The 272,058-nt window shown below is 40.7% G+C and overlaps 3 protein-coding genes across 3 annotated transcripts; all 3 read left to right on the top strand.

Moving 5' to 3' along the window:
• The first annotated feature begins 27,583 nt into the window (after window positions 1-27,583).
• Window positions 27,584-28,920, top strand: LOC125238058 (formin-like protein 1). The gene is made up of 2 exons (XM_048145347.1): window positions 27,584-27,909; window positions 28,377-28,920. Exons 1-2 carry the CDS (start codon window positions 27,584-27,586, stop codon window positions 28,918-28,920), a joined length of 870 nt encoding a protein of 289 aa, XP_048001304.1.
• A 14,849-nt stretch (window positions 28,921-43,769) lies between these two features.
• Window positions 43,770-103,215, top strand: LOC125238057. Its single transcript, XM_048145346.1, has 15 exons — window positions 43,770-43,803; window positions 46,701-46,873; window positions 54,861-55,068; window positions 94,568-94,755; window positions 96,266-96,414; window positions 101,523-101,694; window positions 101,768-101,860; window positions 101,934-102,026; window positions 102,100-102,192; window positions 102,266-102,358; window positions 102,432-102,524; window positions 102,577-102,690; window positions 102,764-102,856; window positions 102,930-103,022; window positions 103,096-103,215. The coding sequence occupies exons 1-15, from the start codon at window positions 43,782-43,784 to the stop codon at window positions 103,213-103,215; spliced, it is 1,797 nt and encodes a 598-aa protein (XP_048001303.1). The 5' UTR covers window positions 43,770-43,781.
• Window positions 103,216-108,954: 5,739 nt separating this feature from the next.
• Window positions 108,955-263,796, top strand: LOC125238056. Its single transcript, XM_048145345.1, has 21 exons — window positions 108,955-109,095; window positions 123,432-123,569; window positions 129,809-129,865; window positions 152,185-152,500; window positions 152,890-152,935; window positions 153,059-153,142; window positions 154,751-154,861; window positions 156,391-156,609; window positions 157,066-157,169; window positions 158,560-158,678; window positions 159,460-159,548; window positions 160,427-160,544; window positions 160,893-160,990; window positions 163,178-169,502; window positions 175,591-177,171; window positions 178,166-178,274; window positions 249,417-249,530; window positions 252,066-252,174; window positions 257,420-257,521; window positions 261,769-262,023; window positions 263,215-263,796. The coding sequence occupies exons 1-21, from the start codon at window positions 108,991-108,993 to the stop codon at window positions 263,603-263,605; spliced, it is 10,590 nt and encodes a 3,529-aa protein (XP_048001302.1). The 5' UTR covers window positions 108,955-108,990; the 3' UTR covers window positions 263,606-263,796.
• The last annotated feature ends 8,262 nt before the right edge of the window (window positions 263,797-272,058 follow it).

Below are 272,058 nucleotides of genomic sequence, written 5' to 3'. Positions count from 1 at the left end.
TTATTGTACCCATTTTCGTAGCTAGGTTGCTTGTATGATTTGAATATTAGAATTTCCATCATAAAACATTCATCACACCATACATGTTTCTTTTGGAATGTAGTAAAATAGTGTAATAATTGGTTGGAAGTCAGAATATTAAGTATTTCAATGAAAAAATGTTGTAATAGTATTTATTACATATACATCGATTTTTAGCCCCAATCAAAATAAATTTTATATAAATATATTTTTACACTTTTCTAAACCAAACTGGTTAAATGCCCTGATAAGGTTCTTGTGCAATCCATAAAATGGATTTATTTTACTTGAATATGAATTAATTAACATTTTAACAACTGCACAGCCTTCAAAAATATAGCTGTTACGTAAAAACTGCAATTAACAAAAGGCAGTTGTTACCAATTTCTTTAGAAAATACTTCTTTCACAACTTTTTAGTTATTTACCAAATTAATTTGGCCTTCTAGACATTTCTTATACAATTCTTTTAGATAAGTAATTATTTAAAAGAGTTGTATAGGGTATAATAAAATTGATAAACAGTTATGTTATTATGTTCTTCATTTTATCTATCCAATTAGCTATCTTCACTCATTGGTTCCTAATATGAAGCAACTATTTCCACAATACTGAGTCTGAAATTAATGAATGCAGACTTCCTTGTTTGTAAATACCTTTGTTACCAAAGCTGCATCATTGCAACAGCTTTTTAAGTAAATAAGTCCAAGGGTCACTAAAGAGTACATGGAATTTTCCTTGTAGGGTAGGTCCTGTGGTAATGACTAAGCTTTAGGTAGCTTAAGTATTAATATTCTTATCAATATGCATTTTTTATTATATGTATCCAATTGAAACAATTTACAAATGTAATGTAAAAGACGAACCCATCATCCTCTTTGCGTTATCCCCGCATTTGCCACGGCTCATGATTCAGATTCAGATTCAGATTCAGATTCATTTATTTCTCAATAAGTATTACATGTTTTTATTACAAACGAATATAAAAATGAATACATATTAAGATCGTCAGAAATATAGAGTTATTAAATATTTGATAATTAACAAGATTATTATTATTAATACATACAATAGACATCATTTATTTTCAATTACAATATAATCAATGTGACATAATTTAAGCATTTTTGCAGTGGCATTAGTATTCATTATTTAAGTATTCCTTTATGCTGTACAATGTTTTATCTAGTAGCAATTTCTTTACTTGGCGACTGAAAGTGTTGACATTAGTTTCGGCTTTAGTTCGTTTTGGTAGCTTATTATATAATTTCTGAGCCATTATCTTAGGACATTTTTTTGTAATATTTAATCTACATTTTACTGGTCTCAGATCATCTGGATATCTTGTTGGGCGTGCACTTATATCCTTAGTACATACAAATTCACTTTGGTTTCTTCTCACATATAATAATACCTCATAGATATATATTGATACGGATGTCAGAATTCCTAGATTTTTAAAGTGGTCCCTACAACTATCTCTATACTTTGCATTAGCTAAGATCCTAATGGCACGTTTCTGCATTTTAAGAACTCGCTCGAAATCTGTTGCGTTTCCCCACAATATAATTCCGTAGGAGATGATTGAGTGGACATAGGCGTAATAAGCTTCCTTAAGATTATTATTCGAGATAAGTGGTCTTAACTGCTTAAGAATATATACACCTTTTGCTAATTTACCACAGACCGAATTAATATGCATCTTCCACGAAAAACTAGGATCTATGTCCAACCCTAATAGCTTTACGTTTTGGACACTCTGGATTGCACCCTTAGAGGTAATCACTTCAATCGTATCAGATTCTTTTTGCCTTGTACTAAATTTCATTATGTGTGTCTTGTCAGAATTTAATTTAAGACCATTCGCTTTAAACCAGGTTTCCAATTTTGATAAAATTACAGTTATTTTAAGAACTAAATTTTCGTCAGGTTCTGCATTAACAATTATAGTTGTGTCATCAGCATATTGAATTATTTCAGCGTCAATATCTAAGCTAGCGAGGTCATTCAAAAATATAGAAAATAACACATTTCCTAACGATGAGCCTTGCGGGACTCCTGTTGACATTTGTTGTGGTTCAGATCTGTAACGTTTTCCATTAACTTTAATTTCTACCGTTTGTTCCCTATTTGATAAGTATGATTTTAGTAGTTCAGCACTTTGACCTTGCACACCATAAGCTTGCAGTTTAGCCAGCAGCAGGGAATGGTTTACAGAATCAAAGGCCTTGGATAAATCTAGGAAAATACCAACTACTCTCTTTTTGTTTTCCAAGGATTGAACAACACTCTCCATGAACCTGTGAGTTGCTGAAATGGTAGAACGACCAGGTCTATATGCATATTGTGCATCTGACAGGGCATTATTTATTTCTACGTGTCTAATTATATCATTTGACATTATTGATTCAATCAGCTTTGATAATGTAGGTACAATAGTTATGGGTCTGTAGTTACCAACGTCTGTTTTGGCACCTTTACCTTTATATATGGGACACAAACGAGATTTCTTAAGTGATTCTGGATAGATATTCGAGCATAAGATATTATTAATTAGGTATGTTAAATGGTCAGATAAAGCAGTCATTATGTCAAAAAGCAATTTTCCTGAAATGTCATATATGTCTTTGGTATTTGATTTTGATATTTTATTTTTTGCCAATTTCATTAAGCATTCTGGACTGATTTTGGAAAACTTGAATGGATTCTGTATATTAGTATAGTTGGATGTCAACAGTTTAATTGCTTCATTTTCATTCGGCTTATTATTTATGGCTAAATCATTTCCTATTTTAACGAAGAAGAGATTTATAAAATCTGGTACCTTAGTGTAGTGAATAGCTTGATTAGTGTCTACGTCTATAAGGTTCCAGTTATATTCATGTATGAAATTATTGCATTCCTTTTTATTATCTTCCATACCTCTCTTTTAGGATTATTTGAGTTAGCTAAGCGTTCCTCAGTGTGCTTCTTTTTAGAGTCCAGTAACGTTGCCTGCATTTCGTGTTTTTTGAACTTTAAATTATCCTCAACACTTATATTTGGAAATTGCCTATTGAGCAAATGTAGATCATTTATGTCTTGTTGTATATTGAATATAGTTTCATTTATCCAGGGTATTTTATTAGCATATTTCTTTTTAGTGAGTTTGATAGGCATATATAGATTGAAGTTGTATATTATTTTTCGCATAAAGTATTCAAAAATTGTGGGATCACATGAGGAGAATGTTTCATTCCAGTCATGTGATATCACAGCTTCACACATCCTAGCGATATTTTCAGTAGTTTGGGCACGACTTTCGATATACACATATTCGGGGTTGCAACGTTCTCGGATTTTAAATTGTGCTAATTGAGCATCATGATCAGATATGTCAGTCAACAAGGATTTTACTGTTAAGACATCACTATGGATGTTTGTGATAAGACAGTCAATTGAAGTCTGAGACGTGCCATCTATTCTTGTAGGAAAATCTATGATATTTCGTAAATTGTACATTGCCATCAAGTCCACTAATGCCTTTTTATTATTCGAGTCAGTACCAAAATCAACATTCCAGTCACCAACTATTATCACTGAACATCTTTTATAATTGGTACAAAGTAAGTTAAATAATTTCTCTAGCGTATCACACATTTTATTGAAGTCCCCCATTCCAGTTCTATATATTCCTACTATGACCAGAAATTCAGATTGTAAGTCAACCTTTATTGCACATATTTCACAGTGGTACTCTATTGCTAAAAGATTAATGTCCTTGCATGAAACATACTTGAGTTTTTTACTAGTAAATATGGATACACCACCATGTATATACATGGGAGCCTGGGGTCCGCTTTGACCAACAAAAGACCAACCCAAGGGAGTGTACAAGTTTCTAATGGGGTGGCAACGCGCATGTGACACTGTTTGAGTTGCAGGCGTCCATAGGTTACGGTGACCGCTTTACATCAGGCGGACCGACGTAGTATATAAAAAAAAAAACCCAACCTGCACAAAAAGTTCTTACTATTAAAACTCATTCAAACCAAGATCTCTTTAAAGAAGAGTAAATAGGTATCTCATAGATGAGTGTGCTCCACCGTAGACCGCATCATCACTTACCATCAGGTGTGATCATGGTCAAACATCTCCCTATTCATACAAAAAAAAACCCACCACCATTTTCAATTTAATGGACAAACTTTTCTTGAGCAGCAAAGCATATTATAATTCTGCTTACAGCTATCATTTTTTCTCAGATATTATGTCTGGTCACCTTCAGAACAAGCATGTCCCATATTCCTGTGTCCATAAGGCTCCAGCCACCCGCCTGAACTTGTCTTCCCATGTTGTTTTTGCTCATCTTCCCTATGATGTATTTTGATTATTTCTCTTTTCTATCTCCGAGCATGTGGCTGGTGTGTACTTCCATTTAAGTTTCTTTATAGCATGGTATACATTCACTATTCTTGTTCTCTTTTAGAATTAGTTGACTCATTTTTATCTCTTTTATACTCACCAAAGATTCCTCGATTTGTAGGCATAGGGTATGGCATTCCATTAGACCTTTTTCCATCTTAAAATCATTGCCAAGTTGCCTAAACTGGGGATTTGTGGGTCTAGATGGAAATTTGCCCCTGCTCCCAGCTTATGCCCTTGTTTTGAAGTAAGTACAAACTATTTCACATCCCTCGGTCATGAGGATATATGAAGAAAAAAAAACTGTTTTGTTTCAGATAAAATCTATAAATTCATACATGTTAATGGAAGAATTTACAATATAAACAAGTCTAATGTTTAGCTAGGAACAGTTTGCATATAGCAAACCTTAAAAACAGGTCTTTGTTTAATTGCTTATTCAAATTTTGTATCTTTGGCCTTTTGTGAATCGACAGGTTTAGTTCAAGTCACAGAGAACCTCCTATAGAGTGGCAGTCTTGTATATTTGGTTCGCGATACGAGTCACCAGTGTTTGGGGTGCGAGGAGCGGGCGGGGAATGCGTTAAGCGCGCTGTGATTGGCCGTTTCAAGGACGGCGGGCAGTCGCGCCAGATGAAAAGGGACAGAAGTATGACTGTCCCTCTACTGACGCGTAAGTGGCCAATGTAAGTTGACCTATGCCGGCTCTGAATAAATTATAAATATGACTTATTTGTGGAATGTAATGCCGTCTGTTTTTAAATTTGAGCTTCTTGTTACCTTTCCACGCCATTTCACACTACAGGTGGACATCTTTAAGGCATCAAAATACCCTTTTCCAATTTTTTTGTGCGAAAAACACGCGCTGCTTTCGGGTCTGTTACTTGGTCGATACTGATCGGGCACGGCGAGCGCCCGCGCTTATATCAGTGCAAATACTAGGAAGGCTGGCCACCGCGAGTCGTCTTGTAATAGATGTCTATAGGGGTTGGTCTGTGGTTCAAGTTGAAATCTTTGTCTAGCTGCTAGTTATTTATACAATACATATACATAAGGCTCTATTGTCTTTCTGCTGTATTTGAACAAAGATTTTAAGATTTGAGTAAGATGTTACTGCAATATGATATGTTGATACCGATCTGTCAGTCCAAACAAAAACGTCATTTTGCCACTAGCATATCTGATACATGTCTAGATCTAATTTAAAGTATTTTCAAGTTTTAATTTAGTTAATTTGTCATAAATTCTTACGATACCTACCTATAGGTACCTTTTTGCTTTTTTGTAATATAGAAGTAATTTAGTCATGGCATAATTATTAATACAACAGTGAAATAAAAAAACAAAGTACATACTCATACAAAAAAAGATTAAACAGAATTTTTTTTTCAAATCATTACAAATATTAGGTAGGTACATATTTGCCACGAAATGGTCCATAATGGTCCATGGAATGGTAATATAAAACTAGACAAAAATAAATGCACTTTATTGGGGTTTAATTTACAAAAATGATATTGGGTGATTCTGTATGATGATATTTGTTTGCAGACAATGATGCTAAGCTGTCTTAAATAATATATCGTATATAGTTTTACTTCATTTTCTGCTAATAATTCGTCACTACTTTTAAAAAATCTCGTATCTCACGCTGTTCCTCAAAGTTAAAACGCAGTAAGTCTATATGCATTCCATACATACTACTACAATTTTCTTTTCATTGACAGACGAAGATACAAGCTTTTTTAAAAGTAGTGACGAATTGTCATTTTGGCATTGCCCCTGAGTCCTCTTAGTAAGTCTTCACAGTAGCCACAGTTCAGTATCTGCTTGTCAAGTTATCGTTAAAATGTCTTGACAGTTCTTATGACTGTGGTTTATGTGCGTCCTACTCTCAAAACGAACCAAACAGTCTTAAGGTACCTTACACATGTAATGGAACATCGCATACGACACGATTACGAGGAAACGGAAGCGATCGCCAATTTGTAATTCTAATCATTAACGTCATTATACCCGACCTTTCCCAAGCAATTACCCAAATGGGAATAATTTAGAATAAATCTTTTTAAATGCGGCGGCCGCAGGAAACCAAGAACCAACCCAGGCTTGTTAACGTTGCATCTGTTTCAAAAGCGGTTAAGCGCGTTCTTGGGTTTTTTGTTATCTTAATTGACCGAATGCATAGACGAAAGTCTCCGTTTCGAGTCAAGAAAACTGCTATCGGATGTTCTTCTCTGTAGGTCGAACTTTGAAAACGATTTTCGTGAAATCTTCGTGAAATATTTCAATATTTTTTTTTAATTAACTGCTACTTTCTTTTCATACAATTTCAACAACATACAACATACAATCACGCCTGTATCCCATAAAGGGGTAGGCAGAGCACATGAACTACTCAAGTTTCAGTGCCACTCTTGGCAAAAAGAGGTTGAAAGAAAACTAAAATAGTGATACAATTTCATTGTTTGAAAAAGGCTCTAAATGGAAAAGGTCTGCAGGGTTTACTGGCAATGCAATATCACATTTCCATAAATATATAATATAGGTAAAGCTCAAAATTAAAACACCGCAAGATTCACTAAAAATAAAAAATAAAAGCTAATCAAATGAAACTTGTATGGCAGCATTTTTTATTAACGCACGTGGCCTATCCCTTTTATGCCCTAAATCAATTTAGTGTTATCAATGATGTATAACGAAGGTAAAGCCCCTCTCCCAATAAAGAGCGATTAAAAGCCAGGTGTCCGGCAGGTGAGAACACCCCTTTACATTTACAAACTACTTATTTTAAACCTTATAGCCTCTAGATACGGTCTACAGATGGTCAAAGAGTTGTTAGGAACATATGTTTTATTGACAAGAGTTGTAGTTGTATTAAATATAGGGCGGCATGTCACTTGCGGTTAGTTGATTTAAACTAGTAATTAAGGATATTTTTCATCACACCCGCACTTTAAATGTGCTATTTTGCACGCAGGCGGAGCGTGAGTTATAGAAAAATCGTTCTCCCAAGGGAATAATGAAATTTTTTATGCCGTACTTAACTTTATTACATCTATTTACATATTTTTTACATTACGAGTGTGATGAAAAACATTGCGTGTAACTCGGGGAGTATGAATATTACAAACTCGAGTCTTTAAATCGCTCCGGCAAGCCGTCGCGATTTAACTTACTCTCGTTAGTAATATTCAACTTCCTCCCCTTGTTGCACTGTACTATTACACTTTGCAACTAGCAATAAACTCTAAATGATTTAAGAGTTTTGAATGATTCACGGTTATTTTCATTAGACTTATATTGACCGGGAGTTTTCCGTGATCATGATGCATGCAACTGCGTCGAAATATCGGGAGCTCGACAAAAATCAAAAAGGTATCCCGGTCAATATAAGTCTAAATGATTTCTTGACAAATGAGCATTGTGTTGACACAGTGCAATAATATCGCACAAAAAGGCCTCAATAACCACAAAATTAAAATTTTGAAAAAAAAACCCCGACCGCGACATAGTGGACCGATTTTTATGAAACATGGCTAAGAACACTCCCGACTAACTCAGCTTTCAAACAAAAAAAACTAAATCGAAATCGGTTCATCCGTTTGGGAGCTACGATGCCACAGACATACACACACACACACAGACAGACAGACAAACAAACAGACAGACGCAATTTTATTTCTAGAGCCATAAGAACGTGTCAGATATTTATGCAGCCGATATTATTATCTATCGTAATACAACGTATGAAAGCCTCCCATGAGTCTCATGGCAGATATTACCGATACCGATGGACAAATATGCGATAACCTTTAACGCGTTCGCTGTCCCGCTATAACTAAACACTAAACCTTTTTTTAATAAGACTTGTCGTGATGTTGTGCGGTTATGTTGTGCGGGCACTGGACAGTGGAAGTGCTAAAAGTTCATAACCAGAATGCTGCATATTTATTATGATGTTGATGATTATAATATCTTGTTGTCCCTCATCAGGGGCATAGGGCTCTTAAAGCTCGGCCACACATGCGCGTTTTGAGAGCGTAGGTGGAGCGATAGCGGAGCGTCAGCGGAGCGCATTGATAGCGGTGCGCCGGACGAACGCTGGCGTTGCGCCCAGCGGACGCCGGCGGGAACTAACGAGCGCGGATTGCGAGCGGAATGCGTGCGGATTGCGAAGCGTTCCGCCGGCGCACCGCTATCATTGCGCTCCGCTAACGCTACGCTATCAAAGCACTTTATGTGTGACGGAGGCTTTAGGAACGATTTCCACTGTTCCCGGTCCTTTTCCACCGTGCGCCTCCAGGTAGTTCGCGGGCGACCTCTCCCACTTGATCCGGGAATATTCCAAGACAACCCATGCTTGGACAGGTGGTTGTTTGGCCTTCATAAGACATGTCCTATCCAGCGCCATTTCAAGTATCTGTTTGGCTATAGGGTTACTTATTATAATAATAAGGAATTTCCCGGGAAGTAACTTTTCCCACACAAATCGCGTAAATTACTGAGAACGGCACATCGCATACTTCTGCCATGTCATACAACATTTTTAACCCCCGACGCAAAAACGAAGGGGTGTTATAAGTTTGACGTGTCTGTCTGTCTGTCTGTCCGCCTGTGTGTCTGTCTGTCTGTTTGTCTGTCTGTGTGTGTGTCTGTCTGTGGCATCGTAGCTCCCGAACGGATGAACCGATTTAGATTTAGTTTTGTTTGTCTGAAAGCTGAGTTAGTCGGGAGTGTTCTTAGCCATGTTTCATGAAAATCGGTCTACTATGTCGCAGTCGGGGGTTTTTTTCAAAATTTTAATTTTGTGGTTAGGTTATTCAGTTTGCCTTTCCACCATAGATGATGCGCTACGTGAATTTGATATCCAATTATCCACCTATCACATACATTCAGCGCATCTCTGGTGGAAAGGCACCCTCATAGCATTCTTCTATAGTGAGAGAATGTGCCAAGTGAGTGCAAAAAGTCAGCTAATATAATCTTGGATCGGATGCACCTGCTTACTCTACTTTTTGTTGTCCCTTTCTTTATCTAGGCTGGCTGTGGGAATGCAAAATATCTCTATCGTTCACTTTTTATCGCGACGTTGGTGGCAAATAAGTCTAAAACTTACCGCTGAATGCAAACTCAATTTCGTGTTTATATTACAAATTTTACCCCGTGCGAGTTACTAAACAGCTGCATATTAAAAGTAAGGTGTTTAGTAAACTACTTTATCTCAGTTAAAAGTTAAAACGAACATGTCACTATAAACTTCTTGCTTCGCTCTTCTCAATGCCTCGATTTATTTTCGAAAAAAATACTCAAGTTAGGAATTACATATAAACCATAAATCGAGCAAATGAATTTACTTTGCGTGTCAAACGAACTCAGTCAAAAATTCTAGGTAGTCCGTCCTTATGTCCCTATTGACATCTTGCAGCTTTCGCGCATCCATTTTTGGAGGTGGAAGTCAACGAAAACGTCGAAAACATAAAAAATGCTTCGTTACGTGATATTTAATTGCAACAACAAAAGTCATGAAGACTCAAGGGTCAGAGACATATTTCCCATCACAGGTAAGTAACAATAACAATGTCAGGACAAAATGTGGCACGCTCGGCCCCTAGACTAATAGATTAATTTATTTCTTCTATCTAAATATACCTAGTTCTGTGACGCAAGTATAACGGGTTAGCACTAATTGCCTAGCTGGTTATAAATATTATTTCAGTAGATTAGCAAAGTAATGTCTTGGCTCTAGTTAATACGAAAATCCGATAAGTAACGCCTACTTCTTTTCATTATATTTCATTTGTTTTTATATTGTTTAGTATTAAAAGAAATTATTTTTAGTCAACTCAGCTTGTCAGAATTAAAAATAGTAGTATTATACTAGTATTGCTGTTCCATTTGAAATAGTATTGTATTTAAACATTAATACTAGTAAATAGGTTTATGATATGACGGCTTATCAGCCAAAACAAACTGCTTAAAAGCCGATACACGTATTTGGCAGCCCCGCCTACCATTATGCGTCAACAGTGTTGATCCAGTATTACGAATGTTTCGCATGTCATTTGATTCGCATATCCGCTAATACGCGGCTCATGTATCACGATATTCGCGATACAATTCACCACTAAACCCCACTTTAAAAACGTAGTACCAACCTTTACTTTACACTTCGATAAGTACAACAATACTACCGTATAACTCTATAAAACTGGGCTTAAAATGGTCTGGCTCGTCTGGTCTGACCGCTATCGCTTTAGTCCTTTTTAGATTGGGTATAGATATGATGTATTGGGTCCGTGGCGATTCATCAAATGCCGACACTGACGGATTGCACGACGGCGCCGCGGTACCGTTGTCTGGTGATGATTGCTACGTAATGTTCGCGATTGCGATGAAAGCACATCGGAAATTTTTATATGTCTCTCTTGTTTGAATATGCAAGAGATAGAGAGACTGATGTTGTCTATAGGCTCTGTACCTCAGGCCTGTAGGCAAGAGAACAATCTCTTTCTCTACCGCTCTTCTGACTTAACCAGTGGCGTATCGTTTGCGAACCGTCTACGATGGTACTATAGATGTCCGATTTTCTGGGTTTATTTTAGATTTGTCGCGACATTTCATCATCTTATTGGCCATTTATCGCTCCTCTTGCCACTTATTTCGGCCGTAAGAAAATCTCATTCCAAAAGTGACCCACAATCTTTCATATATCGTCCATCGTCCATTGCACCCAACAACCCAACGGCACTTCGGCTAAGTGACAATCGTTGACGCAACGTGGCGAACGAAACGCAGTCTGGCTCTGTCGCGCCACTACAGAAGAGCGATAGGGAGAACTAGCTACGAAAAGCTTATGAAGCGTTAGCGATTAAGACGTTATCTAGGTACCCTGTGCTGAGGGTTAAAGTGTAAAAAAACCCAATAACCCAGCATTTCTCAGTGTTAACCGAATTTGTTTAGTCTTGGCACCTATTTTGTCTACTAAGCTAAGCGTTGATATATCGTCCCATTAGCATATTCCGATCATTACCTACAAGCCGACGCTAATGATCATCAAACTCCCATAAATCCATTACTCTATCTTATTGTGTTAGTGGAGCTATTTATTACCTATGTTATTATCGACAGCGTTTAGAATTGATTAGGTTTAAGATTATGTTGACAGCTATTACCACAAAGTTATGTTTCAATTGTAATTAGTTTAAATTTAGCGTTCTTAACTTTATATTCAAAAGAAAAAGCCCTCTTAACATTTTCATTTCGTTTTGAATTTCCTGTGTTAGAGTAAAATATGATAACGTGACCTTGTTTTTAGCCGTTAGTGGTAGGCTTTTGTGTGCATCAAACCCTTCTATATCATCCTATTTGTGTTTAAAGAACTGTATTTCCCAAAAGAAAAATTTACATTTTCACTTAATGAGAGTAATTCTACAAATCTACACTGTAGACAGCTATTGAAATAGAAACGCACAAACTTCATTTTATGAGGCCTTTTTAATTTTCAACAGTGAGGCGATGTTATAACTACATAAAAATTAACTACATATAACGATATAACCTCAGTCAGATGGTGTTTTTTTACGCACTAGTGCGAGAAGTGGTTCATTATATGCCAGGTCGAAACTTCGGAGGGCCACCTGAACTGAAAAACGTCGTACGATCAGGGTTCGAAAATATCCGATATTTATAATAAATATCAAAATATCGGATATTTATGATATATATCGGATATATATCATCTTTGATATATATCCATTTTGTATGGAAGGCATATTATTATTTTGTTGCATTATTTATGAATACTACTATAGATAAGGAAAAATCTACTAAAAAACATAACATTTAGTAGAAAAAGGAGTAACAAACACATAAAAAGTATATTTTTAACAATGTGACATTTTTTTACCATTTTTGTATTGCAATAATTAAAAAAAAATGATATTATATCGGATATTTATATCCATTGATATATATCGTCGAACCCAGCTGGATATATATCCGATATATATCGGATATATATCTTGATATATATCCTCGAACCCTGCGTACGATACACGACACGTGCGAGAAGGAAATTTGTATCTCGTGTCGATTTAAAATCACATTTATCGCCACTCGTTTCGAACTTCCTTTTTTACGCACTTGTATCGTAATGTACTATTTGTTGACCGTGGCTATGAATGTCCTCTGTGGCTCTGCTCCATTTCAATTTCTGCCCGTTCGTCTCAGGTGTTGCTACAATTCCTTTCAGACGCTTGCCTTTTCCGCGGGACTATTCTAAGTTATACCAAAATACAGTACTAAAGTTAGGTATTCTAGGACAGCTTATAAATCAGAGTCGCGGCCCCATTCCGCATCGTAATGGACGCCGAATTCATTATTCAGTCCAGCCGATATGGGCCGGGTCAATTCGAGTCGATGGATGCTGGCCTGGCCGTTTGATTTTGAAATACACCCGAACAGCTATACATAAACAATGTATTGGGTTGGTAAGAAAGTAATGAGCGAATCATAACCAATATTGTAATTTTTATTTAATTTATTATTTTAATCATTTATCAAAAATATAACGGCCTTCGTAATCTACTACTTGTCTCCATCGTTCTGGTAAAGAATGAATAGCATTGGCGAAGAAGTTCTTAGGTTTAGATTCAAAAAACTCAGCTATGTACTGTCGTAGATGGGCTTGATCATCGAACTTTTTTTCATTCAAGGCATTGCTTAGCGATCTGAACAATGCGTAATCCGTAGGTGCCAAGTCTGGAGAGTACGGTGGATGAGGTATCACTTTCCAACCTAGCTCCAATAGCTTTAGCCGAGTCACTTTTGCAATGTGTGGGCGAGCATTGTCGTGTAAGAAAAAACTTTAGCATGCTGTGGACGATTCTGACAGATTTTTTGGTTTAAGTTTTCAAGCTGATTACAGTATACTGATGCGGTAACAATCATTCCACTTGGTAGGAGTTCCCAGTGAATAATACCATGAATATCCCACCAAACGGACAGCATAACTTTTTTCGGGTGAGGCTCTGTTTTTGGTGCCTCTATTCCTTTTTCGTTTGGAGCTAGCCACTGACGTTTGCGTGTGTGATTTATATATAAGACCCATTTTTCATCTCCAGTGATAAGATGGTCCAACCAGTTGAATGTGCGGCGAAAAGACAGAAGTTGTATGCAGATATCGGCACGGCGGTTTAGTTGATCTCTATCAAGTTCGTGCGGTATCCAAACACTATTTGTAGTATTTTCCCAACTCGTGTAAATGTGTTTCTATGGTGACATGAGAGCAGCCTAACTCGGTAGTAAGAGTACGACTCGTTAGCCTCGGATCTCCTTCAATTAAGGTTTTTAATTTGGCTACATCAATCTTCACCGGTCGACCAGACTTAGGTTGATCTGATAATGAAAAGTCGCCACTACGAAACCGCTGGAACCATCGTTTCGCCGTGGCCTCAGACACAACTTCAGGAGCAACACGCTGACATATATTACGCACTGCTTCGGCGGCTGAATGGCCAGACTGAAATTCATATAGTAAGCAATGCCTTACATGCACTTTTAATTCGTCCATTTTCTTCCTTATATTAGCTCGGCGACAGCTAGTGAATGACTGACGAGAAACTGTGCGACTCGCCCTTTATATACTTTCGGCCATAGAAGATTCTAGAACTCTCTCAAAAATTTTATGTGGAATTCAATCGATCGCTCATTACTTTCTTACCAACCCAATACAATGCTAAATTCCTGCTGCGATACGGACCCAGAGGCCAAGTCTCACTGTCTCAAAAGTTTTAACATCAGCTAAATTTATGCCTGGAAGTGAGCAAGACAAGTTGTTAGTGTTGCAACGTATTTTTTTTTCCCGAGACTTTGTTTATCCATCTTTCTCTTGAGGATAAACGTAGAGATTTGTACTGCTGAGTGTACTATTTATATAATAACATTTTATTTATTTAGCTTTATTTGATGTTCATATGCGCATTGTAATATGCCTACTTGAAAAATAAATATTTCATTTTCATTTTCATTTTTTTTTTCATGTAAAATTTTACCTCATTAATAGTGTATAGTTGTACATTAGTTGTACCCGCAGCAAACCGTTCCCTTATTCGGTAAAGCATGCCTGAATAGTCGAAAGCTCGTGTTACTGCGATATAATTACACACAACATCGCTCCAACCGCCTAATAGTGGATATTTAATGGTAATTGTCCTTTGACACAGTATTCCCGCCGTGCGGGCACTTAGGCTAGGGACACATTGGCGTATATTATTGATATATTGTCGTATCGGCGTCGGTTTACTTTGTATACACCAGTGGCCCGTTTCTCGAAAGGTACAAGCCTTGTATTACAAGTGTGTTTCCATGACAACCCATACGATTTGACAGTTCGCGCACTTGTAATACATGGCTTGTACCTTTCGAGAAACGGGCCCCTGGGGCCCGTTTCTCGAAGCTACAAGTTACAATTTACAAGTGGTAGTCAATGTCTAATATGACAAGTTGGAAAGAGACTTCCGCTTGTAACTTGTAACTTTCAGTTTTGAGAAATGGGCCCCAGGCAGGCAAGTATGGTCGCGCGATAAATGATAAAACATCTGGCCGTCCCTATCGCACTTACAAATAGTGCGATAGGGACGGCCAGATGTTTTATCATTTATTGCCTGCCAGAAGTCGGACTGGGTGAGCTGTTTTCCTTACAATTTGATACATCTTCATATCTTATACGAGTGAGCTTGATCGCTTTTTATTTGGTGTATGGTATCATTGGTATCTATTTCAGGTTTTGCACTTACCTATATATAAAGTATATAAACACTATTATGTACTTTAGCATGTAGTTGCGCTCTCTCGGAAGGGTTTCCACGGAAGACCAGCGTCGAGATTCTTAAGTGGTATCTTGACATTAAGCTGAGTGGAGACCCTTTCAGTGACGCTTAACAATAAATTAGTACTGTCTATGTAATTCCTAAATTTAAGTGTTTTCTGAATAAATTTCTTCTATTCTATTCTATTCTATATCTTAAAGCAAATAGCTCACCCTTTCCGAGATTTGCTTATCACACTGAGGCCTGATTCCTAAAACTTTCCAAAGCAGAAGGTGTGGCGAAAATGGGCAACAGCATGATGCCATTGATGCCGCTTAAAAACGTTTACAAAATGCCCGAAGGTGACTAGCGACGCATCTTCACTGTGTTGAGCGTAATTCACATCACGTCTACATAAATACCTATTTGTATGAAGAACTTTTGAAGAGGCTTCATGCCTCCGCTACGTCGTCTAATTCACGCTTTAATTTCCTCTTGGTACAGTCAGCCAGTTTACGACTTTTCGACCTTATGTGTTAAAAATAGAGTTGAAAAGTGCTAAACCACTTTCTTGGCTGACCGTACATAGCTTGTACGGTCCGGTACCATTTGAATGAACAATTGGGTGATACCGCATCACCACAATGCGCATACATGATAATAAGCGTAAATGACGTTCACTTATTTACTTCATTGTCGCGAACGAGTTCTAAATGAATTGTCGCAGCGAAACAAAAATAAAAATATGTAATCGCCAGTGTGTCCTCGCCTTTATCATGTAAAGCTTGTCGATCCGAATTCGTAATGAGACTTGTTCATCATTCATTGATTATTTGTGTTGCCGTGTCTACTGTCGCCACCACTTATATCTGATCGGCTGACGTGCTCTATAATATCTAAACACGCCTCGGACAGGCGCACCTCGGACACTGGCGATCAAATATATGAAAGAGTCGCGTTCTTACGCACACAGTCTAAGCTAGTGTAGGTAAACGCTTACTATGCTTGTATGAGTGAGATATATCAGGTCGACTAGTCGCGTTCTTGACAGGCGGTAACTGTGAGGTAACCGAGGGTGGGCGGCACTTTCAGCGGGGAGCGGGAATGGCCATACTGTACGAAAGTATTCTATAATATATTATGATATAGGTGAGTATATCTTTGTGCGCAACTTGGCCGTATCGATGTATCTTAATGGCGATTGTACTTACGTCAAAAGAAATTGTTTGTCTATTCTGATATGGTTTGACATTACGTGCCATCGGGTTTTTTGCTTCTGCATATTTGATGACAGCGGTTGATGACCTGGGTTCCGCTTTACCACGGTGGTTATTTTTTGTCGTTCATTGCTAATTGTGTCGCTTAACTTCAAACTCGGGTAAATCCATTCTGCTATAAGGTTGATTATCTTTCAGATAATAACAGTTTTTTTATACAGGGTGTATTTTGAAAGCAGGTTAGTAAGGGCAGCTATGAGATCCCGTCAAAAATGCTTTTTCTCGTACCCTGTATGTTTTTTCCAAAATCTGTAAATGCCAGTTTTCATTAATTTGAAATCGAGGGATGGTCTCCTTAGACCATTTTTAACCGACTTCAAAAAAGGAGGAGGTTCTCAATTCGACTGAATGTTTTTTTATATTTTTTAGGGTTCCGTAGCCAAAATGGCAAAAACGGAACCCTTATAGTTTCGTCATGTCCGTCTGTCCGTCTGTCCGTCTGTCCGTCTGTCCGTCTGTCACAGCCGATTTACTCGGAAACTATAAGTACTACAGTGATGAAATTTGATGGGAATATGTGTTGTATGAACCGCTACAAAATTATGACACTAAATAGTAAAAAAAAGAATTGGGGGTGGGGCCCCCCATACATGTAACTGAGGGATGAAAATTTTTTTTTCGATGTACATACCCGTGTGGGGTATCACTGGAAAGGTCTTTTAAAATGATATAAAGTTTTCTAAAAACATTTTTCTTAAAGTGAACGGTTTTTGAGATATCAGCTCTCAAAGTCGTAAAAAGTATGTCCCCCCCCCTCTATTTTTATAACTACGGGGTATAAAATTCTAAAAAAAATAGAGGTGATGCATGCTAATTAACTCTTTCAACGATTTTTGGTTTGATCAAAGTATCTCTTATAGTTTTTGAGATAGGTTGATTTAACTGTAATTTTGGTTAAATATTTGCTGCTACGGAACCCTTTGTGCGCGAGCCCGACTCGCACTTGGCCGGTTTTTATTTTTTTTTGTATGTATGTTAGTCGATATCTCCGAGGATCGTGGACCGATTTTCAAAATTTTTTTTTTGATCGAACGGGTATAACCCCGAGATGGTCCCATTGGCACCAAGTCGGGGTCTGATGATGGGATCTTGGAGAAATCGAGGGAACTCTTCAAATGTTATAGGCACATGTAATGTTCTTAGTGTATTTTTCAAAGGTACACCAGTATTTACGCCTGATGGTAATAATTTTATGTGGCTGAGCTGATGATGGAAGGTCAACTCCTCAACGGTTAGGAGTTAAAGGATAATTCTTTCACTACTGTACATATATTCGGACTGATACATATAATATCACTAGGAACCACTAAAAATCAACAAAAAAATTAACTTTTTAACAAAAAATAAAACCGCCTTCAAAAAAAGCGTGTTACAAAACAAGGAGAAACTAAAAAGCCAAAAATAATAAACCTTCGAATTCAGATTTCTTATCGGATTGCAATAATCTAAACATCCAAATTATAAACAAATCAATTATTTTTGGAGTCGGGGCCAGCCTGCGTATGGTTGGGTGGGGCAAACAGGAAATAGTAAGGCGACGAACAGGTCTGGTACCGACTACAAAAATAATTGATTTGTTTATAATTTGGATCTTTAGATTATTGCAATCCGATAAGAAATCTGAATTCGAAGGTTTATTATTTTTGGCTTTTTAGTTTCTCCTTGTTTTGTAACACGCTTTTTTTTTAAGTTAAGCGATACTACTACTTGTCTAAAAAGGCTTGGAAATAAAGATGTTACATCTTTTAGCCCCTAAAAACAAACTTTAGCTTTTGACTGACAAAGCTTTTTTTACTCCAAAGCTTTTGAAAAACGAAATACTTATTCGTAGTAGTAAATCGTAAGGTAGGGCCTACCACATGACAATCGAAATTTCGGTATCTACAGAGGAATTTTGAATTTTGTGCTTCGCGATAGGCCCTCAAAAGTTATCGGCTTGGAAACTAATGTAGTGAACAGAACCCTTTCAGACTATACTGTAAATACAGGTAACATTATATCTCTTTGATTATCTTTATTGTATGTTTAAGAACTTAATGACTCGAGTTTTAACTATAAAACTCCCGTGAGACTCATACATATTTAAAAATATTTTAAGCGGGTTACTCACGTATTAAGTCGATATAGCGTTCACACGCAGCTCAGGAAATGGATGCGTTCGCCAAAAGACAAGGAGCCCTTAAATGTTCCCGGGGTGTACAGGATCCCGTGTTCCTGTGGGAAATCATACATTGGAGAGACCGGCCGGAACATCTCGACAAGGCTTTCTGAACACATACGTAGTATGAAGGGCCGGGACACCCACAGCTCTGCGGTGACAGAACACATATTGGATTCGGACACGACGCACTATGTAAGATTTGATAGGGTAACCGTACTGGCGCGAGAAAAGTTCTTCGTTCAGCGGAAAATACGGGAAGCTATAGAAATTAGTCGTCATCCTAATTTCAATCGTGACAGTGGTTGGTCGGTGCCACCTAGTTGGAAAACAGTTCTAGGCACTACGTCGGTCCCCAGTGTAAACGCACCCTTAACAAGTGACGTAATAAGTGTTGTGTGCAATCCTGCTTTTGACAAAAGTAACATAGTGGGTAGCTCCGATCTCGCCACGGTGACGTCGCCCGCGCCGCCGACCCCCCCTGCGCCTGTCCTCAGCAGCCGCGCGCACCGAGCAAGCGCCCGCAGTATGCGTCGCGCGTCGCGCTCTCGACATGTAAAGGCGGGGTGTCGCTACTCTTGAGAAAGGTTCTCGAAATTGAACCGAAACATGTCGAACGCTATATCGACTTAATACGTGAGTGACTCGAGTTTTATTATAATTTTCCACACAGCTGAATGTCAATGTTGTTCATCAAATTTAAATAACAATTTATATTTTTCCACGCAAGTTACTGTCAATATTGTACATCAAAATATTAAAAAAAATAGCAAACATTTTCCCCTACAATAACCGTTCCTATACTTCCTATATAGGACACGTGTTATCGCATCGTGCAGTAATTGCATGCGTTGTTTGTACGAATGAATCAATATTTTCGGTCGACTGTATGCCGTTCGTATCAGCAGAGTGAGAGTGACCGATGACGCTGACGTTCGCAATTTCGATGTGGTTAACGTAGATTTTCAGTACAGTATATGTAGACTGCAGCACAGACTGCAGACTGCATATGATTTAGGTTAACTCTCGGTTTCACTGTCTTTACTCACAGCGGGGCTAGCACACATTTCGCGAGATTATGTCGCCGCGACTACACTGGCAAAAAAAAAAGAGTAGAAATGGAACCATTTTTTTATAGCAACGATTTCTGTTTTCATACAAAAGTGACTCAATACTCTCAATTGTTGCCACATGAAAAACGCTTTATTATATTTACATAGGGCGGCTAGATACTGTCGCGTCAATCATGTGCTAGCAGCAGGTGTCAATCTTTTATTTCAAGGTGTACCCTACGCTAAGCTTCAGGACACTCCATTCTGTTCTGGATTCTATTATTGTTCTCGTTATACCTCCATACAATCCATATAAGGTCGTTTTTTGGCTTTCTTTAATATTAACGCTTTTATTTTAAGGCAACTCTCAATGATGTCATAAAGTTGTCCGGTATACGAGTTTCGCTTATTGAGGTTTACATATATTTGTTTTCGACCGAACGGAAGCGGCAATATTCGCGAGAAAGTTTTTTTTACAAGCCTCTTCTTAGGTAACTATGAAAGTAGTCTTCAAAGTTTGCAAACCTTTCGAAAACTAACTTATGAAATATCGATGTCTATTCCCAGATGCCATTTTTTTAAATTAGTTTAGACTCTAGAAAATAAAATAATGAATTGGCTTGCTATCCAAACTAATATTATAAATGGGAAAGTGTGAGTGTCTGTTTGTTTGTCCGTCTTTCACAGCAAAACGGAGCGAGGAATTGTCGTGATTTTTTAAGTGGAGATAGTTGAAAGAATGGAGAATGACATATGATACTTATTGTCTCTTTCTAACTCGAGCGAAGCCGCGGGCAAAAGCAAGTACCTAATATTATAAAATTCTAAATAAAAATTGTAAAAACAGCATATAAAATTACCCATATCTATCTAAACCATGCAAATCTCGTTTTATGTAGATGAAAGCGGACACAAGGTTACCATCATATCATAGCAAAGTCACGTTTCAAATATCCCTCGTCAATTAGCATTAGCACCACGCCCTCTACTTACTTTACAATTTATACCACTATCGTAAATGTCATAATCATGTCCAGTGTCATTGCCTGAAGTGTTTTCTTCACGCTATATGTTTGTACAGGACAGTAGCCAAGAGTACAATAATAGTTCATGCTCTGTAGCCTGTAGCGGATCGTACTTATTTCTATCTCGCTCTTCCGTATTGGCGCGACAGATCCAGAATACCAACGTCACAATCGCTTAGACTGAAATCACATCTATCAGCAATGAGGAGGCACACTGACATTTTGTGAGAGAGAAAAAATATCATCTTCTCGCTCTCATGTATGAAATTCTTTATCTGTGCAATGGAATGGAATAAAAAGGTGGCGCCATGTGTCACCTTCACCGTCACCTTTGAGTGTGCCTCCTTATTCAGCATCGAACCGCATTTTGTGTATGAGAAATCGCTTGTTAGTAGGAACATGCGTACGCTTTCAGCTTTCCGATTCGTAAGCATCTTAATACTAGCGAGCTAAGCGATTCGTAAGCGTATCTTAGCTAGCTCTCCCTAACACTCGTTTCTATTGTCTCTTCGGCTAGGCAGTTGCATATCGTTAACCACGGAGCGTAGATCGTATTCTTGGCTACAGGCTCCCCCGACCGATCGACCGTCCCCGTCAGTGTATACTTTATTACAATGGAGTAAGATTGAAAAGAGTAAACATCCGTCACGGCCAACGTACACGTAATGTGCTAAAGTCATGTCATTCGCCATTTTGGAAGGTGTGTCTAATCTGTAACGCTAATTCGCGTTTTTGGTTGTATTTGCTTGCGTAATGAGAGGCACGAGTAAGCTAGTAAAAGGCATGGCTTAGGTGCAAATTTAAGCGGCAAATAGCGGTTTTTGTGACAAAACATTTCATATGTTCGTTGAAAATATTCACACGGACACAATACTATATTTCCGAGGGAAGACTAAAGCTGTGTTTTTATTTAGTGTTCTGAACAGTGCACCGTTAGTGCGTTTTCACATTATCCGATCCGATATCGGATGTAGGACCGATAGCCCATACATTACAGGCGCCATCTTTATTTTTTCTATTGAAGTCCTTCCACATCCGATATCGGTTCGGATAATGTGAAAACGGACCTAAAGTTCAGCCACACATGCGCGTTTTGAGATCGTAGGCGGAGCTTCAGCGGAGCACAATGATAGCGGTGCGCCGGCGGAACGCTGGCGTAGCGCCCAGCGGACACCGGCGGGAACTACGAGCGCGGAATGCGCGCGGATTGCGAGCGGAACGCCAGCGTTCCGCCGGCGCACCGCTATCATTGCGCTTTTTTATACTACGTCGGTGGCAAACAAGCATACGGCCCGCCTGATGTAAAGCGGTCACCGTAACCTATGGACGCCTGCAACTCAAACAGTGTCACAAGCGCGTTGCCACCCTATTAGAAACTTGTACACTCCCTCATTTGTATCATTGCGCTCCGCTAACGCTACGCTATCAAAACGCTTTATGTGCGGCGGAGGCTTTAAGGCATGGTACGGAAGTCAAGTGTTTTCATTTGCGCACGCACGAACGAATGCTCGTTGAGAACAGTAAGTAAAAACGTTTGCGTTTTTTTGCGTCGCGCGTTTTTTATTTCGTTCTTATTTTCTGGGTTTGAGCGTATCGCGGTTTCTTTTCGGGCTATCTAATCGAGCTAACACGCCCTTTGTAATGTATGGAATATTATAGCGACTGCCATATAGCGTGCGTGCCCTACTAATAATGAGTATTGGCCTTTGCTGTGCGTCCCTTATGGTTATCTTGGCTATCAGCGTCGTGACTTAGGGCTCATTATATTGGTAATCTTTGCACACGAGATAACCGGTATCTTACATACTTAATACATGTATTTTTGCATTTTAATGAGCTTAGTCATTAATCGATTTAATAGGTACTGTATAAACTGCATTTATTATTTATTTCATATGACATAGTATGATCATTAACTTCGCACTGACTACTTAATTCTGCAAAGAATCCTGAAGAAGAAGCATCTCATCTAACAAGGTTGAAATTACACTGAAATTAAACTCTTTGACCGTTTCTGATTTCTAGACTTATAGAGAATACCTACTTCTAGCATGATCTGCTTTTTATGCCTTTTAGAGTTAAGACCAAGCTATGTTATGCAACGATTTTGGGACATCAAAGGCTGTAAAAGGGTTAAGTAAACTTTGTATTTTAAAGAAGTTTGACGTTCAAAAATAACATTTGGTTGGACCGACGGGCTTGTCAAAATTGCTGCCTAATTAGCTCGGTATGACTACTCTTGCAATAATATGTAACACAACGAGGGTTGCAAAATCTTCATCTTATTGTAAAGCTACAAGAGTGAGTCATATATTTTGGCAGCCTTCGAAGATTCTTTCCATATTATTGCAGATGATTGTACTCGTGTTGTGATGTTAGTATAAATACCATCTTTGTTTCCACATTCGCTAATGTAGGCCTGATGAACGATAATATTTGCACGTCTGTTTGAGAAAACGTTTTCCAGAATATGAACAAATATTGTGCGTATGTCTGCGATAACATACGCTAATCGCGCTAAACATAGGCGCCGGCAATGTATTATCATACAACAATGCCGTCCTAGATCTAATGAGTGTGGTTATGGTTAGTCGTGAGACTAAACAGGCGCGACTTCGAAACCGGACTCGTGTACTGGTTTTAGAAACGATAGCCAAATTGTAAATAATAAATGAAATAATAGCAATTCTTAAGAATGGCTGGCGTCCACTAGGTTCGCCGATTATACAGTCACCCGCAATAATACTACATTACGAATATTATGTCATATACATGTTAATTATAAAAGCGTGTCAGCTGTTTGCAGAATAACATATTAGGTAGTTCCTTTCGAAGAGTAACATATTAGTGTGCGCCTGTGTGGTGACGGGGTAAGAATTACACCATCTATCTTTCCGTGTGTGTCATAGAAGTCGACTGTGGGATATGGGTTAAATTGTGGAGTAGGCGAGAAGCTGGCAACATGTCACTGCAATGTGTCACAATTTCGTTTTCTTTCAACTCCTTAATTGCCAAGAGTGGAATTGAAACTTGAGTAGTTTAATGTGGTAGGCGTCTTTTTCAACCTAGCGTTTTCCTGGCCTAGCGCCAGGGTCCGCTTTCCTGCTCAATCCCTCTGCCTGGTCTTCGGCATCCTGAGGTGTGACTTGTTCTCTTGCATGTCCACTGTCACGACGCCCATCAGCCATCGCTTCTTAGGCCTGTCCCGGCCACGTGACCTAGGGCGTGATTTTATGTATGTACATATTATTGTAGGGGACTGTACCACCGCATCCCGTTCGCTGTCATCTGAATGAACGGCCTTTTGACTGGAGATGCACGAGATGCCTCGTTAAGTATGCACTATTATCGTTAACATTTGACCCGTGCCGCGATTGCATATCTCTCCGTGACCTTAATGAGACCAATGCACTCACGCGACCCCCTTATCGTGCTATTGTTAACCAGTATATTTATTTTAACTTCTGATTAGCAGAAACGTCTGCAATCGATGCCACTAGGCTTAGAATAAATTTAAAAGTGGAAAATGTCTGCCTTGGGTGAGACTTGAACTCACGGCCTCTGGATCGATACTCCAGCGCTCTGCCAACTGAGCCATCAAGACTTCAACCAAGCCAGCGAAATTTTCCACTACTGTCGCTACGGGTCCCATTGACCTTAGTAGTGGAAAATTTCGCTGGCTTGGTTGAAGTCTTGGTGGCTCAGTTGGCAGAGCGCTGGAGTATCGATCCAGAGGCCGTGAGTTCAAGTCTCACCCAAGGCAGACAGTATATTTATATTTAAAAAAATGTTAATTAAACATAAGCAAGATTCAAAGAGCATCTTGTCAATGTGTAAGGAACTGAATTTCCAATGTGACTTTTAAGAGTCGCTAGGGATAATACAATTGATCTACATGGTGGCTAGATTAGCTGAGTAGGGACGATATAGCGCTGGAGCCATGAGTTCAAGTCTCACAGAACACAAAACTACAATGATCCCACTTTTAAATTTATTCAGAGATTAAAATGTAAATAATTTTCAGTGTACATCTAAGCAGAAATATATGAATTTGAGATGTCAAACAGATGTTACTGTGTCATAAATTAAAATCACTGCAAATAATTATAATTGTCACAATGTTAATTTACACTTCTTGTCAAATAAAAAATCGACAACACTATTAATTGCTCTTGTCTATAAAATTCCAAATTGATTGGCTTTTGTTTGGATCATATACATGATATACATGCCAGCACCGAAATGAATTCTGCTTTAATTACATAATTACCAAAAGCATCAAGTAAATAAAATTATCTCTCTCGCTAGTAAACAATAAAAATATACAATTTTACGATACTGACATTTTTATGGGACGATCAAATTTATAGCGACCGAGTTTGCTCTTTATTTATGTCCTCCGTACAGGGCATAAATGTATGGATGCGTCTTCCACGTGTATTATATGTCACGGTGTGACAGTAATTTGTCGTTTTTTAAGAACTTTATTTTAGCGGTGTGATTTAGTGTGTCGTTGTAAATGCTCTGTTGAGTAATTTGCACAGTTCTTGCTATTCTCGTTCTTCGCTGAGGATCGTGACATCATGTCATTCTGTCATGTTCTTGCTATATTACATATAAATTCAGACTAATACACATGATCCATTTGAAATTTAAATATCTCTATTGCTGATTTAGACGCGGTGGGCGAACTCGCGTCCGATTTTAGATACATTGCGGATTATTCGTTACCGATCAAATGAAACATTGTAATGAAACTCTCCTGCGAGACCTCGTATCGTGTAAATCTGCCTTTAAGTCTTGAGCCGTCAGACAATTAATTTGACGCTTCGCACGATCTTCGGTAACCTCTGCTCTGTCGTAAAACCACGTGTGAGAGAACGCAGAAATAGTTGAGTTGGACTAGCAGTGAATATAGCTTTTGATATCGGTTTCGTAATAATATGTTATGATACTTTTTTGAAGGCACATAAATATGCGGCGAGCTTTGGGTGTACAAGTAAAGCCTCCGCCACACTTAAAGCGTTTTGATAGCGTGGCGTTAGCGGAGCGTCTGCGGACCGCAATGATAGAGGTGCGCCGGCGGAACGCTGGCGTTCCGCTCGCAATCCGCGCTCCTTAGTTCCCGCCGGCGTCCGCTGGGCGCAACGCCAGCGTTCGTCCGGCGGCGGCGCACCGCTATCGTTGCGCTCCGCTACCGCTTCGCCTACGCTATCAAAACGCGCATGTGTGGCCGAGCTTTAAGATCATGTCAGCCGGCCGAAATGACAATCGTCAACGCGTGATATTATCGTAAGCGTTTGTGCATTTGGCTACATACCCAGGTGACTGTATCATGGTATCTGAGGCTGTTCAGCCAGCAAAGCAATTCAAATTTTAAAGCTATCATAATAAGCTATATTCATAATAAAATCATGAAATACAGTCAAATAGTCGCTTGGGTTTGAATAACTGTGGTTTGCACTGAATTTCATTGTAGAAATAACGAAACGTGTTACCTAAATAATTTGTTTCGCACTGATTAATACAAATAAATAACTCTCCAATATTAATAATTCTTCATAATATTATATAGAAAGTAAATACTAATATAAAGGATTTACCCATATTGAATGTCCGGCCATTTTCGGAAACCTTTTAATTATGCAAATATTTTAATTAAGTCCGGCAAACGTGTTATATTAAAATAACGGGATGTTAAAATTTTATACGACGACCCAAAAGCGAAAACTACGCAGGCCTGCGTTGATTGAGTATTGATTTATTTTGGACAATGTTTTAACGTACTGTATATGTTGGTGCAATATTTGCTCTGCCGGATTGATTCTGTGTTTTAGTTCCGTTATGCGAGATTTGATTGGAACGGCATGTTGGATGTATTTCGACTATATTCGGCGCTTAGGGCGGTGGGCGGTGTATAACAAGCTGAAGTTTATATGGGAGATCCTGTCGGAAATTTGAATGCTCCTGGGGGCCGATTTTTGAGTCTCACTGTCACTAAAATACCGGTTGAAAACGGTGAATTGCCTATTATTTTCAGTGACAATTTTCTGAATTCGAACGCTGTGAGACTCAAAAATCGGCCCCCTGATGGTCGATCAGACTGATCGTGTAAAACATTGTGCAACGTGAAAATCATAGTTCCCAGAGTCAGCATATCTATTTTTTGGACAGTGGATGGACTGGCAACACCGCCGGGAGCAAACGTCAAATTAGCTCGACGTATTTAAAAATGTTAAATTAATTATTTTACTGTAATAATAACATAGTTTTAGTGATAATTAGAAAGTTCACGTCGTAATTAAAGTGCTCAAATGTTATTTTAACATTACGTCAAACGCAAGAAGCAAAATATCGACGACAGAGGACAAGGCAACTGTCAACGGCCTAACGTTCCAGATTTAAAATTATACTGTATTTCGCCGAAGATTTTTACAGATGAGTATTGTTTTCATTATCTATAAGCCTAGTATTTAGTTTATTAGCCCATATTGCAAAGAATTACTCATTGCCATACTTCCTTTTGTGGTTACTTTACATGTTTTAGAGGAGAAACTTGATTGAAACATAGTAGGTTTTTAACATTTGAATTACATACTAATACCATTGTGGATCACTTTAAAACAGCATAATCATACCCATTGGTAATCATTTAACTTGTAAAATAGTGAATTTTAAAGGCTATTCAATGATTTTCTTATATAGTAAATAAAACCTGCAAATACTATAGTTTATTTCTTTTTAGTCACCATATTTTGTTAGAAGCATTACATATTATTACATTTCTTTGTTCATATATCTCACATATAAATATGCTTCCAGCAACAACCACTAAAATGACAACACGCAGGGACGTCCTACTAGCCAAAATGCAACAACTACAGAGAGAGCTCAAAACGGCCAATGAGTTGAACACAAAACTTCTTCAAGAACAGGAAGAATGTGAGCAGGAAATTGAGTCTGTTGTTCGAACAAATACAAGTCTCAAAGCCCAGCTTGCAACTCAAGATGTCGAATTCGAAGATATGCAGGGGCAGCGAGATGAATTACAGGCCATCGTTGACAGATTCAAGCAATGTCAGGAGATACACGAGCAGGCACTGCAACGCATCCAGGACCTGGAACAGCAGCTGGAGGAGTCAGAAGCAAAAATGACTTGCAAGTATTGCTCGGGCCAGGCCAGACCGACGGATAACAATTTAAGTATTTTTGCAGAACTTAATAGTTTTGAGTTAGATTTTGTTCATAATGAAACAGTGTGTTCCCCAATAGTAGAAAGTTTAACAAGTCCTGTAAAATGTCCCGCCAATGAGGTTAATAAAATTAGTATGAAGGGATCCAACAAAATCAAAAAATATCTAAAATTAAGTAGATTCATAAGGAAATCAAAACTTTTACTGAAACGCCATAATTTAGTATTCAAGAAATTTCACTCCAAGTTAAGTAATTTGGCCTTAAGTGATGAACTTTTAATTTGTCAGCATCAATTGGACCAGACAGTCGAAGAGTTGAATCATCGCTCTAATGAAATAAGAAAATTAGAACTAAAGTTAAAAGACCTCAATAATAAAGAGGAACTCTCAAGTAAAGCATTGCAGGAATACATAGCTTTTATGAATGATGTTCTAGTGCCGGGCAGCGGGTACCCGCTGCGCATGGAGTCACCGCGGCCTACGACGCGCCCCGTCGAGCCGGAGTCGCCCGCGCTGCGTGCCGCGTTGGCCGCGCCGGGGACACCCTCCCTGCGCGCCCTGTTCGCCAAGCGCCTCTCCCTCGCGTCCGAGCCGCGCCGCGACCCGAGCCCGCCGTCCGCACCGCGGCCTCGCCGCCGTCACGGTCGCGCCTCGCGGAGCCGGCCCCGCCGCCGCCGCCGCGCGCCGTCGAGTCGGCTCCCTCGCCGCCGAGCCTCGCCAAGCTGGCTCTGGCGCTGCTGACCTACGTCGAGCCCTCTCCGTCGCCGCCCGCCACTGCGCCGCCGCCGCCGCCGCCGGGCGCCGCACCCTGCCGTGCGCCCGCCACTGCCCCGGCACCGCCGCCGCGCCCGCGCCCGCGCGCCGCCCGCACCGTGCTGTACAGTGACGAGGCGGGCGTCGGCCTGGGCGCGCTGCTGGCGGAGCGCCTCCACCACCGAGTCATCAACGACTGTCACCCGGGGCCACCGTCGATCGACTGATCGAATGTATCTCTGCAGGCGAGTTTGACTGCGACTCCACGCTCGTAGTTTTCATAGGGAACAGTGTCGACTGTACTAAGCGAGATATTTTAAAACTATCCGCTACTCTGTCGAAGGTCGACCGAGAAGAGGTTGCGAAGATCATTATTTGTGCGCTCCCGTACAGAATGTCTAGCAAAGTCAACAAGAGGGTGTTTCACTACAACTCTTTATTATATAATTTGGCGTTGTACAGTAGTACGATTTCGTATTTTGATACGAATAAATTTATAGATGAGTTTGTTATGCCTTATAAGAAAACCTACCTACCGAGGAGATGTTTAGTAGAATGTGCTGACCTGTTAGCGTATAACATTAAAGGCCCCGACGTGGCTAGCACGGCGTTTAATAATAATATGAAACGGTTTAATTTTTCATGCCCCGGTAGCGAGGGTTTCGAGATGAAGCCGTCTGGTGATTTGAATTTAAACTAACAGCTCCGACAACGAGTGCACCAGCCGGCTCCATTTTTATTGATCACTGCGATGCTAGTATGATAGGTAAAACCAATTTATTGAACCTGGTTCACCAAAATATCCAAGGATTCACTTGTAAGGAACTTGAAATTGATTTGTATTTGCAGTCGTCGAATATTGACATACTCTGTATTACTGAGCACTGGCTTAAAGAACATGAATTTATGTTTAATTTTAAGAATCATAGTATAATTAGTTCTTTTTTAGGAAATCTAGTAACCGTGGCGGGTCATTAATAATGGTTAAGCATAACTTAAAAAGTAAAGAGCGCAGAGACATTGTTGACATGTCTGTAGAACGCCATATTGAACTTTCTTGTGTTGAGATGGACCAATTTATCATTATATGCGTGTACAGGCCCCCTTCGGCGGACTATAATGTATTTGAATCAGTAATAGATGACGTACTTAGTAGTGTTTTTAGAACCCAAAAAAGTATAATTGTGTGTGGCGATTTTAATGTCAACATACTTGAACATTCGCCATTATGTGGAAGGTTATTAAACACCTTCAAATCCTTTAACTTGGTTAACTTATTCTGCGAACCCACTCGAATCACAGCAACCAGTGCTACATGTATAGATAACATTTTTAGTAACAAGGATGCGATTAGTAAATCTGTTATTAACAACCTAAGTTCTGATCACTGTGGTCTAAAAGCTTCTTTCAATGAGAAAACAGAAGAAATTCCGCAAGATACTTTATGTAGGCCAATCTCTCAAAGGCTCCTAGATTTATTTAATCGTAATGTTACCAAACGATTATGTTGTCTTTCATGTACGCAAGAAAACCCCAATTGTTTGAGTTCTGATTTATTTAACTGCATTAAAAATGAATTTGATGTCTGTTTCACTAAAAAGAAAGTAAAAAGCAGGACCAAGACTAAATTTAGCGACTGGGCTACGCCGGATATTCATAAGACAAGACGCCAACTCTACGACTTATACGATTTAAAAGCCACTGATAAAAGGCCGGAATTTCTGGAGCATGTTCGGAATTTTTCAAAATCTTTTAAGATGATGTGTGTCGCCGCGAAAGCTAATCACTTGTCTAAAAAGATCCTAAATTCTAGTGATAAGGTTAAAACTGCCTGGCAGGTGATCGGCAATGAAACTGGGAAACGTAAAATGAAGGATCCGCACTACAAGCTACGAATTGGTGACGCTTTAGTAAGTTCCGACCGTGAAGTGGCAGATCATTTTGAGCAGTTTTTCTCGAATATACCGGTAGAAACAACAAAGTCTCTTAATTCGTCGCCAGATGTCGCTGAAGAAATTTTGAAGAGAAATGTAGCGGAATGTACAGAATTCTTCAAATTTTCGTATATCACTCCGAACATAGTTCTTAAGACTTTTAGATCACTGAATTTAAAGAAAACTGAAGATCTATGGGGCCTGTCAGTCAAAGTTTTGCATTCCATTATTGAATCTATTGCACCATATTTAGCTGAGATTTTCAACAGATGCATTGATGTTGGCACTTTTCCAGATATTATGAAACATAGCAAAATTATCCCGTTGTTTAAATCAGGAACGAAGACAGATCCTACGAACTTTAGGCCGATTTCAATACTACCTGCATTAAGCAAAGTGTTTGAGAAACTTATTTTAAATCAACTGCTGTCGCATTTCAACAGAAATAAACTGCTTGATAGCAATCAATTTGGTTTTACCAAAGGTCGATCAACCACTGACGCTGGTGCGGTACTCCTAAAGCACATCTTTGACGCTTGGGAAAAAGCTCAAGATGCTGTTGGAATTTTCTGTGATCTGTCCAAGGCATTTGATTGCGTAGATCACGAAAATTTAAAACGAAAATTAAGCCACTACGGGATAAAAGCCGGTGCCCTCGACTTAGTCTCATCATATCTGTCGGATAGGACTCAGAGAGTAGTTATTAATGGAACTCATTCGGCGGGGTCCCCGGTAGCCCTCGGAGTGCCTCAAGGTTCAATTCTTGGTCCCTTCCTCTTTTTAGTATATATTAATGACCTACCCACTCTTGTTAAAGGCAGACATGATATAGTGTTATTTGCGGATGACACTTCTCTTATATTCAAAGTGGACAGGAAGGAAAATAGCTTCGACAGTATTAATGATGCCCTATCAACTATAGTTAACTGGTTTACGGCAAACAATCTACTTTTGAACGCCAAGAAAACCAAATGCATCAAGTTTGCGTTACCTAACGTCAAGCAGATAAATAACAGCAAAATCCAAATAAAAGGTGATACGCTGGAGTTTGAAGACCAAACTGTTTTCCTGGGAGTCACTTTAGACTCAAAACTGCAATGGCACGCACATATTGCTACTTTAGCTAACAAACTTAGTTCAGCTGCCTACGCAGTAAGGAGAATCAGACAGCTAACAAACGTAGAGACGGCCAGGCTGGTATACTTTGGTTACTTCCATAGTGTTATGTCGTATGGAATTCTGTTATGGGGTAAAGCCGCAGATATTCAGACGATATTTGTGCTGCAAAAGCGAGCTGTACGTTCCATATATGGACTGGGCGCTCGAGCTTCCCTAAGAGAGAAATTCAAAGAGGTGAACATTCTTACCGTTGCCTCTCAGTACATACTTGAGAATATTATGTATGCTAGGAAAAACATCCATGAATACAAGCTTAACAGTGATATCCATAACTATAACACTAGAAACAAACATAAACTTGCCGTGCCCTTCCACCGTCTCCGTAAGGTTAGTACGTCTTTCGTTGGGAACTGTACACGTTTTTATAACAAAATCCCCATTGATGTAGTGAACTTGCCACTCGGCAAATTTAAGTCACATGTTAAGCGCTGTTTGCTAGGTAAAGCTTACTATACGGTAAATGATTTTATAAATGATAAAAATGCCTTTAAGCCAGTAGCTTGATTATGGTAGCAGAAGTTTGTAATACAACCGTACTAGTATCCAGTAAAAATGACACAGCGTAATTTTTCTCATGTGATTGTATTGTATCATTAGTTATGTTAGTAGGACGCTTAGAGACCTTATACACCTCTAAGATTTTTGTTTTCATTATATAGCGTAGTTATATAAAATTTATTTAAAGTATGATAGTACACTGACCCTTAGAGACCTTTACATCTCTAAGTCACGTTGAGCATGTAATTAGTTATGTATAGCTATACTAGGCATTGTTGCCCTCTTTAATGTCACCTACAAGCTTAATGTCGTGTTTCACTGTGTCGATTTTTCTTTTGTCAATTTGCTGTTAGCTTGAACATGTCATGCTCGCTTAAAAGTCTTTGCTTACGGTGGCGTGTTGATCGGGTCGCCACCTTCCCGAATGGAGGTTGAGGGAGGCGATGGCTGAGATACGCGTCATACTCGTGAACGGGTGCTGTTTGTGGAGACTGGTCTGTTCAAGCTTACCTGGGCCACATGTTTTGTTAGATTATTTAACTTTACTTTTGAGCGGATTGCGAGACACTACATTCGGTTCTTGTAAGAATTAAACTTAAGTAAGTAATGTCTTAAGGATGACACTAGAGACCATCACGTTGTCGTTTAATTTAGTTAATTTTAGCTTTTGGACACTTAGAGACTTTATACATCTCTGAGATTTTGATTATATTTTATTTTAAAATAGACTCCTTACTTTAATGACCTTGTTGTCGTTTGATTAAGTTAATGTTAGTTTTTTGGACACTTAGAGACCTTATACATCTCTGAGATTTTGATTATATTTTTAAACTTAATTTGTAACCTTGATTGGCCCTTATTTGTAAACTTGATTTGTTCTTTAATGATTGACAACTAGAGACTTGTACATCTCTTGAAATGTGTAATTTAGCTGTTCATTTTCTGTATTTTTTATTTTTTTTTGTATTATTTGACAAAGGTTTTTACTTTTAAATATTTTAATTTTATAAAATTTGACTCTTGGAGACGCTATACATCTCCATGGATTATTTGATTAAGTATAATATTTTTACTTGTAATATTCAGTCTTTTACAACTATTGAAGTATTATAGATTTCTTTTATCTTTGTATCTGTTTGCACTTTCTTTATGTATTGATTATAGTTAGTAATAATATGACATTTAGAGACTTTATACATCTCTAATTCTATATCAGTGTATAGCTACTTTGCTTATGATTAATATTTTTAGTTAATATTTCTATTAATTTCATTTGTTTAACTTTAATGAATACTCTGTAATGTTGACATGTAAAAGTGCCCCCGTGGCCTATTTGCTGAATAAATGATTTTGTATTTTGTATTTTGTATTTTGTAACCTTAAAACATCGCATGCGTATGTTAACTGCATAGTTGCGTACACGTTTGCACACCTGCATAGCTGCGATACTCCGCATAGTTTAGCGTGCATGTGGTGCATGCCACCCGCACATGTGGCCTGTTCGCATGACACATGACATTGTTTCTAACGATAGGTATAATCTATAATCCATATATGTACCTATTAAAAAAGGAGTGATTCTTGTGATTTAACTTATGAAAGTGTTATGTACAAATGTATAGTGAGCTGCAAAATCAAAATCAAATCAAAATCAAAATAATTTATTCAGCAAATAGGCCACAGGGGCACTTTTACACGTCACATGTACATAGGTATTTAAAATTGCATGCAGAAAATTGCATGGAGAAATTATGAATGAATTCATTGATAACTTCGCAATGCACTTTTGCAGCATAGCACATATTTAATTAAAACGGTTTAAATAAAGGCTAACCATATCTCTTCTTTGTCGTTTCATAGCATGTTTCGGGGAGCTATGATGTCATATTTTAATTAAAACGGTTTAAATAAAGGCTAACCATATCTCTTCTTTGTCGTTTCACTTTTCATAGAGCCATCCTATCCTGGTCATCATTGGTGACGCACTGCTTGATTTAAGCGTACTGTCCTAGGGCTGGGCATAGGCCTCTCCTCTCGCTTCTTCCATTCAACTCTGTTATTTGATAATTTGCATAAAATGTGTCTAACTAAGTCATCCCATCCCGTCTCTTATTATCTCTTTTTCAGTCTACTTGGTCCCCAGCCTCTCTCGACACAGTATAATAAAGAGTACTATTATTATCCATACTTCCATTCTAATATTATAAATGGGAAAGTGTGTGTGTCTGTTCGTTTGTCCGTCTTTCACGGCAAAACGGAGCGACGAACTGACGTGATTTTTTAAGTGGAGATAGTTGAAGGGGTGGAAAGTGACATAGGCTACTTTTTGTCTCTTTCTAACCCCTCACTTCTCTAAAATGGGGGATGGAAGTTTGTATAGAGCACTAGCGTTTGTCCGCCGCTTCGCTCGCGTTAGAAAGAGTCAAAAAGTAGCCTATGTCACTCTCCATCACGTCGATTCGTCGCTCCGTTGTGCCGTGAAAGACGGACAAACAAACAGACACACACACTTTTCCATTTATAATATTAGTATGGATTCCGCAATTTTCGAATTTAACGCGAGCGAAACGCCGCGGGCAAATGCTAGTAGGTATATTATAAAAATATGTACAACTCAAAGTCATGAAAGTCTCGTCAAACTCCCCAGTGTAAAAGCAATATTGCAGCCGCCTGCAGATCAAGTCTAAACCATTTCTTCGAAGTTTTAAACCGTCGTAAAGCACGACTGCTGCAGCTTACCGAGAAAATCAATTCCAGGAGCACGCGGGAATAGGTCGCTGGGAATACAGTAAAAACCGCACTAACTGTTTTATTATGGGTATTTTAGTAGTTACTCTTGTGTTCAAAGTCTTAATGGTACTTTAGACTAGAACTAGAAGCATGTCAGGCCTAAAACGTGAGTTTATCGATATTCATTGAATATTGAATTAATATTAGTTACGAAATAGTACATTACTATGGGCATTTTCAGAATTTGGGTCCCCCCAATTAGCTCAACTTGTTAACAAAAATTAACTTGCTGTCAGTTTTGTGACGACAATTAAGCATAAAATCTGTCAAAAAATGAACTTTTTTCACATTTTGAATATAGATTATCGCTTAAAGTTTATGTAATTAACACAAAAACAATATTTTTATTCAAATTTCATGCTTAACTATCGTCACAAAACTGACAGCGAGTTAATTTTTGTTAACGATTTACACTAATTGGGGGGTCTCAAATTCTGAAAATGCCCCTATACAGGTGCGGAAAAGAGGAAGTACGAAACGAGTAATTGAAACGTCTGATACGAGGTGATAAATTAAAACACGACCGAGGGAAGTGTTTTAAATCGACACAAGTTACGAATGTCCTCCTCACAGGTGTATCGCACGACGTTTTTCAGTACATCTGGCCCTTTGAAGTTTCAACATACGCTCATAAAGTATTACTTCTCACACTAGTGCGATAACGTAGCACCATGTGTACTGAAAAGTACATTTTAGGGCTCCGAAGCTCAAAAACACTTAGGTATAGGATCATTTTATTGTCCGTCAGTCTGTCTGTCTGTTTTAAATCGCCAGTTTTCACTTCCCTTTCTCATATTAGTTAACAGCATAGATCGGATTTTTGTGCGTCATCTCATACTAAAAGTTATTAAAATGACGTAAGTCACTAAGAATGTCGCAAATCCGTCCGATCTCTGGTTAACAGTTAAACCAGTTTCTTGTCGAATACCTTTCAGACCTTGCAAATGTATTCGATATGAACCGAAGTTAATTGCCAAAAGCCTTCCAAGTGATTTTGCTCTTCATATGGGTTACGATTTCGGCTCTCCCCTCACAAGCAATTATTTTGCAATACCTACATAGTGGGCCATAGAAACGTGTATTTTTGGCTGCATTGAGAGACTAAAATGTCATACAATTCCTGCGAAAATTTGTTACTGAAAAAACGCGTGTTTGTACCGCTACCAGTATGTAACTTGATGATTAACAACTAAGTTTTATAAAAAAAATTGCCATTTTAACTTTTAATTTTCGCTAACATATATAAAGAAATAAGGTATCTTGAGCAGAAAATGCTTAAACAACTGATATACAACATATTTTGCTCCTTACAGCCTCTGAAATGCGTAATAGTTGGTATCTTTCGAGTCACTCCAGCCCACGGTGTATTATGGCTAAACTCCAAAAATTTCAACATAACATGAGGAAACTCGATTCGAGTGGGAAGCCTGGCTTTCCCCCGGCACTGCAACGGTTTCGCTCCGGTTGCCAAATAACTTTGTTCTGTAGGATTTCAAAATTCCGACCAACCGAGGGTAAAAAACGTTTCGGACACGCGGCCAACATTTATTGGGCATTCTTATCGCGTGCCGATTTATTAGAGCGAGCTAACCATTTTATTAGATTAAAAATATTATTAATCTAAAAAATGATGCCATTCAAATAACACTGATCGAGACCATTATAACAATAACGCAAGCATAACAAATATTGAATACGATTGTATTGTTTTATCACATTTCTGTCTTCATCATGATTCATGAGATCAGTTCGAGCCACGAAATCAGTTTGAGATCAGCTTCGTCGGTAATAGGAAAGGGGAGTCGAGACGACTTGAACTTGCTAGATTTAACCATTATACATAAATAAACTTTGTTACAAAAAGACTACCCTACGAAAACACGTTGCGAGAGGCTGGCAACCTGTCACTGCAATGTCACAGTTTCTTTTTCTTTCAACCGCTTATTTGCCAAGAGTGGCACTGAAGCTTTAGTCGTTTCATGTGTTCTGCCTACCCCTTTATGGGATACAGGCGTGATTGTATGTATGTATGTACCCTACGAAAATCGTTGTGAAATTGTTTGGGCTTTTACATAGTACATACCTATAAATTAGCTTCGTATAGGGTTATTGATCCTGAGGTCTCATTAGAGTGGAGTGGTGCTTCGAAACTCCGTGCTGGCAGTCTGAACACGTTGCCAGGTAACGGTGAAATATGGGATTGTTTTCCAAATTTTGCTGGTTGTTTATGGGTTTAGTTTCTCTCACGTACATTCATACAACTAAAACAAGTTCGGTATCAAAACATTATAGCATCAAGCTGACTGAAAAGCTTAGGCTAACATCAAGAGGCACCTTATATTCGTGAAACTGTGTACCTACACGATTTCAAAGAGCTTTCTAGATGAAAAAAGTACAATTTCACAAAGCTTTGGTCCGCAATAACTGTAACTCAAAAGCCCTTTAATTGTTTAATTTTCCAGCACAATTTACCTCAAAGAAATATTTCAATTTGTACCCACCCAACTCTGCATTGACACAAAACGAATTCCAAGATGTAATAAAATGCACCGTTTACTTGCCACACCAAATGATACTGCACCTTATGGCGCCTCAAACGAATCTAAAATCAACTGGAAACGTTACCACCTTACCTAACAGAAAACGGAAAATAAACATTCATTGGACATTAATAACTCAAACCTTTCCGAATCGACGTCCCCCATCAAATAATACAAGTACTCCCCCGACGGGTGGCCCCCCAACCCCCCCTTTACCCAAAACGAGGCTTCGTCCAATATTATTTCTGTCAATACACATTTAAGGTAGCGTTCCCACTTAAGCGTCGCGTGTCTCGGGGCGCGCAACGGACGTCTCCGCCACGCCGCCTGAATGTAATTCAAAAAACGTCTCCTCAATACATTTTGTATAGGAAGGACGTAAGGGGCGCGTCTTACGTCCTTCCTATACAAAATGTACTGAGGAGACGTTTTTTGAATTACATTCAGGCGGCGTGGCGCGGACGTCCGTTCCGCACCTCAGGACATGCGTCTCTTAGATGTGGCCGGTCCCTAATGCTGTAGGTTATCAAAATTGATGTTGTTTTTAGCATAAATGGAATATTAACAACGTATGTAGAATGGTACTTATTAATTTTTTCTACGAATACTTGTAATTTACCGCATTGCGCTGTTTAAAACGTGAAGCGAAATTGCGAATATCAAATAAAGAGAGATTTCATTACATTTTTTCTGTCCCTTTTATTTCATCTTTTAGAGCCGGAAAAATGTCTAAAAAAATGTTTCATGGAAAGCACCAGAAAATACTCATGGTGTTTTTTGCCTCCCTTCGGCCGTGTTTTCATTTATCTCCTCTCGTTTCGCACTTCCTCTTTTCTGCACATGTATTGAGCCTGTTAGTAGAAGGCCCTTTAAAACTGGAACTTGGGTTACTTCTCTGAAATGGCGGCCAAGGTCAAACTAGCGGCCCGTTGAAATGTGGGTTGACTCAAGACTTGTGCAAGTATTTGTTTTAGCACCCACATATGACAGGCTTCCTGGTCCCTTCACGAGGACCTCTTTTATGTTTAGACCTGTGGTGTGCTTTGAAAAACACAATAATGAGTTGTTTCTTTAAATTTCATAATAGCTTAGTTTATGCTGTCTACAGATTTCTTTATTTACCTTTCAATAGCATTACGATAGATGGGAAGGAGAGATTTTTTTACGGTATTAGAGGCAAACGAGCAGTCAAATCAATGGTATGCGATTACCACCGCTCATCTATATGTGCAACACTAGATGATTTGGAAGTGCGCTACCGGCTTATAATATGACCAGCTTTTGCCCGCGGCTTCGCTCGCATTAGAAAGAGACAAAAAGTAGACTTGCCTTGTCACTCTTCATCCCTTCAACTATCTTCACATAAAAAATCACGTCAATTCGTCGCTCCATTTTCCCGTGAAAGACGACAAACAAAACAGATACACAAATTTTCCCATTTATAATATTAGTATGGAAGTATGAATGAATATGAGTACGGTCTTTTATAGAAGGTTTGAGGGTCATATCGGTTTGGAAACATCGCAGGCAGAGATTTAAGAGCACCGAAAGACCTAAAATCTCATATTTCCATAACGGCGAACCTAAATTAGTCACAGAATACAGAAAGATACCGTTGTTGACACGCTATCAGTTTATCACTATGCAAATTGACCGTGTTCCGAATGCTCCAATACAATAGATCACGTGGGCGACTCATTAAATTCTCGTAAACACGCACTAGACTCGACCGGTTTCACTTTCGACGGCCGCCGGTCACACCGCGTCTAGTCTCGAGAGGTAATGAGCACATGGGTGCGAACGGAAAGCAATTTCATTCTAGTTTTAATGAGACGACCGGTTTTTTCACGGGCGCCTGTCACACAGTACTCGAGGTTTATCTTAATTCGTGACTTGATTGGTGGCTTTCACAGATCTAAGGAGTAAGGAGATCGGAAATGCCGGGCGATGTGTATTTTGTTTTGTCATGATTAAGAATGGGTAATATGTATAGCTACGAGCACCGCTTTCGCTCAATCACAGGTGCCAATTGATGATGACGATGAGTTGATGACGATGATGGTTGTGGTGGTGACGATGATGATGTCATGGTCGAATGCCACGTTATTTCCATTCGGTGTTATAAAATCCGTCGAGCTGTAAATATGCGGTGAATGCGATAAAACTTGTATAATTGATTTATTCTGTAATTGGATAAGGCTGGTTACTGCTTGGAAATGTTAAGTATTCTTATATATTTATTTACAATCGATTGGTTTCTTTGATTGGTTCAACGTCTATTGTCCTATTTAAAAATATTTTAAGCGGGTTACTCACGTATTAAAAGCAAGCGCCCGCAGTATGCGTCGCGCTCTCGACATGTAAAGGCGGGGTGTCGCTACTCTTGAGAAAGGCTCTCGAAATTGAGCCGAAACATGTCGAACGCTATATCGACTTAATACGTGAGTAACCCGCTTAAAATATTTTTAAATATGTATGAGTCTCACGGGAGTTTTATAGTCTATTGTCCTATTTATTCTCTTGATTTGTATATCATCTCGCTCGCATTATTTACACAAGTACCTACACAATAAATTTAAGATTCGTTATTTTCTAACGTTAATGAGTTTAATCCATACTTATTACTTACTAATATTATAAATGGGAAAGTGTGTGTGTCTGTTTGTTTGTCCGTCTTTCACGGCAAAACGGAGTGACGAATTGACGTGGTTTTATAAGTGGAGATAGTTGAAGGGATGGAGAGTGACGTAGGCTACTTATTGTCTCTTTCTAACGCGAGCGAAGCCGCGGGCAAAAGCTAGTGACCTATAAATTCAAAGCGTCGCTTTGAAATATAACTAACCTTCATAAAAATTACTAATACATACCTATCAGTTTTTACGTGCCTTGACGAGTCAAGCTAGGAACATACTACGCGGACGTCCGCTGTCGCGACCGCGACCGATCAGTGTGCACAGTCTTCGAGACGTGGCTTCGGCTGACCAAAACATCAAAGCGAGCCAGATTTCGATCGGATGTCCGTGTGCTCAAGGTCACGTCCACGACCGACGACCGATAGTTTGCACGGTTAAGTGTATTTATTCATTGTCTAGATCCGCGTCCGCGGTCGCGCGACGGCGGACGTCCGCGTAATATGTTCCTAGCTTTAACATGACAATCATGACATGCAGAGACCACGCAAAAAGTGAGGTTAATTTAGGCGCTTAAATGCTCAACAATAAGTACAATAACCATACATGTGCAATATGTGCATGTCGCGTGCGTATACAATACGTACATGTATCTGACATAGGACACAAAGGCTAAGCAATTAGTACCCGCACGACACGTTGTGTATAACCTGTCACATATATCTATACAAGTTTCGACATATTGCAAGCGAGTATAGTGTAGAATTGTTTACATGTCTTTGGTTCAGTGGGTAGTAGGTATGAGACTGACTACAGCCGCCCTAGCCTAAGTGACAATTGTTGATTCGTGGCGATCGAAACGCAACTCTGTCGCGCCACTACGGAAGAGCGATAGTTATAGCTCATATGAGCGAAAGCTTTGTTACGTTGGCTAGGTATAGGTACCATACAGTGTTTGTTGTAAATAGAGGGTGCTGTGGGGTACGGGGAATTGATTTAGGCTACGTCTCGTCATCGAAAATCCTGAGCGAAATGTTTTGGAGAGATACTGGTAGTGGTGTTTATAGATTGAGAAGAACGCATTGCAAAAGCAGACTCGTGCGATAGACGCAACGTTGAACAGGATTTGAACGCATATGATCACTAAATGTATGTGATAATGCGCTTACCGGATCGTTATTATGTTATTTTCTCTATACAATAGGTACCTACTACATATTCCAATAACCGAATTTCTTCAGCGCTGTGTTGATGGCATGAAACAACCACGAGCTTTGTTACACGCACACGCACAGATTTTTAACCCCCCAACGCATAAACGACGGGGTGTTATAAGTTTGACGCGTCTGTCTGTCTGTGGCATCGTAGCTCCCGACCGGATGAATGAACCGATGTAGATTTAGTTTTTTTTAAATTTAAAAGTGGAAAATGTCTGCCTTGGGTGAGACTTGAACTCACGGCCTCTGGATCGATACTCCAGCGCTCTGCCAACTGAGCCACCAAGACTTCAACCAAGCCAGCGAAATTTTCCACTACTAAGGTCAATGGGACCCGTAGCGACATCTACCGTAAGAGTGTTAAACTTCTTAAACGGCAATAAGCCTAACGGTTAGCCTAAGGGTTATTCTAAGCCTAACGGCATCGATTGCAGACGTTTCTGCTAATCAGAAGTTAAAATTTAGTTTTTTTTGTTTGGAAGCTGAGTTAGTCGGGAGTGTTCTTAGCCATGTTTCATGAAAATCGGTAGACTATGTCGCGGTCAGGGGTTTTTTCAAAATTTTAATTCTTAAGAATATTCCTTTTAATCAAGAGTAATAAGTTACATTGATAACCCAGCGGCAAAAGTGGATTGTATATTCGGTAAAGTCTTGCAAATTAAGTTACTTTCTAGGGTTTAACCGTTACACCGTTACAGATTTATTACTGAATGTGAATACTTAACTATTATTATATTTAGTTGGTCTACTGTCAGTTGGCTATTCCAACACAGTGACATTGACACTTGACACTGACAATTCTGTGCCTATTTCTGGGTTGATACTGTCACTGTTGTCACTGTCGTGAAGTAGGCCATAGGTGTTAAAAACGTTATGTCACTAATGTCACAGAATCCTAAGCTTGACAATCATTTTTAACCCCCGACGCAAAACGACGGGGTGTTATAAGTTTGACGTGTCTGTCTGTCTGTCTGTCTGTATGTTTGTCTTCTGTCTGTGTGTGTGTCTGTCTGTGGCATCTTAGCTCCCGAACGGATGTACCGATTTAGATTTAGTTTTTTTTGTCTGAAAGTTTGAGTTAGTCGGGAGTGTTCTTAGCTATGTTTCATGAAAATCGGCCTACTATGTCGCAGTCGGGGGTTTTTTCAAAATTTTAATGATACCACAAATTGCACACTCAATTTATCCGGGTATTTCATAGATTTCCCTAAAACGTGCACCGCAACACCCATATTGATTGGTCAGCCTGTCTGTCATATATCACATATATGACATATCTCTCGCACGCACCCCGATTTGCATGTGGGGAGGCTTTGACTTATATGTATGTATGTTTGTATGTGTGTATGAAATGCTATTAGGCCGTACAAAGGAATAATGCGGGATTAAACGCAGACGGGATTGTCTGGCGCATTGCCTGTTGTTTTGATTTTGAAACTTTGCATATACGTTTTATATAATTCATTGATTTCTAGACGGAATTTTAATTTCTTGATAAAACTTTGGGCTCTGAATTATGTTATTGTATGTCTGAGGAGATACATAGGTGTTCAATATTCGTGTAAATTTCCTTACGTAATTTCCCTATTTTGTTATAATTTTAGTTGACGAATTTTCACAATTTGGAAAAGTTAAAAATTCTTCCTTGTGTTGATTTCAAATTGTTATCTTTCTGTACGTATTTAGTTATTAGACTTACTTATCGTGTTACCACTCTTACGTTGAGGCAATTGCAATAAAGTTTGACCTAGCTTCGTTACATACATACATTATGTGAAGTTGACGATTATTAAAAACTATAATAGATACCGAAGGCGACTATGGGATACGGGTTAAATTGTGGCGTAGGCGAGAGGCTGGCAACCTGTCACTGCAATGTCACAGTTTCGTTTTCTATCAACTCCTTATTTGCCAAGAGTGGCACTGAAGCTTTAGTAGTTTCATGTGTTCTGCCTATTCTTTATGGGATACAGGCGTGATTGTATGTATGTATAGATACCGTTGCCCACTGAGCTTGGTTTGACTCTAGATTATCACAATCCAAGTTAGATTTATTCGTCCCATAAATAAGGAATGATGTAGCTGACCCAGTAATATTTAATATATTTGTAATCTAGTCCCAGCTAAGCCAATAATAGCTTGAATCGATAAATTGTCACGCTAAGCCGACATTATTAGTGGTTGCGATCGCGGCAATCTAGGCGTAGGTGGGAAATAGTGCTTTGTTTTACTGATATTATGCTGTTTACTTTATCTTTTGACATTTTGAATATCGCTTGCCTACGCTGAATCATGAAAGGATGAACATTTTCCCAATGATGTGTAAGTACAGTATTAGTGTTATTGTCAAAGTGGACGTCTTTTGGCGTGGTTCAGCATAACTATTCAAAGGGGCTGATTCAGCAGATATTTTTCTGAAATAAAATCTATTTACCCAACATAGGCAACAAATCAAATTATTTTTATCAAATATCTGGCATTCAGAGCTCGCTGAAGCGAGAAGCGCTGGTGGCCTAGCGGTAAGAGCATGCGACTTTCGATCCGGAGGTCGCGGGTTCGAAGTTCGAACCCGGCTCGTACCAATGAGTTTTTCTGAACTTATATACGAAATGTCATTTGATATTTGCCAGTCGCTTTTCGGTGAAGTAAAACATCGTGAGGAAACCGGACTAATTCCAATAAGGCCTAGTTACCCTTCGGGTTGGAAGGTCAGATGGCAGTCGCTTTCGTAAAAACTAGTGCCTACGCCAAATCTTGGGATTAGTTGTCAAAGCGGACCCCAGGCTCCCATGAGCCGTGGCAAACGCCGGAATAACGCAAGGAGGATCTGGCATTCAGAGCTCGTCTGTTTCAGTTTAAAATTGTACCAAACAACCAATTCTTATAACACTTTAAGTTCTCGCGCTTTGTACACATAATTAAAGTCACACACAGGTCGAACGCGATTAATTAACATTATTTTTACCTTTTTTCCCAACGTTTCGGCCAGGTTGCACTAATGTTAATTAATCGCGTTCGACCTGTGGGTGACTTTAAATATGCAACCAATTCTTGTTTATAACGGTTAAAAAATAATGCTTCGACCTCATCCAACTACAGTTTACTTTACATCTGTAATCAATAAATGAACGTAATCTACAATTTATGCCATTCTATATCCATTTACACTTTTAGGCATCACTTGGCTTTTAACCAAATTATTAGCACCGTCAGGGGTGGGCTCCTAACTCGTATATAGCCTTCGCATAACGATGTTTTGTACGTAAATTACAGCCTAAAAGGTTCAGAACCCATTTGCCAACGAACAGCATTCTGGCACCTCTCCATTCCCCCAATAAGGCCCGACATGACAACGGCCAACTAAATAACTGACACAAGCTCGTACGATATTGCATTTAGTAGCGTGCGCAGACAGAGAGCGGTCTGGAGTTCTGCGTTCCGCGTTCAGAGTTCTGCGTTCTTTAGAATGTACCGAGTCTGTAGCAGCACCGCACACAGCGGGCAGTCTGCCCGCGCCGGTCAAAGCGGAACGCCGCGTTCTAGCGTTCTTTTCCCGCCGAGGCAGAGAACGCCGGAACGCGGGGATGTCCGAGGTTGCAAACACAGAAAAAAATAATGAATTGGATAGGAAAAAGAAGGATTTCTGAGGTCGAATCTACGGATAGTACACGACGAAGTGCTGTTATGTTTATTTTATCCTTAATAAATAATTACAATGTCCTAAAAATACAGTCAGCCTTTATTTTTCTCAATTAATGAAACTATTCATCGACATGCGAATAAAAATATCGAATCGCTGTTCATCTGTAAGGAGAATTTAATAGGTGGAATTTTTGATTTGGTGGAATTTCTTCATAGGAAAACGAACTTTCCAGTGCCATGTTGCATGTACAAAGACACAAACGAAACTAGAACGCGAGAATTTGACCGCCGCCTGTGTGCGTTGGAGCTCTTGAGCGGTCAACGGTCACCAGAACGCGGAACTCTGACAGAACGCAGACCGCTCTCTGTCTGCGCACGCTCTTAGAATTACAACTTTATTTTCAAATTTTAAGAGTCAAAGAAAATTTCAAGTCGAGATGAATTAGGATTACAACTAGTGCAGCAAGGCCGTTCATTTCCTTGGTAATTATCTAGTAGAAATAGAGAACTCTCTATGCTCTATGACGTTAAGTATTCACATGTCAGGAGAGTTAGGTCGAAGTTGCGCGTAATAGAGATTCGGCGACGTTAGTAGCCCGATATTATTTTACGTAAGCGAAGCAGCGAATGCGATCACGGAATGTCGCGAATATGACAATATACCGACATAAAGCACGTTAGATTATCTCAAATAAAATCCAATTTTCCTACATTCCTTTGATCGTATAAAATAAGCTCGAGTTTAAGTTGGCTCTCGTTATGCAGGGTCTCAGTCTAGTTTAAATGATAGGATAGGTTATTCGCTTATACTCAGTAAGCGATGAGAACACACCAGGCACGCGATAACTGGTGCATTAGCCTAATCGCGCCGTCGCTTCGGACCTCAATTAAATATTCATTAAACGCATCGCCTCTGGGGTTCTAGGCTACACGGGCTAGTGTTTCAATTCTAGATAGATACGATAGAATATTGGGTAGCTAAATAAAGATTTAACTAACAGCGCACTTTGGGAGTTAGTTGATTGATAGGGTCGGATGCATTTGCACCAAACTGTCGGTCACCATACTCATTAAATAGTTCAAAATGTTATTAAGGTACAGCGGGGCAAATCTCGACTGGGGGGCAAATGCGACCAGTCCATTTTTCCCATGTTTTACAATGTTAGCATTATTAAATAGAGTGTCCACCGAAGCGTGTTCAGTGGATACATGTAGAACTCAACATCATAATGTAATAATGGAAAAAATGGATCAGTTACAGTTGTCTCCCCAGTCGAGATTTGCCCCGCTGTGTTATAAAGTTTGATTGTGGTTACATTTTAATGGTGTCAGTCTCTGGGAGTTCCTTTAAAAAGTTACCTTTCTGACAAAAAATGCATTAAATACCTACATGAACTGACGTCATCCGACTGGGACATTTTTACGTTCCGCACAAATCGCCATAAGTTGCTCTAAGAGTGTAGTTGATGAGTGATGACTCCTATCTGTTCTAATCTCATGCAAACATCCCTGCAATAAGTGCTTATCTGATGAAATCTCTTGACACTTGAGCCTAACCTGTTTATCTCTTGTTCCAGCACCGAGGATGGAGAAGGCGAAGGCGTATATAAAGAGCTCGCTAAGCGCGTCGCGGCCGGCGTCCCCGCGCGACAAGCCCGCGGCGCCCGCCGAGGACGCCCGCGTGTGCTTCGTGTGCGGCGGCGCCGGCTTCAACGACCAGTACACCGTGCGAGTGAAGCCCGACCCTCAGGTGAGCCTGGTGAGACATGTAGCTTGCTCACAGCCGGCGTCCCCGCGCGACAAGCCCGCGGCGCCCGCCGAGGACGCCCGCGTGTGCTTCGTGTGCGGCGGCGCCGGCTTCAACGACCAGTACACCGTGCGAGTGAAGCCCGACCCTCAGGTGAGCCTGGTGAGACATGTAGCTTACTCACAGCCGGCGTCCCCGCGCGCATCATAGCTCAATCAGCCAAATTAAAATATTCTTCAAATAGACGTGGGACATGATATTGCCGTGCATTAATTGCTGTTTAGTCAAGTTCCTTCCATTTCGTATTCAAAAATTTTGGCACCTCTGTTTATTAAAAAAAAAGTATCTTCTTCAAGTACCTCTCTTGAACAGTTAATTCTGCATACCCATCCAATATATCCTTTGGGCACGAGAATTTAAACATCTAATGTAACTCATATATGCCTTAGAACTGTTTGTTTTTAATTAGTAACGATTCAGGAAACTCAACACGTGACGTACCGTAGGTCAAGCGTCAACCCGAACATTGCATTAGAATACATACAACAAAGTACTTAAATTCCGACAACATACGACGTCAACCGCCAATAAAACCCATCAAATCTCCACCCAAACATTTTTAATCACTCAATCAAACCACTTGACCATTCAATGTCGTTCGATGCAAATTACCGCCGCCGCGAAACCGGTTACAAGCGGTTAACTTTCAGCGCGCCAAGTAAAACAATTGACTTTAGACACGGGGCAATTGACACCGTCGACGCCAGGCGGCCTGACCGAAGTGGCAATCCTTGACGCTACGTGCCGATCGAAACGCAGTCTGGCTCTGTCGCGATACAGAAGAGTGATTGAGAGCTAGCTACGAAGCGTAAGCGATTGAGGGCATTGAGGCGTTGGCTAGGGTACCTAGCCCTCTCAGTTGACGACCGAGCCAAATGTGAGGAGAAACTGGGGGCCTACTGATTATAAGTTTTTTGGGCGATGTTAATCCATCAGTTATTAGAAAAGAGTACCGCCAGTGGATAGAAGTGATAGGTTGAGGTTAGCTTTCGGCGCTTGACTTGTCACACGGGGCAATTGACACTGACGCCGCTAGTTGAGAGGTGTTTTTCCAAAAGGACTTATTTCTCTATGTCAACATTTACCTACAAAAACATAGAAAAAATTAACCCTGTTGACGTAAAGAAATAAGCCCTTTTGAAAAGACACTCTTCAGTTGACGACCGAGCAAAGTATTCGGAGGAACTAAAAAACCCCACAGATTATGTCAGTTACAGTGCCGAACAACTGACAGGCTGGTCTGTCAAACTCAAACGATGAACAAAGTTCAATTGGACGTACTTTGTGGCGTCTGGAATGTGCAGGGTCGGGATAAGGGAAATTGACTGGTAAAAATAAACACTAAAACCGACACCGAAATATATCTCCCACCCGAAACAGTCAATTTGGACGTGATATTATCAATATTCTTAAACAAAACTCTACCGAGCATCAACCTCCATAACGATTCGCAAGACAAAAGATCCTAACCAAACAAGAGTTCGTTACCAGCGTGTAAAAACATGGCAGGTACAGGGCTGACCTTACAGAGGTACTGACCTAAACCAACTTGGATAAAACAATAGGTTGAACGGCTTCGAAGAATCGGAAGACAATGTTTACTTTGTTAGGATGAAACTTTATATTTTTGATTGAGAGAACTGAGAAGCAAAACTCTCCGGTTCAAAAATCTCCGGAGAAACACTCTTAGCATTTAAAGGTCTAAAAGAAAACTAAGTATGATATTGCTTGCCAACTCATCGCCCACGCCATAATGGAACCGAAATCCCACATTCGAATTCTACGACACGCAGGGAGGAAAGAAGGTGGTGAAATTCATAACCCGTCACCACACGGGACATGGTAAACTGTACTATCCGGTAAATTGATAACCATAATGACTGAGTGACTTTAATGAGTAGGCTTCGTCATGTTCGCGACGTGATACGAGTCACGTAAATTGAACTCGTATAAATTCCGTGAATTCATTAATCGGGACATGCCGGCATGCATTCGACACGAGTGAAATGACATGGCGGGTACAGTTTACGCCACACTGTACAATGTGCCGGTTGATTAAACTTTCGAAGCTTAATTTGTTGAAATGATTAACTTGTTCATAAGACGAAATGTCCTAAAGACTCGGTTAAGACGCTACATGCAGGAGCGAAAATGCTAAAATAGAAAGGAGCCCCCCTTTCAATTTGGGAATTTTAGTTAAATATACTAGTGAATTAACTAAATTTATCGAAAAAAAAATGTCCATTAAGAACAACTCAGTTGTTGTCACTCAAGATATTGCTAAAAAATCTTTAAAATCGAGGTTCCGCTCTCGACTGTTTCCTCCTTCAAAACTTAATCAATTGGAACGAAATTTGTGAATCTGAATAACAATGAAATAGTCTATGTCGGACCGTTTAGTTTTTTTGGCTAATTGTTACCAATCTTGAGTATCACACCTTTTTTTACGCCATAATCAAAAAAGCCTTTTTTGGAAAATTTTGATTGGCTCTAGCGTCTTTAAAAAAAAATATTAAAAAAATCAAAACGGTCCGACAGACAAAAATAATAATCTGTGTTGAAAAAATCATTGCTCTATCTTCAAAAACCAGGGAGGAAATAGTCGAGAGCGTTTGTATGGAGAATTGACCCCTCCTGTATCATCTTAAAGAGCACCTTTAGTACCGTTAGCACCGTTAATAAAAAACAAGCAGAAGTCATATAAACTTAATAGAAATCGAAGGACTATGGATATGTTACATGGATGACATTACATGCATTGTAGTTACTTAAAAATACTGTACATTACTGTTCTGAAGAACGCTGTTTCTTGGGAAAACGTTTACAGATCCTTGACAAACATCTAGAGGATATAAAAGATCTTTTGGAATATACCAAGTATTACGAAACGAACAAATCTCCCATGAAAGTGCCCAGTTGCAGCAGTTCGATCTATCTGGGTGCGTAGACAAGACGACATCGTTCAAATTTCGTAGTGTATCATTGTCATCTTTACGCGCTTCGGAGCGTTAACTATATTAGGCCTCTTGTCACGCCCAGTTGTCAGTCAATAACTCAATCGTTCACGGAACTGTCCCACATGTAAAGATAATTGCGCACCGTGGGACCGATGCATCAATAACCTCGGTTCCCAGACGAAAAACGCCATAACGTCACCGCTTCGTAGAAAGCCATTAATCGCGGAGAATTTTCCCATAAAATTTTCTCATGGCCCCCTTGGATTATGATAATGTCGGCACAGGATCAAGTTATCAGTGTTCCTGGTACTGTAGGTAACTTGCATGCAAATCTTGATTATCCTATCTCTTTAGCTACTGTGTTGTTGAAATGGCCTAGGCGAGCAGGTGTCATTGTCATTATATGGCGATTGGCGGCAGACACGTTTGCATTTCCAGAAAGTGTATTTTGTATCTATGTCTTGCCGGACCTTTTTTTTTCGTTGGGGAAATGCATTTACGGCCCAGCCACGACATTGGTCTAAGCGCGGCAGCGGCGAGCGGCAGTCATACGTGCGAATGAAAAGTCCCATCGCTGTGTCTCGCTTCAATGTATGGCCGCCGCTCGCCGCTGTCGCGCTAAAGCCTCCGCCACACGGGCGCGTTTCGAGAGCGTCGGCGTCGCGTCAGCGGAGCGACACGCCGGCGTGACGCCCGCAGGCGGCCGGCGTCACGCCGGCAGGCGGCCGGCGTGTCGCCCGCCGGACGCTGGCGGGAAGCGCGCGATGCGCGCGCAATCCGCTCATGATCTGAGCGATAAGGATAGCGATAGGGATAGCGATAGCGATAGAATAGAATAGAATAGAATTCATTTATTTAACGTCACAACATGGTACACACAAAAAGAAGAAGGCATGCAAACAAAACATACAATGGACGCTAAATAGACAGCGACAGCGATAGCGATTGCGATGCTATCGCTATCGCAATCGCAATCGCTATCGCTATCGCTATCGCAATCGCAGTCGAATTATATGTAGAGTCGAATTATATGTAGAGTCGAATTATATGTAGAGTCGAATTATATGTAGAGTCGAATTATATGTAGAGTCGAATTATATGTAGAGTCGAATTATATGTAGAGCCGAATTATATGTAGAGCCGAATTTATGTAGAGCCGAATTTATGTAGAGCCGAATTTATGTAGAGCCGAATTTATGTAGAGCCGAATTTATGTAGAGCCGAATTTTATGTAGAGCCGAATTTTATGTAGAGTCGAATTTTATGTGGAGTTACTCGTGAGTAGAGAGATATGCCCTTGTTCAAGTGCTAGAGACACTATTCTAAGACAGTCTGTCATAAGTTTCAGATGGAAGACGACCCAGAGGTGCCGCTATCGCTATCGCTATCGCTATCGCAATCGCTTTCGCAATCGCTATCGCTATCCCTATCGCTATCCCTATCTCTCTTTTTCAACCCCTTCATCCCTTTTTTTCGAAATAAAAATTAGCCTATGTTCTGTCTCAGGGTCTAAAGATTGTCTGTTCCAAATTTCATCAAAATCGGTTGCGTGGTTTAAGCGGGAAAGTGTAACAGACAGACAGACAGACAGACAGACAGACAGACAGACAGAGTTACTTTCGCATTTATCTTTCTACGTTCGAATTCATGATGCCGCAAATCCGTCCGATCGCAACGCGCGCTGTGTTATGTGTGACTGCACAAGCGTTCCGAGGGCGGACCGCTCGCGATGCGCCGGCGCGACGCCGGCGGAGCGCTCTGCCAACGCGCAGAAACAGCGCGCGTTCAGCTCGCGTGCCGCTAAGCTGACGCAACGCTCTCGAAACGCGCCCGTGTGGCGGAGGCTTAAGACCAATGTCGTGGCTGAGCCGTTACACATGCCATCCGGTCCGGGGGACCAGGGGCGATGACGGACTAACCAGAATAGGACGTCTTGCCGGACCTACCGCTTTGTCTGTCTAGTGTATCGTAGACCGTAGACTCTCGAAATAATGGTACTCTCACATTGGCTGTTATATAAATGTTTTGTAAGTTTTAAAACACTGTGTGACAAGGACAGCGAAATGTCAATGCCATCGTGATGTCTGTCCCTGTCACAGAATGTTATATATGTATAACATTTATAACTGCCAATGTGGTGCACCATAAGGGGCTCTTCAAAAAAAGGAGTGTTCCAATTCCAACAGGTTTTTACATAGTCGGCTACGTCCAGGTACCACCTACCTCTGGAGTTGAATGTGTTCATAGGCATGGTGACTGCCAGGGCTTATTTGTATGCCTGTTAAACTAGCACACAATACTGTACACCGGTCACGGTATACTTATTATTTTACCGGAATTCATAGAAATACACAAAAATTACTAAGTCATCCCGTAATTTTCTTCAGCTTCTAAACGTGCAAATGCTTGCGAAACAAACTTAAGAAATTTTCAATTTTCCCTTTCTCGACTGGAAAGTTTTCGAATGATTCATAATTCGGCACGTTTTGTGGTGGCCCCGCTGTAAGAAGTCGACGTTTTGTCCAAATTGGGCTGTGCCATTTATATGGCTGCGCGTGTAAAGCTGGGTGCAGACAGACGTGCGAGCAGACCGTGTTTCGTGTTATTTTATTTTAGCGCAATGGTTTTTTTCCAATTGTCTCGGACGAGTGGGTAAGTATTGAGCTGCTGTCAGTCCATAATTGCTAGTGGATTTAATTCAATTTGTGATCAATTTCATTATACATACTTTTTTGGAGTCTTTATTTTTTTTAGCGCGTGGCATGTGCATGTGTATACGCACCTTTATGCGCGTAGCCCCATAATTGATTGTGTTTATGTTTATGCTAGTTTTTCACTTACTCGCTCTACCCCATTCAACGAGTTAGATTTTTTGTACATTTCAATAATTCCTGTTCCCCTCATAATATTGTGTTGTGTTCTTGTGGTTAGGTTTTTATATGATGCTTTTTAGTTTTATATTCATGTGCAGTTTTTTTTATACATTTCCAAGTGTACAGTCACTATCGATAGAAAAGCGAAAGCTTGCGTTTGAATGATAATTTGGACATCTCAGTAAACTTTTGTGAATTTACCCAATAAAATAATAAACTGCGACTGCGACTAATAACTTTTAAAGCGAAAGACATTACCGCTCTCTCACAATCATTTAACAAACAACTCTTCACTATATAATTAACTACTTTATTTGTACTGCTTGTTCCATCTCATTATCTGCCAGGTTTAGCATAAAGATAGCGGAAATGCGAATCTTCATATACATTGCAAATTAGTTTGCAAACCGTCTAATTTCCGCGTACGACCAGTTTCTCTGACGCTAATACTAAACCCGTTTGATAAAACCATCCGACGGTTTTATGGGCACTGTTTACATGAATACTCATTTGAACGTTTCGAGGACTTAATGCAGTTTCCTCCCAGAACGGGCAGAATGGAATGAGTAACCATTTTTATTTTATTTGCGCTGTGACATGGGGTTTATTTTTATTATAAATGGGCTTACTTTTGGCCACAGACTAGCCAAAGCCACACACAGTATGGCCACTCCCGCTCCCCGCTGAAAGTGCCGCCCACCCCCTCTCGGTTACCTCACAGATACCGTCTGTCAAAAACGCGAACAGTCGACCTGTCATATCTCACTCATACAAGCATGGTATACGCGTTCACCTACACGACCTTTAGGGTCCCCCCACATCTAGCGTCTCGCGAGCGTCGCGTCGGGCCAACTGTATGGAAAAAGACGCCGCGTCGACGCGACGTCGACGCGGCGTCAGGCTTTGCCCATACAGTTGGCCCGACGCGACGCTCGCGAGACGCTAGATGTGGGGGGACCCTTAGAATGTGTGCTAGGAACGCGCCTCTTTCATATATTTGATCGCCAGTGTCCGAGGTGTGACGTGGCCTACGATGGAGTGAGCTCGCCCAGAAGATGTCTGTTCACCCTAAATTTGAAGGTTAGCGTTATATGAGCTCGGAAATATAACCGCCAGCAAGGAGGAGAGGTTCTTCAATAAACGGATATTCAAGGTTCTTAAGAGTCAGCAACGCTCTAACAGCTCCTACAATGTGGTTGTGAATTTCATGCGAGTTCTTGAAATGTCTGAATTGTCTTGAAAACAGCTTCGTTTGTATTTTCTTATCCTTAGCATGATCCAAGCTTTTTGCCATGGCTTTTTTTGGCATGAGAGCTTGGTGTCCGCTTTGCCAACTAATTTGGCATAAACACTATCTTTTACGAAAGCTACTGCCATATGACCTGACAACCTAGAGGTCAAACTAGGAATTAGCCCTGTTTATTTAAGGTGTTTTCCTTCACAGATACATTTTGAAAACGGCTTCGTTTACTGGCGTACAAACCTGTCTCCTGAGTCACCCGGGCCGTTAGTCAACTTTTACCGCTGCCCTTAAAGTTTGACTGATACCGGCTAATGAACGCGGGGCGGTTACTGGTTAAGTGATGCCCCAAGAAACGGTTTCAGAGAGTTATTCAACGAATTACTAGAACAATCGATACAGTTACTTGTATCGATTATTATTTTAAATACGAAAGGTGGACTTCATGGCCAATGGTCTTAGGCATTCTCTATTTTAGGGCCAAACAGGAATGCGTAAATACCACATTACTTTAGTGTTAGTAACGAGGATTTAGTAGAATTTAATTTTCCGGGGCGTAAAAGAAAATATCTTGAAAAATGTTGGAATTTCCTTTAACGCCTTTGGTACAGCACAGTACAGCGTAAGCTTTCAAAATTATCGTCGCTGTGTGTGAATTCAAAAGAGCCTTTGGTTTTCGGGTGAAATCAGACGTAATCGTAAAATGGACAGTGACTTGTCTAATTGCCACTCTTTGGGATTCAAACGGGCTGTGCAGGTACACTGTAGGTTCATCTTCCCTGCTATCATGAGAGGCGTTCTTATGAGACTTTACACGGAAGACTCCATAGCAAAAATGTCAATATCCACGTTTGTTCCAGAGTACCGAGCCATACTTCCCCTTCCTCGGCGCGCACGCGCCCCCCACCGGCTACCGGGGCGAGAGCACGGACGAGGAGGGCACCGTGCGCTGCTGCTGCGTCTGCTACACCTTCCTCCGGCAGCAGTGGGAGCAGTACGACCGCGAGAACAAACCCCACAGCCAGCGGTTCTACTGGATGAAGCGGCTCGACGGCAAGCCGTTCATCGGTGAGTCATATTGTAACTAGCCAACGTATCTTCCTTTAGCAGCAGGAACGGGTGACCAGAACAAGCAGGAAACCGTTCACCAGTGAGTCATACAACTTATATTGCAGTCGCACTGGCCCAAAAAGGCACTAGATGTTAATACATCTACAGGAGAAAGTACGACCAGAACAAGAAGCACAACCACCAATTCTGCTGAATTAAGAGGCACGATGGCAAGCCGACCATCAGTGAGTCGTACTTTAGGGTCCCCCCACATCTAGCGTCTCGCGAGCGTAGCGTCGGGCCAACTGTATGGGCAAAGCTTTTTTCCATACAGTTGGCCCGCCGCTACGCTCGCGAGAGTAGATGTGGGGGGACACTTGCCTGAGGCAACAGCCTCCGCCATCAGTGCAAGTCTAGTCGCCGAAAAAAAAAACTATAAATCATTACAAACTTCCTTTTTGTACCTGGGTGATTCTAAGTTAAGAGGTAATATGTTGTATGGAGAGACGGCGCGAACTTTTTTGTTGTTTTTTACCTATTTGTTTATTTGTATTAGTTCAAACTGCCAATTTGAAGTGTTTACAAAGACGTGTTTTATCAGGGATCGGATACCGGTATTTTTTACCGGTATTTTTTTCGGAACGGTTCCGTACGTTGACCCGAGAACTTTACTTTAGCGTTTCTGGTTCCATTAACCGGTATTCTTTTTCGTTCAGTGAACGAACGTTTATGAGTGAGAACTGTTCCGAAGAACAGAATTAAATGATACGTTCTTTAAAGAACAGTTCGCGGGAACGGAATTAAATGATACGTTCTTTAAAGAACAGTTCGCAGGAACGAAATTATTTCGGTTTTTCTATTTCCAAGAATTTGAACGAACAGTGCAAGCGGTGTCGGCCACGGCCATCACTTTAGTAACTTTAGTTTGATTTGAGACTAGCGGTGAGTAAACGTGGCGTCGAACGAAACAAATACGTCGAAAACATTCTGCACCACAACCACAATGAAGTAAGTTTTTTTCTTTTAACTTAGTGCTTTCAATTTTACCGATTTTAAAATTTAAGTAATGTCACGACGCTTAAGTATTTATTTACAGGCATCGTACAGTCCAAGGTCAAATAAGGACGGGACGCCGCTATTAGCAAGAGCGAGCGTCCTTATTTGACCTTGGTACGGTCATCTCAGGTGTGTGTGTGTGTGTGTGTGTGTGTGTGTGTGTGTGTGTGTGTGTGTGTGTGTGTGTGTGTGTGTGTGTGTGTGTGTGTGTGTGTGTGTGTGTGTGCGTGTGCGTGTGCGTGTGCGTGTGCGTGTGCGTGTGCGTGTGCGTGTGCGTGTGCGTGTGCGTGTGTACAATATACACTACTTTCCCATTAATTGTGTCGTTGGTACTGTAGATAGTCAATTACCATAGAAATTACATCAGCTACTATCAACAATGGACCTTTAGGGTCAGTTGCACCAAACCGTCTGTCACCGTTAAAGCATTCGTTAAATTTTATTGTATGGACAGTTCCATAGGCGTCTGCTGCGTGACGATGATGTGTGTGTCAAATGTGGTTGATGCAACGGGCCCTTAGTCTAAAAACGTCACAATGAAAGATGTGAAATGTGCAATTAGTCACAAAAATAAATTGTTTTTAGTATTCAACACTCCCGTGTCCCAGAACTCGAAGAATCCCAATTCATCCAATGTTCTTATACTGCTGCGAGTGAAAGGGGCACTAATGATGATATTTATGACTTGATCGATGCACAGAATGAGCCACTGAGTAAGTACTTACCTATACTAAACCTTCATAAACCTAAATACTGAAACTCTGCCCGGTGGTTCGGTGTTAGGGCTTGCAATTATCCGTCCAATTCGAAATCCGGATGATTCGACTCGATATTTGAAAATCCGGATATTCGGATAAAATGGATATTTCGAATATTTTTTATTTTATTTAATAAATCTCATAATTAGTAACATAATTATGTACTACGATACGAAAAACACGTCGTAGGAAATTGTTATTTTATAATCAGGCTTGAGCTGTTGTTCGTAACCTTAATGTTAGGTTAGGTTACTTAGTTATTTCATTCTTGCCTTTTTTAGGGTTCCGTAGTCAACTAGGAACCCTTATAGCTTCGCCATGTCTGTCTGTCCGTCCGTCCGTCCGTCCGTCCGTCCGTCCGTCCGTCCGTCCGTCCGTCCGTCCGTCCGTCCGTCCGTCCGTCCGTCCGTCCGTCCGTCCGTCCGTCCGCGGATAATCTCAGTAACCGTAAGCACTAGAAAGCTGAAATTTGGTAGCAATATGTATATCAATCACGCCAACAAAGTGCAAAAATAAAAAATGGAAAAAAATGTTTTATTAGGGTACCACCCCTACATGTAAAGTGGGGGCAGATTTTTTTTTTCATTCCAACCCCAACGTGTGATACATCGTTGGATAGGTATTTAAAAATGAATAAGGGTTTACTTAGATCGTTTTTTGATAATATTAATATTTTCGGAAATAATCGCTCTTAAAGGAAAAAAAGTGCGTCCCCCCCCCCCCCCCTCTAACTTTTGAACCATATATTTAAAAAATATGAAAAAAATCACAAAAGTAGAACTTTATAAAGACTTTCTAGGAAAATTGTTTTGAACTTGATAGGTTCAGTAGTTTTTGAGAAAAATACGGAAAACTACGGAACCCTACACTGAGCGTGGCCCGACACGCTCTTGGCCGGTTTTTATGAAATGACTTCAGTTGCCCATAAGATATATGATTTTATTTTTATGTAATTTTGACTAATATTTGATATTAATGAATTTTAATGCTAGAGACATAATCTGATTGCCATATGAGGCAAAACGTCATGTTGTGATCGTTTAGATCGAATATTACCTAAAAAAAACCGGCCAAGTGCGAGTCGGGCTCGCGCACAAAGGGTTCCGTAGCAGCAAATATAATAAACTTATTATGTCAATTTATACACCTGCCAAAATTACAGTTAAATCAACCTATCTCAAAAACTATAAGAGATACTTTGATCAAACCAAAAATCGTTGAAAGAGTTAATTAGCATGCATCACCTCTATTTTTTTTAAATTTTATACCCCGTAGTTATAAAAATAGAGGGGGGGGTGCTGAAATGGAAACTTTTTACGACTTTGAGAGCGATATCTCAAAAACCATTCACTTTAAGAAAAATGTTTTTTAGAAAACTTTATATCATTTTAAAAGACCTTTCCATTGATACACACGGGTATGTAATCGAAAAAAAACTTTCATCCCTCAGTTAATGTATTAAGGCCCCACCCCAATTCTTTTTTTACTTTCGATTTAGTGTCATAATTTTGTAGCGGTTCATACAACACATATTCCCATCAAATTTCATCACTGTAGTACTTATAGTTTCCGAGTAAATCGGCTGTGACAGACGGACAGACGGACAGACGGACATGACGAAACTATAAGGGTTCCGTTTTTGCCATTTTGGCTACGGAACCCTAAAAAGGTATTACCTACCTACTCCTTGTTGAAATATCAGATTGCATTTACGAGGTTTTCATTGCCGATTTATTCAAATGCAAAAAGAACTATGACATATTACAAACACCATTTAGCTTTGTTAAATAACAAGGCTGAATGATCTTTCTCTCTAATAATTTTCACCTCTTATCTTTGATGACTTCGTGACTCCATTCCAGTTACACTTGGGACTCTCGGGTAGACGTTCTTAGCCAGAGGGCCTTACGTTACGTATACAGCGAAAAAGTTTTGGTGTTGCAACACTTGCAACCTATTTTGAAAGGATAAAATGTAAAAGCGTATCTGCTTAACTACTTCATCTTGTTCTGCAGTTCAATACTAAACAGGTCTTCCGCCGCGGGATACATAGAAGACTTCTTTTTGTCAGAAAATTTGAACAGTTTTAGTTCTGTTTGCAATTTATTTATTTATTTATAATGTATTCGGATGCTAACAATAATGAAAGTGCAGCGTTTGATACGGTACTCAGTGTCACTTGATTGATTGAGTTAAATTGATATACATTTACATGAGATTATCCACAAATATTCATGAAAAAAACCCTGCCTGCTAAGCCGCGGTCCCGGCGGATTCGAATCCGGTAAGGGCATTTATTTGTGTGATGAGCATAGATATTTGTTCCTGAGTCTTGGATGTTTTCTGTGTATATAAGTATGTATTTATCTATATAAGTATGTATTCGTATCGTCGCCTAGCACCCATAGTACAAGCTTTGCTTAGTTTGGGGCTAGGTTGATCTATGTAAGATGTCCCCCAATATTTTTGTTTATTATTTATTTACTTATAGTCATACTTGTTATGGAGAATTTTTGGCCAAAAGCTGCACTTTTGGATGGAAGCAAGCCGCTTTGCATGGTGATAGTAGACATTATAGTAAACGATTTTTTCCGAGGATATCGAAATTTCATCTCTTAGGAAGCCGAGCGTAGCGAGGTGTTTTATGAAAATGAAAAAAATTCTATCTTTTTATTGTATCGTCTGATTTTGACAAAACGTATCTCAAATGAAAGGTATTAATTTTTGTAATTTAAAAAAAATACAAAGAAAAAAATTTAAAAGAAAAGTAAGAAAAAAATAAAAAAAGTAAATTTCCGTCTCGCACTGAATAACTTCAAAGAATGACAGACAAAATGTACAATGTCGATATACAAGTTTTTTTTAATCGAAGACAGATAAATTTTTAGTTGAAAACTGAAGACCGCATCGAAATCAGATCAGCATTTTTTAAGATACAAGTTGCCAAAGTTGGGAAAGATCGCTTTATATGGCCACTTTGAAATTCCTTTGCCAGAAAGTCAGAAATAACATGTTTTTCTGACACAGAAAAATACATAGTAACAGTACACATCAAACTAAAATTAAAAATTACGAGGATATTATAATTTCATCCCTTAGAACGACGAGCGTAGCGAGGTCGGTTACGAAAACCGAAAAAAAAATCTCATTTTTTTGTACGTCGTCCGATTTTGACAAAACATGTTTCATTTGAAAGGTATTACTTTATGTAACTTAAAAAAAATATTGAAAAAAATTGGAAAAAAATGTAAGATTTAAAAAAAAAAAATCCTTAATTTTCGTATCACACTGAATAACCGCAAAAAACGGTAGACACGGTGTATAATTTCGATATATGATTTTTTTAAATTAAAGACAAATAAATGCATGATTATAAACTAAAAACCGAATCGAAATCGAATCAGTAGTTTTTAAGATGCAAGTTGTCAAAGTTGGCTTAGTTTGTTTATATGGTCGCTTATAATAGTTATAATATAAATTCCTTAGCCAGAAAGTCAGAAACATTATATTTTTCTTACAGTTAAAAGTATGCATAGGTAATAGACATCATTATAAACATTTTTTTACAAGGATATAAAAATTTCATCCCTTAGAAACCCTTACAAAGACGATCCAATAAAAAAAACTGCCTTTTTTTTGTTTTTCGTAACAGACATCGCTACGCTCGGCTTTCCAAGGGATGATTTTTTTATATCCTCGTAAAAAATTGTTTATTATGATGTCTATTACCTATGCATACTTTTAACTGTGAGAAAAATATAATGTTTCTGACTTTCTGGCTAAGGAATTTATAAGCGACCATATAAACAAACTAAGCCAACTTTGACAAATTGCATCTTAAAAACTACTGATTCGATTTCGATTCGGTTTTTAGTTTATAATCATACATTTATTTGTCTTTAATTTAAAAAAATCATATATCGAAATTATACACCGTGTCTACCGTTTTTTGCGGTTATTCAGTGTGATACGAAAATTAAGGTTTTTTTTTTAAATCTTACATTTTTTTTCCAATTTTTTTCAATATTTTTTTTAAGTTACATAAAGTAATACCTTTCAAATGAAACATGTTTTGTCAAAATCGGACGACGTACAAAAAAATGAGATTTTTTTCGGTTTTCGTAACCGACCTCGCTACGCTCGTCGTTCTAAGGGATGAAATTATAATATCCTCGGAATTTTTAATTTTATTTTGATGTGTACTGTTACTATGTATTTTTCTGTGTCCGAAAAACATATTATTTCTGACTTTCTGGCAAAGGAATTTCAAAGTGGCCATATAAAGCGATCTTTCCCAACTTTGGCAACTTGTATCTTAAAAAATGCTGATCTGATTTCGATGCGGTCTTCAGTTTTCAACTAAAAATTTAACTGTCTTCGATTAAAAAAAAACTTGTATATCGACATTGTACATTTTGTCTGTCATTCTTTGAAGTTATTCAGTGCGAGACGGAAATTTACTTTTTTTTTTTTTTCTTACTTTTATTTTAAATTTTTTTCTTTGTATTTTTTTTTAATTACACAAATTAATACCTTTCATTTGAGATACGTTTTGTCAAAATCGGACGATACAATAAAAAGATAGAATTTTTTTCATTTTCATAAAACACCTCGCTACGCTCGGCTTCTTAAGGGATGAAATTTCGATATCCTCGGAAAAAATCGTTTACTATGATGTCTACTATCACCATGCAAAGCGACTTGCTTCCATCCAAAAGTGCAGCTTTCTTTTCATAACTAGTATGACTATTATTAAATAAGGTAGTAGTGCCACTCAAGGAGTAATTTTTGATATAAATCACTTTAATATCGTAAATGTGTTAATTTTACTTTAAAATTTGTTTTCCAAATGAGCTTCTTAAAAATTGCAATGGTATTTCTGTCATTCACAATATTCGAATTATTCGTTTTATCCGGATTTTAACGTGCAAATTATCCGAATTTCAAAATCAGCGGATATATCCGGATTACAATACAAGCCCTATTCGGTGTCACTCCTAAAGTAGGTACTTACAGGCGACCGTACCGACATATGTCAATTAGGGACGCAGTTATTTGTAAAAAAATGAGAAAGCCTTATACGGTCAACCGGGGTGGCTTTAAAACGCAGGGGTGACTTTGAAAATTTAGTTTTAAAGTCATACTGTAAGTAAATTCGCGATTTTCTATGGTAGATTTACAAGAATATTTATTGATCTATTATCTATCTACTAATTACATGAACAGTTTCAGTAAATAATGAATGATGTTAATTTTAAAGCCGTTCAAATACCATCAAAGTAACCCCAAATTTTCCTAAAGCCACCCCGGTTGACGTAGCTCTCCCGCTCTTACAATCCCGTACTTGTTGGACCTTGGTCGGTTTGGTCGTCTGTAGACAGTGTAGACACTAATACACTCGCCAACTACAGTTGTGTATTCCATGTAGATACACCAAGGGCCCAATTCTCAAAAGCTTGTAACTTATTGTAATAATTTTCTAGAAATGTAAGTACATTATGCAAAATAAATAAGATATTTTTATTGCAGATAAAAGCTTTGACATAGATGATGAAGATCTAGCCTTCAAAAAAATATATATAGAGAAAAAACTACCCCATATCCAAGCGATTCTGATGACCTTGAGTTGGATGTAAGTGCTTATAGTGTGAGAAAGCTGTATAAAATATAATCTGCACTAATTTGTATAAATATGTGTGTTACTTAATCTGTGTGAATTTGTAATAGTGATATGTTTTTAAATGTTTTTAAGGACCAAGATGCAGTCCTTGAGAGAGCACAACCCATGCAATCCATTTATAGTGAACCGGAACCGGACGCGATGTGCCCTTGTTCATGCAAGCGTAATATAGTTGCAGTCGTTATAAGAAAAAGTTAGAACAAGTTCCCGAAGAGAATTTACGGGCTTGTTTAGAAGATCTCGAAAATAAAATAGAAAAATATTATTAAATGTGTATCAAGATTATGTGTACTCTATCATAATTATAGCTTCAGTGTAAAAGTCAATCATATTTTGGTACATTCGTTAGTGAAATATCGTTATAAAATAAGGGTTATTCCACTAGTCAGAGTTACCACTAAGTTGTTACCAGTGGTAACTACAATGTTATTTTCCCATAGGCAATTACTGGAAAGATTATATCATAAGATTCATAAGTTTTGTTTTATTTTATACACATGTAAAGCATGACCAGAAATATATGACTACGCGCCATGTAGCGGAATTTCATTAAAACTATTTTCTTCATAGTCATCATACTATACTGAACTGTCACTCCATACATCAGAATAACAGCGCACTCCTGCCTGACAATAGTTATTTATATTTCTGGTCAGGCTTTAGTTTCTTAACCATACTTACCATATCCAACGCGATCAATGTTATTTTCACCAAATCTAATGGCAACAGCTGAGACTGTTTCCTCACCTTTAATTGATTGGCCTCAATGGCCACTGCGTAAGAGTCGTTAGAGGTGCACATTGACTTGCCTAATATCAAGGACGATAGATACCGGGACTGACAAAGCCCATACAAAAGTTTACCTCTGAAATGTCCCATACATTTCCGAGCGATTATTTCCGAAAAAATTAACAATATCAAAAAATGTTAGTAGTAAACCCCTATTCATTTTTTAATACCTATCCAACAATAGGTATATCACACGCCAGGGTTAAAATGAAAAAAAAATCTCTCCCCACTTTACGTGTAGGGGGGCGGGCACCCTAATAATGTTCTCATGCAATGATTAGTTGGTTTCGACTTAGCTTAATATATTTTTTGTTCTTATTTATGGTGTCTGTATTTAGCTCTGCCGTGAAAAATATTTAAAGAAATAAGGAGGCCGTTTCATCATCGCCACCAGTACAAAACAAGGTCCCACGTAAGAAGAAAATAAACATCGACGACTTCGATACAGGCACAAGCTTCATGAATTTTAGGCTGTGTGGAAGTAGCAAGTCTTCAAACCTAGCTTATTAAATTGTCATTCTCTAAAACCATGCTTTAATTTTCTACAAATATTAACGCGAAACGAAACCCAGTACTCGCTGTCCCGATTATACATGACGTCGGCACATTATTGCCATATGAAAACGATTTGTAGCGACACTCTTCCAGGGTCAAATAAAAACTTGTCAGGCTTTAGTTACTAAAAAAATCCGGATTTAATCCGGAGTTCGGATTTTGCCCTAAAAATAATCCGAAAATCCGGATTTTATATTATTGCAATCCCTAGGTATAACCCAATCCTTTCAGAAAATATTTACTTTACCACAAAATTATTTTAAACTTTCTTTTTGACATCGAAAAGGCTTTAGTTTTTTACATACCGAATAACTTTATTTCGGTATCATGATTCCTTTTAAGATAATTACATTATGTATAAGGTAAGGAATAATATTTAGAATACCTAAAATATGACAAATTTGCATTCTATTCAAATCAGTACGAGTATACTTCACGGAGTCCAAAACTATACGCAAATCAGAAGTCCAAAACTAGAAAAATATAGATAGAGACTATAGAGAGCGATTGCGGGCGCCGGTCGGCTCGAGCGCGAGTACTTGCGCCGCCGGCGTACGCGTCTGTGTGCGTGCGCCACGCGCACACACAACTTTACTATACAGGGCCTCTCTGTGGGTTCCGCCCCGTCAACGCGACGGCGATAAAGACCTAAAAATCTGAATTCGTGCTTGCCTCCTGTATCGTCTTAATCCTTTAATGATTCCGTTAACGTGAAACTTTAAGTAGACAGGTTTTATGAAGACAATTGGCCGGTGAGCCCTACAATTTTAAAATTTGCCGCCCTTTATACATGGTGTATATTCTATGCTGTTTCTTCCTATCCTAATAGTTTCAATATCAAGCATACACTATCACTGCACGTTCGCTGTTTATACGCCGAAAGTTGCAACTCAAGTAAATGAAGTAAACAAAACAAACAACCTACCTTCACCTTCATTGCCGGCCGCGGCCGGCCGGCTAACCGAAACAGAAATATACATGAACTTCGTGTGAAAAAGAGACAGCGAAAGGCGGCTCGTGCGTCGGCGAAAACGTTCGGCTCTGGCGCTCGCTACAGTCGCTATACCTACTCCCGCGCGGCTCGGAACGAAATAATATTGGTTTTAGGAACGCTAAAATTCTGTTCGTTCATTTAAACGTTACTGTAAGGAACTGTTCTTTGAGGGAACGAAATAAGAACCGAAACCGAAATTATTTTGTTCCCACTGAACAAAATTTATAATGAACCGTTCGTTTAGGGAACGATATAAGAACCGTAACCGAAATTATTTTGTTCCCATTGAACAAAATTTATAGGTAACGGTTTAAGAACGATATCAAATGGTATTTGGGAACGGGTTCCGATCCCTGGAAGAGACAGTTGTATGAAAAATTTAGTTTTATTTTATAAGAATTAACTCTATTTATTGTTTTTATTATAATTATTGATTATTTATACTCAGACTTTACATTTCATAACATTCTTACAGCAAAAAAAGTGATAATTCCTTAATGAGTTGTCTTATTTTTCACTTCTCCATATTATCCATTAAAACAAAAATAATTTTAATGTACAATCAATAGGCAACAAGTAAACAAAAACCTATCCTTTTAATATCAGTATTAAACCTTTTTATTAAACAGCTTCACGAAAATTAGCTGTAAAAGTGTTTCTCGTACGCAATTCATAAATAAACGTAACAATATATTCAACATTTACAGTGGATATTGTTATATATATTAGTATTTAAACAAATGATTGTGAAATAAAAGTGACCAGAGGAAAGACTGCATTCACTCAACATTTCTGTACCCAGCGAGTGCCGTGGCCGAAATAATCAACAAAACGGATGCATAGTTGCCTTACGCGCCTCTTGACGGTAACTTCACATAACACCCTGTGTATTAGAGGACAGAACCTCCACAGATTAACAAATTAAACCGACTTTTGAACGAAAACTATAAAGCCAGGGGACGAGACACGAAACACGTAGGACAAAGTTTGGAGTTCATAATTGTTGTTAAATACAGTAATATAAGAAATTCCACTCATAAAATACTGTTACTTAGTTATTTATGTTTGTAAAATTAAGGCTATTAAAATAATAAGTGAATTTTAACAAAGTCATAATTACTTGTTGACAAATAAATTCGGTTGGGGGACAAGCCAGTAGGCCTAGCACATGATGGCCGCGGGAGTATGTCGCCGCGAGATAGACTACCCGTCCTTATGTCATTAATACAGTTAGAAGAAGACGTGGCATCTATCTCGCGGCGACATACTCCCGCGGCCATCATGTGCTAGGCCTACAGGGGAGAGAAATTTTTCCTACATTAGAGCTGATTGTGACTAATTTACATGAATTTCTTTAATAATTTTGAGTGCCCAGGTAGAAAACATTTAGTTTTATAAAATAAATATGTTATTATGAAGTATTCTTGAAAAAATATATTTTTTTGTCAGTGCCGTCGAAAGTACCTCTTAACTTAGAATCACCCACCTACGAAACAAGCAACGGTAGACTATTAGGTGGAGTTCTCTAACATGGCCAATGAGTGAAGCTTTGGTCAAAGTCAAAACCTCGGTTTATTTCCTCCGATTTAATAATCCGCTATTTAGTAACGCACAAAAAGAGTTGTGATTATATTCTGCAGTTGTTGTAGAGCTTACTGATCTAAATAATCTATTCAGCTCCTTCGGGAACACTATCTCACTAGTGAAATCCCTCCAGACACAGTGCAGAGTTGCAAACACTAGTGTTACCAGTGCCTAGGAAATACACCAATTTATCGCTGCCCCAGTTCGGTCTGCCACCATAATTTGGCACGTTGTTCATCGATGTATACGCGACTAATGTACCAGCACGAAATTTACTGCCATACATACACAGTCAAGTTATTTCGGGCGTTGCTTAAAGCTCTTAGAGTCTGTATTACTTACGTTGGTTTGACAGAAATGGGTCTAAGATTTTAGCGGCATTACTTAGGCGGATTTACTTCCTGAATCGCATTTGCATGAGTAACTCGTTTGTTAAATTTTATCTTCTTATTATGCCAGTCTGTAAAGCTTTGCCAAATGTGCTGATTATGAAATTATGATATATAATTATGAAATGATATTACACAATGCTGTGTGAATAACTGCGAGGTAAGCATAAGAACCTAGTCTTCAACAGAATGACATGATATGTGAGTGTGTTTAGTAAAACGTCCCGCTTTGTCGGTTACTATTAAGGCGAGATTGACTTGCATCTTCATACGAATAAACTAACAAAGCGGCTTTATAGCAATCGACAGAGTGAGACGTTTTTTCGTGCATACTCACATATCATGATCCTCAGCATTGAGTGAACGACTGAAGAACAAATAGCATAAGAGATTCTTCTTCTTCCTCCTATCCTCATACTACGTAATGTGGGGTCACTACAAACTAGTCTCTCTATCTTTCGCCATCTCAGCACCCTTCTTTCTCATATCCTCATATCACGTGATTACTTTATATAGGTATCGTATAATTTATCACCGTAGTACGTTTTCGCACGCGATTGCCTTTTTTAGCGCATGCCACCACCCACAAAAAGACACCATTTACGCATATACCCCCATTGTCTTACCACGATTCAGTCGGCACACGTCATCAAGCATTATTGTGGTACAATACATGTGTGTCACGGCACGAAAAACTGTGTTTGATTGTGAACCATTGTGCGGATACCATTGTCTGTCTAACCGTTATTTAGGATTTCCTTGGCCTATAATATTTTCTGAATTGTCAGAATTATTATCATTATTTTCCTACAGGTTGTAAGGGATTTATTATCAACTAGCTTTTGCCCGCGGTTTCGCTCGCTTTAGAAAGAGACAAAAAGTAGCCTATGTCACTCTCCATCCCTTCAACTATCTCCATTTAAAAAATCACGACAATTCGTCGCTCCGTTTTGCCGTGAAGGGCGGAAAAACAAACAGACACACACTTTCCCATTTATAATATTAGTAGGTATGGATGATCTATTGGTAATTTTCTACCGGGTGATATCGTAATAAGTAGGTCCGCAGTCCAGGGTTTACTCATGGCGTTAGGAAAATTACGAACAATTGTATAGGCCGAAGCACCGGGATGATGACGATGCGTAGATTTGACATCTACACACTCGCAAAAAAAATATCTGAACATGATTTTATCATCACGCCTAATATCAGTTGTGTTCAGATATTTTTATTCGCCTTAGAGTGTGTAAAGTCACCTGCAACAATATAACATTCTTAGGGTCCCCCCCCACCATTTTATATGGAATTTGACAGTTGACAGCCCACTAACCTTGAGTTAAGCCGGTGGTGCAAGTGGCCCTTTACCGAATAAAAATATCTGCAGTTGCACATTAGGTGCACCGCACCGCACCGCTTTGCACAGTGACATATTACACCAGTTCTCTAATATTGATTAGTCATAATATAAGAGTCTTTTAACATCAATTTTGTTATTATGAGAAGGTATTAGGGGGTAATCAGGGTAAACCTATCCTAACAGAGAATTTAAGCGAAACATGTCTGCCGTGATTAACGTTTACGTGGCTTAGAAAGTTCAAACATCTCCAAGCAGTCCCACGCAACGTTACTTCGTCATGTACCCTTAAACGCTATCCTGTCATCTCAGCCGTTGTCATAATGATATATTCGAGCGGGAATCAATACGGCGACAATAAATTCGAACGGCCGGACGCTGCGTGGGACGGGTTGCTACAATGTTGCTGAAATATGCTGGGTGATATGGTTGGATGTACTGCCATGATGCTGATTACAAATGTTTCTGCTAAATGTCGCAGAGGACGTAAAATTGTAGGAGTAATTGGGAATATTTCATAGTTGTGTAGGTTCTTCTGAATGACGCCGATTTATTCTTGTGTACGGAAACCAAACATTAAAGTGTGAAGTATGATTGAAGCGCCTGGGTCACGGGAGGCGCTTCTGGATGAGACTAGCTCAGGACCTGGATAGAGGTTTAGGGTTTCCCCAAACCTATCGACGCGGAATCGTTTCTAGCCGATCAAAAATCGCTCGTTAGGATGAAAATTCTTACTTACGTCGTCGCTGAACGTAGCCGAACGCATTGTACAGTCAACCAATTAGAATCCTAGGACACTCTAGAACCCTGTCGTATTGACACCGTGCCTTTTTTTCTATAGAAGTCAGTTTGACTTTTACTGTGAAATGGTTCTACAGTGGCCTAGGATTTGTTCACTGTACAGGAGCAGTGGGCAACTGGAAGCTAAAATGATGACATTGATGATGTTACAAATTGTTACAAGTACAGTACTCTAGATAAAGTACTTCACAGACACTACGTGTTGTCTGAGGGTCTTTTAAACGACTTTTTAGCCTTGTTATGAGAAGTACTTATGTTGTTGATGACATTCTTCACATTTATCGCAAAGGGAAATGTATTTATGTCCAAAGAGAGACAACCTTGTTGTCTTATACCTACACCTTCAGTATTTCGAAAGTTCGAGCCCTACTGATACTTCTTTGTAAGCAGTAAAAGAAAAACACTTGCAAATCAAAACCAAGGCAATATTGGCATCCGGTGCGTGTATCTTTATCTCTTCCCCTACGATTGGTATCGAAGCTGGATTTACGAGCGTCACTATAAAACGATTGCAACAATGTTACCATTAATGCAGTGTACAAGTGTGTGTAGAAGTGTTTAAGAACTTACCAACCAGTCTAAATGGAGATGCTGGAAATATTGAATGTTTTAGACTGCGGTAGAAAATAGACTGTCGGGCCAGTTCGGGCACCTGGCCCCGTAGCCGAATGGCATTTCTGCAACGCGAAACGCCGCAGAAATGTAGTCTGGCTCTGTCGCGCCAATACGCAAGAGGGATAGATAGCTACGAAAGATATATTATCGTGAGCGTTTCGTGAGCGCTTGTGCATTCGGCAACGCACAGTCGCACACTGGAAATTTAGCTAACGTTATCGCTTCCGCTTAGTAAGCGTATCATAGCTAGCTCTCACTATGCTCTTCTCTAGTGGTCTAGTAGTGCGACAGGGCCAGACTGCTTAGCATTAATAACTGTCACTTCGGCTAGATCGAGTGACATCAAACCGAGCGTTTTATTTTCCCAGACTTGTGTGATGACAGCTAATAACGAGTGTCGTTCGTTACTAAATCGGTGGGAACGTCCTTTTACTACTGGACCTGAAGTTAAACTAAATATGTGACATTATCTGGGTAAAGGGACCTTATTGTCGATGGCGCTTACGGCGTTATGAGCGATGTTCGTGTACAAATACGACGCCGCGGAACGTAAGCGCCATCGACAATAAGGTACCTTTACCCAGATAACGTCACATATATCTATGAAGCCCCATCAAGTTTTGTTATCGTAAACGTTAATACCACCTCCATCAAAACATACATAATCAGGCTCAGCTGTGGATTTCTCAAAAAATTAATCATACATATTGGTTGAGTCTTGGAACACCTAGAAGGCCCAAGTTTCCCGGAAGATCCGGATGGTTTTACTGTTCGTCTGTATCATCGTCGTGCTAAATCTATTTCTGAACATATCAAACTTACTGTTGGTCTTCTGTTGATTGTGCAGTTACAGACGCAAATGTACAGTCAGCAGCAGAAGTTGCTATACACCCAGGGTGCTCAAAGAGCGGTTAGCGTTTAAATTGTCAAAAAGTTGTTGACTGTCATGGTAGCATTTATTTGTGAACGCTCAGCATGGCACAAATATCTTAACATTCGCTATTCATTAATTGCTATACTTACAACAAGTCATTCTTACCTGAGCTGTCAAAAAACCATTGGTATCTAAGCGGTTAACGTGTCAAATATACCTGAACAATCTGGCAAAATAGACGTTTAGCGCATACAAATATGGTCAAATATTGAATGAATAATAGTTCCGGGCAAGCGTTTTGACAGCCATCGAAAGCAGTGCAGTCTTGTCATCCCATACATCCGTCTCACGTTTTTCTCTTCAATAATTTGACAGGTGCAATTTACTAACGTAAGTATTTAATTTACTTTTCAGCATGAACATCGAAACGCCTGACATATAGCGAAAGCTAAATGATGCCGAATTTCGGGACAGTTGTCAAGGCACGTTATGGTCTCATTTAAAGTTCGTTTGCTTTTCAAACCTGAGGTCACTGGTTCAAGTCTCGGCGGAGACACACGTAAAGATAATAGTTTTTTTGGGTTTTATTTTTATTTTGTTTTTTTATTTGTTTTGAGTTTTTTTTGCATAAGTTTTAACGATAATTCTAAATTATCTTGAACGTACATTCCAGAACCAGAATAGGCAAAATATTCTACATGAAATATTACCATTATGAATGCTGAAATATATCGGTATCGGTCCTACATCGGATATCGGATCGGATAATGTGAAAACGCACTAAGACGGAAGTATTACTTTCAGATTTTTTTTTTTTTTTTTAGTTTAAAAATGTTTTACCACAAACAGCTAAGGTACAGCGGGACAAATCTCGACTGAGGGGTTAATGTAACTGGTCCATGTTTTACAATGTTTGCATTATTAAATAGAGTGTCCATCGGTTATAGGCGTGTTCAGTGTTTTACCGACATAGTAATTAAGACTCCAAAGCGCGTTCTTCGTGCTATTTATTATTATTTCACGAAGCGTCACAGAAACAAAGCTCACTTCTTCACAATAATTTGTGAAGTTATGAGATTCTTAACAAGTGGATACATGTAGAGCTCAACATCGTAGTGTAATAATAAAAAAAATTATTAGTTACAATTGCCCCCCAGTCGAAATTTGCCCCGCTGTACCTTACATATATATCAGCACGACAGATTGAGATGGCACTATGATCAGAATGAGACAAAAGTTGTCAAACGATTTACGGCTAAACTTAACCCCACACTCAGCTTGGATTTTTTAAAATATCGTATATTCTTAATGGGGAATAAAACAATAAATTTATAGGCCAATTTTATTCATCAAATTCTTTGAAAAGTTTCTTGATTATCATGCTAAGCATTGGTACCTCCTGCCAATTGCAAAGTATGCGTTATAGCAAAATAGTTTAATGTTTTGTGAAGATTATATTATAGGAAATATTGTTTGTTGATAACTATGACTTGCTATGACGGGAACTATTCCTTTCACTTCTTGTCACCAATAAAATTATCACTGCATTTAGTTTTCGGTGCCTTGGCGAGCTATCAATACTGAAACAGAAACGAAAAGAGATAATTCAAATTGCATTTTGATTTAGATTACTATGAAATACATTATTTAAATAAGGCTTTGTTCTTACTTTCTTTTGACTGCAACTATCTATTTTTTTATTTCCTGCAATTTTCAACTAACTTCTGGAAAGCAATAAATAAATAAATATTCGAAATATTGCTATTTACAGCACAATAACTATCGTGAACCGTTTTTATTAAAGAATACGGCGATTGATGAAAATGGTAAAATAATATGTATAATGTATGAATATTTATCATATTTGTCAATTTTGACATTTTTGGGATTTTTTTTTTAAATTAAGTTGGAGCATAAGCAACTAGGCTATCGTCCACGAGCTCGAAAATAAATAAATAATTATACGCAATATAAACGCACTCCGCTCAATTAAAATTATTACATCAACTCGCTAGCAAACCGCAGCAGCTAATAAACGGCTGCAGTATTTTTTTGGTTAATCACATCACATGAAATGTTGATGCTTAGTTACCACTGAAATAACAACTGCTTAGCAACTGGTGGCACCCTGGCTGCTGACGTGCGTGATTGACAGGGCGTGTAGGTATTAATGACAGCGGCTTGTATTCGACTGCTTAGTTACCACTGACATTCTAACCGTTATTGTCATTGTGATTAAAGAAGAGTGTATGTGTTAAAGAAAAACTCAGGTGGTAAGATATATGTGACGAACTGAAAGCCTACGTGAAAATGACAACTTAGAAGTCACTATTTTTATGACGATTGAAGAGTATAGGTTTTCTTGGACACCCTGCCCGCTCAGGTATATCTGCTGCTGACTGTACAATGTACGGTCGTGCCAATAACATAAACCTTACTGAGATGCTCTGCGTTTTTCCCCAGCAGTCCTTGCTGATTGCAACAAATAGGTCTGCAGAGGTGCAGACTATACCACAAGTCCACAACGTGTGTTTACGCACAGTACCAGCACAACACAGTGGGTGGGTTTTTAACATAGAGCAGATATCTTTCGATATTACTCCAACTAAGCCAGAGTGACAGGAGAAGGAATAAGATTTGCTCAAGAACTCGTTTGTAAACCTCGGTGTTCGCCGTGGGCCAATTAACGTACCTACAGAGGAAGCTACCAAACAAAACAGACCGCACTGTAGTCCAAAATAACTTATTGGCTGGAAAGGCACACAGGTTTTTGACACATTTAATGCATCGCAGGAAATTAGGAGAGATTTGTTTTTGTTCGTTTTCATCACACCTGCACTTTAAATGTGCTATTGCACGCAAGCGTAGCGTGAGTTATAGAAAAATCGTTCTCCCAAGGGAATAATGAAATTTCTTGTACCGTACTTAACTTTTTTACATCTATTTACATATTTTTTACATTGTGAGTGTGATGAAAAGCATTGTGTGTAACTCGGGGAGTATGAATATTACTAACTCGAGTCTTTAAATCGCTCCGGCAAGCCGTCGCGATTTAACTTACTCTCGTTAGTAATATTCAACTTCCTCCCCTTGTTGCACAATGTACTATTAAAGAGTCGCATGAAAGTAAGCACGAAACATTGCCCTTACATAACACGCATTATAGGCAACTGGACAAGTTTCCGAGCAATTCGGCTAAGTAACCGAATCCGATAAGCGCGGATAATCGTCTCCGAGCCGACATAACTACATAACACCCTGAGCCGACACGTACTTTTCATTTGTAAGGGGAACTACGCATTCTTTGGTACGAGGTTTATTTGGACACTGTCAAGGGTAAAATTATCTGTGTCCTTTTTACTGTATACCTTTATGGTAATTAGTGTGACACGAGCTGCTCGGAACCTGATCGCCCCCCCCTAGATTAGGTACCCCTTCGTAATACACCCCCAAGCCTGAGGCCCGATTGACGAACACAACCTTTTTTATTTCATTTTCGGCGCATGATGGACTTACTGGATGAGAGAGTTAAAATGGAAAAATCAACTCATATCCTCTTTGTTCTGAAATGAAATTCAGTTTTCGTTTTAGTTAAAATTCTGTCCCGCTCAACGGCCGGCCGACTGACGGAAAATGAAAATTGTACTGATGAAATAGGATACGTACGTAGAGTAGGTATGAGAATTTGTTACACAGATCGCGTTATTTAGGCAACTGTACGCTAGCGTTGCATTTTGCGTGTTGTCGCTATGCAGTTCCTATAACCCGGCAACCTTCAAATCAAGAGTGAACAGGCATTTTCTGGGCGAGCTCACTCCATCGTAGGCCACGTCCTTGCCTTAGGATAGTCTGTGGCCAAGAGTAAGCCCATTTATGAAAAATTGCAGCCGGGCTGTAATCCGTCTGTATCGGTCCTTATTAGGCGTGCTATGTATACATGTTTTTAAGTCCAGGATATGGACGAATTTGATGAACAAATCTACCAACCAAAACCTAAGTAGTCGCACGCACTGTTTACACAAAATTACACGACAAAGGTTCTACGCAAAGACCGCTTAAAATAGCTTTCTAAACAATACCCAGGGTGGATCTATATTAATTCGCATAACTGAATACTCCTAATATGAATTGGCATACCGTTTATTACGCATAACGTTTAATACGCATATCATTATTTCGCATAACAGATTTCGTATAATGCTAATGCGCATAATGTAAATTGTTATAACGATGAATTGGTATAAGTATAATAAGCATAACTTTGTTTCGTAGAATGTTTAAATGGCATACAAGAAAATTATATTTTCACCACACTAACGGGTAACGGCTTACTTTTCTGTTCGAAAACAGATAGCAAAATTGCATTTTATCCACAAGAGTGCAAAGTAATTTCATACATATTTTAACTTGATGTCTTAAGCTAGCTGATAGAATTTTACCTATAAATGATGATTTTGAATCATAAATATTGAAGAAATCGATGGATTTGATTTAGTTTGATGTTTTATAGTCAGTATTTTGTTCGTGTTGGGGTGGTGAAAATTTTGGTTTTCAAACTCGGTGGCAATGTTTAACGTGCCGTACGAAGGTTAATGTGCCTTGAAACCCTCGAAACGCTCAAGATTCCACTTTTTGAACCACTCGCTACGCTCGCGGTTCTATTGGAATCTTCCGCTTGCTCGGGTATCAGTATCGGCACATGCGATCAGTGAAAATCTGAACGATGAAATAATATTATTTAAATACTATCCATTTTCAATTTCTTTAGTAAGGTACAGCGGGGCAAATCTAGACTAAAAGGCAATTGTAACTAATCCATTTTTTCCACTATTACACTATTTCCATTATTCCATTATTACATGTACCCACTGAACACGCTTACTACATAACTGGTAGACACTCTATTTTCTGAAAAACATTTATGAAAAACGAAAAAACTTAATATGTAATGTATAAATAAAATAAAGACTCTTAACTCAAATAATCTTTTTAATTTAAGATTAGCAGATAAGTTCATAAATGTATGTATGTTTCTTAAAAATAAACAGTTTTTTTTAATAATGCAAACATTGTAAAACATGGATGTAATTGACCAGTTACATTTGGCCCCCACTCGAGATTTGCCCCGCTGTACCTTACTTACCCCTATTTTTTTCATGATTAATAAGTGAGACAGTATAAAATTAAACACTCAAAATCGAGCGCTCGAAATTGGAAAATCAGCCCCTGATTGATCCAATCGCTTGCTCCATACAGTTAGTAAGTATGGCAATTCATTTTAGGATAATTAAAGTTATACGAAATAATAGTATGCAAATTTCAATTATGCAGATTCATTGTTATGCGAAAAAAAATTATGCATTTTTAATATTATGCTTATTCAATGTTATGAACAATTATGTTATGCCAAATCTGTTATGCGAATTCAAATTATGCGAATTAATGATAGGCCAAATAGAGGGCACCCACCCAGGGTCGCTCTACCTCTAAGAACCCATAGGTCTTGTAGGTATTCCCCGCAGATGTTGGTTCTCTTGCCAAATATTATTGCCAATAAAGACAACATTTCCAAATAACACTCAAAGGCAGCCCCAACAAAGCTTTGTCTTAAAATTCTCGACGAATCCCAGGTGAATTTATCATTTTATTGGACGCTCTAATTTCTAACGCAAGTTCTATTTTTCGCGCAGAAATCGTCGGAAACTGGATTTCTGTCGGCTTATATTGGTCGTAGAGTTCAACTGAACGAACGAATGTATGGATACCAAGTTAAGGGTGGCGGCGATTTTGACAGCCCCTGCCGGAGCATGTTATTTTAAACATCAAACCTCTATGAAGTTTACTTAACCCTAGCACAGACGCGTATTTATACTCATACTCATACTCAATTATTCATAATATTCTTAAAATATTACATGTCAACATCAAGGAATAAATTATTATGTATCATCAATTCATCACATTATTTACAATATTTGGGTAATAAAATTATTATTATGTATATACTACGGAACCCTAAAAATGGTTCTCAACTTTCCTTGGTACACACGACAACACCCGTAACTAACCATCCGTACACTTTATGCTGTTCGTAATAGGGACTACAAATGTACAGCTAACAGTGTTGTCGATAGTACGACTACTTACATTACTTACATTTATATTGTCCATTTTAGTGTTAGCTAAGGCAAACTTTATAACGAAATTCTCAATCTTAAGGGCCATGGATTACCAGTCTGCCGGACGATATCGGAGTGTCAGTTAATCGCGAAATCCATCGCAGTCTGATATCGTCCGATATCTGTTTACCTAAACCATAAAGTTCAGATTCCCCTCGTTCAGATATCGCGATATAACCTGCCATAATCGAAGAGAAATTCAAGATACTGTCATAATTCAAAGAGACAATGGTGACATAGATTCGCCCATTGTATTGCGTTCGATGTCACTAATCTCATCAGAACTGTATCTCCGTGTTACTGAAGATCTACCACGAACGTTTGACTTGTTGCTACTATGTTGTACTTGTAAATTAGTATGTAATTGTGACAGGGAGGCAACAAACAACTCGAACTTAGCTCGAGATAGGCCATCTGAAGCACATTAGTCCAGTAGCGTTTTACGTACAATGTTATACAGACGATTAATTATCAGTACTCGAATCGTTAATAATTGTGATATGAGACGAACGGTATGGATCTATCCAGGATTTGTAAACGTATGAAATAACATGTAGCGTGTAGGAAATAAACAATAGCAAATAGTACAATACAGAAAATAAACTAATCCCTTTCGGTTATTCATGGGTGTCAACAATCAAACAATTATCTATGGTACGCAAAAGAACTTCAAGATGTGTCAAAACCATTGCTCGTAGCAATGCTGAGCCGAACTGAGCTGGCCCCGGGGCCCGTAGCCGAATGGCATTTCTACTACGCGAAACGAAAACGAAACGCCGGGAAAGGTAGTCTGGCTCTGTCGCGCCAATGCGCAAGAGCGATAGAGATAGATATCTACGAGCGTTTCTTTTCGTTTCATGAGCATTCGGCTACGCACCCTGATTTCATCCGAAGCGAACAGTTTCTGACCATTGACAAGGTTTTCAGTAAATAGAATTGTATAGTCTGGTCTCATCGTTGCGCAGCATTGCAGCACGCTTCATTAATCCTCATACGACGGCACTTGCCAAGTTCCAATAAAACATTTCTATATCTCCGTACTTCCAGTGGCAACAGAGACGGAGCGGCGCTTAGCGAGAGACGAATGGGGCCCGTCCGTCATCCCACGCCGCACGGCATTTATCTTTTAAACCCGTGATTGCCGGATTAAGACTAATATATTCGATTTGGTTTAAGTTATACGTTTTTAAGCCCGGAAGGGGCGGCGTTATCAGTTTGTAGCTCTTGTGTAATTTAAACATTTCACTGCCACTGATATTCGAACAAGCAAGCATTCCGAAGTTATGGAAGCACACAACATTTCTGTTTTAATCTAAGCTCTGAGAGTATTCATTTTTGTTCGTTTTAATGAAATTAGTTAAACGTGCCATTGAAGGCAATGTCATGTTTTAAGTTCCAACGATCGAGAAGAGCACGGGATATCCAAAAGCTGATTGTGAGGGATCCTGCTATACTCATACCCATCAGAGTCTAAGTACATAGGTTAGGTGGGTGCAGGTCTGTTGTCTGGTCAATTGTGATGGGTAAAAGTATAAAAGTACTTATATCACTGGGCTGATTGAGTTGAACATCAATAGGTACCTTAGAGTTTTCAGCGAATGTAAGTACTATTCTGGGCGATCTACTTGTTTGTTATTATTAACATAGTCTAGCCAGCTAGGAATCTTTTTCATGCTTCCTTAGTTATGGTATATGCTTGTTATGTATACACAAGTCTATTTTTAACTCGCTTCAGCGTTCTGCGTCTAACTGCTATTATGACGGACGTCCGTCGATTTGACACGGGCATCCTCCGCATTTCAAATGCCCCCTCGAGGTCTGCCATTCGCGAGGTTAGGTCGTTCACACATAGACGATCGTAATCTTAACTATAAAACTCCCGTGAGACTCATACATATTTAAAAATATTTTAAGCGGGTTACTCACGTATTAAGTCGATATAGCGTTCGACATGTTTCGGTTCAATTTCGAGAACCTTTCTCAAGAGTAGCGACACCCCGCCTTTACATGTCGAGAGCGCGACGCATAACATGTCGAACGCTATATCGACTTAATACGTGAGTAACCCGCTTAAAATATTTTTAAATACGATCGTAATCGTACGAATTTTAAGTAGATTTGAGATATAAATGAAGGTTACATTGAAAGTACTTACAGTGAGGTAAATCTTGACTCTCTTTAAATATCTTCCTTAAGCTTAAGTCTCGCTGAGTGGACATCATGATATCATTAGGCTACTAAATAACGTGGTTCTGCGATCCAAAGAGGATTTTCGCCTTCAAAACAATAGCACTTATCCCGATACTGCGCAGCTTCCTGCCAATTATCGGCTTGTAGCTGCCGCAGATCCTCCACCACACGTCTCCCCAGCAGTATCTGGGCCGACCCGCCTGGAGCCCACCAGTCGGTCTTCCCACATACACCCTTTTAGTAGCTCGATCCTCTCACATTTTAGTAGGTGGCCGAGCCAGCGAAGTCTATCATAGGCTGCGATACGATTAAACATGACTGACCAAGTATTTAAGAGATATACAGCTCTTTGGACATAATTTAAAGACATACATCGGTATATCGACGGTGAAGTCCCATGAACTCCCAACTACTTAGGTTTTCGTACTTAGTTAGGAGTTCATGGCACTTCGCCATCGACATGTAGTTGACGGACACACCCAGGTTCAATCAAAGTGTAAACGCACGAATAAATTTCGCGACAAAACCGCATCCATTGTGTGCTCAGCCTAAAGAATTTTCCAGCACCCCAATGTTTAGGTAAACTTACCTGGAACACGGAACAATAGCCCTTGTTTTGAGTTTGCTAACGCTTAAAATGCCGTCTCCCGTTACCGATTGATTTGCGCCACTGTTATGACAACGAGCGCTTGCGTTTTCGATTTTTTTCGTGTAAATATTTATGCTGTTGTATTTTTAAAAATCGGGATTATGAATTGAGTTATGCATGAATACAACTCTCCATATTCGAGTATTTCCATACCCTCTCTTTGTTTGATGCGAAAATTTACGGAGACAATATTCAATCGAACGGTTTGAAGGCCTTTTGAAACCTTTTGTTCATAATGTGTTTGTGTCATTGACTTTCAGAAGGGTTCTTTAGCCGTTAAAGTTATGAGGTGTTTACCCAATTATGTTTAGATTGGTACATTTGTTTTAGGGTTTTTCATCTTAAATGTTGTTCATGTCGGAAAACTCGCTAACAAGACTTGTAAAATTAATTTGAAGTGCTCAATTTCAATGTCGCGAATTTGCACGCGACAATTTTGCATATGTTTGACTTCAGTTGCGAACAATGGGAGGGTCGAGGGTCAAGACATTATTGACATTACTGACTGTTCAATTTGCGTGTTAGGTGCCTAAAGTCAAGGGTGAGTTCCGGAAGTTAGTAGCTAAGTAAACTTAGCGAACATTTGGCTGACAAGTCAAATTCGGACAAAATTGGTCATCTCATTTTTAACCCCCGACGCAAAAACGACAGGATGTTATAAGTTTGACGCGTCTGTCTGTCTGTTTGTCTGTCTGTGTGTCAGTCTGTGTGTGTGTCTGTCTGTGGCATCGTAGCTCCCGAACGGATGAACCGATTTAGATTTAGTTTTTTTGTCTGAAAGCTGAGTTAGTCGGGAGTGTTCTTAGCCATGTTTCATGAAAATCGGTCTACTATTGGGTTGGCACAAAAGTAATGACACACTCTACAAAACTCTATACATTTCCTTTCTTAAGTTAATTGTTTTCGATAATATTCTAGTATGTTGTATAACATTCTAGGTACTTCTAATGTGAGGGTATATAAAGCCGCCCTCGTGATTGGTTTAGTTAGATTGAAATAAAATAGACGAGCGACAAGTTCGAACACTTATACGAATACTTGTTAGGCCACAGTGCGCGGGCTGCGCCTGACAATATCAACACTGCATTGGGCGCTGGAAGTACAAGCCATACTACGGTGTCCAGATGGTTTGACCGTTTTAAATCAGGAGACAGGAGCCTTGAAAGTCAGTCACGCTCAGGGCGACCACCTGCATTCAATGATGACGATTTACGCCGCGAACTACAGTAGAATCCTGATGCTACTACTCGTGAATTAGCGGAAGCCCTTAACTGCAGTCACCACGCTGTGGAATACCATCTGCATGAGCTTAGGTATCGAAAAGTTTTGGCTCGATGGCTACCGCACATCCTTACCGACGCCAGTCGTGCAGTCCGTGTCGCCATCTGTCAATCACTTTTGCTGCGACCCCGACGTAAAGAGTTTTTGACTGATCTGGTTACGGGATGAACCATGGATTTATTATGAGAACGATACACGTCGTGCTTTTTGGCTGCCTCGAGAATAAACGCCACCAACTCAACCAAAGCTGAGTCAAAAGAACCGCTTAAAAGTTTTGCTTTGTTGTTTCTGGTACTCACAAGGCATGCTGTTTCATGAACTATTACACAATGAAACTGTAAACGCTAACAAATATTCAACACAGCTCACCGAACTATCTTCTGCTATCAAGAAAAATCGACGAAGACGAGCCACTAATTTTACTACATGATAACGCTCGACCTCATGTCGCATCTACCGTTCGCCAACAGCTGCAGAACTTGGGCTGGGAGACGATACCCCGCCCACCTTATTCTCCAGACCTCGCACCATCAGACTTTCATTTGTTTAGAGCCCTGAAACGACATTTGCGGGGTAAACAATTCAATGATTTCCATGATGTACAGGTGGAGTTGAACAACTTTTTCGAGGCACAGCCATCAGAGTTCTGGGCGAAAGGCATCCAAACTTTCCGGATCGTTGACAAAAAGTCATAGATGCTAATGGTGATTACATCATCGACTAAGCTTTTTGTATTGTAATAATAATAGAAAATATAAAACGTAAACCAAGTGTCTCATTACTTTTGTGCCAACCCAATATATTGCGGTCGGGAGTTTTTTCTTTATTTTAATTTTGTAGTTGGGTTATCTACCTGTTCATATGCCAATATATAAATTAACGCAATGCAAATATTAAAAATATGTCGCAGCCGTGGCAAGATTTGCTATGCCGGGTGTCCCTAAAACCAACGCCAAAACAAAAAGGGGTGACAGGACATCTCATTAGCTATGACACTAATCGAATTTGACTTTAATAAAAATGTCGTGGTTTTGAGATACACCTAACGAGATGTCCTATCAACCCTTTTCCTTTTGTCGTTGGGGTTTAGGGACATTCCGTATGTAGGTAACACACAATATCAAAAACTAAAGTGGCACGACAAATTTATTCATAAATATCTTTCCTACAATATAATATAATTTTCCGAAGAATCCCTTGAAGTGACTAGACGCTTTTCTTTACCTAATAAAATTGCCTGCAAAGAGATTTCTCTCATATTTCATTAAAACTAGACAGGTTTCCTGTGACCTTATTTTCACATTCAATTCTCCTTTATTTATCTAGATTTACAAGTAAATATTTACATCTCCGCGCGAGGCTAACATGTCATGTGTTTTTTTTTGCTGAAATCGTTGACAAAGCGATCTATTCATGAATGTTAAAATTTAGTAAAACATCCATTATTTGTGTGGAGATTCTCATTAAAAATAGAACAATTGTATTCACAGGATTTTGAAGACTTGAAAAAGTAAAACTACACGCAGTCATGTTATGTTCCTAATAAATCAAATTTTCGTTGGATTGACTAGTGGTAGTGAGTAGACTACAGATTTGTAAAAATCTAGCTTTCTTAGCGTGCATGGTCGAATCGAAATTCCTGTGGGCTATTTGACCACTGTGACATTGACACTTGACACTAACAATTCTGTGCATATTTCTGGGTTGATAAGTAACATTGTTAGTATTGTTACACATCAGTAATATTTCCTTGTTGCCAATGCACTAGACTTGTGTAGTACATGTACTAATAGTACAAAAGACACGATTCCTTGCACTGTACTAGACCGAACTACTCCCAAATGATTCTGCTCTCTAGTACATTTAGTACACTCACACACGCGCAACAGAATGGGAGCGAAAGGAGCGAAGAGCCGAGGAGTGACAATGACAGCAAAGCGATCCGTGTGATCCGACCGCAACCGAACTAGAACCAACTGACTCGGACCGAACAGCTCTCGGCTAGTACGAGCGAGCGTTACTGTAAGCCATATGCACAATTTGTCTCTCGCACTCTCGGTGTACTACTGTATTAAATGTCCTAAAAGAACGAACTAGTACACTTCAGAGATCGTACTAGTTGGGAGCGATCTTTTCAGTGAACGAGCAGGCACAACTCTACAATGCACGGCGAAGTGCCAGTGTTGGCCGACAATAGTCACTGACTCTGTTGTGAAATAGGCTGATCGTTCCATTCACCAAGACTTGTGCTCAGCGTGCTTAGCCGAATAACACAAACGCGCACGAAACGAAACGCTCGTAGATATCTATCTCCATCGCTCTTTCGTATTGGCGCGACAGAGCCAGACTACCTTTCGCGGCGTTTCGTTTTCGTTTCGCGTCGTAAAAATGCCATTCGGCTACGGAGCCTGGTTCGTAATGATAAACTATTAAAGGTTATATTTGACAAATCCGCGCGTCTTGTTGAATGATACGGTATATACTGTGGCAAATTGTCCTTCAAGAAAATACAAGATGCAAGGGATACCTAGTGGACTAGAAGCTTAGATATTATACATTATTGGCAACAAGTGCGTATTCATAAAATTCCCAATGTAAGGTAAGGTTGTTCGTATTTTTGTTTAAGGTACAGCTGGTCAATTACAACTGGGGGACAATGGTCATGTTCAACTACTCAATTTTTTCCATGTCTTACATTATTAAATAGAGTGTCCAGTAGGTAGTCATATATGGCACGCGTTTCCAGTGGATGGACGGACGGATATGGAACTCAAGTTAATAGTGTAAAACATGGAAAAAATCGATCAGTTGAAAATTGACCCCTAGTCGCAATTGCTCCGCTGTACCTTATAGCGTTATAGCTGAATCAATTATAAAGTCTCAAGCGACAACTTTGTAAGAAAGATTGAAAATATCAAGCAGCTTTTTCCAAGATACATCGATCATTTTAATGTCGTGTTTTTGTTATACTCCATTAGCGACCAGCTGCGTCGCTCGCTTATTGCCATGCGCATAATCGCTCAGAGTAGAGAGATGCGTCTCACCTTCGAAGTAAACATTTCTCCTGAAAATGTCGCCATCAGATATATCGGCACGTCCGAGGTCCTCAAAAATATCTCAAAACTTTTTTCATTCGGGTCCAAATATGGAGAAATTTTAGCCAGCGTCTTTGTCTCGGGGCGCGCAACGGACGTCCGCGCCACGCCACCTGAGTGTAATTCAAAAAACGTCTCCTCAGTACATTTTGTATAGGAAGGACGTAAGACGCGCCGCCAAGCGGCGTGGCGCGCGCCGCGTGTGGCCTCTGGTGTGGCCGGTCACTTAGAGGCGGGCCAGATTACACCAAAACTGAATTTTTACTTACGGTACTGCTCATATCACACACTATTTTGAACGGTGGCGGGCCGGATACAGTCCTTTCTGGCCTGCGGGCCGTACTTTGCCGACCACCGCCCACATGAAAGGTGTGTTCAAATATTTGTGAGAACCCTGGCAGCTCCGATATATCTGATAGGGAGTAGGGACTATACTTTTATATCAGGACGACCTCTGAACTTTAAACTTAAAGATTTAGACTGAAATAGATACCATACACTAAAGAAAAAGCGATCAAGCCCACTGGTGGCGAAGATTTAGCTTCGGTGACTCAAATTAAGCGTAATTGTTTTTTTTTTTAGAATGAGTATGCTGCGTAGGTTTAACAAAAACGATTTCCATTCAAGAATAACGACGGAAGATGATAGTTGCAAAAGCTAACCAAGTAACGGTATTATAATACCTACTCGATCAAATCAAAAGATTGTGTTTTTGAATAAAGACATAAACTCACGCCTTTATTTCCAAAAGGGGCAAGCAGAGCCCGCAGAGCAAACTGCTCAAGTTTCAGCGCCACTTTTAGCAACGAAACGGTGTGACGAAATCGAACTTGTGGTATTATAGTGACTGCCGGTTGCCAGCCCATCGCCCACCCCACTATTGAAGCCATATCCCACCATCGGGGTGGTGAAATTCTTAGCCCGTCACCACACGAGATCTTCAATTATATTTTAATATAGTTCTGATTAACTTAGCGATAACATTTCAATCTATGCATAGTGGGACCTCTTATTCCAATGCAGTAGGCAATGAGAACACTCCGCTAGGTCAGTTCTGCGCGTCACTCGCGCGCAGATCGAGGGCACGGGGTCAGATGTTATAACAGCGCGGCCTCGAAAGGCGAAAGTGGTTAGTAGACGAACAGCTGACTGCCTGTCACACCCACCGCCCATCAGTATAGAGTACTATCGTACAGTATGGTCACTCCCTGCTTCCCGCTGAACTCACTGTTACCGCTTGTCAAGCGACCAGTCGACCCGTCTTATCTCACTCATCCAAAGCATGGTACGCGTTCGCCTGCACGAGCTTAGACTGCGCGCGTAGGAACGCGCTTCTTTTATACATTTGATCGCCATTGTCCGAGGTGTGCCCACCGGCTACACTGTTGCTTTAGACTTTGCCCACACTGAAGTGTCGAACGGTTGGTGTATCACAAGTTTTCGGTTGTACATGCTGGAGTCAGGCAGGCAAGCATGGTGGCGCGATAAATGATAAAACATCAGGCCGTCCCTGTCGCACTATTTGTAATAAGTGCGATAGAGACGGCCCGATGTTTTATTGTTTATCGTGCGACCATGCTATCGGTGCAGATCTGCAGATGTTAGCAGCGCGGCCTCGGAAAGGCGAAAGTGGTTAGTAGACGAACAGCTGACTGCCTGTCACACCCACTGGCTACTGTTGCGTTGCTTAAAGATTTCGCCAATGACTAAGAGACACCTTTGAAGCGCGCGGCAGACAATGCACTAAAATGTTACCAATGAAAATCATTGCATCTTACTAAAACGGGACGCGCTTAGCTTGTAACCCCTCTTAGTGGCAGTGGTAAGAGAGTCCGTCATTCGATACGATATGAGACAGCCAGATTACTGGAATCACTGTAAAATAGGATTAACTAATATCCTCTTTTTGGTATCCTGTGGTGTAAACACAACTACCTACACTCTCTGGTGCAAACAGCTTACCCCTTACGGCTAGATTCGAACACTGACTTAAGACATTTATAGTCCAGTAATATATTTCTGTGACAGCATTATTCGGATCATGCTATACTTAAACCAGTGTAAAATCCGACAGGGGTTACAAAGATCTCGCAAGTTTAGTGGAACTTGACCCCAGTAACGTAACAATTGTGTGAATAATTCTCGCAAGACGGCTTTGACCCACTTCTCGTTATCGGTCCGGTGCATGCTCGCATAGTTTCGGTAACGAGTTAACGACATGGAAATTGACAGGCGAATTAATCAGTTTTTGAAAGAGCATATGTGCGAGCAGCGAATTATGTTTTAGGAAAATAAAATTTAAACTCATTGATCAGTGCAATTACAGATGTAGTGCGAAATGATTTGCCTTCGAATTGTTACGGAAACGTACGAACGTGTCATAAACTGCCAAACGTGTCATGGGTCTGCCAATTCTGCCATCTCTCCTCTCAAAAATCTAATCTAGGTATTAGGGATCATCCACATATTACGTCACATCAAATCAGGTTTTTGGACCCCACCCCCCTCCTATGTCACGCTTTTTTGTATCCCTTTAACAGGGATTGTCACATTTAGTATGACACCCCCCCCTTACACTGTGTACAATGCAAGCATCGCACATTTCTCGCGTCAGCATTAAAATTAATATAATTATGACTTTATTTTAATTGCTGTATTTGCGATTACGCCATACATCGATTTATGCATTAGTTTACGTTTATACGTGCTCCTAGCTAGTACTCAATATACCTTGGTTATCAATAAATTTATAAGTGTATCAAAATCAGTGTTTCTATCAAGACTACAATCAACCATCAAGAATCATATCATCTAAGGTGTACGGCTCGTACACACTGTGACGTATTATATGGATGACGCCTTAGACACAAACACTTGCTGCGATTCGTATGAGGTTTAATTCAAGACTGAATAGTTTTAACTACCCTATACATAAGTAAGAACATATTATAAGTTGGTACACATATCACACATTGCACCGTGTATAAATCGTGACCTGATAACATTTCGCCATTTCATCAAATGATCAAATCGTTGATACAGTTATCCTCTGATGTGGAAGATCCAATAAATAGATTCGTTTAGGGAATATCCAATTACAGCGGAAACTCTATCAACTGGATAAGATTAACTCCTATCTTGGAGGTCGACTCTAATTTTATTGCTTGTAAACTTGTTCCAACAATGTCTAGATTATTCAAAGTAATATCTTTTAGTGAAATGTCTACGATGGTCGAGAAATCCCTGCCCCGAGCAATATTATATTGTACCTACGTTGGCTAAATATTTCCAACAAATATTTGTAAAGAAAAATTCGCTACGCCTACAATTTTTCCACTTGAGGCTGTATGTTATTCAAAAGACATTTTTAGGGTTCCGTACCTCAAAAGGAAAAAACGGAACCCTTATAGGATCACTTTGTTGTCCGTCTGTCCGTCCGTCCGTCCGTCTGTCAAGACCCTTTTTCTCAGGAACGCGTGGAGGTATGAAGCTGAAATTTATATCAATTACTCAGGTCTACTGTCCCTTGAAGCTGTGAAAAAATCAAACTTCTAAGCCAACGCAATCAAAAGATACAGCCGTTTATGCCGCAAATTTTCGACACTTGCAAGGGAATCAAAACCTACAGGGTGCTTCCCGTGAACTCAGAATCTTGAAATTTGGTACGAAGCAACGTCTTATAGCATAGATAAAGGAAAAATTACGAAAACCATAAAGTTTTAGTTACATCACATAATATATTTTTTTTTAATAATTTTAACCTTACTACCCATTTCCTCATAAACGCGTAGAGGTATTAAATTGAAATTCATACCTTTAAGCTGTAACAAAATCAAACTTCTATGTCAACGCAATCATAAGAAACAGCAATTTAAGCTGCATATTTTGAAACTCGCAAGTACTCGCAAGGGAATCAAAACCTAAAGCACAGTATAAGGAATATTCAGTAGTTAATCTCCGGCAGGTAGATGCGGGCGGTCTCTACTGCGCAAGGTCACGCAGGGTTGAACAAAATTACTATAAAGTTAATCAATCAACTTCGTAAAAAGTTGTTGTTATCTAATAGGTACTATTAGGTAACTGTAAGTATTAGTATAACAATACCACACCAGTAGTAGTAGTAGTAGTAAAACACTTTATTGTACCAGAAAATAATACAACACACAGGAAAAGAGCTTATTACAAGTACAAAGGCGAACTTATCCCTTATCTCAGTCAATATTGAATACACAAAAAAATATTATTCATATATTAGTCTCATAAGCGCAATACTAGATTGTGTAACGATCCCGAGCAAAATGAGATATTCACGGGGACGGCTTTTCACATCACGTATGTGGTAATTTATATGTTATACTTAGATATTATTTAAAACAAAAACGCACTTTCTACTACGTACCATTCAAGTAGATACGTGTTTTTTCTTAAATACTGACGAAATAGTATGTCTGAATAGATGGTTCCACAATATTTAAGTAGGTACCAAACTTTCGAGATAAGATAGATCGCATCATCTACCTAAATAAAAAACAAGTATTTGGTTGCAAAGTAAATAATGTCGTTACAGGTAAATCATTATTGATTTTAATGCATCACTATATCTCACTTTTACCTAACGCTGCAAAAATATAAGTATAAAAACCACTTACTTTTCTGGAAGTCTAGGAATTGTGAAGAATGTTATATCCGGATTTTAGAACTGTTCTCCATACATCCATAAACACTACAGTAACGAAATGACCTCGGCACTGACGTCATTTTCACACACACATCAAAACAGCGCGCAAACGCGGCCCCGACTGTCCAGCCCAATAATTACCAGTTTCGCATGTTTTCGCTGCATGCGAGGGGAGGGAGGGGGACACACCGCGCGGCGTGAAGTTTCTAAGAAGAGTTATTACTGGTTTATACTGTGCCTAAAGGGTACTTCCAGTCGACCTAGAATCTTGAAATTTGGCATGAAGCAACGTTTTATAGCACACATAAAGGAAAAATTCCGAAAACCTTAAATTTTTAGTTACATTACAAAATATATATTTTTTAATAAATATAAACTTATTACTTTTTTCCTTGCAGGTTTGTACGGAATCCTCGGTGCGCGAGTCCGACTCGCACTTGGCCGGTTTTTAGGGTTCCGTAGTCAACTAGGAACCCTTATAGTTTCGCCATGTCTGTCTGTCCGTCCGTCCGTCCGTCCGTCCGTCCGTCCGTCCGTCCGTCCGTCCGTCCGTCCGTCCGTCCGTCCGTCCGTCCGTCCGTCCGTCCGTCCGCGGATAATCTCAGTAACCGTTAGCACTAGAAAGCTGAAATTTGGTACCAATATGTATATCAATCACGCCAACAAAGTGCAAAAATAAAAAATGGAAAAAAATGTTTTATTAGGGTACCCCCCCTACATGTAAAGTGGGGGCTGATTTTTTTTTCATTCTAACCCCAACGTGTGATATATCGTTGGATAGGTATTTAAAAATGAATAAGGGTTTTCTGAGATCGTTTTTTGATATTATTAATATTTTCGGAAATAATCGCTCCTAAAGGAAAAAAAAGTGCGTCCCCCCCCTCTAACTTTTGAACCATATGTTTAAAAAATATGAAAAAAATCACAAATGTAGAACTTTATAAAGACTTTCTAGGAAAATTATTTTGAACTTGATAGGTTCAGTAGTTTTTGAGAAAAATACGGAAAACTACGGAACCCTACACTGAGCGTGGCCCGACACGCTCTTGGCCGGTTTTTTTTTTGTGATGATGAGACTCATTGTACCTACTAAAAGCTAGGATGAAGCTAGATGAAAGACGAAGGCAGTGTTGCCTTGTTACAATTGGCCTCATGTCCTTACAGTTTTGCAAGAATATAAATATTTGGCTTTTATGACTGACGCCAACTTTTCTGGCTTCACTAACCTAGGTTAATAGTATCTAATTCAAAACTAAGATCAATATTTCTACTTGTCTTCTAATCAGTTTAATTGATTTAGAGCGCCGTGGGATAGAAATACTACCAAACTTATAAATCATATGCCACCGAGGAGGTCTCAGATCCCCGTTACATGTACACCCCTTTACAACTCTTTGATGTTATTAATAGCCACGCAACGCACGCTTACAGCTTTCCTGTCCTTTCTACACATTTCTTCTTGATATTTCAAGCGTTTCGGATCAGGTGGACCAGTTTAAGTGTAACTTAGCTCTGAAACCATTAAACCTTTTTTTTCTACTCCCGAACTGTTATTCGTCATTTACAGGGTCGTGTATAGATCTTTAAAACCCTACATAAAAGTCTATTCCCCAAAGCCAGCGTCCGCCGGCTTTCCGCGCATGCGCGCAGTATCGAAAAAACTGAAAACGCATTGTTTGGCTTTGTAACCATGGCAACGTCTTATAACGATACAGCGCGCGTGCGCGGGAAGGCTTTGGGCAGCTGAGCTGACAGTGCAAACCTTTGCGTCAAAATACAGGAAACAGTGTGAATTTCACGAAAGTTATTCAAGAAAACTATTAAAAACTAAGTGCATGGTCGTAGAAAAAGTATTATATGCAACGGTGTTTAACTGAGTCAAAAAATACTCGTGGCGTCTTAATAACAATTTTCAGCTTCGCCTCAAATTGTTACCCACGCCACTCGTCTTTTTTGATCTCCTTTAAACGCCTGTTGCATAAAATACTATAATGCTACAGTCTCTTTTTACGACTCCACAGGTGTTGTGAAACCCCAACACTCCGTACCCTTATGGAGTTTTGCATTGGCAACTTTACTCACGGACAGGAACGCAACACTAGGTGGAAGTATTTCCCCTGTTGGATTCTGCTCTAAATCTGGAATCAGAGATCATCTGATAACCTTATTTGAGATCACTCTTAAATTAGTCCTGTGAAGGCGAAAGCTCGCTTGCACGATAAGAATCACTCAGTCGGGATCATTCATGCTAATAAGACTTGTGCGTCACAAGAACTTTGGCAACATACGTCGTTTAAGATCTAGCACGTCCAATGTTGATATTTAGCAACAGCCGTTTTATATGGATATCGGAAACGCTTTGATGGATCAGCTAAACAGGACGGGAGACGTGATGTGATTTAAGTGGGGTTAATGGCCCGACAATGAACTGGACTTTGGAGACTGATTCAGATTCAATTATTGGTTCTCGGATATTACACCATAAATCGTCTAAAATATGCTAAGGCCAGTATAAAAAAAAAATATAGGACATTCTTACACAAATTGAGGCTCACGGTAAGCTCGAGAAGGCTTGTGTTGTGGGTACTCAGACAACGATATATATAATATATAAATACTTATATACATAGAAAACATCCATGACTCAGGAACAAATATCTGTGCTCATCACACAAATATAAATGCCCTTGCCGGGATTCGAACCCGGGACCGCGGCGTAGCAGGCAGGGTCACTACCGACTGCACCAGACCGCAACCGGTCGTCAAATCTCGTATATATGTGTGTATGTGACATCAAGTAAGCAACAGTCAGAAGTTCAGGCCCTGAGACAGTGAATACATGTAAGGCATTAATTTACATGCGCATAATCGAGCGGACGCCGGCTGGTTACATAAAGTAACCAGCCGGGTATGTAGTGAAAAACTAGAAATGTTTTCTTATGATTGGTGGGTCACATACGAAAAAGTTCGCAGTTTTTGGTTACGTACTCCTTGCTTCCTACCTGTTGAACAAAAGTGACCCGAAATTGCCGCCCGAAAGTGACACTTGCCGTTCATTGCCTGTACAACTGAGTAACAAAAGCCAGAAATAGGCACATCATTGTCTGTATCACGGTGGCGAAATAGCTCACTGATAAAATACTGTCTTCACAGACACAAAAATATACTGATTGGTGATTGAACCTAGTCACACCGGATGGAAAGTGTAGACGGAGTCTAAGATGGAACTCATCATTGGCCATAGTATCTTTAACAGATGCTTTTTGCAGAGATTTTTTACGAGAGAACGGAGGTACGGCGCATCTTTTCTTATGTCTTGTAAAGTCCAGCACGGCACTACCGGCCACAAACATCGCAGGTGAGGCGCGTATCTGTTGATGGTTCCTGTGGATTCCGAACTCTTTTCTGCCATAGGTCATCAAGCCAGACTTCATCATGTCTCTTCATTCCATCCTGCAAAAGATGACGCAAGTCACTCTATTGAGTGCTTCCGCTTCCCAGGTGCTTGGATCGATATTAAAGGCCAACATGTCGCGCTTGCAGGAGTCCTTAAAGCGAAGCAACGGGCGTCCGATTGGTCTCTTGGCGTATGCGATTTTGCTTAGCATCACTGCACGAGGAAGTCTGTCTGGGTCCATACGTAAAACGTGCTGGCCCAGCCACCGCAGTCTATTTATCAAGAGTAGTTTAATTTTGACGGACGCTTATAAATAACGCTATTAGCATATCAGCTCCCGACAAAACTATGAGGAACTTTTAATCCATGCTTGATTACATATAAATCATATAATAATTGACGATTGTATCAATAACCCGTATCCCAACCGGTTCGTTACTAGGTCGCCTTACATCACGTCGACCCGGTGAACTCTGCCTCCGCAAGACTAAATGAGTCACGCGCTACACTGCAGCGAGCTTCGAAACGGCTTACACCTTTCTCTTTTACTCTAATGAAAGTGGAAGAGTGACAGAGGAAGATGGTTGCTATTTGCAGACAACTCTGATTAAGAGATATTTTGTGCTATAGGTAAAATGTGACGTTCCATGTAATTAGGTTCGAATTTGTGAAAGAAAATTTAATAAACAAAGAGATAACGATGAGTTTAGGGTCTGATAATGACAAGTTTATGTTGGCAGAAAACAAAACTGAACCATAGCATAGGTATTAAACGTCTGATGACATTAAACAAAAATAAAAGTCTTCCATTCGCGATACCTTCTATTGTCTACACGATATCCTACGCGTTTGACCTGTCACCCCGTCTAACATCTTAAACAGCTCAAACAAAAGTTAATTATAAATAATAGGTATAACTTGGCTCCATATTTAAAAAAAAATTCATGCCACATCCGGTTGATAGATGGCTATTTCACAGTGATATTGACACTTGACACTTCTGTGCCTATTTCTGGGTTGATGAGTAACATTGTCTCTCGGCGTCAATATTTCCTTGTCGAACAGGCAATGAACAGCGAAGTGTCACAGTCGGGCGACAGTGTCACTATTGTGAAATATGCCACAAATTTCGCGATCGCGATGGTTGGTAAACAAGCTAGGACCTGTTTTTTTAACCCCGACGCAAAAACAAAGGGGTGTTTATAAGTTTGACGTGTCTGTCTGTCTGTGTGTGGCATCGTAGCCCCCGAACGGATGAACCGATTTAGATTTAGTTTTTTTTTGTCTGAAAACTAAGTTAGTTGGGAGTGCTCTTAGCCATGTTTCATGAAAATCGGTCTACTATGTCGCAATCGGGGGTTTTTTCAAAAATTTTCATTTCTTGCTATATCCCCCACTATCTATTTGGTAAGTTATACAAATTTAAAACATTCTAAATGTTATTCTCGAACAGTTCAGCAATCCTTATATTCTCGATTTATAAACAACTTCATTGCGTTTTGTAATAGCCAGTGGGTTACCAGTGTTAGGACCTTTGACCGCGGCAGTCAATGAATTCACTGGCGACTGAAGAATAGTTGAGACTTGTATCGTGAGAATCTTGAGATAACCTATGGTGACTCACTGAAAATACAAAAGACTGTAATTTACAATTTATCACTTCGTTTATCTTAACCTTGTTTGCATTCTGAATGATAGTGTTCATAATGACACGCGGATTTGACAATTATGCCTTTTTTTTTTGACGGAGTGGGAATGCTGTTACGCACGATGTGTGGGACTCGCCGTTTCTTTCCCCTCCCTAGCGAGAGGGGGGAAACTTGGCCCTACCCATTAAACCCACTCCGGCGTTTCATCCTCTCTGCCGTTCGTGAGGGCGCGCTGGGATCGATGTATGTTCATCATGTCATTCACCACAGCGCCCTCCGGCATTGCCCGGGCTTGCGACCAAGGCACCCGCATGAGGAGGGGGATCAGAAACGCTTGATCCCCCTCTCTGCCATCAATCAGGGGGGTAATATCCATTAGGGCTCGAGGCGAGCGTACGCTCTTCGCCTTCGACCCTGCCGCCTGCGAATTTGACAATTATGCCTTACCTGGAATGCCCGTGTGGTGAATGGTAACAATTTCATCACCCCTTTTCTTCCGTGCGTGTCATAGAAGTCGACTGTGGGGTGCGTTCGTTCGTTCGTGGTGAGGGCAACCCCGGCAACCTTTCACTGCAATATCACAATTTCTGTTTCTTTCGACCTGTTAATTGCACTGAAACGGGAGCTGTTTCATGTATTCTGCCTACCCCTTTTGGTAACCTTTAATGGGATGTCCACACGAATCATAGTACGCGTCTTCATCGCGAATGATGCAATTGGACGTCGAAGCCCAGGCCCCGTAGCCGAATGGCATTTCTGCGACGCGAGACGCCGCAGAAATGTAGTCTGGCTCTGTCGCGTCAATACGCAAGAGCGATAGAGATAGATAACTACGAAAGAGATATTATCGTCAGCGTTTCGTGAGCGTTTGTACATTTGACTACGCACACAGTCATCTCTATAATTTTACAAAATGGTGCAATCTCTTAATCCAACTCTCTCTATTCCAGGTGCGGACATGTCCTTCCAGGGCGAATATGCGGCGTCCGTGCTAGGGCTGGGCGGGGACGCGGCTCGAGAGGAGCCCGCGGCGTCGCCCCGCCCCGCGTCGCGGGCGCTCTACCCGCCCGACGCGCCGGCGCCGCCGCCCGCGCCCGCGCACCGCCCGGACAATGCGGATCCTAAGTTTAATAATAACGTGAGTATCTAAATCATCAGCTCATAGCTGGGTGTTATACACTGAATGTAAGGTGTTACAGTGGCCTACGTCGCGTCGCGGGTGCTTTACCCTTCTTTTACACCCCCACTCTTAGTTTTAATAACACGCATCGCGGATGCTGACCCTCCTGACGCTCCGGCGCCATCACCGCCCCACACCGCCCGGATAATACGGTCCCTATCTTTCATAACATAACCCGTAACAACGTAGAACAGATCATCTGTTCTTGAATGTACAGGAGTGGACAGGGACACTAGGTACTCGTGAAGAAAGGTCATCGCTAGGGTTCGGTTGATGGAAACGCTGCACAAAAAAAACGAGTGCTATGGCGTCTAAACGGCCACCACGAGCGCTTTACCCTCATGCTCCGGTACATAGGTAAGTAAACTGTTATCTGGTGTTTAGAATATATCACTCGTCTCATGGAGTTAGAAATCAACACTTGAGATGAGCGGTAGTTTCGTTTTTTAGACAGGTCTCAGGTCAGAACGAACTACTAGCGACTTTAAAGACCTCGTTGACTTTATAACTTCTGTCGCCGATCGTTAAACGTCTGAAAACATACATGTCAGAAAACGTTATAGTGTTCAAAGAGGGCAATAATCGAGCAGCGTTACGACTATAATAACTCCTAAGCCACTCAGATCCGGCACCAGACTGATTCTGTAACAGATTTACGACTCTGCGCATATAAATTTGTTGTACTGCTCATATATATTATGTACTTAGCTATAGTACAAAACACAGCTCAAGTCGTAATACACGGTTCACGACTACCCTGTCCAAACGGTTCCTACTCTAAAGTACAGCCCACTGTAAATATACAATTAAAATCAAACGACACTTCTTATGTTTTCTAGTTTGGTCTTCATCATAATATCAATATGAGGCATTCGTAAGGCGTAAAATACACAGAAGGGACGCACGTCGTTAGACGCGGAACGGACGCCCGCCTGAGTGTAATTTAAAAAACTTCTCGTCAGTACATTTTGTATAGGAAAGACGGTAGACGCGCCTCAAGCGACGCGGCGCCACTGTACTGAGGGGACGTTTTAGGATGTTTTATTTTAGGGATTTAAATTACACTCCGGGGTCCGTTCCGCGTCTTACAACGTGTGTCCTTTCTGTGTATTTTACGCCTAAGATTCGTCTAAAATTCTTCATATTTTTGGCCTAACCTCAAAAGTACGTACTTAGTCGTAGATGAAATAATGGTACGTTACGTAGTGCTGGCGTAGCCTAGGGGGCTTAGTTCGCGGTATGCAAATGACGTTAGTGTACCTGTCCAAATCCCGCCTTCATTATTGAAGGACCTTGTCACTGTCTAGAATATGACTATTTTAATGCATACTTTTTAGTGCCAACGAGGTTTCTTCGCGCAAAACGATCGAACCGTGGGGTCGGAACGCTTTCCTACAAGCGTTTCGATCCCGCGGACCGAGGTTTGACCCGTTTGACCGCCGACTTACCTCATATCTGTATATTCCAGCAACGGTTCCCGGCGAACAACTCCGCGGCCAACGGCGTGGCGGCGGAGGAGGAGGTGCTGGACCTGCGCGCGCGCGACCCCTCCGTCATCTCCGTGGGCTCGCAGCACTCGGGCGCCTCCGAGACGCAGGGCTACCTGGACGCCGTCAGGTAACCACTCCCAACTTAGATCTTTCCATTCAAACATTTCAAACTAAGTAAGGCCTGAGTCCACGCTCATATTCGGCGTGCGGCGGGGCAGGGCGTACGGCGTGCATCTCAAACCCTATTAGGGATGACGACTACGTACAAAAAATAGCATTCTGTTTAGTCCGTCAGTTAGATCGTCCAAAAATATAGAACACAATATTTTTCGCTTTTTCTAATTAATGAAAAAATATAAAGATATAGAGCATCAAAATTCCGGAGTGGAGGCTTGTGACGTCACTTCGAAGTAAAAATTGTACCTAGGCGTGACGTTACGCGAAACTTCAACGCACTGTACCGTCGTCATTTTTCGTTTACGAGAAAAAAGAAAAAATACGTGTCTAAAATTCTTTGATAATCTAACTGACGAACTAATTCGTTTTTTTTTAGTCGTCTCGCCTATTGAAGCCCATAGTGCTCATACAAGCGTCCTGAGTCGACGCTGCATAGATTATATGCACACTCGTTCGCCCCGCTTGCACGTCTCGGCGAACGCTTCGCACCGAGCGTCTGCTCAGGCCTAACGGCTCAGCCACGACATTGGTCTAAGCGCGACAGCGGTGAGCGGCGGCCATACATTGGAGCGAGACACAGCGATGGGACTTTTCATTCGCACGTATGGCTGCCGCTCACCGCTGTCGCGCTTAGACCAATGTCGTGGCTGGGCCGTAAGGGTGCGCTGTATGGAATCGAAACTTACAAGTAGTATTGCAACGCAAAGCGGATCAGACGTGTAACGCGGTATCTGCGATCGTATCCCTTCCGCAACGCGACAACGTGACGAAGGCTTTAGATCTAAGGAGAGCCTTTGCCCCTTTGTGTATGTTCTACCACTAGGACAATAGTACTTTTGTACGTGGTGGACTGCTTATAGTGACCCTGCGACACTCCACCCAAGGCGGAGACGGAATTCGTTAGTGGTTTTAGACGGTTGTTACGAAACCGTTCAAAAACCACCCTGGTTTTTGATCCTGTCTTCGTTAAGTTAAGATATTCATTTTTGTAATTAAAAATCAATTTTCAATTTTATAAATTTAATAATAATAATTCATTTTAATTCTAATTCATTATCATGTAACTGTTGACATTTCAATTTGTATATTCTTTAATTAAAATATTCAATATTGTATTCAAGTTGACATTACGCATTGCAAATCATCAGTATTAATTTATTCAATTTTTATTTAATGTTCATTGATAATTCTATAATTCATTTATACTACTTGCATATTTTTCAAATAAAATATTCATTGGAATGTATAACTGAAATCATATTTCGAATCACTTATTCACAAATGGCAATATTTAAATTTATTATTTATTTATTTATTTTTGTGTTGTGTAAATAATTTCTGTTTTCACTTGTCACGAATAAATGATTTCTATTCTATTCTATTCTATTCTATTCTAAAATTCAAATCTGACAGCTTTTGAGAGCTTTTCAAAAACTTACGGTTATTCCGCCTCCAACGACATTCACTGCACAGTGTCACTTTTCTTTGTCCGCACAATTTGCATTTATTCACATTTTTTACAATTTGGAATCCATATCCACGCAATTTGGATTTTACATGGTCCATTCGAGCCTTCGAAATTGTGAGGGGGCTAGATTGTGGCACCGAGTCGAGCTCCACATATTCAACGGGCTTTCTTCAGCGAAGCCGTGGGTCATCCAGGTTGGCGTAGGGCACATCCAGCTACGTGCCAGTTCCGGAGCTACCACTCATCGCGTCCCATCAGTCAGGAGCGACGAGTGAATTCATACACAGCACCCGCCGGACACACGGAGCATCCCACTACAGTGGGAATTCACCGTAACCAGGACAGTTACGGAATCCAGCCAATTCAGCGCCAACTAGACCAGTCCAGGAGTATTCAGTGGAGATCAGCGGGAGCCAATATTCAAGATCCAGCAGCATCCAGCACAGGAGGGAAAACGAACAAAGTGAGATCGTTCCATTCCTTTCTTTTTTTATCCACATTCCTTTGTTTTCTTCATTTTCTGTGTAGCTGCAATATTCATTAGGTATTATTCAGTCATACCTATTCAAATACCAAATTCATTGCTTTCCCATTCAGTGCAGAAAGTTAATTCATTGCCATAGTTTGGATTAGAAGCCACTAGGCATTTCGATAGGATTATTCACTAGAGATATTCATTTTAGTAGGTATAACCTCTTGACCCAGTTCACAGTAATACATAAGATTTTAATATTAACTGTCACATTCACATAATTCCTATACAATACGATAACAATAATTCAATAATTTTGTAACTTTATTACGCTAATTTCAATTAAAAACTTCAAAAACAATAGGCAAACACGTTCTTAAAACAATCTTGATAACTAACTGCAGTGCAAATAAGTCGTAAACAAGATTACGTAATACAAGTGCATAACTTGATTCTCATAGCAAATAGTTTTAGCGCCTGGAGATTTTTTAAGAGCAAAGTTTTTATTTAAGGTCATAATTTGTACCAATATTTATAGGCTCATTTTTTAGCATTTTATTATGCCACAATGTCATCGGAACATAATTTTCATAAACTTAATTACAAGCTTGGACTTATTAAAGGTAAACTTACTGTTTTTCACAATTTTGTGTCGCAACTAGCTGTTGAACCGCAAGTAAACGAGTTACAGCTTGCAGAGCTGCAGCTGCGATTTGACAAAATAAGGCCTTTGTACAATGATTTCGAGAATTTGCTGCTAGACATAGGCATATTGTCAGAATGCACAAGCGGAGAGTATATAGAGGATGAGCGGGCACTCTTCGAAGACATTTACTTCGCTAGCATGTCGAATGCACGAGTGCTAATTCATAAGTATTCAAAACTTAATTCAACAGTGAAAGTGTCCACTCAGGCTATCAAAAATATGTTAGATAGCACGATAAACACACAAGTATCCATATCCGCGCATAAAACTCCCTCAAATACAAATATTCAGTTTATGGTTAGGGAATTAGATTCAAATGTTCCGAGAGACAGTTGTACGATACAATGTCAGTGTCCGAAAGCTGCTCATGATCAGCAAGCCACAACATCCATCACGTTGAATGAGCCGCCGACAGATGGCTATATAATTCACAGATGCAATCCCGATCGTGTGGCGGGAGCACCGATCAACTCCATGTACGGTCACGTCATTGATAATTCAGAGTTGCTCAGTTTCAATCATCATCATTATTGTCATGTGCACATCTTGATATTCAAGTATTACCGTCTCACTTTCTTGCATGCAGGGCCTTTGTTGAACATGAAAACGGTACAGCTCTTGTTATGTAACTTAACAAGAGAGCGTGAAGCACTAGAGGATTCACCTATTCATTTACACATTTTTCACACATTTTACGCACATTCACATAGGTACATCTACTGATTCAAATTTCACCCAAACAGATTCCAGTCTCCTCCTCCTTCCTTCCCACTTCCTGATGGGCGATCCACACATTTCGTTCCACGTGCACAGATTGCAGCCTCCAAGACATCACCGCTACGTGGCACACAGCAGCAGGACAACTTGGAAGGCATCCATGGCAGCGACGGTATCTCACGGTCTGCAACAACGTCTACCCTCCCCCTCGGCATACAGTTGAAGTCACAGACTTCAAGGCGGGAGCATGTTACGAAACCGTTCAAAAACCACCCTGGTTTTTGATCCTGTCTTCGTTAAGTTAAGATATTCATTTTTGTAATTAAAAATCAATTTTCAATTTTATAAATTTAATAATAATAATTCATTTTAATTCTAATTCATTATCATGTAACTGTTGACATTTCAATTTGTATATTCTTTAATTAAAATATTCAATATTGTATTCAAGTTGACATTACGCATTGCAAATCATCAGTATTAATTTATTCAATTTTTATTTAATGTTCATTGATAATTCTATAATTCATTTATACTACTTGCATATTTTTCAAATAAAATATTCATTGGAATGTATAACTGAAATCATATTTCGAATCACTTATTCACAAATGGCAATATTTAAAATTCAAATCTGACAGCTTTTGAGAGCTTTTCAAAAACTTACGGTTATTCCGCCTCCAACGACATTCACTGTACCACTTTTCTTTGTCTTTTCACAATTTGGATTAAAACCAGCACCAAACTACAGTCCGCTTATTATTTCACCATCAATACGAAGACCTGAGACCAGCGAAGATTTTACACGGTAGTCCTCCTAGTTAGTCCGTCATCGCTCCTGGTCCCCCGGACAGGATGGCATGCGTAAATGCATTTCCCCAACGTTAAAAAAAAAGACAATAGTATTTATGCGCTTCGAAGAATTGCTTGACATGCCAAAGACCAACTTATAACAGCACCAGTCACCAGTGAGGCAGGACGCTCATCCTCACGCCTTGTACAAAACAATAAATAGTAAAGCAATTTTCTTCCGTGAACTCTCCAGCTGTGGAATGAGCTCCTAGTCAAAATTTTCCCGAGATGACAAAAATGGGGTTCTCCAAAAAAAAAAATGAAGAGTAGACGACGCGGTTGTTCCAATATGCTATTCGGTAGTCATAATTTCTATCACTTAGGGCCGGTTGCATCCAACCGTCTGTCACCGTTAAAGCGTTCGTAAAATTGTATTGTATGGGAAGTTGTATGCTGCGTGACGATGTGTCTGCCAATGGGGTTGACGCAACTGGCCCTTACGGCTCAGCCACAACATTGGTCTAAGCGCGACAGCGGCGAGCGGCGGCCATACATTGAAGCGAGACACAGCGATGGGACTTTTCATTCGCACGTATGGCCGCTCGCCGCTGCCGCGCTTAGACCAATGTCGTGGCTGGGCCGTTAGACTTTTCAATCACTAAAAGTTATATTATCTTGTACCACGTGGAGGGAGTCAGTGGAGAAGGAGGCTGGCGCAAGTGGACTAGGCTGGAAGGATTTGGAAGCAGTCGCAAAGGATCGCGTGAATCGAAAGTGGAAGATTCTTCTAAGAGCCCTATGTCCCTAGTGAGGGATAACAGGAATACAATCATCATCATCAAAAGTTATATTTCTCTATTACCTGTTCCTTCCGTTTACTCATGTCAATTTAACATGTTCCAGATCAACAGTATCCGTGTACTCGGGCAACTCGAACTCGAGCTCCGACCGCGACATACTGGACCTGTCCATGCCGGACAAGAACTCCATGACTGAGGTGTGCTACGTGTGCGGCGACGAGTACAAGCGCGGGACGCTCTGCAACCTGCACACCAAGGAGCCCAAGGACAAGAGCGTGAGTCACTTACCTTATCAACTCGAACTCGAGCTCCGACCGCGACATACTGGACCTGTCCATGCCGGACAAGAACTCCATGACTGAGGTGTGCTACGTGTGCGGCGACGAGTACAAGCGCGGGACGCTCTGCAACCTGCACACCAAGGAGCCCAAGGACAAGAGCGTGAGTCACTTACCTTATCAACTCGAACTCGAGCTCCGACCGCGACATACTGGACCTGTCCATGCCGGACAAGAACTCCATGACTGAGGTGTGCTACGTGTGCGGCGACGAGTACAAGCGCGGGACGCTCTGCAACCTGCACACCAAGGAGCCCAAGGACAAGAGCGTGAGTCACTTACCTTATCAACTCGAACTCGAGCTCCGACCGCGACATACTGGACCTGTCCATGCCGGACAAGAACTCCATGACTGAGGTGTGCTACGTGTGCGGCGACGAGTACAAGCGCGGGACGCTCTGCAACCTGCACACCAAGGAGCCCAAGGACAAGAGCGTGAGTCACTTACCTTATCAACTCGAACTCGAGCTCCGACCGCGACATACTGGACCTGTCCATGCCGGACAAGAACTCCATGACTGAGGTGTGCTACGTGTGCGGCGACGAGTACAAGCGCGGGACGCTCTGCAACCTGCACACCAAGGAGCCCAAGGACAAGAGCGTGAGTCACTTACCTTATCAACTCGAACTCGAGCTCCGACCGCGACATACTGGACCTGTCCATGCCGGACAAGAACTCCATGACTGAGGTGTGCTACGTGTGCGGCGACGAGTACAAGCGCGGGACGCTCTGCAACCTGCACACCAAGGAGCCCAAGGACAAGAGCGTGAGTCACTTACCTTATCAACTCGAACTCGAGCTCCGACCGCGACATACAGGACCTGTCCATGCCGGACAAGAACTCCATGACTGAGGTGTGCTACGTGTGCGGCGACGAGTACAAGCGCGGGACGCTCTGCAACCTGCACACCAAGGAGCCCAAGGACAAGAGCGTGAGTCACTTACCTTATCAACTCGAACTCGAGCTCCGACCGCGACATACTGGACCTGTCCATGCCGGACAAGAACTCCATGACTGAGGTGTGCTACGTGTGCGGCGACGAGTACAAGCGCGGGACGCTCTGCAACCTGCACACCAAGGAGCCCAAGGACAAGAGCGTGAGTGACTTACCTTATCAACTCGAACTCGAGCTCCGACCGCGACATACTGGACCTGTCCATGCCGGACAAGAACTCCATGACTGAGGTGTGCTACGTGTGCGGCGACGAGTACAAGCGCGGGACGCTCTGCAACCTGCACACCAAGGAGCCCAAGGACAAGAGCGTGAGTGACTTACCTTATCAACTCGAACTCGAGCTCCGACCGCGACATACTGGACCTGTCCATGCCGGACAAGAACTCCATGACTGAGGTGTGCTACGTGTGCGGCGACGAGTACAAGCGCGGGACGCTCTGCAACCTGCACACCAAGGAGCCCAAGGACAAGAGTGTACGGAGGACGTTGGGAAGGATGTGAATCAAACAAACATTAGGCTCTAACTGAACTGTATTGGGTACAAGGCATGGTTATATAGAGTACATAAGGTTGAGTATACAATGAATATATGTCTTACCACTACACCTCCCATGGGGAAGGGAAAAAAAAGAAATACAATTCCTTTTTTTTTTTTATACGAGTCTTAGATTTAATTACTTAATTACCTAGTAAAGTTATTTTGACATTAATGTATTCTTTCTTAGTTACAATTGGTCACGGTACATTTTTGTACGATTTTTGTGTATGACATCAAGTCTTCCATCTTTCGTTATTTGAACATTAGGAGAGATATCTTTTACTACTTTAAATGGTCCGGAATACAGCGCATCCAATTTTGTCCCTGTTTCATTTTTTACTAGTACTAAATCACCTGTTTTATATGTTATAGGATTTACATATGAATCATACTTTGTCTTTCTTATATTCTTACTTAAAAGTAAATTTTCTCGTGCTTCGCTTTGTGACAATTGCAAACGGTATTTTAATTCGCAGGGATAATTGTCAAAATTGTAAAGGGGCTCAACGTTTGATGTAATGTTACTAGGAAGTGAGCATATTTTTCCAAAAACTAATTCGTAAGGGGTAAACTTCGTTTCAGAGTGTACTGCCGTATTATAGGCAAAACACCAGAAGGGCAGCCACTGGCTCCAAGTTTCTGGGTGATTTTCGGTTTGTATCCGGAGAAAAGACTTCAAATGTTTATGTGTTACCTCAAGTGCGCCAATTGACTGGTGGTGGTATGCTGTCGAGGACAACTTCTTAATCTCTAGCAACTTACATGTTTCTTGGAATATAGTCGACATGAATTCTTGACCTCTGTCTGTGGCTATTTCCTTTGGTACACCGTATCTAAGAATAAAATTACAAACTAGGGCTTTTGCAACTTCTGTCGCCTGTTTTGTGTATAATGGAATTGCCTCAATATATTTCGTCAGTTCACATTGCAGTGTTAGTATGTATGAGTACCTATTATCGTCTGTTTCTAACGGTCCCACTAAATCGAGGTAAACCTTTTGAAAAGATGTTTCAGCTGTAGTAGTCAGTGACATAGGTTCTTTTACTGGCAAGGAATACTTATTACGTTGGCATTGATCGCATTTTGCTACGAATTTTTTTACGTCGTTATCAATGCCGGGCCAGTAGTAATATTTTTTGATCTTATTAATCATTCTCTTTACACCCGCGTGTCCACTGCTGGGCAAAAGGTGGAAGTCATTGATAATGACACGTTGGTCATCTTTATCAAATACCTTTGTTACATTATTTAGAACACATAGCCTAAGCCCTGAATTATGTTCAGTTTTGGTCATTTCCTCTGCCAGTTTTTTAATAAAAATATCGTTGTCATTATTTTTAACTATACACAATTGACTTATGTTTTCTTTCATACACATTTCATTTAATTCCTTCACAAACTCCGCTCGCGTTATTAGCGGTAATGAGTTGTAGTGCTTTATGTAAATGGTTTGTTTATGGCGAACATAACATAATATTTTACTTTCATTGGTAATTATACCTTTTTTCCTCATATTTTCTATGCCTATAGCGTCACTGAAAACTAACTCTACCGATTGTTTTGGCTTAAAATGAGTACTTACTACTTTTTGATTCGTGCTATCAGACCTAACATTAGCGTGCACTATATCTGACGGTGGACACATATTTGCCAACTTACGTGCCTGTGCCCTTGTCATGACGTGAATGTCATGAAATTCTTTTAATTGTTCGGATGTTACAGTAATACGAGACAACGCGTCCGCAGCCGCATTATTTGTGCCCTTTACATATTCAACTTCGAAGTCATATTCTTCTAAAACCATTCTGAATTTCATTAATCTACTAGATGGGTCTCTTAGATTAAACAGATAGATTAACGGTTTATGGTCTGTTTTTATTTTGAAAGCTCGTCCGTACAAATATGGACGGAAGTGTTTGATTGCCCATACTATAGCCAAAAGCTCTTTTTCTATAACCGGATAATTTTTTCTGCTGGATTTAAAGTCCTACTTGCAAAAGCTACTGGTCGTCCATTTTTGTTCGACAATATAGCACCGATCGCTTTATTAGACGCATCGGTTTGCACTATAAACTGATTTTCTTCTGTTAAATTTGGATAATCAAGAACTGGTGGAGTTACTATATGTTCTTTCAATGAATCAAATGATTTCTGGCAATCGTTATCCCAAATAAATGGTGTATTTTTCTTACACAAAGCATTCAAAGGCTGCGCTATGGCTGCAAAATTGTAAACAAATTTCCTGTAGTAGTTAGTGAAAGCTACAAATCTCTTAACCTCTTCTGTATTTTGTGGGCGCGGATAATTTTTCACCACATTTATTTTTTCTGGATCTGGTAATATTCCTTCGTTTGAAATGACGTGACCTAAGTAAAGTATTTTCTTTTTTAGAAAATCGCATTTTACTGGATTCAATTTTAATTTAACCTCCCGCAATCTTTCGAATACACTCTGCAAATTTTTGTTATGACTTTCTAAATTTCTACCAAATATAATTAAGTCATCGAGGTAAATTAAGCATTTTTCATAATTTAGTCCAGCTAAGGCGATATTCATCATACGCGAGAAGGAACTGGGGCTCGATTTTAATCCTTGTGGCATACGAGTCATTTGATATTCCCCTGAGGCGAATGCTGTTAACTTTCTACTATTTTTCTCAAGATCAACATTGTAGTAACCCTGATATAAATCTAAATGGGTGAAATATATGCTTCCAGATAATGATTCCAAGATTTCAGTAATATTCGGCAGTGGAAATTTGTCATCTTCAATAGTATTATTCAGTTTTCTATAGTCTACTACTAGACGCCACTGTTTTTTGCCGTTTTCGTCCAACTTCTTAGGGACTAATAATATTGGGCTAGACCATTCGCTTTTACTGGGTTCTATTATACCTTCTTCAAGCATTTTATCTAATTGACGCCTAACTTCTGCCCTTTGAGAAAATGGTAACCTATAAGGCTTTGTGAATATTGGCTGGGTATTTGGTTTCAAAGTAATGGAGTGTTGATATATGTCTGTGGTAGTTAGAGAGTCTCCAGGTAAATGGAAAATATCCGCATATTTTGCACATATACTCTCGATTGTCAATTGTTCTTCTTTATTGAGGTGGCTTAGCTTTAGTTTTTCAAATAAATGTTTAACTCTATCAGCATTTTTTGTTACGTTACCAAAAGCGCATAAATCGTAGCCATTAAGGTTATGAATCGTGGGTGTTATGCTTTCCAATGATATATCAGTGTCAGTAACATTTAATATTCTTATCGGTATCACTCCATTGACGGGTGTCGCAATTGAATTTGCTACGTATATGCCTTCTTGTATTGTGTCTGAACAAACTACACAATCCTCGTTAAATTCTGTTTCTACATAGTGTACTGATTCGCACCTTTTGGGAATATTTATTGCTGTATTACAGACTGTCGTTATAGGTATAGAAATAAATGTTTCAGCATTTATTTTTAATCTTAATTTATTATATTCGAAATCTATATTAGCTTTATACTTCCTTAAAAAGTCGCGACCTAATATGCCGTCCGATTCCACCGGCAATGTTCTGAATACGTGGAACTTATGTTGCACATCCCTGTCTCCCAATTTGAGAGTAAGGTAGACATATCCTATCGTTCCTGCCCTTCCACCGACTCCATTTATGACTATGCTCTCAGTGTGGATTGGAATTTTGTGTTTAGCTACATGTCTATATTTGATAGCAGACAACGATGCCCCAGAATCTGCTAGATAGGATACTGACGAAAGGTGTACGTAACAGTCGCTGTCAGTGGCTAAAATTGTATGTTCTGGTTTAGTCACGAAAAAACTGATTTGGGACTTCCGGTACGAGGTTTGCTTCGTCTGAGTTATCCTGTCACGGTCGCCATGTACGGAGGACGTTGGGAAGGATGTGAATCAAACAAACATTAGGCTCTAACTGAACTGTATTGGGTACAAGGCATGGTTATATAGAGTACATAAGGTTGAGTATACAATGAATATATGTCTTACCACTACAAGAGCGTGAGTCACTTACCTTATCAACTCGAACTCGAGCTCCGACCGCGACATACTGGACCTGTCCATGCCGGACAAGAACTCCATGACTGAGGTGTGCTACGTGTGCGGCGACGAGTACAAGCGCGGGACGCTCTGCAACCTGCACACCAAGGAGCCCAAGGACAAGAGCGTGAGTCACTTACCTTATCAACTCGAACTCGAGCTCCGACCGCGACATACTGGACCTGTCCATGCCGGACAAGAACTCCATGACTGAGGTGTGCTACGTGTGCGGCGACGAGTACAAGCGCGGGACGCTCTGCAACCTGCACACCAAGGAGCCCAAGGACAAGAGCGTGAGTCACTTACCTTATCAACTCGAACTCGAGCTCCGACCGCGACATACTGGACCTGTCCATGCCGGACAAGAACTCCATGACTGAGGTGTGCTACGTGTGCGGCGACGAGTACAAGCGCGGGACGCTCTGCAACCTGCACACCAAGGAGCCCAAGGACAAGAGCGTGAGTCACTTACCTTATCAACTCGAACTCGAGCTCCGACCGCGACATACTGGACCTGTCCATGCCGGACAAGAACTCCATGACTGAGGTGTGCTACGTGTGCGGCGACGAGTACAAGCGCGGGACGCTCTGCAACCTGCACACCAAGGAGCCCAAGGACAAGAGCGTGAGTGACTTACCTTATCAACTCGAACTCGAGCTCCGACCGCGACATACTGGACCTGTCCATGCCGGACAAGAACTCCATGACTGAGGTGTGCTACGTGTGCGGCGACGAGTACAAGCGCGGGACGCTCTGCAACCTGCACACCAAGGAGCCCAAGGACAAGAGCGTGAGTGACTTACCTTATCAACTCGAACTCGAGCTCCGACCGCGACATACTGGACCTGTCCATGCCGGACAAGAACTCCATGACTGAGGTGTGCTACGTGTGCGGCGACGAGTACAAGCGCGGGACGCTCTGCAACCTGCACACCAAGGAGCCCAAGGACAAGAGCGTGAGTCACTTACCTTATCAACTCGAACTCGAGCTCCGACCGCGACATACTGGACCTGTCCATGCCGGACAAGAACTCCATGACTGAGGTGTGCTACGTGTGCGGCGACGAGTACAAGCGCGGGACGCTCTGCAACCTGCACACCAAGGAGCCCAAGGACAAGAGCGTGAGTCACTTACCTTATCAACTCGAACTCGAGCTCCGACCGCGACATACTGGACCTGTCCATGCCGGACAAGAACTCCATGACTGAGGTGTGCTACGTGTGCGGCGACGAGTACAAGCGCGGGACGCTCTGCAACCTGCACACCAAGGAGCCCAAGGACAAGAGCGTGAGTGACTTACCTTATCAACTCGAACTCGAGCTCCGACCGCGACATACTGGACCTGTCCATGCCGGACAAGAACTCCATGACTGAGGTGTGCTACGTGTGCGGCGACGAGTACAAGCGCGGGACGCTCTGCAACCTGCACACCAAGGAGCCCAAGGACAAGAGCGTGAGTGACTTACCTTATCAACTCGAACTCGAGCTCCGACCGCGACATACTGGACCTGTCCATGCCGGACAAGAACTCCATGACTGAGGTGTGCTACGTGTGCGGCGACGAGTACAAGCGCGGGACGCTCTGCAACCTGCACACCAAGGAGCCCAAGGACAAGAGCGTGAGTCACTTACCTTATCAACTCGAACTCGAGCTCCGACCGCGACATACTGGACCTGTCCATGCCGGACAAGAACTCCATGACTGAGGTGTGCTACGTGTGCGGCGACGAGTACAAGCGCGGGACGCTCTGCAACCTGCACACCAAGGAGCCCAAGGACAAGAGCGTGAGTGACTTACCTTATATCTGCCTAGGGTGAGTAACTTGGGTACAGATGTAGTGCGAAAAGATTTGCCTTCGAATTGTTACGGAAACGTGCGAACGTGTCATGCTATTTCAGTCAGTCTCAGTACAAGATGTACTGACATTGACTGAACTAGCATGATAAATACGAACGTTTCCGAAGGAAACCCTTTTCGCACTATATCTGTAGGTACTAGGGATGTACCGACTAGTGATTTGGCTAGTCGGCCAGAACATAATTTTCGACTAAATTCACCAGAATTTTTGAATGACATTTTTGGTTCTTTAGCGCTTTTCATATTGTTTCAAGTTCAAAGGCCTATGAGAATATTTATACACATTTTCCATTTTAGCTTAAAACAGATAGTGATTCTGCCTATGAAACCGATAGTCTTAGATAGGACATTTATTTCTGTGATCATCATCATTCGCCTGCCCTTATCCCATTCATTTGGGGTCGGCGCAGCATGTCTTCCGCTTCCATACCTCCCTATCATCCGTCATTTCATCATTCACTTGCTTTCGCTTCATATCATCTCTCACGCAATCCATCCACCTTTTCCTCGGTTTTCCTCTCCCGTTACTTCCTTCCACACTCATTCGCAATGCCTTCCTCGTCACATGACTTTCAAAGGCATAATTAACGAATACGTACATAATACAACCATAAATCATCCGTTAATGTATTGTACTCTATGTCCTATGACTTATCAACTGCCGACTAATCGGCCTTTTTTGCCGACTAATCGCCGACTACAAATATGGCCATAGTCGGCTTTCCCGACTAGTCGGTACATCTCTAGTAGGTACCTTATATCGGCCAGCTCAGACCGAGACATACTACACGCCTGGAGAGGTGTAGTCTACACCTCTCCAGGCATTTAAAATTTTGAATTATTTTGACTGACAGTACTGACACCACGGTAACAACTTCGTGTTATATGTAGAGTTTCTCCCATTAAAAACCAAATAACAAAGAATATGTTCGTCTTAATACAAGTATTATGGTTCTCTGAAGGAAACACTAGTTACAAACTCAGAGAAGTGTCCACGAAGACTAAGAGAGATAAGGTGCTAACACGGGATCACGAAACACAAGCACCCCTTTCTCGATTCCGTCGTAGTTCCTCCGCGCCTCAATAGATGGCGCTGGTTGTTGCTAGTTTCGTATTTGAGTAAATAAATCTTCTCAATAAAAGACAATGCTACTTGCACCCGTGATAACTGCAGATTACGTTTTTAATGAGTTTATTTTCTACTCTATCTAATTAGTCTTAAGAATGTCGTGAAAGTTGTGTATTCTCGTTTATATTAGTAGTTCAGTGCAGGTGTGCTACGCGTAAGTTTAAAATTTGTCTAAATACTTTTTGCTTTATGTGTCTACGAAAAATCAACAATTTGGATAAATAAGCATGTTACAATGAGAACATACAAACCCAAGTAGGTAAAATAGCACTAGAACGCGTCAAGTTTTGTTTTTTTCCTACTATTTGAGAACATTTATAGCGTAAAAATATGGATATTTATTTATTTCAAATACGTTACACAGCAACTCAACACAAGTTGCTAAAAATATGTCCCATAGCTCTTACGTCGTAATAAAAGTGGCTTGTACTTTTCTTAAAAATCGAAATGTGGTTGACAAAAAAACTTTTCAAACAGTGCAACAGTATTTAATGTCGCATACGCTTAGCTACTTTTGAAGTTATGTTACGCCAACATAATCGAAATGTTTAACACAAATATATCACGGAAGTCATTCATGATTCTAATGTCATAACAAAAAAAAACTTCCTCGAAGTGACCCTCTCAATATTCAACCATACTGGCTTATCATAAAACGGAATTCACAATAAGCATTCTAGTGACGCATAGTATTGTATGTAAACAACACACTACAAAGGATAAAATAAACCTAATCTTAGTTACAATAAAGTTCAAGCCAGCAAATAGTACCACGATGTCCTGTAACTGTGTTTTTTTTTTTTAGGATTTCGGACAGCGAACTTGTGGTCTTTGACCTATACAGAGCAATCTATTCTATGAGAAATCGTTCGTTAGTATGAAAACGCATCGGAAATCTGAAAGCTTGCGTACGCATGGTCGTACTAACTATTGATGTGACTTCACCCTGGCACACCTCGGACACTGGCGATAGGCTTGTGCCGTTTCGTTCGTTGATCGGAGCGCTCCGATCTCGTTCAATCGCTCCCACGAACTAGTTCGCTCTTTTAGGTCTTTGCTCATTTAGTTCAGTCAGACCAGCGACCACTACGGTCGGAAAGATCAGAACGAATGGGACCGACTAGTGTCAAAATGATCGAATGTTCCACAGACAATAACAATTCCGGGCCGAAAGGTTGTAAGTAACCGAAGCTTAATATGAAAACTTGACGTTTTTGTGTCGCTTTGCTAAATACCTCGCTCCCGGTCGGCGCCGTCACACACTCTTTCTTGATCCAAACCGCTCGCGCTCGCCGATCCTATATTGAACTAAATGAGCAAAGACCGATTCACAGAGCACGGAAAGATTCAGTTCATTTCGGCCAATGATGGGATTTTATTCCTAACAGTTCATAGTTCGTGAACGACACAAGCCTAACTGGCGATCAAATATATGAAACAGGCGCGTTCCTAGCACACAGTCTCACGAGGTCCTGTAACCGGTTATACCTAGTTACGTTTGTGTACAACTGATTGAGATAAGAGTACAACCGGATACTATTGTGTAGTATGGGAAACGCTTACTCAGGACAAAGAGGATTGAGTATTATAGAGAGTTAACTGTCAAAGTAAAACGTGTAGACTGCCATCTCTTGACACTTGTTAGCTTGATATGTGTTAAAATATCAAATATTTTTATTAGCGCCATCTAGCTGAGCGTTCCCCAAAGTACCTTTTTCACTATGGTTTTGAGGTACATTTTTATTCTTATACTTTATCCGTCTATACGGGATTTTTGCTCAGGAGGAGCTTGTGGTCTTTGACCTATATCACCTATACGAGTGTGTAGTGGTGTAATTTTCAAAGTGAATGTTTTAGTTTATTTCTAACAGGGCACGTAGCCAAATGCACAAACATTATCACTCTTCCGTATTGGCGCGACAGAGCCAGACTGATTGCCTTTTCGCCTAGGCCGAAAGGCTAGGGCTGAATAATTATCATACTCACAGTTGGTAGAATCTCTGTTTACTACGTATCTAGACAACAACATGTTTTTCTCGCGACTCGCGTGACCTCTCGTGAATTTACTTGTGAATTGAACGTTTTATCTGATCAGTGATCACATAATGTGTCTAATTATTTTATTTACTTATTTTTCAATCATCTCACATACTCTAACGACATAGGTAATATTTGCTTTCTCGTAAACACGAATTTCGCAGCCATATTAGAAATACAATATATTTGTGATTATTGAATCATAATTGAAGTTATGCTCGACGACCCTGGGGCCCGTTTCTCGAAAGGTACAAGCCTTGTATTACAAGTGCGCGAACTGTCAAATCGTATGGGTTGTCATGGAAACACACTTGTAATACAAGGCTTGTACCTTTCGAGAAAGGGCCACAGGGGCCCATTTCTCAAAACAGAAAGTATCAAGCAAGCGGAAGTATCTTTCCAACTTGTCATATTAGACATTGACAACCACTTGTAAATTGTAACTTGTAGCTCCGAGAAATGGGCCCCTGATCATGATTCAATATGGACTCTATAGTTATATGATAAAGTATATTTTAGAATATTATCAATGATCCATCTTTTCTTAGACATGCTCTGATCGCATATTGTTGGTAAATTTTCTAAGATACGAATAAAGAAAAAAATCTGGCTTGCACATTTTCACTGTAATTTTAAATATGTAACACATTTTTTTTTAGTAACATATTGTGTATAATACTTTTCACTCAACGGATAACTGTTATTGACCTATGACTATATAAAAATACCTATGTAAGTTGAATATTTACGGCTGTTGTTGTCCTAAATACCAATAAATAAATAAAAAATAAATCTCCACATAATTTCACGATAATTGATTGATTTTTCTCACTTAATGGTCTCACCGGAAGACCAGCGCTGGAAGTCGCCAGCAATATGCTGAGGTGAAGCCATTTCGTGGCACTTTATTACTATTTTATGTCAGTGTAAAATTGTTTATTATCTGTGTGCTTTCGAATAAAAATATTCTATTCTATTCTATAATCGGTTGAAATTGCGACCTGGATGCGTAGCCGAATGGCACAAACGCTCACGAAACGAAACGCTAGTAGATATCTATCTCTATTGCTCTTGCGTATTGGCGCGACAGAGCGAGACTACCTTTCTCGGCGTTTCGTTTTCGTTTCGCGTCGGAGAAATGCCATTCGGCTACGGGGCCTGTAGAGGAAAACATTCGGACATAAGAAAGCAATTTAGTTTACTCGTTCCAAAATAGACTTTCCACTGGTGCTTTGTTTCATTTCATGTGCTAGGTACATCTAAATATATAAAAGAAGAAGCTGACTGACTGACTGACTGACTGACTGACTGACATATCAACGCACAGCCGAAACCGCTGGTCCTAGAGATTTCAAATTTGGCACGTAGGTTCCTTATATAGTGTAGAGGAGCACTAAGAAAGGATTTTCCAAAATTCACCTCCTAAGGGGGTCAAATGGGGGTTCAAAGTTTGTATGGGGAAACAAGATTAGTTTGACTATTTTATTCGAAACTTCACAAGAAGATTCCTTAAGACATATGACTGGATACGTGTTTCAGGTTTTTTGAAAATTTAACCCCTAAAAGGGTGAAAAGGGGGTGATAAAGTCAAAAAATCAATATGGGTATCGTTTTTATGGTTTATCGGGTCGCTGATCACGATAAACACAACGTTTTTAAAATCTAACGAGGCGGAAGTGAAATACCTTCTCCCCTGTTGTGGTGCAATGGGGTTTAAATATATAAAAGAAGATATTGACTGACTGATTGACATATCAACACACAGCCGAAACCACTGGTCCTAGAGATTTCAAATTTGGCACATAGGTTCCTTATATGGCGTAGAGGAGCACTAAGAAAGGATTTTTCAAAATTCTCCTCTTAAAAAGGTGAAATGGGGGTTCAAAGTTTGTATGGGGAAACAAGATTAGTTTGACTATTTTATTCGAAACTTCACAGGAGGATTCCTAAAGACATATGACTAAACACATGTTTCAGGTTTTTTGAAAATTTGACCCCTAAAGGGGTGCAAAGGGGGTAAAGTCAAAAACACAATATGGGTATCGTTTTTATGGTTTATCGGGCCGCTGATCACGATAAATACAACGATTTTAAAATCTAATGAGGTGGAAAGAAATTTTCTCCCCTGTTGTTGTGCAATGGGGTTAAAATATCCAAAATAGCCATAAGTATAGGTTTAGTTTTTATCTTTACTTCTGGTTCAAGAGATTTCAAATTGACACGGAAGTTCCTTAGAGGACCACTAAGAAAGGATTTTTCAAAGTTCACCTCCTAGCATGATAATTTGACAGGTAAAGGGACAGGAACGGGTTAGGGTTAGGGTTAGGGATAGGGATAGGGATAGGGATAGGGATAGGGATAGGGATAGGGATAGGGATAGGGATAGGGATAGGGATAGGGATAGGGGACGGGGACGGGGACGGGGACGGGGACGGGGACGGGGACGGGGACGGGGACGGGGACGGGGACGGGACGGGGACGGGGACGGGGACGGGGACGGGGACGGGGACGGGGACAGGGACAGGGACGGGACAGGGACGGGACGGGGACGGAGACGGGGACAAGGATAGAGATAGGGACAGGGATAAGAATAGGGATTGGGGTCGGAATAATCGGTCGGCAATCGATATCTAGGCAGTGTAAAATGCAGGTGGCTCAGTGGGAAGGGATTAGTAAGTAGGCATCGGCGAGTATCCTGAATCTGTAATAACTATTAAATTCAATGTGCTGTAAGAAGATCGTTGTTTGCTTGCCTTTTATATGTTTACATTTGCAATAAGTATAAGCAAAATGGAAAAAATTGTAAGCGATAATGCAAGAAAGTACTTTTTACCCTACCGACCATAGCGTCGAGATACTGGCTATGTGGGTTGTATGAAGTTTCCCCACTATAAATATTCATATAGGTAAAATACATACATATTCGTACCTACTACTTACGCTGTGGTCGCTGTGTAACAATTCTACAATCATTGCAAGAATTTCTTTTAAAACAATAGTAATATGTGTAAGGTACAGTCGGCCAAAAAAGTGGTTTACCACTTTTCGATCAATAGAGTCGAAAAGTGGTAAACCACTTTCTTGGCTGACCGTACAACAAATAGATCAGTTACAATGGCAGTCGAGAATTGCCCCGCTTTACCTTAATCGAAATAATCGCGGACAGATGTACCTACAAAGAAACCTACGGATCCAAATGAAAATCTTATTTTTTGTAAACGTTTCAATAAGAATACTTTTATTACGCGGGCGAAGCCGCGGGTAAAAGCTAGTATTAAATATGGGTGAATCAACTTTTTCTTGCCTGTTATTGCCATGGTTACGGTCCCCTGAGTCACGCTGGTTTTATGCAAAATTATGCTACTTAAACTGTGCAAACTTGCATTTCTCTGGTGTTGGCCCTTTCCTTAATTTGCCACCTACAAACATGGACTACATGCATGCTTGCATAATTTTGCATAAAAACAGCGTGACTCATGGGACCGTAACCATGGCAATAACAGGCAAGAAAAACTTGATTCACCCATATTGATTTTGTTCAGATTCAGCATACTGTAGTCGATTTTCCTGTTTTATTTGTATAACTGTCCTATCCTCTATATCAGCAATGGTCGTGAGTTCCGACCTTAGGGTCGTGTTTGTACGCCAACAGTAGGGGCGGAGGGCGCACATAATACCGATATGATAGGTCGGGAGGTCGCTCATGTGACTGATACGGTAGACTGTTATCGTGGACTGGACTGTCTGTATGTGTAGGGTATAGCAATAGCTTAAGGTCTATGTTAGGTTAGTGTTAAGGCCTGGTCAGAAGAAGTTAAGAAGACCGTGCTATTCTAAAAAAAATACGAAGATACAGAGTAGGCGGACTTAATGATTTGTAAAAGTTTTGAATGATCCACGGTTATTTTCATTAGACTTATATTGACCGGGATATAGACCGTGATTACCCTTTTTGATTTTTGTCGATCCAAAGCGCTTCGTCAGTTTTCCTTGATGCTTGCAACTGCGTCGAAACATCGGAGCTGGACAAAAATCAAAAAGGTAATCACGGTCTATATCCCGGTCAATATAAGTTTAATGATTTATTTCGTTCCGCGGAAGTAAGACCCAGGCATCGTAAAGAAAGTAAAGCCTGGTGCCGAAGCCGAATGGCATTTCTGCGAAGCAAAAAAAACGTCGCGAAAGGTAGTCTGGCTCTGTCGCGCCAATACGCAAGAGAGGTAGAGATAGATATCTACTAACGTTTCGTTTCGTGAGCGTTTCATGAGCGTTTGTGCCATTCGGCTATGTACCCTGAACAGAAATATGTGACTATTGTCAAGAGGGCGCTGTTGTTCTCATCTATGCGGTGACAGTTTAGTATAGTATGAAGACAATGGTTCTAATGAATTTTCGCTACATGGCGCGTGGTCATATATTTCTAGTTAGGCTTTATATAAAAAAATCCAAAAACATCTGCAACACGTTTCGTCAACTCCTGTCTACACCTATCTACAAAATATTTTATTTCATTTTTAGCACAAGCTTTTATCGCCGACTGTACCTTTCTTTCAAGAGTCATCTACTGCTCTCCCAGACGTTTCTAAATACCCATTACTCGATGGGGATACGACGTTTCATAACAAAGTTCCTATGACCACCTTTCTGCTCCGTCATTAGATCAGCTCCATGATACCATAATATTGCATTGTCACGTGATTTACATATGTGTGCAAAATTTCAGCTCAATCGAAAACCGAGAAGTGGGTCAAATGAGGAGGCACACTGACATTTTATCCCGCCAGGCGGCGCCTGTGCAAGTGTCTAGGCATGTCACTGGTCATTCATATGTGAGAGAGAGAAAAAACATCACCTTCCAGCTCTCACGTACAGGCTAATAGGGTGGCGCCATCTGTCATAACCTTTGAGTGTGCCTCCTCATTTAGCTTCTACGTTTTGACCCAAACCACAGAATATATAATAGTACAAGTACAGAAGGCTCACTGCTTTGGTGTTCACGAAATGCCGCCTTTTTAAATACCTACAAAATTCTTACAAAGAAACGAGCCGCACGTGCGCGGCGTCCCGTGATAGGGTTACACATGGATTCAAACGAATTAATACTCACATAAAATGTTATACTATTATATTCAAGTCTTGGGTGCTTTCTAGGTATATATACTGTATTTATATATTTTTGTTCAAGTTCCATCACAACAAGCCTTAGACTATCTCTGTGTCATACTTTCTAGCGGTGACATGGTATCGTATGAAATTCAAAGCTACATCAAAAAAATGTACGAAAATTGTTCTAAATTGTACGCTTATTAAAAAAAGTACTACACGCATTTACAAGAAAACAATGATCAATATGTCACCGCTAGAGAGCATTCTTTCTGGCGGGCGCTATCTATTTCACTATGTAACAGTCCACTTTTCAGCTTTTTTATGAATCAGAAAAAATGTACGAGAATTGTACTAAGCTGTCCGATACTTTTAAAAAAAATAACTACACGTATTTACAAGAAAACAATGATTTATATGTCACCGCTAGGAAGCAAACTTTCTGGCGGGCGCTATCTATTTCACTATGTAACAGTCCAGTTTTCAGCTTTTTTATGAATCAGAAAAAATGTACGAGAATTGTATTAAACTGACCGATACTTAAAAAAAAATAACTACACGTATTTACAAGAAAACAATGATGTATATGTCACCGCTAGGAAGCATACTTTCTGGCGGGCGCTATCTATTTCACTATGTAACAGTACAGTTTTCAACTTTCTTGTAAATCAGAAAATATGTACGAGAATTGTTCTAAATTACACGACAATCTTAAAAAATGTACTTCACATATTTACAAGAAATTTCACCACGCCAACTGGTACGGTCAGCTACATAAGATAAATATATTTACCTGTATTCAATTTTGACCTGCGTTCTTCCCAAGTAATAAGTTTCGATATGTATAGATATTTATAGACGAGACTGTAAAGGCTCATTTGATTCTTCGAAAACAGATAGCAAAATTGCGTATTATCCACAAGAGTGCAAAGTAATTTCATACAAATTTTAACTTGATATTTGCTTGCTGATAAAATTTACCTGTGTATAAAATAATGATGATTTTGAATCATAAATTATGAATAAATTGATGGATTTCATTTAGGCCGCCTTTACACCTGTAAGTGACTTACGTAAATCTTTGGTAAGCGACTGATGGTTCCATTTACACCTATGAAAAACTTATCGTAAGTTTTGCTTACGGAAGTTTTGTGGTTTTCATTCAACTTACTAAATGTCTACATTGTTCCAAGCAAGCAAAGTTGAAATGAAAAAAAAACGACCGCCCTAGTTCGTAAGGCCAAAACTTATCAGTTTATTTCGATAAGCTGAGTCGCTTCTGTAAGCAAACTCGTATACACTTGAAAGTTTTCAGCTTACGAAAGTAGTTAAAACTTACCGTAAGCTGCTTACAAAAACCATTAACATTTGAAAGTTTTACATAAGTCGCTTACGTAAGCGGTAAAACTCACAGGTGTAAGGGCGGCGTGCTACCCACCAAAAACATACCTGTTAAAAAGGGGGCCAAGTTCCTATCGGCTAATTGGGCAGGTAAAGTTTTCCTGATAGAATACTTTATAACGATCTTGGAAAGGTGGCTCGTTTGTTTTTATTTCTTATTATTTATTAATTATCTTTTTTTAAGTGACCGAAATGACGTTTGTGAAATTTACTGGCGGATGAACTATGAAGTGACAATGCATTTGTGCGTTCTGAATGTATGAAATTCCCAAGAGTCGCCACCACACACAGTTCTCCGTTTCAGAATACTTCTAAATTTGACCTTGGCAGGTTTTCATGCTGCACGTAATTATTTATAAGATTAAATGAATCTATTTATACAAATAATTAAATTAACCTGCAAAGTTCAAATTTAGAAGTATACAGGAATGGAGGACTGCGTGTGGTAGCGCTGGCGAGTCTTGAGAATGGCAAATGTTTACCAGTGGACCCGGCTGTTGATGAAGATGATTATGATCGATTTTAAAGTGCATCTAAACATGGCATTGGATTGGATTTTAACCCTAATTTAGGCGAACAATTAGCCGATAGGAACTGAGCTACAGGGGGTCAAAAGTGGGTCGAAACGGTTCGTGTAAATAGTGCACAGTATGTGCGCCGCCTGTTGCTGGAACTTGGCCTGCGCAGTGTGCTACCGTGCGTGTGTTTTTGTTGCATAGTAACATAGCAGTAATCTATAACAATTTATTAGAACAAACTTGTAATTATTTCTACGCATGTCAGGGGCACCATTGGCCTATTGCATAATGGTTATATATATAATTATCTTCGTCAAGTTAAAATTTATATGAAATTACTTTGCACTCTGTTTTCGAAGAATCAAATGAGCCTTTACAGTCTCGTCTATAAATGTCAATACATATCGAAACTTATTACTTGGGAAGAACGCAGGTCAAAATTGAATACAGGTAAATATTTTACCTTATGTAGCTGACCGTACCAGTTGGCGTGGTGAAATTTCTTGTAAATATGTAAAGTACATTTTTTAAGATTGTCGTGTAATTTAGAACAATTCTCGTACATATTTTCTGATTTACAAGAAAGTTGAAAACTGTACTGTTACATAGTGAAATAGATAGCGCCCGCCAGAAAGTATGCTTCCTAGCGGTGACATATACATCATTGTTTTCTTGTAAATACGTGTAGTTATTTTTTTTTTAAGTATCGGTCAGTTTAGTACAATTCTCGTACATTTTTTCTGATTCATAAAAAAGCTGAAAACTGGACTGTTACATAGTGAAATAGATAGCGCCCGCCAGAAAGTTTGCTTCCTAGCGGTGACATATAAATCATTGTTTTCTTGTAAATACGCTTAGTTATTTTTTTTTAAGTATCGGACAGCTTAGTACAATTCTCGTACATTTTTTCTGATTCATAAAAAAGCTGAAAAGTGGACTGTTACATAGTGAAATAGATAGCGCCCGCCAGAAAGAATGCTCTCTGGCGGTGACATATTGATCATTGTTTTCTTGTAAATGCGTGTAGTACTTTTTTTTTTAATAAGCGTACAATTTAGAACAATTTTCGTACATTTTTTTGATGTAGCTTTGGATTCCATACGATACCATGTCACCGCTAGAAAGTATGACACAGATATTTGTTCCTGTGATGAGTCATGGATGTTTTCTATGTATATAAGTATGTATTTATCTATTTAAGTATGTATATTGTCACTTAGCACCCATAGTACAAGCTTTGCTTAGTTTGGGGCTAAGTTGATCTGTGTAAGGTGTCCCCCAATATTTATTTATTTATATTTATTTATCTACTCGTATTTTACACTGCTCAGACCACCCTGTATATTACAATTATGGTCAAGTTTCTCTCATATTGCCTCCTTATCTAAAAGTCATAGTTTTCTTAATAAAACGGGAAGTTAATCTACTTAATTAATTTATCAAGATATCTAGATCGTCTTAGTATGCCAGTTAAGCCGCGTCGGTACAATTCCGGTAACTTATGACTTCTAACCTAAGCTTTATCGGTTGACCCCGTGATTGTACACATTATACACATGTGTCATAAACTCACGCCTGCATTCCCAAAAGAGTTAGGCAGAGCAGAACACCTTTTGGATTACGGCCATACCAACTCGCCGCTTTAGACTCAGTGGAGCGCAGATGATTGGCACAAGAAGCTAACGGCTAAGTTACGGTCTTTGGCCCATCGGCGGAAAGTCGCCAGTCTGTCGGTGTTTTACAGGTTGCACTTCGGGGAGTGTGCTTAAACACGAGCTTATTCCACCGTCCCCATTCTATCATCGGACGCTTAGACGCACAGCGGGTTTCCATCCCTACTTGGTAGATATTCCGCGAATTCGCACGAAGCGCTTTTCTTCTTCTATCCTTATGCGCACTGCCAAGGACTGGAATTCCTTGCCGGCGGCTATATTTCCGAGCTCATATAGCCCGGCGACCTTCAAATCAAGAGCGAGCTCACTCCATCGTAGGCCACGTCTTTGCCTTTGGCTAGTCTGTGGCCAAGAGTAAGTCCATTTATAATGTAAAACAAAATTGGCTGTACCAGACTTGATTTCTGTTTTAATATGAAATAAAAACAAATGACAGATTTTTTCAGTTTCTTGCGTCATATCCGATACTAGTGAACTTGCTATCAATGCAGTAAACACTGTAACACTACAACGCTAATCTTACTGTAACAACAATTCGGTTCTATCCGGTGATATTGACCGGATCCTGTACCTTCTAAAATTTGCCGGATCTGGCAGAATTACCGGATCCACCGGACCGGTTTTAAATCCCTAAACCTAGCAATAGCCAGTTTATCGCTATTAATTTGATATACAGTGTACATTTTACACATGCCTAACGATAAATTGCCGTTAGGTACGTATAGTATCGCGATATCTGTCAATCATGTTAACACATACGTCAAGCGTATCGCGACACGCCTCCAAAACGGTATACGCAAATTAGCATAAAGTAAGTCACTAAACACGAATAATATTTCGGATACGCCATTTCCAGGTATTAACTCAATTTGCACATATACCTAAAGGTGTCGACATATTGATTTCGAGTAGTGTTAACCTGTTACCTCATACTTTGGCTCTCATTGTGAATAAACACTGAGGCCTGCTGTCCACGGAAGCATAGCTGCATAGACGCGTATATGTCATTGTATGTCTCGTGCACAGTTGGATATCGGATCGGGTAATGTGAAAATGAACTTAGATGACATGTTAAGTAGTATATTGCCGAGGCGTCCTTAGGCACGCTAAATGTGACATGAGGAGCCTTGAAATGTCGTCGACGGTTATAATAGTACATTACGATACAAGTGCGTAAAAAAGGAAGTTCGAAACGAGTGGCGATAAATTAAAACACGACCGAAGGGAGTGTTTTAAATCGACACGAGTTACGAATTACCTTTTCGCACGTGTATCGTACGACGTTTTTCAGTACAGATGGCCCTCCGACGTTTCGACCTGACATATAATGAACCACTTCTCGAACTAGTGCGTAAAAAAAGCACCAACTATACTGAAAACTAGTTTTAAATATGATGCACGAAGCTCATAGTGGCAAGTTGATAAGTAGTACAGATGTAAATTTGTTTTTTATCATGCAGAAACGTCTGCGAGCGATATTACATATTTTTAAATTAAAGGAAAAATGGAAAAATTCACACCTCCGGCAGGACTCGAACCTGCGACCTTTGGCCTTGCCAAAAATATACTACAGATGTAGTATGAAAAGGGTTTCCCTCGTATTTTTCCGGAAACGTTCGTACTTGTCATGCTAGTTCAGTCAATGTCAGTACATCTTGTACTGAGACTGATTCGTACCAATACGAAGGCAAATCTTGTCTCTCGTAGGTACTTATTTTGTATTTTATTTATGTACTCTAGTATTTATTTTTTTAATAGTGTCATTTTGTATTTATGTAGTTTATATAATTGTTAGCAATATTTGGGATTACTTTTGACCTTTATTGTACTCCTGTAAGTTTGTCTATCTTACGTACTGGAACGATCCTCTCATCTTCTCCAAGGTTAGCTGGAAGAGATCCCTTATAGGGATAAGCTCGCCTTTGTATCTCTATTCCTACAAATTGTATATAAACTGTTGTACACAATAAAGTGATTACTACTACTACTACAAATCTTTTCGCACTACATCTGTACTAGCTGTAACCTTTAACTGCCTGTGGATTATAATTAACTTACTTACTTACTGCGATGGCTCAGCGACCCGAAGTGGATCTTGGCCTCCGACACTATATTCCTCCATTCGCTCCTATCCTGTGCGATCTGATGCCACTCAGTCACTTGAAGGTCACACAGGTCTTTCTGGACCTCATCGATCCATAACGATCGATTATAATTAATATTAATAAATTTCCCGTTGACACTGTCTGTCAAACATTCGTTTCGACCAAACATATGACGGTCGAACTGTAGATTTATGGACCTTGCGTTTATGGCCGAATCTTTCGAATTTGGAACTCACGGTTCTCTGCCATCCCTATCCATCATCGCACTCATCTAACTCGCAACAATTGTAATTCCAGAACAAGCAGCCGTACTTCCCGATCTTCGGCGAGCAGCACCCGCGGCCGCCGCGCTCGCGGCCCAAGGACGCGCTCGGCACCGTGCGCGCCTGCGCCGCCTGCCACCACCACCTGCTGCAGCAGTGGAGCGCCTACCAGGTGCGTACAAACATACAACCTGTTTTTATTGAATTCCGTTAACTTTAAGGGAAGGTTCTTTAGATCAAGTACAATTAATTTCTCTAAGAAACTAGCGTCTTAACTCTTACGGTTATCGAGTTATTAAAAAAATAACGATAATTACTGAACACGTGTGTGACAACCTTTACCAATTCCTAAAGTTATTTGTTTTGGCACGTGCTGTCAATCACTTGACACTAACTTGAAAGTTATTCTTAAGGGTCTCTCACACTAATAAATTCATTTATTATGTATGAAAATGAAGAAAATTTTTTTTGCGAATTTAACTAAAAATGATATACGGGGTGGTTCCTGATAATGAACCTAGCTACGTGTCGAATTTAACGGAAAACAAAAACAACACGGTGTATGTGTGGAGAGAGAGAGAGGGGAGGAATACGACTGTCGCAACTTGTTGAACCCACACACACACACACACACACACACACACGCACGCACACGCGCACACACACACACACACACACACACGCCCACGCACACACACACACACACACACACACACACACACACGCACACTTGTAGGTGGACGCGGACGCGCCCATTGCACGATACACGATGCGCATTGTTTTCATGTCTGTGTATACAGGTATTCCATGCGGGCGATATTTTAATAACCATTAGTATCGGACCTAAGGGACCATCCACACTCATGAGACGCATGTCTTGCGGCGCGAAACGGACGTCTCCGCCACGCCGCCCGAATGTAATTCAAAAAACGTCTCCTCAGTACATTTTGTATAGGAAGGACGTAAGACGCGCCCCCAGGAGCCTGGAGTTTTGATACGGATGAATAATATACATGTCTACGAAAGAAATAAATCACATTGCGTCATGTAATATAATATTATTCTTAGCATAAACGTCTGTACTATTATTAACTGTGACACCATCAGCATGTTTATTATTTGATTAACTAATCACATATTAATCTGTAACATTCCTTTGAAAACATTTGTATCACACTGGGTGTCCAGTCATTAATGGATAACCTCCCAAGACAGGTCATCTTAGGGCTGGTACACATGTACTGCAACCCGACTGCAACTGTATAGGAACTAGAAGCAGAAGACTGTTCTCAATACATCGTTAGAAAGCTGCATAAATATGCTATACATGAGAATTAGAAAAATGTAACTAAAAAAAAAAGGAACTGCATGCCAACGTTGCAGTTAGCATACAGTCCGTTTGTAATGGCTCGGCCCTAAAGGTGTTCGGAATATGATAATATAGATATAGAAATGCTGACGGGTATGTGACGCCATCATGGCACCACTTTTCTATTGCGACAATGACTGATGTCCAAATGGTCACCAAAGTTTCATAAAAAATTTTGGGTTGTCGGAGAGAAATATTAGCCTAAATCTGTCTTTTTCTACCGCGTGGAATCGGACGACGATCCTTTCGGGAAATGGGAGATAGTGTAGCATTAGGACAACATTTTTCCCCTAGAAACTATACAATTTACTTTAACTATTTTCAAGTTATAGCCTTTCAAACATTTTTGTAAAAATGTACTAGGTGCAAACCCTAAACAGGTGACAGGGTCAATGACCTTACTTGTAAACAATCGTTAGATGACAGAACATTTACTGGTGTTAATTTGATGCCGTACCATTTTGGATCTGTTTCCGACACCGGTAACAAATGTCGCAGGATTTTCAGGGACCGTTCTCTTTGTGGATTTATCAGATGAAAGCTTAGGTTACATACATATTTTTAATAATATCAACACAAAAATTGTTCAAGTGACATTAGATATGACAACCACTGACTACTAATCATAAACATGAAGGCATAAACAATTAAGGAGGATATCGCGACCTCTTTTATCATAAAAAAAGTTATGTTTATCTTACTTAGACTGATATAATGTAATAATTGGTATAACCGCTTTTCACATCACTGTTTTTAAAGCCGGGCGTACATTTTTTCATGCATGAAAAAATGTACGCCCACATTTTTTCATGCATGACCTAGTTCTTAACAATTATTTGGTTCGCAAAATTAATAGGTTACATTTTCAACGACCAGCAAAACTCTTTACGTTGTCGAAAATTGATAAGATGTTTGACGCTTGAAATGATAGGTATTGTCATTTCATCTAATGTCATAATTATTCAACTAAAATTGCCTATGTTAAAACATCGTGATTATTGAAATTTGCTCTACGTAAAACTGCAATGGAACTGTAATGTGACTGATTATTAACAAAAGTAACAAACCAAATCCACTCTCGCATCAGGTGGGGCATAGAAAAAAATTTAGGTGCTTCTGATATAGTCACTTAGATTACAAACTTATCCCAATGTGGCTATCACGAAAAAGCACAAAATGACCAACGAATCAACCCGCGGGCCCTGCAGCTAGACTCGATGAAAAAATACTGCGGCATTATCGCCGGAGTCCAGGGAAACATTAATTACATACAATATTAAATATCATGTGCTACAACGTCACGGAACATCATGCATTTACCTACGAAGATGGAAGAACATTTGAACACCGTAGGATGTTAACGTGAAAATAGTGTTAAAAATGGTTAAAAGTATGTAATAAAGATTGATAATCATATTTTTGCCATTATTTCATTTAAGTATTTGACATGCGTCATTCATACATCAGTGTATTAATGTCAAAGCTCGGAAAGAATGCAAACAATGTCCGAGATTTCCCGATTGCGATCCCTTAATCTAACAATATGGTATGTGCATGTAGGGTTATCACCAGGGCCAAAAGTTGGCAAATTTGTTAATTTTATTTTTTGTTTAATTTATCATTCCAACCTTCACTAATCTACTCTGCTGCAATTATATAACGCTATATTCCCGAGAAGGAACATGGTGTTAAACCACCCTGTATATGCTTCATGAGAGTTGTACGATCCGTACACCTTAGATATGATTCTTGATGGTTGATTGTAGTCTTGATAGAAACACTGATTTTGATACATTTATTGATAACCAAGGTATATTGAGTACTAGCTAGGAGCACGTATAAACGTAAACTAATGCATGAATCAATGTATGGCGTGATCGCAAATAAATACATAATTATATTAATTTTAATGCTGACGCGAGAAATGTGCGATGTTTGCATTGTACAAGAGTATATATGTAGATGTAAGGTTATTGAGATTCTACTTAAAACCTACCGTCTATATTTTTTCCCATGTCTATGTGACTCGCCACTAACACGGTGACTTTATTTTTACAATTATTTCATCATATAATACCTATAACTGTTATCATAAAGTGTTAATTGGATCGTAATCAGTTCCCATTAATTACTTGCTGATAGCAGTTTTTGTTTCACACCCAAAAATCCACAAATTAATACTTGGTTTAAACTGGACCTTACCGGTTACCGTAAATCAGAATTTACGGTCTCTTCTTCTCTTCTTTGTCGTATCCTCATGACTGAGGGACGTGACGAATGTGGATGCTCTTCACCAGTTGTCTCCACGCCACTCGATCCTGGGCCCGGTGCATGCTAGCCTGCAAAGTGGTCTTTGTCACAGACGTTATTCTGTCTGCCCAACGCGTGCCCATGCTTCCACTTCTTCGCTTCCTTGCCATGCGTCCCGTGATTGTGAGCTTCTCTAGACTATCTGGTGCGGTCCTGCTCAGATGGCCGAAGAAACCCAGCACACGTTGGGTGCAAATAGTGGAGAGTCGCGTTTTGATGCCGAGTTCCTCAAGAATAGAGACGTTTGTACGGCGTTCAGTCCATGAGATCCGGAGCATTCTTCGCCAGCACCACATCTCGAACGCATCTATTCTGCGGCGAATTTACGGTACTATTTACATTACTAATTTGACTACTTAGGTGTGAGGGCCTACCGCGATGACCAAAGTTCGCAAATTTGAGGCCTCATCTTTGAAATTAACGCCTGTATTCCAATAAGGTGTAGACAGATCACATTAACAGCTCAACCTTCAGTACCACTATTTGTGCGGGAATTTAATTAAAGCCGCTTTTTAACCCCCGACGCAAAAACGACGGGGTGTTATAAGTTTGACGTGTCTGTCTGTCTGTGGCATCGTAGCTCCCGAACGGGTGAACCGATTTAGATTTCGTTCTTTTTTTGTTTGAAAGCTGAGTTAGTTGGGCGTGTTCTTAGCCATGTTTCATGAAAATCGGTCCACTATGTCGTGGACGGGGGGTTTTTCAAAATTTTAATTTTGTTGTTCGGTTATTTAAAAAATAATTTCACTGTTACGATAAATTTCAAAAGTATTTTGAAACTTTTGTTTTTAGCAATAAAGATTAGAAATAAAAATATTTTGGCCATTTTGAAGTTACGTGCATATTTCCAATTGAATATAGAACAAACAGCGTGCTAGTCACGTATCTATCTAATGACCTCTCACGTCACTACTCTATCTGTAGATATAACAAAATCGGCGTAGGTACATCGCTCTCCGGGTCACCACCCTATACTACAATAATCAACTTAGAATACACACCGACAAGGTATATTTCTATACGATTAGTTATTAATACTTTATCTTAGTACCGTCTGGGGTCGATTTGTAAGGGCAGGATCAGTGTTAACTGTCCCGATAAAGTTTATTATTGTTTGAACTTTGAAAGGGTTATCGACGCTATATCAGTGGACATAAGAGTTGAAGTTGAATGGGTGGGTTTAATTAGTTTGTTTTTAAATTGTGCCAGACAAAGGTCTTAATCAATTATTTGTATTATTTATAGAATAGTGCGTAGTGGAAAATGTATCATCATCGATTTTCCTTTAAAACGTATAATAGGGATGACGACTCCATAAAAAATGGCATTCTGTTTAGTCCGTCAGTTAGACCGTCCAAAAATACTGAATTCATATTTTTCGCTTTTTCTAATTAATGAAGAAATACAAAGAATAGAGCATCAAAGTTCCGTAGTGGGGGCTTATGACGTCACTTCTAAGTAAAAATTGTTCCTAGGCGTGACGTCACGCGAAACTTCTATACCGTCGTCATTATTCGTTGACGAGAAAAAATAAAATAATATGTGTCTAAAATTCTTGATAATGTAACTGACGGATTAATTAGTTTTTTAGTCGTCTCGCCTATTATGTTAATATCGATGAAACCTGTCAGCGCGTTTGCCTCCTATTTCATAAAAAAAAACTTGCAAAGATTGATTGCTCTTGATAAGTAGGTAACTGTTTTTCTTACAAATCTAGTAGCTCAAGTAACTGAATAAAAGCACCGGGGATGCCCCTGGCTGGAGTTGCTAATGAATCGATAAAAACCCAAAAGTGTCACGCCTACACATTACCACACATTCGATAATTTGGAGTGTACACATCGCAAAAACGAAATATACGCAAACAACATCAACGCGCTGTTTACTTCGCGATTATCAAGGTCTGACCTGTAATACACGCGACTTATTCAGAAAAAATAATAATAATAAATCTGATCGACAGTGGGTTAGAATAACCCAATATATTTTTAAGGATCTGACCTCATTTAGAAACAAAATTATCATACGAAGTTTTCCTAAACTGAACTTTTTAGTTTAAAATTTGTATCTCTAATAACTTAGTGAAAATAGCCGTTTGACTCAATCACAGAGAATTAAAAAAAAAACGTATTTATTCATTGTGATGTTCATATCCGCTACGAAACAACGGGAGATGTGCAAAAAACGTAAAAAAAATACCAACTTTTTATACCAAAACTCATTTCACTTTTTTCTTCTTATAATCTCAGGAATGCGTGGTTAGAATTTCTCGGGTTACTCCATTCCACATGTCCAAACACCACTAACACCCGTTTCAACACTTTAACTACACCAAAACGCCGACACGTTTACGTTACGCAGCCGCGCCGTGTCGGAATAAGCCGCCTGTCATTGCGCAGCGCACAGTCGCTTGCGCAGATGAGCTTAACGCACGCGTCGTTTCATCGCTTGAGTCTAGTAAGTGCCGCCGTTATTTATAAAAAAAATTGACGCGAGTCTAGAAAAATATCCGACTGTTTTTTTTTTATTGATAAAACGCGCGTTTACGATAAGTTATCACTGTTATCAATGATATTGATAAAACTCAGTGTCACCAAATTACCCGTTGAGTGATCATGTGTCCATTATGTGGTACCACGGGAAGTTCATGGTACCGGTGCTCAGTGAGGTATAGCGTGGTGTTTTAGTGTAAATGAGTGTTGTGTGTAGTGTGTAATGTGGTTCTTTTATAGGTATTGAAGAATGGAGAGGTGATGTGCGGGAAACAGGATAAGAGTTGTGACGGCAAGGTTCGTTTTATAGTATAGCCCTTTTAAGCTTTTACGTTTCGACCTCCCGTAAGTGACTTTAAATATTTATTTTATAATGTTTCTCTCCTTGATTGACCCCGTGTGGTGACAGGTTAAGAATTTCACCACCCCCTTTCGAGTCGTAGGTCTTGAGATATGGGTTGTGTAGTAGTAGTAACCAGTGACTGCATATCACGATTTCGTTTTCTTTCAACCCCTTAACCAACCCCTTTAGCACAACTTGTACACATCTTGTAACATACATCAAGCGCGACTTCAAGTATGGACTCGCGCGCGATAAGGAAAGTTGTGCTAGAGCTGATAAAAGTGGCAATGGAACTTGAGCGGTTTCATGAGCTCCGTTTAGCCTTTTTGGGAATACAGACATGAGTGTATGTATGTGTACAATGCAAGCATCGCACATTTGTCGCGTGAGCATTAAAATTATAATTGCCGTGTTTGCGATTAGTCCATACATTGATTTATGCATTAGTTTACTTTTATACGTGCTCCTAGCTAGTACTCGTAAACCTTATGGTTATAAATAAATTTATAAGTGTATTAAAACAGTGTTTCTGTCAAGACTAGAATCAACCATCAAAAATCATATATCATCTAAGATGTATGTCGTACAGTATGATTAAACTGGTCAAGTTTCAGTGCCACTCTTTATAATTAAAGGGTTGAAATAAAACGAAATTGATATTGCAGTGGGCTGCTAGCCCAAAAGCCCACGCCAGAATTGAATTCCTCATTCGTTTAATTTCAATAAGTAAAAAGTAAAATCACGACAATTCGTCGCTCCGTGTTGCCGTGAAAGACGGACAAACAAACAGACACACACACACATTCCCATTTATAATATTAGTATGGATTCCAACATCGACATCAACTCTGGTACAGCGCTCATTACTGTATTTGACGCAAGGCCCTTCTGTTGTGGGTAGCCGCATAGGTTTGCGAGTGAACTTTTTGACTCGTACCAGTGAGTTACTTGGGAAAACGAAATGTTATTTGATTACTTTTTTGGACGTGAAATTCACATACGAAAACGTCGTGAAGGAAAACGTAGTAAACATATAATAAAGCTAGTAAGCGTTCAATTCGTATTGGAGTAGCAAATATAATATGGGCATGCATTGATGGTAGCTAAACCATAGAATGATTGTCCCCTGCTATAGTATCCTCCTAGGGTTCAATGTCCTAATACTAGGACAAAGTACCTGCGATGGAATTTGAATCTACGTTAAATGGAATTGAGTAGCTTTTGTTTTGATTCGTTCGATTTTCAAAAAAAATTAATTAAGCCGTGTTTTATTAGACCATTTATTCAAATTTGATTGGCAATTTTTTGTATGGTGGGTCGCTAGAGGATAAAGGAGCATTTTCAGAATTTGGGACACCCCAATTAGCGTAAGTTGTTAACAAAAATTAACTCACTGTCAGTTTTGTGTACAAATATTGATTTTGTGTTAATTACATAAACTTTAAGTGATAATCTACATTCAAAATGCGAAAAAAGTAGATTTTTAGACATCTTAATTGTCATCACAAAACTGACAGCGAGTTAATTTTTGGTAACAACTTACGTTAATTGGGAAGTCCCAAATTCTGAAAATGCCCATAGACAACTCATTTCTATGAGATATTAGGCAAAGGAGCAGACAGACAGGGGCTTGCAACCCCTTTGGTATTTTAGGCAGCGTCCCCACTTAGGCGTCGCGTGTCTCGCGGCGCGCAACGGACGTCTCCGCCACGCCGCCTGAATGTAATTCAAAAAACGTCTCCTCAGTACATTTTGTATAGGAAGGACGTAATGCGTCTTATGAGTGTGGGTGGTCCCTTAGGATCGTTAGTGCAAGCAATATATCATTAAAAATGCTGATGTAGATGTGAACTCATGAAAGAAACCGAACGAAACTCTTTAAGAATTTCGGTCATAAATAATACTCGTAGGTAGTTTTTTATTCCTCGTCCAAAAATATGACATAATGTATCAATTTGCAATCTTATACTAATTTCTAAACGTACCTATATGTACTTAATTATGTCTGATATATTAATGAGATTAGTCTATAAGACATTTCGATATCGATAATTCAGTTGCCAACTGAGATATTGCAATATTAATAAAGACACACTAACAATCCGTGATAATTACTGTGTACTTTATAACTTACGTCACAGTGACGTAAAACTCACTTTTTTATTATCTAATTTATTTGCTCAATTGGACTGTTCCTCTTGTGTACATTTGTGCTTTTGTCAAGTAAAATGTACCACATTGTCGCCTAAACACACCTCTGCCACTGGCGATCAAATACAGAGTGGGGCCTGTAACAAAGGCGAAGAATTGAACTGTAGGCTATTCTCCTTATACTGATCAACATTTGTTCAGTGACTTTTAAAAATTATTAAGTCTTTAAATTTTTAATTTTTCATACAAAATAAATATTAGCTTTAATGTACGCCATTATTGTTGTCATTGACGTTGTCTGTCACAGTTTAGACTTAACAGAATTCGCAATACATTACCTCTTAGAAAAAACTTTCAAGGGTGATAAAAATCAAAATACAAGTTATTTTTAAAAGTCGCCGAACAAATGTTGATCAGTATAAGGAGAATAGCCTACAGTTCAATTCTTCGCCTTTGTTACAGGCCCCACTCTGTATATGAAAGAGGCGCGTTCCTAGCACAGTCTGAGCTTGTGTAGGTGAACGCGTAGTATGCGTGTATTTTTGACAGGCGGTAATTGTGAGGTAACCGGGAGGGGGTGGGCGGCACTTTTATTTATTTATGAGGAGTGGCCATACTGTACGATAGTACTCTTTATTATACTGTGGCCAAGAGTAAGCCCATTTATAATAATAATAATCCCTTAATGGGATAAGTTCGCCTTTGTACAAATGATGTGTGTTTTTTTTCCTGTTATATGTGTTCCTATTTTTGTACAATAAAGTGTATTACTGCTACTATAACAAAAAAAAACATTATTTAATTTCATAACACGCGCTTGTCCAGTCAAAATTTTTTTTTCAATAACTCAATAACAGTAAGAGTTAAAACAGTTTCTTAGAGAAATTGTGGTAGCAGGTGCCCAAACATTTTTCGTCTTCTAAAATCTATAGTTCCCACTTCCCAGCAAGCTCTCCTACTATGTGTACTCAAACAGACATACCGTTAATAATCACTAAACCTATACGAGCATTATTCAGGCCGACTCTGTGTATTCAGATGGCCTCTCTGACGCAAATCTTAAAATATATGTTTTCCAAATCAACCTAGCATTTTAGAAAGAGGCGAATGAACTGTAACCCCCTTATTCATAAACATACACTAAAGTTATCAAGCCGATAAAGTTCGTTTGTCCTTTTCTGACGTATCGGTATGATAGAAAAGGACAAGCGAACTTTATCGGCTTGATAACTTTAGAGTACGTTTATGAATAAGGGGATAAGTATATATTTGTTATAGCTTTTTTATTGATTATAATTTGTATTTTAGTTATGTTATAATAAAAAAACCGTTTCAAACTATCGATTTAGGGAGCAAATCAAATTATTGTATTAAATATGTTTTACTTGTTTTTTTTTTAAGTAGTAGCACTACTATATATAAATTATAAACTGAAATAGATACCATACACTAAAGAAAAAAGCGATCAAGCCCATGGTGGCGAAGCCGGGAATCGAACCTGTGGGTCTCCAGCTATCGCGGCTACTCAAACAAACACTACTCAAACTACTTTTCCAAACCTGATCCGCTAGCTAACCTTCCACTATAAATAAAAATCAACAGCTGCCATCCATTATACATTTATAATCCGTTTCCAAAGTGTTGTTTCGCATAGTAAAGTAAAAAAAAAACCGAAATTTCAACATCCTGGGAGGAAACTGAGAACTACGCGCAATATATACGGAAAATTGGTCATTTCCTCCTTTTAAAAGTCGGTTAACCCATACTAACCTGTTCAAACCATGCGAGTGTACTCAGGTGGGCCCTGTGACGCAAACGCAGTATTGTTTCAGTCTGTCTAATGTTTAACTTCGTAATACACAAGAAAACTTGTTACTAGCATGTCTAACCCTTTACAAAACTTAACCTCAAAACCTCTGTTGAATTAGTTTTCTAAACGTCATAATTACGTTTAGGGTTACTTGGGATAGTCGTCAGTAAACTCATCCGAACCCATTCGGGCATAGTTAGTGCGTTTTCACATTATGCGATACGATATAGAATGTGCAGATGTAGTGCGAAAAGCTTTTCCTTCGTGTTTTTACGGAAACGTTCGTATTTGTCATCCTAGTTCACAGTGTCAACGTCATGTAACTCATGTACTGAGACTGACTGAAATAGCATGACACGTTCGTATGTTTCCGTAAAATAAACGAAGGAAAATCTTCTCACTACATCTGTAGCACCATAAAGGCGCCATCTTTTGATTTTTGCCGTTGACATCCTTCCTACATCCGATATCGGATCAGATAATGTAAACACGCACTCAGTGTACTCAGGTGGAGCCATTGACGCAAATCTGCAATTGTTTCACAGTCTGCCCAATGTTTACCTACGTAGTACAAGAGTGGAAAACTTGTTATGTCTAACCGCTTACAAAACTTAACCTCAAAACCTCTGTTGAACTTATTTTCTATCTAAACTTCTCCGCTGAATTACTTTCCTAGCTGAATAAAAAGTCATTATGACAAGGGATAGTAATTTGTAAAGGAACCCATTCGAATCTATTCAGTCCGTGTCAGTGTACTCAGGTGGCTCCTGTGACGTAAATTCGAATTGTTTCACAGTCTGTCCAAAGTGTCCAATGTTTGTAATTTTGTAGGTTGTAGTAACTAACAGTTGTTAATAGTTGAAAACGTGATAAAAAAGTTCCCTTAAAAAAATTGACTTCAAAACCTCTGTATCGTGTTTAAATCTTAGGAGGTAGGTGCACATCTCTTGAACAGTGTATATCGTATCTAATGTAATTTTGTTTGTGCTTACTTCTGTTGTTTCTCCAATAAAGAAAATAAAATAAAATAAATGATGACCTATTGGGATAGTAATCAGTACCTAAACCCATTCTAATCCATTCAGTCCGTGTGAGTGTGCAATCACCTGTAATATATACTAAGCTCGCAAATATCTGACACGATATTATTTGTACAGCATTATGAGCGTATCACATTTTGCGGGTTTCGAACAGAAAAATATTATTGCAGGTGAGTGTACTGTACTCAGGTGGCCCTGTGACGCAAACGACAGTTGTTTGCTCGTCTGGCCAAAGTTTACTTCTTGTACCTACTGTACCTAGTACGGAAGAGTTGTTGATCGGGGTAGACACTAGACTTAGCAGCGGCTGGTCCATACAAGCCGATTCCCACCGGCTTGCCTAAAATTGATTACTAGTAAATTACCTATTAATGTTAAGGTAGGTTTCTTTTTGCTCAGTGTTGCCTAGCAGAAATTTTCACTAGCCGCCACTGAGACTTACTTACTTACTTCACTGGCTCAGCGACCCAAAAAGGATCTTGGCCTCCGACACAAGAGATCGCCACTCTGCCCTATCCTGCGCCACTTCACGCCAGTTGGGTACACCGAGTGCGGACAGGTCTTTCAGGGCTTCCTCGCACCAACGATATCTGGGACGCCCACGCGACACACACAGACACTAGACACATGGAGGGTATTCATAAATGTTCACTAAAGTTATCAAGCCGATAAAGTTCGTTTGTCCCTTTTTATTACACCAATACGTCGGAAAGGGACAAACGAACTTTGTCGGCTTAATAACTTTAGTGAATGTTTATGAATAAGGGGGATAGTGTCGAGAAAATATGGGGATTTTCATTTTTTCAGCGGCATCTCTGGGGCTGTTTAAGTACTGAATTTTCAATCGAACACTTACTACTTAAATGCCGGGTATCCCGACCATGTTTTTAGTCGGCCACACTATATAATATGGATGGACAGAGGTCGGGCAGTGTAAGCTGCCTTCTTTTGACATGTAAGACATATACGGTAAACAGCCCTGGGGCCGATTTTTTTCAAAAATAGCATTACGTCGTTTTCCACAGACTTTCGAACGGCGAATTCGTGCGTTCGAAATTAAAAAATCGATCCCCTGATTGAGCTCTGTTGATGAGTATTTGAGTAATCTAAAATAGAAAACATTTTCTATTCATAATCTACAACAGGAATCACCTCTCTGACCCGCTATATTGTGTCCGGATCTTACATGCTATGCATCTAATATACATATACTGACACTGCTGACGACCGGTCTGGCTCAGTCGGTAGTGACCCTGCCTGCTAAGCCGCGGTTCTGGGTTCGAATCCCGGTAAGGGCATTTGTTTGTGTGATGAGCACAGATATTTGTTCCTGAGTCATGGATGTTTTCTATGTATATAAGTATGTATTTATCTATTTAAGTATGTATGTCGTCGCTTAGCACTCATAGTACAAGCTTTGCTTAGTATGGGGCTAAGTTGATCTGTGTAAGGTGTCCCCAATATTTATTTATTTATAAAAAAAAAGCAATATGTGTATACATATTGTATTTGTATATTAAGCTACATCTGTTTAAAATGATATCACTCGATAAGTCGATAATGGTATAAATACGATTACAATCGTTTTAGAGGTTTTACGCTCTGTTAGATAGAAGATTAGTATTTATAAAGTGAAATCCTCCATCAGTATTATAAATGATAAAAATTATGAAATTATGGGACGTATTATGGGTGAACCTAACCTGTTGAGATTTACCAACTTTAAGACTATACGAGATAATACAATTAATCTCATTAAACAATAATTAAGATAAAAGTATTCGAGTGATTAGAATCCGAAAAACGCGGTCCGAAGTACAATATTCGATTTTGTTATCTTATCAACGTACGAATTATTATTATCTGTTTAATTCAAGTGCTGTTCTTAGATATCGTCACTACTTTTAAAAAAACTTGTATCTTCGTCTGTCAATGAAAAGAAAATTGTAGTAAGTATGTATGGAATGCATATAGACTTACTGCGTTTGAACTTTGAGGAGCAGCGTGAGATACGAGATTTTTTCAAAGTAGTGACGATATATCCCACCAAAGACATGACGAGAGCTTTTTAAAAACTTATTTGTTTTTTGACCAGCCGTGATATTTTCATAATTTTAGAACAAAACGGGACTTAATCGCGTAAACACTTACATTTCGGGCCTAATATAAATGTAAGTGTTTACGCGATTAAGTCCCGTTTTGTTCTAAAATCGTGATATTTTCGTTTACTTATGAAGACGTTTTTAGCAGTAGTAGAAAATATACTTATTTACTCACTGCATAAAGGGAAGAAAACCTTTTGTTTAACAGAATAGGAAGGAATCGAAAAAATCATCTCTAGTGATTAGTTTGTGCACAAAAACGCGTTTCCTCCATTATCCATACTAATATTATAAATGGGAAAGTGTGTATGTCTGTTTGTTTGTCCGTCTTTCACGGCAAGATGGAGCGACGAATTGTCGTGATTTTTTAAGTGGAGATCACAGAGAACCTCCTATAGAGTGGCAGTCTTGTATATTTGGTTCGCGATACGAGTCACCAGTGTTTGGGGTGCGAGGAGCGGGCGGGGAATGTGTTAAGCGCGCTGTGATTGGCCGTTTCAAGGACGGCGGGCAGTCGCGCCAGATGAAAAGGGACAGAAGTATGACTGTCCCTCTACTGACGCGTAAGTGGCCAATGTAAGTTGACCTATGCCGGCTCTGAATAAATTATAAATATGACTTATTTGTGGAATTTAATGCCGTCTGTTTTTAAATTTGAGCTTCTTGTTACCTTTCCACACCATTTCACACTACAGGTGGACATCTTTAAGGCATCAAAATACCCTTTTCCAATTTTTTTGTGCGAAAAACACGCGCTGCTTTCGGGTCTGTTACTTGGTCGATACTGATCGGGCACGGCGAGCGCCCGCGCTTATATCAGTGCAAATACTAGGAAGGCTGGCAACCGCGAGTCGTCTTGTAATAGATGTCTATAGGGGTTGGTCTGTGGTGGAGATAGTTGAAGGGATGGAGAGTGACATAGGCTACTTTTGTCCCTGTCTAACGCGAGCAAAGCCACGGGCAAAAGCTAGTTAAGAATAAGTCTTCAGTCTGAGTGTACACTCATTGGGCGTGTAGCGGGGCCCGGGGCGGAATTTCATACAAGTGTCCTGAGTCGACGCTGGATAGGGTAGACGCCACAGATGTCATATATACCATAGATCAAGCCAACGTATCTACTTTGCGTGTCAAATGAACTCAGTGAAATCCACTGAGTTGTCCGTCTTTACTCGCAGCTTGCAGCTTTCGGACGTCAATTTTTGTAAGTTGAAGTCAACCAAAACATAAAAAATGCCTCGTTACGTGATATTCAATTGCAACAACACAAAAATTATGAACAATCAAGAGCCTGAGACATATTTAAAATTACAGGCAAGAATCAACTTCAGTACAAAATTTGACACGCTCGGTCCCTATACAAATATATGAATTTGTTTCTTCTGGGATACCCCCATTTGCCAGAATTTCATTTGCCATAATTTTATTTGCCATCCTATTCAACAATCATAATATTGTTTCTCATAACATCTTATGCCATAATCATTGTTTACTATATTAATCTAGTGCCAGAAACTTTGTTTCCCATAAAGTCAGTTTCCATAATGTCATTTGTCAGAATCATCGAAATCCGTAATTACCACATTCCATACCATCATTTGTTATACAAATTAGCGTCCAGAAAAGTCAATTTCCATAATGTGCTTTGGCAGAATCGAAAACTACTATAATAGGTACTAGAAGGACTAGAGAATGAAACTGCTATCAGAAAGTAGGTTAGGTTAGAACTGTGACCCCCTGGAAAATGAAACTGCTATCAGAAAGTAGGTTAGGTTAGGTTAGAACTGTGAACCTCTGGAAAAGGAAACTGCTTGAAAAGTAGGTTAGGTTAGGTTAGAACTGTGACCCCCCGGAAAATGAAAATACTATCAGACAGTAGGTTAGGTTAGAACTGCGACCCCCTGGAAAATGAAACTGCTATCAGAAAGTAGGTTAGGTTAGGTTAGAACTGTGACCCCCTGGAGAATGAAACTGCTGGAAAAGTAGGTTAGGTTAGGTTAGAACTGTGACCCCTGGAAAATGAAACTGCTATCAGAAAGTAGGTTAGGTTAGGTAATAATATGGGCAACAATTAATATGGCAATAATTGCTTATGGCGTTTGAATATTCTATGAAACCATATTATTGCACTTAATAATATGGCTAACAAATAGTATGGCATTGTATGATTATGGAAGGTAATATTCGGATAAACAACGAGTATGTCATATGATTTTTATGGTAAACAAATCATTCGGGCAAATGAAATTCAGGCAAGTTAGATTCGGGCAAATGAATATTATGTTAAATGACTGTCGGGCAAACAATAGACAACCGTTTCTTCTATCTAAATTAAGTTCTGTGGTAGACGCGGACGAGTCCGCCCCGCTGCACGCCGAACCGATCGAGCGTTCTTTTTTTTTTTTTAAAGGACCTTTGTAAAACCGATCGAGCGTTCACTTGGGCCTTACACTAAGGGCCAGTTGCACCAACCACATTTGACAGACACAACATCGTCACGCAGCAGACGTCTATGGAACTTCCCATACAATAAAATTTAACGAACGCTTTAACGGTGACAGACGGTTTGGTGCAACCGGCCCTAAGGAGCAAAAATATTGTCATAAATTAGATGATTATAACAATATGACCTCAGCCCGAGTGCATTGCCCATCGAAGTATCCATATAAATGTCTTTAAGGACAATAAACATTAAATATTGTACGATTACAGTAAGTCTCCGGCTCAAGCTATCGCGAGTCAAAGGTCCGAGACGTATTTTTATTGTTCGCTTCGTGATCAGATCAGGGGTATATTCCATGTTGCAATGTGACAACTTTTTTTACGAGTAGATACTATTGATACTGTAGGATATGGGTTAAATTGTGGCGTAGGCGAGAGGCTGGCAACCTGTCACTGCAATGTCACAATTTTGATTTCTTTCAACCCCTTTTTGCCAAGAGTGGCACTGAAACTTAGTAGTTCAAGTGCTCTGCCTACCCCTTTATGGGATACAGTCGTGATTATATATATGTATGTTATATGTATGTATGTATACTATTGTCTTTCAGCATTAGCGAGTCCATACTCGCGTCCACACATAAAATGTCTTGTATTTGTACGGGAGTGCTTATCTTTTGTTCGTTTTATAACCGATAGCTCATAGCTTACTGGCTCGCGATGGGACCAGTGCCTTATGTCACAATCGGTTACACTTTGTAAGCGTATCGTAGCTAGTTCTCCCGATCGCTCTTCTGTAGTGACGCGACAGAGCCTGACTGCGTTTCGACCACGTAACCTCAACGATTGTCAATTCTGTTGGCTAATCAGTTGTGAAAAAAATCTTGTGTCTGACGTCATAAAGGTCAAGCGGGTCAAGCTGGAATCTGCAATCAGCTAGTTACCACCCGTGTACGTTTGCGTCTTCGTTCATTTCGCCGATGCCCTCCTGATCTTATACAAATGTTATCGCATTTTTTATATAAACAATGCCTTGTGCGTTTAATTGTAAGCAACCATATCTTTAACTAGATCAAACCGAACGACTGACAAATTATACATTGACTCGAATCATTTGAACCTTTGACATTTGCAAAACTTTGCTATGATCTGAAAAATTAGTCTTATTTAAAATACGCTTAGAATGAATGTTATACAAAATGACTAGTCAACAAACCAATAATCAAAGACTTCTTGGATTAGGGTAAAGTCACATCTATTAGCATTGAGCCACATTTTATGTATGAAACATCGCTCGTTAGTTATGAAGACGCTTACGTATCAGAAAGCTGAAAGCATGCACCCTTAGACACTTGTCGGCATTTACGCTTTGAATAGTAGTACCTATAGATAGTAGCGTCCAATGACTGAAGAATTTGAGTTCGATAATATTAACTTTTATCGAATGGTGACTCGCATGATTCAGTTGACTTCATCATCAATTTTAATAGTTTGTTTTATTTTAAATGGTGTCTTTCCATTTACTTGATAAACCCAAGGTCAGGCCAGTTCGGTCATTTGATATCGGCAGAGCGGCAGAGCAGAGCAGAGCATGGCGCCACTACTCTGGTCTCATATGTACTGAGGAGACGTTTTTTAAATTACATTCAGGCGGCGTGGCGCTGACGTCCGTTCCGCGTCGGCGGACATGCGTTTCTTGAGTGTTGACGGTCCCTAACGTGACTACCATAAAAACATTATTCAATAATATACAATTTTGCAGATATAAAAAGCAGGTAGTCAGTCATTCGATACCTACCGATGTCATTGATGGTTAGAGATAACATAATCTCTTTAATACGCCCAATTATCAAGAGGCGTGTTTGGAAATACCTACGGCCGTTATCGGCGGTTCCTTGTATTAGCTAAACAAATACCGAACTGTGCTACACAAATATTAACAGGCTGCATACGGATATGAGGTGATTATAAAATATAATGTTGTTGTCACAGAACTTTATTTATATAGAAGAAACAAGTTCATCTATTTGTATAGGGGCCGAGCGTGTCAAATTTTGTACTGAAGTTGTTTCTTGCCTGTAATTTTAAATATGTCTCAGGCTCTTGATTGTTCATAATTTTTGTGTTGTTGCAATTGAATATCACGTAACGAGGCATTTTTTATGTTTTGATTGACTTCAACTTACAAAAATTGACGCCCGAAAGCTGCAAGCTGCGAGTAAAGACGGACAACTCAGTGGATTTCACTGAGTTCATTTGACACGCTAAGTAGATACGTTTGCTTGATCTATGGTATATATGACATCTGTGGTTGTTGTAGTGAAATGAGATAATAGGCTAGTTTCCTAATAGTCAAATCAGGTTCTTTTAAAGAACTGTCAAAACGATTTGCTAATATGGAATTACTATGAAATACCGTGTGGTGACGGGTTAAGAATTTCACCACCCCCTTTCTTCCCGTGGGTGTCGTAGAAGTCGACAGTGGGATACGGGTTAAATTGTGGCGTAGGTGAGAGGTTGGCAACCTGTCACTGCAATGTCACAATTTTCGTTTTCTTTCAACCCCTTTTTGCCAAAAGTGGCACTGAAACTTGAGTAGTTCATGTGCTCTGCCTACCCCTTTATGGGATACAGGCGTGATTGTATGTATGTATGTATGAAATACCGAGGAGTGACGTCACGGTCAATTCATTTACTTTATATCTTTCTTTTTGACTTATTAAATAGCAATTATGTTCAACGATAACTACCGTTCATATTTTTCTTCCAATTATGTGGTGCTTTATTTCGTGCACTGCATAACTTATTTTATTTTAAGTATAGGAAACTAGCCTATTGTTACAAGAGTAATATGCAAAGGCCTTATTATTGTCCCGGATTTGTAAGTTCACATTTTTGACACATTTGTTTTGAAGTATGTTGCGATGTGGCTAAGACGTATCGTTTGCCAAATCTAACGATTAATTTCGAATTGGTTGAATCGATTAGGCCCTATGTACAAGGAGGCGCTTAAACAAATATACGATTTCTATCAACTTACTGAAATGTCATTTGAATCGAAATGACGGACTCTGCCACAGCACTAGTTTAAAAATAAAAATGAATGATAAATGACATAATAAGTAAATCCTGCGTGAAAATTTAATATCGTAAAATACTCACGAACGAAGATCCGCAAAAATTTAACATGTGTTAGATTATGTTTAAAGTAAGCGAAATATTGTTTTTAAGTACTTGATTTTTTTAAATATTATTACAGGATTTTATTTAAAATTTCATTAGGTTGCGCGAGTTTACGTTTTGTGGACGCTGTCATGTGTCAAAAAGAGGTTCTTACAGCTCTGAGACAATAGTTCGTCTGTATGAAATGTTTGGATATGTTCCGGAGTGGTCGTTCTTATCCACGGTGGAAACGCGGTAAGTCCGAACAATCACTTCCGAACATCTGCGAACAGACCATAAAGTCATTGTCCGCGGGTTAGAACGATCACAGTCTAAGAAATAACCTAACCACAAAATTAAAATTTTGAAAAAAACCACCGACCGCGATATAGTGGACCGATTTTCATAAAACATGGCTAAGAACATTCCCGACTAACTCAGCTTTCAAACAAAAAAAAACTAAATCGAAATCGGTTTATCCGTTCGGGAGCTACTATGCCACAGACAGACACACACACAGACAGATACGTCAAACTTATAACACCCCGTCGTTTTTGCGTCGGGGGTTAAAAAACAGTGCTTGTTAGAATCTCGAATAAATAGGCTCATTGATGGTTCCGAGGTACCTACGTTTTTGAACTGAAACGTCTGAAACGTCTAACCCGACTTCCAACTGACAGGTGTTGCCAACTCGAATTTTGAAATACTTCTCCTATTTTCATTTCCACATTTATCAGTCTATACGGAGTTATAGACGTCTTTGATCTTAGAAAACGTACAGAGTCACAGTGGGTCTTCATTATTCAGCTGCATTAAATCCAAGCGGGTTCCTTTATACTACTCTTATCACTTGTATCCACGGGTCACATAATCCGCCGAGCAAATACGCATCTAATAATAGGTGCCTCGGGTTATCCAGGCTATCGGGGTCGGCGGGCTATCGCGGGGCCAAGCACATGGCCTGACGCGTAGTGCGGTAGGACAAGCTTGCATGCACAGTTACTGATAGTGACCGCTATGTGCTTGATACAAAGATGAGTTGTCCAGTCACCTGCAATAACATGTTACGTACCTGTGGGTTATATCACTACAGTGACACTTTACACTGACAAATCTGTGTCTATTTCTGTGTTGATAAGTAACATTGTTACTCAGCGTCAATATTTCCTCGTTGAACTGTCTGTTCTTAGAGTGAGGCGAAGACAAGTTTGATGGCCTGCCTCTGCAAGGATTAAGAAAACGTCATGATTTCATCGAAGTTTGACTCTTAAAATAACATTTTTTACCGGCGCGTACAACATACAAATACAAAATACAAACGTTTATTCAGCAAGTAGGCCACAATGGCTCTTTTACATGTCAATAGGGCCGATGCATGGAATATACATAAGTTTACATTATATGAAAAACATTCAGGTTCATTCATACAACAGACAATATCTGGGTAAACTTAATAATAAGTACTTAGTTGTAAATAAGTTGCCAACTTACTTCGAACTGAGTCTACTGCGGGCTTGATGGGATTCAATTCTAAATCGCAAAATCTCGTTTTGAAATGTTGACAAAGCTACAGTAGGTTTCTGTAATCTTTAAAATTATGTCATTATGCAAATATTATGGTAATACGATTTATCATAGAAAATACAACAAAATAGGAACGGGAACGGACATTTTCGCGAGAAGGCACAAGCTTTTTTCGCCGACTGTACCTTTCTTTCAACAGTCATTACTGCTCTCCGAGACGTTTTTAAAAGTCCCTTACTCGGATATCTACGACGTTTCATAACAGAGTTCCTATGACCACCTTTCTGCTCCAAAATACAAAATACAAAATACAAAATCATTTATTCAGCAAATAGGCCACGGGGGCACTTTTACATGTCAACATTACAGAGTATTCATTAAAGTTAAACAAATGAAATTAATAGAAATATTAACTAAAAATATTAATCATAAGCAAAGTAGCTATACACTGATATAGAATTAGAGATGTATAAAGTCTCTAAATGTCATATTATTACTAACTATAATCAATACATAAAGAAAGTGCAAACAGATACAAAGATAAAAGAAATCTATAATACTTCAATAGTTGTAAAAGACTGAATATTACAAGTAAAAATATTATACTTAATCAAATAATCCATGGAGATGTATAGCGTCTCCAAGAGTCAAATTTTATAAAATTAAAATATTTAAAAGTAAAAACCTTTGTCAAATAATACAAAAAAAAAAAAAAAAACACAGAAAATGAACAGCTAAATTACACATTTCAAGAGATGTACAAGTCTCTAGTTGTCAATCATTAAAGAACAAATCAAGTTTACAAATAAGGGCCAATCAAGGTTACAAATTAAGTTTAAAAATATAATCAAAATCTCAGAGATGTATAAGGTCTCTAAGTGTCCAAAAAACTAACATTAACTTAATCAAACGACAACAAGGTCATTAAAGTAAGGAGTCTATTTTAAAATAAAAAGAGATCCATCATCAGATCAGCTCCATGATACCATAATATTGCATTGTCACGTGATTTACATATAGGTGCACAGCTCAATCGGAAACCTGGAAGTGGGTCAAATTTAGCTCCTACGTTTTGACCCAAACTAACATACTAACAAGGCAAGTTGAATAATAAAATAGGCACTTTTTACAGCGGCTACAAAATGAAGAGTTATGTCTGAAACTTTTGGTACATTCTCTGCACAATCGAAATAGCTATTTAATTTAATTTATTCTAAGTATAAAAAAAAACATTACATTTATATTTCGAACACCTAGTTGTTTATTTTGTTTATCGCCTAGTCATTACTCACGGATCGATTAGATAAATCGGCTTACCTGTCACCAAACCGATTTGTGCAAGATTGTCTCGTGATATTTAGTTTTTACTACGCTCTAGAACATTATATGACTCTCACTATCTAAAGTGGAGTATATCAGTTGCATCAATCACTAATAAGATAATGCAATCAACGGTACTGATAAATTTGATACCTACTTGAAATGTTTATGATAGCGACATAAGTTTGGATTTCCTGTGACCTTTGACAAAGTTTTGACTGCGCCTCGGACTAATTATAAGGGATCATCGACACATAGGCGACGCATGTCCTGAGACGCGGAACGGACGTCAGCGACACGCCGCCCGAATGTAATTTAAAAAACGTCTCCTCAGTGGCTTCTGTATAGGAAGGACGTAAGGCGCGCCTAGACGTCCCTTGCGCGTCCTTCCTATTCAAAATGTACTGAGGAGACGTTTTTTAAATTACACTCAAGCGACGCGGCGCTGACGTCCGTTCCGCGTCTTAAGACATGCGTCGCTTGAGTGGGTTGCCGCTAAGGGGAGACCCAAGTCTATCGACGCGGAATCGGCTTTCAACGACCAAAAATCGCTTGTTAGTATAAACATCCGACGATGCGTCTTGATACTAATGAGCGAATTTTGATCGGCTAGAGTCGCGCGTTGATAAGTTTGGGGAAACCCTGTCTATCGTAATGATAATGGGATAAGCGATGACAGGTTTGCCATAATTACATACGTCAAAGTTTATATGAAGGGACCTATCTCAATTCCAAACTAAGCGCGATTCAGTAATATGTACTAGACGGAGCATTTGAGCCAACTCAAAGTCACCACACATTTATGATCGTCCGTAAAAAATTTATATGGTTGAATTGGTTGATCCAGTTATGTCATATTTTGGCGTGCGGTGGGACGGGGCGTGCAGCGTGCACGTCAAATTAAAGCTCATACAAGTGTTCTGAGTCAACGCTGCATAGGGTAGACGCGGGTAAACTGCCGACCGTGTCCACTCGGGCCTTACCCCGGCCACGACATTGGTCAGGCCGATAGTCCACTATCATATGTTTATATTATTAAATACTAGCTTTTGCCCTCGGCTTCGCTCGCGTTAGAAGGAGACAAAAAGTAGCCTATGTCACTCTCCATCCCTTCAACTATCTCCACCTAAAAAATCACGTAAATATCGCTCCGTTTTGCCGTGAAAGACGGACAAACAAACAGACACACATACTTTCCCGTTTATAATATTAAGTATGGATGATCATAGGCTACATGCCGTCCTTTTTCTTCACGTTGGAGAATCATATTTCTATGATAAACATATGGTAGTGAACTATCGGCCTAAGCGCGACAGCGGTGAGTGGCGGCCATACATAGGAGCGAGACACAGCGATGGAACTTTTCATTCGCACGTATGGCTGCCGCTCACCGCTGTCGCGCTTAGACGCCTTAGACCAATATCGTGGCCGGGCCGTCACACTGACTCGGTGTCTGTGGTCTATAGACTTTATCTACCATACCGGTCAACCGTGATCATTTTGTGCGAGACGGCAGTGAGCGGCACGGTGTCTAATCTGTTGTTTGTACATTTCATTAGTGGGTATTAGCGATTATCGAACTTATCGGATAATCCCTATATGTGCCAATTTTTTTTTATTGAAGTACAGAGGTTTGCGCTATCATTTTATATATTTAATTTTAGAGTTTATGGGGATACGGTTCAATTTACTAATATTTACCAATTCAATGGGTAAAAAAGGTATTTTTTGTACAAGTAATTAATTTTAATGACCGTACAATTTTAGAGATTGGATTATTTTTGTTGTACAACGAAAAAAAAATGCCAAATATGCTTCAGTGAGGTACTCCTAATCATAACATTTCACCAGAAACTGTCTTAAACTAGGCATTTTTTTTTGCTAGTTTATAAAAATAAGCGAAACTATATTATAATAATATATAATATTAAAAAAAAAAAAAAAAAAAAAAAAAAAAAAAAAAAAAAGACGCTGTCAACTTCAAACGTGTTTTTCTAATCTCTCTAAAAAATTTTTGTATATTTTGTATTTACATGTTGATTTTTGAGTTACTTTTTGTGGAAACCAGAACCCAAGTCAGTTCTACATGTGACCAAACTTATATTGGGTATATTTCACCATAAAAATGATCGACATGTACGACAAGACAAATATCACGGAATGATTACGAGAAGTAAAGCACGCGGACAATCAGCGGTTCTACAAAGCGCACGCCCACCACCCTCGCCCGCCTCGTCCGTCTCCTCGCAACCGCCGTCGAGCGACGAGTTCGCCACCGCCGCGGCCGACACCAGCGAGTCGAGCGACGAGAGCGGGCCGCCGCCACCGCCGCCACGACCACCTGCGCGACGAGGGCGGCCACCGCTGCCGGCACGCTTGGGGCCTGCGGGACATCCTGCCCCGCCCACGGCTCCCGCTGCCGGTGGTGTAGTGCGCCGCATGAGATGGTCTCAGTTGATGAACGAGAACGTCATGCGAGCGTACTATGGGGCTACAGAGGGGGGAACTAGGCTGTCAGCGTATCGTCCAAGAATGCTGCTTCTGTTTCAGACGCTTGAACCCACCACCACCGTATCGGAGCAGCGACTATCGGATCAGGTGCGCGTCATTCAGCGGTCAAGGCGGTTGGATGACGCCACACTTGATCGGCTTCGCCAGGAGGCTCTCGCTGCTCGCGCGGACCCCGCCTCGGGGCGGAATTTGCCCGCCATGTCGCCGGACCCGGTGCCCGTACCCGACCTGGCACCGGATGCGCCGCGGGTTGATTCCGGTAACGACGGCGGGGACTTCGCGAGTCAGAGCGTGAGTGAGCCTGCTAATGAGCAACTGAGGAGGTCTTTGGAAGAGGCGATTACGCAGTATCGCTCCACAAACAATCCTAGGCCACGATTACCACGTCTGCCTATGAATAGACGCAATCTAGCGTTAATGGGAGCCTTAAACGCTTTACTAGAGCCATTTATACGGACTAGTAAAGATCTAGATGATACACACTCGATCATGTACTGCGGAGCCATCGCGGCGTGCCGTGTTGCTCGAGTCAAGTTTCCGGACGCTGACCGTGCAACTAGGACCGCCGGAGGTGTCCCTGCATGGCAAGTACGGATCGAGCGTCGTATCAACTCGTTTAGGACTCTCATTGCAAAGCTGATCTGCTTCAGAGGGGTAATAATCGCCCTCGAGTAATGCGTTTTGTGAACCAGGCATTCGCGGGGACGGACATCAGGCCCCGCGACTATTTGGCCAATGTCACAGAGCGCATCGACTTCCTGAAGCAGAAAGTCTATGCATGGGCAAGCCGTATTCGCCGCTACAGAAAGCGTGTGGACCGATTCCAGCAGAATCGTCTTTTTCAAAGCGACCAAAGGAAAGTATACCGAAGGTGGGAGGAAACCGACCCTCGTGTGTCTGACGTGCGGCTGCCGGATGCTACTGCCATGTCTGATTTCTGGCGTAGCATCTGGTCGGTGCCCGTCGAACACACGGAGAGTGAGTGGATGACCGTTGTCGAACGCGAGTGCGAGAACATCGAACCTATGGGGGCTATCACCATCAGCCCCGACGACGTAAGTTGTGCTACCCGTACGACCCAGAACTGGAAAAGTCCTGGACCGGACGGATTGCACAACTTCTGGCTAAAATGGTTTCGATGCTCGCACTCGCGTTTGGCAACGCAATTTCAACAAGCCCTCGATCTTGGTTCTCTCCCACCTTCCCTAACAACTGGTGTTACTTTCCTGCTCTATAAGTCCGGTAGTACCACGGAAGCAAAAAACTACAGACCCATTACGTGCTTGCCTACACTTTACAAGCTCCTTACATCCATTTTGAGAGCAAAAATTAACGCGCATATTGTCGCTAACAACATTCTGGCTCCCGCTCAAAATGGATGTAGGGTTGGGTCCCGTGGTACTAAAGAGCTCCTCCTCATAGACATGACCATCTGCCAACAAGTTCGACGGAACAGGGGAGCCATCTCGGCCGCTTGGATTGACTATAAGAAGGCCTATGATTCGGTGCCTCATTCATGGCTGAGAAGGGTATTGGAGCTGTATAAACTTGATGCAGCTTTAATATCCTTCCTGGCTGCATGTATGAGGCAGTGGATCACAGTCCTTCGTCAACCAGGAGGCAGGGATGGCCCCCTGGCCCGCAGGACTTCATAAGGATTGAGCGAGGAATATTCCAGGGTGACAGTTTGAGTCCATTATGGTTCTGCCTAGCTCTGAATCCCCTCAGCACGCTGCTGAAGGATTCTGGGCTAGGTTGCCGGCTTCGGAGAGAGGGTGAAGTCATCTCTCACCTTCTGTACATGGACGATCTCAAACTATTTGCACCGAACACCCAAGACCTGATGGTGCTATTGAAAACCACAGAAGTTTTCAGTACCGCCATCAGAATGGAGTTTGGTGTCGATAAGTGTGCGGTCATGCATGTACAGCGGGGGGAGGTTGTAAATTCAGAAAATTTACAACTTTCTGCGACGATGTCGTTCAGATCTATCTCTGAATCAGAAACCTATAAGTACCTTGGTATGTCACAGTCGTTGGGTATTGAGGATGTTGGCATTAGACGGTCGGTGAAGGAGCGCTTTTTCAGTCGGCTCACAAAAGTCCTTAACAGTCTTTTGTCAGGAGGCAACAAAGTGCGCGCCTTTAACGCCTGGGTAATGCCTCTACTCACATACTCCTTTGGCATACTACGGTGGACCCAGACTGAGCTGGACGCCCTGGATCGGAGGGTCCGTTCACTGTTTACCACACATCGTATGTTACACCCGCGCTCGTCTGTTATGAGATTGTACATCCCACGGAAGTGCGGAGGTCGAGGCTTCCTAAACGCCAAAGATCTCCACAACCGTGAGGTGTACAATCTCAGGAATTACTTCCTTAACAACGAGTGTGGGATGCATCGTGATGTGGTGGCAGTTGACGGAAACCTCACGCCGCTCTCCTTGGCGAAAGAGAACTGGCGCAAACCTGTGGTACTAAGTACTGCGGACCGCAAGGCGGTATGGGAGAGCAAGCAGCTACACGGGCGGTTCTACAAGGCCCTCACGGGACCCGATGTAGACCTGCTCGCATCGGTGAACTGGTTACGATTCGGGGACCTCTTCGGAGAAACCGAGGGTTTTGCCTGTGCAATTGCGGACGAAGTTATGATGACGAACAACTACCGGAAATATATCCTGAAGGACGGTACGGTCGACATTTGTCGGGCATGCCGCCGTCCCGGAGAGTCACTCAGGCATATCATTTCCGGTTGTTCTCATCTTGCTAACGGCGAGTACTTGCACAGACATAATCTCGTAGCCAGGATTATTCACCAGCAACTTGCTCTTCAATACGGCCTTGTGGACCGCGAAGTACCGTACTACAAGTACTTGCCTGCGCCAGTTCTTGAAAATGGTCGTGCCACGCTCTATTGGGATCGATCTATTATCACTGACAGGACTATTGTAGCCAATAAGCCTGACATTGTGATAATAGATCGACCGCAACGCCGGGCCGTGCTCGTTGACATCACCATCCCCCATGATGAGAATCTCGTGAAAGCCGAGAAGGACAAGTCCAGTAAGTACCTAGACTTGGCTCACGAGATAACCGCCATGTGGGATGTTGATTCAACGATCATTGTTCCGATAGTCATTTCAGCGAACGGTCTCATAGCGAAGAGTCTCGACCAACATCTTAAGAGACTCTCGCTAGGTGGTTGGATCAAGGGCCAGATGCAGAAGGCGGTGATCTTGGACACGGCGCGGATAGTCCGACGGTTCCTCTCTCTGCAGCCCTAACCACCGGCAGCTTGGGCCCTGCCCCGCTGCTGGCGGCACCCTAGGTTAGGTTTTTTATAATATGTTTATATGTTTTTATATTGTTTTGTAAATGTTTTTATATTTTATTTTTATATACATATTGTAAAAACCTAGTAGCCTAGAGAATGAAAATAAATACTGAGTATAATATAATAATAAATCATTTATTGCAGACAACCTTAGTCCATAGGTACAGTATACAATTACACACATTCACAAATAAAAATTACATGCAATGATACATGGATAGACAGAGTATTAAAATTTAATTTCACTGAGCATTCATAGCATAATTTAAAAATTCAATAATTTTGCTGAGATTAAAAATGAACAAAGAGTTAAAATAATAAAAAAAAGAATATTAAAAGGAAATAAATAATGATAATTATTTCATTGATTAAATACTAAATTGCCGGCATTGCGTAGTCAAATTCCAAATAAAAATGTCTGAGACTTAAAAACTAAAGAACTAAAGACATTAAATTAGGGAAATGCGGGAACATGGAGACTATCCCAGTGCCTTGCTATAGGACAATCCAGCCTATTAGCCACCAGACTCAGAATGCTGTTGGGGCTCTCACGAACGCGACGCATAAGGGAGGCAGTTCGTTTGCGCATAGTGGGCATGAAGCCATCTATTCAAGTATCCGCAAACATACACGACGCGCTGCAGAACTTTGAAAGACCCAACAGCATCCTGAGTATATTATTGTACTGAACGCGCAAGGCATTGATTGCCCTCTGAGTATAGTTGACCCACAGGCTGCACGCATTATAGGTACCTAAAGACTATTTTGTACTCTATTCGACGATAATTCTAAATAACTGTCCTATTAGTCATGGTTATTAGATCTAAACAACAACATGGTTGAAGCATTTCAATAAAGGTAATCTGTGATATCTGTTGTTGCAGATGCGCGGCGTGGCGGCGAACGAGCGCGTGTACACCCTGCGCACGCGGCCGCCCTCGCTGCTGCCGCCCTCCCCCCTCAGCCTGGCCAGCTCGGGCGACAAGTCGCTGGCGGCCGCCACGCACTCGCCCTCGCTCGAGCGCCCCGCCTCGCAGCCCGCCACCACCGCCTCCTTCGTCTGCTACGTGTGCGGAGTCTCCGCCCCCTCGTCGCAGCTGCGGCTGCTCTACTGCTGTGCGAACCCGGAGCGAGAGCCTTACTACCCCTTTATAACGTCCTTGAAGCCCCATCCTGAAGCCAGTCCTATTAGTCCACAGGGTAAGTCACTAGAATAGGTAGATACTAATCTGTCAGTACTGCATCCTTCCTCTACTGTGAGATGTCTCCGCCCTTTCGTCGCAACTGGGGCTGGTCTACTGCTGTGCAAACCCGGAGCGTGAGTCTTATTACCCGTTTATAACGTTTTTGAAGTCGCACCCTGAAGCCAGTCCTATTAGTCCACAGGGCAAGTGTTAATTTAGACGCGTTTAAAAAAAACTTAAATTTTAGTACCGACCAAAACGACTGTAGCTAACGAAATGAGAAAATTACTGACCCATAAAACACTCTAATGTTAGAAATATCTGAAGACCAAGCTTGCTTGCGAGCATTTCCATGAAATCTGTGTCTTTCCGATGTTTGAAAACGTTTGTGTTGTCATGTTTTAGGTATGGTGCAAATCTGCGCGTCGTGTAACAAAAGCATCCCCCACAAATACCCCTCGTACGGCGAGCCTGAGCCGCTAACCAACGCCAATCACGCGCACAACAACAATAATGCGCACGCCAACAACATTAGGTACGATATAACTACCCATCATCAAACAACCCCCCACAAATACCCCTCGTACGGCGAGCCTGAGCCGCTAACCAACGCCAATCACGCGCACAACAACAACAATGCGCACGCCAACAACATTAGGTACGATATAAATTTACCCAATATATATAATATTTGACTATTTGCTCGCGCAACGCATTTAACGACCCCGTTTTGACCCTTGAATAAGATGTAAGAGGCACACTGAGCGGATGTTGGCTTTGTCATGTTGTCATGACGTGTCACGGCCTAGCCACGACAGTGGTCTAAGCGCGACAGCGGCCATACATTGGAGCGAGACACAGCGATGGGACTTTTCATTCGCTCGTATGGCTGCCGCTCACCGCTGTCGCGCTTAGACCAATGTCGACGCCGGGCCGTCACACGCAAAGGCAAGAAGCCTTTTGAAGTATAGGTAGAATCGCCGCGAGATATATCAGTGCGATGCAGTTTCTTGAGAAAATCCGAACATGATTCTGATACCTTGGCAATTAAGCGTGCCATATTTTTGAGCACCTCGTGCTCTCCAATATATCTAATGGTACGACCATAAGGAAAACATCGAGCCAATGGATGCTGCCATTGCCTCGGGCCACACGCAGAGTCTAAGTTAAGTACTATAGAGAGTTGTTGTAATTTAAAATGAACTAGGCATTTGGTGAAAGCGATACTATCAAGTCGTCTTTATTGTACAAGGAATCTTCTTTGATAGAAAGCCACAATTACCTATTAAATTTATCATTGTAACATTCCAAAAGGTTAATTGTTAAATATATTGACAGAGCGACTGTCTTGCCCCCAGTTATCATAACTTAAAGGTGTCAGGTTATCAAGTGCAGACATTAAATATGACATATCCGGTTCATGACTTGTTTTCTAATGACAATTTTCACTTTAAGTAATTATTGATAACAGTGTTTAGGCCTACTTTCTGGGTTTGATTTGTATAGTTGCTATCGAATTTGTTGCATACATATGTAAACCAAATACGGGTTAGTAATGTTCAAAGTTCCGCTGTTTTTATCAGTACAATAAGTTGCAGACATAATTGATCCCCCTTTGACACACGTTTCTGTATAGATCAGTTATATTCGCAGCTTGCTATATATATTTTTAATAACGAAGTTTTCTATGTTGAAGATAAGTGGACTATATTTGATGCGTAATTATTTATGTTGTGAATGTCCGTGCATTTCGCTTTTAAATTACCCTAATTTAAAAAAAAGTCTGACTACAGGGTTTCACATTGTTTTTAATTCTCAATTGTCACATTTGTAAATGTGTTATTAGTATCAAAACATCCTAAATTTGACACAACTAACTGTCAATATAATGTAATCTTCCCTAAGAGCGTCCTGTCGCGGTCGCCATGCAACAAAAGATAGGATAAAGTGACAGGGGTTGAAAGAACCAAACAAAGTATAAACAATTCAGGAAATAGCTCTATACCTTCATCATCAAAGGCCATTGCGTCGATTGCAGACGATTTACACATCTGCTGTTAAGCAATGGGTTTGGTGACTGGATGCCGAGCCACCTGAGATTCCAGTCTCGGTGTGCTTTCTGCGACACCTTGTGTTTAAACCAGGCTTCGTGGCATAGCCTTCTCCCCTCCACAGGTTTCCCAGGCTTGATGATTGATTTTATATACCTTCTACATCTTCAATAACAATACAGTACTTGTGGTAAAATAAGGAGTTGTGTGTGCAGGTTTAAGCCGTACGACATGAAGTCGTCGAGCGCGACGAAGCGGCCCGCCGCGCTGCCGCCCTCGCCGCACAGTCAGCTGGTTGCCGGCGAGAACGGCATGGGGCTGTATAGGTGTGTAACCGCATTCATTCTGTACTGGGCATTTCTTTTTTGTTGCCAATAAAAAAAATTTGATTGTTTTAGGGAATTTTAGGTCAATTGTACTCAGAATCCTTCAAATCTTCAAGAAAAGAACGTACATCCATCTTAAAGGCCGGCAACGCACCTCCAACACCTCTGGTGTTTCGGGTGTCCCTGGGCCGCGGTGATCGCTTACCATCAGGCGACCTGTCTGCACGTTTGCCTCCTATCCCATAAAAAAAATAGAATCATGAGTACTTTCAATCTTACTGGGAGACAAAAAGTGTCCCAGAATTTCCAAACACTTTTGTTACTTTCCTATTTTGTTACCCCATACAACATGTACGAAAAATGGTAACAAAATAGGGAAAAAATCGTGTGGGATAATTTTTTTAACTACTAAGATTAAAAAAGCTAGCAATTCTGAGTAGAAATAGATTTTTTTTTAAATATCACATTTCATAAAAGTGGCAAAAAAAAAAGAAATGCTCAACTCATTCAGATATAGAGGAGTTGTTGCCTCACGAGGACATTGCCTCGAGAAGCAACAGGTGAAGGAAGGTTGAGTCCACAGACAAGTGAATCGCGTGTTAAGTTTTCGTGGAGTGACTGCCTGTGTTAAGGTTAAGCCTTAATAATACGCATGAGCAAGATTACTTACATTTATTTTAAAATATCCATACTTAATATTATAAATGGGAAAGTGTGTGTGTGTCTGTTTGTTTGTCCATCTTGCACGGCAAAACTGAGCGACGAATTGACATGATTTTTTAAGTGGAAATAGTTGAAGGGATGGAGAGTGACATAGGCTACTTTTTTCTCTTTCTAACGCGAGCAAAGCCGCGGGAAAAAGCTAGTAATGAAATAATGTAGATGGTTAAAAATGTGCGAAATTTTTGGAAATTAAACCTTCGCTCTTAAGTTTGCAATAAATTTAAGCACGCGTTTTAGGAGGACAATTGGAATAACAAGCCTATGAATCCTACATTATTTAAATTTGTCGGTTTTTAAGTTTCGGTTAACCGTTTATAGCTATGGAGTTCAATTTGACCATTTATGCATATTTTTTTTCATCACACCCGCACTTTAAATGTGCTATTGCGCGCAGGCGGATCGTGAGTTATAGAAAAATCGTTCTCCCAAGGGAATAATGAAATTTCTTGTACCGTATTTAACTTTTTTACATCTATTTACATATTTTTTACATTGCGAGTGTGATGAAAAACATCGTGTGTAACTCGGGGAGTATGAATATTACAAACTCGAGTCTTTAAATCGCTCCGGCAAGCCGTCGCGATTTAACTTACTCTCGTTAGTAATATTCAACTTCCTCCCCTTGTCGTACAATGTACTATTATATTCGGGAGTGCAGTTCAATCGTCAAACGTTTGAGAGATTCTCTATTGTGATCGTTTTTATTTTTGATATGTTTTTGAAATAGTTAAAGAGGTGATAGCGTAAAGGAAGATAAAACATAAGGGCGTCCTCTAGTTATATTACGGGCGTGTGAAACGTTGCAGGTGCTACGTGTGCTGCGGGCTGTTCCCGCAGCAGTCCATGGAGTGGCTGTCGACGACGGCGGAGTACATGAACTCGCACGCCATGCACTTCCCGTGCCTCGCCGGCCAGGGCGCCGCCCCCCGCGGCGGCCGCGTGCTGGCCTGCTCGCGCTGCGTGCGCCACCTCGCGCGCCAGTGGGAGATGATGGACGCCGAGAGGGTACCGCTGGAGCATCGGAGGTGAGCCGACTACCTCTATACATAATGGCCGCTGTACACATGGGGCCAACCCTTGGAGCAGCCCTTGGCCAAAATAAGAGTCGCTGTTTACACATTGGTGAACCGATCGCTTGGCATTGGCTCTTCATAAAAGATGGACGTAGAATGGAAAAGGCTACGTAATTCTAGGTCATTTATATTTTCAGCAATATTTAATTAATAAATAATGACCTCGTAATAAAATTAAATTATCTGAAATATTTACAATTTTTTGAATATTCTGATAAGCACATTTATCTTTTTTAAACATTAAACATTTACAAGGGTATTTTATTTCCTAAAATCAACACTATTATTAACATAAATAAACAGTATAGCAGTCAGTGTGTAGGCCAAGGTTTTCTAAGAGAGTTCGTCAGTAGGATTCAAAATACTAAACTGTTATGATATGTTTAAATATGAATATTTTGTCAACAGATACAACATCCCATCGCCCCTACCTAGTAATTCGTCGTTGAACGGCGAGCGAGTCATACCCACCCCACCCTCTACTACCTCCGACAGAACTGTCGCTAGTAATAGTAAGTACCTATCTTTGTGTCACGCACGCCCAGTAATCCTCTTAACGACTACGTTAGACCTGCCAACTCGGAAAGAATTCGTCCGTTCGAACCTAAAAAATTATAAAACCTACGGCGAAATAAACCATCGACCGTCGCGCAGACGTGACCTACTAGTGCCCCCTCGCCGTCGGCTAGCGAAGGCCCGTGCGATGCTGGACGTTGTCGGCCCTAATCTATACAACTGTGTACCTACTGACATAAAAGAATCACCTTCGAATGAATGAATTATGAATGATAATATTTATAATATGTTAGAAGCAAATTTCATAGGTTTGTTGTTAAGTTATATTGTTTCTGTAAATTTGTTATTTATTTTTTAATTTATTTTAATGTAATTTTGACGATTCGAAAGAGGTTGTAAAATCCTACTTGAATAAACGATATTTTATCTATCTTATCTTATCTTATCTTCCGATGCTATATTTACAAGCAAACTCAAAAAAATGTTATTAGAGTCTGCTTTTTATAACATCAACGAGTTCCTCAAAAGGAGTCGTTGTCCCGAAAATCCATAATACCTATGCTTATATATGTTATTCTGGTTGTAACACTGTAATAAAGAGTATATAAATTGTTTATGAACTGTATTACACATTGTAATGTACAAATTTTTGTTGACCTGTAAATTTGGTTATAAATTTACCAATAAAGAAATCTAAATCTAAATCTAAAGACTCGTGAGTCGTGACAAATGTCATAAGTAGATGCTGCTTTTGAATTCCTTGTTACAAGATGATAAGTTCCGTTAAAAAAATCAAGTTTTGTAGCGAGCAGATCACAGCTCTGTGTGCCTAGTAGTATAGTAGAAATAACCACAAAATTAAAATTTTGAAAAAAACCCCGACTTAGTGGACCTATTTTCATGAAACATGGCTAAGAACACTCCCGACTAACTGAGCTTTCAAACAAAGAAAAAACTAAATCTGAATCGGTTCATCCGTTCTGGAGCTACGATGCCACAGACAGATAGACAGAAAGACAGACACGTCAAACTTATTAACACCCCGTCGTTTTTGCGTCGGGGGTTAAAAAGTGGAAAAAGTTTTGCTACCCTACAAGTCAATTAGAACCATACTGTTCTACCACAGGGTGCTATAAATATGAGGGTAAACGTCCTTATAATGTGCTTCCAGTGCCCGAACCAACATCGAACTAGCGGACTTTGCAATCGCGGCAGATGCCTAAAAACCTCAGCCACTCGAGTCGGTCACAGCGGCAAAGATATATTTAATCGATTATAAGTGTGTTCAAACCAGGAGGACTGGAGAAAGGAAGGGGAGGCCTTCGCCCGGCAGTGGGTGACCATATAGGCTAATATAAAATAAATAAAAAAATTGTGTGTTCGCAGCATGTACGTCGATATACTGTTTCCTGTGCGGGCTGCACTCGGACTTCACGCTGGCGCGGATTCTGTACGGGCAGCCGCAGGGCAACGCGCCCTACTTCCCCTGTCTCCTCACGCACCAGGTATAACAAGGTGTCTCTTAACCCAGCTTCAACGATTACAGACTGTTCCGAAAGAGAACACTCGTGGAAGGGCATTTTCGCCAGAAGAATCACCAAAAAACATTTTGTAAGGTAGGTAAATTTAATGTTTTTCCTACTCCTTTCGATCTAGGATAAAAAACGAGAGACAAAAAAACCGCTGTACTAAGTGTTTGAAAAATAGTAACGAAGTAGAAAAGTTAAATTTGGGACGCATTTTTCCGCCTAGTAGGATCGAAAGGGCTCGTGATTCTGAGTAGGAAAAACATTCAATTTACCTATTTTAGAAAGTTTTTGAATCCTTTTTCGCGAAAATGCCCTTAATGTATTGGACCCCATACATTTCACGACTCATCTCTTTCCGAACAGACTCCATAGTATTTGTTCCAACTTCTAAATCTCGAACGACCGGCGAAGAGGATCCGCCCTAGAGTTGCCGCACCACTCCTTGTCAAGAATCTGATTAATTCAAACGGATTAATATTCGACTGTTTATATTTCTGTGGTATTTATTTTGTAAACAATGGTTTTGTATTTCTTCTACTGGTCTCCTTTTACTAGCAGTCGCGTTCAGTTACATCTACCTAGTTAAAGGAATAAACACATTTTAACTAGCTCAGGCGGATTAACCCTCCATTTTCGTTGGTTCAAGTGGCCCTTATGTGGTCATAATTATAGTCTTGTTCAAGTATTTTTGGTTTTGTAACGGAACGCGAATGTACAAACGGAATTACTGCAGCTGATGACAATGTATTTCTTTTAGAGTCTACCAAACGCAGAACAGTTACGGGAAAACGGGTCGGCGCTAGTTTGCACATTCTGTTATCACTCGCTACTTAGTCAATGGAGAAGGTATGTGTATAATATTATTATATCGACCAAGTGTATCTCTCTCTTTCTCTGCTAGTGGAGCCCAACGTCATCGGCGAGAGCAAAGCTTCTGTGTGGCTTGGCCATGTGGAGAGAATGGGAGAGGATCGTGCGGCCGAAAGAGCTTACTTGTGGCGATCTACTGAAAAACGGCCGGTGGGAAGGCCCAGGTACCGACGGATCGATAAGATCCAGAGAGACCTGTGTGACCTTCAAGTGACGGTGTGGCATCAGATCGCACAGGATAGGAGCAAATGGCGGAATCTAGTTTCGGAGGTCAAGATTCACTTCGGGTCGCTGAGCCATCGCAGTAAGTAAGTGTATCTCTTTGAATAATCTTAAATTTTAAAAGAGGCTAGTATTTTTAATTTAAATTGGTTAATTTTGAGGGATATAAACTCGGTCTTTGTAAACGTATCTCGGCAGTAGTGCCTCGGCCTAGGCATGTCTTTACCAACTAATTTGCTGTGCGAGGCAATTTTATTACGAGGCGGCGTTTTCTGTGTAGACTAAGGGTCCGCCCACATCTAGCGTCTCGCGAGTGTAGCGTCGGGCCAACTATATGGCAAATCCTGACGCCGCGTCAGCGCGACGTCGAAGCGGCGTCTTTTTTCATACAGTTGGCCCGACGCTACGCTCGCGAGACGCTAGATGTTGGGGGACACTAATGTTCAATAGAATAACATAAATCCATACTGTGGGTAGTAGACTTCTTTACCTTTTTGTGTACTATAACGAATTTATACTTAAACACACATTTAACACAATTTTTCTATTGTTTTGCGACTTCAGTTCTGATATTTGCCTCTTTTTCTATTGACAAGTTGGTTGTGCCGGAGTATAACAGTCTTATGTTGCAGGTACGAAGCTTTAGGCGGCGTTGGCGCTGACCGGCGCGTGTATAACACGCACGACTACCACTGCCATCTGTGCGGCATCAAGACTTACAGGAAACGAGTGCGCGCGCTACCTATTAAGGTAAGCTGTTTGTTAAGGAAGCCTGTTGAAGCCCCCTCCCCCCCCCCCCTACATGACGACCCTGCCAACATCTCATTCACCATACATTATGCTTTCAGTGACTGGCTAATACTATGTTCGTGGCCATCTTAGCGTATAAGTGGAAGTAACTATAGTTAGCCCCTTAAGGCATAGATATGATAACTGGCAGGGTCGCCATGTGAATGTAACGATACAACGGGTTTCGTTTGTAATTAGATTTTGTTTTATGAAATACATTTACCATTATACATTCATGTTAAAGTTACAATGACTATACCTTTGGTGAAAGTATGGAACTATGGACCCTAATAAAGGTTTTTGTTGCAGGAATTCCCATTTTTAATGCAAAGGCGGACTGAAAATTCATTATTATTAGAAAACGGCGATTATGCCGTTGTATGTTTAGACTGTTATGAAAGTTTAAGGTGAGTCTTACATTTAAAATACTTTTTATTGATATTTAGTAACTTATATATCATAGATAAGTTAAGAATCCAAGAAATAATAAAAATATCCAAGTAACCTACCACGACATAGAAGTACGGTCAACCAAGTTTGATCTTAGGCCACTCTAGAACTTTGTATTATGACACCGTGCTGTGTTTGTCATAGAAGTCACTTCGACGTTTATTGTGAAGAGGTTATACAGTGGCCTAGCATTCTAATTTACATGGAATATAAATCACCATTCGCTAAGATCACGTATGAGGGCATTTTAAGAATTAGGGACCCGCAATTAGCGTAAAGTTGTTAATAAATCTTAATTCGCTGTAAGTTTTGTGATGAAAATGCAAGCAATGTCTAAAAATTTACTTTTTTTACATTCTGAATGTAGATTGTCGCTTAAAGTTTATTTAAGTTATACAAAAACAATAGTTTTATTGTAATTTTACGCTTAATTATCGTCACAAAACTGACAGTGAGTTAATTTTTGTTAACAACTTTCGCTAATCGTGGGTCTCAAATTTTGATTTTTTTTAATATCACGTCGGTGGCAAACAGGTATACGGCCCGCCTGATGGAAAACGGTCACCGTAACCTATGGACGCCTGCAACTCAAGGGGTGTCACATGCGCGTTGCCGACCTATTAGAAACATGTACACTCCTTTTTTGAAGAACCCCATACTGTAGTTTATCGGGGATACCTCGACAGGGAGCTCATTCCACAGCCGGAGCGTCCGCGGGAGGAAATTCCTCTGAAACCGCACGGTGCGCGACCATTTAGGTTGCAAGGTGTGTGGATGAGCGCCCTGTCGATGGCGAGCTTTGCGATGATGAAAAATGGCCGTTGGCATCATGTCAAACAGTTCCCCAGAACACAACCCATTGTATAGAATAGAATAGAATAGAAAACGTTTATTTGGTGAAAATATACAAGTAAAACAACAATAGCCTTAATCTATATACATCTTAAACTAAAGTCACCAAAAAGGATGCCACTCAGCATATGCCAATGGCTAATTGGTATTAGCCACGGCGCTGGTTTTCAGGGCAACCAAGAAAACAGGGTGGGATTTCAATATTTTTAAAATTAACATATGGTGGACGAGGTCGCACGTTGTACAGGCGATAGAACACACATAAGGAGGCGAAGTCTCTCCTTAGACTTAGGGGTTCAATACCGCCTGTGAGTTTCGGTTCTTTTTTTTATTATTATTATAAATGGGCTTACTCTTGGCCACAGACTAGCCAAAGGCAAAGACGTGGCCTACGATGGAGTGAGCTCGCCCAGAAGATGCCTGTTCATTCTTGATTTGAAGGTTGCCGGGTTATATGAGCTCGGAAATATAGCCGCCAGCAAGGAATTCCACTCCTTGGCAGTGCGCATAAGAAAATAAGAAGCAAAGCGCTTCGTGCGGATTCGAGGAATATCTACCAAGTAAGGATGGAGACCGGCCGTGCGTCTAAGAGTCCGATGGTAGAATGGGGACGGTGGAATAAGCTCGTGTAGCTCTTGAGCGCACTCCCCGAAGTGCAACCTGTAATGGCCGCTGTACACATGTGGCCAACGGTTCCACCAACACTTGGTGGCCAAGATAAGAGCCGCTGTTTACACATTGGCGAACCAATCACTTGGCATTGGCTCTTTATGAAAGATGGACGTGGGATGTAAAAGGCTAGGAAATTCTAGGTCATTAACGTTGTCAGCAAAATTTGAATAAAAAATAATAACCCCGTAGTAAAATAAAATTATTTGAAATATTAACAATTTTTTGAATATTTTGATAAGCACATTTATCTTTTTTAGGCAATACATTAAACATTTGCAAGGTTATTTTACTTCCTAAAATCAACACTATTATTGGCATAGATTAACTTATTATTTTCGTAAATATTTCACTACTGTCCTCTCTGACGGCTGACGACAAACAGAATAAAGCGCCAACGCACGTGTAAACGCAGATCCTTTGATGTGTGGACAAAACAACCGACACCAATCGGTTGGCCGGCCAGCGCTAGCGCCAACTGCCAACTTACGGCCAAATAGCCTTGGCCAAGCGGCCAAGGGGGTCGGTGGAACCGTTGGCCATATGTGTACAGCGGCCATAAAACATCGACACCGACAGACAGGTTCGTTAGTAGATGTATTGAGTAATGACGTCTGTTACAGAACACAAGCGCAAGACTACGAGCGGCGAGGAGTGCCGGTGGACAAGCGCGAGTACAACTGGCTGCAGCAGCCGCCGCCGCCCGAGGACAGCGCCGACGTCACCATCGCGCGCCTGCCCTCCGGCGACCGCTCCGACAAGCTGGTAACGCCACCATATATACACCGTGTTATACAACACAAGCGCGAGTACAACTGGCTGCAGCAGCCGCCGCCGCCCGAGGACAGCGCCGACGTCACCATCGCGCGCCTGCCCTCCGGCGACCGCTCCGACAAGCTGGTAACGCCACCATATATACACCGTGTTATACAACACAAGCGCGAGTACAACTGGCTGCAGCAGCCGCCGCCGCCCGAGGACAGCGCCGACGTCACCATCGCGCGCCTGCCCTCCGGCGACCGCTCCGACAAGCTGGTAACGCCACCATATATACACCGTGTTATACAACACAAGCGCGAGTACAACTGGCTGCAGCAGCCGCCGCCGCCCGAGGACAGCGCCGACGTCACCATCGCGCGCCTGCCCTCCGGCGACCGCTCCGACAAGCTGGTAACGCCACCATATATACACCGTGTTATACAACACAAGCGCGAGTACAACTGGCTGCAGCAGCCGCCGCCGCCCGAGGACAGCGCCGACGTCACCATCGCGCGCCTGCCCTCCGGCGACCGCTCCGACAAGCTGGTAACGCCACCATATATACACCGTGTTATACAACACAAGCGCGAGTACAACTGGCTGCAGCAGCCGCCGCCGCCCGAGGACAGCGCCGACGTCACCATCGCGCGCCTGCCCTCCGGCGACCGCTCCGACAAGCTGGTAACGCCACCATATATACACCGTGTTATACAACACAAGCGCGAGTACAACTGGCTGCAGCAGCCGCCGCCGCCCGAGGACAGCGCCGACGTCACCATCGCGCGCCTGCCCTCCGGCGACCGCTCCGACAAGCTGGTAACGCCACCATATATACACCGTGTTATACAACACAAGCGCGAGTACAACTGGCTGCAGCAGCCGCCGCCGCCCGAGGACAGCGCCGACGTCACCATCGCGCGCCTGCCCTCCGGCGACCGCTCCGACAAGCTGGTAACGCCACCATATATACACCGTGTTATACAACACAAGCGCGAGTACAACTGGCTGCAGCAGCCGCCGCCGCCCGAGGACAGCGCCGACGTCACCATCGCGCGCCTGCCCTCCGGCGACCGCTCCGACAAGCTGGTAACGCCACCATATATACACCGTGTTATACAACACAAGCGCGAGTACAACTGGCTGCAGCAGCCGCCGCCGCCCGAGGACAGCGCCGACGTCACCATCGCGCGCCTGCCCTCCGGCGACCGCTCCGACAAGCTGGTAACGCCACCATATATACACCGTGTTATACAACACAAGCGCGAGTACAACTGGCTGCAGCAGCCGCCGCCGCCCGAGGACAGCGCCGACGTCACCATCGCGCGCCTGCCCTCCGGCGACCGCTCCGACAAGCTGGTAACGCCACCATATATACACCGTGTTATACAACACAAGCGCGAGTACAACTGGCTGCAGCAGCCGCCGCCGCCCGAGGACAGCGCCGACGTCACCATCGCGCGCCTGCCCTCCGGCGACCGCTCCGACAAGCTGGTAACGCCACCATATATACACCGTGTTATACAACACAAGCGCGAGTACAACTGGCTGCAGCAGCCGCCGCCGCCCGAGGACAGCGCCGACGTCACCATCGCGCGCCTGCCCTCCGGCGACCGCTCCGACAAGCTGGTAACGCCACCATATATACACCGTGTTATACAACACAAGCGCGAGTACAACTGGCTGCAGCAGCCGCCGCCGCCCGAGGACAGCGCCGACGTCACCATCGCGCGCCTGCCCTCCGGCGACCGCTCCGACAAGCTGGTAACGCCACCATATATACACCGTGTTATACAACACAAGCGCGAGTACAACTGGCTGCAGCAGCCGCCGCCGCCCGAGGACAGCGCCGACGTCACCATCGCGCGCCTGCCCTCCGGCGACCGCTCCGACAAGCTGGTAACGCCACCATATATACACCGTGTTATACAACACAAGCGCGAGTACAACTGGCTGCAGCAGCCGCCGCCGCCCGAGGACAGCGCCGACGTCACCATCGCGCGCCTGCCCTCCGGCGACCGCTCCGACAAGCTGGTAACGCCACCATATATACACCGTGTTATACAACACAAGCGCGAGTACAACTGGCTGCAGCAGCCGCCGCCGCCCGAGGACAGCGCCGACGTCACCATCGCGCGCCTGCCCTCCGGCGACCGCTCCGACAAGCTGGTAACGCCACCATATATACACCGTGTTATACAACACAAGCGCGAGTACAACTGGCTGCAGCAGCCGCCGCCGCCCGAGGACAGCGCCGACGTCACCATCGCGCGCCTGCCCTCCGGCGACCGCTCCGACAAGCTGGTAACGCCACCATATATACACCGTGTTATACAACACAAGCGCGAGTACAACTGGCTGCAGCAGCCGCCGCCGCCCGAGGACAGCGCCGACGTCACCATCGCGCGCCTGCCCTCCGGCGACCGCTCCGACAAGCTGGTAACGCCACCATATATACACCGTGTTATACAACACAAGCGCGAGTACAACTGGCTGCAGCAGCCGCCGCCGCCCGAGGACAGCGCCGACGTCACCATCGCGCGCCTGCCCTCCGGCGACCGCTCCGACAAGCTGGTAACGCCACCATATATACACCGTGTTATACAACACAAGCGCGAGTACAACTGGCTGCAGCAGCCGCCGCCGCCCGAGGACAGCGCCGACGTCACCATCGCGCGCCTGCCCTCCGGCGACCGCTCCGACAAGCTGGTAACGCCACCATATATACACCGTGTTATACAACACAAGCGCGAGTACAACTGGCTGCAGCAGCCGCCGCCGCCCGAGGACAGCGCCGACGTCACCATCGCGCGCCTGCCCTCCGGCGACCGCTCCGACAAGCTGGTAACGCCACCATATATACACCGTGTTATACAACACAAGCGCGAGTACAACTGGCTGCAGCAGCCGCCGCCGCCCGAGGACAGCGCCGACGTCACCATCGCGCGCCTGCCCTCCGGCGACCGCTCCGACAAGCTGGTAACGCCACCATATATACACCGTGTTATACAACACAAGCGCGAGTACAACTGGCTGCAGCAGCCGCCGCCGCCCGAGGACAGCGCCGACGTCACCATCGCGCGCCTGCCCTCCGGCGACCGCTCCGACAAGCTGGTAACGCCACCATATATACACCGTGTTATACAACACAAGCGCGAGTACAACTGGCTGCAGCAGCCGCCGCCGCCCGAGGACAGCGCCGACGTCACCATCGCGCGCCTGCCCTCCGGCGACCGCTCCGACAAGCTGGTAACGCCACCATATATACACCGTGTTATACAACACAAGCGCGAGTACAACTGGCTGCAGCAGCCGCCGCCGCCCGAGGACAGCGCCGACGTCACCATCGCGCGCCTGCCCTCCGGCGACCGCTCCGACAAGCTGGTAACGCCACCATATATACACCGTGTTATACAACACAAGCGCGAGTACAACTGGCTGCAGCAGCCGCCGCCGCCCGAGGACAGCGCCGACGTCACCATCGCGCGCCTGCCCTCCGGCGACCGCTCCGACAAGCTGGTAACGCCACCATATATACACCGTGTTATACAACACAAGCGCGAGTACAACTGGCTGCAGCAGCCGCCGCCGCCCGAGGACAGCGCCGACGTCACCATCGCGCGCCTGCCCTCCGGCGACCGCTCCGACAAGCTGGTAACGCCACCATATATACACCGTGTTATACAACACAAGCGCGAGTACAACTGGCTGCAGCAGCCGCCGCCGCCCGAGGACAGCGCCGACGTCACCATCGCGCGCCTGCCCTCCGGCGACCGCTCCGACAAGCTGGTAACGCCACCATATATACACCGTGTTATACAACACAAGCGCGAGTACAACTGGCTGCAGCAGCCGCCGCCGCCCGAGGACAGCGCCGACGTCACCATCGCGCGCCTGCCCTCCGGCGACCGCTCCGACAAGCTGGTAACGCCACCATATATACACCGTGTTATACAACACAAGCGCGAGTACAACTGGCTGCAGCAGCCGCCGCCGCCCGAGGACAGCGCCGACGTCACCATCGCGCGCCTGCCCTCCGGCGACCGCTCCGACAAGCTGGTAACGCCACCATATATACACCGTGTTATACAACACAAGCGCGAGTACAACTGGCTGCAGCAGCCGCCGCCGCCCGAGGACAGCGCCGACGTCACCATCGCGCGCCTGCCCTCCGGCGACCGCTCCGACAAGCTGGTAACGCCACCATATATACACCGTGTTATACAACACAAGCGCGAGTACAACTGGCTGCAGCAGCCGCCGCCGCCCGAGGACAGCGCCGACGTCACCATCGCGCGCCTGCCCTCCGGCGACCGCTCCGACAAGCTGGTAACGCCACCATATATACACCGTGTTATACAACACAAGCGCGAGTACAACTGGCTGCAGCAGCCGCCGCCGCCCGAGGACAGCGCCGACGTCACCATCGCGCGCCTGCCCTCCGGCGACCGCTCCGACAAGCTGGTAACGCCACCATATATACACCGTGTTATACAACACAAGCGCGAGTACAACTGGCTGCAGCAGCCGCCGCCGCCCGAGGACAGCGCCGACGTCACCATCGCGCGCCTGCCCTCCGGCGACCGCTCCGACAAGCTGGTAACGCCACCATATATACACCGTGTTATACAACACAAGCGCGAGTACAACTGGCTGCAGCAGCCGCCGCCGCCCGAGGACAGCGCCGACGTCACCATCGCGCGCCTGCCCTCCGGCGACCGCTCCGACAAGCTGGTAACGCCACCATATATACACCGTGTTATACAACACAAGCGCGAGTACAACTGGCTGCAGCAGCCGCCGCCGCCCGAGGACAGCGCCGACGTCACCATCGCGCGCCTGCCCTCCGGCGACCGCTCCGACAAGCTGGTAACGCCACCATATATACACCGTGTTATACAACACAAGCGCGAGTACAACTGGCTGCAGCAGCCGCCGCCGCCCGAGGACAGCGCCGACGTCACCATCGCGCGCCTGCCCTCCGGCGACCGCTCCGACAAGCTGGTAACGCCACCATATATACACCGTGTTATACAACACAAGCGCGAGTACAACTGGCTGCAGCAGCCGCCGCCGCCCGAGGACAGCGCCGACGTCACCATCGCGCGCCTGCCCTCCGGCGACCGCTCCGACAAGCTGGTAACGCCACCATATATACACCGTGTTATACAACACAAGCGCGAGTACAACTGGCTGCAGCAGCCGCCGCCGCCCGAGGACAGCGCCGACGTCACCATCGCGCGCCTGCCCTCCGGCGACCGCTCCGACAAGCTGGTAACGCCACCATATATACACCGTGTTATACAACACAAGCGCGAGTACAACTGGCTGCAGCAGCCGCCGCCGCCCGAGGACAGCGCCGACGTCACCATCGCGCGCCTGCCCTCCGGCGACCGCTCCGACAAGCTGGTAACGCCACCATATATACACCGTGTTATACAACACAAGCGCGAGTACAACTGGCTGCAGCAGCCGCCGCCGCCCGAGGACAGCGCCGACGTCACCATCGCGCGCCTGCCCTCCGGCGACCGCTCCGACAAGCTGGTAACGCCACCATATATACACCGTGTTATACAACACAAGCGCGAGTACAACTGGCTGCAGCAGCCGCCGCCGCCCGAGGACAGCGCCGACGTCACCATCGCGCGCCTGCCCTCCGGCGACCGCTCCGACAAGCTGGTAACGCCACCATATATACACCGTGTTATACAACACAAGCGCGAGTACAACTGGCTGCAGCAGCCGCCGCCGCCCGAGGACAGCGCCGACGTCACCATCGCGCGCCTGCCCTCCGGCGACCGCTCCGACAAGCTGGTAACGCCACCATATATACACCGTGTTATACAACACAAGCGCGAGTACAACTGGCTGCAGCAGCCGCCGCCGCCCGAGGACAGCGCCGACGTCACCATCGCGCGCCTGCCCTCCGGCGACCGCTCCGACAAGCTGGTAACGCCACCATATATACACCGTGTTATACAACACAAGCGCGAGTACAACTGGCTGCAGCAGCCGCCGCCGCCCGAGGACAGCGCCGACGTCACCATCGCGCGCCTGCCCTCCGGCGACCGCTCCGACAAGCTGGTAACGCCACCATATATACACCGTGTTATACAACACAAGCGCGAGTACAACTGGCTGCAGCAGCCGCCGCCGCCCGAGGACAGCGCCGACGTCACAACGCCACCATATGTGACAATCCATAACAAAAGGGCCCTTATGGCGGTTTCTAGTTACGGAGATATCGACGTTTTTGTAAAATCGTTCGAAATTATCGATTTTTGAATTTATGCAAAATAGTAAAATATACGAATAGACGTGCAATTGTAGCTTGGTTTCAGTAGTGTACGTTAAGTATTTCTATATTAAAATTCAGCTCAAAGTTTAGTAGAAAAGGGCCCTTATGCCAGAGCGCGTTCGAAAATATGAAAACTGTTGTTAAAAAATGTTGTAATTACTTACAACTTTTGTTTATAAGTTAGTTTATGTTATATAGGTACGATTCAATGAAGTACTTTGATACCTAATTTAAAAATTACCCGATTTAGGTACCTAGTCGTCACTTTAAAATAAAAATCTTACTCGTGAGTAGCTACTAAGTGCAATCTGACTTCAAACCTCACTCGGCGGCGTGTCAAAGCGAAGATGTTCTTCCTTTGACTAATGCCGCCGTTACCACTGTCTCTCTCTTACTCGCGACACTTCGCACGCCGCGCTCTTCACGCGGCGAACGGACCGAGCGGCACTCGGTCGACTTGTGCGGCTAGTTGCATAAAGCCGGTGAAAGTGTAAGGTTGTATGTTGATGCTTGCCTTGTTTATGTGCTGAAGAGATGCAACGATTCAATTTTGATACGGGAAAAGAAGGTATGTACATAGTTATCGTTTATTTAAGACTTATAAGTAGTTTTTTTCTTTTGGTGCTAATAGCTTACAGGTATTTCGTCATTACTTTGAAAAAGTCTCGTATCTTATACTGTCGTTTTAAGTCGAAACATAGTAAGTCTACATGTCACTTATACATAGATACGACATTTTTCTCTTGGGTCATTGAACAAGATACGAGCTTTTTTCAAAGTAGTCACGATTTTGTATATTTTGTAGGTACCTATCACAGTTTTTACTCACTTCATTGAGTTTTTTTTGTCTGATTTATCTTGATCATTATAAGAATGTATAATGTAACGACTTATTAAACTATAAAACTAGGAAAATACCTAACTATAATTATTGATAAATAAGACTAGTTGATTAAATATCTACTTACCTATTTTGTTGGTAGGCTGCTACGTTCCAGAAACTCAGCCTGAGTCAGAAGATATGTTCAACCATGAACATACTAATCATACTCTGCAGGATTCATTGAGTAAGTACATACAACAAAATGCAATACTCTTAGGGGCCGTCCAATAATTACGTAAAGACATTTTACCAATTACTTGTTTCTCTTTTGGTTATTATCTCAAGAACTACAATAGCAACAATAAGCTATAGTCTTGAAATTTGGAATAGTTATAAAAATGGTTAACCCCAACGCATTAAAATAGTTATTTTTCGTTTTTTTTTCGGAGAAACATTATTATTAACAAAACGGGACCTAATCGCGTACACAAAGGTGTTTGTGTGTTTAAATCCATGGTCCACCCAAATTACATCACGTCCGAAATGTCAAAATAAAGAAAATAAACCCCGTTGTGTACGCGATTAGGTTCCGTTGTGTCATAATAACATTTTTCCTGAGAAAAAAAAATAGAATAAATAACTAAGTATTTTATTGTGTTTGAGTTAGCCATTTTTACCGCGTGTGGACATAGGGGCGAACTATTTAATCATAGTAAGTACTCCTCAAACCTACCAACTTTTGTTCTACAACTTTTAAAAATTATGTACTTAGTAGGTTTTGACTTTTTCATACAAAATAAATAGTATTTTCAATGTACGTTAACATCAGCCTACTTGACGTCTCTTGTCATAGTAAATAATTGGCAAACTTTGCAGTACATTGCGTCTTCTAACAAACTTTAAAGTGTAATAAAAATTAAACTACACATTATTTTAAATAAATATGATTATGATAAAAGTCGCTGAACAAACCTTGCTCAGTTTTGGGAGCACTATTTACGATTAAATTTTTCGCCCCTACTTTACCACACACTGTATAACTATTCCAAATTTCAAGTCTATATGTAGCTTAAGTAGTTCCTGGGATAATAAAGTTGTGACAGACGGATAGACGGACAGAAGGACAGACTCAGAGACATATCGTGTAAGATTAAATTAATATTTTTATTCATGTAATTAAGTTTCGTATTTTTATGATTTAATGTCTTATAGGTATGCAAGCTGAGGCTAATGCCCAGGGACATGCAGACAATGTATATGATCAAGATGATGAAAATACCACAGACATTTATGAACAGTATGGTCAAGAATTTGAAGTCCTACCTGATTTATCGATGCAAAATGATGCAAAAGGTTTGTTTTATTTGACGGCACACTGTTTCACATGTATAATATATTATGAGTTATTTATAATATAATAAAATACCTATATTTTTAAATTTTATACTGACTACTTTCAGACATGATAGTCAAAGAGAAAATTGACGGTGAACATCGACGTACTGATAGAGACGAAAATACTGCTATTGTTTGTAAAAACTTTGTTCAAAAATTCGACGATGTTCAACATAAACCATGCCATAAACGTGCTCACCCGTCTGACGATGCATCGGTTCAATCACCGACGATAGTAGCAACAGGTGAGTTTAATTGTCGAACTGCCCCTAGTTGGTTTTTACATTATAAGTAAATAGAAAACTCCTTAATTTTATGTTTTCAGGTGCTACAAATGAATCTGTTCAATGTAACTTTCATTCGCTAAGAGAAGATGATACCGAAGATCATTTTGCAAAACTAATTGTATCCGAATTAAGAAAATTCTCTAAGAAAGAACGGTTTGAAATAATGTCCGAGATACTGATTGTATTTAAAAAACATAATTAATAGACCTAAATAAATAATTGTTTCAGGCATATGCCCTTCCGAGAATTTCGTGCCAGAACTTCAGATCTTTTTTGATGAATACAATTATGATGACGATGATGATTCTTCTAAAAATTTAGAAATAGAAGCCGGTTTGGAACAATCTGTCATAGAAAAAAGCATATTTGAACAGAATGAGTATATTGATGAACATCACGACTATTTGACAACTGAGGAAGAAAATGCATTTTTCGATGATGGATGTAAATGCCTAAAAAATTGTGTTAAACGGTTTACTCGTGACGAAATAATGAAAAATAGATTAGAATCTAAGTCACATGATCATTACTGCGACGACCATATTAATCATCAGACCCTATTATTAGCGGGAGCATTAAATTGTGTGGTAAACTGTTCCTCCAATACTGTAAATCATACACAGTCAAGAACAAGAAGTAGCGTAGATTACAAATTCAAAGGTGTATCGGTTTGCAAACGGTTTTTTCTCTTTGCGAATGGAGTGGGAGAAAAAAAGTTTAAAAATACCCTCGCTCATATTAAAACTGATGGTCTAGAAATACAGCAGCATAAATCAACAAAACACAAATTCAAAAGTTACACAATGAAGGAAAGAATGCGTGTCATAAGTTTTATCAAAAGATTCTCAGATCAAAATTCGCTTGTTCTACCCGGAAGAATGCCTTATCACCGCGACACTGACTTGCACATATTACCTAGTAGCATGACAAAAATCCGTATTTACGACAAATATGTAGCTGCTTCCAAAATCGATAATGAATCATTTGTGTGTCGTACCTCATGGTATGACATTTGGGACGCGTTCTGTTCTAATATTGTCGTACAAAGGCCTCGTACAGACTTATGCCATGTTTGCCAAAGAAATGTTACCACTCTAGCAAAGATGAGCACAATGAATGAAGAAAATAAAGCTAAGATACTACAGGAATCCATAGCCCATCTCAACACGGTACAAACCGAAAGAAACTATTATTCACAACTGATAGTAGAAATCGGTAGTCATCTCAAAAATCTAAATTTAACCGTTGGGCCCCATCTACCTTGCTCTTTTGATGGACAGATGCATTATTCTTTTGACTTTGCCCAACAAGTACATATACCACACGATTCTCAACAGGTCGGTCCCTTGTACTTTTTAACGGGATACAAAATTGGCTTATTTGGTATCGCTGCAGAACCATTAGAAAAATTTGTATTGTACATAATCCCTGAATCCGCAGCCACCGGTAAAGGCTCTAATGTTGTGATATCGTACCTGCATCATTTTTTTGAAAATTTTTCTCTTGGAGAAACGGATGTTATATGTCATGCGGACAATTGTGCTGGACAAAATAAAAATAATTACTTGCTGCAATATGCCCTCTGGAGAGTTATGACAGGAAGACATGAAAGTTTCCAACTATCATTTCTTCCTGTAGGTCACACCAAATTTGCACCAGACCAGTACTTCGGCCTTTTTAAGAAAAACTTCCGCCATTCGTCAGTCAGTACTGTGCAAGACGTGTGTGAAGTAGCTGTGACAGCATGTCGCAAAACAAATTCTATATTAGCAGTAATGGTGGGAAACGAATCAGGGACTGTTCTCAATGTCCCAACTTATGATTGGGCCAATTTTTTTAAGGACAAGAAACCCGCTACGATTCCCGGCTTACTAAAATATGCACATTTTAAAGCTGAGAAATCTCAACATGGTATAATCTCGTGCAAAAAATCAACGGCCATCGATATTGATCTGCGGTGCAATGTTTTCAAAGAAAGTTTCGGAGCCGAAATGCCAGAAATCATACAGCCACAAGGTCTCTCTTTTGACAGGCAAAAATACCTACACGACAAAATTCGGCAATTCGTACCTGCTGAGTCGCAAGATATACTTTGCCCTGCACCTTCTATAGTGGCATCTCAAGATCCACTTAGAAGTTTAGAAGACGATGTGGAACAGCCATTTCAAACGGAACCCGAACCGATTCCTAGTACTTCTACTGCAGAAGTACTAGTATCAAATAGAAGTAATAAAAAATCTACCGAACCCGGATCGACTCCTAGTACTTCTGCTGAAGAAGTACTAGTGCCTACAAAACGTAAAAAGCCGACATGTGGCTACTGTGGCGAACACGGCCACAGGAACCAAATACGCAATGGTGTGTATTTCTGTAAGAAACGAAAGGAGGAAAAAAATTAACAAACAGTGGGTAAGATAAAATTGTTTGTTTCTAGATTATTAGATAATTATTCTTCCGAAACTATACTAAGGTCTTAAATAATTAAAAATGCAAATATTATTGGTGACATTATCGGTGGTAAGATGTGTTTTCTTCCGATACTACAAATAATTAAAAAACGATTACAAATCGATCTGGTAGGTACTGTGTGAATTAATAATTATAATAAACGTTTTATGAGAATTACTGATTAATGATCAAGATTTTAAGTTTACTTCATATAACATTTTTTCTTTGGTATTCTGTTATAATACAAGATAAGTAACTAAAATAATAAAATACATTAGCAATGAGTAATTTTTATCTGTGATGGTCATAAGGGCCCTTTTCCCAAATGTATGGGTCAATAATTTGTGATTTTTATGTAACTTTAAAAATTTATAAATAAAAAAATAAGACATGCAGAATAATTCTGACACTTTAGTTATAAATGTGTAGACTGATTAAATATAATTTAGAAGTCTCTATACGAAAATTATTATTATTATAGGAGCAGATGTTAAATATTCTAATTGTGATATTCTGATTAAAATATACATATTTAATGAACCATGGGATTTTATTTCTATCCTTAAATGTAAGTTGAAACATATATAACTATGTACTATAGTTCAGATAGCAACATATTAGAAGAAAAGCCAAAAAAATATGTTTTCCTAATTTTTTTCTTATAAGCGACTTGCCCTAATCAAAGCTCGATTTTTCATGATCTGGAAGTCGATGAAACACAATCACAACAGATTCTCAAAGAAATGTACCTTGAGATACACAATCAATCGTCATCTATGTAACTTCCAATGGGAACACCCTTAAAGTGAGTTTCAAACTTCTTTTCACGTTTTCTCAAAAGTGCAATACTTAGCATGTGTATGCTTGATGATTTTTTAAAAAAAAAGTACGTGGCCTAGGGCCATGATTTTTTTTGTATTAGATAGCTTATTTAATGCAGATTTAGGATCTGTGCCTAACTCAATACCTGCCATAAGGGCCCTTCTGTGATGGATTGTCACATATATACACCGTGTTATACAACACAAGCGCGAGTACAACTGGCTGCAGCAGCCGCCGCCGCCCGAGGACAGCGCCGACGTCACCATCGCGCGCCTGCCCTCCGGCGACCGCTCCGACAAGCTGGTAACGCCACCATATATACACCGTGTTATACAACACAAGCGCGAGTACAACTGGCTGCAGCAGCCGCCGCCGCCCGAGGACAGCGCCGACGTCACCATCGCGCGCCTGCCCTCCGGCGACCGCTCCGACAAGCTGGTAACGCCACCATATATACACCGTGTTATACAACACAAGCGCGAGTACAACTGGCTGCAGCAGCCGCCGCCGCCCGAGGACAGCGCCGACGTCACCATCGCGCGCCTGCCCTCCGGCGACCGCTCCGACAAGCTGGTAACGCCACCATATATACACCGTGTTATACAACACAAGCGCGAGTACAACTGGCTGCAGCAGCCGCCGCCGCCCGAGGACAGCGCCGACGTCACCATCGCGCGCCTGCCCTCCGGCGACCGCTCCGACAAGCTGGTAACGCCACCATATATACACCGTGTTATACAACACAAGCGCGAGTACAACTGGCTGCAGCAGCCGCCGCCGCCCGAGGACAGCGCCGACGTCACCATCGCGCGCCTGCCCTCCGGCGACCGCTCCGACAAGCTGGTAACGCCACCATATATACACCGTGTTATACAACACAAGCGCGAGTACAACTGGCTGCAGCAGCCGCCGCCGCCCGAGGACAGCGCCGACGTCACCATCGCGCGCCTGCCCTCCGGCGACCGCTCCGACAAGCTGGTAACGCCACCATATATACACCGTGTTATACAACACAAGCGCGAGTACAACTGGCTGCAGCAGCCGCCGCCGCCCGAGGACAGCGCCGACGTCACCATCGCGCGCCTGCCCTCCGGCGACCGCTCCGACAAGCTGGTAACGCCACCATATATACACCGTGTTATACAACACAAGCGCGAGTACAACTGGCTGCAGCAGCCGCCGCCGCCCGAGGACAGCGCCGACGTCACCATCGCGCGCCTGCCCTCCGGCGACCGCTCCGACAAGCTGGTAACGCCACCATATATACACCGTGTTATACAACACAAGCGCGAGTACAACTGGCTGCAGCAGCCGCCGCCGCCCGAGGACAGCGCCGACGTCACCATCGCGCGCCTGCCCTCCGGCGACCGCTCCGACAAGCTGGTAACGCCACCATATATACACCGTGTTATACAACACAAGCGCGAGTACAACTGGCTGCAGCAGCCGCCGCCGCCCGAGGACAGCGCCGACGTCACCATCGCGCGCCTGCCCTCCGGCGACCGCTCCGACAAGCTGGTAACGCCACCATATATACACCGTGTTATACAACACAAGCGCGAGTACAACTGGCTGCAGCAGCCGCCGCCGCCCGAGGACAGCGCCGACGTCACCATCGCGCGCCTGCCCTCCGGCGACCGCTCCGACAAGCTGGTAACGCCACCATATATACACCGTGTTATACAACACAAGCGCGAGTACAACTGGCTGCAGCAGCCGCCGCCGCCCGAGGACAGCGCCGACGTCACCATCGCGCGCCTGCCCTCCGGCGACCGCTCCGACAAGCTGGTAACAACGGAACTCACTCACTCACTCACTCACTCACTCACTCCGTTGGCTCAGTGCCCCAAAATTAGGTATCGGAAGCCTACAACCGAGTGCCCGAAACCCTGCGCAAAAAGCGAGCGTCGGAACACCCCAGGGGGTTTAGTCCGTGGGAGTCGGACATACCCACTGGCTTTCTCCCGGGCCAGTGGGATCCATAACGGATTCCCCCTGGGTAAAAAAAAAGTGCCCCAAAATGAGACTTGGCCTCATCGGATCTTGTATCGACGAGACAGCGCCACTTTTCCTCCAGTATTCTGTACTTGTACTATTATATATTCTGTGCCGTGTGGTGACGGGTTAAGAATTTCACCACCCCCTTTCTTCCCATGGGTGTCATAGAAGTCGACTGTGGGATATGGGTTAAATTGTGGCGTAGGCGAGAAGCTGGCAACAGCGGCAACCTGCCACTGCAATGTCACGATTTGGATTTCTTACAACCCCTTTTTGCCAAGAATGGCACTGAAACTCAGTAGTTCATGTGCTCTGCCTACCGCTTTATGGGATACAGGCGTGATTATATGTATATATAGGACATTATTACACAGATTAACTGAGTCCCACGGTAAGCTCAAAAAGGCTTGTGTTGTGGATACTCAAACAACGATATACATAATATACAAATACTTATATACATAGAAAACATCCATGACTCAGAAGCAAATATCTGTGCTCCTCACACAAGTAAATGCCCTTACCGGGATTCGAACCCGGGACCGCGGCTTAGCAGGCAGGATCACTACCCGCTAGGCCAGACAGGTCGTCAAAAGTACTGTGATGCAGTATACTGAGTAACAGCAGCGGCTGGTCCATACAAGCCGATTCCCACCGGCTTGCCTAAAATGGATTACTAGTAAAGTACCTAATGTTAAGTTAGGTTTATTTTTTGCTCAGTGTTGCCTAGCAGAAATTTTCACCAGCCGCCACTGCTGAGTAATGAGTTGTGTCTGTTGCACAGATGTCGCACCAGTCGCTGGTGGTGTCGCGCGGCGCCAAGCGGAACAGTCCCAAGCAGCCCGCGCCGCTGGCCGACCGCCGCCCGCTCACCAAGCCGGACAAAGATCAAGGTTAGTCCCCACATTTATCTACTAGAGGCCGCTTGCATCAAACCGTCTGTCACCGTTAAAGCGCTCGTTAAATGTTCTTTATATGGGAAGTTCCATAGACGTCTGCTGCGTGACGATGATGTCTGTCAAATGTGGTTGATGCAACTGGTCCTTATTCTCCTTCTCACCAGAGACATTGATCACGTGATGTGCAGCCCTTATTAACCTTATCTCTCCTTCTTCTTACCTTATTTAAATGATCGCAGGAATTTCGTGTAGTTTATTCGTCGTATAGATTAAGTTCAATCTATCAAATCCCAGCGGCTGAGTTGGGCAGATCACCTCGAAAGAGTACCAGAGATGGGGCTCCTAAAATTATGACCAGGTGGACACCGCAACAAAATACGCCTAGGGCTAAACTCGCTGTCTGCTCGTTTGCCTCCTATCCTATAAAAAAAAAAACCTCGGAATAGGTGGCTTGAATGTGTGGAAGAGGTAGTGGAGGAGGCCGAGACCCACAAAGAGTTGTAGCGCCATCGAAAGTAAGAAGTATAGCTCTAGCTCTTCAAAAATAAGTTTACAATTTATAGGATTGATCTGAAAGCGCTTGAAGCGCTAAAAAGTAAAAATCAAACAGGCATCTTCTGGGCGAGCTCACTCCATCGTAGGCCACGTCTTTTCCTTTGGCTAGTCTGTGGTCAACAGTAAGCCCATTCATAATAATAAATAAAAAAATCCGCGTTACAAAAAATCAGTATACCTGAATTTATTTTAAATCTGAACTCTTGACATTCCTAGCATCTCAATCTAATTCACTGTATAGTGTCAATACTCCCCCTGCAAGTTATTAGCATCGCGCCCCCGAGAGCGTTCATTTTTCAGAGGGGTAACCACCTGTGGAGGGCTGAGTGCCTCCCAAGACGTGGCCAAAGAGTAGACGAACTCCGCACGTCATAGGTTTGTGCCTAAAGGCATGGTGCTTCAGTGAAGAATGCCTATGCTGATGATCTAACGTGGTTTTTACAAGGATGCGAATGTGCATAGCCCGGTGTATAAGGAAGTTATTAATGCTGTCATAAGCCGAATAGGCTAGTTTCCTATACTTGAAATAAAATATTTTATGCAGTGCACGAAATAAAGCACCACATAATTAGAAGAAAAACATGGACAGTAGTTACGTTTAAACATTATTTCTATTTAATAAGTCAAAGAGATAGATATAAAGTAAATGAATTGACCGTGACGTCACTCCTCAGTATTCCATAGTAATTCCATATTAGCAAATCGTTTTGACAGTTCTTAAAAAGGAACTGATTTGACTAATAGGAAACTAACCTATTATGAACGCTCATTTTCACCAAAAGACGTTGCCAACGTGTTCAATTACTGCTTGAAGTTACCGTGCCTCGGTGAAGAAGGTTCAAACGCTCGCCATCTATCAGAGAATCAACGAAAGATGTGTAGCACCATCTGAACGAGAATGAATGTTTCTTTATGGTTCCGTGGTACATTTTTAGTTTTTACCTTAGCACAGAGACAAAGAGTACTATCGTACAGTATGGCCACTCCGCTCCCCGCTGAAAGTGCCGCCCACCCCCTCTCGGTTACACAGTTACCGCCTGTCAAGAACGCGAACAGTCAACCTGTCATATTTCACTCATAACAAGCATAGTACGCGTTCACCTACACGAGCTTAGACTGTGTGCTAGGAACGCGCTTCATTCATATATTTGATCGCCAGTGTCCGAGCTATGACCTTAGACTATTTGTGTTTGCAGAGTTTTATATGTCTTTTGTACACTGTATGCTTCATCTCGTATCTACTAAAGTACCCATTTGACTCTGTCGCCTCTGTTCCCCTGTCGGTAACTCGACACCGGCGTAAGTGCATGGCGGTATCCGTGTCGCCGTGAAACCCTACCCGCCCGCAAATGGCCGCGCGAGCCCTATTGATTGGGCTACAGCCGGTTTCTCGCAACGTCAGATATTTTTATTGGAAAATGGTGAAGCTTTTGATCAAAATCTCATTAATGGTAAGTGTAGATGCAGTAAATGCACCTTGAATACTGTGTAAGGGTGTAGTGTGGAGTATATCCCCCTCTCATTGCTTGCTATATAAGTTGCTGCACGCTGTATAATATGAGACACAATAAACCTATATCTCACACAAGTGACTTGTCATTTGGTCCCCCACGTAACATGGCGACCCTGCCAGTTGATTGTGTGAGTTTTAGGCAAATTAAAAGCCTGTTAAATGTTGTCTCTTAAAATAACCAATTTCCCTTCCAAGCCAGAGGGAAACTAGGAGCCGATTAGACTGCGTTTTGACCAAAGATACGAGACATGTGATATTTAAACCGCAAGAATAACTTCATTTGTTTTTCTCGCTCAGCGTGTAGCGATTCTATTGGTTCTTAAAAAGATCTTCCCTCGCAACGCATTTTTGCTCGGAACGCAGGTTTACGCCCAGTTGCACCAACCACATTTATCATCCATAAAACGCCATAGAACAGTAAAGTATGGGTCCCATACAATAAAATTTTACGAACATTAACGGTGATAGACTCTTAGGACCAGTTGCATCAACCACAGTTAACACATCAAAGTCACGCAGCAAAGTCTACGTAACGTTAAATTCTGTAACAGACGGTTAAGTGCAACCGAACAACCCTTAGTCCGGTTTCGTAATTCCGGTAAATATTAAATGAAACGAGTATTTTGTACATAATAGGCGAGACGACTAAAAAAAACGAATTAGTCCGTCAGTTAGATTATCAAAGAATTTTAGACCCGTATTAACGAAAAATGAAGACGGTACACTGCGTTGAAGTTTTGCGTGACGTCACACCTAGGTACAGTAGGTACAATTTTTACTTAAGTGACGACACAAGCCCCCACTCCGGAACTTTGATGCTAGAGGTATATATCTCTGTATTTTTTCATTATTCAGAAAAAGCGAAAAATATGTGTTCAGTATTTTTGGACGATCTAACTGACGGACTAAACAGAATGCCATTATTTTTATGTAGTCGTCATCCCTATTACGTTCCCAGAACTCTTTAACACGAACCGGAGATAATCCGTACTATAAACACAAAGTATATTTCATCTGCAATCTATTTCGCTTCATATTTCGATATGTAGATTCCAATAACAGGATATGAAGCGGCCAGCTCAAACAATTCTATCGAATATCGAATAACGATTCCAGCGATACAGATTCAATCGGTTGCTTTTTGCGAATCAAATTTAATATTTATACACCCACATCAAATATGCAAAATGACGAGCTTCAAAAATAAAAAAAGACGTTGTTTATAGTGTTTTTGAGTCTAGTTTTGAATGAACAGTCGATAGTTGTTGTGACATTTGGGTGTGAAAGGGTGGATTTGATGAGAGGATGCGAATATTGGAATGTATCGAGTTTCTGTACATATTGGTGCGGATCGATTGTGATTATGTGCGCGAGGTACGAGAGACTAGCGGGTTGGTGAACGACTGATGATCATTTATCGTCACTGCAGTAATAAATATAAATAGAGTTGTGAAGCATTTAGCTTTAAAATTGATCTATCCATAAGTACCTTAAGTTCTATAGGTTCATTATTTACATGCATTTTTTTGACAAGCAACTAGTCAATCAATGAAAGGCTATGTAATGTTTTGGCATTAGACACATTAACCCAAAATGCAGGATAGGTTGCTTTAGATGTCCTTAGGATTTACTGTACAGAAATCTTCAACCCCATTGCCGGCTCAAAAACAATTCACGACATGCCATGGATATAAATGATTGTCAGCCGACATTTGTCACGATGGTTATATAGAAGCCAGGTGGATTTTACGGATAGCCGCCGAGAGTATCTTCTATTCGCCATTTCTGGTCCCGCTTTATATGAAAAAAAATAAACGATCGACACGAGAAGAAGAAGACTAACTACAGATGTAGTTAGAGAAGCTTTTCCTTCGTATTTTTACGGAAACGTTCGTATTTGTCATTGCTTGTTCAGACAGTGTCAGTAGGTACGTCTTTTTTTTTTTACTCAAAAAAGGTTACACAGTATTATTCTAATTATAGTATTTTCGCCAAACTGTTTGACAGTTTGTACTGAGACTTACTGAAATAACATGACACGTTCATTACGTAAGAATACGAAGGAAAACCTTTTCGTACTACATCTGTACACACGCACGCGCCAAATGTATAAACATTATTTAAAAAAAATTGATATATCCGCCTCAGACTGCCACAAAGACCGCGACGGAAGCGAGCGTCGCCGATGGCTGCGTCCGATATCGAATTGATTCGTGTCACAGTTTATTGTGCTCATGCTCACATTGTACACCCGCCGCCACTATGTTTATCATATATATATAACTAGAGCTACAGTTATGGCGGGGTAATTTTATGACATGATTGAAAAAACTGTAGTACATCGGCGAATCTTTTATCTATAGGAAGAATACATAAATAGTACAAAAAAGAGAGGCAGTGAAAATGATGATTAATGAACTACTGATCGTTGAGATCCTTCGGAAAATTTTGTGCGTTTGAATAAGATTTTTTTACTTGTAAGTATAATGTTATGCCAAACCTAATTCAGGTCATCACTCATCAGTAGAGACAAGTATTTAAGAATAACGAACTACTATTCTGTATTTGGGTTTGAAACCCCGCATTGAACCTGCAGCTTAACATGCATGATAACCCCCGCCGGCCCCTCCATAGGGCCGAGGTAGACAAATGATTCATATGAGTACCTATTCCCATCCGTCGATGACAAACAATTACATCCTTAGGTAGATGTTAAGGACATAAATGCATATATCTAACCAAGTTATGTAACCTAACCTGACCCCACGATACACCCCCATACACATCCTTACACTGTTGCTCGCTTATTTGCCACGCAACGTGGGATTATCGGAAAGCCGTTTTGCGGCCGTGGCTCGGACAAAGGGATTGTCAAGGGATGCCTAGCGACGGGGTGCAGCTCGTGTCTATTGATAGGATATTGCTTTGTTATGACTACAATTTAATACGTTTTCTGAGCCAAGTATCGGGGAGAAGAATAACACTGCATGTGGTGATTGAATTCTTTGTCAATACTAATGAGTTTCTGAGCTATAGAGATTGAAAAACTCGCGATAATCTCTGAAAAATAAGAGTGAACTCATAATCGTCTTACACTTCAAGTCAAACCATCGACCTACTTTTTGACGCTTCATTCAGTTATTTGAAATACACTCCTATTGCATTAAAACTATTAAAAGCGGCGTCAATGTTCAAATTCTGACACAGTGAAAGAGGAATGAATAATTAGCTGAGCACGAAAGTTCCAAGTTCTCTTTTTACGACGTCGGGAAAAGCTTCGTTAATTAAAGTCTGGCATCGAAATAACCAGACAGTCGTCGACACTGTCCAACCCTTGCATGCACCGGTACAATACTGCTAGAAAGACTTATTGTTATTGAAACACCCATAAAGTTACTGCCATTCAGTCCAGTGCCCCATCACTTTAACTGTATGACCTCACGCCTTGTAACAATACGGGGTGATCAGAGTTCACACGGTAACTGGTTTATAGAGACAAAGCGCGCAATAAACGACAATAATAGCAACAGGGTACGTTGCCAAATGCACAAACGCTCACTATAATATCTGTTTCGTAGCTATCTATCTCCATCGCTCTTGCGTATTGGCGCGACAGAGCCAGACTGCATTTCTGTCGGCGTCTGGCGTCGACGATTGCAGTTCGGCTACGCCGGCAGGGCAGAAAGGCGCCGATTGAATGCGCTGGCTTTTTCCTCGTCGCCACGGGAACATTAATTGGCGCCCAACGTGGGGCCACTCGCCTTTGGATTATTTATTTCTGTTGTTTGCTTTATTGTTAGCGTTTTTCCGTAATGCCTGCTAGCAGGGTAAATGTTAGAAACTGATTTCTTCGGTTTGATTGAATCAAATGTATAAGTTCGAGTCATAATAAAACATTTAAAAAAAATTTCACTAAAGCAAGGTGAGGTGAGCAACGGAAATATTTCCTTAATTATAGTTTAACGAGACAACTATCCACCCTCCGACCCTTTCGCTCCAAAGCCAATGTATTTTCATTTCCACCGTTACTACGCAACAGGCATAATAATTTGACAAATAACAACATTAGCGAAAACACTTTGCGGGTTCACTGGACTCCAGCTAAAACACCTAATCACTTCTTCCTCCGTATTTTGCTGATATCTCTCTCACTCGCCGCATAGATTCTGAGACATCGATACATCTTGAGATGGATACGGTGCGAGACGTAGCATACTAATGGGCCTATTTACTTAATTGCCTATTGGATTGTTACGTATGGCGGGGTTTAGTATGCTGCGGTAATGGAGGGACTTGTTTATGAAACAATAAATATTAAGGAAATGGGGTCTCGTTATTCTTGATTATATCTTTTGAGTGGAAAAGTTCCCGCCTTTGACTTAATTTTCGATGTGTTGTCTCACTGGCCCGTCGCAAAAATTATGACCTTAAATGTTAGTGTTGAAACTGGATACTGTCTAATATATTTTCAAAAACTCATTTCCCTTTAACATTTGCACGGCATGCAACTAGCAGCCAATCAAATTGCCCAAAAAACCTTACCACAGACACGTTACTTTATGAACAACCAATTCTCATCGCTAACAAGTGGAAACCGGCAGGATATTTGTTGGGCCGCATTCGCGTCGCGTGCGATGGTGGGCAAACGAGTTTGTCGACTTGTGCTCAAGCTGAGCAATTGCTATCATATTATTTGCGAGTAAAATTGATCTTCTGAAACGAATGTTTGTTTCGGAGCATGAGACTCGCTGCTGGTAGCTTCTGGAATAATGCTGTTTGCAGCATGGTTGGCGTTCGAGGGGTGAACGGTACTCGATTTGTGCTTGAAAAATATTTCGATTTTAAGGGGTTCGCTGACTAGGCTGGCTTCTTCCTATTTTTATCCCAGTTTAGCTAGATTCGGGTCCTTACAAGTGCTCTGTATAATCGAACCAGCTAGCGGATATTGGTGGTATTCGTAAAAGACAACTGTTAGAGCCATCTGTAGTATATTAGTTAAGGGTATTTGTAAAATACTGTACCTACCTACATTCTTATAATAAAATCGGTGTTGAACTAGCTTGCGTGTTTTACTACATGGTGACAGCGGTGGTCACTGATTAATTTAAATTTGCTGGCATTTAGTACGTTTGTGGTTTATTTTAGCAAGTTCTTTGTTGAGATTTTTTAGAATTTCATTACACATACTAATCTGGTCTATCGAAATGGAAAGTTATTCACATCCCAAAAACCCAAATGCACTTGTTGTAAAGGGACACTTGAATCCTCACACAACCCTATGTGTCCTGTAGAAAACGTGTCCGGACTAGTTTGGCTGCACTCGCGTCGTAAAACTTATAGACGGGACGTGCCAACAGATTTTATTAAACCAATTCCCACTGAGAGGTGCAACTTGTCCTTTATGTTGGCACAACAGTTTCCCATGCCTCGAAAGTTTTATTTCAAATATTCAGTTTGCAGAAAACATTACAGTACAGTACACTAGTTGTAGGTGAACATTTATATTAAAACAGTTCATGGTAGGGATACTCGATAGGACCGAAAAGTTTTCGAATAAACAGACAGATGTTACAAAACAGAGTGGGTAGGCTTCGCACTAAAATCGGTTAGTTGACGATCTGGGGGTCCCTCCACTTTGAGAGGAAAGCAAATAAAAACTGTGAAGATTTATAGGTGACACGGGATCCATGTCATCCAATAAGCAAACCTTCGAAATTAACTACAAATTCCACAAATAAACTTCATGTTAAACCTCATGATATGTAAGTACCTAAGTTTTCGTTGTAATTTTCTTTTCTTTCTTTCTTTTCTTTTGTGAATATGTGTACCTATGGACTAAAGTGAAATAAATGATTTAATTTAATTTAAACTCGAGGCCAAGTCTTAGTCTAACTATTATTGTGAACAAATTGTCAAATCTCTGCAAAATCCCAGCCCCTATGCGACCATTAATCCACTAAGCAAGGAAGGTGAACAAGTTAGTATAAGGATTATGGGAGGGGTGGTTAAGCTCAGTAGGCTTCTTGCAAATTATAATCACTCGACTTATTCGCAACACTTTTTGAACATGTGATAGAGTCATATTACCAGTCACCAGCGATTTTAATATCTCCGCCTGAGTGACTAAGTAAATGTTATAATTTTATAGATTTTTGAAACACTCCCTGCAAGGCTGTCAAAATCGCTGTCAAGTTAGCTTGGTACGACTCCTACCACGTTTCACCAAATGACTATATCATCAGCATCACACACAATATCCTAAAAGTGTATCTTTGAAGTAACAAGAGCAACAAAGCTCGAGGATAGCTCGTACGTACAAAGGCTCGAGGGCCCTCGGCTGAGATACCGCTCGCCGCCCTTTGTCTCGCCACGGTGACGAGTAAGCAAAGTCGAGACGAGACGACGTTGGGCTGTGACAGATTTTGTAGAACGTTGCTTTTGATATCAACCCTAAGAATATTGCAGTTTACAAGCTTACTTTAATAGTGCTGATCTGTTAGTTAATGTATCAAAAATATATCTCATTGGTCGGTTTTGTAATTTGAGGAAGGGCTATCATCGCACTACAACAGCTTCGACAAAATAGCTGAGTTCAAATAACTTTATCTCTCATCGCAGGGGTCTAAATAACCATCGAGGTGGATAGCTATGGATGAACTATTTCATAAAACAGGAAGCTGCACTGCAGCCTTAAAAGATACTTATTCACGGAACTTCTGGAAAGAATACGCCCATGATCCATTACTGAAAGGAAATTGTTTTTTTCCATTGACCTCAAGAAATTACGCAGTCCCACGTTTGGGCGCCAACTGTAACGTAACCCTTCATCGCACGGCATCGCGACAGCTCGCCCTATGCAACAAGCTTTCCACAGTTCCCACTGCGCATGCCCGGGCCTGAGTGCTATTTGTTGGCGGCTCACACCCCGCCGTGGCACAAGTGGGGAGAACGGGCGGTTTGGCTTGCGGGAATTAATATGGTTACGGATGGTGTCGATATAGGGTGAAGTATCGAGCCAGGAATTTGTAGAGGAACCGAGCGCTTAGCATTGTAACCGCAAGCAGTAGGTACTATTGAAGGGCAAACTCGATCACTCAAGACTAAGAAATGCGTTTATGACATCCTCTAATCGCTGTGCAATTCATTTGATGATGTCAGATAGGCTGGGTTGACATTTCGTCCAATAATTTGGTGACTGAAGGCGGCGGTGATGATGCTATTCAAGACGATATGTTTTGACGCTTCTGTTTCAGTCTTTTCGCGGCAAACCCGAAAAATACTTAACTGAACCTCAAAAACTTTCATAACTGATTTAAGTAAAGCATCGAGTACCGTGAACTTTTATCTCTAATCAATATCTCTTGGATCACATACGCGATTACAGTTCCCCCAGTCTGTTTCTTATTAGCATTCGTCACTTGTTTAGCATACCCCACACACTTGCGTCGCCCCCTGCTTGTTTATTTTTACCTCCCCCCACAAACATATTGTCCCCGGCGTGGCTTTAAATAATCGCGCGCGCCACTACGCGGTGTTTTCTATTTGAGAGCGTGAAATATGGCTGATCGTGGTTAGATAGTGTGGTTATAAGTAATTACAAAGTCTCGCTTGTGAAAGGGTAAATTAGTACTGTTTAATGAATTAGAAGCTTATTTATACAGCACCTGGATATTATGTTATGTTGAATTAGACACGACATACTTTTTGGAATAGATTGGTGAGGTCCTCTTTGATTGGTTGTTATAATTTCGGCTCCTTTCGGATACTGTCGAGTGCTGTTGGATGTCGCCCATGTTCCATTCACTTCAGTCATTCAGTCTTTTCCCAACGTGTAAACTGCCTGTAGATTATACCAAACGGGCTTCGAATGATTTCGAGGTGGTCGGCCATCTCGATATAAGTGCTAATTTCCACGGTGCAAGAACTCGTATGCGGTATTTGAGCGGCTGGCTGAATCTTGGCCAAAAGGCTAGAGAGTACTATAGGCAACTGTCTGTAGAGCGACACAGAGAGAGAGAGAGAGAGAGAGAGGGAGAGAGAGAGATAACTACGATATGCCATGGAGCGTAGAATTCTGTATACTCTCTGATAGAGAGTCTGAGTATATTGACGCTAACTAGCTAACAACAAAACGCTACCACAGAAGCACGTAATGAAAATGTAATGAAGTAATCATGTACCTGCGCACACCCCCCACTTGCCAGTTGTCAAATTGGTCCCGCTCGGTATTCCGGCCACGCCCGCGTCACGTGTTTACGGCGTCGGATCGTCACCTGCTGTTCTCAAAGGTGACATAGCATTTGCCGATAAATAACAATTGTCCATGTGTACGAATAATCACTGACGCAAGGAACCGACTGAAAACGTGCAGGAAACTGCATGTGAGGTAATGACTTATGACCCAGAGTCAAGTTGTGTCTGTTGTAATATTCGTTTTATAATTCTGAAGAGGTTATATCCTTATCAAAATGGCAGCACATCCAGTCACCCATAGAGTCATGCCATGAGATACTCGTATATAGGAGCGGCTGAGATGGTCAAAAATATCTAAATTAACTTTTGAGTAGCCCTGACTATAGGAACATGTTTAGATGTTTGCGAGCGCCTTCTTCGCTTCATTGTATTTGATAGTGACTGTAAAAGTAGTAGAATAGTGTATGCTATTCTACTACCTACTGAGTACTTAGATACGGAAATCGCGCTTTGAATCTCATTTTTCATAATTATGTTTAAAATCGGGACTTTAAAAAATAATTCTGCATAATAATCGTGAAAGTTTAAACCAGTGTATCTCATTTTTCGTTTAAAAATAGAGAGTTAGAGATTTTCTAATTTTTAACCGTTTTAATTTTTATTTCGCTCCGAAAAGTCCAGCGGACTTTTTTAAGCTGATCCCTGAATATTTTGGTTCTCCGAGGTATTTCTACAAGCGTGTGTAATATCGGAGTATTCGGAGCACTTCGCTGTTTGTGTGTTGAGAGCCGATCGAGATTGTTCCGACGCTGAGACTCCCAAGTTTCTACACGACGGAGCCATTTGTTACTGGAAAATATGGCGCCATTATTTGTGGAATTTTGACAAATATTAAGGGACTACTGATGGCTTATTATATGTTGATTGCATGGATAGATTTTAGTGAGGCTCGTGCAATTTTACTTGTAGATTTCCTAGCTTATGTTAGCCTGGCTCCCCTAGACAGGTCTGCAAGCGTGTGTAATATCGGAGCACTCTGTTTGTGTGTTGTGAGATCGAGATTGTTCCGACGGCTCAGACTCCAAGTTTCTACACGACGGAGCCATTTAATGAATATTAATAATATTAATGAATATAAAAGGATTTTTATGCTATGGTATATGTGACATTATCAAGCAATAGGTACAAACATTGTTACTTTCCATAAGAACCAAAATTGGTCCTGAAATGTTTAAGCGACAATGTACCCTTTGCTAGTGATCGGCACATATGTTTAATGCTACTGCTTTTGATTTAACTTTCCTGAGTTATGGTCAAACCAACTCAAAACAGTGGCAAAATGTTAACAACTTATGCGGACCAAATCAAATATAATTTGATGTTTTTAACCAGTCATTTTAATGTAATTTTTCTACATCGGTATATAGACCCGTCACAAATCACGAAGATCCTTTTCTGAAATCGGTTAAATAAATAACCAAGACAAATGACTAGTTATTTGCTTCATCCTGCGTCCACAAACATCTGAGACATCCCCACACAGCTCGTAAGCCGAGCGGCGACAAACGTCGCTAAGCCCTCTGCAAACGAGAGGAGATTCGGTCAAATCCCCTTTTATTGTTTCGAACAAGGTCCGTGACGCTCATTGAGTCGGAAGCTCTAACTAGTGGGACCGTGTTTCCTAGATTAGTGGTCTCTGTACTAAATTTATGAATGGAATATGAAGTGGAGACCACCGCTAGCTATATGGCGGGACCGCTATCCTAGTAAACTTGAGTTTTATGGGCATTTTCGGAAATTAGGACCCATAATTAACGTCAGTTGTTAACAAAAAGGTAACTCGCTGTCAGCTTTATAACGTTCTTAATTATAAGCATGAACTTACAGTAAAAACATTGTTTTTGTGTTAATTACATAAAAGCAATAATCTACATTTAAAACGTGAAAAAAGTGGATTTTTAGACAGATTTTATACTTAATTGTCGTTGCAAAACTGACAGCTAGTTAACTTTTTGTTAACAATTGACGCTAATTGTGGGTCCCAATATCGGGAAATTCTATTTTGCATAGTCGTAGTTTGTTTCCGAGTATTGAATGATGTAGCATGCGTAGCGCTATCCCTACACATTTCTACGCCTCTACGTAGCATTTTCGGTACGTGGAAAACTCTGCTACAGACTACGGCGTAGCAAATAAAGGGATGCAATGGCGATTCAATATCAAAGCGCGTAGGCAAGAGGCCAATGGCTCACGCTCCGCAGCGTGTTTTTGTATATATAATATACAAATACGAGATTATTTTGTAATAAATAACACGTTCATGGACGGCTAGTGAAACGTCAGTCATGCCCGCGAATGTGATAAGAAGTAAATTCGGGTCCATATTGGCTCATATAAAATTATTTGTTATAAAATTATTGTTTATACCGATTTGTGCTCCGAATGATCATTTCTCATAATTTTACTTATCATAATTTTGTTTCATTATTATCAATAGTACTACTATCACTGTTCATAATAATCATTTAGTCGAAAATTTTTAATCATAAATTCTATACAAATATTTAATAACATTCATAATTTTGTGTTTAAAAAAATCATTCATCATAAAATCATTTAAAAAGTTTTGGGGAATCTCTATGAAAAACTTGTGCCATTTATAGAAGCGCGCTTGAAGCTTTTACAGTGACATATACAATTTACATTAAAAATTCGTTTCTGGTTCGCTCACGGTCAACCTAACACGCTCCTCCTCGCTACGCTCGTCGTCGCACCTAACTGTACTGTCATATGTGATGTTCTGTTCTGTTAACAATAATATAACGATAAATTATATTACTCGCAATCGTTATGATCAATAAGTATATAAACATAAACATTAGTATAAAACGTATTTATGATGAATGACATTATGAACATAAGTCATTCGAAGTTACGATAGTTATTAACATAAAATTGTTATAAATAATGATCGTTATAATGTAAAATTGTATGAGAAACATTTTCGGACTACCAATAATCTATATAACAATTTTATATGAACTTTGGCGCACCCAGTAAATTCGGATGAATCAATGAAACAAAAGATGCGTATTTAAAAGTTTTTTAATAGATAGCTAAGATTACGTTGTCATCATTGAGGTTAAACTACTCTATCCATCAGCGTAGTCTTCAAACTTATTACAGTGATAAAACTTTGGCCGAGGTCTAGAACTATGTAGTTAAAACACGCCTCGTTTTCCAACCTCATTGTAAACCTGCTATGTACAATGGAATTGAAAAGCATCTTGTACATTTTCTTGAGCTGGAGGTTCATTTAGGAGCTTACTAAGGAGATTCAAGAACTTAAGTACCAAACCTGATTGTGATGTACACTTATGTTTAAATAAATAAATAAATGTTTAAATGTTTAAAACCTCTGTAATACTTCGTCTTTCTGGTTAGGAATTTTTGAGCGAAAATAATATCCATGGGACAGATCTAAGGCGGTCGACCCTCCATACAAGAGCAAAATTTTATCACTTAGGCTGGTTTTAGGGAGCGCTCCGCACCAGACTAATTTGTAGTAAGTCCAGGGAGCGTTTAAGAGTGTAGCGGACTTGTCCGCGCGGACAACATCAACTTCATACTAATTAGTTGTGCAGATCGCTCCGCGCGGTCCGTCTGCGTGACACTAAAACCAATCTTTAATAAGATTTGTGCTGTGTTCTTATTCAGAACACGATAACGGTTAAAATAACCCCTTAAATATACCCCCACATTTGCACGGTCTAACATCTTGAATCCTAGACTACTCTATAGAATTCACTTTGCTATTTTTGTGAAAAGGTTCTAAATCGGCCTAGTATTCAAGTTGGTAGATTTGGACACACCGCAACATCATCGTGCCATGACGTATCCGCTACGAATCATTTACCCACCTCGTCCTCATTGCCCCCTCCACTACCCCCTCGATATAGACGTATGTGCACTCGCACTTGCTCTACAGTTAACAAGCTCCCCCCGCGGCCCACTTCGCCGCCATATCAACCGTGTGTAATCTACAAAGCTCGCTAGATAGCCTATGAGTATTCATTATAGAGTATCTGTTAGAAAGTCAGGGTTTAGATACCGTAGATTATCGTGTTTTAAATTAGTGTATATGAGCGTCAATTTGGACAAACCGCAACATCATCATGCCGTGACGTATCCTTTTTTTTAAATTATAAATGGGCTTACTCTTGGCCACAGACTAGCCAAGGCAAAGACATGGCCTACGATGGAGTGAGCTCGCGCAGAAGATGCCTGTTCACTCTTGATTTGAAGGTTATCCGCTACCAATTATTTACTCACCTCGCTATCCGGTGTTCTACATTCTTTGCGCCATCGCCATACGTGACAACATCTGCGTGTTCATCACTTACGGCTGTCTATTTGAAAAAAAAAAATGAAAATCGTTTATTGAGGCAAAAGCATTACAACAAGGGTTAAGACAGTGGTTCCTAAACTAGGCCGAGCCTGTATCTTAGGAGCCATAGAGAGGTCAGGAGTAGCTATTTCAATTTTAAGTTACACTGTATTTAGTTATTTATAGTATTTAATTATTTATAGGTACCTAGCTGATATCTTAGCTCTAGCCTTATTTAGTTAGTTATTCAATTCAACACGCAGTACAAATTGCACAATATCCTATATCTGAGTATAAAATGATAATAGGAGTAAAGATAATGACAGTCTACTGATGTTTGCCATTGGAAAGTCCCCAAAATTGCAATTTTAAATATATTTTGTGTAAGGATCTAATAGAAATAGAAAATTTCCGATGCCAAATTTTTTTTTTTTTTTTTTAAATATTATAGGACATTCTTACACAGATTGACTGAGTCCCACGGTAAGCTCAAGAAGGCTTGTGTTGCAGGTACTCAGACAACGATATATATAATATATAAATACTTATATACATAGAAAACATCCATGACTCAGGAACAAATATCTGTGCTCATCACACAAATAAATGCCCTTACCGGGATTCGAACCCGGGACCGCGGCGTAGCAGGCAGGGTCACTACCGACTGCGCCAGACCGGTCGTCAAAATTAAAGGTTGTTTTGCTATTTTCCACAGTACGGAAACGTTTCGCCTCGCGGCTCACGTTATACTTTTTGTTTCCTTATGATATGCATAAAGAGAGGCAGAGTTATCGAGTAAGATCTAGTGGGGGCCAGTCTGTGAACTGTATGCATGTGAAACGAAGGGTTGCGCTAATGGATTAACGATTCACTCGCCGGGTAACGTACACCGTTTCTCTCAATTTGTCAGTGATTGTAGAGGCATGTGAAGTCAGCATTTTAAATTGAGAGGAGGAGAATCCAAACAAACTCTGATAAAAGAAAAAAAACTGTAGAAGCAATCTTCAGCGTTTTCAATTAAATGCAACTCGTTTTGTACTAGTACACTTTTTTATTGTGAACTGATAATCAAATCTGACCTGTCGCCACCAGCTATATCGGAGCGGTCAAAGTGCTCACAAATATCTGAACACGCCTTTGTTGTCAAAGTGATAGGAATATTCTTGCGCGCCTAGGCCGCTCAGATACCCGATACACACAGCTGCTAAAATGTAGGTAATTTTTCTCACGAAAATATCTCTTTCGTAGCTATCTATCTCTATCGCCCTGTCGCGCCAATACGCATCGCGACAGGGCGAGACCACGTTTCTGCGGCATTCGGCTACGCCTTCAGTTGTCATTTTTGTAGCTACATTATTCTGTACCACAAGGCGTATTCATAAATACTGGCTATTATGCTCTTTGGCAACCCTGAGTATGAGTAATCTTGTGCTATATCCACACTTCGGTCCATTAGCGACCAGCGCCGACGCGCGCATCATTAGTCCACGGTGACAAGTTGTTATTACACTATGTGTGGCACAGCTGGTTCAGATGTGTTCGTTTTATACAAAAACAACGGCTTGATACAGTTTGAAGCTAGTAGCTTTTGGTTACAAGATTGTCAAAGAAGCTTTGAGAATGTACGTAAAGCATGTGATGTGATACACGTGCACAACTGGCGTGCCAGCCACGTACTTGCATGACTGTGCCTGTCCAGTAGTTTTGTATGCGGCGGGCATGCCAGTTGTGCAAGCTACAGGTATGTGTATAGCAGGCTTAATTCTCACGAAATTGGCTAACTATATTCTGCTGTCTTCTTTTTGTTCGTTGTCACTTTGTAGAAACACTACATCTCCCAAACGGTTTTATGGAGGCTCCTCTTACACGCCTAATAACTAATTCTAAAATTCTAATCAGATTGCAAAAGGCTGGCAACTGCCAACCTGCCAAACAAATTTCTGTTTAAAGATTCTTCAACAGTTCGTAATAAATAGTACATCGACAGTCCCACCACTCACCGCCCTTAGCATTTACCCTGCCAACTAACCATCGCGCCGCACTGGCAGCTCCCTCTTAAATGGATGTGTCATGCAAACGTTGAAATACAACCCGGCTACTAATGCCCCGCTAATGGCCTTCTCCCTGTTCAAACAGGGGTGGTTTTGGCTCGGTCTGCGCGCAGCGGAATCGGAATTGCTATCAAGACGTTATTGCCGTGCTACCCCCTTTTTACGGGCGCTTAACCCCCGGGTTCTGCGTGTAGTGCTCTGGCACGTTTCCACTGTCAGTGTCGGTACGATATTATTGGTAAAAATAACCTCTAGATAACTTGTTGATCAACTTTGACTAAGATTCACATAAAGGTACTTATTTAAAACCTCAAATCTTCTTCTAATCCTGGACGTAAGCTATTTATTTATATGGGCCGATATAGCCGGAATGCAACTTGTACGGGAACTACACGCTATTGTTGCGGTTGGCGTTCATCTGTATCGCCCCTAAAGATCTTATCAATGACCTTGACCATAACTGTTTATTGTTGTCCGTGCTCAGTTCTCTTTCACAAATCCCTTCTGCTCCAATGACTATCAATCAGTCTAGTTTAATGAAGTGTGTTCTTCAAAGGAACAAACTATGTCATGTAGCTACTCATGTCTTTCGAGTCCCGTCCCGTGTCGTCCCAAACCTCGTTCCCCGACGCTCGCAGAGCGCAGGCGCGGCGGCAATGCGGCCGAGGGGCGCGGGCCACTGTTGCCGCCAAGATTATGCGGCGCTATTCTCGGTACACCTATACAGTTATACACCCCTACTAAGGAGGAACGGGCTACGAGAGAACATACTCACAAGAAACGTCTTAAGGGTACACGCAATCCTGCAGAGATTACTCTCTTTTGCCAACGGCGGCTGGGAGTGGAGAAATGTCGCAACTTTCCAGTGAACGCTTAGAACTTCTCGCGGTTTTCCCAGTTGTTCCCTTTTCACACTCAGCCGTATTTGTTGCGAATTGAGAAAAGGCGTAACCTCAAGATAGTTGCAAAGATTACTCTCCTTTTGGCTATCCTGCTAAATGTAAAAGGAGAAATGTCGCAAATGACAAGAGTGCTTGGAAGTTATCACTGGTATCTTCAGATGAGCCCAACCTTCCTTTTTGCACCTTATCCCATAATAATAGGGCAGAAAATGTTATCTTGACAGTACACGTGAGGTGGGCGTTGATTAGGGGTGTGAAGCGCGACGCCAGACGAGGAATGCGAAATGTGCTAAATGGAATGAACTTCGGTTATGGTGGTATGGGCTTGCGAATTTGCCAGACCGAAGGGATCTTATTATGTTTGGAATGCGATGAAACGAACAATTTCCCTCGCAATTTTGTTTCACCAATATCAAGTAAAATCACAGTTTAATCTCATCTGAAAATCTTTCCTTATATCTACGCAATTTTTCATCTTAACAGACAAGAAATTAGCTTCTTATCTTTCCATCTTTCAGCTACAGCGAATAAGAAGTTTGGAATAAAGTATCCGATGAGGCTACATTTCTTCTGAAGGAAAAACTTGAGCAATTTTTTTGCATAATAGAAAATATCTCGTCGAGTTAATAAAGCCGGGAAGGAGCGAACAGGTTGAAATACGAGGGGTCGCGGTCGGGCTTATATAATGCAGGTCATTTTACGCTGCCGAGTCCACCGGAGGGCCTGATTCTCGAATTTGCATTTTGTTGTAAATTAAGATCAAAAAACGCATTTACTGTCCTGGGTGAGGAGGCAACCTGCCTAGCTGTGCAAGTGTGAAACATTTACATTCTTTCTTCTGTTTTGACAGACACCTGGCTTTTGTGTCATTTGGCAAAATCTTCATAGATTATTTAAATCCTTCTATTATAATTTATAACGTCTTCAATTTTTCATCCTTTTCGACGTCTCCTCAGTTCCACCCCTTGCCACTTGAATTGGTATTGAACTTTATTTTCCGAATAAGCGCCTAGTCCACTGCGGCTGGAATTCACTTCACCGCTTTATAGAGCTTTAACTCATCCCAGGATACCTTCGGACCATATTTTAGCCGTTCGTTCTGGACGCTACCTGAGACTGACTATACAGAAATAAGAGGATGATGGGATTTGATGGGAATCCATTTGTGATTCTGATTCAACGTGTAGAGGTAGAAAATTATACAGAAATTATGAAATCAGGCGTTACTTTGCGAAAACCTCTGTTAATCAAAATTAATCTTGAATATTTTGAGAAACTGGATTTACATTTTACAATTACTTTTGTAAATGGGGCATATCTGTTTTTCTCTATAATAATACCAAAGCGATCATATCACTTGAAACTACTCGGAAAATTCTTGGTAAAAATACATTTCATTAGTTGAAAGATGTTCAAAGAAGCAACAGAACAAATGGATCGCTCGCTGACCTATTTCTGACTTTAACAATATATTTCCAGTTGGGAAGCGGAGCAGCTTTGCGAGCAATCCTCTTATCTGTTATGACTTCCTGTCCTTGCTGGTGTCGCTTCAGTGTACACTCTACTACAACTTTGTGTACATTCAGTTTTCCGTAGAAAATACTGGTGTAATGTTAAATTCTTATTTGTATTAAAAGAAACAGAAAAGTAGTCTAGAGGAAGAAGGAGAACCACATGAGTATTTATGCAAGGATGCTGAATGTGATGCAGGGCCACTTGAAGGAACAGAAAAGAAAGGCACGTGTCCCTATTTTTCTTACATCCGATAAAAGCCATAAAGATGATATTTAACATGATAAAGTTTGATTTTTTTGCGAATTTAATATTTAAAAAAATACAGAGCTCAGCATTAATGATGTTCGGAAATGCAGCTCTTTTTTGCGGAATGACTCGGAAAACTAAAAAGAGCCATGACTCTGCGGAAAAAAAAATACAGAGCTCAGCATTAATGATGTTCGGAAATGCAGCTCTTTTTTGCGGAATGACTCGGAAAACTAAAAAGAGCCATGACTCTGCGGAAAAAAAAATACAGAGCTCAGCATTAATGATGTTCGGAAATGCAGCTCTTTTTGCGGAATGACTCGGAAAACTAAAAAGAGCCATGACTCTGCGGAAAAAAAAATACAGAGCTCAGCATTAATGATGTTCGGAAATGCAGCTCTTTTTTGCGGAATGACTCGGAAAACTAAAAAGAGCCATGACTCTGCGGTCAAACTTATCATTATCAACGCTCTGAAGTGTCCAAACCGATAAAGACGCAAGCAAACTCATTTTATATAAAGATAAATTTCTGTCATAAGTAACACTGACAAAAACCGTAAGTCCGACATCCTCCGACCCCGTAAAAGCACTCGCTTAAGCCATCGAGCCGGGGCTCGGGGTAAGCCGCGCCCCGCCAGCCGTAAAACTCCCGCTGACGAGCTTGTCCACGTCACTGATTGCGTTATTTACATATCTGTCGTAAAACTGGACGGAAATTTCACTACTGTTATTGAAACTACATAACTCCTCTTGTACTAGCTTTTATAGCTTTAAAGCAGGCATGCATCCACCATTTTGGTAACTGAATCAGAAAATTTTAAATATTTACTCGTGAAAAATCGTGAGAATCGCTGAGTTATTTTGAACTTTAGAGGAAACATCCAGATATATAAAAATTAATTTCCGAAGCCGAAATGTACACCTCGGATAACTGATTTTGTTACTACAATGAGCATGTTACAAGTGTCTCAGGAGGTGTCTTAATTTTTGTAGAATATCGACCCTGCAGAGGCAATACGTATTTGTAAAAAGATAGATCGATGGTATTATGTCTTCCTTATGTAACGCTGAATTAAATATCAATGATGATATTAAAGTTTTCTCGTTATATTCCATCTGAATCCAGTGCAATAAAGAAACAAAGTAAACATTATAAGACGATCGGCAGTCACTTCGACTTCAGGCAACTAAGTAGTTTTTAAATCAACTAGACTTCTTGATGAAGAGCTTGCCAATATGCAGTGGTTAAAAGTTTCAAGTGAAAAGTTCAACCGCGTCTAAGTTTGCGTATGGAAATAGCAAGCACTCATAAAGTAGGGATGATGCCTTTGCATGCCAGGATTAACATGGCAGTATTGTCTACTGCGTCTGTTGCAATTTCCAAGAACAAAGCATATAAGCGCGGGCCAGGGGAAAATTTTGGTGATCGTCGTCCCTCGTACGATACTTCGGAGATTAATGGCCATGAACAATTAACTCTCATGAAGATCAGCTAGCTCTTTGTTGGTGGGGTGAGGAATGGTAGCCCCCGAAAGATCTATACGACGTATTGCCTGGGAACCGATTGCTTATGAAAACCTAGTAGATCTGACCTTTTATTCCACCCCTTCTCTCTCAACGGTGTCAACAAACTATAAACTTTCGTTTCAAAATTTGAATATTCCGAACAGGCCTCCGGAACCGTCAGTGTCAGCGCCAGCAGGCGATAAAACCCAAGAAGGCTGGATTAATAATTTATTTAAAGGCAACACGGTTGGCAGCGGGTCGGAATTATTCACGGCGGCCACGCCGACGGCTGCATGCTAACTGCTGCCTCCCCCTAGTGCTGGGACCTTATCGATGACTGCTTGTAATGTCTCTCTGTCGTCATTATTTTCTGGTCCTTGTCTTAGAGTCAATTGCAGTTCACGTGGCTTCTTTTTTTAATAACTTTTAGTCGCCTGTTATTTCATCGTTTACATTCTTTATTTTCATATCTTATGTCACATTGAATATAATTAACAGTTCTTTGGTCAACTTGTTAATTTACATCTTTTTACATGTAATCAGTCTGCTATTTACTTTTACGAAAAGCTTTTATATTCTTAGCTTTCTATGGAAGTTATAATTATTATATAAGCCCCTTATCCGGTGACATCCATTCTATTTGTTAACTCTAACTTTGGCGCTGGTGGAACTTTTTTACTTGTCCAGTCCGTGTAAATTGCCATCACTTATTTCGTGATCGAAAAAGTGACCATATCCAATAGCGAAACTTTATAATACCTTACCACTTCACCATTTTCATTATTTTCTCTTCCACATCTCTAGTTAATATCCCCGCAACTTATTCATCGCGATTGTATCGATGAAACTCTTCTCTAAGGTGGGGGCGCAAAGTTTCCTGGCGATTAGCAGGCGTTGCTTATAATATCTGCACGCCAAGTTCCACTTCAATAGTGATGTACAGACGACAGGCCGATTAGGCCTTGTAGCTAGTTCAGAGACACGCGATATGGGAACTATTAGTCGTATATGAGCAATGTGACTTGACTAACATTTACTGCTTAGCCAGCAATCAGGTCAGGGCTTCTCGGTGCCACTTCGTATCACTTACAGTAACTTAATATGATAAAGAAGGCAGCACAATATTTGACATGATCTTAGTTGTAGAATATTAATCATGTAATATATTATTCTATCTTACAGCGAAAACTCACATTGGTAAAGTGAAAAAGGTGCCTATAATATTCCTAGCGAGTTTCATGTTTAGTTTATTAATATGAATTTATTATCATGTGACTAGATAGGAAAAATCACGGCTACCTATCAAGTAATATAAGCAAAAAAAACCCGCGCAGTATGAAAGCTTTTTAAAATATTTCATCAAACAGAGAGTTTTTCACAGAAAATATCGGACTAAAATTACCAATATCGTGAAAGCGTTCAGCAAAAGTGACGTTTGACAGTGAAAGTGGGTTGATTGGCAATATGGACATTCCTCGAACGGTGGGCTGTGTCAGCTTACAGCGATTTGTGGCGTGAATCGATTCCGGGAACTGTGGAGTGATCGATCGGGGATGTCACAAACGACTGTTTACTAGATGGCACGGGATGTACAGTCGCTATCAAACATATCGGAGCTGTTAAAGCTCTCACAAGTATCGGAACACGCTTCTCTAATGTCTTGACGTTTATTTGTAAGAATTTTGGCAGCTCCGATATATTTGCTCGCGGCTGTACTGGGTCATTTATTGCGTTGAATAATAAGGGCTGATACAGACACACTGAGAGCAAACTGCAACCTGTGAGTCCTCTTTATTTCGAGCCTGAAGTGACTGTTCAACCCTGCTTTAAAATTCTGATTGAAAATATCGTGAACCGTACGAATTATTTGATTCGATGACATGAGTTGAAATCACATCCTGATTGCAATCAAGAGTGATTGCTGATTGCACTGATACGTCACTCCAGACTCGGAAATCAGAGTGTCGCGACAGCATAAACACCAATAGCAGACTCATGATGGGCGCAACAGTATCTCGCCCGCAGGATGAACTATCCGTCCCACTCTAATTAATAGAGTAAGAAAAGGACAGGTATTCTTATCATATTCGCCCTGCTGTAGCAGTGTCCCTGTTAACGCAGTTCCAATAATGTACGGTAGCTATATCAACGTACGGCAATCTCTAGTGGTTTCGCTAGGGTGTAGTGTAGTGTGACTCCGAGCCAAGTTACGGGCCGCATGCCTAGTGAAGAGATAGACCCGTCACTCCTTATATTGAACAGATGAATTACACGGACACATTATGAATTAAATTCATTCATTAGGTGATGACGACTTACAGCAAGCTTTATATCTCTGTATTTTAAAGTTCGATTGCAATCTCGAGTGGATCTGTGCGAATCTGAATTCTGAGCCAAGTGGAATGTCCTGCGGAACGATAGACTCCCCTGGTTTATTGTCCAATGTCAATGTTATTTTAACCTGTAGGTTGCAATTTAGATATGTATGCCGCAGTTGCGATGGAACTCTCTCATGAGTCATGGGACATATAAAAAACTAGCTTTTACCCGCGGCTTCGCCCGCGTAATAAAAGTATTCTTATTGAAACGTTTACAAAAAATAAGATTTTCATTTGGATCCGTAGGTTTCTTTGTAGGTACATCTGTCCGCGATTATTTCGAATACAAATACAAATACAAAATCATTTATTCAGCAAATAGGCCACGGGGGCACTTTTACATGTCAACATTACAGAGTATTCATTAAAGTTAAACAAATGAAATTAATAGAAATATTAACTAAAAATATTAATCATAAGCAAAGTAGCTATACACTGATATAGAATTAGAGATGTATAAAGTCTCTAAATGTCATATTATTACTAACTATAATCAATACATAAAGAAAGTGCAAACAGATACAAAGATAAAAGAAATCTATAATACTTCAATAGTTGTAAAAGACTGAATATTACAAGTAAAAATATTATACTTAATCAAATAATCCATGGAGATGTATAGCGTCTCCAAGAGTCAAATTTTATAAAATTAAAATATTTAAAAGTAAAAACCTTTGTCAAATAATACAAAAAAAAAAATACAGAAAATGAACAGCTAAATTACACATTTCAAGAGATGTACAAGTCTCTAGTTGTCAATCATTAAAGAACAAATCAAGTTTACAAATAAGGGCCAATCAAGGTTACAAATTAAGTTTAAAAATATAATCAAAATCTCAGAGATGTATAAGGTCTCTAAGTGTCCAAAAACTAACATTAACTTAATCAAACGACAACAAGGTCATTAAAGTAAGGAATCTATTTTAAAATAAAATATAATCAAAATCTCAGAGATGTATAAAGTCTCTAAGTGTCCAAAAGCTAAAATTAACTAAATTAAACGACAACGTGATGGTCTCTAGTGTCATCCTTAAGACATTACTTACTTAAGTTTAATTCTTACAAGAACTGAATGTAGTGTCTCGCAATCCGCTCAAAAGTAAAGTTAAATAATCTAACAAAACATGTGGCCCAGGTAAGCTTGAACAGACCAGTCTCCACAAACAGCACCCGTTCACGAGTATGACGCGTATCTCAGCCATCGCCTCCCTCAACCTCCATTCGGGAAGGTGGCGACCCGATCAACACGCCACCGTAAGCAAAGACTTTTAAGCGAGCATGACATGTTCAAGCTAACAGCAAATTGACAAAAGAAAAATCGACACAGTGAAACACGACATTAAGCTTGTAGGTGACATTAAAGAGGGCAACAATGCCTAGTATAGCTATACATAACTAATTACATGCTCAACGTGACTTAGAGATGTAAAGGTCTCTAAGGGTCAGTGTACTATCATACTTTAAATAAATTTTATATTACTACGCTATATAATGAAAACAAAAATCTTAGAGGTGTATAAGGTCTCTAAGCGTCCTACTAACATAACTAATGATACAATACAATCTCTTCTTCTTCTTCTTCTTTGTCCTCGCCTTTATCCCGTTACACGGGGTCGGCTTTCTTAATCATGTCACGCCATTTGTTGCGGTCATATACGTCATTGCATTGTAATGATAGAGTTTTCATGTCCCTCTGGACAGTCGTTAGCCATGTGGCTGGCGGTCTACCGCGTCCCCTTTTGCTTGTTGCGATGGAAAGGCACTTCTTCACGACAAAATCTTCTGGTCTGCGCATGACATGACCATACCACCTGAGTCTGGTCTCTGCGAGTTTATCGGTGATCGGGGCCACCTTTAGACTACCTCGGATGTATTCGTTGCGAACTTTGTCTTTTAGCGTGACCCCGCTCGACCATCTCAGCATGCGCATTTCAGCGGTGTGGAGCTTCTGAGTGTGTACGTTTTTGGCAGCCCATGTTTCAGTGCCATATAGAATAGCCGGCCTTATTGCAGTCTTGTAAACTGTGCCTTTCGTTCTTACTGGCATTTTTGTATCACACATAACTCCCGTAAGCTGGCGCCATTTGTTCCACCCTGCTGCGACTCTGTGCGTGGCATCCGCATCCAACGTGCCATCGTCTGATATCACAGATCCAAGATACCTGAATTTGTTAACTTGTGGCAGCTTGACATTGTCTAAAGTGACATCAGTATCCGTGGGATGCACGCCGTTGAAATGGCAGACCATGTATTCGGTTTTTGTTCTACTTATTTTTAATCCATTGTTTTCCAGGGCTTCTCTCCATTGTGCCAGATTTTGTTGAATGCTGTGTTTACTGTCAGATATCAACACAACATCATCAGCGTATAACAGGCTCCAGGGTGTAGGCTTTTGTATTTTTGCAGTCAGGTAATTCATGACGATGTTGAACAGCAATGGACTTAGAGCGCTGCCTTGATGTACGCCCACTTTAACATCGAAGCTCTTTGACAGGCCTGCAGGGCTTCTAACGACTGTGTAAACTTCGCTGTACATGTCCATGATGATTTTCACATACTGTTCGGGAACATTGTGCGCTCTTAAGGCCTGCCATATAAGGGTTCTAGGTACTCTGTCAAACGCCTTTTCCAAATCTATGAAGACCATCCATAGCGTCTGTTTATTATGCCTTGCTTTTTCCATTACCGTTCTTACCGCATGAATTGCATCCATAGTGCCCTTCCCAGGGGTGAAGCCAAACTGATTTTCTGTAATTTTAACAAGTTTAAGAAGGCGCTGATTTATAACTCTTTCCCAGATTTTTAGGGTATGCGAGGTAAGCTTGATTCCTCTGAAGTTCTCGCATGAGCGTACATCCCCTTTGTTTTTATAGAAGGGTACAAGTGAACTTTTTCTCCATGAATCTGGCATGTTGTTACCCATCAGGATGTTGTTAAAAAGGTCGGTAAGCCATGCGACGCCATCTTCTTTAAGTAGTTTCCAAACCTCTGCTGGTATTCCGTCTGGACCCGTAGCTTTGCAGTTTTTCATTTTGGAGATCGCCCTTCTAACCTCGTCTCTAGTAACTGTCTCAATAGGACCTTGAACTAACGGTTCTTGTGTTTCTTGTTGCCTAGGAAACTCCTCATTTAACAGTTAATACAATCACATGAGAAAAATTACGCTGTGTCATTTTTACTGGATACTAGTACGGTTGTATTACAAACTTCTGCTACCATAATCAAGCTACTGGCTTAAAGGCATTTTTATCATCTATAAAATCATTTACCGTATAGTAAGCTTTACCTAGCAAACAGCGCTTAACATGTGACTTAAATTTGCCGAGTGGCAAGTTCACTACATCAATGGGGATTTTGTTATAAAAACGTGTACAGTTCCCAACGAAAGACGTACTAACCTTACGGAGACGGTGGAAGGGCACGGCAAGTTTATGTTTGTTTCTAGTGTTATAGTTATGGATATCACTGTTAAGCTTGTATTCATGGATGTTTTTCCTAGCATACATAATATTCTCAAGTATGTACTGAGAGGCAACGGTAAGAATGTTCACCTCTTTGAATTTCTCTCTTAGGGAAGCTCGAGCGCCCAGTCCATATATGGAACGTACAGCTCGCTTTTGCAGCACAAATATCGTCTGAATATCTGCGGCTTTACCCCATAACAGAATTCCATACGACATAACACTATGGAAGTAACCAAAGTATACCAGCCTGGCCGTCTCTACGTTTGTTAGCTGTCTGATTCTCCTTACTGCGTAGGCAGCTGAACTAAGTTTGTTAGCTAAAGTAGCAATATGTGCGTGCCATTGCAGTTTTGAGTCTAAAGTGACTCCCAGGAAAACAGTTTGGTCTTCAAACTCCAGCGTATCACCTTTTATTTGGATTTTGCTGTTATTTATCTGCTTGACGTTAGGTAACGCAAACTTGATGCATTTGGTTTTCTTGGCGTTCAAAAGTAGATTGTTTGCCGTAAACCAGTTAACTATAGTTGATAGGGCATCATTAATACTGTCGAAGCTATTTTCCTTCCTGTTCACTTTGAATATAAGAGAAGTGTCATCCGCAAATAACGATTCGATTAAGGTAAAGCGGGGCAATTCTCGACTGGGGGGCCATTGTAACTGATCTATTTGCTATACGGTCCGGTTTTGGCTGACTGTACCTTACACATATTACTATTGTTTTTAAAGAAATTCTTGCAATGATTGTAGAATTGTTACACAGCGACCACAGCGTAGGTAGTAGGTACGAATATGTATGTATTTTAGCTATATAAATATTTATACTGGGGAAACTTCATACGACCCACATAGCCAGTATCTCGACGCTATGGTCGGTAGGGTAAAAAGTACTTCCTTGCATTATCGCTTACAATTTTTTCCATTTTGCTTATACTTATTGCAAACGTAAACATATAAAAGGCAAGCAAAACAACGATCTTCTTACAGCACATTGAATGTAATAGTTATTACGGATGCAGGATACTCGCCGATGCCTACTTACTAATCCCTTCTCATTGAGCCACCTGCATTTTACACTGCCTAGATATCGATTGCCGACCGTTTATTCCGACCCCAATACCTATTCTTATCCCCGTTCCTCCCCTATCCCTATCCCTATCCCTATCCCTATCCCTATCCCTATCCCTATCCGTATCCGTATCCGTATCCGTATCCGTATCCGTATCCCTATCCCTATCCCTATCCCTATCCCTATCCCTATCCCTAGCCCTATCCCTATCCCTATCCCGTCCCCGTCCCCGTCCCCGTCCCCGTCCCTGTCCCTGTCCCTGGCCCTGTCCCTGTCCTTGCCCCTGTCAAATTATCATGCTAGGAGGTGAACTTTGAAAAATCCTTTCTTAGTGCTCCTCTAAGGAACTTCCGTGTCAATTTGAAATCTCTTGAACCAGAAGTAAAGATAAAAACTAAAGCTATACTTATGGCTATTGTGGATATTTTAACCCCGTTGCACAACAACAGGGGAGAAAATTTCTTTTCCACCTCATTAGATTTTAAAATCGTTGTATTTATCGTGATCAGCGACCCGATAAACCATAAAAACGATACCCATATTGTGTTTTTGACTTTACTCCATTTGCACCCCTTTAGGGGTCAAATTTTCAAAAAACCTGAAACATGTATTTAGTCATATGTCTTTAGGAATCCTCCTGTGAAGTTTCGAATAAAATAGTCAAACTAATCTTGTTTCCCCATACAAACTTTGAACCCCCATTTCACCCTTTTAAGAGGAGAATTTTGAAAAATCCTTTCTTAGTGCTCCTTTACGCCATATAAGGAACCTATGTGCCAAATTTGAAATCTCTAGGACCAGCGGTTTCGGCTGTGTTGATATGTCAATCAGTCAGTCAATATCTTCTTTTATATATTTAAACCCCATTGCACCACAACAGGGGAGAAGGTATTTCACTTCCGCCTCGTTAGATTTTAAAAACGTCGTATTTATCGTGATCAGCGACCCGATAAACCATAAAAACGATACCCATATTGATTTTTTGACTTTATCACCCCCTTTTCACCCTTTTAGGAGTTACATTTTCAAAAAACCTGAAACACGTATTCAGTCATATGTCTTAAGGAATCTTTCTGTGAAGTTTCGAATAAAATAGTCAAACTAATCTTGTTTCCCCATACAAACTTTGAACCCCCATTTGACCCCCTTAGGAGGTGAATTTTGGAAAATCCTTTCTTAGTGCTCCTCTACACTATATAAGGAACCTACGTGCCAAATTTGAAATCTCTAGGACCAGCGGTTTCGGCTGTGCGTTGATATGTCAGTCAGTCAGTCAGTCAGTCAGTCAGTCAGTCAGTCAGTCAGTCAGTCAGTCAGTCAGCTTCTTCTTTTATATATTTAGATGTAGTGCCCGTTTCATGCACTTTTAATTCCATCCCTGGTTCATAAATGTTAGATGCAACGATTTAAAATAAGTTTTAATTTCGTAAATTTTAGTGAAAAATATGTTTTATCGCTTTTCTTAACACTATTAACAATTATCGTTTCTTGTTTCAGGTAAGCTACAATCTATTCTCTGACTCCACGAACAGTAAGTACTTACAATATCTAACATTAATACCTCGTCAACTCTGGTCTTACCTAGGTCTGCGCGCCCCCAGCGCGCATGCGCCCACCGCAGTGGTTAGTAGGTTTAACAGGCATGCACTCTACAGGGACGAGACACGTCCTTATCGACGTCGATAAATTCCGCATACTTATCGATATTAAGACTTTTTATTTAGATTTTTTTGGCGAATTTGTTCAGAGTTCGTTTGCGTTCTTTGAATTTTATTATGGAATTGATTTTTAGGAACCTTTGAACCCTTTGACCCTTTCGTAGGCAGAACTCAAAATTGGACATCCAAGTCTCACCTTCATCCCATAGTCCTGAAACTGCACAAGATCCTATAAAGGGTTACATATTTGACGCCTAGTTTTCTACATGCCCAGTTCAACCAAGCATTGGACTTACCCAATAGGAGATACATATCATGTTACCAATGTTACCTTTATTCATTGCCTGCCAAAAATTACGAACGCATGCTGTACCTACAAATATAATAGTAAGGTGTACTCGGGTAATTCCGAACGTCAAAAACCGTCGGTAAATTCCGAAATTCAAATGATAATCACCCTTGATTCCATAGTAATAAGGGTCTCTTTTCAGAATTTACCGACGGTTTTTGACGTTCGGAATTACCCGAGTGCACCTTACCAACAGTTGGCAATTATGATTCAAAAGACTTTACCTCATTGATTAGACGTAAAATTATTTTGCATTTCCAAAACAAGGTAGCTTCGACTACTGATCTAACTTTTAATCCATTTAATCTCATCTCAGTTCTCGGCCCAATAACTCCCGAGTTCGACAGCGCAAAATGGAATCGTATATCCCACGTAGCCATTGGGAGAAGCGTATATTGGAACCGAATGCAGCCGGCTATGACATGGCTTACCTAATCGTATACCTAGCGGCGTATTGACATTGGTCGGGCATTCTGTACACTTGGCTACTATATATATTGGTAGCTGGAGCGTGTACTCTTCGGTGATAATCGAGGAGAAATGTAAGAATAAAAAAACAGTGTAGTATGCAGTAAACTAATGTTGTAGTGAGAAGCTGATGAAGAATTAATCTCGAAACGCGTTTAGCCTCTTTTTTGTCGTCAACGGCCGGTAGTCCACGTGCTCTTATAAAATCTAGCTATCAATTTACAAGTGCTAGCTCACCGTACACTGTCGTACTTACCGTACAAAAAATATTAATAATTAGCTCATATCACCTTGACACTGGCGAAATAGTCCCAATGGACTGAAGCCATTTAATTTAAAAAACTGAACAATGACTGAGTGTTACGCGCTGTCAGTTGAAGCAATGTCACATTGGCCAAAAATCTTGTATCTGAACGTGTTACAATGAAACAAACCACTTTCCTGTAAGCAATGTCTAGTTACAACATGATGTGTGGCACCTATAATTTGCCGCGTTTATTTCTCCCCGGCTGATTGCACGGCGCGAGGGTGAGTTCCGGTCGATGCAGAATTGCAGACTTAATCGCGTTACGCTGCACTCCGCCACCGGCAATCTCGTTTTTAATGCGGGTGAAACCAAGCAAATATAATTACCGGGAATTTTCTCGCTAATTTATTAATAAACGTATTTGGCGACGCTACATTTATTTTGTTATTCATTAAATTACTCGTGGTACGACACTACCCATTCAAGTCTTCTAAGATCTTAAAGCTCGGCCACACATGCGCGTTTTGAGAGCGTAGGCCGAGCGTTAGCGCAGTGCAATGATTTCGGTGCGCCGGACGAATGCTGGCGTTGCGCCCAGCGGACGCCGGCAGGAACTAACGAGCGCGGATTGCTAGCGGAATGCGCGCGGATTGCGAGCGGAACGCCAGCGTTCGTCCGGCGCACCGCTATCATTGCGCTCCGCTAACGCTATGCTATCAAAACGCTTTATGTGTGGCGGAGGCTTAAAAGGTGAATGGGCAAACTTCTTCCATTGGGGGCCAAAATTTGAAGGAATTTTAGGGGAAGGTCAGATTTACACCAAATATGCTTTCTTACTACAATGTTGGCCATATAAGACCCTATTTTGAAGGACCGGTGGATAACATCTTTTGCAGGCCGGATTCGGCCCGCGGGCCGTACTTTGCCCACCACTGTTCTAGAACCATAACATTTGTGAAATTGTTGCTGTTTAGATGCCGGCTCCTAAAAGAGTTTATAACTTTTGGTTAGTTTCATGTTCGTTTTCCTTATTTCATGAGCTCATCTTCATCGGGCATCATCACTAACTACATATTCGCTATTAATGAGAATGGCAATCCTGATGGCCGGTTTTAGTGTCACGCGGACGGACAGCGCGCGCGCGGAGCGATCCGCACGACCAATTTGTATGAAGTTGATGTTGACTTCCGCGCGGACCCGTCAAAACGCTCCCTGAACTTAGGTTGCTTTCAAGAAAAACGTCAAAATAATGTAAAATTGATAGTTTTAGTCGGCGGAATACTACACTTTCCGTTATCTAATAGATTTATTTAATTCAAGTTTCAATTAGAGCATCTTATTATCTTGATTCTTATCATACGGGATTTTTGAAAACTAACTCACTAAATTTATGAGTTTTTCTCTGATGCGCGTTTAGGAAACCCCGCGTATAGCCCTGAATTATTCGATGTTATTTGTAAAATTTGGACAATTTCGAATACTGAAACTGATAAATTTTTAATACGTATATCCTATACTACAATCTTCTCAGACTACATTTTTATTATACGGTTTTGAAAAAGAGTAAACGAGGCTAAGACGAATTCAATTTTTTTCAGAAATTACCTAAAATTAAGTGACGATTTCTTTGAAAATCTACATCACATCGGAGTTATTTTCGTACATAATGAATCTGCAACGTTTACTAAAATTGCTGGTATGCCTTAGTGATTATAAGTTTCTATTATATATTTTTGGCAATTTTTTGAAAACGAGCCTTCACCGTCACAATTATTACCACTTCTGGACATTTTCTCATATTTTGTTAGACCATATAGAAAAAGTCCTATAATATGTTATATATTTGTAAACTGCTCGCAAAGCCCTTTAATTTGATACCACATACGGTATGATTAATAGGGTGGAGCGAAAAAACACTTTTCTGGAATTAGCAAACCTAATAGTTATCAATCAATGCCCCTTAGTCTATGAAGCCTTTGTGTAAATTTTCAGCTTTTTAAATCAACATCTTCTGCCTCCGCATTAGGTTTGAAATTTTGAAAATCTCATACAAACCTGAAAATTCAACTTTTAGATAAAAAATGTTTTTCGGCAGTATTATGTTCAGTATACATTATTGATACATATTATTACAAGAAAGTACCAAAAATTGCGAAAATAGCGTTAAAAATCGCCAATTTTCAGTATTTTAGCGGCTATTTTGGCGAATGTACTGAAATTAGACAAACTTTGGCGATTCTTGACGCTATTTTCGCAACTTTTTGTAGTTTCTCATAATGATATGTATCAATAACATATACTAAACATAATACTGCCGATTTTTTTTCTTATCTGAAAGTTGAATTTTTAGGTTTGTATAAGATTTTCAAAATTTCAACCCTAATGCGGAGGCAGAAGATGTTGATTTAAAAAGCTGAAAATTTGCACAAAGGCTTCATAGACTAAGGGGCATTGATTGATAACTATTAGGTTTGCTAATTCCAGAAAAGTGTTTTTTCGCTCCACCCTAATGATTAAGCGCTCGGTTGCGATTTCACTATTTTTCACATGAAAGCCCTCTTAATACATAATAGTCCGGTGCGGATCGCTCCTCGCGCGCGACTTTAAAACCAGCCGTACATATCCATCACCCACGGCACGGGTCGATATAAGCATGTTTTTCTCTATTTGTCGACCCGGCCCGGCCCTTCCTGACTCCCTCTCGTGCTCACATCAAACGCACGCTAATTGACGGAGCGCTAAACATTCTGTAGCTTGTCCCACGCGTGGATAAAATTCAACTTTGTCATCTTGACAGTCAAGACAGCTTTTATTATTTGGTGTGGTGAAAACAAATGTTCGTTAACATATTATTGCTAAACACCATCTTTTTGTGATGATGTCTCTCGACTTTTTCATGTAAGGAAATTTGAGATATCCTTTCAGAATAAATCTATATACACTATAGGGCCCACACATTATATTTAAAAGTGACAGCGGACAGGTCGTTGCCTTCCGGCGGTGTAATGCTCAGTGGTCACTTGGTCATCTTTAGATTGGAAAGTTTACGAAGTCATAATTTGATCTAATAGTTATAAATGATCTAGTTGTTTAGATCTGTCTAGAGTCTAGATCTTAACAATCTCTTTCTGTATTTGGTTTGGCTTTATGACAGAATTTTTTTCAGTTAGCTTTTTCTGCGCCCAACATTACAGTTGCAGGCATCGATTTCTTTATGCATTTACAGTTTTACTATCTACCACGAGTCGTAAATTAATTTCATGAGAGCCACATGTCGATGGCTCTATTTATAAGTAGAGTAACGTGCGAGACGCCAGCTGCTTCGTGTCACCGCTTGGGATATTATTTATTTAACATCGACGGTTCTTAGTATTTTCTGTACGATATTTATAGGGTTGAATTTTTTTTTATTTCTTTTCATTTGAGATTGCATAGGCTCGTCTGACACTTGAGGTTGCATGAACAAACACTGCAAATGAGGACGCAATTGGGCCATTTATTTCAAAGTTGTCCACCCCACTTTTTTTGTAACATGGGTATTTTTACGCGATTCATACTCAGAATCGCGAGGTCTTTCTATCCTGATAGGAGAAAAAAAATGTCCCAAGATTTCCATTCATTTTTCAGACCTTCCATTCCGTTACCGACATACAAAATTTTTGAAAAAATGGTAACGGAATGGGAAAAATCCTTGGGACACTTTCTTTCTCCTATTAGGATTGAAAGAGCTCGCGATTCTGAGTGGAAACCACATCATAATTTCCAAATCCAAAAAAAAAGTGGGGTGGACAACTTTGAAAAAAAAATGACCCAATTACACTGCGTTGTTCACATAATGTGGTCCCCGAATTTGTTTCACACTACTTGTTTGAAACAATGCATGTAATTTCGCCCTAAACAAGTTTTATAGTTATAGGTATAAGAGGTCCCATCGATTTAATCGGGTAGTCATCGCCTATCGTTTATAATGTGTTGCATTTCGGTGTTGCCTGTGTAGTGACGAATTTCACCACCTTCTTTTTTTCTCGTAGGTCTCGTCTCGTAGAAGTTGACTGTGGGATATGAGTTAAATTGTGGCGTAGGCGAGAGGCTGGCAACCTGTCACTACAATGTCACAATTTCTTATTTGCCAAGAGTGGCACTGAAACTTGAGTAGTGTGCATTTTTTGTATGTGTGCATTTCGGTAAACGCGTAGTGCGCTATTTCTGATATTTTAATGTTTTGAAGTAACATCCTTCACGTGTATGAATACTTGAATAGATAATTTTCCAAGTTATTTCTACGCTTCATTCCTTGACTGTCTGCTATACAACTCAAAACTTTATTATGCAAATATTCATCCACTTCCACGCGAATGTATGTGTGTGCCTACAACTACAAGTCTGAATACTAGTGCTGTGAAAAATAATGACGAAGAGTAACGGTACAGGGGCCGATTTTTGAGTCTCACGGCGTTCGAATTCAGAAAATTGTCACTGAAAATAATAGGCAATTCACCGTTTTCAACCGGTATTTTAGTGAAAGTGAGATTCAAAAATCGGCCCCCAGGACATATATTATGTGAATTCTCTTTTACTGCTTTGGCATTATTTGTGCTCTAGAGTATAGAAAAACTTGTAGCAAAATAAATCTGCAGTTATTTTAAAAACCGAGACTGTAATAGTGCTATTTATACGTTATAATTTCATAGTGGTAGTTTTACACATATAAAACAACACTAGAGCAGTATTGCGCTGCAGAGTTATCTTGGTCATAAACTCCTCGACACTGGCGCCCCCTTTCCAGATTTCCACTGCATTGTCACAGGCTTAAGTGTTCGTAGGGGGATGCAAATGCAAGCGTAATCGCGTCGCCAATGCACGGCCTCCCGCCAAATCTCCTTTTTATTAGGGAAGTAATGTGGAAAGAGTGGAAATGACACTGTACCGTCGACTTCCGACCCCTACCAGCATATACAGGTGTCTGTACCCTCCATCATAATAACTACAACCCTATTACTACTTTTTTAGGTTCACTTTAGATCGGAACTTGTTTTATATTTTGACGCATGCGCGCCAATGACAGACGCTTGTGTATTCAGTCGGGCGCCGCGCGCCGTTAGAGACGGACGTGTGTCGACGCGAGATGTCACCGGACTAGTGATGTTGCATCGAAACATCGATGGTTGATAATATGTAGTGATGTGAGTGTTATCGTGGTTACACATGGATGTGTTTGGATGATTATTTCTGGCGAGAGTTTATTTACTGTGAGTGTTGTGGATATAAAACTGTCATCAACTCTTTGATATTAATAACAGACGTGACGTGACATCAAAAGAATATATTATAAATATTGGGATTAAGTTGGTACATTTTTAGGTAAGCTGGAGATTCTTCCACGCGTTTCTTGAACAACATTTACAAAATATATTACAGTTTAAGTCCACAAGTCGCAACATAAGATTGTTTGATATTTTTGCGACCTTAAATTGTTACTTTTATTATTGTAGGCTCACTGAAGCTTTTGTCTGCCACTGACTCGCTAAAATATATCTCAAACAAGTCCATTTAAACCGTGAAAGAGTAATAAAAGTGAAGTTTTAAAGGCATAATCTCATTAGCGCCGCAAATACACCGGCACATTAGCCCCCTCCAGAAACGTCTCAATTGACCCCCGTGCTCCCGTGAGACTGCGCTATTCTAAACACTTGCCTAGCTAAAGTACAACCAGCTTATTAATGTTCATGTTGTTCGGCTTACCACAATCATTGAGTGAGACGTCTAGCATGTGCTTTTTTGAAGTCTCGCAACTCCCGCATCAGGATCCCGCGATTCTAATCCCGCTATGAGCAAGACTAAAAAGTCGCTGGATCTGAGATCCCGGAATACCGGGATTGGAAGCCCTAGTTCTTCCGCTCGAAGCGAGAGCGCGATGGAACCATGATAATCAGATTTTTTTGTAATTTAAAATAAAATAAAAAGTACTTGGTGTTCGTAAATTTCTGATCTTTTCTACCGGGATAAAGTCAAATCGAATCGATGCAGTATCTCAGGAAAGGTTTGGAAAATATATGAAGGCCATATTGTAAAAAAAAAGCGCTAAACGTCTATAAACTCCGATCCTGAACATCTCCCCACACACATCACAGTTCTCTTTTCAGTACATCTCAGTTCTCTTTTATACCAGTTGCTTCAAGGTGGTACTTTGTAAGCGCTCTAAATTACACCCCTCTGCTTTATAAAAGGTCATGTTTTAGTAGGACCGCTCTAGTCACTTACGACTTTATGCGTGTGCCCGTATCTGCTCCCTGTTTGTAAATACGTTGGATTAGGCGGATTTTGCTCTTCAGTGGTTTTGTCCCGTGACTATGTCTTTATCCCTGCATTATTACGAAAATATCGTAGGTTTTCCTCTTGTTCAATGAGAGATAGAAACGGCGCTTTAAATACTTGTATGGCAAGCTGCAAAGACAATTGTCATACTTAAAGCAAGGTGATCCAGCAAGCAAGCAAGGCCCAGTGTCCCCAAATTCTACGTGGACATCACGGCTTGCATTTCTAAGTGAACTGTAAGATTCTTTAGTAACAAAACTTCTAAAAACAAATCTAATTGGAGATTTCAAAGATCACGAAGAAGCGAAAACGTTAGATCGAAAAAAGTATCTGAAATCATAGAATTATTTTCCCCTATCATATCATTTTCTGATAATCCAGTAAATAAATACCTACTGTTGATCCGGGCCCACGCCTGTTGCGTTTTTTTAACTGCATCTATTAAAACTGAAACCGCTAAAGTTTGAAAGAATAGTTTTATAACTTTAACCGCTTTTAAATTAGTTATACCGAACATTTGTGCCTCTAGGTAATGTCTATGCTTTTAACTTTAAATCCACTGAAGAATAGGTACTCAAAATAATCAAATTTAATAAAGCCAATTTTTTTGTTTATGTTTCCCATTCCTTAAACCCTTCCAGACGTATCTAGAGGTATAATGTCAAATAAATAGGCAGAAATAAACATGAGCGACGCTACTCAATATCTCCGACTGGCCACCCCAATCTGTAACCATGGAAGCTTTCGTATTTTCCATATTTTGTTATCGGAGGCTACAATCTTGTCGGCGGATTATTTTTTATATTCCCCGCAAATCCCGCAATATCGAGCCCGATCCGTTATTGCCATTCTTATTGTTTCCAATATATCAAGATTTATTCGACAAATCAAGATTTTGGCGCGTATCAATGTTTTATTCTCCATTCACAGACAAATGTGTATAGATAGGAATAGTTACTAGATACTTTCTTCATATTCTACTATTCTTTCCTTTCTTCTTCAGTCGTTCCCTCAATGCTGAGGATCGTGACATCATGTCATTTTGTTAAGACTAGGTCCCTCCATAGGCATCATTCTACTAATATGTAGTTGTTTAGCTCACATATCCTTACTTAATAACTATTAATAACCATACCAAAAAGTCCTTCAGTTTTTTGTAAGATGCGATGTATTGAGAAAATCTTGTGTCCCGTCCACGTTACTGTATATAAACAGTAAACCCGTCGTCACAAATGTTTTATATTCCTTTAAATAAACCCCACGCGCTGCGTATGATTTACGCAACGTTATCCTTTACTCTAATAGGCGGTCGTTCGTATCCATTCCGCTTCGTTAAAAACGCAACGAGCGTTGTTTTAATCGATTCAATAAAAGACTGGCCATTCTACCTCGGAACAAGAATGTCGGGAAAGCGTTCTGGCGCCAACAAGGGGCCAAATGTTAGCGGAACGCTTTGTTTCTGTCTCTCTAACACTTTTCCATGTTAATGCGACAGTAGGAGGAGTAAACGACTGGAACGTTGACCACGCATCAGCCGGCCTAGCCGAAATGGCAACCGTTGACGCTAAACGCCGAACGAAACGCAGCCTGGCTCTATCGCGCCAATACGGAAGACCGATAGGTATAGAAAGATAACGATATTGTCATATGCGTTCGTTCATTCGGCTTCGTATTCAGGTGTATGCGTGTTAGGCTTACGTTCTGTTAAGTCTTTTGGCTCCTGAAGCTGATTGGGATCGGCTTTTTGCCGGTCTGACCCCGGATTTGCGGCAGCTGCTCTCATTTTCAATTATACCGACCGAATCCATTGGCTCTTCGAGAGTGTTTGGACTGAAAACACATTTATTTACTGTCTTTTCCCGTGGGCGTGAAAGAAATATCTTGTGTCCTTGGTTTTCTAAATGTCAGAAAGTTAGATTTTTCCGCAACTAATGCGACTCTATAATGTCCAGTCGCACTTAATGTACGAAATCTAGCGACTTTAGATCAATGGACATACAGACTATACATACTAGAATGTTCTTATGGAGTCGATATGATATAGACGGGCTACCTACAACTCAACTGCACGCCAGCTGCCAAATCATTTCGGTTTGTTGGGCAAAACATTTAGAAGGGCAATTGAACATCAGATGTCCACAATTTATTGGAGTGCTCAAAGTAGTCTTCGTTCATTTTTTTTTCTTTAAAGTCGTTCAACGCTCCTCATTTTGTATCAGAGCATCGAGCATCGCACCTTGCATCGGGCATTCTCCTTCACTCGCATCGCACTCATAAATAAATCAAGTGGACAGGTGAATCGAGCGCCGCGTTTAGCTAATTGCTCCATATACTCCACGTCTTCCAGGAGACACTTTGATGACATACCAGTGCTTGGAATTCTTGTAAAAAAACCTACAATTTTCATAATGAAATACCCTTTTTAGCCCTCAATAAAGTTAAATTCAGTGTCCCTTGCCAATATACAAATTAGGACTGTAGAGTGTAGGATAAAAAAATTTTATTAAATAGACATAATTTCATTCCCTAAAAATACTATACTCTCTATTTCCAGTATGAAACAAAAATGCGCGTATGAATATTTAATCGCAAAAGACAGTTCGTTTAATGGATTATCAAATATATGAAAACAGTGATTGTGATTGAATTTACCAGTGCTAACATGAACTCAAATAAATAAAACTTTGCACGTATAGTGATGTTCCCTTGATGATTTATCGATAACTTCATTACTCTTACCAAAGATGACGTTGCTCGTGCATGTGCAAAGATCACTGAAAAAGAACTTGTGTCAAAGATCTTGTGTTAAGCTGTGATGTGTGCAGTGTAGTGCAAAATGGATTACCGTGCACCGCATCCCATGAGCGTCGGCGCGCCGTACTTCAATCATCCAGGTATGTAAAAAGAACTCCAAAATATTGCATTAATGTGAAAATCTTCTCAGTTTCTTATGGGAAAAACAAAGTTTTCAATTTAAAAAAATATCTTCTCTAAAGGGTACCTAAGGAAATGACAGAAATGAAGATAATAAAATTATGAAGTCAATCCAATATCCGTCTGACACTTCAGCGTACCCATCTCCAGGTAATCCCTCCCGCTATAACCCAACGTGAAAGGTCAAAGGGTCTTAATCTAGCGCCCGGTGACGTCGCCGACAGCTTGATTGATGACGTCACCGCCGGAGACGCCGTGACGTCATTAGTTGAGCGACTGCCCTCAGCGGGATTAGCGAAAATTGTGAAAGCTGCCGCTTGGGACTCTTGGGAGGTGCGGGATTATCGGCTAACAAGATTTGATGAGTGGCTTTTGATCTGGTGACAAATGATGATGATGAAGTGTATGAAAATACACTTATTTAGAATCTTTAGATGGAGTAGATGGCGGTAGAATGTGTTTAGTGTTGTTGTACGTTTTATTTCTATATGATCGTAAGAGACGTGAAAAGATCGATGATGGAGACAGATAAGCCGTTCCAGATTGTGACTACTATTCTCAGACATTAGAAACCGTGTCAAGAGAGGGTAGGAAATAAGGAACAGGAGTATATATATATGACCAGATTACCTCGATAGAAATCTTCACGAACTTTCCATACGACTGTCAAGTTGTCAACCTTTATATCTCTGTATTGTTCGCTTACACAAACGTCACCTGCATCCATTTGTCTTCCACAATCCTGTCGAATTTCCACCCCATTCTCTCGAGTAAACACAATAGGCGATCTGACGCCGGGGTCACTCGGATAATCGTCCCCCAGACGCGGCGTGACGGATGGCCGGCGTGACGCGGGCTATCCTTGTCACGTGACAAATTGAAGGAAGCTAATCGCTTACGCGCTTTCTTTTTGACTTTGGTTGTCTTTAGAGCAAAGGTCGGGAATGTCCGTCATCCTCCCTAGTTCTCCGCGCCCAAAACAGTCTAGGCAACTTACGGGCATTCTGTTGGCCGTCTTGCAGAGCCATAATAGTATCTCCAGTTTTAAGTGGAAAGAAGTAGAAATTCTCGATCACTCAACCGACCCCGAGCAGTAAAATGATAGATTCTAATCACCGTAAAAACTTCATTTCACTTGTCGTAATAGAGGCAAGCTGGCACAAAATATTCATAAAGAGGTTCCTCGCTGTGCACTTCCCCCAAATGGCCCGTTTTATGGACGACCTCTTAGCGCTGATGTAGTGCGCGGACGCGCTCGTAAACCCGTCCTTATCCGACGCCTTCCGTGCTTAGTAGGAATGGACTGGTAGCTACAGTAATTCTTTTCTTTTCTTAGCCTACTGGAGTATCCAAGTGCTGGGCAAAGGCCTCCGGCTCTCCATAATTGCCGATTCTCTGTTAAATGGGACTGGGCGGGCCACGTCTATCGCATGCATCCGGATAGGTGGGCCAACATAGCCACCAGTAGATGCAAGTAAGATGGCGGGACGAGCTTGATGCCTTCTTTAACAACTGGCAGCTGGCAATAGGTAGTTCTTAACACAGTTAACAAAAATCTGCGGGAACTCGTCGAGTATATTTGTTTTAAGAATGGCGCGTTAGAACCATCGCTGATGGGGATATCACAGAAACTTATAAAGCTAATAAAGTGTGATTAAAGATGCAGATTACTCGACAAAAGCCACCAGCTCATCAATAACTCTAACCCCACCGCGAAATTGTCACCCTGATTAAGTCCAACGCTCGCGATTTAAAGCGCGATTGCGTGCGTGGGTCTTGATAGTGATCAATCAGGGACAAGTGCGGTGTTATATCGGGACGGGTTCGCGGCGTTGTCACCCTAGCGGGGTGCGCGCGCAGGCTCGCGCCCCGACGCTTTGTGGGGCGCGGTACAAGTCATAAAAGTATCGAGTGTTATGATGCCTTTCCTCCAGAGATCCGCTTAGTCGAACCGCTTAGCTTAGCGCTGGTGGGAAAGGGTTTGACTAAGCTGATTGGTGGATATCAAACACATCCACGTAGCGCATCTCTGGTAGAAGGGCACCCATAAACCAACAAACGTAGATCACAGAATTTTGCTTTTTGACTCCGTTTTGGTTGGGATATTTGAACACCGTTTCTTATGTTGATAATGCTTACTTTGTTTATCGGTTACGAGGTTATCTAGCATCCCATGTCCATGTCCCATCTACATCATAGGTTGATCGCTAGTGACAGTAGTTCTGTAAGAGATTGTGTCCCGCAACAGGTAGAAAATTCATGACCTTTTGTGTTTTGTTTAGAACAAATATCTATTCCTTGGATAGCCAGTTAGGTATCTCTATAGATTCTGTTAGGAAAGAACAGAATCTTGGAATATATGTTGATACATTATTCTCTTTCCGTGCAGACTGTAGCAGTAATACCTACGTTGCATCTTAGCGCTTCAGTAAGTACGTCAGCGTACGAATGAAATCTGTTAACTCTTTTCACTTGCGCCACCGTAACCCCAGCCTCGCTATACACATCTAGCGTCCCGGCCGGAAATGGCCGTCAGATTTGTCGCGGCCCGGCGCGCCAATTACCGCCCGGCGCTATCTGCTCCCGGGTAATTTATACCCCGCGCCCGTTACCCCGCCAGCGGGGAGTTTACCCCGCAATCGGGGAGTTTACCCCGCAATCGGCGATGAGGGCTTCTACGGTTTCGCGGTTGGGATGTTTGCGCGGTTTGTGGCCTCATTTGTTTTCAATACCTCTGTGTTTAAACACCTGAATTTGCGTTTTGTAAAAATGTATGTAAATGATAAAATACAGTTGCATAGACGTATTTAAAACTCAACGCCGATGAGATGAGCCACCGTACATTAGCGTTTTCCGATCGGTGTCTTATCATTCTAATCAACTTTGCGCAACTATACAGCAACGTCATTTTCCATAGCATTGACTAAACGTTGACGCTCAAAAGATGCTATTGTCCGATGGCCACACGCAGGATAAGAAGAAAAAAGATCACTTCGTAATTGCGTAATTATATGCATAATTAATATTAAGACTCAATGTAGACCCTTAGAGTGTGCAATAAATTTCTATGAAGATCATGTGGGTCAAACAAGACGGCTTACTTTTTTCAGGAGAAAGAGTCCCTGCAAGTATTTCTCATGTTAAGTAACCTTGCCCATAAAACATCTCCTTTGACAAATGTATTTGGTGTTGTCGGGCCTGAGCGCCAAACAGATTAGTAACGCAAAGCCTTATTCATGATCTCGAGCCGGCTAAGTCGAGCATTGATCGCCGTCTCCGGAGCTGCGTCTAGTAACCTCTCAGACGATTACTGATATCCGATAACTGTTGGGAGGTGCGTTTGAGTCGGTAATAAAGCGTTTTAAGTATGTGTCTTGTGTTTTTCTGACCTTTGGTTCATGATATAGGAGAGCAGAACAGGAACAGATGCCTATGGAGGGACAGTCTTCAACAGAATGACATGTCACAATCCTCAGCATTGAGGGAACGACTGAAGAAGGAGAACAGGAGGCAAACAAGCAGAGTTATCCGCCTTTTAGACGAGAGTATACGCTCACTTCTTGAAGGTATGCCAGTTATGTTGACGTTTCATTTCATAATCAGTTCATTTCACATTAGATTAATAATAGCAGTCTTTGTGCCATTTTTAACCCCCGACGCAAAAACGACGGGGTCACGTTTGTCTGTCTGTCTGTATGTATGTTTGTCTGTCTGTCTTTGTGTGTCTGTCTGTGGTATCGTAGCTCCCGAACTCATGACCCGATTTCGATTTAGTTGTTTTTTGTTTGAAAGCTGAGTTAGTCGGGAGTGTTCTTAGCCATGTTTCATAAAAATCGGTCCACTATGTCACGGTCGGGGGTTTTTTCAAAATTTTATATTTTTCAGTACATCTGGTGTTTTTTCCCGCACTAGTTCGCAAACTAGTACATTTCTTGTTTATTTTCAGAGGGCAAGTAAAATGTTACAACCGTCAGTACAAGTATTGTCTCTCAAGTTACTCGATCCAATATATGAATAGATATAATTAATCCTTCATCCAAGAGCTGTCCTCAAAACACTCTGAAGAGTTAATTGTGAAAACAGTCGCCACAACGACACTCTGGTGCTCTTCTGTTTATAGAGGCGCGAGGGAGATGGCAGGAGTCGTTCGCAAACCACAATACTAATATTGACAATGACAGTATTTCAACTGGCAAAAATTAATAGGTTGATTTTATAAATTGAGAAGGCCGTTGGATCAGGGTGATAATGATGTGATCCTTTTATCCTTCATTAGGGACATAGGACTCTTAGAATAATCTTCCACTTTCACGATCCTGGGCGACAAATTCAAGATCCTTCCAGCCTAGTCCACTTGGATCAGGGTAGATCGTTGTAAATACTTTTTAACCCCCGACGCAAAAACGACGGGGTGTTATAAGTTTGACGTGTCTGTCTGTCTGTCTGTTTGTTTGTCTGTCTGTGTGTGTCTGTCTGTGGCATCGTAGCTCCCGAACGGATGAACCGATTTAGATGTCATTTTTTTGTCTGAAAGCTGAGTAAGTCGGGAGTGTTCTTAGCCATGTTTCATGAAAATTAGTCTACTATGTCGCGGTCGGGGGTTTTTTCAAAATTTTAATTTTATGGTAGGTTATATCAAAAGCTTTTGGGTCTAGTCCATTGATCATCTGGAGGCTGATACGTAGTATCCGTGTAGCTGTATTGGTCAACATATTAACTGTAGCTCTAACACCTGCACAAACCATGAAATAAGAGAGGCATTTTAAACCAAATCTTGACGTGTAAAATGGCTTTACAAATAAATGAGTATGAGTATGAGCATATCGTTGTAGAAACATCGTCCATCATTGTGGAGTTCTGCTCGTGAATCCAATACTGGTTGAAATATGCCTTTTGTAAATTCAGTTCCACTACACCGCAGTGAATATTTAATAACTTGTCTCCGTGAAAACGTTTCCTTTGTTGGCGCAACAACCCTGCAACACGGGCGCTTAATTTAACAAGGTTCTAAGTTCATACTAGACTCTTGACTCTTGGAACCTTTATCCAGGGTCCGTAGACGCGCACAAAGGCGAACAAGGTTGTAACTGCACACTAGTCACCTAGACTTTTGGAACCCTGTTCCATGGTATACGCGCCTAAAGTCGAACAAGGTTGTAACTGCATACTAGTCTCCTAGACTCTTGGAACCTTGTACCACGTATACGTGCACAAAGGCGTGCATCCGTGGATATACTTTGTATTTTTAATATCCTTGAGCGTCGGAGCGACTACGGCGCGTTATTCATCTCTAGGCTGAAGCTGGAAATGTACAGTTGTGAAGGCTCAGGTTTGTAGACGGGGAATAAATTAAGTGCATGCAATTTTAAGTTACAAGGATCTTCTGTACATGTTATATATGGCTTTTAACTGGCACGTAGTTACAATGTAAAAGGCTCATTTCATGCTAGCTTGCCTCTTGAGTACTAAGTCCCTGGGATATTTACGATTTATCCATGATAAATAAAATGAACTCACCAACAAGCAAAACTCTTGATATAATACTTTTAGAACAACATCCGACCCCGCTGAAAAATAGCCCAGCCACTAAAAATCAGACAATCCACTGTAAAAATCAGACAATCCACAAAAAAGAAAAGTCCACCTTGGCACCGGCATCATGGACACCGGTCGCCCCTCGCCGGATAACCGTATAAAATGGCGCGGGTGCGCTTATCCCGCGGATGGTCGCCGATATAACAACTACCCTCCCCACTGGAATCTATTCCACAAACCTAACGGGCACATGACTGTCGGAGCTTACCACTTGGATGTGATCCCTGCAGTTATTCTGATGGTTTGCTTGAATGTAGTTCGCAGTACCCTCTGGGCACTCGATGTTAGCTGTGCTGATGTCTTTTTTTTTTAATACTACGTCGGTGGCAAACAAGCATACGGTCCGCCTGATGGAAAGCGGTCACCTTAACCTATGGACGCCTGCAACTCAAAGAGTGTCACATGCGCGTTGCCACCCCATTAGAAACTTGTACACTCCCTTTTGATGTGTTAAGTATAAGTACACAGCAAAAAGGAGTGTAGAAGTTCTAAGGAGGGTTCGGGTTGCCGACGACTCAAAGGACAATAGACGGAACAAATTATTTCCGTAAGTTCTCCCGTCGTCAGCACACCGCACCCTCGTTGAGCTCTGGCAGCCTTACTCACCGGCGCATCAGCGCATTTATATTGATCTCGAAAACAAGTGACCAACGGCTCACACTCCGTGACAAAAAATACGCAACTGCCTTTATCGTTCTTCCGTATCGTTTGCCAAGGAGCGTTATATAACTGCGCGCCTTGGTTTGATACAAATTCGACTTGGACAGCGATGGGAACTACTCAAGAGCTGTTCTCTAAAGCTTGCGCGAGCATTCCACCGCTGTAACTCTGACCTTCTGAAGCACATACAGTCGTAGAATAAATTTAAAAGTGGAAAATGTCTGCCTTGGGTCCAGAGGCCGTGAGTTCAAGTCTCACCCAAGGCAGACATTTTCCACTTTTAAATTTATTCTAAGCCTAGTGGCATCGATTGCAGACGTTTCTGCTAATCAGAAGTTAAAACATACAGTCGTTTTATACCTCCAGGTCAAGTTACGTCGAAGTTACCTAAAGTCGACGTGAATCGCATCGCGGGGGGGAGAATGAACCACTAAGCGGGAAAACTTCAACGCAAGGTTGTTAGTCACGACTCGGGGCTTTTCCTTTTTTTTCCGGATTTCGTAGCCGAGTTGGTTAGTTTGGTAATTAGTGAAGGTGGGATGGCGGCGAGATTTTCCTGTTTTTCTTTTGTGAGAAATGTTGAGATGGATTTTTAAGTTTATGTTTTTGAGCAGCAAGTTTTTTGTACAGGATTTTCTGAAGGATATACAGACAGACTAAACATTCCACTGATAAAACTGAACATTTCTTTAATTTTCTTCCTTTTTTTGTCGATTAGTTTAACATGCCACTATGTTTTTAGCTGGATTCTTGTATGTCTATCTCGCCTTGGTTTATCGTTTAGAATAGCTCCACTGAAAAGCATAACATGTATGTAGCTATAATCTTGTTTTTAACCATTTCTTGCTTGTCGTCATTTACTCATTTCGCAAACTTTCATAAAGACAAATCACACGTCTTACACGCTTAACAATACCCTTCCGACCCCCTCTCCCTAAATGATAAGGCGAAACAAATTGCCACAATCAGTGCTCATGATTGGCGTCGAAATCCACCAGAACACGCAATTAAACCAATAAACCATCCGACTCCGCCCTAAACGCGGGACTTTAATTAAAAGTTGACGAGACCGGCTGCCGTGAGGATTATCAACCCGCGCTAGGGATGGTACCTAAACGCGAGTCTTTCAGTCTGAATCGAGGGAATTCAATACTTCCGAAACTATTGGATCCTAAAATTGTTTGAAGAAGAACCGTTTTCATAATTTTTGTTACAAAAATCCATCCACAGGCAAGAAACGCTCCGTGAACGAATCACAGATATATATAAGAGGAGAATTCCATATGCCGTCTTTTTTTTTCGGTGTGTAAAGCAGGCTATCGTGGAAACAACTCAACAAACAGGTTGAGTGGGGCTCAAAGCTTCGGCGTAAAGATTAGCGTCTAAAAGAACTAAATCAATCTTATAGGGTTTTAAAACTGACTCGAGTCCTGAACAACACTACTTCTCATTCGCAAAATTAACCGAATCAAGCCTTTATCCCCAACCCAACAGAGTCTACAGCCGCCACACTCCCAAATCACGTATTATCCCAACAAATAGCGGACGGGATCTTCAAATCGACGTCACAGTAAATTATACTTTACTGCGATCGCGGCAGATTTCGCCTTTCAACGCTCCCCTCAAATTGATTAGACGCGAACCGAAACGCTGTAAACTTCAGACAGCCATCCACTGTAGACATCTGTAAGGATAGAACGTTCACCCGCACTCATCCTCTTGTATACGCTTTTCGGAGACCGAAGGAGATCAAGTGCCACTGGTTTAAGCCAACTCAAGTCCTTTTCCGACTGAAGTTCTCCCGAAAAGTAATCGCCTTGATCCCGATGAAGTTGGTAACGAAGTGCCCTTCGTATTATGAAAATGTGTAAAGGAAACAGATTAATTTTATCCAATCGTTTGTTCGCGTGACGCTCTTGACTACGGGGGCTTGTGGCTACGGATACATGCGTGTATCCGGGGTGTGTTCAGACGTGTGCTTACAAACCATTGAGCTTGTAAAATCGATGTGGAGCACTGCCACTGCTTTGGATCGACTTGGTGTAAATTTATGAAAGTTACGTTAGTTTAGTCTATTTTGTTTTTAGTTTATTTGGAAAGTCTGGTCTTTTACATTCCGGATTTTGTCGAAACAACTAAGGAGCATCACAGCGTGCACTGCCAAACCTTAAAAATCGGTCAAAAGTGCTTCGAGGATAGAATACATTTGAGAATTCGAAGCCTGTGGACTAGTCGTCAGGAGGTTCTGAAAACGCCTGTTCGTTTCCGGCCTCTGCCAATGGTGGATTTAGGCATTATTTGGTGTGGATTATATTTGTCTCTTCAGATTTAAAAATCACATTACAGAACTACTATTCTTTTCGTTGTCACCAGATGCGTAGTTATCTGTATTCTTTTTAGTATGAATGTACCTGATGGTATGTGATGATGCGGTGTACGGTGGAGCACGCTTACCTATGAGATACCTATTTACTCTTGCTTTAACGAGACCTGGATTGTACTCATGCGGAAACACAGACTCAGGCAGGGCATTCCACTCCTTGGCGGTACGCAAAAGAATTGTTAAAGCGAAAGCGTAATTTAAATTACCTGAAAGCCGTAATTTATTTGTTTTACAATAAATTTCGCATCATTTCTCACATCAAATAATAGTCTGGTTGTCGTCGCATGTAATGAGGACATCAACCTCAAATTAGATCCTTAGCAGACCCCACGCGTCACCCCGCGTCCCGTCACTGAGTGACGCGATAAAATTACGGTTTACTTCCTCGACTCCCTTCCGAGGCGTAAACACGATGTTTTACTTGCTAGTTGCTAGTGTTGCTACTACATATTAGAAAAACAAACTAGTGGATTCTATGGAAATCGGTACGGCGGGGTGTCACAGATGTTACAGTTCTCCAAGCGATTATTGGTCGATTCAGATCTTGTAGTTTCTCGAAATAGCGGTGCCATTGCCATGGAGATTTTATGAGGTATCAGTCACAATTCAAGTCCACTAGTATAAATGAAATGGTCAAAAACTGAAGTAACGTAGATTTTAAATTGTCTTCTCATTTAATATATTAAATAGGTACCGTCACATCACGAGATTTAGGCGTCTCTTTGTTTTAATTTAAATGAAAGGTTTTTTTTTAAAGACAAGATAATCTACGTAACAAATTGACTCTCCTTTCTGTAGAACAGTCACAAAAACAGAAAATGAAGCTCACTCCTGTCTCCCACAGAAGGGACTTTTTGGTGGCTCATAAAAACGCCTATTTAAAGCCACCGGTGGAGACGCGTGCCTCTAATCGGCTATAAAACGGTTAATAATGCACGTCCACAAGCGGGGAGTGTGTCCTGCTCACACTGAAGTATTCAACCCATAGGTGTAAGAGAGATGGGATGATTGCGCCTAAGTGTTGTGCAAGAGATGGCTGACGTGTTGATTCATCACAATTTAGTGATATTCTTGTAGATGTTGAATAAGTCTATTGACATTTGGCTTGCGAGTTCAACGAAACTACAAAGACTAATAAGGAAAGTATAGTTTAAACTAGTCCAGTTAAATATTAGCGCGACGTCTTTACATCAATAAATCCAAGTGATCGTCATCCTTCTTATCCCGGCATTGGCGGCATTGCGACGACTCATGGGAGCCTGGGGTACGCTTTGACTACTAATCCCAAGATTTGCCGTAGGCCCTAGTTTTTACGAAAGCGACTGCTTTTTGACTTTACAATTCGAAGGGTAACCTAGGCCTTTTGGGATTAGTACGGTTTTCTCATGATGTTTTCCTTCACCGGAAAGCCACAGGCAAATATTAAATGGCATTTCGCACAGAAACACTCATTGGTACGATCCGGGGTCCGAACCCGCGACCTCCGGATTAAAAGTCGCACGCTAACGGTGGGCTACCAACGCTTCTAAGAGAAATCCAACTAATTAACTTTTTTTTTACGAGTATCTTGGTGAACTGTTTATGTCAAAAGCCAACAGGTAGGTCGACCATTTCATCACTTCTAAATTGATTGAAAACGTCAGCTTGAGAAAAGTCTCGTTTCAGTGAGCCGCGTCCAATTATAAGTTTAGTGGCGTGTTGACTCGCGGCCCGAATTAGCGCTTCAGACGGAATTCATTAGTTCGGCCGCTTCGGTGACGACCCTAGCTACATAGGGCTGCCTCTCTCTTGTCACAATACTCACAATCGAGGCTGTTTCTGGTGATTAGCGAGGTGGCAACCTTAGCAGTAGGGCTGCCTGGTGGCAAGCGACAGATGGCAAGTTTGCGTTACCGAAGCGAACTTGGTGAACCTAGGTAGATCAGAACAACAATTGACAGTTACTGAGTGTAGCCGTCGGATATTTCTTGTTGTTTTGTGATATTTATTTAGTGTCAGCCGCATAAATGATTTAACAATCCAGACTACAGTCTTTTTGTAAAAAAAAACAGTTACCTACTTCCAGAACAATTTGAACGTATACTTTTTGCCTTTTTCGCATATGCATTGGCGCGTGCAAAACGCACGATAAGTCGATAAATAAATAGTTTAAATACGCTGGCGGAGTATACTTTACCTAAACTACACCAGATTATCGTAATATCATTATAATGTTACTCTTAGAATATTTTATGTTTGAATTGGCCTGCCGTTTTTATCGATATCTTTATCGATATATTCGAAAAAGAAATGCAGGTATGTTGTCTATTTCAGTCGAACGTCCAATTATAAGTTAGTGGCACCCGAGTTAGCAGACTGAATTAATTAGCACTCGCTCCGGTGACAACCCTCGGTGCAAGGTTGTCACTACCACCATCGATCGGTTGAGGGATTAACTTCCGCTGCGTGGAACTTAAACAAATACGGAGTGTTTAAATATGAATTAAATAAAATTCGCTAGTATTTTCCTTTCATTCTTGTAAGCTGCACTTAACCACTTGCGTTAAGAGCTATCCAAGTACCCATACTAAAGTCTTTGGAGCGTTGTTTAGTCAGCGCGATGGAATATAGCGTTGCGGAATTGCGCCAACTAACGTCACGTCAGGCAGTAAACCATAGACTTCACTTAACTTCGACTCTCGTCTACTCTCGAAAAGTACTCTTATGAGGTGGCTTTAAGAAGGATCAATAGGCAATTTCAATACGTTCACTGATCCTATTGTAAACCTTAGCTTTGTAATATGTATCTATCTATCTATTTATTTAGCCTTTTCTTCTGAACGTGGTCTAGTGTTTATGATTGTTTGTTTAGATGAAGTCGCGTAGTTCAGTGTGCCTGTTGGCATAGGCCTCCTCCAGCTCTTTCCAGTATTTCCTCTGCCTGGCCAGTCTAGTCCAGAAAGGCCCTACAGTGGTTATAATTTCGTCCTCCCATGGTTTGAGTGGTGGGCGTTGAGCTCTTGGACCATCTTTGGGGTGCCACATGAGGACTTTTTGACTCCATTTTTCGGTCTTACATCTTACAGTGTGGCCGGCCCACCTCCATTTTTGCATGTCTATGTGTGTGAGGATGTCTCTAACTTTTTCTTCTTTTGGTTCTTTCCCTTATGTCGATGTTACGGCATTTATCCTTCAGTTTTACACCAAACATACTCCTCTCCATAGCTCTCTGGCACTTCGCAAGTTTTTTTCTTTGTTTTGCAGTGAGGGACCAGGTTTCGCAGCGGTAAGTTAGACATGGCAGGACACATGTGTTGAAGGTTTTACTTTGTAATATGTATAGCAGTGACTTATTTTGGAGGGCATTGATGGACAGTGTACGACTAAACGTAACAATACTGATATCAACAGAATTGCATCGTGTTATGTAATCAAGGTATCCTATAACCAAAGGAAAATTCATAAGGTCAATTTTAATACAATAACAATAGAAATGATTCCGCGAAATCCACTTTCCCTAATAGGATGAAAACGTTACCTTGCATTAGCATATTCATGAGCTCCGTATTGTGGCGATATTCAATTTGGGGCTGTCGCGATCACCTGCCTGTTTGCTCGTGTAATTGAGCCTTTAGCACGGCTACCATGGGTTGACAAACGAAACTGAACTGTATGTTGTCCGACAAGAAATTTGACAAATCAAAAACTGGCAATATTGTGTCGTTCCTTTATCTTATTTAGGAAACGGGGTTTACAATAAAATAGAATAGAATTTATTGGTGTGCACACTGCACAGTCAGTTAACGTGTATCTCTCCTAGTCTATATCTACTTGGCCTGCAAGTGCAAACCCTCCAATGGGGTACCTAGAGTCTGCCTGGAAAGAAAACTCTTCTCTTTCCGCACAAACTCTTAAGTTGTAAGACTTGTAAGATTCGGACATAGTTTATTTGGCTCGATGCTAACCGGAAATAACATAAGGATTCGCTTCAATTGTTTCCCTTAATGTTTCTCTTATTGAATAAGAGCCTTATTCGGGAAGAGAGACTAAAGGCCAGTTGCATCAACCACATTCGACAGACACATCATCGTCACGCAGCAGACGTCTATGGAACTTCCCATACAATAAAATTTAACGAAAGCTTTAACGGTGACAGACGATTTGATGCAACCGGCCCTTATCCCATGTAATCTTATACAAATTGATTTATCGTTATGTGAAACCATTTTACAAACAAATATTGACTACTCATTTACTACATAACCCAATCTGTTACATATTATAAGGACTGTATCGTTAAATATGGGGACAACTTTGAGTAGCCGTATTTATTTGCTATTATATTTTTTTCTTATAACAAGACATGGGCTTAATAAGGCACATAATAAGGTACGCATTTTGTCCTAGAAACTCGACGTAAAGCATGTGGTTTAGACAGCATTGACTTAATCCTCCCGAGTACCAATTACGATTTCGGACAAATGCTACTAGAAAATTCACAAAGTGCGTACAAGACGACACAATTGCGAAAAAAAAATGTACAGTGCGAACCTCAATGACACATGATCCACAAAGCAGAATATCTAGACATAGTCTAGCCACTGTTATTTAAAAAAAATAAAGTTCATGATCTGTGTATGGCGGCCATTTAGAGAATGTGGCATGGTGCTTACGCTAACTCCGACTTTGATGTCGAATTTAACTATCATACACTGTTTATATCGATCTGGTTTAGGCACTGTTCAAACACCATGAATGTCTATTAGACATTGGCCTATGCCTAATTTTTTTTATCTATTTCTCTCATCCTGCTTGTATCAAAAATTTACGACAAACCGGAACGTTGCTCAAAAATGCATTTTTTTAAATTATATAAATTCACCGCATTTATTCTGCAAGTACCCAATTGAACAACCATGAAGAGGACTCTTAAAAAATATATTTTGGCAGCATATTAACCTTTGTTTGTCGAAATCGTACAAAAAGTCTTTGAGATATTCTCAAATTAAGCCAGATTAGGGGTTGTCCGAAATGTATTTGCTAGACCTTAATGAAAGTACCATAAAGTCCCTAAAATAAAAAAAATATCAGACCTTCTTATATCAAATAGTACTTACCAATACCTTCAGATCATACTCTCGGACCATAATAATACAAAATTATGCACATGTCAACATTTAGACGAGGTTTGTTGTGTCCCTATAATTAACGATACAGTCCTTATTGGGCATAAACCCGGTAGCAGTCTACTCCATATTAATGAAAAAAGAATAAACGCTGAAAACAGTCAGTTATTTGCGATAATCAACTCGTGAGGTATTAAAACCGTAGCAATTATCGTGAACATTAATAGGTGGTTTAAATGCGTCCGTATAATTAATTGAAATATCTGATCATTGGGACAAAAGTAATGCAAATGTTTGCAATATCCTTTGTAGGCTTACCTATACCTACCACGAGGTTTTACCTCCCTGTCGCACTTACCTATGATCACCTACAAGTGAGATAGAGGCAAAAGTCCATTCGGATCATCACGCTCGGTATCGTATTGCAGTAATCTTTCTATCCCTCTTCCGTATTAATGCGACAGAACCAGGATACGTAGCGAAATACAATATTATCGTAGCTAGCTATCTCTATCACTCTTCCGTAGTGGCGCGACGGAGCCAGGCAGTGTTTCGATCGGCGTCTACCGTCAACCATTGTCAATTCGGCTAGGACGGCTGTTGCGTTTCGTTCGCCGAGTTCCGTCAACGATTGCACACAGATATGCACAATTGCACACAGACGCATCGAGCTATTTTTTTTTTTTTTTTTTTTTTGTTAGCCTATAATGGTGTCCCACTGCTGGGCAAAGGCCTCTCCCCTTGACCTCCATGACTCCCGGTTTGGTGCCTCTTCCGGCCAGTTAGTGAGAAAAGTGTCTAGGTCGTCCCTCCATCTCCTTCTGGGCCTGCCGCGTCCGCGCTCTAATTGTGGCATCCAATTGGTAGCTATACTAGCCCACCTGTCAGTATGCATGCGGCAGACGTGACCAGCCCAGTCCCATTTGAGCCTGGCAGTCCTCTCGCCGACATCGGCAATGCGGGTTTTTGAACGCAGCGTGGTGTTCCGGATACGATCGGTCCTCTTCACACCTAGAATACTGCGCTCAATAGCCCTTTGGCAAACCTTCAATTTGGACTTTTGACTCTCTGTAAGTGACCACGTTTGTGCACCGTAAGTCAGGACGGGCAGGATACACGTGTCGACGAGTTTTCGCTTCAGTGATAATGGAAGGCTACCCTTCATTAGCTCTTTCATAGACCAGTAGCTCTTCCAGGCATTTTCGACACGGCGCTCAATTTCTTTGTCTTGCCTGTTGTTGAAAGAGACTAACTGGCCTAGGTAGATGTACTCGTCAACGTAGTGTATAGTCTGCCCGTCCACCGCAATTGGACTACGTTTCTTGCTGTTGGTCATCACTTGGGTTTTAGTTCGGTTCATTTGAAGTCCAACTTGAAGGCTCGCATTGCTCAGGTCTTGGAGCATAACCTGAAGTTCTTCGGCGGAATGGGCAAAGAGAACGATGTCGTCGGCGAAACGGAGGTTTGATAACTTCCTGTCGCCGACGACCACTCCTCTATCCTGCCAAGAAACTGCCAGACTCTTAAAGATCTCCTCTAGGGTACTTGTAAATAATTTTGGAGATAATGGGTCACCTTGCTTGACGCCTCGCTGTATTTTGAACAATGGACCGGATGACTGTAACTTAATATCTGCTGTACTGTTATTATATATGGATTTAATTAGATTTATGTAGTTCGAATTGATTCCTTGGTTTTTAAGAGCATTTATAATGGCGGAATGTGTAACACTGTCAAAAGCTTTGGAGTAATCTATAAATGCTAGGTATAAGGGAATTTTGTATTCGGTAACTTTTTCTATGATCTGATTGAGGGTATGTAGGTGGTCGGTGGTGGAGAATCCTGGGCGGAAGCCAGCTTGGTTTGGGGGCTGGTGTCGATCAAGTTGTCCTGCGATGCGACTCTCAATGACTTTTATAAATGTCTTATAGATATGAGACACCAGGCTAATAGGTCGATAGTTACCGATGTCGCATTTATCGCCTTTTTTATGCAACAGTACTATATTAGAATGAAGTAGCTTGGGTGGAATCTCACTGGTTTTTAATATGGTATTGAATAGTTTAGTCAAAGGAAGGAGAAGACTGGACTTGCCAAAAACGAGTTCTTCTGAGCTAACACCATCTGCTCCAGGGCTTCTGTCAAACTTTAGAGACGATAAGGCTTTAGTTACCTCGTCAGTTGTAATTGGGCAGACAGTGTCGGTAAGGAACACTTCCTCTGTGGTGTGTGATTTCTGCGGGTCTGAATATAAGGATGTATAAAATTGTGTACATATGTTTATTACTTTGGTTCTGTCGTTGTATTTCATACCATCTGTGTCTTTAAGAGCTGTAATCCAAGATTTACCTTTTGTTATTCCGTTTTTGGCTGTTCTGAGGGACCTGTTATTGATCAATGCTACTTTTACTATATTTGTGTTGTGGTTTCGGACGTCGGAGCGAATGCTCCTTTTAGTTTCTTTATCTAATATTCGGTACTCTAATGTGTTTATTTTTGTTTGAGTGCGTTTTTCTAATAGATGTAGGGTTTTACTAGATAAAATGGTGCGTTTCGTTTGTTTTACTTTAATTTTGTTGCTTGCTGAATGTATGGCATCTAGGATATTGCTGTATTGTGTTTCTGCATCATCTGAGTCTAAGTTGAGAATGCTGAATCTGTTTGTAAGTTCTAGATTAAATTCACTATAATTGGCAGTTAATGCTATTCTATCCAGTTTTTTAAGTTGTTTCGTAAATTGTATCTTGCGGTGTATCCTAAATCTGAATGTTAGTTTAGCTCGAAGAGGTCTGTGATCGGAACTAAATTTGATTCTATTCAGAGTACCTACGTCATTTACTATATCATTTGTATTTGCAAGAACATAATCTATTTCGTTATTAAATTGACCACCCGGTGACGCCCAGGTCCATCGGCGTTGGGGTTTTTTGGAGAAGAAGGTATTACATATTTTTAAACTTTGGCCAAAAGCAAACTGAATTAGACGACTGCCACGTACGTTTCGGTCTCCTAACCCGTATGGTCCTAGTATTTCAGTGTTATCCAGCTCTTGCCTAGGGCCAAGTTTCGCGTTGAAATCCCCAAGAACTATGTTCCAAGATCCTCGTTTCTCGTCGTAAGCCTTATTCAAGAGATCGTAAAAGACTTCAACTTCTTCGTCACTACGCGAGGAAGTAGGAGCGTAGACCTGGATCACCGTTAAGGTTTGCGTCGATGTTAATTTGAATTTGAGAACCGCAATCCTGTCAGAGTAACTGCAGAATTCTAAAATGTTATTCTTCCACTTTTTCGCCACCAGAAAACCTACTCCACGTTGTCCACCAGTATCTCCAAAGTGGTAGAATATGGAATTATTCCGTTCTAGAGTTTCTTCGTCCGGTCTTCTAACCTCTGACAAGCCCACAATATCCCATTTAATACTTTTTAGAGCGTTCTCCAACTCTATCAATCGCTCATCCTTTAAAAGGGTCCTAACATTGTAGGTGAGTACGTTAAGCGTTTCAGTGTCCGTTTTGCGTGCCAAGGTCGTTTGATTTAAAATGGGTGTCCTCGCTCGGGGATTCTTAGCACCCCTGGCTCTGGGGATGCTAGAATCCCCAGCACCGCCGAGCACTCGGGGCCTATTCGGGGAGTTGTCTGTCATGGGGAGGTTTGGACCATAATCCCACCACGCTGGTCCAGTGCGGGTTGGTGGGTCGCCAGTTATGCCTCGTTTGCTATTTGGCAGGGTGTACCGCGGGCAGGTGAGGTTGGCTTGGGTTCCGTGGGATGATGTATGGAACCCCTTACACCCTGCTTACCCTTACCCCTTACACCCCCTTACATCGAGCTATTAAGTTAATTAAAATGACGCACACACACAAAGCGGATTGTGATTTCCGACTAGGTCTGGTGATATACGTATTGGTGATTTGTTATGACTACGCGGTCATACGGCAAACCTAGGGGCGGGGGTAAAGCTGAGGGACTTGTATTCTGTGCATATGTAGCATTAACATTTAGTTGACAACTGGCTGAGAGAACTCCATTACTAACGTAGAACAGAATATTAGAATACTCTTTATTTTCACACCTCAACGCAACAGGACAAGTAAAGCAAATGACGGGCGTGACAATATATCGCCGAGAGATAGACTATTCGCGGGCGAGATACTGTCGCCTGTCGCTTCCATCATATGCTTATTTCTTGCCCTGCAGATACCTAGAGATACAGAGATATTCGGTGTTTATCCAAAAATAACTAATGATATATTTGATTTGTTTCAGGTAAGCACATGTTAAGACCGGAAACTTTTCAGCGGGACAGCACAGGCCAGGTTTGAATTATATGGAGAACGACATCAATGTGAAAAATCGAAGATATTTTTATAATTAAGAAAATTAGCTGGAATGAACTGAACTTGAATTACAATATTAAACAATAACAGACCATAACTCTAAAATGTTACATGAGAATTATAGTAAGTCATTGGAGGAAGAGTCATTGGATCGACTGATGAGTTAACTACATCAAAGAATAGAACGGGCCATGACTTGACTCTCTTAAACAGAGTAATGAAGGACAGAAAGTACGGTTCGTACTGCACAGGTTTTTGTGGAGATTTTACCATACCACCCATAAAAAAAGATTTCGAATCCAATGGATTAATTTTTGAATTCAAAACATAGGCTGTTAATAAAAACGTGCTTGGCAGAAAGAACATAAAGGACTATCTAGCGATAGAGACCCGAGGCAATAGCCTGGAAACAGACCTTTCACATCGAAACCCACATATTATTTCATACTTTGAACTTAAAATGATTTACCATCGCAATTTCACGGAAACTCAGAACTTGTTTCAAAATATTTCCGAGAACTCATGATCGAAGACTATTAGCACTCAATTGTTTCATAATTGTTTATTATTCAGTGGACTACAGTTACCAAAAGCCATTGCGGTATCAGTCTGTATGACCTGTGAGACTAAGAATTCAAGCACGGTCGCGTGATAGACGATATAACGTCGGTCTGTCCTTATCGCACTATTTGTACTTGCAATAGGGACGCACCGATGCGATAAAGTTTATCCTACTAGTGTGCTACGCCAGCGGGTCCCTTCGCAAGTACTACTCGTTAAGTCCTCTGTGATGGCTATGGCTATTCTAGGCTGTAATGAACAGGGGCCCTGTTTGGTAACATGATGTGAGTCGTACGCGGGTCAATTGAGACGGAGAGGGTCAATTGGTGAACCCTAACGCGGTTAACACACACCAGCCGACCGATATTCTGTACGATGTATTACATGTTAACGAAATACTAGATTTGACTGTAGATGTATGTACAGCTGTATCCAATATTACTATCAACTTAGTAGTAGAAACATTTAGTCTGTGGAGACGGTCTCTGTTTGGTACGATGTGAGTCGTACGCGGGTCAATTGAGACGGAGCAGGTCAATTGGTGAACTCTAACACTGTTAGTACGCAACAGCTTGTGACGGATGCTACATTGTTAACGAGATGGTCGAGATGTTATTCAACTGGAGCTAACTAACTGGACAAGTAGACGAAGCAATCCAAGAAAAATACCTATTTAGTGATACAGTTTTGACTAATCGCAATGATAGTAACAAAGCTTAGACGGTAGCTCAGTGTTGGGACTGTTGGGCAAACTTTTTTGATTGGGGGCCAAAATATTAAGGAACTTTTAGAGGCAGGCCAGATTTACACCAAAACCTTTTTACTAGTGCTGGCCATATCGCACACTACACCCTGTTTTTATTGAATTCCGTTAAAAGGGAAGATTCATTACATCAAATACAATTAATTTCTCTAAGAAACTAGCGTCTTAACTCTTGGGGTTATCGAGTTATTAAAAAAAATAAAACCGCCTTCAAAAAAAAAGCGTGTTACAAAACACGGAGAAACTAAAAAGCCAAAAATAATAAACCTTCGAATTCAGATTTCTTATCGGATTGCAATAATCTAAACATCCAAATTATAAACAAATCAATTATTTTTGTAGTCGGTACCAGACCTGTTCGTCGCCTTGCTATTTCCTGTTTGCCCTACCCAACCATACGCAGGCTGGTCCCGACTCCAAAAATAATTGATTTGTTTATAATTTGGATGTTTAGATTATTGCAATCCGATAAGAAATCTGAATTCGAAGGTTTATTATTTTTGGCTTTTTAGTTTCTCCGTGTTTTGTAACACGCTTTTTTTTGAAGGCGGTTTTATTTTTTGTTAAAAAGTTTATTTATTTGTTGATTTTTAGTGGTTCCTAGTGATATTATATGTATCAGTCCGAATATATGTACAGTAGTGAAAGAATTGTCCTTTAACTCCTAACCATTGAGGAGTTGACCTTCCATCATCAGCTCAGCCACATAAAATTATTACCATCAGGCGCAAATACTGGTGCACCTTTGAAAAATACACAAAAAACATTACATGTGCCTATAACATTTGAAGAGTTCCCTCGATTTCTCCAAGATCCCATCATCAGACCACGACTTGGTGCCAATGGGACCATCTCGGGGTTATACCCGTTCAATCAAAAAAAAAATTTTGAAAATCGGTCTACGATTCTCGGAGATATCGAGTAACATACATACAAAAAAAAAAAAAACATTCAGTCGAATTGAGAACCTCCTCCTTTTTTGAAGTCGGTTAAAAATAAAGATAATTGCTGAACACGTGTGTCACAGCCTTTGCCAATTCCTAATGTTATTTGTTTTGACATGTGAAGTCAATCACTTGACACTAACTTGAATGTTATTCTTAAGTGTCTCACACTAATAAATTCATTTATTATGTATGAAAATGATGAAACATTTTATTTTTTGCGAATTTAACTATAAGTGATATACAGGATGGTTCCTGATGATGAACCTAAGTGTCGAATTTAACGGAGAACAAAAAAAACACTGTGTATTTTGAAGGACCTGTGGCGAGCCGGCTGTGCTTTGCCTACCACAGGTTTTCCTAGTTTATATTAAAACCAATGCAACTGGACTCCTCTCATCTCACCCTTACTCCTCCACGTCATAAAATCATAACGTTCATATTTTTTGTGGCAATTGAAAGACTCACAAGAAAGAAAGAGTAACTTATTGCTATTCTTAACCTATGTTAGTGACATATTTAAAAATAACCCCAAGCAAGCGCCCGCAGTATGCGTCGCGCTCTCGACATGTAAAGGCGGGGTCGCTACTCTTGAGAAAGGTCCTCGAAATTGGATCGAAACATGTCGAACGCTATATCGACTTAATACGTGAGTAACCCGCTTAAAATATTTTCAAATATGTATGAGTCTCACGGGAGTTTTATAGTTAAAATTATGTTAGTGACAATTTGATATCTTATACTATTAAACGAGCAATTCTTGTATATTTATTTATTTATTTATTTATTTATTTATTTATTTATTTATATATACCGACGATCTCGGAAACCGCTCTAACGATTTCGCTGAAATTTGTTTTGTGGGGGTTTTCGGGGGTGAAAAATCGATCTAGCGTAGCCTTACATCCCGGAAAACGCGAATTTTCGAGTTTTCATGAGTTTTTCTTTCGCATTTGTAAACGTAAAATATGGTCCTTAATTTCGCCGCGCGCGCATCAATTCCGCTTAGCTCAGTCGCACGAGGTCGGTCTAATGTACGCAGATAGATCGTAGGTGTCAGGGTTTCGAATCCCGGTCAGAAATTAAGTTTTTGTTTTTTGTCTTTTTTTTTTTGTTTTTGTATTTATAAGAGTTTTTTTTTATCTAAAGACGTGATATATTAAAATAGAACCGAGCGAAGCTCGGTCGCCCAGATATTTATATATTTTATACCTATTAACTAACTTGAAACATTATTGTGAGCATGTATGCTACTCCAGTACTGCCAGAAAGCCCCATCTATGGTGACGGACCCAATCATGGACAGTTTAAGAAAAAAATTCGCCTGTTTTTGATATTTCACTGATAAATGTAAAAATTCTACCGCCAAGCGTGTTAAATCTTGAATGTCCTATCCTTCTTCTACATTTCAAGCGTATTGCAGAATAGATACTCCTATTGGTTTCTTCATAGTTAACAAATTAAAACTAGGTGTTTTTTCTCCAATTATGGACGGCAGTTCTCCAGTAATGGATCCCCCATTATGGACAGTGAAATAAGTTTAAAATTTTACTTTTAAAGCCAACTGATACGCAATTAGTCAATTTTATACACCATAAATACAATTAGTTTGGGTTATTTTAACATAGGATTGTTTCTTGTAAATTTTGGTTTTGTAAATTGTTCCTTGTCCATCATAGGAGGTAGGCAGTTTTTCGGGTCCAGTAATGGACACTCGCAAAATAACGTCATTTCTTTATATCTTTGGAGCAACAAACTATTATGTTTTATACCTTATCTCATGCTTAATGCAGTAAGTAAAACGCATTCAAGATTACACCATGCGTTATTTTTTTATTATTTTATACATGAACTCATCTCTCTTAGCAACATTACTAAGAATTCGTCTTGATATTTTTTTCAGTAAACTGGTGAATTTTATCTTGTCTCCAAATCCTTCAGAAATAACCGAATTAATTGAAACTTCGAAATGAAACAGCTCTACAACTCTAGTTTATGGTACATAGCCGTCAGGTTTTAGAAACTTATTTTAGATACTTATTTTTAAGGATTTGTGTTTTTTTGTCCATAATGGCATCACCGTCCATTATGGGGTATTTTACCTTACCCTGTCAACCACCGTGGCTAGGATTTTAGATGATTCTTAGTTGCAGCTTAGCTTTCGCTTCTACAATCTGAACTCCACCATGACATGAAGTTTCTAAACTTGCGAGATAATTCTGTCGTCGACGCTGGGCCTCAAACTTTTACTTTGAATAATAAGTTTCAATTTCCTTATTCATCGCCTGGTTTTGTCAGGGTTCGCGTTTTTTTGACTGACTCAGCTGTATGCGGAGATGAAACTTGATAGATTTGCACTTACTCTCTGGTTAAAGGCTTTCAAACGGCAGGCTAGACTAGGTCATTGACTGGAGATGTCATTAAATTAGTTTAGCATTTGTAGCGCTGCACTCGTCGTGGTCTCACGAGAATCTGAATTTGTGTACATTTTTATGGTAGGTACTTGTACAACAATAAAATTATATCACAACCTTGAGTATTCTTAGGTAATTCATTTCTCTTGTAACCTATTTCAAATTGACTTAATGAAATAGTATTTAATAAGCGCCGGCATTCAGCAGATTCACTTGGAATTTAATAAATGTCTCTCCTGTTGCTTTTATATTAATAATTCAATTTGTACAGTACAGAATCTGAGAACTTGTCTAGGGCCTTGCCTGGCATTTCGCTCCATTTACATTTTCAGCAAAAATATAGATGAATGAACTGGCAGATATGCGGATTTCCATATCAATTAGTTTTATTGAAATGATGATACTATTTCATATGATCACATTAAAAAGTAGGTACTTACATTTTTTAAAGCTTTTTATTTAACTTGCAATGTTTGCGTCCATTCTTACAACTTAAACGGTTTAGGCTAAACTTAGTTTTTAGGTTTGTTGAATTGCCTGTGTTGAGTTAGTTTTTTTGTGGAAATAATAAGATAGAAGTGTTAAAATTATAAATATTGTGAGGAAATAGTACATTATGAATTATGACACAAGTGTGGAAAAGAGGAAATTCGAAACGAGTGGCGACGACCGAAGGGATTGTTTTAAATCGACACGAATTACGAATCCTCTCTTCGCACGTATATCGTACAACATTTTTCAGAACATATAGCTCTTTTAAGTTTCGACCTGACGAGAAATTAACTACTTTCCAAACGAATGCTGGAAAAAACACCATTAACCAGATGCGTGTGTATTTGTCTCAATTTAAAATAGTTACAACCGTAACCCCAAAACGCGCGGTGGAGCGGAACCATACAAATTTGTCAGCTGCGGGACAAATGAGGTGGCACCGAACCGCCGAGGGGTTAACCTCAACACCCTACCCTAATGACCAGTTGCACCAAACCTACTATCAACGTCATAGTTTTTCAATGTAGTTTCACCGGGGGATATTTTACAGGAAGTTCTGCGTTGTGAATCTCGCCATATAATAGTTATACTTTATTTACAACAAACACTGCACATATAGGTGACGTACCGTACTTATATCAACTATTACAGCTGTATTATGGAGCGTTCCATGAATCCGGTACAAAAGCGAGTTTTCTGAAAATTTACTGGTGTAAGAGTATCTTTTTCTAAGGATTTGTGCTGAATTATTTGCAGAAAAAGGATCGCCTGTTTTAAACACCGAAAAAAAAACGCAACACAAAATATTTGCATTTGTACGGGACAAGACAACCCATGGAATGCCCCTATAGCGACTTTGCTGCTGCAGACTGGACGCGGGATTTGTCATTTTTAGTTTTTCTGTTTAAGCTCATATCTTCCTCCATGATGATGACGTTAAGAACTCGGGACCTTGCAGTGCCTTTACGGTTATGCATCATAATACCGGTCATAATACGATCGGGAAAACGTTGTAGTGTGGAGGACAGGCTTGTATTGAATTTAACAACTGCCCAACTTACGTTTAAATGTGTTTTAACCCGAGCAAAGAGTGCGCCGGGGCGGAACGGAACAATTAGTTAGCTGCGAGGTTAATGAGGTGGGACCATACCCGATGACGGGTACCTACACACACCTCGACAAGAACGAACGCAAAATAAAAGTCAGAGTTTTGTAACAGCACGTTGTGAGTTGTGAGTTACAAAACTTACAAACGCTCTTTTGTGGTTGAATTTTTCAGGGCCTCCGCTATTCCGTCATTTTGGCTGGAACCCTCGAGCGTGCGCACGCTAAATATTAAAATGAGAAGTCTCTTGTGATCTTGTCATATAAGGCGGCGACTTACCACTTGTAATTTGTAACATGTAGCTTCAACTGGGCCATATGTTGCGACCCCTTTCTGATAGTATCTCAGACCTCAGGAAGTATGTGTCGTTTTCGACGGCCATGATTTTTACCATCATTGCTTTGCACAGTGTGTGAAATTGCCTTAGTTGCGGACATCTCCAGTTTATTTTCTATTATGACGTGTTTTATTGTAATAAAGCCTAGTACGAAACTCCCGTTGCAATATTTGACTTAATTTCGTAGTTATAATTTTTTTTCTGAAAGGTCAATGACCTTTGTAAAACCTATTTCTATTGAAATCTTCTAAAATATAAAACACTACCGCTTCAAATGAAATACATAATGATTGTCAGTTTAAAATAGATACGTTATTAAAGTTTCAGCACTCTGACGGCTTAAAAAAAAAGAATATTAATAAAATTCAAATTTTCAAGAAAGTTGAAATAAATAATAAACTATAAAAGGGTCGCACATTTTTTTACTCGCAAAATTAACTAAATATATGTACCTAAAAACTGTGAAAATTCTATTAATATATCTTGCAGGAACTCGGAGAAATTGCGTTTCTAAGTTTTTCTCTGATTTCTATGGAAATAGGGTTCTCACAAAAAATTTATTAGGTAAACTTGAGTCCATTATTTCTCGATGTACCGATTGAGTATTTAATTCATTGTTTATGAGGATATATGTTATGATTTCGTCTTTTGACTTAATTAAATGTCATAGGTATTAATGTTCGGTGCATTGTACCAAATGAAATGTACATTATCTGAAGTTTTAGGATGTGAACTACTTTGTTAGGTATAGGCAAACGTGTTCTTTATTGTTTCGTGAACCAGTGGAAGACAGACAAGGGTCAAGCGATTCTAAGGCTCTGTGGAACAAATCTAAAATAACTTGGGTATAAAGCGTTTAGTACCTACAGTAAGGTTGCACAGAACATAATGTCGTTCGTCACTATCAAGATTGAGCTTTATCTACTAGAAGTAAATTTCTAATTTTGTGGGCGATGTCTTTTGATCCATATTATTGGATCGTTTGTTGGAGTTTTCACTCGCTGACTGAGGGTTGGTGCCCCTAGCATTAAGTTCTCTGGTCGGGGCTGAGAAGCACATCCAAAATACAAACATTTGTTTTGTAAGTTCCCGTAAATGTAAAAGGTTCCAGATATTTGGAGGTGTAAAGCATTTAGAAGCACTTAATGTAGGTGTCAAATTCAATCGCATCAAGGCTGTTAGGCTAACCGTTACAGAATACATAACTTAGCAGACGAAGAATCCCTAGCCTAGCAGGATGGGTCAGTGTCTATCTGCTGAGGCAAAGAAGTGCCATGGACCTTTAACGGTAACCATGATAACCCCCCCGCTTCTCCAGATATTATGTGCGGTCGTCTTCCCAATTTCAAACAATAACTATAATCGAAGATTGATTTTATTGAAACTATAGATGGTATCTAGAAAGGAGCTTAGTTGCACTCTGGTCCACAGTTCGACGCACTATATTGACAAATTACTATGCGCAAATGTTGTCACACTTTAGCCAGTGCTGTTTTTATCGATGTTATAATTGTCAACAAATAAAGCCCATGTTACACTATAATGTCACATTTAATTTTTCGGAAGTGACAACCCTAACCTAAAATTTCAAAAAATCATATCTCTTTATTCCTGCGTTTGTTGCGCTTGAATTTTTTTGTGATAATAATCATAATTGTGCTTAACTTTTGTGTATCAAAAAAAAATGCGACCGTGAAAAGAATCGCCAGAAAAAAAAGATTTTCCATATCATAGAAATTCATTATTTGAAGACTAAATGAGAGTATATCTTTATGTTTATATAGATAAATTGGTTCTTTTAAACCATGTTTAGTATACCAGATAACATTCATTGATTAATCTGCTTTGAACTAGTATAAAAAGCGTTTCTATGGTTTCTCAGGACTTTTCTCGATTTTTTTGATATCTCAAAAACTATGGTATTTAGAACCATGGGAGTTTCAAAATAAGATTTTTTGGTCATCGTTCATCCAAAAATCGCATAAAATAGGCATGGCCGCAACTAAGGCAATTTCACACACTGCTTTGGCTATCTAATCAGCATTCGTCACGTTTATATCAACGAAACTTGTTTTGTCACCAACCGAAATTTCACGCTGAAATGCCTGTCCTAATAGCGGTCATATCAGGCCCATCTGTGGATAATTGCGGGTAACACAGGGATCGCGTGTTGACGCCAGGTGTGTATCGTTGCTCTCTGGAGTTGTCAATAGCCGGGTCCACACAGAGCGAGGCACGTCGCAAGGTAATGTGCTCGCGCACGGAATGGCAATGGCAATGTAGACGTGCCTCGGCCGAGGCATGTCGCTAGGTCCAGCAAAGCGCACGCACTGCCTTGGCCGAGGGACGTCTGCATAGCACATTTGCTGCGCCAGCACATTGCCTCGGGCTGTGTAAACCCGGCTAATGAATCGTTCACCATCTACATCATATCTAGTATTGTTAATTTTTAATGAACTAATCGGGGACGTTAAATACTCCCTGATGGAAAGTAAAGACTTGTAAATAAATACTAAGTTTAAAAGACATGGCTCTCTTTTGCTTGTAATTTTTGGTGCTAACCGTACATTCCCGTATCTCATTAACATCGCATGAAGCTTTGTTGCATAACATTATACCGTCGGAATTTCATAAGTTTCACTCCACTGCATTTCACTAGAAAAATATTCTTCTATTATGTCAATTCGAGGATGTGACGTCATACAATATGCATACGGTTGGCGGTGATGAATAGCCACAAAATGAGCTTGAAAAGCTCTGCTTTACTTTATGACCACTGCATTAAAATGTCGTTGAGAATAGTTGTCAAGGGAAAACATGAGCTAATATTTCGATCATCTTACAGCATCTTCGACTGTTTCTCCTTAAAAAAAACTAATAAATATTGGGGACACCTTACATTAATGACTATGTTTCTTTTTTCTGTTTTAACTAGAGCCAGGCCAAGATAAGTAGGGAACGGATCGCTAACACATGTTTCCCCTTAACAATTCATAATGTTAAGGCTTAACTATTCATAATATTGTTCGAGTTAACTGCCTTAACTGGCACACATGGTCACGCGAGCGGTCCTATTTAATAAAATATTATAGCTTTTCTTGGTGGAGTGTGCGAGGTTTCATATGTGATAGGTACAATATAGAAGATTTATTGAAGAACAAACAATATTGCACAAAATATTGTCTTCGGTTACCGCGATAGGTCCTCATGAAATAAAACTATGGAAACGGATTGAATCGGATCGGAATCGGAGCGATTTAATCCGTTTCCATAGTTTTATTTCATGAATATTGCACAACTTTGAACTTATAAAAAAATAGCTTTAAAAAAAGAAAGATAATAAATTCTGCAGCAGCAATGGAATTTAACAACTTATGTAGTCCATATGGAGAAAATCGGCATATAAAATATGTTACGGAGATGTCCGTCACTGAGAAACTGACAAAAATAAAATTAAAACTATAAAAGGGATAGTTATGTAGACAAACAAAAGAGTTAAAAAGTATTTTTCAACTACTTTTTTTTTGGTCCCATCTTTTGTGCATATAGATCGAATCATAAATACAAACGACACTAGAAGCTAATTATTATGAATGAATGAATGCTTTATTCATAAATGGTACATTTACAGTAATTAATTACAAGTTTTCCTCAGTGTGATTAGGCCAATCACTTGTAGTCAAAGAAAAAATAATCAATCTTGTAACAAGCTATTTTTGAGTTTGTTGACAAACATATTATCAGTAGGCAGGCAACTGCATGTTTTACATCATCACTGTGCTTTGTTGTATTTTTATTGTGCATAAATCGCACACACTACGCTTTCGATATAAAAGTAATTCGATCTATGGACCTCCGCCCCCGCTCAGCCGAGCGGCGGGCGGCTACAAATGACTTCATTGCATATTTACCTCCCAGGCGCGGCGTTATTTATTCCAGCTACACTTCACTTCAAGCCTTCTGATACTTCTACTACTTTGTACAAGGTTATGTAATTTGTATATAAGTCATGGTATCTATGGACTACTCACGTGGCCTCCTATCGATGACACTTCGGTTAGGCACACATGACTATCTAAATGCAGTCTGGCTCTGTCGTGCCACTTCAGAAAAACGATATACCAATGACAACCCTTTTTTTTTCATTTAATCAAACTCCCTTAACTTCCCATTCTAGGGAAGTGGGGGGTTAGAGACAAAAAGTAGCCTATGTGACTCTCCATCCTTTCAACTATCTCCACTTTAAAAAATCACGTCAATTCGTCCCTCCGTTTGGCGTGAAAGACGGACAAACAAACAGACACACACACTTTCCCATTTATAATATTAGTGTGGATTCGAATCTGTTAACCATTACAGTCCCATATTTGTATATTACCATGTAACACAATAACCGCTCATTTACCGGGCGACGCTGAATGTTGAAACCGCCCCCGGCTGGCTCCATTAGCCCACAGCGGGACGACCTGCAGGGTAAGGCTGTGCTCTGTCTATAGACTGCTAGTCCAACCGACACTATAGGTATCTAGAAATTACTCGTAACAGCCGTACAGTCCCGTATTTACGTACACATAACCAGTAAATGTAACACAATAAGCGCTCAATTACCGGGCGACGCTGAATGTTGAAACCGCCGCCGGCTGCTCCATTAGCCCACATCGGGACGACCTGCAGGGTAAGGCTGTGCTCTGTCTATAGAGGTAGATTGCTAGTCAAACCGACTATCTAGAAATTAAGCTCATAATAGCCTTACAGTCACAAGTGTTCAACACCCGGAGTTAAATCATTGATATTATTCTTCTTCTTCTTCCTCCTACCCTTATCCTACGTTATGTGGGGTCGGTACAACACGTCTTCCTCTTCCATTCTCCTCTATCTTTCGTCATCTCAACACTTACGTCTTTCTTTCTCATATCCTCTTTCACACAATCCATCCATCGTTGTTTGGGTTTACCCTTCCCTCTCCATCCATCAACCTTCATCTCCAACATTCTTTTGCCTATATGACATTTATCCCTCCTCATTACATGACCGTACCACGCCAACCTGCCACTCCTCATCTTTTCCGTTATAGGCGCAACTTTATTCTTTATTAAAGCATTGATATTCTATTAGCATATTCCCCGAATTCCATAGTGCCTACGTTTGGAATTCATCTTGTCATAAAAGATGACAGAAATACGAAGCTGTACAGTACATCGAATGACACAGAGTTAACATAAGTACATTGACAGAGAAATGTTATAAAACCGTTAGGTCAAATAAAAAGTATAGGAAAGGGTTATAAATAAATGGCCTATAAATGGACTCAACTTATCTACTATACTACACGCACCAACCGCATAATCTATTGTGCAATATAATTTTTATTGACAGAGCTACACGAACTCTCATTATAGTCATTATAGTTATTATAATTACAACAACTATTGACAAAGCCCCCCGCTTCCGCCCAAGCCCCCGCTGCCAACCGGACACCACCAACAAAGTGTGAACATAATTACGAAGGGCTCCACACAATGGGATTTTTAATAACCGCCCCCGTTTGACGCCGCCGCCATATTTTTGTGATTGTGACGAGAATAAGCTGTCATCGACACGAGGTGAAGGGAAACGGCCATGACTGTAGCAGTGGATATTTTGTTTGTAAACAATATTCCTTTGAAGTGTTGATTGTATTTTGTTTTGATTGATTGCGTTACAGTTTTCGGTGGTGTATGCCGCAGCCAATTGTAACCTCGGCCATTGTTAAGTTGTGACGTTTGTCACATAAAAACTAATCGATCTATGAAGGCTCGTCAAGTTGCACCAGAAGCCCGCTAAGCGGGGCTTCGTCAACGCATTTAACGAGATTTTCGCAATTCACGATATGTATACCTTTGATTTTTATGATCTGATTGTATTTGACCGGTCTTCGTATAATTAAATATTCTCTCTTATTTAAAAAAACAATTGGGTGGTCCTTCAAACCGAACTGCCTTCACATTCTGTATTTCGATTTTCGACTGCGTTGATTTAACTTTGAACTTTATTCACATGAATTTGAGCATTTACCACAGAATTATTGAGTCAGTTATCCGGCGTGTATATTTACTTTTGAGCACGTGTCTGTTTGAGTGGGACAGTACGAGGATCCTAACCGGTCAGTACGGGGGTTGGTTCACACGGACGGGAATATGATAATTTCGTGTGAAGAGCGCCTGTTGCTGTGGCTTGCCTTTTGGTAATTCATAACCGGTCGTTAAGGCAATTTTGTGGGTTTGTATCATGAGTCATGACAGGGGAGTTACCCACTTATTTGAAATAATATGGCTTCGAACTGTTTCACCAATAATTCAAAATTAGTGATTGATGCGCCTACGCTGACTCTCTACAGATAGTGAACTAAACTACTTCACCCATAGCGTTTCTTTCGCGCCCTCGTACGCACACGCGGACATTCGCGGTGTAAAGCCGGGCGCCTTACAACGCGCAGTTACAGTGGCATGTGTATCTTCTAGCATAATAATCTCCTCTAGCTAATGCGGAAGCGTGAACCGGGTTGTATACTACACCCGCACCGATTAGAAAAGGCTTTATTAATGATACCCCTGAATTGAACAGTTATCTTCTTTCATCAATTACTATTATAGCTACCCACGAAAACTGTACAACATTATTCTCACAACTAACCTCTCATCTCCTTCTTTCCAGGTGGAAGCGCGAACAAAATAGCGAAACGCACTGAGCTCACCCCCAACAAGGGCGGGCCGTTCGCGGCGGCGCTCCGCACTCTCGCCAAGAACGCCGGGCCGGACTCCAAGGACGGTGAGTCGCTAGCTGGAGCACTTACCCCACCGCTGGCCCTGGGACCCTGCTACTATCCTCGAAGGTCTCGAAACTCGCAAACATAGAGTACCTCCGCAGGTTACCAGTGCGCTGGACAATATCGTTCGGCGAATTGGTAATACAAGGGCCTCTTAACTCTAATCAGAGGCGGTTGCTTTTAACTTGTGAGCTTCGGTTTTCGCGGTTAGAGCCCAGTACTAACGCGACACCTCATACCAAGACGTGTGAAGTGTGTATGAATATCTGATTCACACAGGGTATACTCGAGCGATTCGGAGAATATTCGTGATGGCACGGATTCCGAAAGAAATGTAAACACCAATATTTGCTTAATCCAGAATATGAGTCCACTCCACAAAGTTTAGTGGACCAGGTTGTTTCCAAAACCTGCCTCTAAGGGCCGGTTGCACCAAGCCGTCTGTCACCGTTAAAGCATTCGTTAAATTTTATTGTATGGGAAGTTCCATAGACCTCAGCTGCGTGACGATGATGTGTCTGTCAAATGTGGTTGATGCAACTGGCCCTAATTCGACATTGGCTGTAGTCTTCCATTTCTTTTCTATGAGATTCCCATTGAGGTCTTGTATTAATAATTCATTCAGCGAATACAGAACTGACGATTAATCTACATGCACTCTAGCTGGTTCTATTAAAAAATCGAACATGAAATGAGCATTTGGATTTAACCTGTAAATTTATTCGGTGTGTAAAACAGATACTCAAGAAATTTTGCAGTGTCTTGAGACATGAGGACTTGCGTCGGCTAACTGGCAGTGTCATAAATAACGCTCGTAAAATAGGCAATAATTTTTACTTGGCTGCAATAAAAACAAACCATGGGACTATTATAATTTGACTATGGTTGAAATATTTATCTACTTTATTTTATGGTTACCTACTCAATTTTCTTTATACATTCGACTGGACTAGAAGTCCCTCGTCACTATTTGTGACACAAAGGATTTAGAGATTATCCCTAAATTATAATTGTCCCAAATACAGGGCACTCAGGGCCAGTATTCCCAGATCTCCCTTTTTTGTTTTATTTTCCACATTTTATATGCGGATCCACACTTGTTGGGTTTTATATCCTTGACTACTTCGCGTTAGGGATCACATTCTTACAATAAATTAAATAGGACGGAAGCTATGTAAAATCTTTACTATATTATACCTGCATATTGTTGTAAAGATTGAACAAAGTGGTACTGGTAATACAAAGGGTTTACTAATGATTCTCTGAAATCAAAACGTATGATACCTAGAGACTGTGGATATACATACTGGCTACCCCACAAGATGCTATTGATGAGAGCTGTAGACAAGAATATCTGGGCAGCTGGATAAACTAAAATAATTTCAATTAGTAAATAAAGATCTTGCAAGTTGATGTAAAGTAAATCGGTAAGGACCGATACCATAGACAATATATAATTCTTAGAGTAATAAGAATTACTTAGTAATAATGAATGTTTATGTTTCTGACGTGTAATGTATAAATGTGCAATATCAATAAATATGAATATGAATATGAATAATAGAATAGAATAGAATAGAAAACGTTTATTTGGTGAAAATATACTACATATCACTTTGATCATTCTAAAATACCCATGTGTAATGTTATATGTTGTTAAACAAGACTATTGTAATACCTTGTAATTGTTTTATTGTAAAACGTTATGTATCTATAAGCTACGTTATCACAATTCGCTCTTATTGATTTGTCACACGCCACACTTTTTATTGATTAACCACAGAACAAAGAAATTACCTTTGTAAAATTGCAAACAGAATAAACTTGATCTTGTAGGTAACATTTTAAGAATTTTTCGACTACCTATAATTTTAATATAGTATTAGTTATAACGAGCAGTGGTATATAAAAGTGTGGTTCGATCAGTCAATTCTCTAGGCCACGAAAATATTTACGTTCCGTCGAAAATTAGCTCAAAGCTGCTGGTAGCGTTGAACATGATTATACAATAAATTGTTCTTAACAATGTATCTAGTCGTCCGGAACACAGTCCACTGCTGTTTAGAAGGTTAATGTTTATTACTACATTAATATTTAGTCAGCACATCAAGGGTTTCTCAAGGCACTGGTCCCACCCAGATCGAGTAATCGATGATAGAAACGAACAAAAGATAGCCGCTCACGTGTAAATAAAAGTGACGCGATGATAGCGCAAGCGAATAGTTCGTCGTCGAGCGATGAACTTATAAATCGCTCGCTCTCTCTTTTATCTACACGGGAGCTACAATTTTTTGTTAATTTTTGTCGCCGATATCTCATCGCTCACTCGTTTTTGGTGGGATCAGTGCCCAAGAGTGTGCAACGCCTAAGTTGCTTCTGTGTCAGCCAGACGACTCCTTTGCTGTGACATAAAAATTAAACAGCATACCTAGCGTGTTCAACGCTGCCGGCAATGAGCGTGTAGCGTAAACATTTTCGTGGCCTCACAGAGCGAGTAGTGTGGTAGCGAGCGCGTGTTTGACCTTGGAAGGTTGCAGGCTCGGGCTCCGCCGAGAAGGAGAAGGCGCCGCCCCCCGCGCCCGCCAAGCGCGCCTCCCCCCACCACCTCCCGTCCAGCGGGTTCCAGCCCTACAGGCCGGATGACCGGTGAGTACACCATATTTATACTTATGTAAGGTTTACCTCGATATAAAACGCTGGTACCGAGCCGTTTACTATTTATTGTAAGGCCCACTTGCACCAACCACTTAACTCAGGTTTAGTGGGCTGTCATCTGTCAAATTCCATGTAAAATGGTGGGTTCGTTGGTGCAAGTGGCCCTAAGACATCTCGATAAGAAACGCGCGCACGCAAACCTGACTTTAGTACATATTGTATGACGCTAAACACCGGCATAGAACTTGACGCTCGACACATTTCGACATTTCGTTAACAAACGCGTGCGATACTGGCACTTGCAGCTAGTCCTTATTGTCATTTATTTGTTTTATCGGTCAGCGTCGGCGCATTCGGACCGTGCTTTGCGAAGTTAAAACTTTATTTAGTAGGCGGAGTTAAGCAACATTGATTTAGACGTTCTAGAAACACAGTACATGCACGTGCCAGTAATCAAATACTATTTTAAAGACAGCACTGTCTGAGTGTGTTGCATTTTTCGCGCTTTTGCATGCTTCGAGAGGGTCCTTTTAACTCAGTGTTTCACAACGTTCACTGGTCTCCGACCCACCCAACAAATACTGGCAAAGGACCATAAAATATCGCCGATGCACAGTGAAAAATGAAATATTTATTTTTCAAATAAAGCTACGCCGGCTCTAACCCTACGCCTCAGCCAAGATTTCAGTCCCCCCTCAGTTGTTTCGGCCCATGTGTTATTTTATACACATAGTTTATAAAAGCTTCTACCTAATTGTCCGTGTGACGTGTGATTGCATTTTTATCGCCTGGGAACATCGGCGGGACGTGAAACACTCTTCCGCCCCCGATGCACGCTAGCTGTGCTAACAAGGCGACACATTCCTTTGTGGTTTTGTAGTCATTAGTGGCAAAGATGTTGCGACGTGTCGTACCATACTTATATATTATATATTCATTATATGATTCTTTACTTTTACTTACTGCCGTGGCTCAACGACCCGAACTGGATCTTACCCTCATAAACCGAAGAATACCATCGTTTTGAGGGTACCGAAACAAACAGGTACAAAAGGATTAAAAGGAACCCTTATAACGCTGTCCATCTGTCTATATGTCATATTACTAAAAATCTCGAGAACTACTTATGCTATTAACATTGTTACTTATTATTGTCAACCCCCTATAAATTGATTTTATTATTTTAATCTAAAAATCCAGCGTTTTGGCTGGGTTGCACCGGTTATAGTCACGGATCACTTACGTCACCAAAAATGTTATGGTAGATCTGGCAAGCAAGAACGGTCGCGTGATAAACGATATGATAGGGTCGCACCAATGCGATAAAGTTTATCGAACTGTTGTGCTACGCCCGCTGAATGCACAGTACGTGGTTGACAAACTATAAGTAACATCCAAATGAATATTGCATAAAAATACTGACTTTAGAATCTCTGTTGGAAACAAGAGAGATAAGTTTATGTGAGCCTGTGTAAACCCTTGAAAGTTTTAATGCCCACTCGGAAATGCAGACGAAAGTATAAAGCCAGGCCACTGCAAACGAGAAACTTGTACACTCTTCTGTATAATTCAACGAAGTCAAAAGGTAATTTTAGAGAATGTTTCAAAAATTATAGTAGGATAATCTGAAGTATCAAAAGTATAGCATATACATATAAACTCTGTTATATAAAATAGGTAAGCGTGCTCCACCGTAGACCGCATCATCACTTACCAAGAATCTTATATACCATGGATATTGCGTGCCGACCAATGAGTTGAAGCCAGGTTCATTCACCTTTACTCCTATGTTCTATCTCTTTCCGACACTGTGATGTATTGCCAGATTAGTTACTAAAAAGAAACGTATAAAACATTCTTCAATCAAATTGACTTAGTTTTCTTTGTATTACACAAAAAAGCACTCGAGCAAAAACCTTATTTCTCCGGTATTTACCTCCTGCGTACTATGGGAACACTAATAATAAAGAAATATGCCCGATATGTCAGAATTGTCAAAAGTAATTCACCAATTCAGAGTTTTCTTTTGTGATATAAACATTTTTCGTCGGTTTCCTTAAGTTATGCGGAATGTATTGCATAGTGCAGCATTGTGGAAGTAAATGGAAACCGAAATCCGACATAAGATTTCACAAGTAAGTACTTATTTTACCAAAATGTTCATAAACCTCACTGGTAATCAATTTTCTTCTATTTTGCTTGTAATCTTGGTTAGTTCTAATCATTATATTGTTTTCATTGTCTCAAATGATATCAAAATTCCCGCGAATAGGTTTAGAACGATAAATATGACCTTTAAAGAAAAATAATGCTATGTGTGGTTTTACGACTAGGGTGACCAATCTTTTTTCATGCATGGAGCTAAATCTATCAACTTGGTACGGTTTCTATGTTCATAATTCATATCACAGTATATAATACCAAATTTATTGTTCGTGTCTTTACAAATTAACATGAATAATATTAAACATTTCAGTGTTCCAAAAGATGAAGCAAGGAGACAGCTTTGGCTGTCAATTTTGCCGATAAAGGGAAAGATTTCAGAGCGTTCGACAATTTGCAGCTTTGCACTTTAAGCCTGAAGATTATGGCACTGAAAGGAAGAAAGAAATTTTTAAAATCGGTCCAGTGACGACGGAGATATCGTGGAATAAACATACAAAACACGGGCGGCGCTTAAAAATAAAGATACTGTTGTAAAACGTCCTAGTATTTCATTATTTCCCCAATGAAAAAATTATTACTTTGAAAAAAACTTGTATCTTCTTCTGTCAATTAAAAGAAAATGTAGTAGTATGTATGGAATGCATATAGACTTACTGTGTTTTAACTTTGAGGAGAAGCATGAGATACGAGATTTTTGAAAAGTAGTGACGAAATACTTCCCTTATATTTCTGGGACTATTCCCACTAGTTACCACCAAGTTTTACCAGCCCTAACTACGGGGATTTATCCCACATTGTTAACTACCAAACCACCTGGTTTGGTAGTTGACTAGTTAAATTAGTTTTCCCAGTAGTTCTACCAAAATATTGTTGTGATGGTTTAAAGTGACTGAAACATTTTTTAATAAATACAGGTGTCAGTTAGTAAAAGAAAAGTTATATTTTAAGCCTCGTATTGCAACACTCACCACGCTCTTATTCTGGAACGGTTCTGAAAAAAAAATCCCAGTAGTTTATCACTGGTAAAAACTGTACCGTATTTTGTGGCGTAAGGCAAAGTAACTGCAGAGTGGTGTAGAAATGGACCTTATTGGCGGTTGACAAATTAGTAAGGTGCATTAGAGTAATTCCGAATGACAGAAATGTTCAGATAATTCCGAAAGGGGAATCTTGATATGACGGAAATAATGGTGATTTCTATGCGACTTTCCTAATTAGACGACTTTCGGGATTGCCCTAATGTACCTTACTTTTTGAGTTTGTGAGGATGGATGTTCACTTTCGTGATAAAACGATTGATCGGCTTTGAATTTAATAAGTTACAAAATTAATCAGTCGTATAAACGTAATACGTCAAATTCCGCGGGATATCCCTAATGTATGCTTAATCATGGACACCCTAAAGAAAGAGATGCAAGACCGGCGTGACGTAATTCAAGGTCAAATTTTCTGGCTTCAACGTAATGTTCGGCACGCAATATCCATGGTATATAAGATTCTTGTCACTTACCAACAGGTGTGATCGTGGTCAAACGTCTACCTATACATACTAAAAAAAAAAGATTAGTCCGGTTTACTCACGATGTTTTTCTTCCTTTCCGAAAAAGGACTGTCGGTCGAGTCCACAAACATCTTTCCAAGCCAACATGGCAAAAATATATTTTCACCACACCAACTAGTAAAGATCAATTTTGCTATTCGAAAACGGATAGCAAAATTGTATTTTATCCACAAGAGTGCAAAGTAATTTCATACAAATTTTAACTTGATGCCTTGAGCTGGCTAGTAGAATTTACCTACAAATCATTATTTTGAATCATAAATATTGAATAGATTGCTGGATTTGATTTACTTTGATGTTTTGTAGTCAGTATTTTGTTCGTGTTGGTGTGGTGAAAAATTTTGTGTTTCACTCGGTGGCAAAGTTTGTTTAACCTTCGTGCCTTGATACCCTCGCAACGCTCAAGATTCCACTTTTTGAACCACTCGCTACGCTCGCGGTTCAATATTGGAATCTTTCGCTTGCTCGGGTATCAATATTGGCACGTGCAGTTAAACAACTACTTTGCCCCCTTGTAAAACAAATAACTATTACACGTCTGGCAAATGACGAAAAGATCGTGTATACATATATTTGGAATGTTGGTTTGTAAAGGTGTTTGTGAAATCGACAGGAGCCAGGGTTCGAACCCGCGACATCCGAATGTAGCACGGTCTGACGGCCCAGCCACGACATTGGTCTAAGCGCGACAGCGATGAGCGGCAGCCATACGTGTGAATGAAAAGTCCCATCGCTGTGTCTCGCTCCAATGTATGGCCGCCGCTCACCGCTGTCGCGCTTAGACCAATGTCGTGGCTGAGCTGTTAGTGTTCTTACCGCTAGGCCACCTTTCACACGTGGAGATTTTTTAGTGTACTTAAGGGCCGAGTGCATATTGTGCGTGCAACGGGGCGTTTACGTGCGGCGTGCATGTCAAATAATTGAAGCTCACACAAGTGTCCCGAGACGGAACTGCATAATTTGTACGCACTCTCGCCCGCCCCGCCAAACGCCATATATGAGCGTGATCTCAGGCCCTACACTTGTAAATTCAATAGGCTACTTGACCCTTTTTTAAAGTCTGTACAATTAACCCAAAATAAAATATTAAGCTATACTTTTACGTAATCAGGCAAAAACAACACAGTCATGTTAATCTATAGATTATTTGTGCATTAGGTCATTCTATTCGAAAACAACATTTTCTGTCTTTTTAAGTATGATGGCATAAAGCACAATATGTCAGTGATTGTTTTTACATGTAGTAAGGTTCGAATTCGATGACGTCACTTCATCGCTGACAGCGTTTTCGGTGGCCAAAATTTAAAAAATTACACACATATTTTATCGAAAATTCGTAGTCAAAATACACTCTTTATACCCAAAATCGAAAATATTGTTTTTTTTTTATGTCAAATACTACAAAATACAATCATTTACTGTGCCAAATTCGATATGAGGCTAGTAGCCTATATAATCCGCCTCCATAGTTTTATTTGCCAAATATCTATCTGTTGTGTTTGGTTGCAGGCTGGCGCACCCGGCCGCGGCGTCGTTCCCGCTGCTGGAGCCGGCGGCGTACGCGCCGTACGGGCACCCCGGCCTCTACTCCAGCGCCGCGCTGCAATACAGGTACACTACACCATAGAGTATATTGAATAGAATGGTATAGAGTTATCAGTCACGATTTTCGATTGCAGCGCCATCTATTGTTAATTTCCCGCAACTTTTCATGTGACTTTCCACGCCTGCAGGTACCTTATAGCATATTAAGCATGTGGGTCCTTTAGACATGGAACGCCACATATTTACGGCGGGCTTTTTAAATAGGATTGATGTTTTGCATTCTGAGGCTATGTTCAGATGAACACGCGGCGATGCGCGATTTTCTCACCGCGCGGTTTAAGATTGTAACAAAATTAATGGCGTTGTGTACATGACCGCGCGTTGCCGCTTGTGATCGGTCATGTAAACAGCACATTTGATTTTGTAACAATTTTTTACCGCGCGGGCGGCGAAAAAATCGCGCGTTGCCGCGCGTTCCTCTGAATTTAGCCTGAGTCTGAGCAAACAGAACCCGATTACAGTTATCATGTGTGAACCTTCAATGCATTTCTCACCAGGAAACTGCTACAGAAGTTCACACAATGCCTAGACCAGTAGGAAATCAGGAATATAATAAAACAATGAAGCAGGGGAATAGTTTTTAATAATTTATTTTAAAATATGTTTTATAGTTACGTAATTGGTGGTGATACTACTTAGCTTCAAAAACCAGGAAAGAACTAGTCGAAAGCGTTTAGAGAATTACTTCTCCTAATGCGTCTTAATTATTTCAAGCGCAGTGTTTCCTACCGACAATTTTCACCACACCAACACGAGCAATAAACGAACTGTAAAAAAACATTTCAACAATTAAATAAACATTTCCAATTCAAAATCATTACTAAAAGGTACATTCTACCAGCAGTTTAGAACTTCAATTTAAAATTTGAATCAAATTACTTTGCACTCTTATGAATAAAATGGACCTTTCTTATTAGTTCAAAGAATCAAGAAAGAGAGAGAGAGAGAGTGTGTGTGGGTGTGGTGAAGAGAAGATGTTCAACGATGAAACTCCTAATAGCCTTTTGAAAAGATGTGTTTGTGGATAGACACATAAGCTTTTTTTAATCTTACAGAATATTTTTCTTTTGTCTCAGTAAGGTTTTTTATTTGTTTGGCCAAACTGCTAGCTTCCGTGAAAAATCGGGGTGTGTGTCGTGGCGCGTGACCTGAAATAAATTCTGTAATATAGGAGCTGTTAGATATCACTAGGCAGTCGTGTGGAGTTAAAAATATAAAAAACTTAAATACGGTACTAGATATTTCATATACATTACATACATTTGATGTACAAGTGTGACTAAAATAACTTAACGTCATCCAAAACTTTAAATATGTTTCTGGGCTTTATCGTCCATATTAAAATAGTGCATTGTGCAACAGGGAGGCTAGGGTGATATTGATAAGGACAACCTGGAGTGAATTATAGACACGAGACTGTTTCTATACTGTGTAGGTACCTATAGCTTAATAGTCAAATTCTCTCAGTGCATCGAAAATGCTTGACATGATGGTATTTATTTTTCTTATCCCTCTTTTAGGAATAAAATGGTATGATGTAGTACTCGTTCAGTACACGTAGATGCAAGAAGACCTTTTAGCAGCAAATGTGATGAAAAATACACATTATGTTATTGATATTACTATATAGAATAAACTTATTTCAACTGACCTGAAGTTGACGGCTGAGAACTGACATCAGTGATGTTCCTCAAAGGGGCTCTGGGTATTTGATCATCTTGCATCGGTTCTTGAATATTGCTAGCAAATTGCAGCGATGCGGTTTGCTTGCTTATCAATTCCTGAAATACATATACATAATATATTTAACTAATTTAATGCTGAAATATTAGTACTTAAACAGTAATGTTATAAGAATTGAATATAACTAGGTAAATGTAAGAGGCAACGGGTAAATATTACCCTAATGTACCCTAATAAAATCAATTTTTCCACTTTTTCAGCGTGATTGCTGGAATTGCAATAGCACTGACCAAGTCGAGTCTAGTCTTCCAGATGAAGTATTCTATTTTTTGTCAAAGTGAATACATAATATATTATTGATACTACTATATAGAATCAACTACATTTGACTGACCTGAAGCTGACGGCTGAGATCTGAGATTAATAGCCGCCCTGTGGGTACTGATTGGTGATGTTCCTCAAAGGGGCTCTGGGTACTTGATCATCTTGCATTGGTTCTTGAACATTGATTGGAAATTGCAGCAATGTGGTTTGCTTATCAATTCCTGAAAAAAATATACATATAAATATATTCAATTTAATTCCGAAATATTAGACAACCATATAAATCATATAATAAAGTATATTCAATTAAAGCTATAAATTTAAAAAATAAATGAATGCTCCACGACTCTTCTCTTTCGGAACAGACTAGACATAAGAACAAAAATCTATGCTCACACAAATAAATACCAATACCGGGATTTGAATCCAGGACCGCAGCTTTGCAGGTAGGATTAACACCTGATAGGCCAGACCAGTCATCAAATGTTAAATTATTATTGTAACATCTTAAATTTAAAAGCTAAAACTTACCATACCCCAAGACCTCAATAGAGAAATGGGTAAAACGGAGCCTTCCGCTTGAAGTATTATATTTTTCTTAAAGTGAGTATGACACAGTTTTCCATTGCTAACACATCACTGCCATTAGAAGAAGAAACCAGTCAGGCTCAATAATTGGATTGGGTCATTGGTGAAGAATCATATTATCTAATCCTGAAAAAAAACATACAGATTGTATTTTGATAGGTCTTATTGGAACTTCATAGATTTGCGAAAATACATACTGAATGCGAGCAAATTTGGAGCAAGTGGTAATTTTTATAAACTATTTTTATATGGCAATAGATCCCATTGCTATTCAGGATAAAAGGCTTTTATGAGACAAAGAAATCAAATTCCGGCCTCAAATCGAAAAACTTTCCCCTACTATTTTGTATCAGTTTCATAAGTGAAGTGAATCTCAACGAGGTCAGACTTTTATTCTAGATTTATGTATTATACTCGTAGCTAGAAAAGATGAAATACTTACGCGTTTTACCGCAATTAAGTACACAACACACAGCACTTATAACCATTGTTACGACAAACGAATCTAACGAGCAAATCAAAATCCGTTGAGCAGAGCCGGTATATTCACAAAAAAGCAGATTTATCGGAGTCCAGGGCAAGCACAGTCGTTGTATAGTTCAACATCATAATTTTAAAGTTCTTTCTAGCAAAGCAAAGCATCGAACATCACAAGAAAGTGAAGAATTGAAATAATGGCGTTATGGCGGCTTTGAAAAAAAAACATTCCGTTCCATGCCTCTTTTTTAAAGTTTATCATAAAAGTTTCGCACCTTCAGATTTTAAAACGGACCAATTTAAGAACAAAAACTTTAGATAATATTTGTTTTTTTTTGTTAATTATAATTAATAACATTTTAAAAGGCTAATTAAAAATAATACAACATTATTTTTGTCATATCTTTTATTTTGTTAATTGCGCGTAACGGAAACATGGAATTGGTATCACAGATTAGACAGGAATTTATAGAATAATTCAATTGTTTTTCACGCCCTCTATTGTCGTGTTCCCCAAGTATATCCAAAGTACATCGGATTTACTATTTCCTTTGAGTGAAAACACCGTGCACTACACTATCATCATCATTAACATTATTATTTTAGCCTTTTATAAATAAAAACCGGCCAAGAGCGTGTCGGGCCACGCTCAGTGTAGGGTTCCGTAATTTTTCTCAAAAACTACTTAACCTTTCAAGTTCAAAACAATTTTCCTAGAAAGTTTTTATAAGGTTCTACTTTTGTGATTTTTTTCATATTTTTTAGTTTTCAAAGTTAGAGGGGGAGGGGTACTGTTTTTTCCTTTAGGAGCTATTATTTCCGAAAACATTAATGTTATCAAAAAACGATTGTAGTAAACCCTTATTCATTTTTGAATACCTATCCAACAATATATCACACGTTGGGATAGGAATGAAAAAATAAAATCTGTCCCCACTTTACATGTAGGGCATGTACTCTAACAAAACATTTTTAATTTACGGAAATTAATTGAAATCAAAATATTACTTTCCTAACCCACGAATACACAATAATGAGCTATTCAATCAGTGCTAAACAGTAAAAGTTACATAGATGTCATAAAGAGATAATTTCTTTATTCACACCCATTTATTGTTAAATTATTATTTTGTAATTTAGTTCAAAACTGTGGTGTTAACAATTCAGTTTGTCCTCTCCAGACTAGCAGCCGAAGAACAAATGTACCTGGAACGCGTGTTCCGCGGCGGCGTCGGCGTGGGCTGGCTGCCCCCCTACGCGCTCTACCCGCCCATCGCGCCGCACCTGCCGCTCGTGCCGCCCTCCCCCCACACGCCGCACGCTCCTCATGCCGCCCATGCGGCTCATGCGGCGCATGCGCCGCCCGCGCATCATCTACACGACGAGAGGGAGAGGGAAAGAGATTTACAGTTGCAACGGGAGAGGGAGAGAGAACGGTGAGTCGATTTGTGGAAGCTCTCTACTCTGTAGACTATCTCAGAAAGTTTTGTTGCCTGGCAGGGTCGCCATGTATGGAGGTTAGTCGATGGAAACAAATATGAGTAAATATGAGCCTTAACCTACGAAGTAACATAGAGAGACACTATAAATAAGCATCTAGGTATACTCAGTTCTGATACACTACATACTATATGAAAGCGAGCGTCTACATCGGGAGAGGAAGAGAACGGAACAGAACATGGATAGCTGTATTGGCACTGGAGAGACGCACGATGACTGATATTTTTCGGCTATCGTTCTGATATCTATACATTTGAATTAATAAGTTAGTGTCTACCGCCCATCGCGCCGCACCTGCCGCTCGAGCCGCGCCCCACGCTCGTGCATCATCTACACGATGAGAGGGAACGGGAATGGGATTTACAGTAGCAGCGGGAGAGGGAGAGAGAACGGTAAGTGTAGACTAGTGGAGCTAAAGTGTGTGGTCTCTCAAAGTTGCCTTACCTGGCAGGGTCGCCATGTAAGAAGGTTAGTTGATGGAAACAATTTGTCTCTTGAATATATATGGAGAGTTACATAAATCGATATACATAGGCATCTATAGTTAGATCTGGTACACTACAATCTACATGAAAGCGAGCATCGGTAGAAGGAGAGAAAATGGTGAGTTTGACAAACTTGCTGACATCATTAGGAACTTTTAAGGATAGCTGTATTGGCGCGGAGAGCCACGATGATTTGATATCTTTCGGATATCGTTCGGATGTTGGTGTACGTTTGAATTTCCCTACAAGCTACAGTTTCTCTACCCGCCTATTGCACCACACCTGCTAGTAAGTTTTACGAAACAAACAGGCCAATTTATCAGTATTTTTACCTTTTATCTCTCTTTTTATCTCAACACTTTTCGTGTACGCCAGATATTCCGGTCCTGGGCTAAGGAATAAGGCTGGCATTCGGCAATGTTAGTGCCGAAGTTTTAATTACTTTTTAATTAAATAAATGGCCCAGCGGGTCTCATTGGCGGTGGAATATTATTCCAACATCAAATGACAAATTAAAACTGTAATAACATTAGTCAAGTATAATGTTGCGTGCCTATTGGCGTAGAATGGCTTTGATTTGCCGTTTGCACTTGAAAAGAATTACATTTCAGGATAATAAAACGATCATTTGTAACATTTCAGGGAACGGGAAAGAGAACGCGAGCAAAGAGAAAAAGAGCAAAGGGAGCGCGAGCGGCTACAGCGGGAGAAGGAATCCCGAGCGAGGGAGGCGCTGCGAGACGAGCAAAGACTGGCCGCGTTACACCCGCACCACCACCTGTTACCACCGCCCGTGTACTCGCTGCCGAGGGCGCTGCTACCACCGCCGCTGCTGTACAGACCGTATAGGCCTTATCCGGCGCCGTACGAGCCGCGACCACCGCCCGACACTAAGCCAGCGTCCCCCGCGCCCGCGCCCGCGCCCGCCCCCGCTCCCGCGCCCGCTCCTGAGCCACTAAAGCCCGCGGAAGACAAAGGTGAGGAGCCGCCCGCTCCTGCGCCCGCGCCCCCCGCGGCCCCCGCGGCGGTGTGACGCGCGCACTAGATAGCTACTCTAATTCTAGCCCCTAATAGGTGTTCAATATTTTTCAAAAAACTTTTTTTATTCAGCATTTAGAAGGCCGGATGTGTAAATAGTATATTTAATAGGTAGATATTATACGGACAATACCTAACGAGAAGTGGTACAGCGATTTTATTGAATACAACAATCAATGGAATTGATATTTGTGCATGCTGACTCCCGAGGCGTTTCCGCCGAGACGTTTCGGGGGTGGTTTATTTTTATTTTATCCCTCCTTTCCCCCCCTCGGCTTGAAATAGCGCATGTAGTTAGTATATGCTGTGTGTTGCCTATAGGTGAAGCGTCGGCGACGAGACTGAGCTACGTTTCAAGGAATCATTTAAATTTTCTCAAAAAATAGGGAGTACTTAGGTACCTGAGTATATATACTAAACACAGTTGAATGCGGAGTTTCCAGGAAAAAAACATTTTGTCGCTTGCCATAAGCACATTTAAGACAAATTATTCGTAAGGCACAGCGTAGCAAACCTCGACTGGGGGGCAAATGTAACAGGTCTATTTTTTCCATGTTTTACAATGTTTGTATTATTAAATAGAGTGTCCACCGGTTATATATGGTAGGCGTGTTCAGTGGATACATGTAGAACTCAACATCATAGTGTAATAATGGAAAAAATGGATCAGTTACATTTGCCCCCCAGTCGATATTTGTCCCGCTGTACCTTATAAAAATAAAAGCAAATATCGTCTTTACGCTAAGCAACAAAGTGAGACCTCTGACTAGATTTCAACACATACCAATAGTAGCCCGACAAATGGCACAGAAAAACGAAAACTTTGGCACTAAAAATTCAATTATTTAATGCGAATTAAACGTTCGCCCCTTCATTCTCAATCAATCTTTAAGAGTTATGACTTGTAGGTGATTCCATCAACGTTAAGGTTTGAGAAGGCACGCGTTTTATGAAGAAAATTTGCCCGTGAGCCCTACATTTTTCAAATTTGCCGCTGAATCAAGATTTGGTTTACTTAAAAATATTTTAAGCGGATTACTCATGTGTTAAGTCGATATTAAGTTCGACATGTTTCGATCCATTTCCGAGGATCTTTCTCAAGCCCGCCCTCAGCAGCCTCGCACACAGAGCAAGCGCCCGCAGTATGCGTCGCGCTCTCAACATGTAAAGGCGGGGTCGCTACTCTTGAGAAAGATCCTCGGAAATGGATCGGAACGTGTCGAACTTTATATCGACTTAACACGTGAGTAACCCGCTTAAAATATTTTTAGATATGTTTGAGTCTCACGGGTATTTGGTTTACTGTTTATGTTACTAGTATTTTTGTCCTCTTGACTACAGTGAGAGATGATTCGTTAAATTAATTATAATTGAGGCGAAAGTATGCAGTGATACTTAGTTAACGAAGACTTCATTTAGGAACCTGCCCGCGCTAAACACGAGTGTTTTATGAGATAGGCGCAGCGTTGTACGCATGCGATGGCGGAATGTGCGAAAAATTACAATTATCGCATCATTATGTAATTTTAATTTTCCATACATATAGTTGAGGTTGTCTGTCTATCAAATAAACGCGGTATTTAGGAGTATAGATCCCTTCACGAAAGCTGGTACGCATGGAATGAATGAATACAGACAAGAATGTCGTGAACCACCATTTCTGGTCTTGTGAAATACCTACCTAACCTTCAAAAAAGTAAATGTATGGTAAGAATTAAAGAGCAAATTACTGAAACATGAAACTGCTTTGATAGGTGTTACTTATGGTAAGCGTGCTCTGTCTACGTTTGATCTTTAATTTATCTATGGACATTAGGCACTGGTCCCACCAAAAGCTATCGGCGCGATGGAGTACTTGTGAAATGTGACATATTTTTCCTTCGATTTTTTTATGAAAATGTTTGTATTTGTCATGATAGTTGAGTGAATATCAGTATAGTCTGACCAAAAAGAATAAAAATTAAAAAGTGACAACATTGTAGTGTCATTCCTTTCAAATTTAATCTATATGTGTGAGAAAACGGGACGAGACTGCGATGTTGCCACTTTTTAATTTTTTTTTCCCCTCACTAGCTCGGAAACACGTTTTGTCCTTTAATACCAGCGGGTAAAAACGCATTTTATCCACTAGTGGGTAAAGTAATTTGACCTTGAATAAAGTCAAATTAACTGCTTTAAAATTGATAAAAGTAGGTGAATCTAGTAATAATGATGATTTACCACCTGTGGAACTACTGGAAGCAGTGATAAACGCATTTTTTGCGTTGTAGTTTCCTCGCTATAGTGAGGGGAAAAGTTTCGTGTTACACTCGGGTGCAAATGTATTTTACTTCTCGTGTGTTAAAAAACTCGCAAGTTCAGGATTCTATTCTCGAACCACTCGCTTCGCTCGTGGTTCAACTATAGAATCCTTTCACTTGCTCGTTTTTCAATTCCACACTCTGCGTTAAAATACAACTTTGCCCCCTTGTATAACAAATAACTATTTCTTTTTGGTCAGACTGTACGTACGTTTCCGTAAAAATACGAAGGAAAAGCATTTCGCACTACCTCGAACTTCTGAACCGGTGAATAAAGAGTTCGACCACTTAAGTTTTTTACCCAAAAAAAGACTTCCAACCTTAAACGACAAATACTCTAGTCTTTGTCTAACTGACATCTGCCAATCCTATCAAAACAAAGCTACACATATCAACATTTTCAACCAAACAAAACGTGAAAGAACAAGACATTCTGTACCTAAAGCTCCTCGACAAACGATGCCCCATGTCCAGACCAATCCCTGACTTGCGCGATGTCTCCAAACTTTACGAAGAGCCTAAAGACAAGTCCTACTTCGACATAACCCTAGAAAAGATCTCAAGGAATCGTTCAAGCAGGAATCTAGCACTTGGTACCTTATGTGGCTGGATGAGTGGCACGGCTTTCATGAGAGTAGGCAAGATAGCAGCTTTCGGGTTAGGTGGGGGGGTATTACTGCTACATTTTGCGTGTGAGTGGGGGTATATCCATGTGAACTGGGAACGCGTGAGGGAAGGCGTGAGGCAGAGCCAAGATATAGCTGATGCTGTGGTGGCGTTCGTGAGGAGAAACAGCTGCTACTCTGTTGGGTTTATCGGTGGATTCTTTTTTGGTGTTGCGTCTACGTGAGCTATGGAAATGGGTGAGGTGAAAAAATTGAGTTAAGATTTGCATTTTACAGGATTTAGGTAGAAGTTTTAGATGTTTTTGGAAGCTTTTTTTACAATCCAAAGATTGTCGCTTAAAATGAGTATTTGTAATAGGATAAAAATAAAATAATCATACATTTTATATGTTGTGGTTATAATTTATGTTTGACGATTATTTTATTAACACTTTCGAAACCGGGCTCTACGCGGCGCTACGACATTTTCGCTACATACGGGGAAACCCATGTAATCGGCTACGCTTCTACGAGCGGTGTGCCCGACAGTCGGGTTCTTGGTAGCGAAAGTGTTAACAAGGCACAATTTCTGAGGTATTTTGTATAGGCACCTACAACACACATATATATTGAACATTAAACATTAATATTTAACTACAAATAACTGCAAAGGAATGGAATGCGCTCCCACCATCGGTGTTCCCAGAAAATTATTAGTAGGGTAAGTATTAGCAAGGACGATTATAAAGGACCAGCAGAGTCCATACTAAATACCGTACCCCGTTGGCAGCCGTAAATCTATGTCGCTAGATGTCACTAAGAGTGTCATTTGAATAAAAATGTTGTTTTTTTTTAAATACGCACGCGGTAGTTCAACGGCATTACAAGTGATGCAGTGAAAAGTATATAGATGACGCTAGGGGCCCGTGTCATGTTTCAGTCCCTGTTTACAACGCAAGCCATCGTTCTTATTTTGAATTATGACAATCATGCAAATGAGTACCATACTGTCAAATTTTCTATCTCTTTCATTTTGAGCGTGACGTCAATGATTAGTAATATTACTTTCAATATATTTAAAATTTAGATTTTAATGAGGCCATTTCGAACGGTGTTTATGATAGATATCATGTTGACAATCAATCTCCTGACCGTCTCGCTCACACCAATATATATTCCCCTATATGTGAACGAGTGCGACCGAAACAGTTGAGTATTATTGAAGATTTTTGAATGTCTAAAATCTTATTGATAGTTGTCGAAAACCCGCTTTTTCCATAAAGTGTTGGCGCGACGTCAAGTGGGTGATAGGCGTACGAGCAAGTACGCGTTGGATGGTCGACTACTATGCGCGGCGGTTTTTACGCGTACTTACGGTGACACACAATCGAAAAAGGTCGTCGAGCTTTAAGTACGCATACTTGCTCGTATCGTACGTCTATCACCCACTTCAGACTGCGTTTCGATCGGCGTTTAGCGTCAATAATTATCAGCTTGGCTTCATGGCTTTACGAACCTTAGCTCGGACCATCGAATATGAAACTTATAAACTTGTTTATACACAAGGGTATAAAGAAGTTTATAACCAGGTGCTCCATGACACCATTGCACCAATCTGTCGCCAGCACCGCTACACTTCAACGGCCAAGTCACACAACATCCATACTAATATCATAAATGGGAAAATGTGTGTGTCTGTTTGTTTGTCCATCTTTCACGGCAAAACGGAGCGACGTATTGACGTAATTTTTTAGTGGAGATAGTTGAAGGGATGGAAAGTGACATAGGCTACTTTTTGTCTCTTTTTATATCCCCCCACTTCCTTAGAATGGAGGATGGAAGTTTGTGGAGAGATTTTAGAATTTAACGCGAGCGAAGCCGCAGCAAAGGCTAGTTAACTATAATAACAAAGAAATCGCAGTAAGGAACTTTATGTAGATTTCATTACTTTTTAGAGATAAACAAGCAGTTCCATCGAGACGGCTATTTTTTACAGAATGTTTTTGGTGGGATATACATAGGCATATATAACACTAACAAGGTATCTATTGTGTTAGTCCGTTTTCACATTATCCGATCCGATATCGGATGTCGGAAGGATTTAAATGGAAAAAATCCAAGATAGCGCCTGTAATGTATGGGGTATTAGTCCTACATCCGATATCGGATCGGATAATGTGAAAACGCATTTAGTCTCATTAATTATTACTTATGTCAGAGTTTCACTAATTATTTCTTTTTATTCATTTATTATCTCAGTTTAGGTTTATACGAGTATAATACTTATAAAAATATATTACCAAAACAATACAAACTATCATTAATTTATTATAAAAACGTAATCCAAAGTGCCACACCTAGTCGGCCAGTGCATGGCCTACGCTGCCAATGGTTAGGGTGCTCGGAGTGACATACAAGAAACGCTGAACTATCCACGTTGTGTCCAAGACGAAGCCTGACCGACGAAGCTAGCAAGTCTCTCTACATGTTAGCTGAAATACTGTCAAACCGTTCATTGTGATTACTCAGATTATTATAAGCAAAATGATCTTCGAATGAACTTTCTGGACAATTGAGATGCATGGGCGCAGTCGAAACCAGCTCGCCCCTTCAGCCGTGTCCCGTTGAAAATCGGAAAGATTCTTTTCCTTAGCACATTTAATGTTTACAAATTGGATTCGCCTTCTGTCACCTAAACTGGTAAATTTATGTATGAGGTCATTGGTCATACAATTATTAATTTATACAGTTATTAATTCTGTATCTCTACTCGCATTGCTGCTGCGATTCTAAAATATTTAATATCCATATTATGAATATTCAATAATTTCAGTAAATCATACAATGACATTTGTGATGTGACATGGATGTCACATCTGTTGGCACAATGATTGCGTTTTGTTGAACGTATTTGAGCTCAACATATAGGTTTATTATTGCGATTTGTTTGCATGGAGATGGAAGACAGTGTATCTTGAGTGTCTGAGGTATTGCGAGACGATGGATGATAGGCCTTCCACGGTCGGTGTATGATATTTTTAAGTAATTGTGTGTCGTTATAATACTTTTTTGTAAATTGTATTTTTTGTCTATGTTAGTTTATTCGGTGTATTGGTGTTTATGCTGTAATGCCGTGTAAACTTATTAAATAAATAAATAAATAAATAAATAAATAAATAAATAAATAAATTATCACTAAGTATATTATATTAATGAACAACGAAACGGATGTGACATTTTCCTAGTCCACCAACGTCATCTAGTCATTTTATTTGGCAATAATTACACAACATGCGAACAAACTTAGCCAGCGAAGCGATCACAACTACGTCGAGGCCGACCAAAAAATATAATTTGTAAAAATTGTTCTGAGCCAATATTTTGATATTAAAATAAAGTTTTTTGATAGTTATTCATAGTATAATATAAAAACAAGTAAAAATATGGGTGAAAATATGTTTTTTTCCACTCCCGGGTTACGAAACAACGCCATCTAGTTTTAAAGCAAAAACTAAGTTTTTTTCAGGGGTACGCTTTTTTGTATGGGCTATATAGCAAAAATTTTAGAACCAATATTCTCAGATTTGGATACTTCATACAATGGACTATAACACCATCAGTGCACTTCATACGACAGTGTACACTTGTACAGTCAACAACACAGCTGTGTATACAAAGTGCCAAAAATATGTATACACACCTTTATGTACATTAGGTATGAACTTTTGTAATATTTCTTGAGATGAGTTTCAAATAGCTATTGGTATAAAGATCGAAGCGTTGTCTATACTTTACCGTAAGATGTATTTGCTTGGAAAGGAAAACTTACTCCTCCTTACGTTAACCCGGAATTCGCCACGACCACACGGCTCATGGGAGCCTGGGGTCCGCTTTAGCAATTAACCCCAAGATTGGGAGTAGTATATAAGTGAAAGTGAAGTTTTTCTGGATACACTGATGAAGGTACAGATAATCATCTTTCAAATGAGATTTAAAACTAGCAAGGGATTGAGCTCGTCTTAATTAAATAAATATATTGAGGACACCTTACACAGATCAACTTAGCCCTAAACTAAGCAAAGCTTGTACTATGGGTGCTAAGCGACGACATATATGGGTGAATTCGACAGAAAAAGAGTTCCAGAGCCGAACAGCCCGAGAAGTGAAAACAAAATTGTAGAATCTAAAAAAATCTGACTAGTAATGTAACCACGGTTGCGAGATTCGTAGCCGTAGAGCCAAGAACTGTGCTACGTCAATCGTAGGCCGTTACAATACCTACTAGAAAGTCGTGCCCAGAAATTAAGACAGCTGAATGTGTGCAATACCTACGATGCCATGTTGAGAGAACTGAATTGTTGAAAGTGTCAAAACCTCAACTTTTTACTGCTTAACTCTACTCTGTACAGGGCCTTCTACATCAGCTGTCAAGATTTTATACAGTCAAGAAAACTGTACTGTATGTGCTTATGTAAAATACTTATTCAATAAACAATTAAATGATATGTAATAGCATAGATTAAATATAAAAAGATCATCCATCCCATACATTAAAATGCGAACGAGCATATATTAGGTACTACACCACACATAGATGACGCCACAAAAAAAGTTGTAGCTTTCGATTATACTTGTAGATGGCGTTAAGTGTCACTTTTGACATAGATTTATGGCTCGATACAAATAATCAAATAATCGATGGCAACAAGGCATTTCTTGTGGCGTCATCTATATGTATGCGGCGTTCTTAGTCTTAGGCGGTGGGATTTTAATGTACGGGATGGTATGATCTTCTTATATTTTATCTATGGTAATAGTTCTATTACATAATAAATAATAATAAATAAATAAATAAATAATAAATATTATAGGACATTGTTACACAGATTGACTAAGTCCCACGGTAAGCTTAAGAAGGCTTGTGTTGCAGGTACTCAGACAACGATATATATAATATATAAATACTTATATACATAGAAAACATCCATGACTCAGGAACAAATATCTGTGCTCATCACACAAATAAATGCCCTTACCGGGAACATAAACATACTTAAGAGCCATGTAAAGATTGTAGGGCGTACCTATAAGCACACCTCGGACACTGGCGATCAAATATATAAAAGAGGCGGGTTCCTAGACTTCCTAGCACACAGTCTAAGCTCGTGTAGGTGAACGCGTACTATGCTTGTATGAGTGAGATATGACAGGTCGACTGTTCGTATTTTTGACAGGCGGTAACTGTGAGGTAACCGAGAGGGGGGTGGGCGGCACTTTCAGCGGGGAGCGGGAGTGGCCATACTGTACTATAGTACTCTTTGTTATACTGTGCTACAAGTATAGCTGCCACGGCGCGTCTGCACCTGCAGGCCGAAACGAAGATTGCAGGACTTCGTGAGCATCAAGGATAAGGATAAGTAAAAAAATGGAACAGTAAATATAAAATACCAACTGAAGGGTCTAAAAACCTGCTATTTTTAAACATACTTACTTTCAATAGTTTCAATCTTCAAAAATAAACCAATAACTCTAGTGCTCATAGT

This window comes from Leguminivora glycinivorella, chromosome 22, assembly GCF_023078275.1.
Source record: "Leguminivora glycinivorella isolate SPB_JAAS2020 chromosome 22, LegGlyc_1.1, whole genome shotgun sequence".
NCBI lineage: Eukaryota > Metazoa > Arthropoda > Insecta > Lepidoptera > Tortricidae > Leguminivora > Leguminivora glycinivorella.
Note: the sequence above shows the minus strand (reverse complement) of the source record. Positions and strands in the feature narration are given on the sequence as shown.

Coding starts and splice junctions, on each gene's coding strand:
- LOC125238058 (XM_048145347.1), top strand. CDS start 27,584: ATGACAACACGCAGGGACGTCCTACTAGCCAAAATGCAACAACTACAG. Junction 27,910..28,376: donor GAAGCAAAAATGACTTGCAA/GTATTGCTCGGG, acceptor ATGATGTTCTAG/TGCCGGGCAGCGGGTACCCG.
- LOC125238057 (XM_048145346.1), top strand. CDS start 43,782: ATGAACATTTTCCCAATGATGT. Junction 43,804..46,700: donor GAACATTTTCCCAATGATGT/GTAAGTACAGTA, acceptor CTCTTGTTCCAG/CACCGAGGATGGAGAAGGCG. Junction 55,069..94,567: donor CGACGGCAAGCCGTTCATCG/GTGAGTCATATT, acceptor TCTCTATTCCAG/GTGCGGACATGTCCTTCCAG.
- LOC125238056 (XM_048145345.1), top strand. CDS start 108,991: ATGCCGGACAAGAACTCCATGACTGAGGTGTGCTACGTGTGCGGCGAC. Junction 160,991..163,177: donor GACTGTTATGAAAGTTTAAG/GTGAGTCTTACA, acceptor CGTCTGTTACAG/AACACAAGCGCAAGACTACG. Junction 169,503..175,590: donor ACGTCACAACGCCACCATAT/GTGACAATCCAT, acceptor ATACAACACAAG/CGCGAGTACAACTGGCTGCA.